General features: G+C 44.5%; 4 protein-coding genes across 5 annotated transcripts; 3 read left to right on the plus strand and 1 right to left on the minus strand.

Annotated features, from left to right (window-relative positions):
- The first annotated feature begins 6,196 nt into the window (after nt 1-6,196).
- On the plus strand, nt 6,197-49,277 carry LOC136632824 (B2 bradykinin receptor-like). Of its 2 annotated transcripts, none has more exons than XM_066608042.1 (2): nt 6,197-6,305; nt 45,726-49,277. In XM_066608042.1, the coding sequence occupies exon 2, from the start codon at nt 45,733-45,735 to the stop codon at nt 46,798-46,800; it is 1,068 nt and encodes a 355-aa protein (XP_066464139.1). In that variant the 5' UTR covers nt 6,197-6,305; nt 45,726-45,732; the 3' UTR covers nt 46,801-49,277. The 2 variants fall into 2 exon arrangements, with proteins under 2 accessions (XP_066464139.1, XP_066464140.1); XM_066608043.1 differs by lacking the exon at nt 6,197-6,305 and adding an exon at nt 28,245-28,277.
- A 6,516-nt stretch (nt 49,278-55,793) lies between these two features.
- On the minus strand, nt 55,794-133,181 carry ATG2B (autophagy related 2B). The gene is made up of 42 exons (XM_066608044.1): nt 132,506-133,181; nt 123,129-123,291; nt 122,884-123,033; nt 121,913-122,015; nt 121,676-121,838; nt 119,873-120,052; nt 117,530-117,626; nt 115,798-115,980; nt 115,553-115,707; nt 113,881-113,983; nt 112,046-112,307; nt 111,662-111,812; nt 110,595-110,687; nt 108,689-108,877; nt 105,507-105,780; nt 105,301-105,412; nt 102,663-102,858; nt 101,203-101,345; nt 94,369-94,526; nt 93,044-93,216; nt 92,103-92,250; nt 89,981-90,180; nt 89,531-89,611; nt 88,737-88,843; nt 87,135-87,227; nt 86,824-86,894; nt 86,136-86,203; nt 84,785-84,955; nt 83,210-83,351; nt 81,859-82,061; nt 80,860-81,089; nt 79,418-79,526; nt 78,863-79,057; nt 74,898-74,999; nt 65,247-65,325; nt 62,394-62,583; nt 62,241-62,310; nt 61,914-61,996; nt 59,795-59,916; nt 58,405-58,559; nt 57,869-58,018; nt 55,794-56,533 (listed from the first exon to the last, which is right to left on the minus strand). The coding sequence occupies exons 1-42, from the start codon at nt 132,665-132,667 to the stop codon at nt 56,303-56,305; spliced, it is 6,210 nt and encodes a 2,069-aa protein (XP_066464141.1). The 5' UTR covers nt 132,668-133,181; the 3' UTR covers nt 55,794-56,302.
- A 243-nt stretch (nt 133,182-133,424) lies between these two features.
- Nucleotides 133,425-145,445, plus strand: GSKIP (GSK3B interacting protein). Its single transcript, XM_066608045.1, has 3 exons — nt 133,425-133,594; nt 143,578-143,838; nt 144,723-145,445. Exons 2-3 carry the CDS (start codon nt 143,581-143,583, stop codon nt 144,882-144,884), a joined length of 420 nt encoding a protein of 139 aa, XP_066464142.1. The 5' UTR covers nt 133,425-133,594; nt 143,578-143,580; the 3' UTR covers nt 144,885-145,445.
- An 8,950-nt stretch (nt 145,446-154,395) lies between these two features.
- AK7 (adenylate kinase 7) lies at nt 154,396-177,123 on the plus strand. The gene is made up of 18 exons (XM_066608046.1): nt 154,396-154,519; nt 156,309-156,494; nt 158,770-158,878; nt 159,630-159,724; nt 159,829-159,939; nt 161,718-161,801; nt 161,964-162,052; nt 163,741-163,831; nt 165,463-165,540; nt 165,681-165,830; nt 167,438-167,566; nt 168,107-168,215; nt 170,792-170,920; nt 171,036-171,104; nt 173,045-173,242; nt 176,124-176,344; nt 176,593-176,751; nt 177,030-177,123. The coding sequence occupies exons 1-18, from the start codon at nt 154,433-154,435 to the stop codon at nt 177,066-177,068; spliced, it is 2,133 nt and encodes a 710-aa protein (XP_066464143.1). The 5' UTR covers nt 154,396-154,432; the 3' UTR covers nt 177,069-177,123.
- The last annotated feature ends 111,235 nt before the right edge of the window (nt 177,124-288,358 follow it).

Consider the following 288,358-nt stretch of genomic DNA (forward strand, 5'->3'; position numbering starts at 1 on the left):
AAAAATTGCTAACTGCGACCTGAGAGGGAAAAAAATAAATAAATATTTTTTTAAGGAGATTTTCGCTCAGACTTCGCTGCATACAATGTCACCTTGACCTACAAAGTGCTTGTTTTTGTGCCTCTTGGTTTACTAGTTTGAACGCAATGACTCTTTTTCCATTGAGTATTGCGGTTCAAAAGGGGGGAGGCATAGGTGATCTGGGTCATAGATGATCTAGGTGTTGTAGATCAGCTATTGGGTTTGAAAAAAAATAAATAAATGATTTTGTGCTACAAGATTCCGAGCCATGTGAAATAGAACATCAGAACGATTATTTAGTACTAATTCAGTAAGAAACTGCAGATATGCAAACAGTTACCAGAACCCCTGTTGATAATGCATATGTTGAGCTTTTTGCAGATGGTACCAGGGTGAGGATTGATGACTCCACATCGGATATGCAGTGGTCACACAACAAGATGTCCTAGAAGCAGAAGCTCTGCCTCCGCATGTCACAGTACAATAAGCGGAATGGAAGGCCCTCACTGAGGCGTGTAGAGTGGCGAGAGGTAAGACCGGCAATCCTTTACACTGACTCCTGGTATGCATTTGGCATAGCTCATGATTACGGCCCAATATGGAAGGCCAGACAGTTTTTTTACCTTAGCAGGACAACCAATTGAGTATGGTGCAGCGGTGCAGAGTCGCATGGAGGCCCTGCTTCTACCTGACAAAGTTGAGAGTTCGCACCGAGTCCTACACTGGAGAGGCGAGAGACGACACCCTCGCTGACAGCGCAGCAAAGGCAGCGGCCCTCAAGCCGTGGAAGAAAGAAGAAAGATACTGACAGCATGAGTCAGTGGTAAAAAACTTTGGACATTGACAAAAATTTGGACTTTGATATGCTAAAGACTTTTACAGTTACAAGCCAGCAAGGAAGAAAAGAATAAATGGACTAATATGGGAGCAGCAGAAACAGGACAGCGTGTGGTGAACAGTCAACAGCACTTGCCCACCACAGTTCCTGTATCCCATGATGGCCCAGCTGATGGACGCAAAGACCCACCTAGTAAAGCAGTAATGACGACGACGCTTGAAAGAGGTTGGGCGACTTCTGGGTTCTCTGTAGCTGCTGCATCATTTGTCCGGTTTAGCATGATCTATGCCATGGGTAAGTCAGGGCAGAAGTAAATTTGCCACACCACACTTGCCGGGACCACTCTACCCATTTCAGGGATTGCAAATTGACTACGTTCAGCTCCCACTTGTTGGGAAGTATGACTACGTGCTTGTTGTTGTTGATGTCTTTGCATGTTGGAGGCCGACCCTGTTACCAAGGTAAACAAGTAGGTAACCGCAAAGAAGCTCATGAACGAGGTAAACTGTGAATATGGGGTACCAGAGGTGATTCAGAGTCAGACAGAGGTATAAACTTCGCAGGTGAATGTAACATGTCATGTCTGCTCTGGGTGTATCCCAGGCCTTTTACATACTCTACCATCTTTAGAGTAGTGGAAAGGTGGAGAGACGTAGTGGCACGCTAAAAAGTAAGATACTTAAAAAATGACGCCACTTTGGAAAGACTGTCCTCCAATAGCCTTATACAGTGTTAGATATGAACCCAGGGGGGATTATACATTGTCTCCCTACGAGATTGTTTGGGCTAGCCCCAAGGCTAGGTCGTTACTATCCTCAGTGGTTACAATTACAATCTGATGTGTTGACTGAGTATGTGATTTCCGTTGTTAAAGAACTAACCAAAGCCTATGCACAGGTGTTCTCTTCCAGACTCAGAGGCAGACACTGGGACACATATCTTGCAGCCTGGGGATTGGGTGTGCGTCAAGAAGTTCCCCAGGAAGCACCCTCCTGAGCCCCGATTTGATGGCCCCTACCAGGTGCTTCTGACTACTGCCACAGCTGTGAAACTAGCCGAAAGACTTACATGGATCCATGCTTCATACTGTAAGAAAGCTTCAGATCCGGGAGACCAGTCTTAGTTGTGCCAAAGACGTTACTCTGGTTAGGGCTAGTGAGAGAGGAAGGTAGCAACTGGAATCCTTAGTCGGAAGAATATGGGGGTATGGTTACCTTCTAGTATAACTCGTCCAATGCTCAAGTAGCTGCATATTCCTTCGACTATTGTACTGTGGTCCCGTGTCTAGGCGCAAGATCCCACCGCAGGCCAGATTTAGCTCAGTCCAGCTGGTTATATGACTTATATACCCGGGGAATACAATATGTTTGCGCCACTGATAACGTCTGGGGAGAAGACTGCCGTTATTGGGGATTAGTGGGATGGAACGCAGGAACAGACTAGTCCTATAAACCGCGAAGTGCCTTAAATAAGAAAAATAGGAGCGGGAAATCCCTAATTAGTCGTATAACCCTCCTTGAGAATAATAAGGACAGCAGGTATTGGAAGGCTGAACTTAGTATGTTGCTTGGTTTTAATGCGGTTTTTACATTAACCATGGGAGATCCAAGCCCGGGGGACGGGGAGACTTATAGTCTGGGGACATACCGGTACGGGAGGATAGATCCCTTAGGGAAGTTTAAAATAAGGGATATGGTAGATGCAGCCGAATGGAAGCCTTCACTTAGTCCCGTGCCCATAATTAACCCCCTCCGCCGTAAGATAAAGACCTTGACGAACATGATGATCATAGCCGACCCTACCTTTTGAGGACACCTTGACAGTAGCGACTGGCTACTCTGACCAGAATCTCTGGTTGGAGTTGATGAGGTACAATGCTAACAGGAGCAACAAGTCTAACTGTTGCGTGTGCGGTAGGGCCCGACCACACTCGGGGATGGTCCCCCTAAATCTCCCTGTAGATGCTGAAGAGTGGTTTATTAGTCTCTTCACGAACATTTCCGCTAATTTCACTGTCCGTGAGAAATGAAAGAAGGAATACTCTATAACTACTTAAGTGTTTGCACCGGAGAGAGTATTACTGACTACCCTGGAAACTACACCTGCCAGGCAAATAGGCAGGGTGGAGGGAGATTTTTGGGGAACTCACCAACGGGTATTGCTCCTCCTACAGTATGATAGGAGGGGAATAGATGCAGAATCAGGTCCAGTCCTTAGGAGACGTTTACTGGCTTTGTGGAGACATGAGGTAGAGGACCCGCCTGGAGGGTAATTGGACAGGGGAGTGTGCCTTAGTAAAGCCCTTATGCTTCTCCACATCCTGTCAGACACCAACGTTTCCCTTGTTTGAAAAAGATGAAGAGCCAGTTCCGATAATGCCAACCACATGCGCTACCAAAGAAAAAGGAGAAATGTACTAGTACTGTGCCTGCCCCGATCTCCTAAGATGGATTGTCAGTGGAATTCCCATTTGCCTAGGGATAGTGCAGAAGACCTTAGGTTCCGGCGAGGGCACACCCTGTGGGGTGTTAACTTGTACAGATAGAGGGTATGGATGCCCGGAAATGAGCCCAGGGAATCCATGGCCTCCCTCTGAGGTGAGGTAGGGATCCCCCCTCCTAGGAGTAGGGACTTACGGGCAGTGGGAAAACCCTGACGCAAGGGTGAGGCGACTTGGACGTGTTCACCATTAGGACTATCTCCAGGAGGGACACTGGTGTGGGTGAAGATTAGGGAGTCCCACGCCGTGCGTACCTGTGTACGCTACTAGTATTGTAACATTATGCTAGAGCGAGAAGAGAGACCCCTGGTGGTAGTTTTGATCTACACGTGTACATTGACGTCATAGGATAGCCAAGGGGGGTACCTGACAAGTTTTAAAAATTAGAGACCAAGTTAAAACTAGATTCGAGTCCATTTTCCTGATCATTATGGTAAATAAACGTTGACTGGATTAATTATGTTTATTATAATTAGCAGTGGTTTATAAATTATACTAGAGACGCCTTATAGGGACTAGTCGACCAATAGGACCTATCTCGACTATGACTTTTTTTAAAAATAGAATGGCCTTAGAGACGACTTTAGCTAAAAAGGGGAGTGTCTGAAAGATGATAGGGGAGACTTGTTGTACCTACATCCTAGACGACACGTGACCCGCGGGTAAAGACGCAGTTGCTATTAAGAAGCTGACCGCACTAACTAAAAAGAGCTAACTTTTGGGACCAGCACTCGCCATGGATGAGCGGGTGGTAAAGGATCCTGGCACAGACGGGCGTCGCTGTTGTATGTGAACTGATGGTTACCTTTTCTGTTCTAGTCTGCTGTGTTATCCCCTGTGTCAGAGAGACCTGTGAAACTGATGCTGGAAAAGCCGCTCCCACCATGAGTTTGCTGAATGCATCCCCAGAAGGAGTGGACAAGTCCTACACCCCCTTGAAGACCCTAAAACGAACCTTCAACGCGCTCCGGTTATAGGCTCATGCGCAGAAGACTGTGAAAATTAGATAAAGAATTAGAGGATAGACATTTTAAGGGGGGATTGTGATAGACATGATGATTATTTATAAAATGTCTATCGTTTAATATAACCCAAATGTATTTTGCTATTGTAATGACTTTTAGCTCAGGAGTTTAAAGGACACACACACAATCTAATCATAGTATTTGCTAGACAATGGATGTCTGATCTAATGTTAGTTAAGTACATAGAAGTTACACAAGTTGCACAACCAGCTTCTAAGAGTTAAGGGCCATAGTCTCTGTGTATATCCTTATATCCTGTGTTTAATACTGAGTGTTTGTCTAGCCCCCTTCCACTCCTCATCCTGAAGCTAGGTAAACAATGAGTCATCACTACACGGAGATGACTTCAGCTAGAGGACGAAGTCCATACCACCTCAACACTTGGAGGGGGTGGGCAGAGAGGTGGGGGATTCTGTATGATCCGACAAATGAGAATCTTATATGTTACTGATGTAATCTGTTGCACGCCCATTGAAGGGCGGTTGTCATGTGTTATAATAAAAAGCCTGAGCCTCTACACATGGTAGAGACTCTCTCCCGGTTTTAGACCAGCATTTGTGTCTGATTCTGGATCGATGATGTGTGCACACGACACTCAATTCGGAAAGCGACAAAATACCCCAAAGCCTGCTGGAGAAATCATAATCCAGCACAGGATCAGTACCCGAATCTCCTGCACTCTCTGGATGATCTGAGCCTATCGTAGCAGAAGGAGTACACTTTCCTTACTTCAGTTATAGCAGCGGTCCCATAGGACTTATAGAGATGCGCAAAGTGAATTTCTGCTTCTCACATGCTATTCTTCAACTTGGGAACTGAGTTTGAATCTCTATCTCCTACTGGGCCACTTACTGCTTGAAGCTGAGTTGCATTCTCAGACAACCATGCAGTGCGTTCCGTTAACCAGATTTCACTGCCAGCAACGACTAATCTGGTGTACTGCTAGGTGCAACCGGACACATAAATGGTGAACTGTTGTGTCAGTGACAAGTCCCGATTCTATCTGGGCAAAGTTATAATTAGCAATGTATCTGTCTGCGTTTTGGAGGATGGGCCCACCCTGCTGTGATTTCAGAGCGCCATGCAGGTATTAACCCCTGAAGTCATGATTTAGGAGTCAATTGCTTATTTGGTGCCTGCCAGTATGTGGCCAGAGTGGTACATCCTGTGGTCAGACCCTTCATGACTGCAGTCCACAATGGTATCTTCAAACACAATAATGCCCATCCACATAATCAGCCACTATAACACATGCCTTGCAAGTTGCCACAGCCATAGATTGGCCCATGTGAACCCCAGATTTATCCCCAATAGAGTATGTTTGAGACCCTATAGGTAGACGCATTACGTCACGTGGCCACCCACCACAAACTGTACAATAACTGAATGCACAAGTCATGTAGGCATGGAGAGACCCCAACTAGATATCCGCACACATTGATTCAATTACTGCAAGGATCCAAGAGTGTATAGATGCTCATGGTGGGCGCTTCCTACTGAAACCGGCACCAAAACAGCAATAAACTGATTCATTACAATTTGCTATCATTTATTCTGGGTATTCTCTGCACATGTCTTACATATCTACCATGCTTCATGAAATTCCACCAATTCCTTTGGGTTGTAACACTTTCACTTTCCACCAGTGTGTATATAGATGATACGTTTATGGTGCCTGCATATGTGTATACACAGTATAATATGTGCCTGGATAAATGTACTAGTATGAACTGTAACACATAATTCTGGAGCTCAGCTGGGTGACCCCTCCTCTCGCCTACAGTCAGGGGTGTGATACTAACAAGTAGTCCGTGTATAATATCTTGCTCACATTTTCACAGAGACAGAAGCACTCCAAATACACAGGGGATACAACTGCCAGAAGACCACTCCACCCAGTAGCGGACCCCGGGGACTCACAGTAAGGAATTCGTTATAGTTTTTGTTCAATATAAAAACTTTGATTAAAAAAAATAGTATTTTGTAAGTAAAACCGAGAAAATGTAGTGAAATAACCGGACTGCTATTTTTATTTTTTTGGCAGCGATCCATAGTAATACTGCCTGAATTTTTCCCTTGTGCTCGCTAGGTTCCAGTAAGGGTTTTTTTATTCATTCATTCATTTATTTATTTACCAACATATGTCTCCAATAGCTGGCTGCGATGTATGCCAGTCTATAGGCGTACAGTGGGTATATGTCACTCATAGGATTTGATCATATATATATTATATTCACGTGGTATATGTTTATTACTGCATGTCTGCATGGAATCATGCAGTGTCTCCTATGCTATTCTACACTGTGAAAAAGAAGGTATGGCAAAAAGGACGCACTTCTGGCATATGCCCTATGGCTATATTTGTATGTTACCCGAACAAAATGTGAATATAGTCTTACCCTAGCTTTATTCGTCATATTAATTGTAGTTGGGTTAATATGGATTAATTTAAATGTTGTTCAGTTTTTATGTATTTATTCAGCATGAAGACAAAGTTTAAAGTTTCACTAGACAATATTGTTTGACCCAAACCCTTTTTTTGGCAAAAGGAAAACCTTGGGCAGCAGATGTGCTACTCCATGCAGTAACTATGATGCTTGACCATGGCCTTACCTATGGATCCCGAGGTAGAATTTAAGGGTAATAAAGGTGTTCTTACATTGCTTTACTAGCAAATTAGCAAATAATTGGAAGACCTCTTCACTAGTGAGAAGTCAAGGAAAAGTTTTATACTTACACATAGGTTCTCTTGCACAATTACAACCACAGGTATAACTATAGGGGATGCAGTTGCTCCCAGGACCAGGACTCTTAGGGGGCCCATCTTCTCCACATAGTAAGCCTAGTAGTATGACTAAAGCATTATAGTTGGGGGTTCTGTTACAGATTTTGCATTAGGGCCCAGAAGCTTCAAGTTACGTCTCTGGGTACAACTCTTAGCATGATCTGAATTAAAGGGGTTGTCTCGCGAAAGCAAGTGGGGTTAAGCACTTCTGTATGGCCATATTAATGCACTTTGTAATATACATCGTGCATTAAATATGAGCCATACAGAAGTTATTCACTTACCTTCCCTGCGCTGGCGTCCCCGTCTCCATGGCTCCGTCTAACTTCAGCGTCTAATCGCCCGATTAGACGCGCTTGCGCAGAAGGGTCTTCTGCCTTCGGGTCTGTCCAGCAGCAGCGGTGTTCTGGCTCCGCCCCCTTCTACACGTCATCGCGTAGCTCCGCCCTGTCACGTGTGCCGATTCCAGCCAATCAGGATCCTCTCTATTAGCTCATCTACTCGTAGCATCGGGTAGGAGTCAAACTTACAGACTTCGTTCAACTTCCTGAAGTCGTTGCAAAACCTCAAGGTGCCAACGGGTTTAGGAATCAGGACAATGGGACTAGACCACTCACTTTTTGACACCTCAATGACCCCAAGGTCCAACATCTTCTTTACTTCCTCTGATATAGCCGGTCTGCGTGCTTCAGGAATTCTGTAGGGTTTCACCCGGACCCTTACGTGGGGTTCTGTGACGATGTCACGTTTGATTACTGACGTATGCCCTGGTAGTTCCAAAAACACATCCGTGTTTCAAAGTACCAACTCCTTTGCCTCCTGCTTCTGTACCTTCGATAGGGACCCTGAGATAGCTACTTCTGGAGCTTTGTCCATGGACTTCACATGACTGAACTCTAGACGTCCTCAGTCCGAGTTATCTGATAGATCATTCATGGGGTTTGAACTCCTGACACAGTACAAGCATTCATTCAAGTTTCTCTTTTCTCTGGCTCCGTAAATTATTTTTCTTCTCTTTGTGGTAGCAGGAGAACCGTTACTCAATGCCTCAGCGTTCAGATGAAGGAATTTTAGATGCACAAATGCCTGCATCTAAGGTCCGTGGTGCGAGAAAAGATAGGACCTGACCTATCTCTGGTGCGTGCTGTGCAGAAGTTTCCATAGACTCCTATGGGAGCTGGATAACACGCACCACGCAGTTTCTGATCATGTGATCGGGCAATTTCACAGCTAATTAAGCTTGAAACTTAATAGCTGGAAATCACCTGTTCACGTGATTTTTGCACAATCGAGATGCGATTTTTTTTTAGCACAGCTATCTGATCACTAAAGCCATGCTCGTCTGAACGAGCCCTAATCTATACAGCACAGATATTTGTTGATATAAATGGTAACATTGAACAATGCCACCTACTGGAAGGCAGCATTCCTGCACTATCAGACCTTTTAACAATGCCTGGGAATTATGAGCTAAAGTCAGAGTCTTCTCCAGAAGGAAAAGATAACCATAAACACACAGCTGTTTTGAGGTGATTTCATTTTCCATTCATAATGTAACTAGCCCCCCCCCCCAGGATATTTCAGTTGGCTAGTAATACCTTGTTTAGTTATTCCTTCCTATATGAAACTTCTCCTCAGGTGGGTCATGTGATCTCATTGTGAGATGTACTTGGGTTTATGTGTTCTCAAATTTAGTCAGTTTTTCATCAGCCCTGTGTGATGGACGCTACCATACAAGCTCTTTAGAGGGGGGCACAGAAACATCTAGCACAGTTACAATGTTACAAAGGAGGCCCCAATAAGTGTTAACATCTGTAAATAAATACTGCTTTTGGTTCTTCACAGGAAAGTGTATATGGATGGATTTGCACTTAAATGCCTTTTGTGGTTTCTATGATATTCATTTGCTTTTATACATTTAATTAAAGGTAGTCTGATTGCCTGTCTGAGAACTTGAGTTTATAAAGCAGGATCCCCAGTTAAGGCTCTCATCTAGTAGCTGTAGTAGAGAGCTGCAAAAAAAAAAAAAAAAATGTATACAGGCAACGGATTTCGACAGGTACTGGGTAATACTTCAAGTTCTCCATGGTGGCATTGCAGGGAAATTGAGCACTTTCTGGCAGATTCTTCCGAACATTAATTTTGATTGCTCAAACCCCCTGTGCTCAGCTTATTTTCATGATATCCTTCAAATAAAAAGGGATTGTCCATAGCAGACACCCTGTTTTAATAAGCAGCATAGAAAACAACAGAAACAGATACAGCAGACTTAAAGGGGTTGTCCCGCGAAAGCAAGTGGGGTTATACACTTCTGTATGGCCATATTAATGCACTTTGTAATGTACATCGTGCATTAATTATGAGCCATACAGAAGTTATTCACTTACCTGTTCCGTTGCTAGCGTCCTCGTCTCCATGGAGCCGTCTAATTTCAGCGTCTAATCGCCCGATTAGACGCGCTTGCGCAGTCCGGTCTTCTCCCTTCTGAATGGGGCCGCTCGTGCCGGAGAGCTGGTCCTCGTAGCTCCGCCCCGTCACGTGTGCCGATTCCAGCCAATCAGGAGGCTGGAATCGGCAATGGAACGCACAGAGCCCACGGTGCACCATGGGAGAAGACCTGTGGTCCACCGTGGGTGAAGATCCCGGCGGCCATCTTCGCAAGGTAAGTAAGAAGTCACCAGAGCGCGGGGATTCGGGTAAGTACTATCCGTTTTTTTTTTTTTAAACCCCTGCATCGGGTTTGTCTCGTGCCGAACGGGGGGGCTATTGAAAAAAAAAAAAACAGTTTCGGCGCGGGACAACCCCTTTAAGTTTCTACCCACCAAGTTTATGTTCACACGGGATGAAAACTCTTCAGAATTTCCTGCATTGAGTCCACAGTGTTTTGAAATCCCAGCTAAATGAGTGGGCCCCACAATGCAATGCTATGTGGGAAACAAATAGTGGCATGTTCTATCTGGCTGCGTGATCTCACCTCTCAGAACCATTGTTTTCAGTTGGGCCGGCGACAGCATCGCACCACATGCTAGGTGCACATGATACGATACAAGGTCTCCCGTTGAAAATGGGAGAAACTCTGCTATCCTTCATCCCTGAAGTGATATGAGCTTGTTTTCACATTAAAACACCTCGCATCCCTAAGGAATTCATACGGTGTGGAGTGCGATGTGGGGCATGTATTAGCCCAGTACATGCTTTCCTGGCCCCTCCATAATGTCATACATGTATGTCTTATGTAGATGTTCTGTGCAAAACTGTCTTGACATTCAAGTGAGAGGTTAAGTGTTTGCAAAGCCTGGAGACCGTCTGTAAATGTATCAATTTATATCCTGTCACGTGGTATGAGAGAAGTTATAAAAGTGAGTGTTTGAGAGCGGGAAGAGGGTCCATGTCTTCTGGAGTCATAGTCAAGAGGTCCAGCTACATGGCGGTACCTTTAGCCCTCATGCAGAGGAGCATGGAAGAGGAGAGGTTTTCCCAGCTTGGATGTACATGTGATGAGGAAGGAGTGAGCCCCACCAAAGCAGAACGAGAGCAACTGTGAGTGCTTGTCAAGGCCCATTACAGAGGTAATGTCATATTTTCCTACGCAGCCGGCCAGAGCTAGTGGATCACCGCGTAGAGGTACACCCATTTGTCTTTCATATCCGGCTGTCCCGAAGTCTAAGATCACCGGGTGGAGGTACTCTTAAGTTTGTCATTCACGCACTGGTGTTCTGAAGTTTGGATCACCGTGTGGAGGTACTACTGTTCAAGTCTATTAATTTCCTGCACTGTCAATGCTCTAAATTGTGCCTTGTACTGTTGAAGTTTGCCAAGTAAAGTTTATTCCAGGCCCTAACCGTTCCTAGGGACCTGAGGTACTTCATATCTGTCTGCGGAGTTCATTCTGGTGTGTACCGGAACGGTGGCGTCACCCGTGACAAACTCTTTCTCTGTTCTACCATCTATTGGGCATCCCTATCCTAGGGGTGTCTAGAGGAGGCCCAGCACTGCCCTGGACTTGAGTGCATGTGTCCCTCCGGGAGGGAGCGTGGTAAGCGCCGCTGTGACAAGCCAGCATCTTGCCCTCCCAGCTCCTCAGCATATGCCACATGTTCGGGGTCACCCTACGGAACGCTGCAGGTGGAATTCACGGCCAAATATTGTGCTTGCCTGTGTGAAGTTAGCTTAAGGACCAGGGTGTTTTGGTCCTAAAGGAAGACACACTTTTTACGGATTATACCCATGTGGTGGCTGTTACGATCGTGTGGGCAAACTAAACATGGGGCCCACACCAAAGGGGGACTGGATACGCACACAGGTTTCAAACAACTGACCCTGTTCTACATGGGAGGGATGGCAGTACCCTACCTAAGCGGGGACATTGCCCCAATAAGGGCAGCCCAGCAGTCTTCGGATCTGGGCCCTAGCTGATCCTAGGAGCCACGCACCAGAACAGGATGCATTCACATGCCACATGACAGGGACTGAACAACTGGACACACAGAGCCAGAATACACAGCATACAGCAGCCACAATGTAACCACTAATAGCAGATGATAAGCTGAATATAAAAGTGAGGTATTAGTTCGTACATTGGCCAATGAACTTAAGCTGGAAAGCCCCGGCAAGGCCCCTCGTATCTTGCTGTCCCTACAATAGCAAGACACATCTACTAGAGGGCCCTAGGGGCCAACCTAGCGCAGACATAGCAAACAAACTCAGCAGATCAAACTGACAAAGTAAACGTACAAATGGACATGAACCACAAGGCACAGATCACACAGCAAGCTGCAACAGAACACAGGTAACAGATAGCAGGTAACAGGACAGATGTCACAGATACATCCAAACAGTACAAGACCAGCTTCAGACTGACCAGGAGCTGGGTTTATATGTGAGCACAGACCCAGGAGATTGGCTAGCAGGAAGTATGACACCCAGCCAGCTCAATCAATTAACCTTGTGAGGGCTGTGCTGCTAGGAAGCTTAGAACTACAGATCCCAGCAGCACACGTAACAGTGGTTATACTATTCAATTTTTTTTTTATTCAGCACCAAACTTATTTTTGCTGCATTTATTTTTCATGACATATAGGGCTATTTTAATATTTTTTCCCTGACTTTTTCCCCCTTTTTTTAGTTTTATTGGAGGCAAAAAGCTAAAAAACAATTCTTTTACTTTATAGTAGTTTATTTTTAAACTTAAATGCTAAAATAAAGTATGGGAATGGGTTCCTCATTTTGTTTCCGATGTTTTGATATATAATTTATATAGTTTTGAATTACAGGGTGTATATAGCGACGGTATTGGTTGGTGTTGGCGGTGGGTCCTTTTCTTTTCTATGCATATTTTTTTTTTATTGTGTAATTTTTTTAAAACTTATTTTTGTATCTATTTTTTTTATTGATTGGTGTTGGCGGTGGGTCCTTTTCCTTTTTTATGCATATTTTTCTTTTATTGTGTAATTTTTTTTAAACTTATTTTTGTAACTATTTTTTTTTACCAGCTATGTCATATAAGGCCTCTGGGGGGTCATTCACATTGTATTTCTTTTTTTTTTTAGTTTCATACTTTTACACTGTAGCTGGAGCATCCATAGGAGCCCCAATTACAGGGAAAACATCCCCATCTAGTGACAGTAGTATAAATACATTAGGGGACAATACAAAGATCTCTCCCATGATCTCTGTTGATACCCAAAAGTGTGACAGTAACATAGAGGGCATCCTCTATGTTCAGAGGAAAGAAGGTTTCATCACCAACACAGATGTAACGTCCTGCAGTGACCTAGACACGAGACACACGCTGAGAACATAGCGGAATAGAGATGGCACTTCCCATGGTGGCTCTACCAACTCCTCCCCTGAGGGACGTGCACAACATTAGCCAAGGCACCGCTAGGCCTCTTCCAGGCAATGCTGGGACAGCACTTACCTGAGTAATGGTGTGGTGGACTTGAAGAGTTTGTCATGCGTGACACCACTGTTCCTTTACCCTGTTTGATATCTGACGGGCAAATAAGAAAGTCCACTCACAGTTGAATTGGAAACTTCAATCACTGGAAACAGGAAGTGAATGGAACTTTACTTATCCACGTGAAAACTTCACACACCAGTGCAGGAAAAACAGTTGAAAGATGTCAGGGAGGAGAACACAGGATGAAACCGGGCCTACAGTCTGAGTTAGCTGTATAACTCCGCTCCTGGACACACACACTCCAGGACACAGGATGACACTGGGCCTACAGCCTGAGTTATCTGTATGACTCCGCTCTTCGACACACACACCGGAGGAGGACATAACACTCCACTGGCACTCACTTGCAGATGGATACTTGGACACTGCACGGTGGCTCCTTCTCTCACTCCAGGTAGGGATCCTGGAGTTGGAACATCAGGGTACCTCTCCTCTGCTTCCATTCTTTACCACATGAGAGTTGAAGGTATCCCCATGTGGCCGGCACTCTCAGAAGAACTGGAGCTCTAAAGACAGACAGCCAGAATGGACTCAACCTTTTGGCTTGCACTCATATTTATATCTTACATACCCATCACAATTTCCAGAGATATCACAGACATTCATAAACATTAACCTCTTACAAGCTGCAGCTGTGCAATACACACAACTAGAGACAAGACAATTTGCACAGTGCATCCACATAGAAGACATGACATGTATGACAGTTATGGAGGGGCCAGATATATGTTCTTTGGGCCACTACAGTTCCCCCCTACTTAAAATAAGCTGACCCCAGTGCCTCCAAAACAAAGTGTAATATCCAGAATAAGGATATCTCAGTGTACTAATCCAGTTCACCTCTAGGAACACTGTGTAGTCTCAGAGTGTGCAGGGTGAAACAAAATGTATGACAGCTATGGAGGGGCCAGATATATGTACTTCAGGCCACTATGCAGAAGGGGGTTCTTTACTGTAAGAGCATTGAGACTGGAACTCTCTGCCTGAGGATGTGGTGATGGCAAAATTAATGGAAGAGTTTAAAAGGGAACTAGATGTCTTTTTAAAGTGCTACAACATTACAGGATATAGATATTAAATAACCAGAAGGATTGTTGATCTTAAATGCTAATCCAGGGATTATTCTGACTGCCCTTATGGAGTAAGGAAGGAATTTTTCCCCCAGAATGGGGTTAAATTGGCTTCTGCGCACTGTTTTTTTTCTTCTCCTATTTCTAGATCAGTGTTTCTCAACTCCAGTCCTCATGGAGCCCTAACAGGTCATGTTTTCAGGATATCCTATAGTAGGAACACCTGTGGCAATGTCTGAGGCACCGACAATAATTACATCACCTGTGCAATACTCAGGAAATCCTGAAAACATGACCTGTTAGGGCACGATGAGGACTGGAGTTAGGAAAAAAAATCTGTAGATCAACAAGGGGAGGGGGTGGGTGGAAACAGGCTGAACTAGATGGATAGTTTTCAGTCTAGCATATTATGTTACTAACAGAGCTGATCAGAGTCTGCTAGGACCCTGCAGCTCTGCTGTAACAGGGGGCTCCCGGCAGTCACGTAATACTTTCACTTCTTAGTACATGGTGCTCATTGAGCATTATGGACCCAAGAAAGGAGAAGATAGAAGTGATTACAAAATTCTCCCCCTTCTCCGGGTTGTCAGCTGTGACTAAAAGCTGACAACCCGACCTGCTCCTGCTTGATTTCAACAGCAGAGGCTTTAATCCTGCACCGTACTTCTACTATCAGCCGGGATTGAAGCCTAGGACCAAGCGCCATATATTTACCGTGCTTGGTCCTTAAGGGGTTAACATAGAGGTAATATAGAGGAACATAGTAACATAGAGGAAAATACACATAAACGTATGGAAATCAAAATTGCACTAAAATCAGCACCATTAGCAAACAAAAACGTGCAAGTGATGACCCAGCCTGTCAACTACATTTGGACTTTTTGGATGGTTACATCACTCTTTTCTCCCTGCTGTAAACAGCGGCCATTAAATATGTTACGTAAATACTACTTTTTCTTCTCTGCTTAACGTCAGTTTAGTAAATACAACAGTCGTGTTTGAAAATGATAAGTAAGGGCATTAATCTTGTATCATCCAAAGCCAAATCTCTCTACTTTCTCTCATACCAAGAGCCGACAAATAGTTCCTTCAGTCATTGGATTTGTTGTCATCTTGAATAAACACATCTGCCAGAAATCTCCCATGTGTGATGCAGAAGAGCGTGCAGTAGTGATGTCACCCCCAACCAGGTCAGAACACTCAGACAAGACATGGATGAAGAACCCGGAGGAGGAAGAGGGGGCTGCATTTACACAACCTATTTCCATATGTCATATAAGAGGATATGGAGATAACTATATAGTTGCTCATTCACATGGGGGGATTCAGTTTTGGTCCGTGAGATATGCAGCATTTTCATGGACCAAAACTGTGCATATTCCCTGCTTCTTGCATTTTTCACACACATGAAAAAAACTACAAGGAAGCCCCACTGATTTTATACATAAATACACAGTGAATACACATGTATCATGCATATTCACAGCGTATTTATGCCTGTGAGGGGCCTCATTACTGAATTGGGGCCCATGAGTGGCATTATTACTGAGTGAGGGCCTATATGGGGCATTATTACTGGGTGGGAACCTGTGAGTGGGATTGTTACTGACTGGGGGGGGGGGTCTATATGGGAATTAGCATTGAGTTTGAGCCTATAAAGGGCATTATTACTGAGTGGGGGCATAAGACAAACATTATTAATGAGTGAGGGCACTTTTACTTATGTAGGGTAGGACCATGTGGAGCCTACAGGGAACACAAGAAGAGAGATATTATCACTGTGTGGGTCACCACAGGTGGTATTACTACTGTGAGGGAAATTATGTCTTGTATGATTTCGTTTTGTATTTCAGTCTAATTTAGGCTATGTCTACAAGCAGAATGTTCTGCAGAGTAAATTCCATAGACTATGTTAATTATGTTTATCACCTGAGACAAAGAAAGTGAGTCTTCAAAAGACAAGATAAACAAGATTTCCCTTAGAACAATGGAGCCTGCAGAGAGACGAGTCAACAGAACTTGATCATTCTTAAAGCTGCATTTAGACACAAAGATGATCGCTCAAAAGATGGATTTAAAGCAATCATTTTGCATAAACTACTAATTGGTACTAATGCCTATTAGTACCAATTAGTAGCATGTGAGCTGCTGGGAGCTGAATTTATTCAGAGGACCGCCCACTGTTCTCTTAATAAATTCCTTTTGTTCTTCCAAAAGGACTGACAGCTGAGAACAGCTGAGACAATGCAATCAGCTGCTATCAGCGGTCCCTGGGCAGAGTACAGCGTGCGGTCCATCTTATCAGCTATTCTGCTGAACAATGGATTTCAAATCCGTTGTTCGGCAGAAAAGTTAAAGATGAGCACATTTACACGCAGCGATTATTGCTCAAAAGATGGCTTTTGAGCTAATTTTAAGCAGTAATCATTGTCTAAATGGGCCTTTAGGCTGGGTCCACATGGGGACTGATTTGCAGTAGAATATCTGCTGTGGTCATTCCGCTGCAGATCAGCCGTGGAAAGCCTGCCTCCAAACTTGGACTGTTTGCTGCGGATTTTATCGCGTATTCCCTTGCGGAATTCACCCCTCGTTGAGAGGTGAATTCTGCAGTGGAAATGGCGATTAAATTGACATGCTAAGGAATTGAATACTGCACCATGGGTCAATTTCCACACAGGTTTTGTGAAGGTTATTTCCACAGTTTGTGAAGGAGATTTTGAAAATTTCATCCATTTTGCTGCTACCGCAAATGCTGTAGAATTCCACGGCAAATTTGCCCTGAGTAAATCCCACCTTACAAATCAAAGGAAAACTAGTTTGAACCAAATGAATTATGTAGCTGTGTCTGGCTTTGTACCACCCCTTTCTGTATCATCATGAAACCTATTTGTCTGTAAAAGCTGTGTATTAATACAATAAATCAGAGAATCTCTTTGTAACACATCCCATTGTATTGTATGAGATGATTTTCTCCGAGCTCGTACTAACCACAGCAAATATGGCACCCACAGTATATCTAAGAGCGCAATTGTGCTAGCACTAGTATCTGGGGAACTATGGATAGGGAGATTATGTAAAACTTTGGAAAACGAAGCCAGGTCCCTGGAAAATTGAGCAGTTAAAGATATCTGTGTCAAATTGTGACTGGGAAAAATGATCATGATGGTCTGAGCCAGATGAAGAAAAGGGGATAGTAAAAGGACTCAAGTCAGAGGGGATGTCACCTGTAACCATTGGATATAACGGTACTAGAATAATTTAAATGGTCTGCAGAGTGTCTGTGTAAATCTAGTATATGCTGTTATATAGGCACTGTATGGGGAATAATAATAGTCTTTGTATCAGCAACACTAAGGTGTTATTATGTGGTCATGGTATGGAGGTATTGTTTTGTCTTTATATAATGTTATTAATGGTAGCATTGAACTTTGTAGTGGTCTTTATTCAGTGACCAGTACGCTGGTATTAATAGTATGTGATCATGGTGTGCTGGTATAATTCGCACTTTACATAGGGTTATTATTGGTAATGTTGGTCTTGGTATAGAGGGATTTCTTCAGTGATAGTATGGAAGTAACTATATGGGCCATGATGATTACAGTGATACTCTGTGTGGTTCATTTGTCTTCACTCCTGCAGAAAAAAATTTAAGAAACTCTATTAACATTTATTCCGCTATTTAATTAGACCCCCGAAGGACATCATAACGTGATCTTCGGTATACTCAGTATAGCAAAGGATTATTCCATGTGCGTCTAAAATTGAAAAGCAATCTATTAGGCGTTGCTAAAGGCTCATTTTAATAGTCATACAGCTGTGGCATATCTAGGGGTCTTTCCTAGGCCTCCGGCCACCATGGTTACCCATTTGTAATCATTTGTGGAGGTCAAATGGGGACAGAGGGAGCTCCCTCCCATTGTCTAACCACTTAGATACCGATGATACATAACGATGGTCACTGTTGGCATATAAGGAGTTAAATGATGGGGATCAGCAAGAGCTTGGCTGTCCGTCCAATATTTTCCAGGTCATTAACAGAACTGGAAAATTCCTGTAAGACATCCACTTCTTATTGCAGAATATCTGTGAGCCAAGCCAGAATTTATGGATGTACTTACAACATCTAGTAACATACAGAATAGAAGATTAAATACAGATAGTCCAATAGTCATATCTGAAGAACATTAACCTTTCTTCTGGTCAGCCAACATGATGCTAATGAGATGGGACACTGAGAACTCCTCATATTGTTATGTAGATTTGGGAGCATTCTATGTCCTCCCTAAGACCCATCAAGGCATGGGTGTGGGAGATCAGTGTTAACTTGTCTCACAACTAGGTAAGAGTAGTAGATTTTTGGTGGTTACCCTTTAAGGGAGATTTAAGAACTGTATTTTACACAGACAGTTATAAGGGGAAAGGAGTGTGACTACTGATGGTCAAGGGCTTAAGTCACCGGCCAAATCCTTTTAAATTAGGGTGCACTTGTGAAAGTGGGCCAAAAGCTAGGGAGTGCCATAGGAAAGTATCATATAACTCCAAAGGTCTCCTGCTTATCTGGAGTAGAGGAGAGTACCGTAGCAATGTAGCCAGGGTGTGTAGAGGTGACAGTCACACCTGGGCCCTAGTGTCAAAGGAGATGCAAGGATTCCTCTGCTACATAAGATACCAGCAGTATAAATGGCACAAGGTAGGTGGGGAGCCGGTTACAGATTGTGCATTAGGGTCTAGAAGCTTCATGTCAAACCTCTGCAAGAGACTCATGGGTAGGAATGTTCCTGCCCCATAGACTTGCTATAAAATCAACTGTAGTGCAGAAGTAACAGATGAACCATAAGCAAAACCAAGGTACAGACAAACAAAACAACACCAATTAAGGTATGATACTTAAATATCATGCATGAGTGGTCACAGAGGAAGCCATTAACATGCGTCAGGACTCGGGCTCAGTTTTCCACTGCTGTGTTCCTCTCTTACGTCTTTGATTCAGACAATAGGGAATTGGTGGCACTCGGACTCTGTGGATGAAGTGAGTCTGCGTTGTTACATTTGGATGTATACTTTTTGTTCATGTAATTACGGCACGATATTTTTTACTCCATGGGTGAATATTATACAACTTTTTTTATATTGTCAAATTCATCTGCAGGTGTATCAGTCTAACATGACTTTTAAGCGTGCTTTTAACACGGGAAAATTTATCGTTCGCACGAAGGAACGATGACAGAGTTCATTCGTACAGTCTGTTTCTGCAGTCAGATACATTTTTTGCTTGCGAATTGGTCAGTCATTCACATTCTCTGCGCTATTTTTCCATCCAAAAAAAAAAAGGAAACCCAACAGAATAGAAGCAAACAGAAGCCTTTCCGTTTTTTTTTTTGTTTTTTTTTTGTTTTTAAACCCCATTGCAATTAATAGGGAAAAAAACGATCTGTTTTTTTTCAGTTTGTCTCCTCAAAAAAATAGATCAGAGAAATGAAAACCCTGAACTAACCTATAATGCAGGTGTGAAAGCAGCTCCAAGCTAATTTCACACGGGCGGGCGCGATATTGGGCTGTGAAACTTGGCCTGATATTGTGCTCAGGAACATGCAATTTCCCCGTGGCGTTTTTGCCAGCCCCATTGAAAACAATGGCCAAGGCATTACGAGGGAACTCCCAAACATAGGACATGAAACAATTTTTTTCCTGCACTGCGATGCAGGGGAAAAAGAAGAGTCGCTCATGTATATGGCCCCGTTCAAAAGAATGTGGTTTATATTTGTGCAAGAATTGTGCATCTCACAACGCATAAATATCACCCGATTATTTTGGCTGTGTGAACGTAGTATAAATATGCCATTAATGTATGTGATGAAAAAACACTAAATGGGTTAAAAAATAAACAGCAGGAACGTTTACCAAAATACCCAGTGAACTTGCGATTTGTCGTAATCTATTGGAATCATGACTGTAAATCTACTCTGAAAGAAAATATAGAAAAACGATCTGCTTTCCTGGCGATACTACATCATTGCATAAAATGAGTAAACCACCATCGGAAAACACCATGCCTTGCAAGAAACTCAAGAGAAATACTCCTACCGCAAAGGGCTGAAAGATAAGATATTTAGACAGATAAAAAAAACACAGTGGAATGTCCAAAAACCTTAAAGGGGTTGTCTCGCGGCAGCAAGTGGGGTTATACACTTCTGTATGGCCATATTAATGCACTTTGTAATATACATCGTGCATTAAATATGAGCCATACAGAAGTTATTCACTTACCTGCTCCGTTGCTAGCGTCCCCGTCGCCATGGATCCGTCTAATTTTGCTGGCTTCTGGCGTTTTTAGACGCGCTTGCGCTGTGCGGTCTTCTGCCTGGTGAATGGGGCTGCTCGTGCCGGAGAGCTGGTCATCGTAGCTCCGCCCCGTCACGTGTGCTGATTCCAGCCAATCAGGAGGCTGGAATCGGCAATGGACCGCACAGAGCCCACGGTGCACCATGGGAGAAGACCCGCGGTGCATCGTGGGTGAAGATCCTGGCGGCCATCTTGGTGAAGGAAGAAGTAGGAAGAAAGAAGAAGTCGCAGAGCGGGGATTCGGGTAAGTAATATATATATATATTTTTTTTTTAACACATCCCTTGGGTTTGTCCTGCGCCGAACGGGGGGCCTATGGAAAAAAAAAAAAACGTTTCAGCACGAGACAACCCCTTTAAAGCTAAAAACACAAAAAAAAGATATGAGAATGGAAATAATATGAACAGGAGAATCTTCTCTGGTACAGACTGGTGAATGTATGTGTATATATATATATATATATATATCCGCAATATGCTTTTGTATATGTAGGTTTACCAACAAAGGGAGTCCTGCACAGATTCCAACCTGCTGAGACAACCCCGATGCAGGGGTTAAAAAAGAACACCGGACAGCGCTTACCTGAATCCCGGCGCTCCGGTGACTTCTTACTTACCCGGTGAAGATGGCCGCCGGCATCTTCTCCCTCGGTGGACCGCAGGGCTTCTGTGCGGTCCATTGCCGATTCCAGCCTCCTGATTGGCTGGAATCGGGACGTGACGGGGCGGAGCTACACGGAGCCCCATTGAGAAAGCAGAAGACCCGGACTGCGCAAGCGCGTCTAATTTGGCCATTAGACGGCGAAAATTAGACGGCAACCATGGAGACGAGGACGCCAGCAACGGAGCAGGTAAGTGAAAAACTTTTGATAACTTCTGTATGGCTCATAATTAATGCACAATGTACATTACAAAGTGCATTAATATGGCCATACAGAAGTGTATAGACCCACTTGCTGCCGCGGGACAACCCCTTTAAGTCATCTTAAAATTACATTCCCTAACCTACTAATATGTAATATTGTAAGACTAAATCCAGGAAGTATTTCATGATGCCCTATAAAGCAGATGTCTATGAATCAGCTGGCAGGGAGCATCAGTATTTGGTAATTCCAAAAGACAAATGTCTGAAAACATTACCAGTGGTATTTACCCTAATGTATTTCTGAAAAGAGCTTCAGGGTGTCCGTGTAATATACTGCTGGGGGTTTGAAGTAAATATGCAGCAGAGCTGAGTTTGCAACTCCTTTTAAAAATATAGATCAAGAGTTAACACTGGGACAAGCTGCAGGCGGCTGCACATTTGTAAGGAATATTAACCCCTTAGTGACGAAGCCCTTTTGCGCCTTAGTGACTGAGCCAAATTTTGGAAATCTGACATGTGTCACTTAACATAGAATAACTCGGTAAATGTTTTGCATATCCAAGTGATTCTGACAGTGTTTTTTTCGACACATGTTGTACTTCATTTAGGTGGTAAAAATAGACAGATAGAATTTGTGTATATTTATTAAAAGCGCCAAAATTGGGAAAATTCAACTGCAATATGTTAAATATGTGCAAACATACTGTACAAATTTTTGATAAGATATATATTTCTATCTGTTTACTTTATTCTGGAAGCACATTGGAGAAACTTTAGCTTTTTAAAAACCATTTAGGAGACGTACAAATGTAAAATTAGTTATTACCATTTTGAGGAACGATTTGTTTTCCTACACTAAGCCAAGATTGCAAAGGCTCATAGATGTCAGAATAATAGATACCCCACAAATGACCCCATTTTAAAAAATACACACCTTAATGTATTCACTGAGGGGTGTCATGCTGGGCCGATATGCGTTGTCTCTCTCTGCAGGTGGGGGAGGAGGCGGGCTGGGCGGGAAGCAGTGCACTGAGCTCCTGCCCCCTCTCCGCTGTTTGCAATGGGAGGGGCGGGACGGGGCGGAACTAAGTTCTGCTCCATCCCGCTCCCTCCCATTGCAAATAGTGGCAAGGGGCAGAGAGGACGCAGGAGCTCAGTGCACTGCTCCTGGCCCGGCCTGCCTCCTCCCCCACCTGCAGAGAGAGACAGCATATATCGGACGGGCGTGAAAACCCAGCCAATATACGCACGTCGGAATAAGCCCAAAAGGTGTTTTAGGCCCCATTGCACACTTATAGAGCCATTGAGTGGCCAAAACAATAGAGAATCCCCACATATGACCCATTTTGAAAACTAGACCCCTTAATGAATTCATCTAGGGGTGTACTGCGTATTTTGAATCCACTGTTTTTAAATGAATCTAAGCAAAGCAGGAGGAAAAAATTTAACTTTTCATTTTTTTGGCAACTGTGTCATTTGAAAAACTGGTTTTTTTTGTACAACACACATATGAATGAAGACTTTCACCCCAAAATAGATCCCCCTGTTTGTTCCGTGTTCAGAGACATATACATTGTGGCCCCAATCTGCTTACTGGACACATGGCAAGGCCTATAATGGAGGGAACATCCATTGCATTTCAGGGCACAACTGAATAAATTCCAGCCGCCCCCCTCCCGCCTTTTTTGGCATTCCCTAAATCTCAGATAAAAGTAATAATGTAAACTGTGTAGTATGACAGGCATAATTATGGAGGCTGGTAGGGATGGGCTTTGGGGGCAATAAAACTAGGTATCCCTCCTCTTCCCATGCTTGCTGCAAACCCAACACTTTTTGGGGGGGTATTTCTTGACCTCAGAGGCAGGGATGGGGTGTAGAAAGTGGCGCTCTGTGAGGCTTCGTAAGCTTGCTGAGGCAGTCACACAGAAGGCGCTCAACATATTGCTCCTGATACTGCAGGAAGCGAGCGTTCCCAGGGCTTCTTGTAAATTATGGATTACAGGTAGCAATCTGAATAATCTAGGCTAACACGGAAAATATAGAATCTGCTTGTGGAGGCCTGCAACGGATCCCAACTGTGAGTTCGTCCGTGCCCCTGCATACGGCCGCATAATGTACTGCGTACTCACACAGGCGGTCATGCGCAGTACACCTTTTTTTGTATGTATTTCATGCGCCGTGGCTTAGCGATGACCCGGGTAGTCGCAGCCCATACACAATGCAGATACGTATGTACCTGCGACTATAGCGCACAGTGGGCTCTATGTTGCAGATATCTGTAAAGAAATAGAACCTGCTGCGCGGATTACGTAATTCCAACCTGCTAATGTGAGTGGAATTGTGTAATCCAATGCGTTTGATTGATCTGCGTATTACCGCGGATCAAATGCATGCAGAATCCGCCATTCCTATCTGGTCGTGTGAGACCAGCCTAATGGTAGATCGCTACACTTTTTTATCACGTGACCGGGGATCACTCAACAAAGCCACTAGTCTGTGCTCCAGGCTCTCTGCTATAAGGAGATTTTAAATTTCCTGGGCCTTCCCCGGGTCCTGCGCCTGTGTCCATCATCTTGTCGGTAGGTGCATTCGCAGAAGCCAGGGAAGGTCCATGGAGGATGCGTTGGAGTTCAAATGTGGAGATTTCCAGTAAAAAGTTTCATTTCCTCTCACTGTGAGGGCTGTGGTTGGTTCATTGAGCGCTGCAGTGATTGGCTGAGCTGCGTCACTCGAGAACCAATCACAGCCAGCACTTCCTGGAGGCATTGATTTTGAACCTCCAAACCAGGAAGCGCTTGCTGAAAACTACAAGTAAGTCTGCCGGAGCTTCAGGAGAAGACGTGCGGCGGACCTGACTGCACCTGTTAGGTGATGGTTTTTTTATAATGCAGCTAGGGCTTATTTTAATATTTTTTTCTGCACCATTGTAAACAATAGGCCATGCACTCTAAGGAACGTGAAAAGACAGGATATGCCACGTTTTTTTCATCGTTCATACATAGGACTCCAATCAAAAGAATGGGGTTCATATTCGTATGACTTTTGTGAGTCTTGCACACCAGGCTTGTGGAGGTGGTCCTGAGAGGAGGGATTTCCTCTGCTTATATGTCCTAAGGGACCTTTCACACGGGACACAATTACCCACAGGAGGCATTACAGATGCAGATTTTGTCAATTAGTGCAGACATTGTTGTATTTTAAACTGCGGAATGCGTTCTGCAGAATGTTGCGCATTTTCATGCAATTTATTCAGCAGACTTCAATTACGGAATTACATCTCCTGTATGGTAGAAATCTGTAACACCTATTCAGCAAGACGTTCTTAATTCCGCAGCAGAATTTAATCTTGGGGTTTTTAAGTGAAGACATATGGATTTTATCAGGTGCGGAATTCGAGGGATAACATTGTGCCGCAGAAATGTCCACGTTGACTAATTCCATTCTGTGTGAAAGGTCCCTAACCGGGCATATGGAAAGCAGTTGTCCTGATGGAACAAGCCCTTTAATCAGTGAGTAATCCGACACAGCTGGTATACTTGTGATGGTTGCAAGACATCAAATGCAATTTTACACTGAACACAAGTTGCCGTGAAGCCCTGTCCTGCAGTGTGCGGTAGACTGATTTCATGATAAACAGTATTAATTGACTGATGAATATTCAACCCAGCACAACAATAGATCTCCCAAATGAGCTATTTTGAAACTTTTGGCTGCAGCCGTATGGTGCCCATGAGTATAATAACAGCCTCCAATCTTTTTTTCCAAACTCTACAGACAGAACAATGTCTCCGCACAGAGAGAAGGATGTCATGTGTTTCTCACCATGACTGATGAAGGTGCCATAGGGATCTGATCCCAGTGGGTCTGTTTTCTCTAATTACCATTACAAGAAAAATGCGATATTTCATGGCGCCTTTTCAAATAAATTGCCAACTATGATTGATTATTGTGTCTATCAGAGTGGGACACGCCCTTTGTAGAGGCATTCCACTATGACTCAGTGGAAATTCCAAGAGGGGGAACCCCCCACCCCATTAATTAGATATATAGAGATTTGGCTTAATAGGACATATGGAAAGGGGTCTTCCAGAAGGTACACCCCCTTTAAGTGATACTGGACAGATTTCTTCGACAAAACTGAAGAATGTCAGGTCTTTCCTCCCGCAGCCTAGAATAGGACTCCTTAATCCCAGCTGCCCTGCTGATGTCTGGATATTCTCATTCCTTGCCCTATAAAGTAAAATCAATATTTTCAGTATTTTTTTTTTTTACGTTTTGCAAAAATACTCCCACCCTCACATTTCTGCTGCTGCTGCGAAAGGTTGTGCTCGACCTAAGATTAGTAAAATATATTAACATTCTGTCTAGTAGCTGACTCACAGGATGCACTTTCACTCCGGCAATCCCCATCCTAATACCTATTGCATAATTTACCACTAACTGTCCCGCACATAACCAGGGGGCAACATTTACTTAACAGGGTAAGGGTGGTCATATATTACAAAATGCTCATTTCCTGCTAATTGGAGCAGTCACATTTAATTGTGTAATTGACCAATGTAACGTAGCTTTACGGGCACTAGATTAACCCCTTCAATTACCAGCAACACTATAGTGTCTATAGTTCTAGCCCTATGTAACATAACTCAGTTTTGCAGATACATAGGGACAGAGCTGTAACATGAAGCTTCTAGGCCCCAATGCAAACTGCAATAGGCCTCCATCTACCATGTATAGAATTGGTTGACTAAGGGAAGAATTCCAAACTAACCTCATTGATTTCTTTGACTTTGCCACAAAATTGGTGGATGAAGGTGGTGCCATGTATATTGCTTATCTGGATTTCAGTAAAGCCTTTAATAAAGTTTTACATAAAGCGCTTATAGATAAATTATTGAAACTTGGTCTTAATCCTTTGGTACTCCAGTGGATTCATGGTTGGTTAGAAAAAAACATTAATAGAGTCTTTTGTTATTAACAGACTGTATTCCGAGCTAGGACGAGTTACAAGTGGTGAAAACCAGGGTCTGTCTTGGGTCTTATTCTTTTTATTATGTTCAAAGGGACATAGGAAAAATGTAATAGGCAAGGTTTGAGTCCACAGTGCGGTCAGGTAGCAAAGAAAGCAAGTAGGATGCTCGGCTGCATAGCTAGACGTATTACCAGTAGAAAGAGGGAGATTGTGATGCCGCTGTACAGAGTTTTAGTGAGATCACATCTGGTATACTGTGTTCAATTCTGGAGACCTCACCTACAGAAAGACATTGATATAATAGAACAACCCCAAAGACCAGCTACAAAAATGGTGGAAAGTCTCTAGAAAAAAAAAACTTATCAAGAAAGACTTAACTAACTTAATTTGTATATTGTCAAGGGAGGGGGTGTTGATCAAAATCTTTAAATCTGTAAAAGGTAAAAAGAAGGTTCAGGAAAGAAGTGTTTTTATTAGGAAGCTAAACACAAGAACGGTATTAGTGTATCTTGACACCACCGGAAGCTAGGGGTTTGACAGGAGGAACGCCAATGTCACACCCCAAGCTTCCGATAGGGTCAAGCTGTAAAGGTCCTAGGAAGAGGACAGTGTGCATAGATTTGTCCCACTGCTGCTGCTGTAGCCTTAGGCTGAGGGTTACTATTCTTCTTACGCTTACATTAAAAGCAGTAAATGGTGCAATGTTACTGCAGTAACATTCCAGCATTTGCATGTCATTATGTAAGGCTAAGAAGTATAGTAACCCTCAGGCTAAGGCTGCAGCGCTGGGACAAATCTATGCAGACGCTGCAGCCTGTGTGCTCCATCCTGCCCGACATTAGTGCCATACTTGCTACGCTGGCGGCCAGCATTTATGGTATGCCTGCTCCGCGCATCAGACAGCTGACCTCTCCGTCACGCCCGGCGCCTGTCATCTCAGTTCCACCGGCCGCATTAATGGTCGTGACGGGCGCTTGTGGGAAACCACTGTGACTTCCGTACAGTAAGAGGGAGAGGGGTGTTCCGCGTTGTTGGCTGCCGGGTAAGGCACTCGGTCCTAGGGGTGCGCAGCTGCAGCACAGCCGCCGGCCGCTCTATGCACTTTTGTATCAATCTTGTGTGGCCTGGCAGCACCTGCAGGACAAGACACTGTGCAGCCAATCAGCATCAGGGGGTGTCACCCCCTGTCAATCTTGGCTCTACCAGGAATTCCTGGTGGGGTCAAGATACACTAATACCCACAAGAACAAGGGGGCACAATCTGAGATTAGTTGGGGGAAATCAGAAGTAATGTCAGGAAGTATTATTTTACTGAGAGAGTAGTAGATGCTTGAAACAAACTTCCAGCAGATGTGGTTAGAAAATCAACAATAAATGAATTCAAGCTACCTGGGATAAGCATGGATCTATCCTAGGAGAGAAGTAATATAAGAGCAGACCAGATGACTATGCTCTTTTTTCTGCTGTCAATCTTCTATGTTTTCATCATGTTATGTGGCAGAGGGTCACAAATTTGGTGCAATTTTATCCGCCCCAGTGTACAAATGTGCAAGCAGGCACCCGTTACTGTGCGAATACAGGGACCAATCCCTGTTCCCGCTGCTACTACTGAATCAGCAATGGCCTCTAGACTAACCCAAGTAAGGGAAGGGGTACTCTGGTACTGTTAGGTACTCAATAGGGATTAAGTTGACAGTGTTTTGGGGTGTGACCTACATTTTAAGGGGCAATACATAAGAAAATGTATTTCTCCAGTAATTTCACAAAAGTAGACAAGTCTGTCAAATTTAAAGTAAGCCTGAAGCTATGGAAAACACCCACTCTTGCATCAGTGCCTATAAAAACTACCGTCACATTGCTGAACCTTCCAGCACTCCCAGCACTCATCATCCTGTCCTGTAAGTGTTTCTATATTAGTAAAGAAAATATGTTGTGTACCCGTAGTGGCTACTGACATTTCCCCTCTCCTGTAAATTTGGCGGTACAAGGTCAGCACGGCACACTCTTCCTCATATACATAGAAGAGCACAGGAACATTTTTCCATTGTATGTTTGCCTGCATTTCCTCTTCTGGCTGGAGAACACAGACACACCTTGCTATCTCTCGCTCTGGACATACAACACGAACACGAAAACCGCCTCAAGTTACGGCTCATTACAAAGGCTTCTTCCAATAACTCAGGAATTTACTTCTTTTAGTTTCCTGTTTGGGTTTTCAATGTTATGTTGCAGTTTAAGAGCTTGGGTTGTTTTATAGGGTGTGTGGGTGGTTACAGGCATCAACTTTACAATGGAAATGAGCTCATCAGGATGTCTAGAATTTTCCCCGTTTTATGCAAATAGAAAATATTAACGTCAGAACATCAATTTTTTGATCATTTTGTATTTTATAATGAAAAGTTCTGTAACTTTTGCACTTCAATCACTCATCTTTTTTAAGATCTCTACTTGTCATCTAAGAAAGGGAAGCTAAAAACCCATTCTGATCATGTAACATAGTAACATAGTTCATAAGGCTGAATGAAGACAATGTCCATCTAGTCCAGCCTGTCTAGCCTCCTGTTTTGTTGATCCAGAGGAAGGCAAAAAACCCCAAGAGCAGAAGCCAATTAGCCCTTTTGGGGAAAAAAAATCCTTCCCGACTCCCTAATGGCAATCAGACTGTTCCCTGGATCAACCCCTAATAGTTCCTACCTGCCTCTATACCCGGATTAACAAATAATCTTAGATTTATAGCTTATAATATCCTTCCTCTCCAGAAAGACGTCTAGTCCCCTTTTAAACTCCTCTAAGGATTTTGCCATCACTACGTCCTCAGCCAGAGAGTTCCACAGTCTAACTGCTCTAACAGTAAAGAATCCCTTTCTATGTTGGTGATGAAACCTACTTTCCTCTAAACGTAGCGGATGCCCTCTTGTTACCATTGCAGTCCTGGGTATAAACAGATCCTGGGAGAGACCCTTGTATTGTCCCCTCATGTACTTATACATGGTTATTTGGTCGCCTCTTAACCTTCTTTTTTCTAGAGTAAATAGTCCCAATTTGGATAGCCTCTCTGGGTATGCCAGTCCCGTCATTCCATGTATTAGTTTAGTTGCCCTTTTTTGAACCCCCTCCAATACTGTAGCATCTTTCCTGAGCACCGGTGACCAGAACTGTACGCAGTATTCCATGTGAGGCCTGACAAGTGCCTTATATAATGGAAGGACAATGTTCTCGTCCTTCGCCCCTATACCTCTTTTAATGCATCCCAAAACTTTATTTGCCTTTGCAGCAGCTGACTGGCATTGGTTACTCCAGTTTAGTCTATAGTCCACTAGTACCCCCAGGTCTTTTTCCATATCACTTTTCCCTAGCGGTACCCCATTAAGTGAATATTGGTAACATCCATTCTTGCTGCCCATGTGCATAACCTTACATTTTTCAACATTGAACTTCATTTGCCATTTTTCTGCCCAAGCCCCCAGCTTATTTAGGTCTGTTTGTAGCCGCACATTGTCCTCCATTGCATTAATTATTTTGTATAATTTTGTGTCATCTGCAAATATTGAAATTTTGCTGTGCAGTCCCTCTATCAGGTCGTTGATAAATATATTGAACAGAATGGGGCCCAATACTGAACCTTGTGGCACCCCACTAGTGACTGTGGCCCAATCGGAGTATGAGCCATTTATTACCACCCTCTGCTTTCTATCATTGAGCCAATTTTTAACCCAATTACACACGTTTTTACCCAATCCAAGCTGTCTCATTTTGTATATTAGCCTATTATGTGGCACAGTGTCAAATGCTTTAGAGAAGTCCATATATACGAGATCCATAGACTCTACCAGGTCCAGCTTAGAGCTTACTTCATCGTAGAAACTGATCAGATTTGTCTGACATGAGCGACCCTTCATGAATCCATGCTGGTGAGGAGTTATTCCCTTGTTCTCCTTGAGGTGCTCATCGATGGCGTCTCTCAGAATCCCCTCGAAAATTTTTCCCGTTACTGAAGTGAAACTTACCGGCTTGTAGTTGCCAGGCTCACTTTTGGTCCCCTTTTTATAAATTGGAACCACGTTGGCAATGCGCCAATCCAATGGTACAACACCGGTCTTGATAGTGTCTAAAAATATTAGGTATAGCGGCCTAGCTAACTCATCACTTAGTTCCCTTAGTATCCTTGGGTGTATTCCATCTGGGCCTGGCGATTTATCGATTTTAATCTTCTTTAACCTGTTCCGCACTTCCTCCTGCGTTAGGTATGACATATTTTGCGAGGGGTTTATTTTATTCCTGTATATCTCGTGTGGCATTTCCTTTTCGTATGTGAATACGCTTGAAAAGAAACTATTTAGTAGATTTGCCTTCCCTCCATCATCTTCAATGATATCCCCTGCATTATTTGTTAAAGGGCCAGCGCTCTCCCTGCAAATCCTATTGCTGTTAATATAGTTGAAAAATAGTTTTGGGTTGTTCTCTTTGGCGATCAGTCTTTCCGCCTCCTCCTTGGCAATTTTGATCGTATCTTTGCATATTTTGGGTTTTTTCCCTGTACGATTTTAGTGCTTCTTCGCTGCCTTCTTGCTTTAGTCGTTTGAACGCTTTCTTTTTTTCGTTTATTGCCTCTCTTACGGTCTTGTCGAGCCACATTGGTTTCCTTTTGGTTGAGATTTTTTTATTTTTAAAGGGAATGAACTGTTCACATGAAGTGATTAGGATCCTTTTGAACTTTTCCCATTTGCCCTCCGTACTGGCATTTTTGAGGATGTTGTCCCAATTAACCCCTTCCCGCTGCAGGGCGTAAGTTTACGTCCTGGCAGCCTGGTACTTCCCGCAACAGGACGTAAACTTACGTCCTGGAGATAGCGCGGGATCACATATGATCCCGCGCTATCCCGCAGCGGGAGCCGGCTGTCAGACACAGCCGGCGTCCCGCTGCAACAGCAGGGGTGCATCGGAATGACAGCAAAATGACTCAGGATACCAGAAGGAACTTGTATACCTCCATGCCCAACTGTCACACCTTGTATCCAAGCTAGAAGCGGTAACAGCAGGGTACTGGAGCCTCCATGCCCGTCCAGCTCACATCTTGTATCCAAGCTAGAGGCGGTACAACAGGGTACTAGTGCCCCCATGCCTGCCCGTATCACATCTTGTATCCAAGCTAGAGGCGGTACAGCAGGGTAATGGAGTCTCCATGCCCACCCATATCACATCTTGTATGCAAGCTAGAGGTGGTACAACAGGGTACTAAAGCCTCCATGTCCTCCTGTATCTCGTCTTGTATCCAAGCTAGAGGTGCTACAACAGGGTACTAGAGCCTCCATGCCCACCCGTATCACATCTTGCATTCAAGCTAGAGGTGAACAATAGGGTATTAGAACCTCCATGCCTGCCAATATCATATCTTGTTTTTCAAAATAGAGGTGGTACAACAGGGTACTAGAGCCTCCATGCCTGCCCATATCATATATTATATTCAAACTGGAGGTGGTATAACAGTGTACTAGAGCCTCCATGCCCACCCGTATCACATCTTGTATCCAAGCTAAAAGTGGCCCAACAGTATACTAGAGCCTCTATGCCCCCTGTATCACATACTGCATCCAAGCTAGAGGCGGTACAACAGGGTACTTGAGCCTCCATGCCCACCCGCATCACATCTTGTATCCAAGCTAGAGGCGATGCAACAGGGTATAAGAGCCTCCTTGCCCGCCCATATCACTTCTTGTATCCAAGCTAGAGGCGATACAACAGGGTACTAGAGCCTCCATGCCCACCCGTATCACATCTTGTATGTAATCTAGAGGAGGTACAACAGGGTACTAGAGCTTCCATGCCCGCCCGTATCACATCTTGTATCCAAGCTAGAGGCGGTACAACAGTGTACTAGAGCTTCCATGCCCGCCCGTATCACATCTTGTATCCAAGCTAGAGGCGGTACAACAGGGTACTAGAGCCTCCCTATAAGGGGTCAGTTCAATGTTACAATCACAGAGGAAGGTTTCATCCGATTCCAATAACTACTTCTAGGGGGGGTTCTTAAAATGAGTATTTATACATAGGGGTTTTTTTTGTCACCCCTCAGTTGATTCATTGTTCTTATTTTTCTGAAGTAAACAGCCCTAATTTTGATAACCTCCCTGGGTAGTGTAGTCCACCCATTCCATTTATTACTTTCATTGCCTGCCTTTGTACCCGCTCAAGCTCTAATATATCATTCGTGTGTGCTGATGCCCAAAACTCTCCCCAATATCCCATGTATGGTCTGAGTATGTGTAGGACTCTGCTATGGATTGTGTTGGTATGATTTACTGTACTAGATGGACCTAATATTCGCTACATGAACATAAAAAGCTTGTAAAAATGGTTGTAAAAGTTTTAAGAAGTGTCGAGCCGAGGATTTGGCTTCAACTGTTCGGCATCCACGGCTTGGTCTTCCACATTTTGGGGACATGCCAACAGTCAATTAGTGTATATTACTTGTCAGTATATTACACGACTTCGTATAGTATATGTTACTGTGGACCCCCGCCCCCCCTCCTGTTGTAACATCTTACATCTCTGGTATACTCCACAGATTGGATCTACTACAGAGACAGAATACAGTCACTGAGTTGTAGACCACTATATACCTGTGTGTAGCAGAACTGAGTGTGTATAAATGTGTGTAGCAGAACTGAGTGTGTATAAATGCGTGTAGCAGAGCAGTGTGTGTACCTGCGTGTAGCAAAGTAGGATGTGTGTACCTGCGTGTAGCAGTGCCGAGTGTGTGTAGCAGCATTTAACAAAGCTGAGTGTGTATTGTAGTGGAAGAGGGGCTGAATGTGTAGCAACGTGTTGCAGTGTGTGTAGAATATAAACATAGGACTGTCATGGGACCACCACATCTGAAATAGGAGCTGTGACTCTGGAACTGGACCACTGCTTTGTCCAGCAGACAGCTGCAGGTCGAGCAGACACGGGAGCAGGAGCAGAAGGATGAGGACCTTATCATCCGCTCCATACACTGCGTTGACCTTCCCTCCTGCCACAACAGGCGGCTGGCAGTACGACCGTCCGGTAATGCACTCAATGTGCATTCTGTATATGGCGGTGGCCTCTGGGCCCCATCAGCGCAGGGGCTGGGTCACAATTTCGACCCCTGACGGTACACCTATACTCCAGGTATTGTGGCATATAGAAAAAAACATCCTTAGATGAGCAATTTACAACCAATGTGAAGCTACAACTTACAGCATGTGACAGCTGCAGGCTGGGAGATGTAGTGCCAGAACAGCTGGAAAGTCACACATTAGAAACCACAGCACAACTGTAGGTCATGGCGATTGTGGAAAATATCAAGCTTTTTACTGAGTTTATATTCTGGCATAAACTGAAGGCATTTTATAATCATCAGAAGCAGGTGCCAGACAATCATCAGCCAACTCTTCCAGGAAGTCTCGTCCTACTGGAAAACAAGGAGAGGCTTGTAATATAGATCATACAAACCCACTGCTCTCTCCAGCCATTACTAACAATAGTCATTCAAGACCGGATTAACACGTAATAATAACATATTTGTGCAGTGTATTATGCACTAAAAATTTGTGTGCGCAATACGCAGTGAATAGAATAGAACCCATTCACTTCAATGGGTTAATTCCCAGAAGAGTATTTTGCACTCACATTTTGTTCACGCAAAAAAATACACAGCATGCTCTATTTTTCTGCGCATTTGCACAGGGAAAGAGCATATATTGAACAAATTACAGAAACTGCCCATTTCAATGAATGGAAGTATGGTTGCATGTTATTTTGCGTGCACAAATGCACGCGATTTTTGTGTGCGCAAATACGCAATGCCCATTGCTTAAATGCACTTATGGCCATGTGACACCATCCCAAGGCTAGATTCACACGGGCGAGCAAGAAACTCAGCCCAATATTGCGCTTGCCAAAGTTAGTTTTTCACACCGATGCGAGGCGTTTGTCATTCAAAAACGTCTCGCATTGCTTTTATGAAATTGTGAACCTCAGGTGCGTGTTTCCAATTGATCTTAAGGGGAAACATCACACTGCACGGCATGCGAGTGCCATGCGATGTCTTTTAAGGTCCCATTGAAAACAATGGGAGAGACATTCAGAGGGAACGGGTGACTGTGACGGCCAGGTCATCTGGTGTAACACTCCATCACACCCCTTTTTGGTAAAATAGTCATTAGATGGGACAGAGGTGGGTTTGGGGTCACTGTCCTGTTGAAAAACAAGAGATGGTACAACTAAGCTGAGATTTTGCTGCAGAAGGGCTCTTTCACACGAGTGTATATCGGCCACCGTTTTCACGGCCGGTCGATATATGCCACGATCTGATGCATTGGATTCCAATGAATCAGATCACATGGCCGTATTTCTGTGGCGTAAAATTGCACGGCCGTGCCAATATAGTGCCGGGCACTTTCATAGTCCTTGAACTATCTTTCTGGTCCGAATACGTTGGCCGCTGCATGGGCTTCTATGGGAGCCAATGACAGCTGCCGGAGAAGGGAGGGAGTTTAGAAGTGTGACTGCTAAACTCCCTCCCTCTTCTCTCCTCCCCTCTGGCTGCTTGCAAAGGGAGGGGGCGGGATGGTAGCAGAGATAAACTCCACCCCTCCCGTTGCTGGCTGCAGACAAGGGGCTCCGCCTCCGCCCACTGCAAACAGCCGGAGGGAAGGAGAGAGGAGGTGAACTGGGGAGGGAAGGAGAGGCAACAGCATTGTTGCCACGGCGTATATGTGCCGGGGCCCTGCCGTCTGACCAGGTGCACAAACGTTAGATTTGTGTGCCTGTTTACGCATTTTTATGGCGCCTATGGCCACTTGAAAGAGGCTGAAGGCTTTGGTAGTCATGCTGGTTAAGTGTGCCTTGTATTTTGAATAAATCATCAACAGTAGTAAAGCACCCCCCACCATCACATCTCCTCCATGCTTCACAGTGGGCTCACCACATGTAGAAACCACTCACATTTTCTGTGTTTTGCTGACCCAGCGTTTCAAATCAAAAATCTCAAATTTTGACTCATCAGTATAAAGTACAGATTTCCACTGGTCTAATGTCCCTTCCTTGTGTTGCTTCTTGTTGCTGTTCCTCAGTATTGGCTTTTTTGTTGCATTTTGACTATAAAGGCCTGATTCACGCAGTCTCCTCTGAACAGTTGTGTTGAGATGCGTTTGGCATTTGATCTCGGTGAAGCATTTCTGAGGTAAGGCCGATGAACTTATTCTCTGCAGCAGAGGTCACTCACGGTCTTCTTTTCCTGGGGCGGGCATCATGAAAGCTAGTTTCATCATAGGATTTGATGGTTTTCATAATTGCACTTGAGTATACCTTCAATGTTCTTGAAATTTTCTGGACCTACTGACCTTCACTTTTTAATATAATGGTGGACTGTTTTTCTTTACTTTGAGTGGTTCTTGGCATATGGATCACAAGAGTAGTTGAATTGGGCTAAGCACTGTATTGGACTGTGTACCAACGCTACCTCTGCACAACACAACTGATGGCCTCAAACATATTAAGAAGACTTTCCACAAATTAACTCTTGACAAGACATACCTGTTAATTGAAAATTATTCCAAGTGACTACTTCATGAAGCTGATAGAGAGAATGCCAAGATGGTACCAAAGCTGGTATTAAAAGAAAAGGGGGCTACTTTAACCCCTTAATGACACAGGATGTAAGGTTACATCCTGCAAGTTTGGGGTGTGTATGAAGGGATATCACGCGACAATCTCATTCCATTCACCGCAGACTCCTGGCGGCAACAGCTCCGATAAGCCGTGCAGCTCATCTGAGCTGTTAACCCTTTAAATGTCAATTCTGACAGCGGCATTTAAATCCCCCGTCCAATATTTCGGGCCCCAGTATGCCCTCCCTGCGATGAGAATGCAGGGAGCCGTATGGGTGTCATGGCAGCCAGGGGCCTTCTGAAAGGCCCCAGGGCTGTCATTGCAGAATGCCCATCAAGCCATGTCCATGAGGTGGCTTGATAGAATGCCTGCCCAATCACAGTATGATATAATGCTTTGGCATTACATCATACTGCAGGAGCAATCAAAGCATTGCAAGTTGTGGTGCTCTCTGGGGACTAAAAAAAAGTAATAATAATCTTAATAAAGTTTAACTAATTATTAAAAAAAAAAAAAGAAAAGCTTTGAAAAAACCCCTTTGCCATATTTATAATAAAAGAATCTTAATAATAAAATAAAAATACAAATTTGGTATCGCTATGTCAGCAAAAAGTCAGATCTTTCAAAGTGATGCATTATTTACCCCGCACGGTGAATGTCGTCAGAAAAAGAAAATAATACACAATGCCAGAATTGTGCTTTTTTTGGTCACCCTGTCTCCAAGAAAAAATGTAATAAAAAGCAATCAAAAAGTCATGTGTATTCCAAAATCATGCCAACGGAAACTACAGGACGTCACACATAAAATGAGACATCGCACAACTATGTTGATGAAAAAATGAAAAAGTTATTGCGCTCAGAAGATGGCAGCAGAAAATAATTTTAAGAAAATAAATATATTTGAAAAAAAAATAAAAGCAGTACAGTGACGTCAGATGCCAGGAGCAGCGGCACGAGACGGAGGCACGAGCGGGGAGCTGAAGGGGACAGCGGAGCAGCTCAGCAGCCGAAGCAGGTGCAGGGGCAGCCGAAGCAGGTGCGGGGGCAGGAGTGACCAGTGAGACCGGAGCGCAGCAGCCGGCGCCAAGAGGCCACCAGGAGTTCAGCGGAGCAGCTGAGACAGGAGGGCAGAGTGAGCGGCCGCCGGGACAGCGGGTGACGTCACCAGGAGGAGCGGAGGAGTGGAGGAGCTGATAAGTATCTTCTGTGTGTGTTTGTGAGCTAAGTGTGTGTCCTCTGTGTATCTGGTTAGTGGTGTCTTCCGTGTGTGTGTGTGTGTCTGGGGGTCTAAGTGTTTGTGAGGGGGGGAATAAAAAAAAAAAAATAAAATTTTGACTGGTTGCACATAAGTGTCAGCGGGTAAGAGGTTGCGTGAGAGTGGCAGCGTGTGAGTGGTTGCACAGAGGTAGCAACGGGTGAGGGGTTGCAGCAGCAGGTGAGGGGTTGCGGCAGCGGGTGAGGGGTTGCGGCAGCGGGTCAGCGGTTGCGGCAGCGTGTGAGCGGAGTGTGAACAAGTCTATCTTCACTACTTCCACAAGTAAATTGTAGATCCCCATTAGGATGAGCTCCATGTAGGATGAGCTCCATGCCTGGCAATGTCATCCAGTGTGCTACTTGTGCAATGTATGCGGTCCTTGATCAGCCGATCGAGGGTGCATACTGTTGCGAAAGATGCGTGCACGTCGCACATTTAGAAGCCCAAATTCTGGATCTAAATGGGCAACTGGCAACACTGAGAGCCATTGACATCATGGAAAGGAGTTTGGTGCTCACTGAGCAGACACTCGCTGGGGTAGAGGTTGGGGCGGATGGTGCTACGGAAGAGCAGGGGGAGCAGGCAGTCAGCTGGGTGTCAGATAGAAGGAGGCGTAGAGGGAATAGATCCAGGGAGGCTGGTCCTGAACTGGCACAACCCAACATGTCTGCAACGTTGGCAGATGAGGGCAATGCCATTACAGAGCCAGCACCACTGCAGCACGACACGCCCTCTGAACGCCAGGGGGATGACTGCTCCAGTGAGACGGGGACTGGGAGCGCAGGGCAGGCTAGACAGGTTCTAGTGGTGGGGGACTCAATTATTAGGAGGACAGAGAGGGCAATCTGCCATAAAGACCGGGATCGTCGAACGTTGTGTTGTCTTCCTGGCGCTCGAGTTCGACACATCGCGGATCGGATTGACAGATTACTGGGAGGGGCTGGTGAGGATCCAGCAGTCATGGTGCACGTTGCCACCAATGAACAAGTTAGAGGTCAATGGAGGGCCCTCAAAAATGATTTCAGGGACTTAGGGTCCAAGCTCAGGGCAGGGACCTCCAGGGTAGTTTTCTCGGAAATACTACCTGTACCTAAAGCCACACTAGAAAGGCAGCAGGATCTTAGGGAGGTAAACAAGTGGCTCCAGAGTTGGTGTAAGAAGGAGGGATTTGGGTTCCTGGAGAACTGGGCTGACTTTGCGGTCGGCTACAGGCTCTACCGTAGGGACGGGTTGCATCTTAATGGGGAGGGTGCAGCTGTGCTGGGGGAAAAGATGGCTAGAAGGCTGGAGGAGTGTTTAAACTAGGGACTGGGGGGAGGGTAAAATGAGAAATAGTGGGGTAGCCAGGGTAATTAGCGATCCGGGTCCAAGCAAAGGGAATGGGGGACGAGCAGGGGGTGGGGTTAGTACAGTTAGAACTGATAGATCAGCCATAAGTACGAATAGCAACAAAACAAATTTAAAAAACAAAAAAAATGATATGAATTGTATGACCACGAATGCACGAAGTCTGATCGGTAAAGTGGGTGAGCTTGAAGCGAGAATGACTGATGAAAGCTATGATATAGTCGGAATTACTGAAACATGGCTTGATGATAAGTGCGATTGGGCGGTGAATTTGCAGGGGTACAATCTCTTCAGAAGAGACCGAAGGAACCAGAAAGGGGGAGGGGTATGTCTGTACGTCAAATCGAACTTGAAGCCGAGGCTACGGGAGGATATAGGGGTAGGAGACGAACAGGTGGAATCTCTGTGGGTAGAAATACAGGGAGGAAAAAATAACAAAATCCTGATAGGGGTCTTCTATCGACCACCAAAAGCAACAGAAGAAACTGAAGACTTACTACTAAGGCAGATAGAAGAGGTGTCAAAACGAAACAAAGTAATTATCATGGGGGACTTTAATTACCCAGATATAACATGGGAGAACGAAACCTGCAAATCTCACAGGGATGATAAGTTCTTGAGAGTAATTAAAGACAATTACCTGAACCAACTTGTGCAGGAACCAACAAGAGGGAGGGCCATTCTGGACCTAGTACTAACCAACAAACCGGAACGTATAAAGGGGGTGCAGGTTGAGGGGCACTTGGGGAACAGCGACCACAATATAATCAACTTCCAGCTGTCAATCAATAGGAAGCCTTATCAGGGAGTGGCAAAGAAACTAAACTTTAGTAAAGCAAAATTTGATGAGCTTAGAACTACTATCGGTAACATTAATTGGGACAACATCCTCAAAAATATCAGTACGGAGGAAAAATGGGAAAAGTTCAAAAGGATCCTAATTGCCTCATGTGAGCAGTTCATTCCCTTTAAAAATAAAAGAAACTCAGCTAAAAGGAAACCAATGTGGCTCGACAAGACGGTACGAGGGGCAATAAACGAAAAGAAGAAAGCGTTCAAACTACTAAAGCAACAAGGCAGCGAAGAAGCGCTAAAATCATACAGGGAAAAAACCAAAATATGCAAAGATACGATCAAAACTGCCAAGGAGGACGCAGAAAGACGGATCGCAAAAGAGAGCAGAAACAACCCGTAGCTATTTTTCAACTACATAAACAGCAAAAGGATTTGCAGGGAGAGCGCTGGCCCTTTAAAAAACAATGCAGGAGAAATCATTGATGATGACGAAGGGAAAGCAAATCTACTAAACAGTTTCAAGTGTATTCACCAAAGAAAAGGAAATGCCACACGAGATGCAGGGGAATAAAACGAACCCCTCACAAAATATCTCATACCTAACGCAGGAGGAGGTGCGGAAGCGTCTAAAGAAAACTAAAATTGATAAATCGCCGGGCCCAGATGGATTACACCCAAGGATACTAAGGGAACTAAGTGACGAGATAGCTAGGCCGCTATACCTAATATTTCTAGACACTATTAAGACCGGAGTAGTACCATTGGACTGGCGCATTGCCAACGTGGTTCCAATTTACAAAAAAGGGAGCAAAAGTGAGCCTGGTAACTACAGGCCAGTAAGTCTCACTTCAGTAACGGGAAAAATTTTCGAGGGGATTCTGAGAGACGCCATCAATGAGTACCTCAAGGAGATTAAGGGAATAACTCCTCACCAGCATGGATTCATGAAGGGTCGCTCATGTCAGACAAATCTGATCAGTTTCTACGATGAAGTAAGCTCTAAGCTGGACCAGGGAGAATCTATTGATCTTGTATATCTGGACTTCTCTAAAGCCTTTGACACCGTGCCACATAATAGGCTAATATACAAAATGAGACAGCTCGGACTGGGCGAAAACGTGTGTACGTGGGTAAAAAATTGGCTCAACGATAGAAAGCAGAGGGTGGTAATAAAGGGTTCGTACTCTGATTGGACCACAGTCGCTAGCGGGGTGCCACAGGGTTCAGTATTAGGCCCCACTCTGTTCAACATATTTATCAATGACCTGATAGAGGGGCTGCACAGCAAAATATCAATATTTGCAGATGACACAAAATTATACAATATAATTAATGCAACGAAGGACAATGTACAGCTACAAACGGACCTAGATAAGCTGGGGGCTTGGGCAGAAAAATGGCAAATGAAGTTCAATGTTGAAAAATGTAAGACTATGCACATGGACAGGAGAAACGGATGTCACAAATATTCACTTACTGGGATACCACTAGGGAAAAGTGATATGGAAAAGGATCTGGGGGTATTAGTGGATAATAGACTAAACTGGAGTAACCAATGCCAGTCAGCTGCTGCAAAGGCAAATAAAGTTTTGGGATGCATTAAAAGAGGTATAGGGGCGAAGGACGAGAACATTATCCTTCCATTATATAAGGCACTTGTCAGACCTCACATGGAATACTGCGTACAATTCTGGACACCGGTGCTCAGGAAAGATGTCACAGTGCTTGAGGGGGTTCAAAGCAGGGCAACTAAACTAATACATGGAATGACGGGACTGGAATACCCAGAGAGGCTATCCAAATTGGGACTATTTACTCTAGAAAAAAGAAGGTTAAGAGGCGACCAAATAACCATGTATAAGTACATGAGGGGACAACACATGGATCTCTCCCGCGATCTGTTTACACCCAGGACCACGACGGTAACAAGAGGACATCCGCTACGATTAGAGGAAAGTAGGTTTCATCACCAACACAGAAAGGGGTTCTTTACTGTAATATATGAAACAAAAAATAAATAAACTGTCCCACCTTGCTTTCTTGCGCTGCAGTCTTGGTCCCATAAGCAGGTATACTCACAAGCCTTCACATTGCCATCCGGCTACTTTGGCTTTAGTTAGACACATATATTTCAAATGCAGGAGTCCGGCTATTGTGAAGAACCTTGCTTTTATTCCAATAACTTCGTGCTCATACAGACAAACAGAGTACGCGTTTCGGTTCGCAGAACCTTGCTCACCTCTAACTGACAGACATTGCATGGACTTTTAAAAGGCTTAACATATAATTAGTGAATTAAAAACACATGTAGTTAACCCCTGCATTGATTATCTCAACCTTGTTGTCATGGTCAGTTCCTCCTGCAGGAAATGACACACGTCTATTTGCATATAGAATATATAGTATATAGTAAAAGATATATATTGTAGGACAAAAAATAAAAAATAAATATTTAAATAAACTTGATGGACATTATAATGAAAGGATCAGAGTTTGAAGGAATTAAAGGCAATTTACTTAATGATCCATATATAAACCACAGACAATTTATGTGGTAGCATATTAATATATGTAAGGATAACATACTTTGAGGAAAGAACAATGTTTGTGGATCATCATATCATGTACCGATTTAACATAACAGGATAAGGTTATTCATTTGGTATGTTGTAAATATTATTACATAAACATATCTTTAATGTAAGAGCAGTTAGACTGTGGAACTCTCTACCGGAGGAAGTGGTGATGGCAAAATCCATAAAATAGTTTAAAAGGGGACTTGATGTCTTTCTGGAGAAGAAGGATATTACAGGATATAAATATTAGGTTAAGTGTCAATCCTGGTATATAGGCAGGTAGGAACTATTAGGGGTTGATCCAGGGAACAGTCTGATTGCCATTAGGGAGTCGGGAAGGAATTTTTCCCCCAAAAGGGCTAATTGGCTTCTGGCCTTGGGGTTTTTTGCCTTCCTCTGGATCAACACAGTAGGATAGACAGGCTGGACTAGATGGACAATGTCTTCATTCGGCCTTACATACTATGTTACTATGTTACAGGAAAAAAACCCCTATATAAATATGGTATCGTAGTGATCATACTGACCCATAGAATAAAGTTATCATGTCCTTTTTGTTGCAATGTATACACCGTAGAAACAAGACGCACTCAAAGATGGCGGAAGTTTGTTTTTTTACCATTTCACACCAAGATTTTTTTTTAAGTTTTTGAAAAATTAAAAAAACAAGCCCTCATACAGCTACATCGATGGATAAATAAAAGGAGTTGTGATTTTTTAATAGGGGGGAGGAAAAGAAAAAAAATAAGGAAGGTCCTTAAGGGGTTAAAGAAGCTAACTATAAAAAAATTCTTGTTTTAACATTTCAACCTTATAATTATCAGCAGTGACAATGCACACAGTTATTGTGCCCCCTGTGAACAGCCTATGTAGTACAGTCCTTGTAATTTCATCATACAGGGGGTCTTCATTATTGAAATACTGACTCTTGGACAACACATAAAAGCAAGTAAATTCCAGTTAGTCACAAAGAGATCACATGACCCACCTGAAGATAAGGACTCCAGGAAACAACTAAATCTGGTAATACTAGCCGATCTATATATACTGGGGGCTAGTTATTTAAGAAGTGGCCCTTTAATACAAGTTAGAGATCCACTTAAAGATGTGCAGCTGCACAGTAGGTACATTTCCCCTTTAAGTATGTGATGCAGGTACATTAGAGATATAGTCGTGAAACAAGCCTGTACATCAGTATATCCACTGGCACGTAAACATCATGTGGCTCCAGATGAGCGTTGACAAAGCCAGCAGAATCAAATGGACACAACAACCAACTACACATAGGAATCTAGAAATGAGTGTTATACCTCTTATTTTGCAAATGTTTGTCTTTTTGGTCTGAAAACCCCATTTTGTGGGGTTTTCTGTAAATCATTAATGAGAATTTCACTTAATTATGGGAAAAGTTTTGCATAATTCATATTTGATATTCATGTTTTGGAACTACTTAGAACGCAAACATGTTACTCCTGAATCAAAGCCATGTGGTTTATGTGCCTACTCAATAATTTAGACTCATGCTTGCCCAATATGGGAAAATATTGCGACAGTTGCCAAAATGTGTGTAAATTAGTACATGTGAACAGTTCTCGAGTTCTGTGATTTTCCTTTCTTTCCTCTTGTCACAATCAAAACAAAATTTTTGAGGTTGCTCCTAAAAGCAATCCGGTTTACTCACTGGTCAGTCATGAGTCTAAGCTGGGTAACAGTCCAGCTGTTCGGTGATTGGCAATCGGTAGATTACTTGATATAGCTTTGGTAATGAATGGAGAATGAGACTGTAACACATCAGTGTTACTATACAGGCTGATATCAATAAATATTATTCAGACTTCAGCTTTCAATTTCAGAAAGAGAAGTAAATCATCGACATCACTTATCTCTGAGCAAAAATAGGACAGATAAGAATCCAATCCTTACGACTACTATTTCTCCTGTTGAGTAATACTGTGTTTCCCTGAAAATAAGACCCTGTCTTATATTGATTTTTGCCCCCCAAATAGGTGCTAGGTCTTATTTTTGGGAGATGTCTTATTATACTTACCTAGCAGGCTCAGTCCAGGTCCCTCCCGCTGCTCTCGGAGCTCCAACACGCTTCTTGCAGTCCTCAGCAGGCCACAGAAGATTGGTTGCTTGACCGCTGCTCAGCTAATCAATGCAGCGCTCGATGAACCAATCACAGCCATTGCATTGTGGAGGCGGGATTTACGAAATGGTGAGCTGTGGCATTGATTGGCCAAGTCATAAATCCCACCACAACGTGATCAATGCAGCGCATGATGAACCAATAACAGCCATCATATTGGTTCATCACGTGCTGCATTGATTAGCTGAGACAATCAGAGTCATCGCTTCCTGGAGGTGGGATTTATGAATCCCGTAACCAGGAAGTGATCTTCTGTGGACTGCAAAAAGGGCATCAGAGCTGCGAAGAGCAGCAGGAGGGACCAGGACCGAGCCTGCTAGGTAATGTTTTTTTTAAAAAATTTAATGCAACTAGGGCTTATTTCCAGGGTAGGGCTTATATTTGAAAATCCTGAAAAATAAGGGCAGGTCTTATTTTCAGGGAAACAGGGTAGTTGTGATATCCTCATAGACATAAGCTTGGGAGTTTCTGGCAAGCTTTAGGCCACTTCCACATGGGCTACAAAATCGTGTGATTTTGTAGCAATGCAACAGTGCTACAAAGCACATGTATCAGAAACCCATGGTTTTAAATGGGTTCTCTCACATGAGTGATGTTTTGTAGCCTGCAACATTGCTAGAATACAGAAGTGCAGCATGCTCTATACAGCCGTGATTTGCTATGTTTTGTAGCCCATATTTCCCTATGGAGCCTTCCTTTTCGTTTTTTATGCTATGCAACTTTATAGTAGGACATCCTACTGTTAAAGCCCTAAAATAAGCCTTAGCTGCACTGAAAAAAAACAAACAGATACATCTGCAGCTCCCCGACACTTGTCTTCAGGCAATTCTTCCCGATCCGGCCTCCAGGAAGTGCTGCCACTTATTGGTAGTCGAGCGCCGCGGCTCAGCCAATCAGAGCCATTCATTGAATAACTGTGATTGGTTCATTGAGCGCTGGCTCTGATTGGTTCTCGAGCCCCGCGGCTCAGCCAATTAGAGGCAGCGTTTCCTGGAGGAGGACCAGGAAGAATTTCCTGAAGACAAGCGCTGGGGAGCTGCGGAGAAGCGTGGTAGTGGCTGTTAAGTGATGTATCTGTTTTCTTGTTTTTTTTATTCCAGCCAGGGCTTATTTTGGGGGTAGGTTCTTATATTTCAAGCCCCCCCCCCCCCGAAAATCCTGGCAAAAGAGCGCTACAAAGTCACATGACTTTGTAGCATCATGTGCGACTTTGTAGCGACATAAAATCGCGATATCGCTGTGAGAAAAACGCAGCAATATCGCACAGAACACAGATGCAGTATCGTTGCGATTTTCTCAGTGCTATCGCGCTGCACCTTGTGGAAGCACCCTTAGGGTGCAGGTGGTAGTTAAGGGATTTGCATACACAGTAGTATTTAAAAGAGAGTTCTATAATAAGATGGGACAAGATCCAACTATCTAGCAGGCACCTGTATGGACCACAAGATCACATCATGCTCTAGGCCCAGATGCCAAGACATGATGGTCTCAAAGTCCATAGCTGCGGCACAATCTTGTAGCCTCCTCAGGCAGCAAAACGTAAGAACCAATATTCCCCTGATAAATTTATTTTTCTTTTATTTAACAGGGTCGAAATGGAAATAACCATTAACACGACAGCTGGGGTGTCCACCACAAAGGAACCATTTGAGACCTGCTTTCACTCTGAAAATGCTGAATGGGTTTACGCCTACCAACCTGTCTACATGTGGTTCATCTTCATCTTGGGCTTCATAGAAAATTTGTTTGTTATCTCAGTATTTGTCCTTCATAAAAGCCGTTGCACAGTCGCTGAGATCTACCTGGGGAACATGGCAGCTGCTGATCTGATTTTTGTTTGCGGCCTACCATTCTGGGCCATATCTATTTCCAACAAGTTCTACTGGCCATTTGGAGGCTTCATGTGTGTGGCTGTCAACTCCTTGATTCAGCTGAACCTTAACAGCAGCATCTACTTCCTTGTGATGGTCAGCATTGACAGATATCTGGCTCTGGTGAAGACAATGTCCTTTGGCCGGATGAGAAGCCCTCGCTGGGCCAAAATAAACTGTGCAATCATCTGGATCCTTGCAATCGGAGTAAGCTTGCCCAAGGTTGTGTTCCGAAATGCAATGTTTGTTCCAATCCTCAATACCACTGCCTGTCTAATTTTTCCCCCTAGTGACAGCTGGCATGTTGTCAATAATATGCTTACCAACATTGTAGGATTCTTGATCCCAATAACAATCATTGCCTTCTGCACCTTCCGGATTATAAGTGTCCTACGTAACAATGCCATGCAGCAATTCAAGGAGATCAACAATGAAAAGAAGGCCACATGGTTGGTATTATCGGTACTCTTGATCTTCATTACCTGCTGGCTTCCATTTCAGGTTTTCACCTTCCTAGATATTTTCGAAATATACAAGTTCTTTCCTGGTTGTGCTACAGCTGTGGCCATCGAGCTTGGAAATCAAATTTCTTCCTACATTGCTTATAGCAACAGCTGCATTAACCCTTTAATTTACATCATGGTTGGCAATCATTTCAGAAAAAAGGCAAAGGATGTCTATTGGAAACTTCTAAAATCTCCGAAAAATGTACCCATGCCAATGAACTACTCAAGATTTACCCTACGGACCTCAATTTCCATGGGGCAGCAAAATCTAATCATTAGGCAATGAAATGCATCTGAACTTGGGAGATATGAGAGTTTGTCTAACAAGAAGAGGCTCTAAGCTCAGTAACTTCCAAACATGTCCTTATTTATTTCTCTTGTTTATAAACTCCTTACATTTTTTGCACCGACACGCATTTGCCAGATGTTTTTGTTGGGGCTACCGTATATGGTAGGGCATCGGTACGTCCCAGTTAGGAGGGTGTATTTTATTTGTTCTCATTAGCTAGAATCTGGTAAGAGCCGGCCAGGAGAATATGTGCTTACTAAATGTGTTAGATATATCAGCAAATAACAAGATGTTTTCACGGACAGTGATATTATACTTTCCCCTTTAAAACGGGCAGGTGTATAAAGTATTGGAGAGCGGTTCTTTTGGACCATTTTGGACAATTTTTAAACTGCATTATTTTTTTTAACATTTTTCGGGCTCTTTCACACAGGCGTATTTTTCATCAGTATTTTGTGAGCCAAAACCAGAAATAGAGAGAAAGTATAAAGGAGAGATTTGCATTTCTTCCGTATTTTGGACCCGCTCCTGGTTTTGGATTACAAAATACTGATGAAAAATATGCCCGTGTGAATAAGACTTTAAGCTGTATTATTAGAAAGATCTGATTGGCACATTCATATGGCAGTTTTTTTCCATCTGTGTGTTGTTCGTGTATTTTACAGACAGTACACGGACACAGTATGTGTGAGTATTCATATGGACCTATGGTCTGCCTGAAAAAAAAATTAATTAATTAATCCCAACATGCCCTATTTTGGTCCGTTTCACAAATGAGTAGGACATGCACATGGTCACTGCTCTGGACGGCGTGTTTGTGCTGTCCAACGAGAGTTGCATCTTGTGACTCTCAGGTGCAACTCACACACAGCTGTCTATGGCCATATACTGCAGCCTGAGATGGGGAATGACACGATGTGACTGCTACTGCGTAGTTCTTTACCATCTGTAGGGTTCTTTCACACGAGCATAGCGATTTTCGGTCGACTCTGTCATGGCCACACCACGTCTGAAAATCGTGTGAACAGGCGCACAAAGCAGCCATTTCTGCACCCATTCAGAGAGCCCGGTCCGGCGCATAGACTCTGAGCCCGGATTGTCGTTGGGTGGGAAAGACCGTTAGCTCTGCTCAACTGCCTCCCCCTTTCTGCCCCTCAACACGGGAAGGGGGCGGGACACGAGCTAGTGTTTTACGCTCCTGCCCCTTGTCGGCTGCCAGCAATGGGAGGGGGTGGGATGGGCGGGAGCTAAGCAACTCCAATCCCGTCCCATTACAAACAGCTGGCAAGGGGCAAAGGGAAGGGGGTGGGAGTTTAGCAGACACACTGCTAAACTCCCTCCCACCTCCCTTCTCCGGCAGCTCCCATAGGAGTCTATAGCAGCGGCCAATGTATTCCGACCAGGAAGATAGTTCCTGAACTATCTTTCCTGGACGACATAAAAGCCGCGGGAATACGCCCATTTGAACTGATGCATTGTAAACCAATGCATCAGATGGGCAGTGTATATCGGCCGGGCGTGAAAGCGTGGCTGATATACACTCGTGTGAGTGAAGCCTTAGGCTGAACAGGTGGGTTATATATCACAGCCTGGTTGCCAGGAGCTACACTGGCTAACAATCATAGGGTTGTCAGGCAGCACTTCCATAGCAACCAGTGTGGCTCAGATTACACAGGTCTTCAGCTAAAGGATTGCCCCTGAACTGAGAGCAAAGACAGTAGAAACAACATCAGAAAACCATGGCTGCTTTCTTTGAGAAACAGCGCCACACCTGTACATGGCTTGTTTGTGGTGGTGCAGCTCAAATTCATTAAAGGGGGTTTCCCACTTAAAAATAACAGCTGGGCATGGCATAAAATAAAAGAGGCAATACTCACTACTTTTTAGCTACAGTCAAACAGCTGAGCGGCTCCAGTGGCCCTCCCTATATGTACATCCAACAGCAGTCAAGTGACCGCTGCAGCGTCACCATCCGAGACTCCTGTCATCATGGCATCCAGGATGTGAGCACATATCCCAGGAAAATGGGCTGTGATGCTGCAGCCTCTGATTGGCTTCAGCAGTCACCTGACTTGCGCTGGATTTATTTACCGGGAGGGCATCCAAGGTCATTTAGCTATACTCCCAGGGGCTGAAGAGAAGGGAGTATTGTCTCTTTTGTTATTTTATGCCATGCCAGCTGATTTTTTTTTTAAGTGGGTAAACCCCTTTAAAGTGAATGGGACAGAGCTGCAGTACCACAATGTATACAATCCAGTATACAAGGACCTCTATACAAGGTGAACTCCTGGACAATCGCTTTTCAATGAAGGACGATGCAGTATGTTTTGATAGGTCAGCACATTTTTTCCTATAGAAGATGAATGTAATGTATATAATCTACAAACTGGTACATTCTGTGCACTGTAATCTTACTAATTCATGACTTCATTACCTCATTAATAAACGTGCACTTTTATAAAATACATTTTGTTGGATAATGATTGGATCAGGTAACGGTGGCTCTCATGCACACCGCCATAGTATGGCTCCATAAGTCCTATTACAGTAGCTAGAAGTCACTTGAAGGATCCTCCTAGTATGCCTCCAAATTGATGGGGAGTTTTTTCTCAGCAATTAAAATAAAAATACTGACATGTTACATCTAATACTACATTATATCTATTCTCCCCTGGAAGCATTACTCCATAATATGATGCCTTTTCGAGCACCACATGGGGCAGCATGGTCATACAGGATTACTTGCTGCTATCCAATAGGTGGTGCTGCCAAGGTATTGCTCCATCTTCCTTATTTGCATAAATTACCCAGAGGAGCGTGCATGACCATATAAGTCTCCTTACTCACCTTGCAGGTGTCTTCTGGGCACTCTCCTTGGGAAGAGACAATGCCATCCCCCAACCCACTCACCCCCTAGGTGTCTCCACACCCTTTTTGGGTGCTCTCCTTAAGGAGTGACGACACCCGTCTTGAGCCACAGGATTAGATGATACAGCTTTAATTTCCTCTCGGATTCCTAAGAAATTCTATGATTCTGGGAAAGCTGAGTGTTATATAAGCTAGTATATGAGTTCCATGAAGCCGATCATCCAACTTTCCTCTAAATCTTACTAATTACACATCGATGAAGCAGTAAAAGAGCATATACTGCTACCATGTGTGTACACATTAAAGGGGCTTATTTCCTTTGTGGTTTGATTGTATACAAACTTTTGTTCTCTGTTTTCAGTCATATTTGGTTCAGAAAGCCTGACTGTAATATTCTTTAATAGGACTAGTGACAGAAAAACCCCAAGGTGCAAGCTTGTCTTATAATACTGTACTTTTAGGGTCAGTGACCCTTTTAATCCTGGTTTCAAAGTTCATTGCACCTACATGACTTGCCCAATTAAGGAAACATTCTTGTGAAGTTCCTGGACTTGCATAGTCCAATTAAGATGTTGTAAAGGTTTTTGACATACCTTTCCCAGAAGAAATCACTCTTAATCTGGAATAAATTGTTTTTTTCCTGTCTAGTCTCTGCTAAATATACAGCAGTTTATTTCTGCACGTTCCGCACATTCCTGACGTAATGTTGCTCTTTCCCTTAAATCAGGTGCGATTTGCTTAATGAAAGTCATAAGCTTGCCAAAAAAAATAAGTTGGACTACATGAACTCAGTATCTCTCTAAAAAAATAGATGAAATAGGTCAAATCCTATCACATAAATCTGAAAAAACGCATTGCAATTGCAGGGAAAAATTGCTGGTTTAACAAGGGTGGTGTTGGTCCCCGTTTCTAAGACCGAAAGCACACTCACCCCTGTAAATCAAGGCCTTAGGGCTTATTTAGACGTACGTATAGCGGCTGGGTTTTCACGCCCGGCCGATATATGGTGTCTCTCTCTGCATGGGGAGGAGGCGGGAAGGCTCCGGGAGCAGTGCTGAGCTCCCGCCCACTCTCCACTATTTGCAATGGAAGAGGCGGGGCTAAGTTCCAGAACTCAGTTCCACCCCCTTCCCATCCCTCCAATTGCAAATAGTGGTGAGGGGCAGAGAGCTCAGTGTACTGCTCCCGGCCCTTCCAGCATCCTCCTCCTGCTGAGAGGGATAGCCTATATCGACCGGGCATGAAAAGCCGGCTGATATACTAATGTCTGAATAAGCCCGGACTGGGAGATCACCACTTCATTACAAGTAGGCACATGTACAGATTTGGTCAAAATAAGTACTGTGTGCTGCACAGAAGACACCAGAGGATACCATGCAACTTAGAGATAAAAAACATGAAATACAAGGGGAAAAAAAGTGCCAGAAAAAAAAAACCTAAGGGTAAGTTCACACCACAGATTTGCTATGGAATTTCATCTGTGGATTTCACACCAAAGTTCCTCAGAGATATACAGCATTCTACTCACGGCGTGGATTTTGAATTCCGCAGCATGCTCTATCTATTTGGTGTGGAAATGCCTGAATTCGGTGCCAATTTGGATTTGCATTTTTTTTTTTCTGTTCCATCATGAACGGAAAAACTAAAATGATGGATCAGTCTCATGACAGACCCCAGTAGTACCGGACATACCTCACTGACTACAATAGTATCCATCGTGTTATCGGAAAAAGTAGTGCTGCATGTTGCACTATTTATTTCAGCATTTTTGACAGAATTTATGGCAGAGGCTCCAAACAAAACCTCTAACGCAGAGGTGATTTTTAAAAAAAATATATATTTTAAGAGTGGTCAGAGTTCCTAATACAGAGCTCAAAACCACCTGTGTAGACCTAGTTAAATGATGAAATCCTGGCTACCTGCAGTCACCACTAGAGGGAGCTTAAGGGGTTACTGCATAGAAATGTTAACGGTATTATAGCCTATGCCCGCAGTGCAAACTGTTACCTTTTTATTGTCCCAATGAATCTAAAATTTAAAATGAAGCAACTTTAAAATCTTAATTGAAAAAGGTCCCAGGTTTTGTTTCTACAGCTCTTACGCAGACTGTGTCTCCATGGTAACAGACAACAAACCCTGTTAAGTCTGATCCTGCAGTCATGTTACCCTTTATCTTTCCTCTATTTTGTAGTAACCTATCCAACGTACACCACAGGATTACACTACACAGAACTAGTATGATCTATGAAGTCTATAAAGGCTGGTTTAGACACAATGATTCTCACTCAGTCATCTTTTGGGCGAGAATCGTTGGGTCTAACTGCAGTTTTCGCTAATGAGTCGCTGATTGTTCTTTCAGCATGCTAAAAGAGAACGATCAGCCTAAGGCTTAATGCCAACGGACGGATTTCCGTCACGTGAAATGCGGTGGAAATCCATGGTGTTTCATCGCAAATATAAGGTTCTATTGAACCTAATAGCTCAATGCTCATGCTGCGGAATTCCACCGTGGAATTCCGCACCGTGAAATAACCCGTGGCATGTCCTATGTCCGGCTTCTATTGCAGTAAATGGAAGCTGCCCATCACGCTATACTTCCACTCTAGCACAGCAGAAGTATAGCGTGAATACGCACCCCGCCGGCCGAGTCATGACAGTCGGCGCTTCATATGACACTGCTGGCGTGCCATTGCGGGAGCTACGCAGCGGATCCGGAGGTGAGTATGGGGTCTTTAGGGGGTGCCATGACGGACTCAGTTGCGGTATTCCGCTTGTGGAACCTGTCACGGCCGTGGGCATGAACCCCTTATCAGGAGTTCACAGTGGGATACTGCTGATACTATTGTTTCAGCTGTATCCTGCTCTCTGAACACAGGCTGGGTATGAAGAACACAGCGGTCCAGCTATGTTCTGAATACTCTGCACGGAACGCACAGCTGTACACCAGCTGAGCGCTCAGCTGTATAACAGCTGAGCACTCCAAGAAGAGAACAGCTGGATGCAGAAGACAAATGGCCCCACTTGTCTTCTGCATACCCAGCTCAGAGCGCTCAGCTGTATGACAGCTGAGCGCTCCGAGAAGACGACAGCTGGATGCAGAAGACAAGTGGCCCTGCTTGTCTTCTGTATACCCCGCTCAGAGCGCAAAGTGATCAATCAAACTGCTGTTTGAGGGATCACCTCGCCCTGTAAATGCACACGATTATCGCTCAAAAGAGGCCTTTTGAGCAACTTTTGAGAGAGAATCATTGCGTCTTAACTAGGCATAAGGAGCTGTATAAACAAAATGACAAGAAGTGTATAATTAAGACCTTGCAAAGTTGTTTAATTTTCCATTTAGTAGGACAACAACAACAAAAAACAAAACTGGACTGTGAAAGAACAAATAATAAACTGCAAGCAGTTAGTTTCCATTTAGTGGCGGCTGCAGGCAGCCAAAACTGTTGTCATTTAATTTCTGTATGGCCCAAATGTGATATGAAGTGTCCAGATCCTTATAGCAGAAATTGGGGCACATTTATGACAGTTATGCCAATTTCTGGTGTAAAAAAGTTGTTACTTTTTGTGCAAGTGAGTATTTGTGCGACTTTTCTTCTTTCTGTGCCATCTTTGACACTTTTCCTGATAGATGCGGGACCCTCCTCTCTGATTCCCACCAATCTCTACTTCTGGGCCCAAATTCCCCCAGAATGGCTAAATGCAATGGCTGGGGCTTATGGAAACGGTCGAAGCGGCTTCTCTATGCCATTTCTGTAACTCCCATATAAGTCGATAAAAGTTACGAAAACCACATAACACAGCCTTTTCAGCTGTTTCCATAAGTCCTGACCCCTGCTTACAGCCAGGCCAGGGCCACTAAAGGCCATAACTAGAGATAGGTGCACGTCCCAGAGGTGGGATCTGCATTTATCAGTTTACAATGGCATATCCTGTGAATACAGTGTTTCCCCGAAAATAAGACAGTCATATTAATTTCTGCCCTAAAAGAGGCACAGTGTCTTATTTTCAGGGGGATCTTATACTCACCTGGCCTGTGGCATCTGGGTCTCTCGTGCTGGGCTCCGGCGCTGCAGCAGACTGCAGTGTAATCCTCAGCATTGACACAGCACTCTTTCTGGTGATGGGGCTTTGAATACCCTGCCTCCAACAAGCAAGTGTTGTGATTGGATCACGAGCAACGTTGCTTAGCCAATCAGAGCCGGCGCTCGATGTACCAATCCCAGCCATTCAGTGATGATGCCATTCACTGAATGGCTGTGAATGATCAAGCACTTGTGATCCAATAACAGCAGTCGCTTGCTGGAGGCAGGGTATACAAAGCCCCCTCACCAAGAAGAGAGTGCTGAGTCAACGCTGAGGTCACGGTAGCCTTCCGCGGTGCTCAGACGAGGGACTCAGACGCCGCAGGCTAGGTGAGTATTCTGTTTTTTTTCCATGTAGTGAAGCTAGGGCTTATATTTACGGCCCCCCCCCCCAAAAAATGGGAAAAAATTATAGGGGTAGGTCTTATTTTCAGGAGGACATGTTATACCACAAAAGCAATGCCGCTTTAAGGATGTGTGAGAAGGGAATTTTAACTGCATATAGGTTCACGCTTAAATCACAGAATGTAAATCTACCCTTGGGGAATAGCAAATCTAGTTCTTCCCTATATTAAAGGGCTGTTTAGCTTTAAATTATGGATGGCCTATCCCTAGTTATTTGCCAGGACGGTGCACTCATACACAGAGTGGATCTATGCAGAAAGCAGACACCTCCATTGTCTCTGCACTGGCCCATATTGATATAATGGCCAAACTTCCCATTGAAATAAATTGGAATTTTGCCTCTCAATACCAAGCTGGGCCACTGCAGAGACAGTAGAGCCGTCTACCTGTGACACACAACAGCTCTGTATGGGAGTGCACCAACGCAGCAAACAGCTGATCAGCAGCGGTTCCGGGCAGCAGATAGGCAATCAATGGTTTGAAGCTTTAAAAGACGGTATTCCAGGTCTTTAAAAAAAAGAAATTCTATTCATGACAGATCCCTGTCGATCAGCTGATTTCCGGCGGCTGCTATAACTGCTGTCAGCTTAAGAAGCAGAGTGGCCTGAATTGGTATTGCAGTACAGCTCCCAATGAATTCAATCGGTTCCCATCGATCGCCTATTTATAACATGCTGGTCAACAATAGCAAAAATGTTTAAAAAGTCCCTTGCAGTTTGAGACTGCTCTGAAATGCGCATTAGTGATCCTTGTAACAAAGAACAGTAATTATTAGGAAATTATAGTACCAGTGTTTCTGGTGGAACAATGAGCCACACAGCCCTGCTACATGCACCTCTCACACACAGCACTGCTACATACATTGTTCATCCCATACAACAGAGATCAGAAGCAGCACAGCACTGTACATGAAGGACCTGTGATGACATCACAGACATGCTCCACCCCCTTCACATGACGGTGATGCTCATTCCAAGTGAATGACTTAAATGCTCCATCCTTGATCACATGACTGACGTCAAAGGTCCTTCATCGCCAGTGAGGAAGTTACATGCTCCGCCCTTTATTACACGACGGTAAAGTCATCAAAAGGTCCTGCATCCTTCTGCCGATTATGGGCTGACTACAAACCCCCAGTGGCCTCAATTGCTGTGGAATACTAACAAACACCTAGCCAGACAGCAGCTGTGTGTGTGTACAGGACCTGTGATGATGTCACAGTCATGTGATCAGGGTCGGAGCGTGTAACTTCCTCACTGTGGATGAAGGACCTTTGATGACGTCACAGTCATATGATCAGTGGAGGAGCATGTACGTCACTCACAAACCCACTCACTCACTCACGCACACACGCACACACAGACGGACAGGTTGTCTTTAGTAGTTTGACTGATACCTCACAAAGACTACAGACTAACGCACTATTAGTCTGTTTTTACATTGTGTTTTACAGTGTCTTTTAGAGGTATACATCAGTAAAGTTTCCAGGCATGTACCTCCATATAGAGGGGCATTAGTCGCCCGCAGGCTGCGTCAGAAGCTTTCCCAGCACATACAGCAAATGTACACTGCAAACGCAGCGAGAAAGCACAGATATTGGATGGAAGCCACTCTCCACCCACATGTAGATCACAGTCACACCATAACACAAATGTTTTATTAACACTATAAACAGATTACAAATGTACAGACTAAATGTAACACGAGACTTTGTACTTCTGACCTCGAGATCTGGTGACAGGAGCCCTCGGCCACAGAACATCTACCTACGACATGGAACGGAATCGTTATTCACTTTCAACCAAGTGCAAAGCGGAGGGGAAAAAAAGAGCAAAGTGTATTGTGTAACACTTCTAGAAAGCTATTGCCAAAATAGAGAGATTTTCTTCTGACGGCTGGAATTGACCAGAGGTAGGGGAGGAGAGCTGAAGCTGAGGAGGAGCCATGATAGCTGAGCTGCATATGACACAGTACAACCAGTATCCCTGTGCACCTATTAAGGTTCCACATGTGGTAGGGTTTCCCTTACAGAAGTTCCACCCTTTCCTGAGCCAAAAAAAGCCTAAACCTAATTGAGTCAGTGCGGTAATTGTGAGTCACATTATTCGCCCTGCTGCCGATGCGCACACATCCCTGCCAGTACTCTATCCTTCTTCTAATCTCCATTTCTGTGACTCTTCCTCCCTGACGTCAGGCCTGATCTGATTCCTCATTCCGCCCAGCACGTTGGATGTGGCTTCCGTTGCGACTATAAGTGGTTTAACAACCGCAGGTGGTATCTGGCGGAGGACTCCGCCTACTGCACCGGTGACCCCTCTGTTTTCATGTTCACGGGCTGCCGTTTCATAGATGGTTTGAGCGGTGTCTGTGATCCCCTGGATGGACAGAATAAAAAAAAAAAGAAGATTTTGGTCAACTTGAATCACATGATATACAAGTTAAAGAGGTATTCCCATCTCAGACATTTATGGCAGTGGATATGTCATAAATGTATGATAGGTGCAGGTCTCAAACTCCTACCCATTTCAAACACTACCCCTATCCCCTCGCCCCTCCCTAACTCAGCTCACCTCCACTGACTGGGGTGTCTGTTCTACACTGTTTCTGTAAACCCCATAGAAGTGATTGAACGCTATTCGAACTGCCTGTTTGGCTTTTTCCTAGTCCTGACCAGCATCGACAGTGGGATACACATACAGTACATATGCTCAGCTCAACCTCGATGGGAATAACCCCTTCAATGGTAATACAATACTAAAATGACTAGAAGTAACAGATTAGGCATTCGCCTTAAACCCTTAGTGACTGCCCAATAGTGTTTTTATGTCCTGCCGACACCAGTACGGCCGATCACGGCTATTAAACCTTTAAATGTCGCTGTCAATTCTGACAGTGGCATTTAAATCCCCCAAATGATGTTCGGGGGACCCCCACCCTGGACCTCTGGAGGGACAAAAGTTTCCCAGATCTTCAGATTTGAAGAACTTGTAGCTTGGGAGACAGCAAATAGAGAAAGCTTCCTGACAGTCTGGAAACCTTGGATCCACTACTTCGCAATGACCCATTAAAGATCCAGCAACACACTTCAAAACTTACTCACTACTAAACTGCAACCTAGCTCATTGCTATCTCTCTTAACACAAAACCTGACATCTCGTCGTTACTTTATTCTACTCTTGGTTATGTTTTATTGCTTAAGTTAACAATCTTTCATCTACTTCTTATGTGCAAACCGAATGATACCTCTGATACGCAACATCCACAGTACCCAGACCTAAGTGCTCTACATACCCGACTGGCATCAGTCATACGGCAGCATAGACAAATTGTAATATTGCTTTGTATTCATCTTGCGGACTCCCCTGTCTATGCAATCCTATGTTTACTATGTATCAGACGCCCTGCGTGGCCTACCTTACCTATGTTTCAAATGCATAACTTTACACGTTTGCACTATATTGTATTACTGATCTTTTTGACTGTGAAATAAATAAAAGATTGTTTAAAAAATAAATAAATAAATAAATTTGTTCTATAGAGAAGCCAAAGGGCAAAATGCCCAAAAAATGCCATGCCCATACTTGTGTTCTCACATGACTAGGCACAATAAAAGGTACCCAAACATTTATTACAAGCAGAGATCTTGGAAACTATGAAGAATCAATACACAAAGTATACAAAAAATATCATAACTTCTCACTACACATTACCTCCTTAACCACAGTGTATGCTTTGGCTACGCCTTCCCTTAGGTCAACAGGTTGATGCACCAACCGATGGTGAGAAAATCGCTTTGCCCTTCTTAGTTCAACAGGACTTGGTCCAGGTGACACCATGTCATAGGCGGTCTCTGCCGCAGCCTACGTGTCAGAGAGAGAGGTAGGTCATAGACAGCATTGCCCTTTGGTGAGAAACTGATTTAATAAGGTCACATATCTTCAAAGATATTTATGGCATGATCAGTGGATATGTGATAACTTTCAGATAGGAAAGACCCACAGTTACAAATAGGACTAAAGTTCACTGACCCCCGTTTTTCCAGGGGAGACGGCCACTTCTAGTAACAGACTGACTACAGGAGGTGGCCACGCGAATGCACAGCTACAACTTCATTCATGCAGAGGCCACTGAACTGGTGTCCGAGGACTCCTGATAGGACGAGCCTATAAATGTCCGTCACTTCTGAAGGATTATGTTGCAACCATGCATGTCACTTGTATTACCGCCGTAGATGTGAAGGAAGTACCTGTATCGTCTGCACAACTCTGTTGGTCAATTCTAGCGCGGCCATGGCGGTGGACGTGCCGAATGATGCAGCCCCTCTTTGGAAGCCTCGAACAATGCGACCATCTTTATAGTACTGCTCTATGGGCAGCCACACCAAATCCTTAAGACCCTGAACTGAAACCAGAGAAACAGTGTGAGGTGCTAAGAAACTCAATCATTCACCTGAGAAAATCACACGGGCTATAAGTTATTATTCACGGTATCATATGTATGCATATGTGTTCTATATGGATCATGAAGTGCAAAAAAAAAATTTAAATAATATATATATATATATATATATATATATACACACACATATACATATATACACCCATACATATACACACACACAAAAAAGCAAAAAGAGCAATGTAAACAATATTTCCTCCAACCCACTGTTGCATGTAAACAGGCAGTAATGTTTCTGAGCACCATTCCCTTTAAGGCTCTGTTTACATCTGTGTCTGAGGGTCTGTTTGGAGCCAGTCAGTAATAATAGTAATCTTTATTTATATAGCGCCAACTTATTCCGAGACTTTCAAAAACGGGGAAAACAAACAAAACCAGTTACATCTAGTAATCGGTTGATGGAGACAGTAGGGGTGCGGGTCCTGCTCCAACGAGATTATATACTACAAGTAATGGGGTGATACAGAAGGTAAAGGGGCTGGAGATGTGCACGGTATAGCGAGGTGGAGAGTGAGGGATGCTATACACACAGACAATGGTCAGGCCGTATAGTGGCTGAATCAGGATGACTGCAGGGGGCGGTTGATTATGGCTAGCAGCGATTGCAGTCAGTAGGACAGGGAGCATGTTATCAGGCGGAGTACAGAGGGGTTTGGTTTAGGAGATGTGGTATGCCTCCCTGAACAGGTATGTTTTTAGAGCACGCCTGGAGTTTTGAGTGTCGGGGATTACCCGGATAGTTTAGGGCAGCGCGTTTCAGAGGACAGGTGCTGCTCTGGAGAAGTCTGCGATGCGGGAATGAGAGGTTCGTGTTAAAGGGGCACTTAATCTGATTAAGTTAGCAGAGCGGAGGACGTGGCCTGGGTGGGGTATTGAGATTAGGAGATCAATGTAGGGCGGCATGGTCCTGTAAGGAGCTTTGTGGACTAGAACAGACACCACAATGGAACCTACTATAACTCAAATCGGCTCAATCAGGTACCGGTGGTATCCGTCATATGACGGACCCAACAGAGTGTTGTCAATTCTGTTCATAATAGAAGTCACTACACTCTGCCAGGTCAGTCTTCCAATGATAGTGGAGACCTGTTCCTAATCATGTTCAGCCTCTTTTTTAAACTCTCACATAAAAGCAGAAACCTTTCAATACACAGAGCGATGGTGGGAAGAAGAGTCACCTAGTTGAACCAAAGAATGCATCGGCCCCACTCCTCCCAGGATTCCTGGCAGCTGATTCTTCTTTATATCAGTCAGCCACTCATTAATGGCGTAAGAGAAAAGTTTATCCACACCTAATAAACTGAAGAGGAGAAAACCAGCATTAATGTACAGTCTGGGGGAGTAATAGTGAAAGGATTCATGGAGTTGGTCTTCATACAGTATGTAAGAACTATATGTTACTGCAGGACTTATAGGAAAAGCGCACTAAGGAGATGATGGCAGGCCCAGTAGACTTTAGGCTTGCAAGAGGGCATCTCCATCTAAACCTGTAAGCATTTAGCTAGCCCATTTGCAAATTTCTCAACTTTTACCCTAAAACTACAAGTACATGTAGTGGATTTTCCACTGTAGAAAATCCGCATAAAGCACTCAGATTTTGACGTGGATTTGATGTAGATTTCACCCCCTCATCTGAAGAGGTAAAGTCAACGCTGAGAATCTGCAGCATAAAATCGACATGGACTGGATTTTAAACCTGCACCGCATGTCAATTCCCCTGCGGATTTCATATGACTTTTTCCGCACCTTGTCTACAGGTTGTTTCTGGTATTGCAGCACAGCTCTATTGGGGTGAGTGGGTTTCACCTGCAATACCACACACAACCTGTGGACAAGTGTGGCACAGTTTTTGAGGGTAAAAAAAAGAATATTTTCCCAATCTCAAAAACTCCACTTTATTGTTCTGATGCCTAGCCTGAAATTGGAATGGAGGAACATTGAGCCAAAACTTTGTAGACCAATGACAACAAAACTCTCAATGTTGTAGCTGATGTGATCTACTATAGTAAAGTTGTTCATAATCCTTCCCTTAAAATGGAGCTAATAAAACCAATTACCGATGCTGCTATGATCTCTGTTCTAACTGGAAGACCTTTCTGACCACACCATTTTCATGAAACATTTATTACTATCATCCCCTTATACTCCACAAAACGGACCACCCAGATGCTCCATACATACTAGGGTAATTTGGCCACTAGCAGCCTTTCCCACTACTTAGGTCTGTTCTTGCAACAATATGTAATAGGTTTGCTTAACTATCTTAAAGATTTGGACCAGCTTATCAAGGAACTTTAAGCAATCTAGTAAAAAGAGCCGTACATTAACCCTTTGCAATCCAATTTTGGATTCAGGGTTTCCTAGGGGTTTTTCTCTTTCTGCCATTATACAATGGCGCCATCTGCTGGCTATAGCCAGTGCTGCAGTATGGGACATGCTGGAGAGGCCCTAAGACAACAGAGCAGCCAGAAATATACAGTAAGAATACCCTGCCAGACGTCTTCCAACATCGGAGCTGTACAGCCTTCAAATCAGAATGTCTGAAGACGTCAGAAAGTGGATTGGAAAGGGTTAATATAAACCACAAAAAAAAATAATAATAATCGGTCTTGATTGTGTGGAGAGAGATGCTTTACAAAGAAACTTCCTATTGGAAGCACTAGACTTTATATTATGCAACAATTGCTTTACTATGACAGCCTGATACTATGATCAGCATTGTGGAACCGCTAGGGGTACAAAGGCTGCACTTTCACATACAAATCTCTTAAAGGGTATATGTCTACATATATGCTATATCTGACAGACCGTAATAGAACATTACTGCTCATCAGTTCTGGTGGCTGATTGGTGTGGTTTTAGTAAGCCATACAATATAGTGGTTTTAAATGGAGATAATAAAAGTAATTATCACGACTGAGGTACATTGATAATTGGGTTTTTTTTGCCTTCCTGGAAACTTTTTCTGTTCATAGGACTTTATTGCCCTCTATACTCCCTAGGGTCCTAGCTTGATTTACACCGAATAGGTACACATACTTTTAATATGAAGAATAATAACACTCAGCACAATATATAGAGTTCTAAGAAAAGCTCCAGAATTATTATTTCAGGGGGAATACAAGTATTTACTAAAACAGATACCTCTCCTTATATAACAGGTCCTCTCTAAATAAACTAATACACCTAAACTATTGTCTATAGCCCGCGAACACAGTGGTCTGGAGGTCCCAGAACATACAGTTGTCCGTCTGCTTCTCAGAAGTTAGTTTTATATATGTGAAAATGTCCATTTACCCATGCCGGTAGCAAAGTCTCTTCAGCTTTAACTCAGAGTTGTTCAGTTGAGCCAGTCCTATAAGTATTCCAGTAAATGTACCCTACAAAAATACATACAATAGTATCAATACTAAAAATATTACAATAGTAAGACATCCAGATATTAGATAGGCTCCATTTATAATAGCGTCATAACTTTTATACAAACTGTTCAGGTTTTGAACAGATTCCAAAAGTAGACAATTCCTTTAAGTCACCTAATGTGTAGGTAGTGGCCAGACATCTTATAAGGCTACAACTATAGGTGAACTATTGTTAGTGCATAACCAATAAGGTGAGGCATACCTGGTCCATTGAGACATGTTTTCCATGATAATCCAATCTTATTGGAACCTCAGATGTAAATCTGAATTCCCTGATCAAAAAATAGAAGTGTTAAAAGGTGTAGCCAGATTAGGATGATAGACAGAGAAGGGTAAATATGTGTTTGCCACACACCGGAAAAATATAGGCTGGTCATCAAACGAGGAGACATCACTCATGAAGTCATCTCCAAACTCTGCAAAGTTCACATCACCATTTCTCACAGGCTGATTCTGTCCAAGAAATGAGATCACTGGGATTCTTTCTTGTGGGTTCAGGTGCTTTGGCAAAGTGCATGTGACGTCAGAACCTGGGGGTCTCTTAACTAGAAGGGAAAATGCACAAAGTTGAAGGGCAGATGACAAAGTTACTGACAGATCCTGTCATCGGTAAATAGAAAATTATGTAACCTCTTCACGCCCTAGGGCGTATCAGTATGCCCTGTGTGTGTGTGTGTGGGGGGGGGGGGGGGGTTTGTACACAGCGGGGTATGGAGCAGAGTCTAAACTGTAATATTTTCAGCTGGGAATTTTGTACAAGGTTGGCATTTTCATTTTTCCCAATGTACAAGAATATAATTACTATAATACTGCCCCCTATGTATAAGAATATAACTACTATAATACTGCCCCCTATGTGCAAGAATATAACTACTATGATACTGCCCCCTATGTGCAAGAATATAACCACTATAATACTGCCCCCAATGTACAAGAATATAACTACTATAACCCTGCCCCCTATGTACAAGAATGTAACTACTATAATACTGCTCTGTATGTACAAGAATATAACTACTATAATCCTGCCCCTTATGTACAAGAATATAACTACTATAATACTATCCCTTTGTACAAGAATATAACTACTATAATACTGCCTCCTATCTACAAGTATATAACTACTATAATACTGCCCCCTATGTACAAGAATATAACTACTATAATACTGCCCTCTATGTACAGGAATATAACTACTATAATACTGCCTCCTATATACAAGAATATAACTACTATAATACTGCCTCCTATGTACAAGAATATAACTACTATAATACTGCTCCCTATGTATAAGAACATAACCACTATAATACTGCTCCTATGTACAAGAATATAACTACTATAATACTGCCCTCTATGTACAGGAATATAACTGATATAATACTGCTCCCTATGTACAAGAATATAACTACTATAATACTGCCCCCTATGTACAAGAATATAACTACTATAATACTATCCCTTTGTACAAGAATATAACTACTATAATACTGCCTCCTATCTACAAGTATATAACTACTATAATACTGCCCCCTATGTGCAAGAATATAACCACTATAATACTGCCCCCTATGTACAAGAATATGACTACTATAATACTGCCCCCTATGTACAAGAATATAACTACTATAACCCTGCCCCCTATGTACAAGAATATAACTACTATAATACTGCCTCCTATGTACAAGAATATAACTACTATAATACTATCCCTTTGTACAAGAATATAACTACTATAATACTGCCTCCTATCTACAAGTATATAACTACTATAATACTGCCCCCTATGTACAAGAATATAACTACTATAATACTGCCCTCTATGTACAGGAATATAACTACTATAATACTGCCTCCTATATACAAGAATATAACTACTATAATACTGCCTCCTATGTACAAGAATATAACTACTATAATACTGCTCCCTATGTATAAGAACATAACCACTATAATACTGCTCCCTATGTACAAGAATATAACTACTATAACCCTGCCCCCTATGTACAAGAATATAACTACTATAATACTGCCTCCTATGTACAAGAATATAACTACTATAACCCTGCCCCCTATGTACAAGAATGTAACTACTATAATACTGCCCCCTATATACAGGAATATAACTACTATAATACTGCCCCCTATATACAGGAATATAACTACTATAATACTGCCCCCTATGTACAAGAATATAACTACTATAATACTGCCCCCTATGTACAAGAATATAACTACTATAATACTGCCCCCTATGTACAAGAATATAACTACTATAATACTGCTCCTATGTACAAGAATATAACTACTATAATACTGCTCCTATGTACAAGAATATAACTACTATAATACTGCTCCTATGTACAAGAATATGACTACTATAATACTGCCCCCTATGTACAAGAATATACCTACTATAACACTGCCTCCTATATGCAAGACTATAACTACTATAATACTGCCCCCTATGTACAATATAACTACTATAATACTGCCCCCTATGTACAAGAATATAACTACTATAATACTGCCCCCTATGTACAAGAATATAACTACTATAATACTGTCCTCCTATGTACAAGAATATAACTACTATAATACTACTCCTATGTACAAGAATATGACTACTATAATACTGCTCCTATGTACAAGAATATAACTACTATAATACTGCCTCCTATGTACAAGAATATAACTACTATAATACTGCCCCCTATGTACAAGAATATAACTACTATAATACTGCCCCTATGTACAAGAATATAACTACTATAATACTGCCCCCTATGTACAAGAATATAACTACTATAATACTGCCCCCTATGTACAAGAATATAACTACTATAATACTGCCCCCTATGTACAAGAATATAACTACTATAATACTGCCCCCTATGTACAAGAATATAACTACTATAATACTGCCCCCTATGTACAAGAATATAACTACTATAATACTGCCCCCTATGTACAAGAATATAACTACTATAATACTGCCCCCTATGTACAAGAATATAACTACTATAATACTGCCCCCTATGTACAAGAATATAACTACTATAATACTGCCCCTATGTATAACAGTTGCTACTTATTCATGTAGATAGAGTTGTCATAGTGTCATGTTTCTTTAATCCCGGACTCTCTCATAATCCCCCCAAAAAATAAAAAGGCATAGTTTGATAAGTGCCAGTAGTGTTGTACATGCCTTCAGGATCTGGAGTCACCAATATTTCCACTTCTGCAGAAAGACTTGTGAAGAAATCTTTCAAGAAAAACAAGGCATCCTAAAAAAGAAAAAAAAATACCGTCACAACTTCGCCCCTTTACTCACATCAACAAAATCATAATTTGCGGCAATATACACAATATTAATCCACCAACATTTCCCCGTTTTGAAGGGTTGGTCAAACTGGGTTCATCAGGGTAGGCAGTAAGTAGCATCTGTGTTTCTTCTCATCTTCTGGGTGGAGTTGGTGCCTCTCCATCCCGGCAATGCCTTTGGTTGTGTTGAAGAATCTCCTGGTACTGCCACTGTTGGAGTCATTCTTTGACTATCTTATTCGGGAACATTTATAAAGGACACTTGGCTTGATAAGGATTTTTTTTAAGGACTATATCCTGTTTATCCTATGAAAGGGGTAGTTTGAGTTTAATCAGTGAAAAGTGTATTCAGAGAAATTCATTTAATCCGGCATCCAATAGTTCAGAACGTCTGATAATCCAACACAGAATAGGAATATAATGCAGTGGCAATATACCAAGCAGTGAAAAATCACTTTGAAATCGCTGTAGAATTCCTGAAAGGATATGTGCACCTTAGACCACCACTGTACGGTTACCTGTGTATTTCTATAGGCAGAATTGCAGTGTACATACTTTACTTATGCCATACTGATCATGAGTTATATCATGTATTATACTCCAGAGCTGCAATCACTATTCTGTCGCTGGAGTCACTGTGTACATACATTGCATTACTTTTCTTTTTTTTTTTTTAAAGGAACATTTATTTAGCCAAAATAGATACATATACAAAAACAGCGGACACCAAAGAGAATGCACATCTTGTTGATACATCACAGTATATGAGAATTGAGAAAAAAAAGGAGACAAAAGTAAGAACACTGAGTGTCTCGCATATTCGTGTGCATTTCTCATAAGAAAGTATTTGGCTGTTCATTTTTGCTTTTATTTATAAACTACTCATAATAAAACAAACCCAAACCAGGTTAGGGCTCCAAGCCTCGGAGTCCCAAAATATCAGGAGAGAGAGAACGGTAATAAAAAGAGAACGGGAGGAACCCCCACCCCCCAGGACAAAATAAACAAAGGGACATAAGAAAGATTAGAGAGAACACCCCCCCCCCCCCCCCAGAAAGAATTTTAACCCTCCCCCCTTAATCCCTTAAACAACAAACCTGCGCGACTCAAAGAAAAAAAAAAAAGGATTAGCCTAAACAGTAGATTGGTTCAAGCGGGTGTACCTTATTTTATCCCTTCCTAGTATCTAGACAGGCATCTCTACTGCCGTTGCAGGACTGCTCACCCAGCTCCCCCAAATCTTGTCAAACTTCTCAGGACATCCTCTCGCCATATAAGTCAGTTTGTACATTGGAAGCACAGAGTTCACCACCTGGATCCATGCGTTCCTGGTCGGCCTACCAGGGTGTTTCCAATTCAACAAAATCACCTTTTTAGCATAGAAAAACAGTAGCTTATATAAGGTGCGGATTGCCGTTGCCACTGGCAGGTCCCCAACAAGCCCAAAGAGGCACACCCCAGGGTGCATGATCCTCGGGGCCCCCAGATGAGACTCCATAAATATGAGGACATCCCCCCAGTAGTCTCGCATGACACCGCAGTCCCAAAACATGTGCATGATAGTCCCGTCGGCAATTAAACATCGGGGGCAGGTCGCCGAGGGGAGTAGACCCATTACATGTAGCCTAGATGGGGTGTAGTATATCCGGTGTAGGAACTTTACCTGGATGAGCCTATCTCTAGCACTAATCAAGGGAGGACCAGAGCTCGCCAATATGTCCTCACCATCCCCCTCCAGCAGATCAGGAATGTCGATGATCCATTTTTGGGTGGCTCTCTCTCTTAACGGGGCAAGACACTGCACCAAGTGGGCATAGAAGCTGGACAATGGTCTTACCATGTTGCACATCTGTGCCAATCCCTCCAGCCGAGTCAGGGACAGCGGTATGGACAGGCCCTGAAACTGAGCCCTGATCACATGTCGTAGCTGGTAATATCTGAAATAGTCTACAACCTGCCTGAGCACTCCTATCTGCAGCTGAAGAAAGGTGCAGAAGGCGCCCTCCGTGACTATGTCAGACAGTACATTAATACCCTGAGCTCTCCAGAATGCAGACTCTGTAAAGCGCTGCAGGTGCGGCAAGTGTGGATTATCCCACAAAGGAGTATGTGGGGACCATGTGACTTCCACTACAGGGGTCAGCCGCAATGCCTTGTGCCATATTTTAAGTGTTACCAGCATGGGGGCCGGTAAGGGGGCAATAGAAGAGGAGCGGCCACGCATCAGCAGACCCCTCAATCCCAGGGTGGGGTCCGCCACCCTGCGCTCCAGCCTGACCGCCGGATTGTAATCCGATGAGGTCAGCCACCACCCAGCATACACCAGCTGGCTAGCCAGGTAGTAATAGTAAAAATGGGGTAAGGCTAATCCTCCCCAGCTCACCGGGAGGCACAGGGTCTCCAATTTAATCCTGGGGGTGGAGGCTTTCCACAGGATACGCAGTACAATCCCACGAAGCGTAGCGAAGAATCTGATTGGGACCAGGACAGGGGAGTTATGGAGTACGTACAAAACTTTTGGTAGCAGCTTCATCTTTATCAAATTGACCCTGCCCACCAGAGTGAGCGGGAGAGAGGCCCATCGTGTTGCCATTCCCTCAGCCCATTTCAGGAGGGGAGCTAGGTTAAGGTCAGAGAAGGCAGAAACCCTCACTGACACTCTTATACCTAAATAGGTTGTCTGAGTTGTCCAGCTCAGTGGAGCGGGCAAAGGGAGCTTAGCCGCTGCAGAGTCTATCGCAATTAAGTGGGTTTTGTCCCAGTTGACCCGAATACCAGAATGCAGGCCAAATATGTCAAAAATGGTGAGTGCAGAGTCAAGCGAAGACTCCGGATCCTGGAGGAAGAGGAGGGTGTCATCAGCGTATAGTGCTATGCGCTCTTCATAGTTGTGAAATTTAAATCCTTTTATTACCGGCGAGGTCCGGACCCGGATTGCAAGTGGCTCTATAGCAAGGGCAAACAGGGCAGGGGACAAGGGGCAACCCTGTCGTGTGCCTCTACTGAGGGGAAACTGGGCCGAAATATGGACATTGGTTTTAATACTGGCTACTGGGGAATCATATAGGATCTTTACCCATCTAATAAATACTGGCCCAAATCCAAACCGTTGCATCACTGCCCATAAGTACCTCCACTCTACTGAGTCGAAGGCCTTTGCCTGGTCTATAAATACCAGGGTGCGTTTTCCGCAGTTAGAATGTTCATATGTCAGATGGTCAAAAAGCCGCCTTAGATTCATGTCTGTACTTTTGCCAGGCATGAAGCCAGATTGGTCAGGGTGTATGATCTCTTTAAGAATGGAATTTATGCGCGTCGCAAGTATTTTCGCCAGAATTTTAACGTCGTTGTTAAGAAGTGAGATGGGCCTATAGGAACCACAATCTACAGGATCTTTTCCAGCTTTAGGAATCATGACAATTATGGCCTTGCGCATGGTGTCCGGCAGGGCACCATCTCGCAGAATAGAATTATATAGCGTTAGAAGCCGGGGAGCTAGGAAATCCACATTCTTTTTATACCATTCCCCAGGGAGTCCATCCAACCCTGGCGATTTCCTATTGGGAAGTGACTTGATAGCGTCCATTACCTCCTCTATACTCAAGTCCCCATCCAAATAAGTGGCACTACTTGGGCTCAGCGCTGGGAAGGGGATATCATCAAGGTAAGCTATTAGCTGTTCATCCGAGCAGCTAAGTTTGGAGGTATAAAGATTACTATAGAAGTGGGCAAACGTTAGATTGATCAGTTTGGGATCATCCACCAGGGTCCCCGAAGCATCGCGCACCTCCGTGATTGGCGGCAATGTCTGATCCTCCCTAGCCAAATAGGCCAACAGATGACCGTTCTTATCTCCCTGGTCAAAGACCTGGTGACGAGTGTAAAGAAACTTCTTTTTGGTATATTCAGTGAGCAGTAACCTGTATTTCCGCCGTAGGTTATTTAAGTCCAGGTAGGCCTCTGGGGAAGGATGTGCTATGTGTCTGGCCTCCGCCGCAACAAGGCGGCGTTCCAGGTCCAATCGGGCAGCCTGCAGAGATCTTCTATACTCAGCGATGGCGGATGTGAAAGACCCCCTAGTAAAAGCCTTAAAGGCATCCCACACAGTTAGCTCCGAAGCAGTCCCCTCATTGACCTCCCAGTACATCCCTGCTTCCTGCTCAGTGTACTCCTGTACCTCTCCCTGCGCCAGCCATAGAGGGCTGAGTCTCCACAAGGGACGAGAGCTCTCCACACCAAGGTCAAGGACCAGCTGGAGTGGGGAATGGTCTGATATGCCCCTGGGCAGATAGGAAACATCCCGCACCATAGGAAGACAGTCCGGGGAGCCAAAACACAGGTCGATGCGGGAAAAAGCATTATGTGTTAGGGAGTGACATGAATAGGCAGTGTCATGCGGGTGTCGCAGGCGCCATATTTCCTGTAGCAAGTAGGAGTCAGCCCATGTCAGCAATCTGGTTGATGCCGAGGCAGCTGGAGTGAACCGGTCCCGCACCGGGTCCAAAATCAGATTGAAGTCCCCCATAAATATTATTGGAGCAGGTTCGAGCAAAACCACCTGGGCCATCACATCAGAGAGGATTTTAACATCAGCGGGGGGCGGCAGATAGATATTGATTATTGTGAGGAGCCGGCCATGGAAGGTTCCCTGAAGGATCAAAAACCGACCCCCAGGATCAATGTGGATTTGTCGGAATACAAATTGGGCTGCTTTAGTTACCAGGATGCTGACTCCTCTGGCATAGTTGGAATAAGTAGCGTGGTACGCAGCGCCTATATTGGCTCTCTTAAGAGCCAGTATCTTTGAGCCCTGTAGATGTGTCTCCTGAAGTAGTATGATGTGGGGAGAATGGATTTTTAGAAAATTGAAAGTTAGAGCTCTCTTAAATTTGGAATTCAAACCCCTAACATTCCAGGAGATCAGCTTAAGATGCATGCTAGCCATTGCCATAGAGTTGGACATTGTTTGCACAGGACACCCGCATAGCACCGAAAGAAGAGTCGCGCCAAAAAAAAGTGCAATAAAGTAAAGTGGTTATCTTAGATATATGAACCATAACAAAAACCCCTTCCCACCCTACCCATCCCCCCAAACTTAGGACAGGTTTGGATCCCCGAATACCAAACTTTATGAGGGGCATTAGGCCTGCCCCAGCGAACTAAAAGAGAAACTTAAAACAGAGAGGACTGAGAGAACAAATATAGTCACATGGTCCCCCTGCGAAAGAGCATGAGACACAATTGCGTCATGTGGGCTGTATCTCCACAGCTTGCATATACCCGGCTATAACCTGGGATACTGATATGTGGGCTGGTTGCCCAAGGAGGGGGGAGCCCCCACCAGGCCATTGGCCATGAGTTGGGGTCCACCAGGGAGGGCCACAGAGAGTAACATTATCAGGCCGCCGGGAAAGTCAGAGGAAAAAAAAAATTTAGCATAGTTAACAGAATCCACATCACATACCAAAGACGATTTTATCATAAGTGGCTGGCCCAAAGGGCTAAGGAGGTGGGTAGGGGAGAGGAGGCGAAAAGGGGGGAAAGGAAGCAAAGAAGGGGAAAGGAAACCAGAGAGGGCAGGGAGCGGTAGGGAAGAGGAGAGGAATTTCCTTCAGTTGTTGCCACAGAGAAGAAAGAGTAGGCCAGCCACGGCATCAATTTTGTAATGTCTCACAAACAGGATTCAATTTTGCTCGAGCCAATTTAGGACATCTCCAGGACTCTCGAAGAAATGGGAGCGATTGTCCTTGATCACTTTTAGCCTAGCAGGGTACAACATGGCGTAGACAAGCTGTTTAGCGCGCAGAGCCTTCTTTGCCTCTGCAAACTTTTGCCGCCTCTGCTGCACCTCCAAAGAGAAGTCTGGGAAGATACGGACTGTTTGCCCTCCGACCTTCAGCGGATCTTTCATGCGGTTGAGCGCCAAGACTTTGTCCCTGTCCCTATAGTTGAGTAACTTAGCTATGAAGGTGCGAGTGGGTCCTCCAGGTGGCGGGGCCCTAGATGGAATACGATGGGCTCTTTCCACACAGAGCAGAGGCGAAAGGGAATCTGGGCCGTATGTCTGTTTGAGGAGCGATTCCAAGAAATCGCAGGGGTTTTTGCCCTCTGCTCCCTCCGGCAGTCCCACGAACCTGAGATTACACCGACGCAACCGGTTCTCCATGTCGTCAATTTTTCTCTGCTGTGCTGCAAAACTGGTGCTTAGAGTCTGCACGCGGTCCGAGAGCGGCGTAGTGATATCCTCAAGGTCAGATACTCTGGTCTCAACCTCGGTCGTGCGTTCCCGCAACGTTTGAACATCCGCTCTCAGCAGACTAAAGTCTGATTGCAAGGCATCGATTTTCTCGGTGAGGGCAGAGCGGGACTCCGTAATTGCTTTCAACACATCAGCAATAGTCGGGCCGGACACAGGAGGTGAAGCTGGGGCAGCCCCCGCAGGGGATGTGCCTTGTGGGCTGCAGGGCTCGTTAGATCGGGTGTCCGCTGAGCCGCTGGGTCGGGCATACTGTTGCAGCTTGTTGGCTATTTTATTTTGTTTAATGGGTGCCATCTTGCCGGAGGGGTACAGTTGGAGATATCCGTCGGCTCGAGCTTGTAATGTATCGCAGGGGGAGTTCACATGTAGTTTAGTGGTTAGTGCATAACTGTTGAGGAATAGTCATGATGCAGTGCAGTAATGTCAGTGAACTGGCGCCACACCACCACTAGGTGTCAGTAGAGAGCAGGTCAAGAGTCAATGGGTAAATGCAAGTGAAGCAGACTTTGTGGGTTATGAAACAAAGTAAAGGCTGCAAATGTGGGCCTGTGCTTCTCTCTCTGGCCCACAGAATATAGCCCCAGTGTTGTACTGTGGTGTCTGGTGAGCTGCACAGGCTTTCAACAGTCCCAGCTCTGCTGCATCTCTGCTGTGCAGGCTGTATATGTGTGGCTTGTGCTTCTTTCTCTGGCCCACAGAGTATAGCCCCAGTGTTGTACTGTGGAGTCTGGTGAGCTGCACAGGCTTTCAACAGTCCCAGCTCTGCTGCATCTCTGCTGTGCAGGCTGTATATGTGTGGCTTGCTGCTCACAATAAATGTCAGTCCCTGGGAGTAGAGGATGACCCCCTCTCTGGCCTCAGGAGCCTCCTGGACAGCACTCCCGACAGAGGCCCTCAGTGCAGATGGAGCTCCCCCCCCCCCCCCCTCCTCAATCTGTGGCAGTCTCGGCCCTCACAGTGCCTGCAGGCAGATTCAGGGCTTTCTCACCTCCCCTCCGGCGCCTCCACCACCTTCTCAGCTGGCCTTCTCTCTCCAGCAGCCGTGCCTCCCCCTCAGCTGCCTCCCGGTAGGAGCTCCCTGCAGTCGTCCGCGGCCGGCCTCCACTTCCGGTCGGCCGTGCTCCCAACTCTAGCCCGGGGATGCGCCCGACGAGGTAGGCCCCGATTCTGTAACTCCAGCTAGAGGCCCGCGGAAGGTGTCGTTCTGCAGCTCCTGCTCTGCTGGTGTCAGCGGTGCGGTTTGCAGCTCCAGGGGTGCTCTCAGGATGGCGAGATCACCTCTGAAAGTCTCCTCCAGCCTGGAGCCCCCGAAATGGCGCCCGTTCCCGCCGCTGGTTAGCCACGCCCCCCTACTTTTCTTGTACTGATCCTGAGTTACATCTTGCATTACACTCCAGAGCTGAACTCACTGTGTGCAAACATTACATTACTTATACTGTGCTGACCCCAATTTGCATCCTGTATTGTAAAGAGCTGCATTCACAATTCTGCAGGCTTCAGAGCCTGACATCTCCAAGCATACCTTGCTTGTTCAGGGTTTGCCCTAAAGATTTGTAATCAGTAATTATAGCAGACTCTGTACAGTAATCTTATGTAGAAAAAAAACTTAAACTGTTCCACACAGTACAAGATAAGTAATGTAAGCTATCTATACAGTGATTCCACCAACAGAATAGTGAGGACAGCTCTGGAGACTCGTTTACACGCAAAGACAATCTTTCAAATGATGTAAAGATTGACAGTTTTAGCGATCACTTTGCGTAAAGTACTACTGCTAATTTCCCATTAGCACTTTATCAGCTTCATTTGCATATAAATGATCCTCCAGCAGCTGTTTCCAAATCCAAGCATGTGGTATGGAGTTTGCACTCAGCTGCATTGCCTTCGCAGGGGCTGCCACGGGCTGTCAGCTGCATACAATGTATTCAGCTGCTCCCATAGAGAGCACATCGTGCGGTCCCTGCTACCTCTCTCTGGCAGGACGATGGATTTTATGCTCACCTAAACATCATCGTTCAGCTGAAGAGTGAAAGATAGAAGCGTTTACACGCATCGATTATCAATCAAAAGCCATCGTTTGAATAAATTTTGAGCGATAATCGTTGCATGTAAATGGGGCTTAGCAAAGTTTAACTAGAATCTTAAGATGTTAAGAAAATGCTCTGTGCTACAGTTTATTTGCCATTTCAACACAATTTCAATGGCTTTTGTGTTAAAACAATAGAACAATCATTTTCCAATGGCCAGAGGGGAGATGACTGTGATAACTTTGCAACAACTTAAGTTAAACTTTTCTAGATTTCTAATAAGGCTGTAATTCAGTATCAGTACATAAGTAATATAATGTATGTACACAGTGACTCCACCAGCAGAATAGTGAGTGCAGCTCTGGAATATAATATTGGATGTAACTCAGGATCAGTATGAGATAAGTAACAGCGCATTTGCAATGTTATTCAAATATTCAGTTCTCATATTCCAGACATCTACAAAGCAAATGCAAGTAATGTCATGTATGTACATTCTTCTATACAAGATTCCTACATAGTGGTTGTAAGGGAGGTTGTGACGTACCTGCTCTGAAGTATACTGTTTGGGTTACCAAATCCCTAACAAGGTGCTCCTTCTATTGAGGAATGCGGCATACAATACAGGAATATACTTTGCCGATGTTCACGGCCCGACTGTGCTTTAATTGGTATACATTAATGTTTCATGTATTAAGGCTCCTTTTGTCTGTTTTAATATACTTGCAGCACCTTTTCCTTTAACTCTATTGAATGTCATTCCTGTTACTCCTCCATGAAATGCATGAATAAACTGGTTGGTTCTAGTTTCCCTTGCCAATCTGGGATGTCCTTACACACCGCCCAATCACTGGTGATGGTATAAGACTGCAGGGACAGGTCTTGCTAGCCGGTGGAAAGGTAACTTTTTGTGTATACATTTACAAGAGGAATAACAGAGGAACGGCATATTAGAGGGTTGTAAGAAAAGATGCGTTAAAACTGTTATTTCATGAGGAAAACAAGTTTTTACTAAAATTCTGGTTTTGCTTTCAATTCCCAGTCATTGTTACAAGGCTTGTATAAAGAGTCTAACGTTGACTTGCAGGAATGCTGCTTTCCAACAGGTGGCGATGCAGAGGTATTGTTCAATCTTCCGTATTTACTAAAACAGTCATGTCAGGAGGTCCTCTTTAACAAATTTCCTCAACACCATTGCCCTCTAATGGAAACATCTCTAAACTACACCCTTGTATCAAACATATTTCACCTGGTCAATGTTGAGGCGAAGCGGCATGAGTGTCACCCGCAAACAACATTCTTGTGGGGAATGGGAAGACTCGGGTCGCACGTGTAAGGCTTTGACTGTAAGCTGGAAAAGAAAGTGACAAATCATTTGTTAAAAGTAGAAACTTTTGTTTTCTCAGTTTTTATGAAAAACACCTTGAGGATGACAAAAAGACCATAATTCTATTAACAGAAAGCAGGCACCACACTGCTTCTCTGTAGAGTACGGTCAAGACGAGATGAGACGTCAGCAATTCGCAGTGAGATAATACAGTGTTACATAAGGGAAAGTTCCAAGCTGAACCCCTTAAAGGGAACCCATCCCATTGTACATACAGTCCGATCCATTGGCAGCATGTTATAGAGCAGGAGGAGCTAAGCAGATTGATGTACAGCTTGTGGGAAAAGATTCAGTATATGGGCTTATTCGGACGGGCGACGCACAAAACTCACATAAATATGAACTCCATTCTTTGTAATGGACTTATTCACACAAGCGATTTTTTCCCTCATAGCGATGCTGCAAGGATGGGGAGAAAAAAAAAAAAAAAAAAAAAAATCGCAGCATGTTCTATTTTTTTTGTGTTCCTGTGGAACGTCTCACCCATTTTTTTTATGATGGGACCTCAAAGACGTCGCATCGAGGCAAATACCCCATGCAACAAATACACAGCCTGACGGGCAGTGTGACACAGGAGGGGACCCTGTACAGGGGCAAAGCAGCAAGGCAAGCTATTTTCTTAACTGCTCCTTTTTACTCACCTATCTTCTTCCTTCCTTCCTTGTCTCCAGCAGGGTCCCTTCCATACCCCGCAGCGAGGGGAGAGGCAGCTCCTCCGGGGGATCTATGGCTGGTGGGCAACGAAGTGGACCCCAGAATTGCCACCGTTACTTCTCCAGGTAGGGCAGACAACGGACAGCAATGACTGGCTGTTTGCCCTCCTGCGAAGGGATAGATCGGAGCGTAATACTGCTCCGTTAACCTGCAATCGCTTCTTGAAGGAGGAGAGACACTTGCCATCTGCCCTCCTCATGGGGAACAGATAGTGAGTTGCCTGACCTGTCCCCACATCCCTGTAGTCCTGAAGCCCTCCTACAGACACTAAGCTAAAACAGATTAGCCGAGTACCTGCAGAGGGTATATAGCAAGTGGGAGGAGCCAACTCCTTTGTCTGCTTAGTGTCCGCCTCCAGTCAGCAGGTGTTATATACACATGGTCAAAGCTGTGTCCCCCAATGAACAATACCAGGAAGATTTTACAGTAAGTTCTTACAAAAACTTACAGCCAGGCAAACACTGCAATGGCCCGGATCAGAAATTCCTCTGATCCTGGCTGTTTAATAATAGCAATTGTGACCTTAAAGGAATTTGTCTATAAGTACATTGGTGCTCCATTGATGAAATCCTAGCTCTTGGGTCCGTCATAGGTATATGCCTACCAGGCCATGCCAGGAGTCTTATAGACTGTCAGTAATACACTATGGGTTCTTGCACACTGGGGAGGGCGATATCGGGCCGTGATTCATGGACTTATATCGCCTTGGCAGTCCTGAAATCCCCTGGATGGGAGACATTTGCACAAGGAAACCACCTCGTATCCCTGCAGCTGTCACAGCCGCAGCAGGGGGAATCGCAATGTTCTCCCATTGTTTTCAATGGGGCCGGCAGTGCACAATGGGCATCATCGCAAAAAGAATGGACATGCAGCAATAAGTTTCCTGCATTGCATCGCAACGTATTTGTGCGTCTCGCAATGCACAAATCTCGCACAATTTTCTGGCCTGTGTGAAGGAGACTCAAGTATTCCAAAATATTAAATAAAGTATGTGATTAGGAGATCACAGCTTCTAGTGATCAAAAATGTCCCTACATAGTCTGACAACATCTCATACGGGGCTCTTCTGTAGCTGAACGCGGAAATGTTGAGTACCAATCAGATAATTGGCTGATATAAATCAGATACCTCACACGGCAGCTGGGTGCTGCGAGACGCATTGTAATTTGATTTAAAAAAGGACTTCCAAATTTTTCCAGACGACGTGCACTGTGCGCAGTAAATAATGCATTACTTTGATAGAACGGACTTTTACAAACGTAGCGATACCAAATATGTAGTTTTGTTTTATTATTTAGATTTTTTTTATTGTAAATATGGCAGATTGCTCCTGCAGTATGAAGTAATGCTATAGCATTACATCATACCCAAATTCTTACAGGCAGCCTATCAAGCCACCCCACGGGGATGGCTTGATAGGCATTCTGCCATGACAGCCTTGGGGTCTTTCAGAAGGAGGCCGGCTGCCATGACACCCGCACAGCTCCCCCGATATCACCACGGGAAGGGGGGGGAGGGGGGCGTACGGGACACCCCGAACATTGTTTGGGGAATTTAAATGCCGCTGTCAGACTTGACAGCGCCTTTTAAAGGGTTAAGAGTCCCGATCGGCTGGGCGGCCGAACGGGGCTGTTGCCCGCAGGTGTCAGCTGTAATAAACAGCTGACACCTGCGATGTATGGAAGGAGATATCTCCCTCCATAACGTCCTGCAACGTAAAAAGGCTATTGCGTGGTCACTAAGGGGTTAAGGGGGTTTTCGGAAACAAAAAAATAGTGCATGGGTAGATAATGGCATAAACAAAATTAGAAAGCACAAAAAAACTCCAAAAAGCACTATTCACCCTCTAGTGGGGCCCCCAATAGAGCATGACTGTTGCAGCCAAATTGTTAGCCTCAGCAGTCACTGCTAGGCATAGAGCTGGGGCTCCCTCTGTTGCCCAGTTGGCCCGCCTGCAACGCATTTGCAGAGTGCTGAGCAGTTGTTAGAATAACCAGGACCTAATGAAGGCCTCCAAGTCTGCCGTCTTAGAACTCCTATTAGGACCTGTTCATGTTCTCTCGTGGCATTAAAAAAAGGGGTACCAATAAAAGCTATATAGTTCACCCCTGGGAAAAAACCCTCACACAGCTCCATCAAAGACGACATGAAGTAATGGGAAATACCTGCATGAGGACTTTGGTTTTTTATCTGGGACAAGTTGTATTTTTTTAAATACCATGTACCATTTAACGTACCATAAACTGCATTGGAAGACTTTTAAAAATTTCTAAGTGCAGTAAAATAGGGAAAAAAAGCAATTGCATCATTTTGGGGGTTGTTTTTACGGTATTTGTTATGCAGTAAAAATGACGTTATCTTAATTCTATGGGTCAGTACGATAAGTTACACCAAATCTATATAGATTTTTTACGTTAGTAGTACTAAAAAACACAACAAAAAAAAACCACTTTTTAAAAATTGCTTTCTGTCGCCATCTTTTGACAGCCCATGACTCTTTAATTTTCCTGTTGATTGGGCTTTGTGAGGGCTCATTATTTGAGAGGTGACTTGTAGTTTTTATTGGCACCATATTGGGGTACATATGACTTTTTGATTGCTTTTTATTCAATTTTTTTCTTGAAGACTGGTTAACCGCAAAAAAAAAAAAAACACATCACAATTCTGACACTGCCTTTTTTTTCCACACTGCATACACTTAATATTTTTTGTAATCATATAAAGGTCTTTTTTTTTAGGTCCCCATGGGGTACTTGAATTTGTGATTTGATCGCTTCTACAGTATAAAGCAATACTATACTATTGAATTCTACTGTATTTTAACAGGATTCCTATTTAAGATGTGCCATGGGCACATCTCAATAGGCAAAGAATCATGGCAGTCCTAGGGGCCTTCAGAAGTCACCAGGCTGCCATGACAACTGGATGGCATCCACACAATTTTATCGCAGTGGGGCCATTCGGGACATTTAAATCCTGACCCATTGGGACGTTTAAATGGCACTGTAAGAATTGGCAGGGACATTTAAAAGAATAAGTAAGGAGCAATCTCAGACCATGGTTGTCAGCTGTCAGAGACCATAGCCATACCTGTGATCGGAGGAGGGTCTTACCATATTAGAATGTGCTTTCCTTGGCATCTCCTTACTGCTGTACAAGTGCAGGAATTTGTTCATTTGAGATGAGGCCAAGCGATCTCTAATCTCCAGGTCCTGCACAATAAACACCTGGCGCGATACCGGCTGTTCCGAAAGCATAGATTCTGCCATCTCATCAGTTGGTGGGTAAACTTCATGCTGGAACTTAACCTGTACGCAGAAAAGATCATCGCTAAAGTAAGAGTCTGTTTTAACAAAAAAAAAAATTGGGGTCTGGTTTAGGGATACCAAAGTTTTTATCCAGTGCACATGGTGAAAAAAAGCGAGAGCACCCAGTGCGAAGTTTACATCACAGCAGCACTATGCAACATGGCAGGAGTTGTACTACTGCAACATCTGGAGACCTAAAAACACATAAAAACTGCTTGCGGATGTTCCCAAGCAATCGATAGGACTCATCTTTTCTAGACTCCTGAACAAGAAACGTGCCTGTGGGAGTAGTACTGGTAGATGGACTGGGGATTTTGTGCATATATGCATTTTTTTGTTCTATTTAATACATAGTTTTACCTTAGTCAGCTGGATCTCCATCAACAAATCTTGATTTCTTCCCCGCCCGCCACGGACTGCGCTACTGGTCCTCCTTGTCGGTGTACTAGATGGGGAGCTGTGAGGGCTTCTGCACAAAGTAATCAATGACAAGCAATGAGAACATACAGCTTATGAAGAGTCAGTCCCGTGCTCTAGTGGTTTGGTAGAGCCAATAGTTTGAGCGTTCCATGCCAATTAGCACATTTCCAACGTCATTGCCACATAAGTCACGACACTGTAATTTTAAACTATGTCATTGTTCCAGTGCATAGAGGACAATACATTTGGCAACACACAAGTCTGCATCAGAGCTGGAGACACAATACAGTTCAATCATTTTAATTTGGGCTACAAATCTACAAATTTACTGCTGTTCTTCTTCATCAATAAAAAACACAACAAAAAAAGCAATTAAAAAACGCAGAGCTTCTCAGATGACCCATGTAAAGTGGCAATGCTAGGATGATGCGTTATGTGTAATGCTAGGATGATGCGTTATGTGTAATGCTAGGATGATGCTATGTCCCGTCATTTGTGTAACAAATGACGGGATATAACATTCAACAAGAAAAAGAGAAAAAAAAAAAAAAAAGGGACACAAACACTGGGTTCCCACGGGTCAGAATCCCGTCGGAAATCTCGCAGTTTTGCTGCAGCGAAAAACCGCAAGATTTCCGCCGGAAAAGTGTAGCTTCAAAATCCGTGGCACTTAGCCACAGGTTTTGGAGCGGCTTGACCGCATGCTTCTCTGTGTTTTTTACAGGGTGATGTGTACATTTTATTGTACCATTTTGGAGTACATAGGACGGTCGAAGGTGGGGTGAAAAAAAAAAATGCAATTCTGGAATTTGTTTTCAGAGTGATCACCAAGTAGGAAAAAGAATATACTATTTTAATAGTTAGATTATTGGGGATGTGGAAACTTCTGCTATGTGTTTCAAGTCTAGCATTTTTCAGGTCACACCCCGCTGCCATATGCTCTGCAGAGCGATCATACTCTCCCCGATGAGCCGTTCTACCGCTGAACTAGGTAGTGGAGGTTGTGCACAGCACACGATGGCCATTTGGGCAGGGAGATTTGAAGGACAGACTTTCAGCCTTGGGTTGCCAATTTCAGGGCGGCACATCTGCCATAGGCAGTATTAGAGAACACCCTGTTCCTCAGGGTGTGGACAGACTGATAGCAGCACAGGAATCAGTTTCTCCTGCTTTTCGTCCTGGTTTTGTCCAGCTGAATGTGTGGCAATCAATTGTGTTTACTTTTATAATGATGTAGTTTCCCATATATTCCATTATTTATGTTTTCATGTATATCCAATAAAGGGTTCCTTCCTCCCAGTGATCGGTATACATTGAGGAGCCAGTTGTGCTATAGTCTTGTGGTCAGAAAGCAGTGATTTACCTCTAAACACAATACTTACGTATAATGCTTGGCAGGGGAATTACAAGACGCAGCACTTCCAAGGTCTTTCCCGCCATACAGATGCCATACAAGGGAGACTTCTTTTACCACATATCGGAAGACAGGGACCGGAAAATGAAGGGGGGCTTTACTGGTATCAGACTTTCTCCCAGGAGAACTGAAATAGTTTTCCTTAATCGAGATGGCGTCGTTGACCAGCTTCTTCACCGATGGCTCCTCATCTTTATCCTCAAGAATACAGAAGAGGGAGTAATATTAAATCCCTGTTGTTGGCAGGTGCACGATCCCCATCTCACCGTCTAGCATCTAGCTGGTTTGTATACAGCTCTGCTGCCCGACAATGGACTATCATCATACATGGCGCTCTCCAGACTTCTACTTATTTATTATGGACAGATTGTTCCAATATACATTGATTAGTCATAACATTAACCCTTTGCAATCCAATTTTGGATTCTGGGTTTCCTAGGGAGTTTTCTCTTTCTGCCATTATACAATGGTGCCACCTGCTGGCTAGAGCCAGTACTGCGGTATTGGAAATCCTGGAGAGGCCCCCGACAACAGTGTGGCCAGTAATATACCCTGCGGGACGTCTTCTGACTTTGGAAGCTGTACAGCCTTCAATCAGAAGGTCTTTAGATGTCAGACAGTGGATTGGAAAAGGTTAAAACACCTAATAAGTACTACAGAGCACCATAAAATAACAAGCTGTGGTGGCCTGTGTGTTTGTACTCCTTTCTAGCAAAGCAGGCGTTATTTTTTTTCAGTAAGTTGTACTACAGTAGCTCTTCTGTGGGATCGGACCAGACCATTTAGACAGTGACTATATAGACAGTTTGTTTGTCTTTGGACTGCTTTTAATAGGTACTAATTACTGCAAACTCGGACCACCCCACAAGACCTACCCTTTTTGGAGACGCTCTGACAGAGTTGACTAGCCATCGCTATGGTCTTGTATTGAGTAAAAGCTAACAGTGTACAGGACTAGAAAACTTACCGAGACAGGAGTCTTGGGAGCGTAAAGAATGCAGAAGTCATCACTTTCAAGTGGAGCATCGAGAATAGCCTCACTGATAAGATGTGGAGTCGCCGTCATGAATGTGGGACTGGATTCTTCAGATATAGTTCCACTTTCATCAGGAAACAAAAAAAGGTCTGAGCAAGGAGCCTTCAGCAGTTCTGATTTACTTTCAGATACACCTAAGATATAAGGAAGCTTCGTTAAAGTGCATCCATTACCTACCCACGGTAGAGTCAGACAAAACTTGTACACAGGCTGCAGAAGGCAAACGTTTCTCGTTCCCAGTAAATAAATAAGAAGGATTCTGCATTTATTGCTCTAATGAATCTAAAATAAAATTAAGCAGCTTTGCAAATTGCTTTGATAAATAAAAAAAATTCCTGTCGCCGTCTTGTGTACACAGCTCCTGTACAGACCTATATGTCTCCATGGTTATGGACTGCAATGTCATTGGGATCCAAAAGGACATCATGCTCAACCAAGCATGTGTGCTTTAAGTTTAGGCGACATTCACATAGCCTGGCATCACTTCTGTGAAGTTGCGTTTCACAGCGCACAAAAAAACTCGCCTGTGTGAATAAGCCCTTAACGGGATTGGTGCATGATCCTGACCAATGTAAACTTCAGATAAGTCTCAGACATTTAAGGGCATGCCTACACATGCAGATTTTCTGCAACGGATTTGCTTGTGAAAAACGCCCAACATTTTACAGTAGAAGCAATGTGGGTGAGATTACAAGAGATCATCTGCAGAATAATTTGACCTGCAGTGTGGATTTTAAATGCCAATTTAGGGTGAATGCCCATGGGCGGAAATTCTGCAGCGCGATTTCCTGCAGAATGTCCACCAGTGCATGCTGCCATAGGATTGCAATGCCATTCAGATGGGCGCAATTTGACTGCGTGAAAACTCGCGTGGTAAACAAATCGCGGCATGTCGTATTTCTGTGCGAGCCTCGCAGAGGCCCGCATAGAAACGTCACCGCTGATGCGCCGGCTCCGCGCATGTGCCAGCTGGGCGGCAGCCGGCACATAGCAGAGGAGAGGAGAGGAGAGGAGAGGAGACGCCGTAGGAGGTGCGCTGCGGGTCACAGCTCGCATCCTGCTGTGAGAATTCTCACAGCGAGATCCAGCTCGGCCGTCTGCTTGAGCCCTTATGTTGTGGATTTTCACCACAGAACTCACCCTTTCCGTTTTGTATATACATATGTCTCCAAAACCAAAAAATGTCCAATGTGCACCCTGTGGAAAACATGCACTGCAAACAGAGTTAATCATCAATTGCCTTCCCCTTGCATTATACTGTACGCCTTATTTTACAAGTTACCATTTAATTGTGATTTTGCTGGCATGGCATCTTGGTAAATATCTGTATCTTCCATGGCATCGCTCATTAAATCACGCAGTATCTGCTGTTCTTCCTCCGCCAGCATGGGGCCTCTGGAGCTGGATCCTGTAGAGGTGTCTGTCTGCAAGATGACAACTACATTTTATAGGACGGATGTGAACAGTCATATTAATATAAAGAATCCTATACATATACAGGTTTCATTTTCTCCAAAATATCACTAGCTACAATACAAATGTAGAACTGGGACAATTTTTGTCATTAAACGGGTTTCCCTATCTCAGACACTTACATAGGGTCTCACCTCTAGGACTCCAGCTAACAGAAGAATTACCATAGACTTCAATGGAGACCCATGTGGACTCCTGGCCCCTCTTAAGAAGGGAGTATTCATTAAAATCCCAAAACAAGCCTCTGTTGTTTAACCCCTTAATAACTGCCCACATTCTTGTCAACAATCAGTGTTGGTGTCAAGTCTGTAGTAGAGATGAGCGAACGTGTCCGTTACGGACACATCCGCACCCGGACACCGGCTTTGCCGAACACTGCAGTGTTCGCGCGTAAAGGTCCGGGTGCCGCCGGGGGGCGGGGAGATGCGCGGCGGCGCGGGCGGCAGTAGCGGGGAACAGGGGGGAGCCCTCTCTCTCTCCCTCTCCCCCCCCACTCCCCGCCGCACCCCCCCGCGCTGCCACGGCAGCCCCCGAACTTTTTCGCCCGAACACTGAAGTGTTCGCAAAGTTCGGTGTTCGGGCGAAAAAGGGGCGGGGCCGAACGTGTTCGCTCATCTCTAGTCTGTAGCCATGTCTTTCAGTATTGCTGCTTTACCACCTCTGTTTTCTCCTCTGGGTCCTGGGCTGTCTGACTGATAGCTTGCAAGAGCTTTAAGGCTTATACAAGAAAGAAAAATTAAGAATCAGATTCAAAAGAAAAAAAAATTAAAATCTTATTCCTCCATCATGTAACGTTTCGATTGCACCACTAATTACACTCTTTGTTTGGTCATGTGGCCAAAGATCTTTATGTTGCCCTGCTACTGGACACGCTCATGGAGGTCAATTGAGTCATAATGCGCAGATCCAACTGTGTATTTTTGTGATCTATGGTTGCAGTTAGTTGCAAGTACTACTGCGCACCACTGAAAGGTCGAAGTTCCAGTGATATTTGGTCGCAAAAGTCGTCATGTAGCCCTAGCTTTAAAACTCTTGCAATCTCCAGCAGCTCCCTGTCCAGCACTGGAGGTCCAATACCCGCTACTCGAAACTCAGAAGTAGAGGTGAATACATGCTGTACGTTGTGCATATGACCGCTCAGCCAATCACAGGATTCAGCAGCCATGGACGAATTACCGCTGAAGCCTGTGAGTGATTGGCGAGCAGTGATATGCACAATAAAAGCCAATGAATGGAGCGACGGCCGAACATGCATGCTGCCACACCATCAATTTCTTACGGACTGCCAGTGATGGCCAAGTATAATACCCTCTAGAAGAGTCCTGGAATGATAAGTTGAAAACTTTGCCGAGCCCCTTCATGGGGTTAATGCCTTATCTCGGACCTTTTTGGCTTGCTTGGGAGTGCTGGAAGATGCCTGGGTCCTGGTGGGTGGATGTAGGTCTCCATAGCTGGCGATGTACTGGATAAGGTTCATTAGTGCAGCGCAGGAGTCGGAGCATGTCCTGATATGAATCACATCACTGGAGCAGTACATCTCGAAGCGTGGTTTGTTCTGCCAGAACAAAGGGTAATGAATTACAAAAAATCTCAATAATGTGGATGGAAGTTATTCTCACTCCGTGGGAAAGCTATTTAACCCCTTCTTGCAAAAGGACATAATGGTACATCAAGAGGATGGCATAGGTAAAGGAGCAGTGCCAGTGTTGTCTGTAATATACAGCTTACATCCCTATTAAAACTGCAGCGACTGGAGGGATCTGTGATCCCAGCTGTTTAACCCTACAGATAGCATGCTCAACAGTGACCACAGCATCTAAAGAGTCTGACAGAGGAATCGGGATACTTCTGTCAGCCTATTGGCAGCACACAACATTATGACAGGATGTCGATGGGTTTCTATAATAGCCGGGAGACTGGCAGAGAATCCGAGATCATATACACATTGCTTCAAGTGGCAGTCACCATACATAAAACACCAGGCATGAATAGGAACATATTTTCAGTCCTGACCTGCAGGCGTGGACCAAGCAGTGTTTGCTATGAATTGGACAGACACATGTTGGAGAAGTTACTCACCAGTGTCCACCCGCTTGCTTCACACTGCAGCAGGTAATAGGAAGTTTTGAGGTGCACTCTGAAGTAGCACCTTTTTATTAGAATTCCTTTTAATGGCCAGGAATGATTTTACTATCATATTAGAGGCCACAAGTATCCAGTCAAGATACTGGTTGCTCGCTATTACCCTGTTTTCCCGAAAATAAGACATATCCCAAAAACAAGACCTATCTCGAAAATAAGACCTGCCCTAGCTGCATTACATAAAAAAAAAATCAATACATTACCTAGCAGACTCGGACCAGATCCCTCCCACTGCTCTCCGGAGATCCAGCATGCTTCCTGCAGGCCTCGGCTGCCCACAGACGTTCACTTCCTAGTTACTGGATTGATAAATCCCGCCTCCAAGAAGCAATGGCTGTGATTGGTTCTTGAGAGCTGCTCAGCCGATCAATGCAGCGCTCGATGAACCAATGCAATGCTCAGCCAATCACAGCCATTGCGAGGACCAAGCCTGCTAGGTAAGTATAATTAGACATCCCCAAAAATAAGACCTAGTGCCTCTTTTTGGAGGCAAACATTAATATAAGCCAGGGTCTTATTTTCAGGAAACCAGTACGTACAGACATTTATAGCGCATCCATGAGATTAGCAATCCTAGTTGCAAAGGAAGTTACCTCTTCTCCAAACTTCACAGCCAGTATAGTCAGTTCTAAAAGCCCCATGTCCAGAACACGAACATAATCTGGAACGCAAAATATTAGTGAAACTTATATCTCTAAAAAACACAACAGCTTTAAAACAGGCTTTTAATACACATGGGGGGGATTTATTATGACTGACCTTTCAAACGGTGTGGCTAAAAAGAAATGTACACAAAACTATGAGCTGCAGTAGACAGCTGGTATAATTTACCACTAGCACGGGTTCATAAACTGTTTACAGAAGGGCAATGGGTTATGGCCACCATGTTCCATGCACCTGTTCACATGCAATTTTTATCGGTAGGTAAATTTAAAGCAGAAAGTCTATGCCAATAATCCATATACCCTGGATGAACTAAAAAAAAAACATCACAAACACTATCCGCAGCATTATCGTTGAAGAGCTGCAGGCAGTATCAGCCAACATGTTGCAACATGCTCAGAGGTGCGTAGAAGTGAACGGGGACCACTTCCAGTATCTGCTGTAGCATGTGGGTAAATCAAAGCTAGGAAAAAGCAATCCACTTGCTTGCTGGCACGGTATTGTCAGAGGCGGGGTACTTTTCCGGGGCCCACCTTGTAGAATCTTATTTATAAGTATCGCTTTAGAAATCATTTTAGGCACTACTGAAAAGGCGCTTTGTACATTAATTGCTCTCACCTCGACTTAAGTTGACAGATACAGCATTACACTTGTCAGATAAATGCAGGGCTGCCTCATCCAGGATAATCCTAGAAATGAGAGATTTATCATATTAGAAAATAGAACAGCGCCACCTGCTGTCTAAAGGGTGGAACAGGATGAACATGCATAAATCCATAGGACATTCCCCACTGCTCATCAGATCATTACTTGTAAAAAGTGACTCCGATAATAAGTACATACTAGGGCCATCCTATCATCCAGTTGACATTATATTAGTCTAGGCTGGCTAATAAAGTTTTTAAGCCAAGTAAAGGACTTGTGATTACCGAAGGCTGGAGGAGGATTTATCCAAAGCAACACTGCATGAAATACTGAAGGTTTCCACAGTCAGCAGCGCTCGTATAGGCAAGTAGAGAGGCCTGTTAAAAAAATGTCATAAGAAATAAGTGATCTGAACACATTGGGCGCCATTTAGCTGTATGAAGCACAGAATAAAAGGGGAAATCAGTGAATGGGAACATGAGTGGTTTACATTTGGAGGCTAAAAGCCATTTTTAAAACTGAGACTAAGCAGCAAAGTGGACGAGATTTGCAAAAATCTCGGTCACATGCTGCGGACAAGCCGCACGGAATTCAAATCTGCGACATGTCGATTTTGGCGCCGTTTCTGCTGCAGGCTCTCTTCTTTCTATGAGGAGCGATTTCCACAGCAGAATATAGGCGGTTTTGAAGCAACCTTTCCTGTGTGGAAATTTCACAGAATTTCCGTGCGTACATTCTGCGAGATTTCTGTCCCGTAGGAATCCAGCCTAAAAGGGAACCCAACACCAGGTTCATGTCCGGAACCATGGGCATCATGAACTCAGGAAGGGTATATACATTGTGCCTGTTTATGTGTTCATACTATGAAAATCAACTTGGAAAGGGCCGCAGAGTCATGAGGTCGGGGTCTTGCCTGCCTCTCTCCGCCCAGATTGACAGTTGTCTTCCTGTTTGTCTATAAGGAAAGCAGTGTAGGCAATAGTGTGCATAGCATGAACCGGGTAACTAGTTCCCTTAAAAGAAAGCCTCTGGTCCCGTTGTAACTGGAGGGAAGGAGTAATATCTTCCATCTCTGCAGGTCCCTCTTCAGTCTTCCAACAAGGCAGAAGGGCTCCTCTCACTGCTGATGCACACTGGTAGTCTAAGACTCTATACCTCCTCTCTGATTAGCCAGCTCTGCTCAAATGAGCAGAACTGGCCAATCCAAAGACAGCATGAAGTGTCTGAGATTACTGATGTGAATTAGAAGAGCACTGCATCAATCTTGGAAGACTGAAGAATGGCCTAGGAAACAGTGGATCAAAGGCACATAGAGAACGACAGGTTATTATTACTCCCCTTTCCAGTCCCAAGACAATTTTTGTCCCTGGGACCGGAGGGTCACTTTAAACAAGGTGCCAAGGTGTTCTTTAATCTCTCTGGCATGCTAGATTTGCATTTGTCATGTTTTAACATTATTCCTTGCCTCCTGTCTTGGTATGCCCACCAACTGTACTTGCATTTCAGAGAGGATCCTATGGCTTCTCCCTTCCTCACTGTAGTATGTACACAATTCTTTATTTTCAACACTATAGGAAGGATCAAAAAGGGGTGCAGCTTGCATTGCAGTGAAGAAGCAAGGAAAACCCCTTTGGTCACTTCATCTTTGACGTTTCAAGATAGAACAGATTGAGAGCGGTTTGCTCTGTAGCCAAAGATCACCAGAAAAATAAGAACTATCCGGCCAATCACTGCTGGGACTGGATGAATTAGAAGATAATGTTTCTATTACATGTGAGTTAATCTATATACTTTCGGAACAGCCATTTGGAAACTTTTCTATCGCTGGAAAGCCCTTTAAACTCTGATGATGGTCCAGTTGAGTAGTAATGGGCACGATTTATTACCTGTAATCTAATGCACAACTCCATAGGTGAACATGGAAGGTAGTGATGGAGGTAGGAGGGCTATAGCCCAACACGGGCTCGTCGGAAATATTCAGGAACTGCAATATCTACAGAGAAGAAAGAAGATCATTATTAAAAAGGGACCGCATCGGCCGATTCTGCAGCTGACATTTAGTTAGTCCTGAAAATTTCTTATAAATTGTGCCAGGACACACACGTTGTGTTTGATCTGCAGTAAGCACGGGTGAATTACTGAGCTGCACCTGGGTATGGTTTTACTCAAGGTCCCTTTACATGGGGCAATTATCACCCAAATAAAAATCGCTTGAAAACAGCGAATTTAGGCGATATTGTCCTGTGTACAAGCAGCCGCCAACAGGGTACTGGGTGACAAATCGCTCATCTGTTGCAGTCTCTTGGTTTTGAGCTCACCTAAAAACCAAGTGACTAACAGCCCGTTTAAACAGGAGTCGCTCAATTTTCAAGTGATTGCCCATTTACTGTGAATGGAGGTGGGCGGCCAGAAAAGATCTCCAACCGCTCCACCGCCATTCACAGCATGACTTTCGTTCTTGTGTAAAAGCTGGGATGGCTGTTATGCACCTTATAGTCATCCAGTTTAAAGGGACCTTTAGCAAATCCCGGGCCAATTAGAGGTGTTCTGCCTGCAGTTACCATAAATCATGTGTATGGGCATGTGAAAAACTTGAGGGTCCCTTTAAATGCTGACATACAACTGCTAGTGTAGCTTCCATATTCTGAAACAACTATGACAGGACAAGATGAAGGTGGACCTGCTCATGCCAGGTGTGTTCAGACTGAAGAACCCGGTGTTTCAGAGTTGCTCCTCGCAGTCCCACAGCTACAAGGAATTCCTGGAAGATAAGAGAGAATACAAAGCTGGAAGTTTAATATATAATAAACATTTATCAGTGAAAATCAACACACTTTCATTGAGTCCATTCATCGCCATAATACGAGATGAAATGACGCTCATGTGACCCGGGCCTTATATGTGACTGGCATCTGTCACCCCCTTTCTGTCTCACAGTACAATATATGGTCAAGCACTCTGATGCAGCGATGGGTCTCTCTTATCTGCGAAGCAGTTTTGTCACAAATTTACATTTTAGCAGTAGAGGCATGACACTTTTACTGAAAATATACATATATAAAACTTCTGAAGTCGAATCCAGTACATATTCCATATCATTATTTCAGAGGGAAGGGCTATATCAACAGACCTTTGTGTTACTGTCCGTCTTATCGGACTGGATTTTCACCGCCATGGTCAGCATGCTCATGGTGTCCATTCCCACGCCGTTACTAGAGGCACGATGACACCCATCTTCTCCAGACGAATAAATGGTTGGCTCTAGCCAGTGCGGCTGTGGCAGGCTCGGGAGTCGGAGATCCGAGGGAACAACAACGCCATCCAAAACACCTGTTCAAGTGAATGAGAGAAGTCTATAAGGGTGTGAAACTGCTGTATGGTACAACACAGGCCACCATCAGCCGTCTGCAGGTACAGACAAGGCATTTTCTGGACTTTATCTGCTTGCTAAGGAGGGTGGAAGACCATCAAAGGAAACTAAGTCCACAAACAATACATGTTTAGCAGTATACCGACTCAGATGCAGTTATTGCGTAAGCCTCCTCCGCAGAAAACTACCGCGGCCATACTATACATATGTACATTTATTATGCACCAAAAAAAGCACTTTAAACAAAAATAAATTATTGGGTGGGTGTCTACAGGGCACTGGGTAATCACTGGGACAGGTTGGTAACACATCAGGAGCTTTAGATTTTGTGTTGTTTTTTTTTTACACTAACTGACAAGCTGACACTTCACTGACTAAGGACAGGATGGGTACCTAGGGAATGAGAACACAGCAGGAACTTTTTTTTTTAATTATTATTTACACTGACAGGATCAGACACTACACTAAACATACTGACTAAACTAACACACTGATCACACTTTAGTAAATACACTAATATACTGACAGCTCACACTACACTACACTTACTCTACTTATACTAACAGTGATTGCTATATTTTTTTCCTTTTTAGACGCCATTCTCTCCTCAGCCCTCTCACTACAACCAACATGCTGAAATGGTTGGAGAGAGCTCACATTGTAAATAGCACAAACTCGGACTGCTGCACTCTGATTGGTCAGTCAATGCTGACTGACCAATCACAGTGATTGGTCCCCCAGTGGCAAGTAGTGATAGGCTGTTAGCTATGTTAGCAGCCATCACTACAGTGTCGCTGTGATTGTCACTGTGGTGACACTTTAAACACAGTATGCAAGTTTATTTCCTGTTGTGCCGAGTACCAAGCGCCCATGACAAACTTACATCATGTGGCGTTAAGGGGTTAAAGAGTATTTTAGTGTAATTTTATTAGCAGAATTGAGAACTTTATGGATGAGAGTGAGGAGTTTAAATTGGATTCCATATGATGGGCACCCTGTGTAGTGACTGGAACAGGGTGGAGGCATTAGTGTACCAGTCGGACAGGAAGATGAGCCTGGCTGCTACATTCAGGATGGATTGGAGAGGGGAGAGTTTACTAAGAGAGGAGACTGATCAATAGAGAGTTGCAGTAATCAAGCTGAGAAAGAATCAGGACAACAATAAGAGTTTTTGAGGTTTCCACAGTGAGAAGCGAGTGGATTCTGGAGATGTTTTTGAGGTGCAGGTGACACAAGCCTGCAAGGGAATAAATATAAGCAGCAAGGGAAAGATGGGGTCAAATGTGACCTGTAGACAGCAGGTGTGCTGCCTAAAAGTTATCGCAAAACCACAGACTAAAAGAGAGATATTAGGTTTAGGTGGAATAGTAGATGACTGACAGACCAGAGGTTCTGTTTTTGAAAGATTCAGTTTTAGATCCAGTGACAGTGTTCGAGAAAGTGGCCAGGCAATCTCTGGCGCTTTGTAGTAGTGAGGGTGGGAAGAAGTGCACAATTGGGGGTCGTCCGCGTAGAGATGGTATTGAAAGCCAAATCTACTGATAGTTTGTCCAATAGGGGCTGAGTAGATGGCGAAGAGGAGGGGACTGGGGACTGAAACTAGAGGAGCCCCAAGAGCAAGAGGAAGAAGTAAAGTTGTCAGAGGATACACTGAATGAGCAGTCAGGTTTTTTTGATAGGTGCTACTACTACTTACAAAGATTAATGATTTTTCATGACTGCTACTAAAGGGCAGGATGGTCATGTTGGGGAACCCCCCGCCCAAACAAAAACACAAACATTGTGAAAAATACTTGAAATGCACAGCATTCTTTTACAAGCATTTAAAATCACTGATAAAAGCACAGTGTTTGTAGGTGGGCTGAAGGAGGTCTGGGCTTACCTTGATGGTACAGACTCAGGCTACTTGCATGGAGACATAGGAAGTGCTTGTCTTCAAATCCTTCATATTTAGTCACGGTGAAGAGAGATCCACTGTTGAATTCCAACCAAAACTCTCCGTGCTTGCCTTCCATTAATTTTCCATCCGACTGTTCCCGGCAACCATGAAATCAAGAGTCATAGTATTAATCACCATATAAAAATAATGTTTAAAAAATTCTTATATCATCACATATGTTAATATTTTTGAATTGGAGTGTTTTTTTCCCTTTGGGTAGGTCATCAATGTGTATTACTGGGGTGCACCCTCTGGGACAACCATCAATCTGCTGAAGGGGTGTGCTGGAGGGTCGCAGCCCCTCCACTTCACTACATAGTCTGTTCCTGGTGTTCCAGTTCATATTGAGCTCAGCCTCATTTATTTGAAGGCAGAGCTGTATGCACAGAAGCGCCCCAAGGAGAACAGGCTGTTTTAAGAGCCTGTAACCTACAAGCCTCATAAGCAAATTAAACTATGATAAATGGTTTAAAGTTTACCAACAGACTTTAATAGTAACTTGTGGGGTGTTTGATTTGTCTGACTCTGTCCTTCTCTGCCGTCAGACAACAATGTGAATAGTAGAAGGTAGTCCCATAAATGACAACCACTGATGTGACTTGGAGCGGATTGCCAGGCATCCAGCTGCTGAGACCCCATCAGTGGGTATGCATGGTGACATATTTCCAGCAGCTCTCTGCTCTAGGCTGAGTGAGATGGACCTCTTTGCTATGGCATATCATAATAATACACACGGACAGAGCTGGTAGTGATGGGACAATCCCTTAAAGGAATAGTATTTAATGCAATTCTCCAATATATTGGCCCAATGACCTTCAAACTGGACTGCTAACTGTATACTGTCCTTGCAAAATGTGATTAGGAGAAAGTCAAAGTCGCATTACCTTGACATCCGTAAATAAAGAGGCCAGACCATGATTAATGTTCACCAAGACAGACAAGAAGCTCTGAGACTGTTTGCTTGGACATTCGAGTTTTTTCTTTCTCCGACTATGATAGTTGGAGTCCAGGATGTAATCATATTGTAAGGTTTCTTCTTCTGAGCCACTGTCATCATCTGAAAAGAATCATCAATTAACTACAAGGACAGGATTAAAGGGGTACTTAAAATCTTGAAAAAAAAGAAGGAATTTGGATAGAATACTACATCAATTTAATATTGCGGGGTTCTAACCTCTGGGAAAGGAGTAGTGATCCCCAAGGATCCTGAGAATGAAGGAACTGCAGTGCTGTTGTAGCGGTGACCTCTGTAAGAGTCACCTGCAAAAGCAGAGATCTGGGCCCCTATGGAGGAACACAACCTATCCTGTTCACCTGAATGGGGCAAAACTGCAATTCGGAGTGGATGACCAGGACACTACTGTGCAGGGTAAAACAATGAAGGGGATGCAGAACTGCAAAATTACTGCAGCCCCTTCATTCTCGGGGTCGATAGGTATTTTTACCCCTTTAACTAAGGGAATGAATGAAAGGGAAGCCACAGATTGCAATTTAACTATGGTGTTTTGCAGTGTTTTTTTCTGCAAACAGCAAACCTGCAATAGGACCACAAAGTGACTTATCATACATGCAAAAGGTAAAGGGGACCCCACTGCCACCTTAAAAATCCATTAGATTCCATGTAAAGGACTGAGTCAACAAATTTCATAGGTCACAAATATTGTTAAAGACATAGAGGGGCTCTATGATGAACTAATGGAGAGCAAGGGGCTGGGCTCATATACAGCTCTTGAATAGGGATCCTACTCTGTCAGTATCCACTCCTGACTAAAGCCCCATTTACACACAACGATTATTGCTCAAAATACGTTCAAACAAAGGCTTTTGAACGATAATCGTTGCGTATAAACGCTTCCATCTTTCACTCTTCAGCTGAATGGTGATTTTTAGGCGAGCATAAAATCCATCCTTCAGCCAGAGGGAGATAAAAAGGACTGCACACGGTGTTAAATTGTATTCACCTGACAGCCCGCGGCAGTGCCTGTGAGGACAATGCAGCTGAGTGTAAAGTCCAGACCAAATGCTGGGATTTGCAAACAGCTGCTAGAGGCTCATTTACATGCAAATGAAGCTAATAAAGTGCTAATGGGCATTAGTGCCCATTAGTACTTTATGCAAAATGATCACTAGAACTGTCAATCTTTTGAAAGATTGTCTTTGCGTGTAAATGAGCCTAACTCCTTTCTGTTGTACAACAGGAAATTCTTACCATAATGAAGTGTAGACTTAAATGCTCCACTGGAGTCTTTGCTGAAGGTGTTAATAAGCTGACTTGCCACTGAGAGGCCAATGCCATAGGATAAGTTCTCAAAGGTCTCAACTGGTGAAGGTGCGGTAGGCTCCCAGAGCAGCAAATCGTTACTAATTCTGGAACAAGGGACATTCATCAGTAAAGAGGATGGCATAAAATATGAAACTTATAATTGAATTACCTTAAAATTCCTTTACTTCACAATGGTTGCTGTTAAGTGATAGAAAATTACCCAAAAGCCCCTCGTATGGGAAGAGAACAATCAAGAAGAAATCCCAAGATTAAATCTATACTGTCATTTAACCAATAGGATTTTCCAGTTTGTCCTCTGCTCAGTCTTCACTATACTATAAAGCATCCTTTGTGCTGGATTATCAGACATCACATTAACCCCTTAATGATACTGTCTTTTTACTTTTTGCTCCCCACTTTCAAAAAATCATAACTCTTATTTTTCCACCAATGTAACTGTCTGTGGGTCAGTACTATTAGGATGATACATATATATATATATTTTTTTTTTTTTTGCTGTTGTACGTTTAAAAACCAAAATATCTTTGAAAAAAATAAAAATTATTTTCTGCCGCCATCTTCTGACAGCCATAACTTTATTTTTCCGACGATATACTTGTTGTGTGAGGGTTCATTTCTTTGTGGGACGTCCTGTAGTTTCTATTAGTACCATGTTGGAGTTAATATGACTATCACTTTTCATAAAAAATGTTTGAGATCATGTGACTTCAAAAGCACACCTCATTTTTACTTTAAATCATTTACAGTATATTCCAGAGATGAGTAAGTATACTCGCTAAGGCACATTACTCGAGCGAGTAGTGCCTTAGCCAAGTATCTCCCCGCTCGTCTCTAAAGATTCGGGGGCCGGCACGGGTGACAGGTGAGTTGCGGCGGGGAGCGGGGGGGGGGGGGGGGGGGGAGAGAGGGTGAGAGAGATCTCCCCTCCGTCCTCCCCGCTGCTCCCCGAATCTTTAGAGACGAGCGGGGAGATACTCGGCTAAGGCAGTACTCGCTTGAGTAATGTGCCTTAGCGAGTATACTCGCTCATCTCTAGTATATTCACACGTGGCAGATTTATTGCAGAAAATTTGCATAATTATTTCATTCATTTGAATAGGGCTTGTAGAACCCCATGCACTTGTATGGGACACATTTCTAGTCTGAGGAATTTTACAACAAATCTGCTGCTTATGAACATATCCTTTCTCAGTCTAAACCATGGGCAATCATACGATGCCAGTACAGTGATAAACCACAGGATCACTAAATAGTATAACCCCCTGAGTTATACTGTTAGCTCTTTTAGTGCCCACTTAGTAACATCTTTAACACTTTCCCATCCAATTTTGGATTCAGGGTTTCCCAAAAGGCCTTTTCTTTTTGCTGTTATAGAACGGTGCTATCTGTTGGCTAAAGCCAGTGTATGCGCGCCAGAGAGGCTCCGACAGCAGAGTGGCTGGCAATAGACAGTAAGAATACCCTGTCAGACGTCTTCTGACATTGGAGCTGTACAAGCTTCAATCAGAATGTAGGAAGACGTCAGACAGTGGATTGGAAAGGGTTAAAGGGGGTTGTCAATACAGAGAGTGCAACTGATGCGTCTTTAAGTGTTGGCAGCGGTGGACACACCTGTGTGCTTCCACTCCACTAACTGTAATGGGACCGCTGGAGATAGCTGGACACTTGAATTCTGCTATCTCTGGCGGTCACTTTGCAGTGAATGAAGGGGAGGTGCACATGCACATTCTCCTGTTGCCCACACTTCAAGATGTACCAGTGTTGCATTCTCAATATCAGCTTTGGTGAGACAACCCGTTTAAGTGCATGTTATAGAAACGAATATTTTTGGTATAACTTACCGTAAAATCTCTTTCTCGTCACGTTCATTGGGGGACACAGCCAGACCACGGGATATAGCCAATGCCACTAGGAGGCGACACTAAGCAAAAGTGTTAGCTCCTCCCACCAGGCTATATCACCCCTGCAGGCACTCAGCTAATTAGTTTGTATGCAAGCAGTAGGAAGCCAGTGGGAGTACACCAAAAAATTATTTACACTTTAACGTAAACCAAGAAAAAAAAAAGACATACCAGTCTTCTGGATATATATCTCGTCATCTGTGACCCGAGACCAAAGGGCTCCGCCCTGCTACAAAGAAATTAATCCTTGGGAGGGTGCTGTGTCCCCCAATGAACGTGACGAGAAAGAGATTTTATGGTAAGTTATACCAAAAATATTCGTTTCTCGTCCGTATCATTGGGGGACCCAGCCAGACCATGGGACGTACAAAAGCAGTCCTGGAAATAAAAGGGTGGGAATTCCCAGAAAAAAAGGGTCCCCAGCAGTCAGGGGACTGCCGCCTGTAGAAAAACGCTAGAATGTTTGCTAGTGAGAAAACGGATGAGATGTATATGGTGGTCTTCACACCAGCTGAAAAAGCGTCTCCATACGCGATAATAAATTCTCGATGATGTCGGCTTCCTGGCTTGAACCATAGTTCGGATAACTGCTTCCAAGAATCCCCGTTTTTTAATATCGTGGTCTCAATGGCCAGGCCGTCAAACGAAACGACTTTGGATTCGGGTGGAAGATTGGTCCTTGTGATAGTAGGTCCTCCCGTTCTGGGAGTGGCCACGGAGCATCGGCCAACATTTCGATTATGTCTGGATACCATGCTCGCCTCGGCCAATCCGGAGCCACCAGGATTGCTGGTCCTCCTTCCCTCTTGATCTTCTTTAATATCCTCGGAATGAGTGGAAGAGGGGGAAACACGTATGGTAGTCTGAACCCTGCCCACGAGACCAGTAGGGCGTCCACTGCTACCGCCTGAGGATCTCTTGAGCGTGCCACAAAAGGGAGAACCCTGTAATTTAGTCTGGAATCCATCATATCCACGTCCGGGGTGCTCCAGCGCTGACATATTGCTTGAAAGACCTCCGGATGCAGCTGCCACTCGCCGGAGTCCACTGTCTTTCGACTGAGAAAATCTGCTACACAGTTTTCTACCCCCGGGATGTGAACTGCCGATATGGACTGTAGATGTTTCTCCGCCCAGCTGAGTATGCCGGATACCTCCGTCATTGTTCTCGCACTTCTTGTGCCCCCCTGCCGGTTGACGTATGCCACTGCCGTGGCATTGTCTGTCTGGACTTTCACATCCTTTCTGTTGAGCCGTGGATGGAAATACTGCAGTGCTCGCCGGATGGCTCGCAGCTCCAGGACGTTTATAGGTAGCCTTGCCTCTCCTTGTGACCACCTCCCCTGGGTGGAGTGTCCCTCCAAAGTTCCGCCCCAGCCGTAACAACTGGCGTCCGTGGTCAGTATCCTCCACTGTCCTGGAAACAGAGACCGACCCCCTTGGATTCTCCTGAGACTCGTCCACCATCTCAGGGCAAGGCGAACCTTTGGTGTTATGGAGATTCGCTGGTCTAACGTCCACTGCGACCTGTTCCAGTGTGCCAGAATGAAATGCTGGAACTCCCTGGAATGAAACTGGGCGAATGGTATGGCCTCGAAGGAGGCTACCATCATGCCCAGTACTCTCATGCAATACCTAATGGTCGTTTGCCTCCCCTGAAGTAGCGGGCGCACCTTGTTGACCAGTGTAACTGCTTTTGCTTGCGGCAGGCGAATATGGTGCTTCTTGGTGTTGAACACCATCCCCAGAAATTCCAACTGTTGGGTTGGTACTAGACAGGACTTCTCGTGGTTTATGACCCAACCGAATTCCTCCAAAGTCTGAAGCGTGATTCTCAGGCTCTCTAGATTGCCTTCCTGGTCTGGAGCCTTCACCAGTATGTCGTCCAGGTAAGGGATGGCTATCACCCCCCTTGTATGGAGTAGTGCCATTACCGCTGCCAGCACCTTTGTAAAGACTCTCGGGGATGTCGAGAGCCCGAACGGCAGCACTACAAATTGGTAATGGCTCCCCTGGACCTCAAAGCGTAAAAACTGCTGGTGAGTCTCGCGAATTGGAATATGCAGGTATGCATCCCTGATATCCACTGACACCAGGAACTCCCCCGGTTCCATAGATGCTATTACCGACTTGAGGGACTCCATCCTGAAATCTCTCGCTTTCGTAGGTCGAGGACCAGTCTGATCCTGCCATCCTTCTTGGGAACTATGAAGAGATTCGAATAAAAACCCCTTCCGTGCTGACACCGGGGCACCGGCACCACTACTCCCTGCGCCAATAGTTGTTTTATTGCCTGGCGCAGCTGTGTTGCCTTCCCTGGGTCTTCCGGTATCCTGGATCTGACAAAATGCTCCCGTGGAAATGTTGCAAATTCCATGGCATACCCTTGTGAGACGACCTCCTGTGCCCAGGCGTCGGTCACGCGAGCTAACCATACATTCTGGAACCATAAGAGCCTGCCCCCCACCCTGTGAATAGCGGGTGGAGAAAGACCCTCAAAACGATACTCCTCTCCTTGCACCCCTAGGTACCTTGGAGCGAGCTCGCCAGGCTGGCCTGGTCTTAAAGGAAGGATTCTTCCTCTGCTCTGCTGGGGCCCTTCTTGACTATGTCCTGTTGTGGGCTGGGATGTAACCTGCCAAAAGGAACGAAAAAAGGATTTCTTCCTAGGTGGCACCTTTCTTGCGCCCGTAGCATCCTTAATTAGATTGTCGGGTTTTGGGCTCAATAATCTCTTGTCTGACAGTGATGACACAACGGACGCTTCCTCCTCCTCCAGACCGCTACTACCCCCCGAAAAACTGTGCGGAGGCTGATCTTGGTCTGCTTGAGATGTTGAGGAGCATGAGGCCCGTGAGGGATTCGATCTAACCGATCTCCTTGTATGCCGAGACTGCTTAGAAGCTTCCCTGGACCTATGATACGTCCGGAATGCTTCCCTGGAACCAAAAGGAGTGTGAAAAGACTCTCTACAGTGTTGCAACCTAGAAGATCTGGACAACCTTCTGTACCGACGAGACCTGTGAGAAACCCCTTCAGAGCTGCGGGATCTCCGCCTCTTGTGCGACCTTCCCCGCAAACGCTCCGGGGAAGTAACCTTCGAATCGGATTCTAAGAGCCGCAATATCGCTGCCGACAAGCTGGCTAGTCCTGACACCGCTGCGGCCAGGGATCTAGCCCATTCAGGCTCGACCACCTGCTCTACAGGGGCGGCGGGGGGCACCGGGGTCCCTGGAGCTGAACGCACTGGGTTACAGGCTACACAGCGGGGTTCCGCCTGACCGCTTGGGAACTTAGCGTTGCATAACGTGCACGCATAGTATTTTGCCCTCCCCATAGCTTGACTGGAACCCTCTGGTCTAGGGTCAGACATGACGCAATCCACATCTATGGATAACCCCAAGGAAGTGGTGGGAATAGGGGTAGGGTGTCTCTGTGTACTGCTGAGAGCGAGTACCCGCAGGGGGGAAAAAGACACAGGGGAGAGCTGCCTTGGCAGGGCTTACCCCGTCCTGCGGTTGTCCTGGCCCAGCTGGAGCTTCTGGGTCCTGGGCGGCCTTCTCCGTGGTAAAAACGCTGGAACCTGCCGCCGCTGGAGACTGTAGCTGCTGACCGACTGGTGCTGCTGACCGACTGGAGCTTGCTGATTGTAGAACAAACCACACTGCCAGGAGGTGCTTGCGGTTTGGAGACAAAAAAACCTGCCGCAGTAAGTGCCAATGGCAAGAAGTGTAGCTGCTCACTAGCAAGTAGTTCCTTGCAAGAGCTACTGGGAGCGGCCATCTTCCTTGCTGGCCGCCTCCCTGAAAGTCCCGTGCGGCCGGGGTGGGCGTGGCCTGCCCCGGAAGTCCGGACGCGTCACTGGAAGTGCTGGGTGCACCACACTAATGCGTGCCCGTGGCCGACGCCCCACCCCCCGAGGCGCCACAGCTCACTCTGCAGCCTGCTCCTTGTCCCACAGCCGTGATCCACCGCCCGCCGCCGCAGCAGTCACCCGCGGTCGCCCGCAACCATACATTTCTGTGGGCGAGCATCCACCCCCTCCCAGCCTTGGCCGATAAGCAGCCAGCCCCCCTTGTTCAGTAGTGTCTCTGGATAGAGAGGGTGAAGGGGGGGGGGGGGGGGGCATAAACCCATATGCACTGAGCTAGGCAGAAGAGAGAGGAGGAGATAGGTAAAGAGAAGGAGTGAATGCACCTGAACTCCTTTCCCCAGGACCTTCCAAGGTGGTGGGGATCCTCTGAAGGGGTTCCTGGCAGCCGACCGCAGACTTAGAGGGAGGCTTGAAGTTCCGTTCCCTTCTTCCGGATACGCTCCCTTCTCTCCATCTGCGTTCCAGCAGTGTTCCCCCCTGCGTTCGCCGTCCAAGAGGGGAGCTGCTCCAGAGGGGGGAACCCTATTGCTGGCGGGCAACGACGCCAATGCACATAGGCAGGGTCGTGCCACCTTTTCTTCGCTGGTTAGGGCGCCGCAGAGTGGCGGAGACACCATCTGCCTGCGCCCTCCCCGGGAGGACAGGAAAGCCAGGGAAAAGCCCCAACTCCCCGTATTCCCGCCATGAAGTCCTCCTGGACCTGACCTGTCTGCCTCCTTGCAGACACCAAGCTAAAAACTAATTAGCTGAGTGCCTGCAGGGGTGATATGGCCTGGTGGGAGGAGCTAACACTTTTGCTTAGTGTCGCCTCCTAGTGGCAGTGGCTATATCCCATGGTCTGGCTGGGTCCCCCAATGATACAGACGAGAAACCCCAGTTTAAAGGGCACTTGTCTGGCGGTAGATGCACTGTAAGAATGGATAAGCTTTATCTGTGACTAAAACCATCAGGAGCAGATAGTGGAGAACCATTAAACTGTACGCACCTGTTGTAGAGCTTCTCGTAGAAGACTTTGTTTGGTAGCATCAAGTACACACTGGGCAGAGTCAGCTCTAATACATAATGGGAATTACTGATGGCTTTTTCTTGGAATTCAGTCATTTCTATGGCATCTCCAGGCATTACCATCTACGACAAAAAGATCAATCACATTCAATACGACTGACAAAACCCTCAACACCATGCAAATCCAGAAGTTAACCCCTATTTCTCCAATTCAAACATTAATGGCATATTATATGAATATGCCAGAAATGTCTGACAGAAGGGGGTCCCTATAGGAATCCCATTTGTTTGCGCTTTCCATAGTGTATACAGAGTGCAGACCACATACACCAGCCTCTCCATTCAGTCTGTAGCTGGATTCCAGGAGACCCCATTCTCCCAGGCGGTGTCTCAGAGGTGGGTTCCCTAACCTCTTAGTCGCTCATGGCATATCCTGAGAATAGCTCTTCAAACTTTTATAGAACGTTGATTACATAGGTCATAAAAATCTGATTGCTGGGTTTTATCATTAAAAGGGGTATTAGGTAAAAACTTCAGTTCTCCAATCTACTGGATACGTGAAAATAGATGGATTGGGGGGGGGGGGGGGGGGGGGGTCTGACTGCTGGAACACCACCATTTCCGAGAATGGTGCACCTGTGTCCCCCTCTTCCTTAGTGCAGGGTTGCTACTTCAGATTGAAAGGAGTGGTGGTTGCATATGCTGCATTCATTTTCATATGGGACTGCCGGACATAGCAGGAGTACAAACTGCTTGGCTATTTCCGTCAGCCTCATTGAAATGAATGGAGCGGCAGTCTTAGAGGTGCGGTCAGTGCTCTATTAAATCTGATGTCAGTGCAGATGATAGATGCGACTTCACAGTGGATGGGGGAAGGGTCCCCAGTTCTTGGGATCGGTAGGGGTCCCAGTGGTCAGATTCCCAGCAATCCATCAGTTTTCACCTATCCAGTGGATGTGTGAAAACTTTAAAAAAAAAAAAACCTTCAGGTCTCCAGAATGCCCCTTTAAGAATCCAATCTATCCTAAAAAGTATGTGCGATTCTGGTGGTGAAGGGTTTGTGCATGAAATTAGAAGGGTTCAGTTGGGGAGCAGTGGGTATACCAGTTGGATTCCAATCAATAAGACTTTAGACATATGCAGTTAGTATCACCCAGGCAAACTACACTCCCAAATCGTACTGGCCACATCAGGGCATGTTCAAATGTAGTGGGAATGCTGCAGATTTCAAGTAGTGGAATTGGCTGCTTAAAATCTGCAGCATTTTAAAGGAACAAGAAATCTCACAGCCAGCAAAAAAAAAAAACAAAAGAAAACTGCGTAAATTAACCTAAACTATATCCCCAGGTCAAAATCCATGTGTTATATGTGGATCTTGATCCGGATAACAACCAAGATCTGATGCCTGTGAACATACTCTTACAGTGATCTTTCACAAACCTCTTCATTTTCAAACATGACCCTTCTAGATGAGAACGGGGAAGGCTCCGGACGTCTAAAGTCGCAGACATCTTTAAGTGAGTGGGAAGTTCCTTCATCATCCTCCTGAAATCTTCCATCAACTTCATCATCCTCCTCTGCAGAAACTCGCTCAAGGATTGAATGCACAGCGATGGGATTGATTCTCAAAACAATCCTTAAGGCAAAGAAGAACAGTATTATATTAGTTTACATTATGAAAAGCTCTACAGCTTTCTAATATATCGGGTTATTCACATAGAACGAGCAGATTTGGGGATTTAATTACAAACTCAGTGATGTGTGGATTGTGTACCTGTCTTTTGTAGTTTGTTTGTAAGTAAATTCCCAAATCTGCTCCTTTTTTGAATAACCCTGTACTTTGCGTTTCAATCTTCCAAGATTTTCAAAGCCTCTGCTTTCCCTTTAGATCCAGAGACTGAAAATCTGTACAGAAGCAACTTGTCACAGCTGATGGTTTGCTACAATTATATCACATAGAATACAGGTCCAAAGCACAAAAGACAGAGATTCTCTAATGTCTGTAATCACGATTTCTCACACATACCACAAAAAACACCACTCTAGTAAGTAGATGAATCAACTATTTAGCTGAAAGATGAGGAAACAAGAACAGGAAAGCATGGACTGCTGTGGCCGGTAGTGTTCTCTTACGCACCCGCCCCACGTCGATCCTTGGTGCCATCACTTGCCGGCCTAGGAGGGCTGCAGTAACCCAACCAAAGACCTAGGTGTTACGGAATACGTGTATCGCTTACTCAGGGATCTCTCAGCTAGCTAGCACTCCATCCATGCACAATATCGGCCACTACTCTGTATGTGAAGGACTCAGACCCAGAACTACACACATGAAGTTTAAATAGATGACTGACCCTAATTTGCAGGCTAAATAGCTGATTCATCTGTACTTGAGTAGCGTAGAGATTACAGACATTAGAGAATTCCTGTCTTTTGCACTTGGACCCGTGTTCTATTTGAGGTGTTGCGGTGTGCACATCTATGGTGTAGTGGTAGATTCCACTAGTCTTACAGCAGCAAACATGGAAACAGCATTCAACATTGGCAAAAGGACCTTTATTATATTTTCGTGTTACAAATTATATCCAGTCTAAATACCGTATGACAGCAGCACAAATCTCTCCTATGCTGATGTTTGCTACAATGTATCAGTGGTGGTAAAATGTATCAGTGTTAAGTCCAGAGTGTTTACGTCACAGAGGATGGTCTAAGACTGGATACAACTATAATAAGTTATGAGCTGTGATTAGTATTAGGTCTGCACTATTGCTGCTGGAGTGTAGCCCTAGTCCAGCCTTAACACAATTTTACAGTTTATGTACAGAAGTAATTTACATTAAAGGGGTTTTCCAGACAAAATACTGTTGCTGACCAACCTATCCTGATGATAGTTCATTAATAGTTGATCTGCTGCTTGGGATCCCAGCCAATCAGGAGAGTGGGCGGCAGCTGTCAGCTCTGCTACATTGATTTCAATAGCAGCTGAGCCTGCAGTTACAAGTTACACTACACAGAGGTCATACCATCAACTTGTGCTCCGACCCCTGTGTGTAGCAGAGACCTGCTCAGCTGATTGGCCGGAGTCCCGTGTGGCAGACCCTGACCGGTCAGCTATTGATGACCTATAAGAGCTGTAGTTACTAGTCTGCTACTAGAAACAGTCAGCCTTGTTCTTGTAAACTCCCCTAACAGCACAGCTCAACTCCAAAAATGCAAGAGCAGATAGTTTCTTTAATATTAGACAAAAGTGCATTGCCCATATGTAAATATGACATTTCCCAGAATGCAAATGTATTGAAGTGTAAATGCAGCACTGGTGCATAACAGAGGCTGTAACTCCAGATCAGTACAGATTAATGTATCTGCACAGCAACTCCGTCAGAAGAATAGCGAGTGCAGCTCTGGAGTATAATACAGGATGTAAAGGCCCATTTACACGTAACTATCATCACTCAAAATTTGTTCAAACAATCGAAAATGAGTGATAAATCGTTACATGTAAATGCGGGCATCGTGCACTTTTCGTTTGAACGATGATTTTAAGGTGAACTTAAAATCTAGCGTTCAGCTACTGAGAGGCAAAGCAAACATTTTTATGCCTCAGCAGACTGCATGCTGTTATCTCCACGTGAGTCGGCAGATCACATTGTAATCTGAGGTCAGCCGGGAGCAGAAGAATGCAGCTGTGAGATTAATCACATGCTGGGCTCTGCAAACAGCTCATGGAGGCCCTTTTACTTGCAAATGAAGATAATAAAGTGTTAATTGCCATTAATAATTTTTTCAAATAAATCGTAAAATCTTTCAATCTTCTGAGAGATTATCTTTGCGTGTAAATAGGCCTTAACTCAGAACCAGTACAAGATAAATGTAAGGTATTTACAAAGTTATTGACCCTTACGTAGATTTCATTTTATAAGTTATGCGTAAAATGGTGTTCAAAAAGTGAACTTCCGTTAAAGAAAACAGCAGAGTAAATCTACAATCAGAAGTAATGGCAGGTTTACACAGAGACCTGGATAAAGTTAACACAAGATATAATTTATAATTTGATTATAAAACACAGGAAACACGGATGAACCTTGGCCAGTCAAAGTTGTCCGATGTGGTCATGTCTCCATCTACTTCATTGTTCTTCTTCACTACCCTGAGGAACTGGATCTGGGGGCCGTCACTTTCCTCCTGGAAGGCTCCTGAATAAGACACAGAGTAAAGAAAGGATAGACTCTTTCATTAAAACAGGCTGACTCGGTGCAGCTTACTGGATTCTCTACTGCAGGTGCCTACCAGTTAGCTCTTTAAATGTGAACTCCAGCTTCAATTGCTCCGGAGAACAGCCGCCAAGGACCTCAGTCTTAAACTCCACATCTGAAAAGTTTAAATGTAAGACTTCTTTTTGGAGAGATTTCTTGAACCAAGGACCCCGTTCCTGGTCAGATCTGAGGTCAGGAATTGGGAAACGTACAGCAAGATGCAGTGAGGGTGCAGAAACCAGCACTGATGTCCTCGTGTTTGCTGGAGATCGAGAATCGTCCAGAAGAACCTCGGGAAAATCCTTGTGCTGGAAAAAGAGGCAAAGTTAAAGTTATGGTCTACAATAAGACTCCATGCTTTAGTTTTTACGGAGTAGGAATTGGTATGTTTTGTATCTAGCCACCATTTCTGCGTTTACATAGTTTTAGGTTTTATTTCTTTTTAAAAGTTGTTTATTTTTTTTAGGTGCTTTTGAGCCTCATAACTTTATTTTCCTGTCGATGAGTCTATGTGAGGGCTTGTTTCTTGCAGGGTGATCACTTTGTATTCTTTTTTTGCGGGTAATTATGGGTGACAAAGAAAGAAACCAAAAACGCAATTTTGGCATTTGTATTTTTTTTTTTTTTTACAGCGTTCAGCAGGCCAGAGAAATACTGTGATTTTAATAGTTTGCTCTTTTATAGATGTGGTGATCATTTTTTTGTCTTAGTTGTGGTTTTTTATAGGAAGAAAAGGGAAAAGGAGGGTTTTCTGAACTCCATTTATATTCAATATTTACAATTTTTTTTATTATACATATATATATATAATTTGTTGACAGCGGGCATGATTGCCTGAACAGATTCAAATAATCAGGGGGAGTAGAGTCTGACGGGACTCAAACTAGGGAAATGGAAAAGAGTAGGCACAAATAGACTCACTGACTCTGTTGCTGCCTGCAGCTGCAAACCTCTGCGGTCATACTAGCTGTCCCGATGACATGACAGGTTGGGCTGAAATCCATGACACGCCTGAGAGCCTACACTAGGCCCCCCGTCGTCATGGTATCCCATCAGCCCTCCCTTAGGCTAAAAGCTTCGATATCACGGCCAATGCTGACCATGATATCCAAGTAGTTAAAAGTCCGCAGCTAGCTCTGATCAAAGGTGGCTGTCAGGTGTTTCCTGCTCCCAAGACTGTTCCATACTCACGCCGGTGACCAACAAACGTATATGTATGCCCTTGGTTGTTAAAGGCCATTTACTTTTTTCAATGTCCTAATAAATCTAAAATGAAGCAACTTTGAAATGCGTTTTATTAAAAATTTCCTATAGTTTTTGTTTTTCTCTACTGCTCCTATTCACACCTCTATGGTAACAGACAGCAGATAAACGCTGTGCAGTGTAATCCTGCAGTCTTGCAGTGTAGTACTTTTTCCACTTGTCCCATGCTATGTGCAAATGAACATTTGGAAGGTTATTTGGAGTGAGAGGACAGACAACGTGGACTATGACTGCAGGACCAGATTATACAGAGTTTATTGTCCGTTATCATGGAGACATATGGGAGCTGTAGAAACAAGTAGAATATTTTTAAATTAAGCCTTTCCAATCCACTGTCTGACGTCTAAAGACATTCTGATTGAAGGCTATACAGCTTCAATGTCGGAAGACGTCCGGCTGGATATTCTTACTGTAGATTACTGGCCGCTCTGTTGTTGGGGGCCTCTCCAGAATGTCCCATACCGAAGTACTCGCTCTAGCCAGCAGATGGCGCCATTGTATAATGGCAGAAAGAGAAAGCTCCCTAGGATACCTTGAATCCAAAATTGGAGTGCAAAGGGTTAAGACCCGTTGCAAAATTGCTTTCTTTTATATGCTTTGAGAGAATAAAAAAATCCTCTGTTGCCTGAACACGTAAAAAAAAAAAAAAAGAAAATTATAATTGAAAAATTATGATATTGCCTGCAAAGAAAGAGACAACTTTTTTTTGTTCTCCGTGTCAGCCTTCTTGTGTCCTCCAATGAAGCGACACAAAAACGCATTTGCAAGATGGACATAGCCGTTAAGCACTGCAGTTTTATGCTGCACAGTAGTGCTTCCAGGAAACTACACCATGGTCTTATTCACTTGAAGTTCCCAGTGCAACAGGCGCCCTTGAATGCTGCTGTGCAGCAGATATGCCAAAGGGGCCGCTAGCTCTTCATTCTCCAGATTGCTGGAGAAGACACACTGATTGTAATACTATGGCTCATCCAAGAGAAACCCCTATAATATTAGAAGATGCCACTACCCCTTTAAGGTAGGATTGTGGTTTGCACTGATGGCCCAGAATAGCAGGTGGTGTCACATACTTGGTGACAAACTCTACCTGGTGCGGTAAGCCTGGGTTCTCACGGGACGGAAATTCTGCGTCAATTCCGTCCCATGTGAACCCAGCTTAATAGTGTCTCTGCTGTTGCATATTCTGATTTTGGAAATGCAGTTCATCAAGTTAGTCTGTATTCAGATGGCTGACAGCGAGTTGTACCTAAGATTCCCAGCTACAAACTGCATGGACATCACATGGACACCCCGTCTGCCTGCTGTCCAATGTGCTGGAGAGTGGACATTGCATATCCTACTCTCGTCTGTGAATCGGATCAGAATAGGATGAAACAAAAAATGCGAAGAAAAAAAAAAAAAAAAAACCACTGGTCTGAAAAGCCCATGATTTTAAAGGGTCCAAGTTTACGTTCACCCCTGTAATGGGGAAAATTGGCCTCAACCTCATTGGGGTTTCTTTGCCTTCTTCTGGATCAACACTGGGGGTTAATAAGCTGAACTGAATGGACATGTCTTTTTTCGGCCTCACATACTATGTTACTCGGTTACAAACTCGGACAGAGCTGGGATCTAAAACTCATCCGTGCGAGTAAGGCCTTATTCAATGCCCGACATGATGCTCCCACTTCCTATGTGACATCTGAAACAACTTCCATAACTTAAGTTTGTGGGCTTGCTATTTTATATGCTTACTGAGCTCCTGGGTAACTCCTCTAATTTAGAGCAGGGGGTTCATTATTCTGTATATATTTACCTATCTGATATGTCAACCTCCCTGTATGCCATGACAGGCTAATGGGCATGCTCATATGTCCCATATTACCTTTAAAAATATGTACCTCACATAACAAAAAGGCAGAAAAAAAAGAAAGAAAAAACTAAATAAAATAAAAGTATTATATATAAACCCACCAGACTGATGTGTTTGTTGTAGGATGTGAAGAGATGTGAGGTCATCATTTCCACAGTTCCCAACTTCTGCACCTGCAGGAGCGAATTTAATCTATCTACAATGGTGACATCGAGCTCACAGGAGGCGGAGGACAGCTGGACATGCAGCTCCGACCTTTGTGGGAGAGAACTCAGGCGCCCAGAACTACCCTGTAGAGAAAAATGATGGAATTACTACATGGGAAGAAAGTGTGCATTACATTCCTAAAAAACGATCCCAGCAATGTTTGGAAGCAGTACATATTCGGGAAACACCAGTCCTGATCATGTCCAGATGTATAGTTCTCTGGTACATTGTAAGGGTACTTATTACACCTTGTGGTCACACCGCAGAACTCACGCAGTTTACTGCTAACTGCTGTGCTTTACCTGTTCTCACAGCAAAGCCATGGGGAAAAGTACAGGTGGAGCATAATTAGATGTAACCTGAAGGCGGTTACTGTATCAAGCAGATACACATCATGTGGTTGTGAAAGGTGTATGAGACAAGCGTGGGAGTCAACTGGCTGTAGGGTGCCCCAATTGCTTCCATCCTCACCCCAAGGTACAACTGTGGGGCGACAATGGCAGCCTAGAACTCCCCATGTATGGATTCCAATTAAGCCCTGTCCGTTCTTAATAGGCAACATTAAAAATTTCTATAAACGGTTATTACTATAAACTGCAATAATGAAGTATTGCAGTATATAGCAAAAGTGATCTAGTGATTGAAAATGTTAGTTTCCAATGGGGATGGTTAAATAGGAATGTAGAAAAAGTCTTACTAAAATTTTTAAAAAAGTAAAAAATACACAAAAAAAAAGTTCAAAAACCCTTCTTTCCCACAGAATTGAAGAAAAACAAAGCAAAAACAGATTTTTGGTATTGCTGTGTTCGTAACAGTCCAAATATTAAAATATCATGCTATTTATCCCACATGGTGTACACCATAAAAACAAATAATGAAACAACATAATTGCATTTCTTTTGGCTACCTTGTCTTCCAAAAAAAAAAAAGTGACCAAAGGAGATCTACCCTAAGGCCTCATGTCCACGGGGACAAATCTGCAGCAGGTCACCCGCACGCGTGATCCGTGCCCCATACGGATGCATTGGACACCCGCAGGTAATTAAATACCTGCGGATGTCATTTTCCCTTGAGGCGCGGATTGCGTGTGCGGGAAAACACCCGCGGCATCCTCCATTTTAGTGCGGGTCTCCCGCAGGCTTCTATTGAAGCCTATGGAAACTGTCCGGATCCGCGGCACACCCGCAGCTAAATTCCTGCTCTCCGGCGCGGGAGAGCAGAAGTTCAAAAAGAAATGAAGTGCACTGCGCAGGCATGCCGAGCATATCCGCCGAGGTAAAGAAAGAAGATCCGGCCGCGACGGAGGGAAGATCCGCAGCGTCCGGACAGGTTAGTAATGCTTACTTTTTAGACTCATGTCCGTGGGAAAGGAGGGACCCGCTGCGGGATTCTGCATGAAGAATCCGCTGCCGGCCTGATTTTCCACGTGGACATGAGGCCTAAAAAAATGGCACAAATCGAGACACAGCCCAATCCAGACAAAAGAAATAGTTATGGGGGTCAGTTGCCAGAGTATTCAGGAAATGACTGGCACTATGAGTTATGCATCTGCCTAGTTATGGCCACCACACAAAGTGCAGCCAGTGGCAGGATAAAGAACTCCAGGCGGCTCTGTTGCAAAGATGCAAATGATTGGCATAAGATTTACCACCCTGAAAGGGTTAATTCACCCATCTTAGTCATGGCACTTTGCTGTCATGTCAGGTTTTTACCGCATAGCAACAAAATGCTGTAGTTTTACTGTTTCTGACAAAGCGTAAGCTGTAAACCAAACACCCATTAGGTTAGCTTCGACTTCACCTGTGCGCCTCGGTTTTCCGAATGCTTGTAGTGTAAGTGAACGCACGGCGATGACCGGCAATCAGGGTCTTTATCTACAGTAAACTTCAGCAGCTGAAAAAACAAACATAAAAACAAATACGTTGTGTGCAGAATACAAATCTGAATTACGGCAGCAGTTCTCACCCGGTATTGTGGGGTTATATAGCAAAGAAGCCGTTAATACATTACTGCAGAATGAAAAAGTTCTTCAACTTTCTAATATGCTTTTGTGGACATTAACTGGAGTTTAATACATTTTGCACATTTTTGGCTGTCTGCACCAGAAATTGAACTCCAAGGCTGCTACAAGCAGACAAAGATTTGTGCTAGAATTTAAGCCAGTTTTTGGCACAAATGATAGTAAATATGTCAGTCCATAGGATGCCTCGTTCTCGCCCACTTTTAGAACTGTTGAGAGAAGATTAAAATTGCCAAAAAAATTGTAAATGTGGCATGTGCCACATTTTATACAATAAAGCCTTTAATCCCTCTATTGATGACCTACCTTGAAGATTACAGTCTTCAAGGTAGGTCATCAATAGTTGATCACTGGGGTCCGCCACTTGGGATCTCGGCCAATCAGCTGATTGGGCGCCCACTGTCAGCGCTGATACACAGTGGGTTACAGAGTGGAAACTGCTGCTCTGACCCCATCTAGTGGTCAGCACTTGAAACTGCAGGCTGAGATCTGATTAAAATCAATGGGAGCTGCACCTGTAGTTACAAGTGCCGGCCACTACACAGGGGTTGGAGTAGCAGTTTTCGCTTTATCCTCCTGTGTGTAGCGGCAATGACAGCGGGTGCCCGATTAGCTAATTGGCGACTGGGATCCCGAGCAGCAGACCCCAGCCAATCAATTATTGATGACCTATCCTGCGGATAGGTCATCAATAGTATTTCCTGGAAAATCTGTTTAATGACAGAAGATAAATGCGCCAAGAGTCTCTCAGTTGCATAATAGGAGTAATGGTCCTCACCATGGCAGAAGATGCTACACATCACTCAATCCTATTAATAATAATCGTACTGATATAGAAAGTCATTACCTCTGTGTACTGAGGAGGAACAGGCTGTAAATCACTGGGAAAGAGACATTCCAGGAGCTCCGTCTGACCAATGCACACATCTGTGCTGTAGCACCGAGAGCCAGACCGCTGCCGTTGCTCATGGGAGATTTTTATTTGTACCCCTATAAACCTATTAAGCAAAATAATAATTAAGATTTTGTAGATGTTATATTAACAATTTATCTCTGGATGTCAAGAACAGCAGAATAGTGAGTGCAGCTCTGAAGTATAATACAGGATGTAACTCCGGATAAGTACAGTAAGTAATGCAATATATTTACAATTTCATTCCGATATTCAGTTCGCATGTTCTACATATCTACAAAGCAAATGCACGTAAAACGTAAAGTGCTTCATCTATACCTAAGGTGATCGTGTGTGCACGCTTCTGCAAAAACATTCCGTAAAAAGGCAAAGTCATTTTGTGCAAAGGTCTGTGGTTCCAGGGTCTCAATGCGGTTAAAAAAGCTAAGAGACAGGGGTGTCAGAGGATTAGGGCTGGATGTGCTCTCCGTTGGTGGCAGCGGGTCAATGTGAAGCACCGAGGCGGACAAAGAGCCTACAGCAAGTCTGAACACTAGTTCAGGCCGAGAGTCATCCAACGAGACAGATCGGTTCGGTAGTGCTGCAAGAGAGGAAGAAAGAAAACTCCTTTTACAAGTATACCAGCAGTCCGGACAACATTTCCCATATACAATGGTTATGATCTTGGATACTGAATCCTGAATGTTGCCTCTGCCTCGCCCCTTGGAGGGGTAATAGGCTGAACTGGATAGATATATGTCTTTTTTCAGCCTTACATACTATATTAGTATGACTGTCTGGTACCCAATTGTTCTACTCCTGCCTTTGACATTGTTCTGACTGCTCAGTCTCATCCTCTGACCTGCCTTATAGTGGCTTCTATCCTGTTGACAACCCTTTGTGCTGTTCCTGATGACCCTACTACTGCATCAGTGCTACTGTCACTAATCCATGACTACTGTATGGACCATAACCTAGTAGCCCCCCTGCAGGGTAAAAGGTGAAAACCAGGGGATCCTTCAGGGTACATAACACAGAGAAATCCAATGCAAAGTTTTCCACATTGATTCCACCTGTAAAAAAAAAACATGGCAGCAGAAATCCAAGGCTAACCTGCGGATGTGCATGCAGATTTTGTTTTTTTGGTTTTTTTTCAATGGGCAAATCTAATCCATGCAGATTCAACGTCAAAGGACATGTTGCTTTTTTTCTGTGGATCAGGAAGGGTATGGCGTCTTCTTAGGGAGATCACCTAGTGAAGAGACTTCTAAGGCAATACGTACTACTCTGAGAAATGTATGCAAGTGGAAAGATGGAACACTGCCTGTACAGCGCGCCACCGATTGGAAGCCAGCAATCTTGCAAGCCCATGTCACACCTTTCAACAAGCCTTGCCCCGAAAATGGCTGTCTAGGCATGGTTTATCTTTTCCTTCTGGAGAAGACTCTGGCTTTGGGTTATATTCCCAGTCATTGTTACAAGGTCTGACATGGAGTTGCAGGAATGCTGCCTTCCAATAGGTACTGCTGTACAGGCACTGTTCTACATTCCCATTTGCTTATTTTCCCCATATGTGGATTTGAAATCCTTGAAATGAAAAAAAAAAAAAAAAAATCTGCGTTATACAGGCTACAGCACAGATTCCTATTGAAAGTAATGGGACGCGGATTTGCCATGGATTCCACATCAAATCCATGGCAAAATTTTGCCATGAGAACATTAGACTCTGCACGCCAATCTAGTCAGCATTCTGGTATGTGGTTGTAACACTAAAATAGCTAGAATATATATATTTATTTATCCCAACTACATATGCAGCTTATATCAGCAGGGAGAAAGTAAAGGGCTGCAGTAAAGTGTACAGCCTGCAAGTGAATGAAGCTAAGAAACTGCATGGAGGACTCATTTTTTATTCTATGTTAGGAGTTTTAATTTACACAACGAGGAGCAGATCCTAAGAGGTTTTTAGCTGGATCACAGGATATATTCCAGGAAATCTTGTCTTAGCAATAGTACAGATGAAGCAATTGTCAACATGTCCAGTCCCTCTTAATAACTACAATGTATTGCAATGCTGTAAACTGAGTTATCATAATGCTTTAGTGTCAAGTTAACATTAGCTACATCTGAAGGTTGCTGCAAAACTCAAGACCAACTCAATGTATAAAACTTACAGGTTCTTCTAAGGGAATTTTGGTGCATGTTCGGTTTGAATGAAGCCCCTCGTACTGTAGGCTCTTCCAGTCTACTATGTTCCTGGTAGTCACTCCATCCTGCCTGCAAATAGCATACAAGTATTTCAGTAAGCACCAATGGCTATACAATAGTAAATCAGAGTGGCAGATACATTTTGGCAATTAGGTCTTATTTACTTGCAGATATATTGGCATTTTTTTCTGTTTTGATGCAATGGCCAATGTAACCAAATTAAAAAGACAGCGATAGACAACAGTGAAATCTATTGATGGTTTGTGGAATGCAGGTCTTCTTTTTAAAGGCTGGTTTACACGGGCCGATGATCGCTCAAACAATAGTTTGAGCAATCATTTTGTATAAACATTAATTGGCATTTAAGTAGCTACTCAGCTACTTAAATACCAATTAGGTGTGCAAATGAAGCCTTCCCTGAATGCAGTGAATAGCCGGAGGGCTCTTATCTGCGCTCAGAGCCTTTGTTCTCCACGGGGAAACAATGCTATCAGCACTCCCTGTGGAGAACTAATGATAAAAGTGAGTGGTGATTTTTATGTTGCGCTGAATTTCACGATCAGACGATGGGCGCACATTTACACGCACCGCTTATCGCTAATATGATCGCCGATTAGCGATTTTTTGGCGATAATCGGCTGGTGTAAATGGGCCTTAAGCTGGAGAAAGCTAGTTGTTGCTAATAAAAGGCGTTTTTTTCTATTTTTACATCACACATGAAATACTGCATGAGGCTCTTTACTTTTTATAGCGGTTCAGTGAGACAACCATTGATGCATCAATAGTCTAGTATACACCAGGTTTTCCCAAGGTCTGCAGCACTAAGGAGCTCTTGGTAAACAAACAAACAAAAAATATCCTTTCTTGGGGAGCCCCTAACAAATTCATAAAAAAAAAAAAATGAAGACAAAAGCACCCAATGACTATAAATCACTGTAAAGAAAAAAATATGGTTTTGTAATTCAGACTTTATGATACAAATTATATTCAAATCCGAGACGTCAGACCCTACAATTAATTCACCCTCCAGAATAGAACCCTAAAGATAAAGCACAAATGCATAAGTCAGCAGCGCACTCACTTATCATATTCCTTGCAAGGTTTAAATGCAGAAACAGCACCACAAAGTCCCGAAATCCCTCGTGGACACTTGATTACCAAAATTTGTAGAAAGTGACAAAATTCATCAGGGTGTGAAGTTATCAAACAGCATGCTTGACAAAGACCCTTGCGGGTCAAAATATTGCATGATACTGTTTATGTATACCATTTTCTAAGTGCTGCCATTCTGTATATACGCTAAATTAATTCAGACCTGTGACCAGACCCCTAAATTAAAGGGGTTGTATCAGAATCGCAAGATATTCCCTAGCTGATTTTGAGAACAGGGGTCCCATGTCACCCATACTCCTCACTGCTCCCCCACAGTGAGGAGAAGACTGAACGGAGTGCTGGCCGCGCAAGAGCTCCATTCCTTTTCAATGGAGATAGCCAAGTGGCAAACGCTTGGGGATTTTTGTCAGCCCCACTAAAATGAATGGAGCGCTGATCCGAAACATCGGTTGGACATCTTTGGCATACAACCTTGATCAGATAAAGGCATATAAACTTTGCTATTGCAAAGCAGGCTCTACCTACCGCAGTGCCCCCTAGTGGCGAGCCGACAGGAGAATTGTTATAAGTGCTAGTCAACGACAGGTCTAAATCCACTGTTGGTGGATCGCCAAGAGGTGGGAGGGAGGAAAGACTGTGAGACATGTCCATGTCTGCCATCGAGAAGAAAACTTCTTCATCTAAATTAGAGTAAAACAAAAGGTTTCTAATTGCAAAGATCGATAAACAATAATTCTCTCTACACCGAGGAGGAGAGTCACACTCCGCACCATGGCTAGAAGGGGTCTTTGCGGTGTCCGTCTCATAAAAGCTGTGCTCCGCAGACGCACCCCCAGACAAGTCTTCCTTCCTCAGATACCGCTTCAGCTCCATCTGAAGCCGCAACTCATCTTCTTGTTGCATAGGTCGACTCTTCTTGTCTTTCCTAGACCGGTCCAATCGGCCAGAGGTTTCTAAAAACAGTAAAATGGGCGAAATACAAGTAACAGTCAGAAGAAGCCACTTCCAAAAGAGTCCCAGAGGTAGCCAGACCCCTCACAAAAATGACATCAGGAAGACTTACTAAGGAAAATATGCCAGAATTTTAGATGAAATGGCACAAATAAACTGGTGTACCTGCTGGGCGCTAAATTGATTGTATTTCAGGCACTTTTTATGCCTCACTAGACAGTTCTGAAGTGTTCAGAAAATGGGACACGGTTAACCCCTTAGTGGCCAAGCCTATTTGCACCTTAACGACCAGCTAATTTTTCTTTTTTTTCTTGCATTGTCGCATTTCAGGAGCCATAACTTTAAAATTTGTCGACATAGCCGTATAAGAGCTTGGTTTTTGCGGGAGATCCGCGCCAAGCTTCTAATGTAGCGCTGTCTTTGGACCATGCTGCACAACAAAGCCCATTAACGGCCACCGTCAAAAGACCTATGGGCAATCGTTAGGGGTTAAAAGTCTGAAACCGCATCAGTTTTACTGATGGTGAGCACTACTATTTGGGCTAAATATTGATGTAAAGTAGGCCATCAAAAAGGTTGAATAAGTAGGAAAAAAAGCATTTACGTAGGTTTCATTGCCATGGTATTTGCTCATGGATGACAATGGGGAGAAAAATACAGGAAAGAGACATGCAATGCTGTTTTACGATCAGGTGTCAGAGGTTCACCCATTTGGGACCCTTCTTCTAAAGTTGTTCATACAACTTCAGTAGTTGGAGATCTCAGATGCACTCCACTTCCATTCATCGAAGGACTATCAATTCTGTGTACAAGTACCCCAAGCTGCTGCCAGACTCCATTGACAGCGACGTATCTGCCTTGAGAACAAAAGGATGGAGTACGATAAAATCTAACATGCAGAATTCTTCTTTTCCCCAACAACTGCGGTCAGGTAAGAGTCGGGAGACCTCCATACGAATTGGGTGTAAAGTCTGTGACCACCATAATTCTTGTGGATCTAACCTGTACATGTATTACATGGTCTGTCATTCATTGCACTGCGGTGGGAATGCTGTATGAATGGCCAATGGCTGCTGATCACTGGGGGTTTCTAAAGCCATACCTAAAGTGATTGGCGGATTGCCAGACCAACTTCAATGAAGCATGGGATATCTTCACAAGACAATCCCTTTAATTCATTCATAGTCAATGGGGACAAGCTGCTTACATAAACTCAAATCACACAGAAGATGAATCCCAAGATTAATAATGTTATAAAACCAGAGAAAAGCCCTAATTTTAAAAAGGGACAATAATAAAACAGTAACTCTTCCTGCACCATAAAACGTTAGGCATGTTTGCACAGATTCCCATTAAACTCGTATTAATGATACATTTTAGCTGGAAAACCATTAACACATAACGGCCCCCTGAAGCGCAAACAGCAGAAGCGGATTAGAGCACATCAAAATGAACAGATGTTTTTTGGAAGGGTCAATGAAAGGACAGAGCCGAAATAATAAATGTGGATATGGGGTTTATCTGGCAGCCGAGATGAGAAGCTGATCTTACCTGGGCCTGCGATGGAGGACAACATATCCAGCAGGAGGTGAACTTGTCGAGGAGAAAGGAAGACGTGAAAGGAATCCACGCGTCCGTCCACATCCAGCTGAAGAAAATCAGAAATCTCATCAGCAACCAGCAATGACACCAACGCCTCAATGCTTCCAGTACTTGAGACCTAATCTCTGCCGGCTATGGGGGTGCGCGGCTGCCATGACCACAAGACAAGGAGTCAGTAGTGTACGCAGTGAAGCCTATAGTAAGAAACATGTGTTGGGTTTGTATGAAGAGACTGCATACGTTTCTTTAAGTCTCATTCCTCTGAAAGCAGATGAGGGCAGGAGAAAATAGTAGGACAGATTAGTCTTTTTCCCTGTGTCTATGGTGTGAGCATCAGTACCCCCTTACCTTCACTGTAAGGCTGGGTTCACACTGGGCGGATTCCGGGCGGAAATCCCACGGTTTGGCTGCAGCGAAAAACCGCGAGATTTCTGCCAGGAATCGGCTGCTTCAAAACCGGGGCACTTATCCGCGGGTTTTGAAGCAGCTTGGCCGCATGCCTTTCTGCTGCGGCCGGTGCTCCCATAGAGGAGAGCGTGGCCGCAGCAGAAGAAGGAAAAAAAATGAACATGCTGCGGCCGGTGAATCCGCGCCACAGCGCCGGCTTTGCCGTGGCGGATTCGCCGTCCCGTGTGGACGAGATTAGAGAAATCTCGTCTACGTGGCTGGCTAATCTCGGGATTAGCGTCCGCAGTCGGATTTGCCGCGGCGAAATTCCGGACGGAATTTCCCCACAAATCCACCCAGTGTGAACCCAGCCTTAGGGTTGTGAATTCTACGAAAAAAAACTTGACTGAATTAAAGGGTTATTCTCATCTCAGGTGAACATAACTGAGATGGGAATTAAGGGCTGTTCTTCATGGACAACGGTGGCTGGGATTATGTAAGGAGCCAAATTCTTCTACGTTTTTTCTGTAACTCCTATAAAAGTGAATGGAGTTACGTAAACCGGACAGCACAGCTAACTATGTTGTCTAAGATGTGGAAACAATGTAGCACACTGTGGTACCCAGTTTACGCAAGTTCCATTCGTGTCCATGGAAGTTATGGATACAGTGCAGAATACCGGTTCATCTGTTTCCAGAACATCAGCCCCCTCAGGGTGCCCACCCACTAGTGTTTTTTTACTGCGAAATTCGCAGCGTTTTTTTTTTTCTGCAGGGGTCTTTGGGCTATGGGACATGCAAAGCTAAAATCGCGATTGCGCAAAATCGCGATATCGCGGTAAATCGCGATTTTGCGCGATCGCGATTTTTACATTACAAGTCCCATAGACCCCCTGCAGAAAAAAAAACCTGCAAATTTCGCAGTGAAAAAAAACGCCAGTGGGTGGGCACCCTCAGGGGACAGAATGGGGCATTTCTGGAGATAGATGCTGGTCCCAATGTTGGGATATACAATAAATGGCTGGGGTTGGGTATGCCCAATGGGAACATTTATGGAATATTCACAAGTCGTGTGGAGAATGAGGGTCCTCCAACCCACCTGGTGAGGTGGCCATCAAATCCCGGAGAGGAGTGAGTAGAGAAGCGGACACACTCACTTGGGAATATCCCTGTAATTGGCCAATAAATACTACACAACTACTACATGTCCATCGCCAGCTTTAAAGCAATAGCTTTCTTGTGACAGACTGGCTCTCCCTTTTAAAGGCTGGAAATGGTAGCGGGAGATGCTGCAGGTGATGCAGAACAGGTTTAGCTAAAGCCATGTTCATATCTCTGCTCTTTTATCTATTTTTAATTAATTGTTTTTTTTCTTTTCAGAATGTAAAAAATCTGTATATCTAAGTGATGTAAGCTGAGGCAAACAGATCCGCTATTTTGACAGATCTGTTAGATCTGTCATAAAAGTGATAGTTAGGGTCCGTTTGTATTGGTTTCTAGTAGTTATCAGTTTTTAATTGATCAGCTTTTTTTTCCCCTTTTAGCTCTAGTTTTATAATTGTACATGTGCAGTATGATTTAACAGATCCATTAACCCCTTTAGTGGCACACCCAGAAAATCTCCGGGGCTTGCTGCACTGACCATGCAGTTAAACCCCTGAAGATTTCCGTGGACAGCTCCAGTGCTGAAATGTGCAGAGCACTGAGCTGTCATCTGAAATCTTCAGGGGTTTTTACTGCATAGTCAGTATGCAGTAAAAACCTGTGAGGCATGACATGGTCTGCATCACAAAGCAATAAGACTCAAGATGGATTCTTTAGGCAGCCCCTCCATTTTTGTTTGCGCCCCCCCCCCATAAACCCATTCCTCAGTACAGTTAGTGAGAGTAACCAAAAAGGGACTGACCTTTGCCCCCGGAAGTACTTCATTCTGTTTAAGGATTAGCCCCAGCTCAATTTTACCGACCAGTGTGGCAATCTGTACCGGGTCAGAGGGAGTCACTTCGGTTACGCTTCTCGTGAACTGTGGGTGGGGTTCAAACACAGGTTTGGGGTTCCAGCTCGGTGAAAGTTTTGGCTCAGTTTCCTGAAGAAGAACACCAATAAATATTAGAGAGAGTCAAGAATTGGTAGAAGGCATCACAAGAAATCATGAAAATTTTGCTGCAAAACAGTTAAGAATCAGCATACTGTATATGCAGGTATTGCAGCATATTTCACCCTTTGAAGTGCGAAGGCTGAAATCTTTAGCGCAAATGCACAACATAGAATGACCATGCTGTGGATTTAAATCTGCAGCATGCTCGTTTATATGCGTGGAAAGTTTCAGGTACATGTGGATGGCATTTTTTTTTAAAAGTCCACACATATGTATTGTGCTGTCACTTACTGTGGATTTGTGGTGCAGAACCTGCACCACAAATCTGAAGAGAGTGCATCACATCTGAACTCACCCCTACAAGACACTAGCTGCAGACTGGATAAACCTTATTATTTATTACTTGTCATTAATAGAGCACCAACTTAACAGCAAAGAACGGCGTCCAATCAGTCACTGTCCATATTGGGAATAAGCCGCATCCACACAAGTGACATGATCTGGACACAAGAAAATCACAACGATATCGCATTGGTGGTCCATACGATATTGCTGCATTTTCTCACGGTGATAAGGCGATTTTGTGTCGCTAAAAAGTTGCACGTGGTGATACAGAGTTGCGTGACTTTGTAGCACCACGCGTAAGGATTTTCAGGGGGGGCTTGAAATATAAATAAACCCTAGCTTTAATTAAAAAAAATTAAAAAAAAATAATATATATATATAACCTATGAGGCGCTGTCATCTCCAGCACATCTTCTCCCCTGAAGCTTCCTGGCACTCGTCTTCAGTCTTCTGCCAGGCCTTCCTAGATTGTAGGATCAAAATCCCCACCTCCAGGAAGGGCTGCTTGTAATTGTTTCAGAAGCACCGTGGCCCAGCAAATCAGAGCTGGCGCTTGATGAACCAATCACAGCCATTCAATGAATGGCTGTGATTGGCTCCTCGAGCGTTGGCTCTTATTGGCCGAGCCGCACGCTCGGCAACCAATCGGAGGCAGGGATTTTCAAAGTCCCAACCAGGAAGCTCTGCAGGAGAACTTCAGAGCCTGAGAGGTGATGTATTCCTTTTTTTTAATTTTCTTTTACTGCAGCTATGACTTAGTTTATGGCTTTTACAGTAGGATTTTCTGCTGTAAAAGTTGCATCGCATGAAAACCACGCTTTCATGTGATGTGATGCAACACATAGGAAGGCTCCATAGAGAAACATGGGCTACAAAAAAAAAAACAAATCATGACTGTATAGAGCATGCCGTGATTTTGTAGTCTCGCAATACCACAGCCTACGAAACATCGCTGGTGTGGAAGGAAATAGGAAAGCATGAGCTCTACATACATTACGATTTGTGCACTGTTGCATTGCAACAAAATTAACGGTGTGGATGCGGCCTTAAGAACTAGTTTTCCTGCGACATTTTTGCGGAGTTGGAGAAAATACATGTGACTATGGGAGGTTCAGCTAGTCATACTGTAGCATATACATTAAATTGCTACAAAACCAGCAACCTGAAGCAAAACTGACAGCATGAACATTATCAGATGCTGAACTAAAAGAGTTTTCCTACAGATCCCTACATGTACGCACAAGCAGAAAACAACATGTCCATTACCACGTGCAATGTAGAAGAAACCGGTGAAGTTCTGGCAGATGCCGGGAACTCATCCCAGAAGAAGGAGACTCCACTCAGTTCGAGAACTTTATGAGCGAAGGCAGAAGGTCTGTGCACATTGATCCCGGACTGCTCGTCCACAGTCTCATCAGAATATACAGTCCTGCAGGTAGAAGATCAGAGGGTAAGCGAGACCACCTCCCTCCACGCTGAATCCCAAAATATCGCATCACTTACCTGCTGATTCTAATTTCAAGGGCACATCCAGTTTTAGAGTTTTCAGGGATATTCTCTATTCTAAATACGGTGTCGATAAATGTGACTCTGACACGTCGCAGGACTAGAAAACAATGATGCCACGTGAAAAACAAATATTTACAGCTCATAAAAATATTAATTAATTCAATCAATAACAAAAAAGTCCAATTTTATAAATGAAACATCACGGCCTACAGTGGGGATATAAGGCGATTTTTGCCTAAAGAGTCAGATTTTCGTGCCGCGTACCGACTTCAGAAGAGGACACAGCTGGATCGTGGGAGAATATTTTTTTTTTTTAAATCACCCCCTGCCTCCCTGTCACATCCCCTAACAGCACCATAACTTAGTTTATGTTGCTGTGGGGATGGGACGGGGTGCCTTTAAAGCCAAAAGGGACAAAAAGACAAAGCCTGTGATTTTACCCTATTAAGGCGTACAGAATATGGATGAAGGTCCCCCATCTACTAATCAGATTGGGGAGTTACTCCCGCTCTAGTGGACCCTGCCCATCCAAGTATTGTATGGACTATCATTCATTGGCCAGGCACAATAACTACCAATTATAAGGATCAGAGAAGCTGGTAACAAACCATTTAGTACTTCTCTTTAGCTGAAGGTCTGCTACAATTGTATCCTTTCTATGCTTATGGCCCTTTTACACGGGACGTTTGAACCAGCACATGAGCGTGCGCCGTCACCGATTATCACGCACGGTCGTTCGGTTGTGCGAATTCTGAGCCTGCAGTTTAACTGAGAGGATTGTCTAGACTGGACACAATTGTAACAAGTGTTAGATCTGAAGGATTTGCAGCCTCTGGATATGAACAAGAAATGTTCACATTCACTGGCAGCAATCAGATATACTGAAAAAGGTAAGAAATTAAAAAACACAGTGTATTAAAAACTTGGAGAAATTTGTGATGAACTGCTGCATCTTCAAGTCTTACCAGTTTCTATTGTTTCTGCGAACTTCTCCAACCCCTCGAATGGCTGAGATGATTCCTGCTCATCAGTCAGTTTCTGGCTCAGACACTCCCTGGCTAGCTGCATGCTACTAGTCATGAAGCTGGACCAGTACATCGGTTCAGAGACAGAACCTGTGGAGGAAAAATGCAAAAATATGGGTAAGCGCCCTAATATCCAATCCAATGTGAAAACTGATGAGAGGCACCATCCTGCAACTTTTACATACGTGGTCGTGGTCTTGGCCTGAACACCACCTCCAGCCCCTTCACCTCTAGTGCACAGTTATCTTGTAATAAGGATCCCCAAGGCACAGACAGGGAGATGGTCTGTATAAAGCCTTCAGTCACTTCCAGTGGGGCATCAGCCGACTCCATTATTTCATTAAGACTCTAAAAATGGGAGACACAAGTACAGGAGGCAACCAGTCAGATAGCACAAGATGGGAGGCTGTGACACACACAAGGATGGCGGGTGACTGCAACTAAAATCCGGCATTACAGTATTCATAAGGAATATAAAAGCCCATTTAGACACAACGATTATCACTCAAAAGCCTTCTTTTGAGCGATAATCGTTGCATGTAAATGTGCCCATCTTTCACTTTTCTGCCGAACGATGGAATTCAGTTTGGCATGAAATCCATGGTTCAGCAGAACAGCTGATAGAAGGGACCACACGCTGTGTTCTGCCCAGGGAGCGCTGATAGCAGCTGATTGTATTGTCTCAGCTGTCAGCCCCACAACAGAACAAAGGGAATTTATTCAGAGAACAGCAGGTGGTCTCTTCTCTGAATACAGCTCCCAGCGTCCCACATGCTACTAATTGGTACTAATAGGCATTAGTAGCAAGTAGTAGTTTATACAAAATGATTTGTCAAAAGCCATCTTTTGAGCAATCACCTTTGTGTCTAAATGCACCTTTAGCCAAAGGCCATAAGTGGCAAAATCAGTGTATCATCTTTTGCTCTTTCTGGTTGAATAGAATTCTAGTGCAAATTTCTAAACAAAGCTCTGTACATCTACTGACCAAGCAGGGAATGATGGGAGATTTGAGCTCTGAAGTAGCAGTATTGTGAGTGTAGCTCTACAGTTTAAAGGCTCCCTTACACTTAAACAATTACCGCTCAAAATTTGTCCAAACCTTAGCAGTGACTGTCGGCCCGTGTAACTCAGGAGCAGTACAGGATAAGTAATGTATCTACACAGTGACTCCACCAGCAGAATACTGAGTGCAGCTCTGAAGTATACAACCCTAATCCCAAAAAAGTTGGGATGCTCATATAATCACATTTTATTCCAAACCAAACACAGAACACACGTCAGAAGGTGAAAGGAACACATTTTTTCATTTAATTACCGTAACTCATTTAGAAATTGATGGCAGCAACACATCCCAAAAACAGCTGGGACAGGGTTAACATAAGGCTGTAAAAGTAAGGCATACTGATGAAAAACAGCTGCTGACAGTCCTATTGACATTAAAAGAAATAGAAATTGTGCAAGAAAAATCGCAAGTGGCAGCGATGTTTTTGCGAGAAAAAGCAGCACTGACGCTCAAAAAAATCACGGGAACAAAGACGCCGTTTTACTGCGATATTCTTGCGGGGATATCGCGATTGTCCATGTGAAACCGTACAGTGACCCAACTTTTTTGGACTGGCTGTAATGCAAGATATTAACTAAGGATCAGTACAGGCTAAATAACATACACAGTGATTTCATCAGCAGAACAGTGAGTGCAGCTCCGGAGTCTAATACAGGATGTAACTCAGGATCAGTACAGAGAAGTCATTTATATTCAAAGTGACAACTCTCTATGTAGATTTATTGTAAATGTTGGCCATGCCCTTTAATTCCTTTGTGGAGTGAAGTATGCAGGATGACGATTAACTCTCTGTTATCAGCCTGAAGCGATGTCATCTTTGCATTTACCCACATGACATAATTGTGCACTTTCTCCAGATAAATTCTATCAGTGCTCAATACCAAGAGGCTGCTGCTCCCGTCTGAAGTCTATTTTCGGCTTCTCCGCAGAGATGACATGTCTCCCGGTGTGCAGATGCAGCAGCATGAATAGGCAGTTTTGACGTTTGCCGAAAAGTTGCGCATTGGCAAAATGTTATGGGTTCAAATTTAAAGGGGTCACCAGATAGAGGCGCTCTAACTTTACTGCAAAAAACCTCAATTGTATCTAAATAATTTCGCAACTTCACTACAACAGCAAGTTTGTTGACTTTTTGGGTCGTGACCAAATTTTCCCAAACCTAAGGCCTCCTGCACACGGACAGGTCGGATCCCCCATGCAGGATTGCCAAAGCAGAGTTCGACCTGGTGCCCCCAGCTTACTGCTCTGCCGTCTTCCTTTGCTGCGAATGTGCCACCGGCGCAGTACAGAGGACTCCGGGCCGTCACTATGGCGATTGTTGCGGGAGCCGTGGGCTGGATTTGCTGCAGCATCCAGAGGCCGAATCCCGCAACGCAAATCCGCCCTTGTGCAGAAGGCTAAGGCTGAGCTCACACGAATATAATTTCATTGTGTATTACGAGCTCATAATAAGCAGTGAATGGAGTCAATGAAAGAAAACCGATTTCCATTGATCCAGTAACACTTGCGTATATTAATTGCGTATAATACGCGCGTAAAAAAAACAAAACACAGTATGTTCTATACGAACGCGTATTATGCATGATAGAGCCCTATTGTTCTCTATGGGTGCATATAAAAACATGACTTAAAAGTTGAAAAAAAAACCCAAAAAAATAAATAAAATCCCGGAAGACAGCGCATGACCGTGTACATGTGAGCCCGGGACAACTCTTACAAAATAAGATCTATCACTCATTCCCGAAGCGGCTCCCTCTGCTGGTCATATGCAGCTTTACAGCACTACTAGGGTCGTGTGCGTGCCATGCATGGTATTTCTTTTTACAAGCAAAAACTTAAAAAAGATTTATATAAAAACTTTATCACCATATAATAAAAAGTTCTGCAACTTTCAAATCTACTCTGTGCTGGAGTTCCTCACCATTTTTAAGATCTCTGTGACTGAACACAGAGATTTTAACGTTCCTTGGAGGACACAGCGAAGACCTTGGGTATGGCTCCTGCCACTAGGAGGTGGACATTAAGCATAGAAGAGTTCACAAGTAAGCTTTTAAGCAAGTTCAGCTAATTCCTCCTGCCGAGCACCAGATAGGATGTTGTTTCACCCATTCGGATGAAGCCGTACTAATCCAGGATGAAGCAGAGGGCCAACCCAGTCACCTCAAAGGATGATTTGGTGAAGGATCCCAGCTGTTTATCATGCTGGTCTCTTAAGGATGATGCACTGGCGAGGGGCAGGGTGGTGCAGTTGGCAAGGCGAGAGATGGGAGGATCCACCAATAGGGGAGAAGACTACTTTTTAGTTGAGTCCTTGGGGAATGAATACATTATGTCAAGACGTTTTGCGATGAGAAAAACGTTGGGGTGAAACATTCATTGGTCAGGACATCCTCCAATTCTGCGTGGGTGGGGAATGCCTTAGGTGGACATTTAGAACGTCAGAATGAGAAGGGCTCTGCAGTCGCTGAAGAATCTTGGACTTTCACATGAAGTGTCTCCTTTACGGCCTCCATGAGACTATCTACCTTCATGGAAACTTTAGATGACTGTTCCTCATCTAAGAGAGTCGGAATCTGAGATTTCGCCTTCGGAACGGGAGTTGTTTCTAGAGGGGATCGCGGAGTGGGATAGAGGAGAGGCGCAGGATGAAGGCGACAGAGTACGACCGAGCAAACTTAAGAAACCACCGTTGTTTCCCGATTCTGCTGTGGGTGTTCTGTTGGGAAGGATTCCTCAGCATCAGTCCCTTTGTCCGACTCCCGGCTGGTCATCCCGCCAAGGCCTCTCCACAATGGAGCTCGATGCTCTTGTGAGGCAGATGACACAAAATTATACAATATAATTAATGCAATGGAGGACAATGTACAGCTACAAACGGACCTAGATAAGCTGGGGGCTTGGGCAGAAAAATGGCAAATGAAGGTCAATGTTGATAAATGTAAGGTTATACACATGGGCAGGAGAAACGGATGTCACCAATATACACTATATACTGCTAGGGAAAAGTGATGTGGAAAAAGACCTGGGGGTACTAGTGGATTATAGACTAAACTGGAGTAACCAATGCCAGTCAGCTGCTGCAAAAGCTAATAAAGTCTTGGGGTGCATTAAAAGAGGTATAGGGGCGAAGGATGAGAACATTATCCTTCCATTATATAAGGCACCTGTCAGGCCTCACATGGAATACTGCGTACAGTTCTGGACACCGGTGCTCAGGAAAGATGTTACATTGCTGGAGGGGGGTTCAAAGAAGGGCAACTAAACCAATACATGGAATGACGGGACTGGAATACCCAGAGAGGCTATCCAAATTGGGACTATTTACTCTAGAAAAAAGACGGCTAAGGGGCGACCAAATAACTATGTATAAATACATGAGGGGACAATACAAGGATCTCTCCCATGATCTGTTTATACTCAGGACTGCGACGGTAACAAGGACATCCACTAGGTCTAGAATAAAGCAGGTTTCATCACCAACACAGAAAAGGGTTCTTTACTGTTAGAGCAGCAAGACTGTGGAACTCTCTGCCTGAGGATGTGGTGATGGCAAAATCCATAGAGGAGTTTAAAAGGGGAGTTGATGTCTTTCTAGAGCGGAAGGATATTAGAGGATATAAATCTTAGGTTAATTGTTAATCTGGGTATACAGGCAGGTAGGAACTATTAGGGGTTGATCCAGGGAACAGTCTGATTGCCATTAGGGAGTCGGGAAGGAATTTTCCCCCAAAGGGGCTAATTGGCTTCTGCCTCTTGGGGTTTTTTGCCTTCCTCTGGATCAACAACATAGGAGGATAACAGGCTGGACTAGATGTACATTGTCTTCATTTGGCCTTACATACTATGTTACTGTGTTACTATGTAAAACTGCTAAGGAGAGGGAGCATGCCCATTCAGGTTCAAAGCCCTTAAAGGGTAGAGCGGTGGATGTCCCCAGAATAGGATCGCTGGCTGAAAAGCAGGCAGTTTGCATAAAGAATCTTCGGCTGACCGCATGGGAATTCAATGCAACAGCGAGAACATACAAAGTGTTTTGCAATGGCCGTACTCTATTTACTGGATTTTTCTTAAAATCCGAAATTGTATGTGTAAAAAAGAGTGATGCCTAACTGTAGCAGACATTGACTGAGAAGCTACAGGCGGGCTAGCGTGGATGGGTGGATTGACTGAGAAGCTACAGGCGGGCTAGCGTGGATGGGTGGATTGACTGAGAAGCTACAGGCGGGCTAGCGTGGATGGGTGGATTGACTGAGAAGCTACAGGCGGGCTAGCGTGGATGGGTGTGCAACTTTTTTTTTCTTACAAGAATACATCCAAACAAATGGGAACTTCGGACTTGTGATGAATAAAATCTCCTCTTTATTAGAAAATGTGCTTTAAAAGATCACAAGTATGGAGGACAGAGGAGATTTTATTCATCACAAGTCCGAAGTTCCCATTTGCTTGGATGTATTCTTCTATGTAAACCACCTGATCGAGTGGCTGTTTTCGGACGTGAGTATATATCTCCCTCCATCTGGAATTATATGCAGTGAACGCATATGGAGAAAACGAGCTGAGACCATTTATCTTTTTCGTACAAGTGCTTTGAGCAGTGGATAAGGAAACAAAGTTTCCCAGCTGCAAACCGTTCGTATGAACCAGCCGTCATAAAGTAGGGGAAAACCTGAACAACTTGTTTAAAATCAATCACTGCAGCCGAACGCAACCTTCCCAAACACCGCTGGCCGGCGTACCGGATCAGAAGGGTTCAGCAGACATGCACCTAGGAACAGAGGCCTGTACTAGTAACACAGCCGACCAGAGGAGTCCGGCTTCTATTGGGTACCCCTGGTATAGTGACATTTGGAAGATGGGAATACTTGCTCACTGCTTGTTACATTGTAACTTCCCCTATGATACAGCAAGATTTTACCTTACAGCCATGCATCTTGTTCCAAGAATAGATCCCTACATTATTCATCCCTAATACCATCCGGCTGACCGCATCTACTTGTGGTAAGGACTATCAAACACTTGGAATCAACCTGATAAAGTCATGATATTAACCCTTCCTCTATAATACATGCAGCGACCAAAGACTGCATACAACCAGGCTGATACATCACTAATAAAGTCCTACAGACTCCGTTCTACACTGACAGATTGGGGAGGAGGGGGGGGGGGGGGGGTATCCCTTTTAAAAGGGTTGTGCCATGTTTGAAAATGTTGCCCTATCCACGGGAGTAGGGGACTACTTTTACAACAGTAGGGTTCTGATAGCTGGGACCCCCACCAATCACAAGAATGGGGCTCTGCTGCATTATAAAGGGAGGTTGCAGCATTTGCCCATACACACGAGTTTCAATAGGACCAGTGAAGACAGCTAGGGGCTTGGAATCGTCTATCTCTGGTAGACTCACTGAAATAAATGGAGTGGTGATGCCCATGTGAGACTGCTGCCAACCTCACTTTAGGATGCACAGAGCCCTGTTCTCAAGATCAGACCCCCACCAGTTAGAAAGTTATCCCCTATCCACAAAATAGGAAATAACCTTCAAACATTTCCCCTTTAACCCTTTATGTTCCTACGAACGAGGCTTCTGAATAGCGACTAACTACGGCATTACTGTGGATCATCTACTTCTGCACAAGCTGCAGAGCCCCAGGATAGAGACGACTACTGTAGACCCCTCCAGGAGCCAAAGATACCTTATAGACCCCCGGCCATATGCGTCCAACACTGCCGGCCTCCCTGCAGCTCTTTACAGATTCACCAGCCATACATGCTGCTGGCAGCGAGCGTGTATGGCACTGCGCAAGCCGGCAGAAGAGATGTGTAAGGCTGTCCGCACACGGGCGAGTTTGCATTACGGAATCTGAAGCAGGTGTCCGCCTCCGGATTCCGGAGCAGATACAGCCCATAGACATGCTATTGAAAATCACTTTTTCCTTCACACGAGCGGAAAGCAATTGTGATTTTCCGCTCGCGGGGGGAAAAAATTGCAGCATGTTCTATTTTTACACAGATTCCGCACGGACGGCTTTCATTGAAGTCAATGGAAGCCGTTCGATCCGTGGCCCTCCCCACACTGACAATTTAAGGTTTTTGAAAATGAAAAAAACTGTGCTGCACATGCCCGACGGTGAGCCATGTATAGAAGAGTAGGAGAACAGTTACACGCAGACGCCGGCTGGGCACGGAATCCAACCCGCCCGCGTGCAGGCGACCTTAGGCTTTGCCCCAGCCTTGTACTTAACGACACTGACATGGGGCTTCGGTGAAGACATTGGCCCGCTGCTGATTACCATGGCAGCGCCAGCCTCAGGAGGTTCTTACACAGCTGCCTAACACAACCATGTGATCCCCGCCAGCTGCCAAACCAAGGGTTAAAGTACAGCCGGAATCAGGATAGACGGAGCGCTCACCTCACAAGCAGCCAATACTAGAGATAGGTAAAGGCAGGTACAGCCAGCAGGCGGAACATTGTCTGATGAGGGTCAGGAACGTTATCTGTTCTCCTTAGGGAGAGCACCTAGAAGGTGAGTGAGGAGACTTAAAAGGCCATTCATGCTCCTCTGGGTAATATGCAAATAAGGGGGATGGAAGCATACCTCTGCAGCGCCACCTATTGGAAGGCAGCATTCCTGCGAGTCAATGTTAGACTCTTTACACAAGTCTTGTAACAATGACTAATATTCTGTTAGTCTCCCTCATGTGGACCATATCTGAGGCAGGACTCCACAAGACCTGTGAGGGTGTCCTGCGGTACCTGGCAGCAGTGATGTGAGGTGCGCCCTCCAGAGGTCAGCTCATTGGAATCGTTTTGTCTAAAAGTACCTTTAGACTTCATTCACTTCTGCGCTAATCATTTCCATTGTTCTGTCTCACGATAGGAGCAGACAATAAAAATGGTGGCAGGGTTGGCTCGGTCACATGATGGGCACCAACAGTCTGCAGTGACCATAATGGCTCTGTAGGGGTCCTGTCATTTTACCAGACAAAATAGTGCTGCATTATTTGGGTTGTGATTTTTAGCGCAATCTGCAATGGAAGCCGACAGCACAGATGTGAAGGCAGCCTTAGGCCTCCTGCACACGGACGGTTATTGTCTGCGGAATCCGCGGTCAGCACTACGAATACGCATCAAATACTGCCGTTACTTCCTAGGGAGATCTGCTGCTTCCTACACACAAGTGGGGAAGAAAAAAGGAAAATCGCGGCATTCTCCATTTTTATACAGGCTGCACACGGAAGGCTTCCATTGGAGTCAAAGGTCAGAGAATCACAAGAAGCGGACGAGCTGCAGCTTCTTCCACTTGGACCATCGGTTCATGAAAAAAATATCAAATAGCTCAAAGTTTTGTCCGACGTTAAAGTAACCCGTGTGAATAAGTGTCATACCCTCACCTCTCCCGCGACGGTGCTGGGTCCCCCGCTGACAGCTGCCCTCCCGCCTGGTTTACGGGAACATCCCAGGGGCTTCAGCCAATAACAGAGCTCAGCCATAAATCTGCACAGACCGCTGCGGGGGAATTGCGCACTACTATGGGGACAGTTATGTTCGGGGAAGGGGTTGTCCAGCAATGCTACAACTCTGAGACCCCCTTTAGTAGGACGCATCATAAAACGTTATAGCGCGATTACACGAAACAATTATCATGGGCGCAACTGTACGATAATCGTTCGCCGTTCACTTTCAGCCAGCATTAAAAAAATGAATAAATAAAATCAGTGGCGACTTGTTCGTTTGTCGAGCGGTTTAAACAATTGATTGTTCATAGGAATGTGAAACACTGACGGTCAGCGTGCGAGAACCGTGCGGTCTAAACAGGCGGCCCAGGCGGGGAGGATCCGGCCATGGCGGCAGCAGATCATTCGCTCACACAAATACGAATCGTGAGTCTCACCCCGTGTGAGGCCTCCCGCCCACAGACAGATATTTGCTACAGAAAAGCTATAGGAAATCAGTTCTTCCTGCACGCTTCGGAAACCTACTGCAGTTTCCACAAGCGGAGAAAAAAAAATAAACTAAAATCGCAGCATGCTCCAATTTAGCGCCGAATCCACGCAGACACTGCCACTGAAGTCAATGGACACCGTTTGATCCGCGGCCCTTCTGCAATGACATTGAAGAAAGGTCGTGGAATCCACGACGTCGCAGAATGTACCATTCGCAGTACAGAAGAACACGAAAACAACCAGATACGTGCGGCCGCCTCTGCTCACAGGGCCGCATGAGGAACTCGGCTCTGCAGTGTGCGTTACTATCCGCTCAGTAGACAGATTTGCGCTGCGGATGTTCTTCGCTCACTCAGTATCCGATACAATTGTAACAAACCCTCAGCTGTGACAACTATTGTCCGGACGGTATTTGTAGACGACGATGTACAAGAATGTTCTTATTCACTTACAGCAAGCAGAGCTAGTGCCACAATGATGAGATGAGACACAACGTATACCCCTGCAGCAGCAGGTCACATAGCGCCGGTGCGCCCCTATAATTCGGGGGAACGTACCCATTTATCCAGGGGGACCTGCGACAGGGTGCCGGTGCCTTGGTACAAGTCCAGGGTCAGCTGCTCCAGGCTGAGCTTCTCCTGCAGGAAGTGGCCCAGGTATCTCTGCAGAAGGTACCTGCAGGCCCTCTTCTTGATGGACTCGGAGAAGGGCCACGGCATGGTGGGGCGTGAGTTATACAGCCGGGCCGGCAGGCAGTCGGTCACTCGGGATCATCAGTGAGCCCCCAGCAGGGATCTTGTCGCTAACCAATGGGGTGTCAGAATAAGCCCACCTTCTTCTGGATCAACAATTACTGAAAATGACAACTGATCCAAGCAGCAACCCCCAAGGGACAGCGGCACCGAAGGGTTAATTATAAATAACAGAATATAAAGGCGGTCAGCGACCAACCCTGCAGTGATGCAGCGAAACACACATATGACAGCATCACCCACACAGCCAATCACAGGCAGCCATGTACTGCACAACACAGCTGCATGCAGGCAGTGACACAACACACACAGTGTAACACGACTGCATGCAATCACCCCCGATACAATCCGTGACAGCCCCCAGGCATCACTAGTCTATCACACGCAGCATCGATGCACCGCAGTCAGGGAGGGGGCCTGACATACAACCGGGACCCGCGTGAGAAACGTCCGGTTGTCCCCGGCTCAGCTCGTTGTGGTGTCTGGACATAAACAATGACGTCATATCATATGACAGGAAGTCGCTCCTCAGACGCTCGACGCCATCTTAGTCCAGGGCAACAGCCAGTAGTCGCAGAGCGTCTACTATGTGATGCGGCTCTGCGGACGCGGCTTGTATATAATATTAGATGCATTAGGTAGCACGCACTGCTGAGCAGCCACGATAGTATACAAGGCCGCAGTCCGATAATGGAACTGTGTTGTGTTAGACCGCTTCCTCCGAATCTATAGAGCATGGTCTACAAGAAAATGGCCGCCCGTTCAGGATATCAGGCAGGTAGTTAGGGACAATAATTTCTGGAGCGTTTTATTGGTGGAGGAAGTGACGTCAGATGACGTGTTCTAATCACAGGAATTGTGCGGAATCGACGCAGCTGATAGAGACTAGAGCAGGTAAGTGGTCTTATGCTATATGACAGTGATTAGGTGGGTACATTAGCGGGTTCCTGATTGTGATTGGTTGAGCTGGTATGGAGTTTGGCTCTATCCGTAGGGAGTGCACTGTTACTTGTAGTACTGTTTCTTTAAGAGTGATGCATATGTTACCAGGCAATGTGTGGAGGGAGGCATTGTAGAGCATGACAAAAGTGGGACGTCAAAGTATGGTGTGATGGATATTTCACACGTTACCTAGGCATTCTATGCACTACCAAAAGGCTAACCGGCTACGTATCTATTGCCTGCACCAAGAGATATTATCAAACCCTTCGTATCATCAGCCCCCATCATCTTCTTCAAGGGTCCCACAATTTAACCCCCATCATCGTCATCTTATTCCGGGGTCCCACAATCCAATCATCTTCTTCCAGAGTCCCACAGTCCAACCCCCATGATCATCTTCTTTCAGAGTCCCACAGTCCAACCCCCATCACCATCATCATCATCTTCTTCCAGGGTCCCACAGTCCACCCCTCATCATCATCATCATCATCATCTTCTTCCAGGGTCCCACAGTCCAACCCCCATTATCATCATCTTCCAGGGTCCCACAGTCCAACCCCCATTATCATCTTCTTCCAGGGTCCCACAGTCCAACCCCCCCCCCCCCCCCATCATCATCATCATCATCATCATCTTCTTCCAGGGTCCCACAGTCCAACCCCCATTATCATCATCTTCCAGGGTCCCACAGTCCAACCCCCATTATCATCTTCTTCCAGGGTCCCACAGTCCAACCCCCCCCCCCCCCCCCCCCATCATCATCATCTTCTTCTTCTTCGGGGGTCCCACAGTCCAACCCCCATCATCATCATCATCATCATCTTCTTCTTCCATGGTCCCACAGTCCAACCCCCATCATCATCATCATCTTCTTCCAGGGTCCCATAGTCCAACCTTCTTCTTCTCCCTCTCCCTCTCCATAATCTTCTTCTTCCAGGGTCCTACAATCCAATCCCCATCCTCTTCTTCCAGGGTCCTACAATCTAATCCCCATCCTCTTCTTTCAGGGTCCTACAATCTAATCCCCATCCTCTTCTTCCAGGGTCCTACAATCTAATCCCCATCCTCTTCTTCCAGGGTCCTACAATCTAATCCCCATCCTCTTCTTCCAGGGTCCTACAATCTAATCCCCATCCTCTTCTTCCAGGGTCCTACAATCTAATCCCCATCCTCTTCTTCCAGGGTCCTACAATCTAATCCCCATCCTCTTCTTCCAGGGTCCTACAATCTAATCCCCATCCTCTTCTTCCAGGGTCCTACAATCTAATCCCCATCCTCTTCTTCCAGGGTCCTACAATCTAATCCCCATCCTCTTCTTCCAGGGTCCTACAATCTAATCCCCATCCTCTTCTTCCAGGGTCCTACAATCTAATCCCCATCCTCTTCTTGCAGGGTCCTACAATCTAATCCCCATCCTCTTCTTGCAGGGTCCTACAATCTAATCCCCATCCTCTTCTTGCAGGGTCCGACAATCTAATCCCCATCCTCTTCTTGCAGGGTCCGACAATCTAATCCCCATCCTCTTCTTGCAGGGTCCTACAATCTAATCCCCATCCTCTTCTTCCAGGGTCCTACAATCTAATCCCCATCCTCTTCTTCCAGGGTCCTACAATCTAATCCCCATCCTCTTCTTCCAGGGTCCTACAATCTAATCCCCATCCTCTTCTTCCAGGGTCCTACAATCTAATCCCCATCCTCTTCTTGCAGGGTCCTACAATCTAATCCCCATCCTCTTCTTGCAGGGTCCTACAATCTAATCCCCATCCTCTTCTTGCAGGGTCCTACAATCTAATCCCCATCCTCTTCTTGCAGGGTCCGACAATCTAATCCCCATCCTCTTCTTGCAGGGTCCGACAATCTAATCCCCATCCTCTTCTTGCAGGGTCCTACAATCTAATCCCCATCCTCTTCTTGCAGGGTCCTACAATCTAATCCCCATCCTCTTCTTGCAGGGTCCTACAATCTAATCCCCATCCTCTTCTTGCAGGGTCCTACAATCTAATCCCCATCCTCTTCTTCCAGGGTCCTACAATCTAATCCCCACCCTCTTCTTCCAGGGTCCTACAATCTAATCCCCACCCTCTTCTTCCAGGGTCCTACAATCTAATCCCCACCCTCTTCTTCCAGGGTCCTACAATCTAATCCCCACCCTCTTCTTCCAGGGTCCTACAATCTAATCCCCACCCTCTTCTTCCAGGGTCCTACAATCTAATCCCCATCCTCTTCCTCCAGGGTCCTACAATCTAATCCCCATCCTCTTCTTCCAGGGTCCTACAATCTAATCCCCATCCTCTTCTTCCAGGGTCCTACAATCTAATCCCCATCCTCTTCTTCCAGGGTCCTACAATCTAATCCCCATCCTCTTCTTCCAGGGTCCTACAATCTAATCCCCATCCTCTTCTTCCAGGGTCCTACAATCTAATCCCCATCCTCTTCTTCCAGGGTCCTACAATCTAATCCCCATCCTCTTCTTCCAGGGTCCTACAATCTAATCCCCATCCTCTTCTTCCAGGGTCCTACAATCTAATCCCCATCCTCTTCTTCCAGGGTCCTACAATCTAATCCCCATCCTCTTCTTCCAGGGTCCTACAATCTAATCCCCATCCTCTTCTTCCAGGGTCCTACAATCTAATCCCCATCCTCTTCTTCCAGGGTCCTACAATCTAATCCCCATCCTCTTCTTCCAGGGTCCTACAATCTAATCCCTATCCTCTTCTTCCAGGGTCCTACAATCTAATCCCCATCCTCTTCTTCCAGGGTCCTACAATCTAATCCCCATCCTCTTCTTCCAGGGTCCTACAATCTAATCCCCATCCTCTTCTTCCAGGGTCCTACAATCTAATCCCCATCCTCTTCTTGCAGGGTCCTACAATCTAATCCCCATCCTCTTCTTGCAGGGTCCGACAATCTAATCCCCATCCTCTTCTTGCAGGGTCCGACAATCTAATCCCCATCCTCTTCTTGCAGGGTCCGACAATCTAATCCCCATCCTCTTCTTCCAGGGTCCTACAATCTAATCCCCATCCTCTTCTTCCAGGGTCCTACAATCTAATCCCCATCCTCTTCTTCCAGGGTCCTACAATCTAATCCCCATCCTCTTCTTCCAGGGTCCTACAATCTAATCCCCATCCTCTTCTTGCAGGGTCCTACAATCTAATCCCCATCCTCTTCTTGCAGGGTCCTACAATCTAATCCCCATCCTCTTCTTGCAGGGTCCTACAATCTAATCCCCATCCTCTTCTTGCAGGGTCCGACAATCTAATCCCCATCCTCTTCTTGCAGGGTCCGACAATCTAATCCCCATCCTCTTCTTGCAGGGTCCTACAATCTAATCCCCATCCTCTTCTTCCAGGGTCCTACAATCTAATCCCCATCCTCTTCTTCCAGGGTCCTACAATCTAATCCCCATCCTCTTCTTCCAGGGTCCTACAATCTAATCCCCATCCTCTTCTTCCAGGGTCCTACAATCTAATCCCCATCCTCTTCTTGCAGGGTCCTACAATCTAATCCCCATCCTCTTCTTGCAGGGTCCTACAATCTAATCCCCATCCTCTTCTTGCAGGGTCCGACAATCTAATCCCCATCCTCTTCTTGCAGGGTCCGACAATCTAATCCCCATCCTCTTCTTGCAGGGTCCGACAATCTAATCCCCATCCTCTTCTTGCAGGGTCCTACAATCTAATCCCCATCCTCTTCTTGCAGGGTCCTACAATCTAATCCCCATCCTCTTCTTGCAGGGTCCTACAATCTAATCCCCATCCTCTTCTTGCAGGGTCCTACAATCTAATCCCCATCCTCTTCTTCCAGGGTCCTACAATCTAATCCCCACCCTCTTCTTCCAGGGTCCTACAATCTAATCCCCACCCTCTTCTTCCAGGGTCCTACAATCTAATCCCCACCCTCTTCTTCCAGGGTCCTACAATCTAATCCCCACCCTCTTCTTCCAGGGTCCTACAATCTAATCCCCACCCTCTTCTTCCAGGGTCCTACAATCTAATCCCCATCCTCTTCCTCCAGGGTCCTACAATCTAATCCCCATCCTCTTCTACCAGGGTCCTACAATCTAATCCCCATCCTCTTCTTCCAGGGTCCTACAATCTAATCCCCATCCTCTTCTTCCAGGGTCCTACAATCTAATCCCCATCCTCTTCTTCCAGGGTCCTACAATCTAATCCCCATCCTCTTCTTCCAGGGTCCTACAATCTAATCCCCATCCTCTTCTTCCAGGGTCCTACAATCTAATCCCCATCCTCTTCTTCCAGGGTCCTACAATCTAATCCCCATCCTCTTCTTCCAGGGTCCTACAATCTAATCCCCATCCTCTTCTTCCAGGGTCCTACAATCTAATCCCCATCCTCTTCTTCCAGGGTCCTACAATCTAATCCCCATCCTCTTCTTCCAGGGTCCTACAATCTAATCCCCATCCTCTTCTTCCAGGGTCCTACAATCTAATCCCCATCCTCTTCTTCCAGGGTCCTACAATCTAATCCCTATCCTCTTCTTCCAGGGTCCTACAATCTAATCCCCATCCTCTTCTTCCAGGGTCCTACAATCTAATCCCCATCCTCTTCTTCCAGGGTCCTACAATCTAATCCCCATCCTCTTCTTCCAGGGTCCTACAATCTAATCCCCATCCTCTTCTTGCAGGGTCCTACAATCTAATCCCCATCCTCTTCTTGCAGGGTCCGACAATCTAATCCCCATCCTCTTCTTGCAGGGTCCGACAATCTAATCCCCATCCTCTTCTTGCAGGGTCCGACAATCTAATCCCCATCCTCTTCTTCCAGGGTCCTACAATCTAATCCCCATCCTCTTCTTCCAGGGTCCTACAATCTAATCCCCATCCTCTTCTTCCAGGGTCCTACAATCTAATCCCCATCCTCTTCTTCCAGGGTCCTACAATCTAATCCCCATCCTCTTCTTGCAGGGTCCTACAATCTAATCCCCATCCTCTTCTTGCAGGGTCCTACAATCTAATCCCCATCCTCTTCTTGCAGGGTCCTACAATCTAATCCCCATCCTCTTCTTGCAGGGTCCGACAATCTAATCCCCATCCTCTTCTTGCAGGGTCCGACAATCTAATCCCCATCCTCTTCTTGCAGGGTCCGACAATCTAATCCCCATCCTCTTCTTGCAGGGTCCGACAATCTAATCCCCATCCTCTTCTTGCAGGGTCCTACAATCTAATCCCCATCCTCTTCTTGCAGGGTCCTACAATCTAATCCCCACCCTCTTCTTCCAGGGTCCTACAATCTAATCCCCACCCTCTTCTTCCAGGGTCCTACAATCTAATCCCCACCCTCTTCTTCCAGGGTCCTACAATCTAATCCCCACCCTCTTCTTCCAGGGTCCTACAATCTAATCCCCACCCTCTTCTTCCAGGGTCCTACAATCTAATCCCCACCCTCTTCTTCCAGGGTCCTACAATCTAATCCCCACCCTCTTCTTCCAGGGTCCTACAATCTAATCCCCACCCTCTTCTTCCAGGGTCCTACAATCTAATCCCCATCCTCTTCCTCCAGGGTCCTACAATCTAATCCCCATCCTCTTCTTCCAGGGTCCTACAATCTAATCCCCATCCTCTTCTTCCAGGGTCCTACAATCTAATCCCCATCCTCTTCTTCCAGGGTCCTACAATCTAATCCCCATCCTCTTCTTCCAGGGTCCTACAATCTAATCCCCATCCTCTTCTTCCAGGGTCCTACAATCTAATCCCCATCCTCTTCTTCCAGGGTCCTACAATCTAATCCCCATCCTCTTCTTCCAGGGTCCTACAATCTAATCCCCATCCTCTTCTTCCAGGGTCCTACAATCTAATCCCCATCCTCTTCTTCCAGGGTCTCACAATCTAATCCCCATCCTCTTCTTCCAGGGTCCTACAATCTAATCCCCATCCTCTTCTTCCAGGGTCCTACAATCTAATCCCCATCCTCTTCTTCCAGGGTCCTACAATCTAATCCCCATCCTCTTCTTCCAGGGTCCTACAATCTAATCCCCATCCTCTTCTTGCAGGGTCCTACAATCTAATCCCCATCCTCTTCTTGCAGGGTCCTACAATCTAATCCCCATCCTCTTCTTGCAGGGTCCTACAATCTAATCCCCATCCTCTTCTTGCAGGGTCCTACAATCTAATCCCCATCCTCTTCTTCCAGGGTCCTACAATCTAATCCCCACCCTCTTCTTCCAGGGTCCTACAATCTAATCCCCATCCTCTTCTTGCAGGGTCCTACAATCTAATCCCCATCCTCTTCTTGCAGGGTCCTACAATCTAATCCCCATCCTCTTCTTCCAGGGTCCTACAATCTAATCCCCACCCTCTTCTTCCAGGGTCCTACAATCTAATCCCCACCCTCTTCTTCCAGGGTCCTACAATCTAATCCCCACCCTCTTCTTCCAGGGTCCTACAATCTAATCCCCACCCTCTTCTTCCAGGGTCCTACAATCTAATCCCCACCCTCTTCTTCCAGGGTCCTACAATCTAATCCCCATCCTCTTCCTCCAGGGTCCTACAATCTAATCCCCATCCTCTTCTTCCAGGGTCCTACAATCTAATCCCCATCTTCTTCTTCCAGGGTCCTACAATCTAATCCCCATCCTCTTCTTCCAGGGTCCTACAATCTAATCCCCATCCTCTTCTTCCAGGGTCCTACACTCCCCTCTCCCCCCCCCCCCCCCCCCCCCCCATCATCATTTTCTTCCAGGGTGCAACAATGCAATCCCCCCCCCCCCCCCCCCCCATCATCATTTTCTTCCAGGGTGCAACAATGCAACCCCCGCCCCCCCATCATCATTTTCTTCCAGGGTGCAACAATTCAATCCCCATCATCATTTTTTTTCCAGTGTCCCTCTATAGTAGCAGAGATAACGAGACAGATAACAGGGAGTGGAGGAGGGTGATGACTCATGCTGCCCATAGAACTCTATAGAGAAGGTAGAGAGAGAGAGCGATGCACATAGATGCTGCAGCAGCTAACTGGTGAGCGATTTACAGCTACTGTGATCACATCTACAATGCTCAGTACTTCTTCAGCATCCTACATGCTGCTGTTACTTCTTTGTGAACGCTACAGAGAGTTAGAAAACAGTGTATTCGAGACAACATAGCAGCAGGCTCCACCTATTGGCTCAGAAAGAACTGAGGATTAGAGATATAGACTACAGAGGAGAAAACTGGTGTAAAATGCAGACTACAAGTCATATAATGGACAAAAATAGTGTTATTCCTCATGTACACACATGGTTGCTTATTCTGAAAAGTTAGGAACGCTTTAATGGTGTAAGCGCAATGGCTGTGCAGATGTGTGCTGTCCAACATGTATTGTGATGTTTATGGTGCACTATACAGGGGCCGGTTCCCATAGCAACCAAGAGCAGCTGGAGAAATGGTGGGGGACTGTGCTGACCGGGGTTGAGGGGGTGCTGTATATGGTGGGGGACTGGGGGTGAGAGGGGTGCTGTATATGGTGGGGGACTGTGCTGACTGGGGGTGAGAGGGGTGCTGTACATGGTGGGGTACTGTGCTGACTGGGGGTGAGAGGGGTGCTGTATATGGTGGGGGACTGTGCTGACTGGGGGTGAGAGGGGTGCTGTACATGGTGGGGGACTGTGCTGACTGGGGGTGAGAGGGGTGCTGTACATGGTGGGGGACTGTGCTGACTGGGGGTGAGAGGGGTGCTGTATATGGTGGGGGACTGTGCTGACTGGGGGTGAGAGGGGTGCTGTACATAGTGGGGGACTGTGCTGACTGGGGGTGAGAGGGGTGCTGTACATGGTGGGGGACTGTGCTGACTGGGGGTGAGAGGGGTGCTGTACATGGTGGGGGACTGTGCTGACTGGGGGTGAGAGGGGTGCTGTACATGGTGGGGGACTGTGCTGACTGGGGGTGAGAGGGGTGCTGTACATGGTGGGGACTGTGCTGACTGGGGGTGAGAGGGGTGCTGTACATGGTGGGGGACTGTGCTGACTGGGGGTGAGAGGGGTGCTGTACATGGTGGGGGACTGTGCTGACTGGGGGTGAGAGGGGTGCTGTACATGGTGGGGGACTGTGCTGACTGGGGGTGAGAGGGGTGCTGTACATGGTGGGGGACTGTGCTGACTGGGGGTGAGAGGGGTGCTGTACATGGTGGGGGACTGTGCTGACTGGGGGTGAGAGGGGTGCTGTACATGGTGGGGGACTGTGCTGACTGGGGGTGAGAGGGGTGCTGTACATGGTGGGGGACTGCGCTGACTGGGGGTGAGAGGGGTGCTGTACATGGTGGGGGACTGCGCTGACTGGGGGTGAGAGGGGTGCTGTACATGGTGGGGGACTGCGCTGACTGGGGGTGAGAGGGGTGCTGTACATGGTGGGGGACTGCGCTGACTGGGGGTGAGAGGGGTGCTGTACATGGTGGGGGACTGTGCTGACTGGGGGTGAGAGGGGTGCTGTACATGGTGGAGGACTGTGCTGACTGGGGGTGAGAGGGGTGCTGTACATGGTGGGGACTGTGCTGACTGGGGGTGAGAGGGGTGCTGTACATGGTGGGGGACTGTGCTGACTGGGGGTGAGAGGGGTGCTGTACATGGTGGGGGACTGTGCTGACTGGGGGTGAGAGGGGTGCTGTACATGGTGGGGGACTGTGCTGACTGGGGGTGAGAGGGGTGCTGTACATGGTGGGGGACTGTGCTGACTGGGGGTGAGAGGGGTGCTGTACATGGTGGGGGACTGTGCTGACTGGGGGTGAGAGGGGTGCTGTACATGGTGGGGGACTGCGCTGACTGGGGGTGAGAGGGGTGCTGTACATGGTGGGGGACTGCGCTGACTGGGGGTGAGAGGGGTGCTGTACATGGTGGGGGACTGCGCTGACTGGGGGTGAGAGGGGTGCTGTACATGGTGGGGGACTGCGCTGACTGGGGGTGAGAGGGGTGCTGTACATGGTGGGGGACTGTGCTGACTGGGGGTGAGAGGGGTGCTGTACATGGTGGAGGACTGTGCTGACGGGGTGAGAGGGGTGCTGTACATGGTGGGGGACTGTGCTGACTGGGGGTGAGAGGGGTGCTGTACATGGTGGGGGACTGTGCTGACTGGGGGTGAGAGGGGTGCTGTACATGGTGGGGGACTGCTGACTGGGGGAGGGTGCTGTACATGGTGGGGGACTGTGCTGACTGGAGGGGGGAGGTTGCTGTACATGATGGGGAACTGTGCTGACTGGAGCGGGGCGCTGTATATTGTGGGGGACTGTACTGACTGGAGCGGGGTGCTGTATATTGTGGGCGACTGTGCTGACTTGAGGGGTGCTGTACATTGCAAAAGAAAGTCAGTGGTCCCCATTGCAACCAATCACAGCGCAGCTTTCATTTTACCTCAGCAGTATAAGAAATAGAAGCTGAGCTGTGATTGGTTAATATTGGCAACAAAAATTACAGGGGAAATCGTGGAGTTTTCGTTTGTTTTTGTTTTTTTTAAATCTGTGAGTATTTGCCGCCTGGGGCTGAAGAACACTCATGCAAAATTTCACTCAAATCGGACCAGAACTGTGGATTTATACACGACACAAACAAAAAAAACGATGTTTCTATATAAGATTGCCCAGCCTTACACCTATGGCATATGTTCTATGAGGGTGTCTGGACATCCTAGAAGGAGCCCCCACTTGGGACCCCTTCTATGGAGAGCAGCTCTGGAAGTCTGGCTCCTGCCTTGGCATACCTCATGTAGTAGGTATTAGTGTGAATGGACGATATGTAATGCTATATATATGTGTGGGGGCGGCTGCTTCCACCAGCGCTGGCAGCTGATCCCCAGAAGGCAGAGAAGCCGGATCCACGGCGATCAGCTGATCCTTGTGTAAAGCAGATCTCTTCACGAGACCCTTTCTTAAAGCGTGATTTCCCTAGAAGCGAGGAACCATTACTGCTTTATATCAGTTGTTCTCATTCATTCTCTTCTTTCCCTCCAGAAGATGGAAGTAGACTGTAATCCTGTGGAGCTGCCGATTAATACCATCTATGACAGCGATCCCGAGCTGCGAGATATGGAAGGGGCGGACGTGAAGGACATGCGTCTGGAGGCTGAAGCCGTTGTAAATGACGTGCTGTTTGCTGTCGGCAACATGTTTGTCTCCAAGAACTTACCATGTGCTGTAGACATGGCCTACATCAACGTGGAGATAAAGGAGGGGACCAAGTACTGCCTGGAGCTCACCGATGCCGGCCTTCGAGTGAGTCAGGAGTCTGATGGATGATCTATTGGAGAATCGCATAAAGAGCGATTCCATAATGTTCATGGTTGCTGTGTAAGGGTCAGGGAGCACCAATTGGCAATGAGCCAATCAAAGAGTCCCATCTTCTAGCATACAGTCATCAGCTGCAGTGTGTTAGTACATTAGTCCTCGCTAGCACCACCCTTCTTCTGTATCCACAACTGAGGGTGCTAAGGACCACCAGATGTAAATGAGGTCCATGGCACCCCGCTGTCACCCTATTAGCAGACAGGGCTTCACTAGAGGACACCTAGTATTGGCTCGGATTTGGAAAGTGTTATGTCAATGAACACTTACCTCTGTGCCGTCTCTTACATACCTCTTAATTGCAGTTCTCCTTCCTTAAAGTGTCCACTTTTAACCACTTCACAACTGCCTACTGTGCATTTATGCCAGGTGGCCATAAAGTGTGTATGGAGCGGGCTCAGTAGTAGAATCGACTTCATAGCCAGCGGCTTACCGTCAGCCAACTTTTATCATGGCGGTTAACTCTTTAGATGCCACAGTCAAAGTGACTGCGCTTCTAAACAATTAGCTGTAGGGAGATCAATTCTCATGCCCCATCGGTAGCCCCCGCAATGTGATCGGCGGGGTTCCGATAGGCTAGCATGCCAGTCCAGAGCCTTCTGAATACTCCCAACACTGCCATGTGTAGATGCCCATTAAGTCCTGCTCTACTGAAGTACTGCAGTATCTAGTACGAGCGATTTAAATGACCACAAGTTCAAGTCCCCAAGAGCCAGTAAATAAGAATATTAAAAAAAAAATTTTAATAATACTTTTTTCAATTAATTTTTACTGTTTAAAAAAAATATTAATTGTTCCTCTTTCTATCTCCTCAGGTGGTGGGCTTCGGATTTGACCAGGTTGATGAAAGCTGTTGCAGCCAGTACCATGAGACCATCTACTCCTTGCTGGACTCTCTCAGTCCTGCCTACCGGGAGGCATTCGGGAATGCTCTTCTCCGGAGGCTAGAGGCGTTGAAACGCGATGGACAGTCCTGATCAGGGGTTGAGAAAATATGCCGGATTGATTTTATTATTTTTAAAGCCACTGTATCTAATCCTCCACCTCGGACTCCTCGCTGCACCCAGTACTTTAACAAAGAGTTGATTACTTGCCATATCGGCCGTCCATGCTGCAGTCAGACTCCCTGCTATATAACATTCACTTTTGCTATTCGGTGAATAATGGTTGAATTCTTGGAATGTCGTTGCTAAATCACTGTTGTCTAATGCAGTGTCCACCACTTACAATAGGGTGGGAAGTTTGCCTGCACTGATACATTGTAGCAACCCTCATCTGTGTACAATAGGTCCAAGTCAGGAAAGGTTTTGGGTTCAGTATATTCACACGCAGCAAATCTGCTGAAAGTTTGTTGTCTGTGCCATTCATCTGATCCTCTACAGCATCCAAGAGTGTTTCCCTTTTACTGACAGCAAGCAGAGATCTTGAAACCAGTGAGGAAATTTAAAATCTAGAGTTGCAAAAACTTTTGTTATACAGAAAAGTTTTATTTACATGTTATATAAATAAATGTTTTATTCACTATCTGCCATGAGACAGTCCCCTTAAACAATGGCAGGATGACCATACATGAAGTTGTGGGTGTGAAGAGCCCCCCCATTGTGTGGCTTCTAGAGTTGGGAAGGGGGCTGTATACATTGCCTGGTATCTATCACCCTGGTCAGCTGTAGTCTGTCTGCCAGCTGCTCTCAGCTCGCCAGTATTACGGGAAGTAGTCCTAGTGATGCTGGCGGGCTGACATGGCTGCTTCCAAATGTCCATTACAGCTGAATGTAAAAAGAAGCAACAAGTCAGAAAAAGTAACAAGAAGAAGAAAGGAAAGATGGAACTTTTTGCATGGCTCATTATCTCCTAAGCGTGCTGTATGTCTTTCTACAAGGCTGGAATACCCGTAGTCTTAGACGGGTGCTGAGTAGCTTCTATTCAACTACAACTTCCAGAATCCAACATCTGAGAAGTTTTTATTTAGCATGAGGATGTTCTATATGCATGCATTTAGTATGGGGTAAGTATTAACAGCCATCTTGTATCCATATGTAATATGTACAGCTGACTCTATGGATCTGCTCTCTGATTAATTTAAATAGATTAGGCTTATTAGGTTTTACCGGATTACATTGTGATTCTGCATTTTTTTTAATGTGATTTTAGTTTTTGCATTTAGACCTGGGAAGTTTACTTTGTTACAATTCAACAGACTGCTACCGGGGAAGCTGAAATGGGAGTCCCTCATATATTACCCATGACCCAAAGCAATTGTCTGCACCCTATGCCTATCCAGCTGGGGCAAAACAACGGGCATGACCTGTGCAGTTGGAGAGACACCTGTTGTATACATTGTATAGTTCAGTTATACACATACTTAACCACTTCAAGACTGCCCAATGTAAATTTACATAAGGCACTCATGAAGTGTGTATGGAGTCGGCTCAGGAGCAGAGTCCACTTCATAGGCGCCAGTAACTGCCAGATTTACCTCTTATTGCAACAGCTGACCGCACTTCTACACAGTCAACGGGAGGGGGACGCCTATCGGCACCCCCTGCAACATGATTGGGGGGTAAGGTGTCGATGAGCTAGCATGGCAGCCTGGAGCTTTCTGAAGGCTCCCAGCACTGCCATGCGTAGGTGCCTATCAGGTCCTGCCCTACTGAAGTATTGCAATTTCTAGTACAAGAAATTAAACAATCGCAAGTTCAAGTTATTCTTTTCTGTTTCCATTTTTGGAGTTTTTCTTGAGTTGGGTCATGTGATCTGATTGTGACTGCCTGGGAATTACTTGGCTTTGTGGTCTCTCAAGAAGTCACTATTTCAGTCACCCGAACTTCCTGTATAAGAAACTGCATGGACTGCACCACATAAGCTCTTCACCGGGATGTGGGGAAGCAACCGCCTAACACAGTTACTGATGGTAGTTAGAGACTCCGGTCACACAGTTATGATGAAGAAAATGTTTCATCTTTCATGACTGTATACTTATTCTTTAGCTTATAGTGACTCTAGAAGGTAATGATATTTATGCTGTCCTCCTAGGAAACAGAGATGGTACTGGCTCTGGCTAGTCATGTGATACTGTGCATTTACTATGTTTATGGCTGCTGAACTCCCATCTACACTGCTCAGTACTGCTATATACTGTTCTCTGTGATATTTTATTTTTGTGGTACGGACAGTAGAGGGGGCAGAATGTGCAGTCTTTTCTATGTATAGAAAACCACATAAAAGTTTCCATATACCAGTTCATACAACTGAGAATTAGCGCTACAGACTGCAGAGGGGAAAACCTGTGATAAATACAGGGTACAAGTCATATGATGGCCAGAATTAGAGTTATTCCTTATGTACACATGTCAGCTTAAAACAACGTTTTCCACAGAAATGCTATTGGCGATAGGTCATTAATACTTGCCATTTGGGATCTTGGCTGATCGGGTGCCCATTGTCAGTGCCACCATACATGAGTCGGAGCGGAAGCAGATAGCTTGACTCCTGTCTGGTGGCTGACGCTTGTAATTGCAGATGCAGCACATTAAATCAGTGACAGCTACACCTGCAATTACTAGTGATGACCACTACATGGGAATTGGAGCCATCTGCTTTTGCTATGACCCCTGTATATTGTGCATCCTGAGCGGTGAACCCCAACCGATCAGCTATTGATGACCTTTCCTGAGGATAGGTCATCAATAGTATTTGCCTGCAGAAACCCTTTTATTTGAAAAGGTACCTGAAAGCATGACTGTGCTTTAAACAGCAATATAAAACATGTTAATAGAAAGGCTGAAACTTTACTTAGAGCTGCTGCCTCTTGTTCTGGAACACCAGGCCGTGACCCACATACTATATACATATGTATATAACAATGCACACATTTCATACATTACAAAAGTTTTCCTTTTTTTTTTTTTTTTATTTACTGCCTTTTATTTCGCAGGAGACGAGCTGACGATTGTATTTTTCCGTTTGTATAACTTGTACCTTTTTTGCCTGTTTTTTTTCCCCCCTCCCATTTACAACCTCCATTCATGGGATCAGTCACATTACAATAACCATATCAGTGAACATAAGTTGTGTACTGCTTACAAGAACGTGTAAAGATACTGGAATCGGTAACCTTTTCTGACTGTTGTATTCTTAATTTATATGTCTTGCTTAAGAGGAAAAAAAATTAAAACATTTTATTTATATAAAGGTGTAGTGTTCGGTTTTTACTGTGTGAAGTATACATTTTATATGTAGCAATGCCATGTTCTTGTGACAGATGAATCCTTCCTGCAGATGATTGTGCATGCCTCACCACTTTGTTCACATGGATTAAAAAAAACGCAATTGAGCGACAGCGCTCTGGAAGGATAAGGGAGTAACTGATCTAGTAAGTGAAATTGAAACTTACATTTAAAATGGGCCTCACCTGGTGTATACGAGGGGCTGCTGATACGTCTTTGGCTTTACCCAGAAAGAAACGCGATAGGGAGATGAATCTTTACATTTATTCCACATACTCTCCACTGATGCCAACACACTTCTTACATCGGTATTCCAAGTTCTGTAAGCCTTGCAAAGAGAAGGATTTCGGTTGTGCCTCAAACCAGTCATCCGTAGCAGCCATGGCATCAGAAATGGTGTGAAATTTGGTACCCTTGAGGTGTTTCTTCAGGTTTGGAAACAGATGATAGTCGGAGGGAGCTAGATCTGGTGAATAAGGTGGGTGGTCAACCAGCTGGAAGCCTAGCTCCCCCAGTCTTTCCGTGGTCGCTTGTGCAGAGTGAGCGGAGGCATTGTCTTGCAGGAACAAGATTCCTTTGGACAGCTTGCCGCACCTTTTGGCCTTCAGAGCTGCCTTCAATTGGTCCAAAAGTTCAATGTAATACCTCGCATTGATGGTGGAACCATTGTGAAGGTAGTCCACTAGCAGCACGCCCTCCTTATCCTAGAACACAAACGCCATCACCTTAGTGGCTGATTTTTGCACCCTGATCATCTTTGGACGAGGAGAACCACAGTGCTTTCACTCTTTTGACTGCTCCTTGGTTTCAGGGTCATACAAATAAATCCAGGTCTCATCCATAGTGACCAGTCAATCCAGGAAGTTCTTATCAGTCCAGAAACGCTGACAAATGGACCGGGAAGTTTTCACTCGCATGCTTTTCTGATCTGTTGTCAAACATTTGGGGACCCACTTTGCAGATAGCATCTTTATGATCAAATGTTCAGATAATGACACAAACACGTTCACAAGAAATCCCCATGATGTCTGCTATTCCTTTAGCTGAAATTGGCCGATTCTCCAGTATGAGGTTGTGCGCAGCATCGACGATCTCCGGAACAACAACCCCTCTCGGTCGTCCAGGACGTTCCTCATCATTGGTGCTGAAGTGGCCCGTTTTAAATTTGGCAACCCAGTTCTTAACTGTAGAATATGAAGGGTATTGATCCCATAAGGCTTTCATGTGATGTAACATTCGTTACCATAGAAACAAAAAAAGAACATAAAGCCAAAGACTTATCAGCAGCCCTTCGTACGGCCAAACCCAAGTTGTCAGGTTGACCGTAACACCTATACAGCATCCCAGTGATGAGATGGTTATCGTCCCTATGTACATCTGCAGCGTCCGAGGAGCGAGCTTACAGCGGAGGAGATGGCGGGGTAGATAAGGCCCTAGTCACGGGGCTCTACCATCTTCTCCCTTGGAGGTAGCACAGGACCCGACCAAGTTACTGCTGGAGGAGTTTCACCGGGAAAACCCAATCCACGGTTTACCCTACAGTTTTGTGTCACTTGTGACGCCACCGTTCCGTCCTCTGCGGTGAATCCCAAAGTTGTAATAAAGAGTCTACACACAGAGGGGTAATTTTCTGAGCAAAACCGGGAATGGTCGGCAGAGCTCATTTACTTGAATAAATTACTGAACAGTCCATGAACATTTCAACAGTCAGCAAAACACTGGTGCCAAACGGATAGTGGTGTGACAGGGAGGATTTCTCAGGATGACAGAAGAAGCCACAGTCCTAGTTATCTGTGGGGTTCTGCTCCCAGCGACTGTCCACCTCTCTTCCAGTACACACTCACATTTGAAGTTACACTCAGCGTTGCGGGCAGCTCCTCTCCCTCTCTCAATACTCCATATTAGCACTGAGGGATCCTGGGTGCATTGGGCCCAGGGCAGACATCAGGCCATTGCTCAGCCTCTTCCATCTTGGGGGGGTCCTCCTAAGATGAGGCACGATTTCTCCTACTCACTAAAAGTTCCTCTCCCCTCAAGACATGCTTAACTACTTGCCCTCTTGCAGACTTCGTACTAAGCCCCAATTTCCACAGACGGATTTGATTTGTGGAACCCACGAGGGAGATCTGCAGATCAAGCCACCTAAAGGGATGCATTAGCATCCACCGAGCAGCTAAAAGCATGCAGATGTGATTTTTTAATTTTTTTTTTCCCGGCGTGCAGAAATCACAGCATGCTCCATTCTTCTGCAGATCCACGGCACACGAGAAAGCAGGAGATTCAAAAAAGAAAAAAGGCACTGCGCATGCGCCAGGTGCCCCTGAATACATCCGCCATGCTGAGGAAAGAAGATCCGGCCGCGATGGAGGAGACCCGCGCTGCATCTGGAGAGTTAAGTAAATGTATTTTTCTGTCCATGGCGGCGGACATGCTAGGATTCCGCTGCGGGCTTCAGCAGTGGAATTTGTGCAAGTGTAAATGAGGCCTTAGGGCTCCTTCCCACGGACGGATTTCCGCCGCGTAATACGCAGCGGACCTCCGCTGCGTTGCCCGCAGCTATTAGGTTCTATTGAACCTAATAGCACAATGCTCACGGTGCGGAATTCCACCGCGGAATTCCGCACCGTAAAATCACCCGTCCTCACCCGCGGCATGTTCTATTTGCCGCGGGCGTACGCGTGGACGGCTTCTATTGCAGTCAATGGAAGCCGTCCGTCACGCTATCTTCCGCTGTAGCACAGCGGAAGATAGCGTGAAACCGCTTTCCCGCCAGCCGCGTCATATGACGCGGCCGGCACATCATGTGACGCTGTGGGCGTGTCATATGATGCAGCCAGCGCGTCACGCGCTCTATTGCGCATGCGCGCCGAAGCGTCTTGCGGGACGTAGGACGCCGGATCCGGAGGTAAGTATTGGGGTCTCTGGGGGGTGCCGTGACGGGCTCCGCCGTGGAATTTCGCGGCGGAGCCCGTCACGGCCGTGTGAAGCCGGCCTTAGGCTCTTGCAAGACTGACTCAAACTACCTGACTGACTTGCATATCATCCTTGCAAAAACACATATACACAACACGATCACACGACACACAACAAGATACATTTCTCAGACATAATCCAGACATTAACCCATTCAGTGCTGCAGAGGTGCAATATACATCAAATGCATACACATAGAAGACACTGGCATTAGACGAACACTTAACATTATGGAGGGCCCCATTAACTCTGGGCCACTACACATCCACCATATATGGAGAGCAGCTAGGTCGATGCCACATGAAGGGATCCAGGAAAAGAAATGCAAACACAAGGTGTAAAAATGTGGTATTTTAAAAGATGATGCCTTTCTTGGGAACGAAATCCCCCCAAAAACCGAAACAAAACGCTCAAAATATTTTGGCCCGCCGATGCCCTTGTTGTTTTCCTTTGTCTATCAGGGTTTACTCACACTTCCTGTAGCTTTTACTTATACTTTGTTTTTGTTTACTACTGTTCTATTAAACAATCCTTGAATACCTACCCATCTATATACATTTTTTGGCTTGAACTCCATCATTTTGGAGGGTCTCGAGGACATGGGACCCCCCTCATAAGGCCGCCTGCAGACGGGCGGGTCGGATCCGGCGGCGAGAATTCTCGCCGCAGGACCCGACCCGAGTGCCTGCAGGGACCAGCGCGTACTCACCCGCGCCCGCCGGCTCCAGCTGTTTGATGTGCCGGCTTGCTGGGCAGCCGGCGCATGCGCAGACTGGAGCCGGCGGCGGGTGAGTGACATTTCTGTGCGGGGCTCTACAAGCCCCGCACAGAAATAGGGCATGCCGCGATTTGTTTGCCGCGCGATATTTTGCGCGGCCAAATCGCGGCCGTCTGCATAGGATTGCGTTTGTTAATGCAATCCTATGTAGGCTTCCAGAAGTGGAAATTCCGCGGAGTTTCCGCTCGTGTGCAGGCGACCTAAGTAAGTGTCTTTTTTGGACCTTCCTTACTCAGGTCATTTCCTTATGAGCGCAGGGCGAACTTTTACACCTTGCATTTGCACTTCATGTGGATAGGTAGCGTCACATGGACGAACAGTTTCCTTCAGAGGGAAAGCTCCTCCTCCGCCATTGTTTATATAGGGGGGCTCCTCTAGGCTGTATCCGCACGGGCTGCAAAATCTCACTACAAAACATCCCTCATGTGAAAGAATCCCTTGGAAACCATAGGCTTCACATTGTAGCGATATTTTGTAGCGCGTGGGGATACAGCTTGCTAAGTCATATGAAACAGTTTGTCCTGAGATGAACCTTTTATGAGTCTATGGAGCACATTTAAAGAAAAGCGGGGGATGCAAAGGGGCTTTTCACACGGGTGGAATATTTCCAAAAGGACACAGGGGAATTTGCGCTGTGCAATTCCGCATGAAAAGCCACACAGAGCCGTGTGGAATTTACCGCAACTTGTAGCTTGGAATGCAGAAAAAGGCCTCAAACATTCCGGTAGAGACTATGTCCGGTGAAATTACCTGGACAAGTGTTTTTTTTGCTTTCTTCTTCCTGCTTTTAATAAGAAATAGAGGCAAAGACCAAACCGAAGAACATGGCCATCCGTACATTCCATATGGTCCGATCACATTAAGGCCAGCTTCAGATGGGCACAGGGGCGTAACTAAAGGCTCAGGGGCCCTGATGCAAAACGTGAGCTTGGGCCCCCCTCTATCTGTATCTGTACCCGTACCCATACCTAAACCATGCTGCACAGAGACATAACCTGAAGCTTCTGGGCCCCAATGCAAAACCTGTAACAGAGTCCCCAACTGTAATGCTTTATTCATCGTACTGGGTTCCCTATATGGAGAAGAGAGGCCTTATGGGCCCCCTAAGGCTCCTGGGCCCGGGTGCAACCGCATCCCCTGCATCCTCTATAGTTACGCCCCTGGATGGGCATATTGTCCCTAATGCGGATCTGTGATATATTACGGACATGCTACACATATTACAGCTGTATGGCAACAGAATTTGACCTTTATTTGCTGTAAATATCATATTTTAAATAAATGACCATGAAAAGCAAGGCCATGTGAATAAATACATAGATTTACCTTGTGTCCCGATGTATTGTTGGAACATGTACAGGATAGGGGATCAATGTATGATCACTGGGTCTGCCCGCTGGGCCCCCCCAGTCCTCACAAGAACGGCGCATCCTGGGAGAATAGTGCGGCAAGGCAAATGCGTGACTACCGCTCCATTCACTTCAGGGACACAGTCAGACGCATCGCTCAGCTTGCTGTAGAGTTCCGTTCACATTAGTGTGTAGACCCTGCGTGTAGGTGCGTGCGAGAAAGAGATCGCAACGCTGTCCGTACGCAATGCATTAATTATGTAGAAAGAAAGAGACAAAGTCGCACTGCGCCTGCCCGCGTGCGAGAGACATGTGGGCATATGCAGGGTACTCACTAGAGATGAGCAAGTATACTCGCTAAAGGCAATTGCTCGAGCAAGCATTGCCTTTAGCGAGTACCTGCCCGCTCGAGACAGAAGGTTTGAGTACCGGTAGCGGGCACGGAGCTGCGGGGGAGAGCGGGAAGGAACGGAGGGGGGATATCTCTCTCCCTCTCTCCCCCCCACTCCCTCCTGCTGACAGCCGCTACTCACCGCTCCCCCGCGCCGGCCCCCGAACCTGCAGTCTCGAGCGGGGAGATACTCGCTAAAGGCAATGCTCGCTCGAGCAATTGCCTTTAGCGAGGATACTCGCTCATCTATAGTACTTGCTTATTGACTTTAATGGGAATCGGAATTGACCGTTCCTATTCACAATGATTTTTGTGAAATCAGCCCGAAACAGATAGGAACCGATTATTGCACTAATCGCTCATCAGTAGGAAAAAAAAACCTTAATCGGGTATCTGAGACTTACTCTATTTTTACAACCCCCCCCCCCTGAAAAACACCCATTGCCTGTTACCACGGAACGCACCCATTTAAACAAGAATGCGTTCTTTCACTGACAGCAAGCAGAGATCTTGAAGGTAGTGAGGATTTATAAGACAAATCCTCATGTCTCCCAGGCAGTGAGGATGCTGTAGGACAGACTCTGGGGACACCATACATCCGACAGTGCTGTCGGCTGTGGGGAATCACACTGCAGCACACGGGCAGTCTACAGTGCGGCGGCCGCCGGGGACACCAGCATCACATAGCAGGGGAGATCCGATGAGGACTCCAGGCCTAGCGTGCGTATGGTTACCATAGCAACCCGGAGCCGCGTCTGGGGCCCGCCCCTAGCAACCGCTGTGCGACCTTACCAACCAGCAGAGGAGCATGGCGGAGGAAGGGGAAAGAGTCGTGAGACCCAAAAGGATCTTCATCAACAACCTAGATACTTACGCCGCCCGGAACATCGGCAAGGTAATAGTAGGACTCCAGCACTCGTCTGATCGTCGGAACCTTATGTCCCCCTCTCGGTCCTAATACCAATCTCTTATGTCCCCCTCTCCGACCTAATACTACCCCCTTATGTCCCCCTTTTGGTCCTATTGCTCTACCTTATGTCTCTCTCTTGGCCGTAATTCTCACCTTTATGTCCCCCTCTTGGTCCCAATGCTTCTGGCTTGTGTCCTGAACTTGATGATAATGCTTCACCCTTATGTCCCCCACAGGATCCTAATACGTCCTTCTTATGTGTCCTATCCAGAATAATTCTTCCACCTCTCAGTCATAATGTTTCACCCTATGTCCCCCTCCTGGTCCCAATGCTTCCCACCAGGGGCGTAACTAATAGCTCAGCCCCCCCCCCCCCCCCCCCCCCCCTTCATCTGTACCCATACACAGAGGCGTAACTTGAAACTTCTGGTCCCCAATACAAAACCTGGAACGGGGCCCCCAACTATAATGCTTTATTCATAGTACTAGGCTTTCTATATGGAGAAGAGAGGCCTTATGGGCCCCCTAAGGCTCCTAGACCTGGGTGCAACCGCATCCCCTGCATCTCCTATAGTTACAGCCATGCTTCCTGCTTATATCTCCCTCTCCGTTATAATACTTCTGCATTATGCCCATGACCATGTTTTCTCCATGTATTACGCGTGTGTTGCATGGATGCGTGATACAGGGTGAATGGAGTCAATGGACTGTCATTCATCCATGCACATTAGCGTGTTGATACACACGAGAAATAGATCGCAGCATGCTCTATTTTTCTGCGTACCACACAGCATGAACCCTATACCCTTGTATGGGCTGCATATGATACGCTGTCCATAGGCAATACATTACATACGAGTGGCGTTTCCATACGCATCCCTGCTCTGAATTAGCGGCAAATTAAAAGAAAAAGAGTGACACTGCGCATGACCCGATGTGTGTAATACAAGGACATGCCCAGTACACACGCAGCCATATGTGGTCTCTGCTGACTCTCTGCCTGCAGACCCACCATTTACAAACACCAGTAATATGCTGCGGGGAGACCCTCAGCGTGTTACCAATACATACGTGGACATGAGACCTTACTCTGTGATAATCCTCTGCCCTTATGTCCCCCACTCCATCATAATACTTCCCTCTTATCTCCCCTCTCTGCAATATTTCTTCCCCCTCTCGCCTCTCCACACTTGGTCATAATGCCCCCCCCCTAGTCACTTATCCTTATGGGATAGACCCTGGAACTGCTGCAGTGGCTCCTCCTGAGGTTCAGTGGGGCTTGTAGCATTCAGACCCCACCGATCAGTAAGTGACAGCATATGGTACTACCACTATACACCATCACTCACTATCCTGGGAATATCCCTTTAACCCCTTCAGTGGCAGGTATTATTATTACCATAATATGGCAGGGAAATCTCTGGGGCTTGCTGCGCTGAGTTTGCAGTAAAAACCCCATAAGATTTCAGATTACAGCTCAGTGCTCTACACATTTCAGCACTAGAGTTGTTCACAGAAATCTTCCGGGGTTTAACTCCATGGTCAGTGCCACCTGAGATTAAGGAATATGACAAGCACGTCTTGTTAAAAATGACAAAGTTGACTTAAGGGAAAAGGAAGTGATGGGAAGCGCACACTGCGGCAGCGCGATCTGTGGTTCAGGTTTTGTCCCTTGGACAAGTATTAATGGGAAGATGTAACAGTAAACCCCGTAATATCTCTACAGTATGTGGCTGTCTTGTAGTAAGTGTATGCTGTTTCCTGACTATTTCAGTATCTGTCTACTTGTGTGGCTGGAGCGTCCCTTGAAGAAGCAGAAGAAGGAGCCGAGGAAGATGAGAAGCAGTCCGTTGATGACGAGGTGGCCGGTAGTGTCCCCAAGCAGGGGCTCCTCCAGGTGGTGGGGTCTCTATCCAGGCCTTCTGGAAGCAAGCTGAATTTCCCCATGGAGTCTTACGTGGTAACATAATGTTCATTCTCATCTTGTCCTATAGCCTGGCAGTAAGCTGTACTTGCCAGTAGGTCTGATATCTGTATTTTAGGTGGTCTGGGGTCTGTATTCATTTAGGAGGTCTGGCCTGGGGTCTCTTTTACTTTAAGGGCTCTAGTTTGGGTTCTCTATCAGTTTAGAGAGTCTGGGAGAATATTTGGCACTGTATTTATTGAGGGGACCTTTTTTGGAGGGGGGAGGGAGGGGGATCTGTATTCTGGAGGGGTCTGGTCTGGGATCTATATAAAAGGGGGGTTCGGTCTGGAGTCTGTATCTTTAGGGTGTGTGGTCTGCATTTGTTTAAAGGGGTCTGTTGTGGGATCTGCATTTATTTTGAGGAGTGCTGAAGAAGATTGTATGTACTATTTGTGATTTAAATGCTGTATATTGGGAGATCTTACATATATAGGCAGGGCATACAGAAAGATTTTTCACAGCATACTATGACCTCTGTTGAACCTGGAAATACAGGCCAATAAGTCTTACTTCCATTGTGGGTAACATAGTATGTAAGACTGAAAAAAGACATATGTTCATCCAGTTCAGCCTATTACCCCCCGCAATGTTGATCCAGAAGAAGGCAAAAACATCCAATGAGGCCAGTTTTCCATCAGCATGGGATTATGAGGAGTCACTCCTGTCAAACCAACCTGATCAGCTTCTACGAGGAGGTAAGTTCTATCTGGACCAGGGAGAGTCACTGGATCTTGTGTATCTGGACTTCTCCAAAGCGTTTGATACTGTGTTGCATTAGGGTTTTTACCCACTAGGTTTTATTTTGAACGCTGCAATATCGCTGTGTTTTTTCAATGGGACTTTCTAATGTTAAAATCGCATCGCACAAAAATCGCAACAGCGCAAACTTGCAAGTTTTGTGCAATGCGATTTTAACATTAGAAAGTCCCATTGAAAAAAACGCAGCAATATCACAGCGTTAAAAAAAACACTAGTGGGTAAAAGCCCTAAAGGTTGGTATATAAAATGAGAATGCTTGGTCTGGGGAGAATGTGTGTAAGGGGGTAAGTGACTGGTTCAGTGATAGAAAGCAGAGGGGGGATATAAATGGTGCATACTCTTATGGGGTCACCGTTACTAGTGAGGTACCACAGGGGGTAGTACTGGGCCCTATTCTTTTTAATATATTTATTAATGACCTGGTAGAATGATTGTACAGTAAAATATCAATATTTGCAGATGATACAAAACTATGTAAAATGATTAATACAAGTGAGGACAGAATGCAGTTGCAAGTGAACATGGATAAGTTGGGGGCAGAAAAGTGGCAAATGAGGTTTAAACTGATAAATGTAAGGTTCTGCACATGGGCAGAGGAAATACATGTCACCATTACACACTAAATGGGAAACCACTGAGAAACACCGACATGGAAAAGGACTTGGGGGTTTTAGTAAAATGTAAGCTTAACTGGAGCAACCAGTGTCAGGCAGCTGCTGCCAAGACAAATAGGACTATGGGACGCATCAAAAGAGGTCTAGGGGTTATCAAAATTGGGGTTATTTAGTTTAAAAAAAAGACGGCCAAGGGACGACCTAATAACTATATATAAATGTATCAGGGGATAAGACGAAGATCTCTCCTATCATCTATTTATACCCAGGACTGTGACAGTAACAAGGGAGAACCCTCTATGTCTAGAGGAAAGGAAGTTTCTACACTGACATAGAAGGGGGTTCTTTACTGTAAGAGCAGTGAGACTATAGAACTCTCTGCCTGAGGATGTGGTGATAGCAAACTCGATAAAATAGTTTAAGAGGGGCCTGGACATCTTTCTTAATTGTAACAATATTACAGGTTATAGTCACTGATTACTTCAGAAAGGTTGATGATCCAGGGATTATTCCGATTGCCGGACTGGAGTTGGGAAATAATTTTTTTTCCTTAAATGGGGAAAATTGGCTTCTAACTCATTGGGCTTTTTTGTGGTGTGGTGGTGGGGGGGGGGGGGGAGGTAGTAGTCGAACTGGATGGACATATGTCTTTTTTCAGCCTCACATACTATGTTACACTCCGATGTCCCTTCTTAAAAGTTCTCAAGTATGCAGAAGACAGATGCACATAATGTATGGGATATATACTTCATATGTCGGAGGTGACTATAAAGGCTTAATTTGGAGAAGAAAATGCAGTGATTACAGGCTGAGGGAATCCTGGCCTGTTATATTGGTCATTGCTGGACTGATGCTTTTGAGAATTTGTTCCTTAAACTACTTCTTATATATTTCAGATCTCAAGTAGAGATGAACTATTACATCATCTACTGGAGAGTGATGTCATCGTTTACAACATCACCGAGGATCCGTCTCAGATTGAGGAAGCATCATGGGCCGTATCTGGTTAGTGAATGAAATATTTCTCAGCAGCTCGGTAGTTCTTTATATACAGCGTATCCTGTAAGGGCTCATTCACATCGGCGGTTTTCATTTCCATTTAAAAGTTCCATTGGAGGAGCTGCGAAATGGAAGAAAATGGTTCTAAGTCACATTGATCTCAGAAGATTAGAAAGGCAAGAGAATAAAATATGGATCAATTGCAAACGGAAACAAACTGATAGAAACTGTCTGTTTTCTAACGAATCCGTCTACCAGATCCCTTAAAAAAGGAAACTATAGTTTCAGTTTCCGTTCGAATTCCATTTTGCAGTCCTTTCCATGAAAAAAAAATGGATTCAATACGGAAATCAAAACGCTGTTATGAACGAGCCCTGTACAGATGTAGCAATCCTTAACATGACTGGTGCATCGTGATGATGTGGTTAACAGCATTGTACTACATTGCAGTTACGTAATCCTAACACGTTTAAATATCAAGTTAACACTTGCTACATCTGTACGTCATTTAAAGGGACAGCCATAATAAATTTGATGCACGTCATGTTCTTTACTCCTTTGGCACAATTTGTAGCAGAATTATTGTGCAGTCTCACTCAATGTTCCTTATATATCATAACTGTAAAATCTGTCAGGTAAACCTCCAGTAATCCAGTAGCCTCTAGATCCCACCGGATTATCAGAAGTTTAGATTAGTACATGATTAGAGCTGCTCCTCTTTAGGATGACGCCATATGAACATTTTTCTGTTCTTCAGCACTTCACACCGAGATTGGAAACTTTGAGAGCCAAAAACTATTCATATTAATATCGACTGTCATGACGTGGGCGCGGAGCAAACCCCTCGATCCGGTACGTTCTCTGTAGTCAATGCGCCAAAGCCTCTTACAAGTTATTCATAGCTCTAAATAGAAACACGAGGTGAAGAGTGTCATTTTTACGTTTTCTCTTTAAAGGATGATCCTGAAATCCCTTTCACTGAAGACGACTATCGGAGAAGGAGATGTCACTTAAATTTTAAAGATCATTTAAGTGTTGAAAAGCTGGTGATTAAGATGGGGAAATCTGTGAGTATTTTCTGGGTGGCATGTATGGGGCATCAGAGAAAACGCTGCTTTTAGTGCATCACTTACTTACATATAGGTCAGTTTTGATCTGTGAATATACTGTACTTGCCTCAACTGACACAATAATATAGTATCATAGCAGAGGTGTAACTTGAAGCTCCTGGGCCCCAATGCAAAACCTGGAACGGGGCCCCCAACTATAATACTTTATTCATAGTACTGAGCCTTATGGGCATCCCCTGCATCCTCTATAGTTACACCCCTGTATCATAGTATGTAAGGCTGAAAAAAAGACATATGTCCATCTAGTTCAGTCTATCACTCCCCATTCTTGATCCAGAGGGAAGCAAAAAACCCCAATGAGATAGAAGCCAATTTTCCTCAATTTACAGAAAAAAATTGTTCCTGACTTCAGTCTGGCAATTGAAATAATCCCTAAATCACCGACCTTTCTGAAGTAATTAGTGACCATAACATATAATATTGCAATGCTCAAGAAAGGCGTCCAGGCCTCTCTTGAACTCTTTTATCGAATTTGCCATCACCACGTCCTCAGGCAGAGAGTTCCATATAGAGATGAGCGAACGTACTCGGATAAGCACTACTCGTCCGAGTAATGTGCCTTATCCGAGTACCGCTGTACTCGTGCTGAAAGATTCGGGACGCGCTGCGGAGCGGGGAGCTGCAGGGGAGAGCGGGGAGGAACGGAGGGGAGATCTTTCTCTCCTTCTCTCCCGCCCGCTCTGCCCCGCTCCCCGCTGCGACTCACCTGTCAGCAGCGGAGCCCCCCGAATCTTTCAGCACGAGTACAGCGGTACTCGGATAAGGCACATTACTCGGACGAGTAGTGCTTATCCGAGTACGTTCGCTCATCTCTAGTTCCATAGTCTCACTGCTCTTACAGTAAAGAACCCCCTTATATGTCGATGCAGAAACCTTTTTTCCTCTAGATGTAGAGGGCGCCCCCTTGTTACAATCACAGACCTGGGTATAAATAGAGTAAAAAACCCTAATGATGATTCTAAAATGTCCACACTGCCATCAATGGTTGATCATCACAATGACATTTGGGGAATCTTTTATCTCTGTAAGAGCTTTTAATATTTTTGCATCTTAGTGTAGGTTCACAATAGTGTCTCTGTATCCACTGTGCCTTTCTGTATTGAAGTTTTGTCTGAATCACTGTAAATGTCATTCAGCTGGAACCGTGGCTGGAAGGAACTATAGGCTATTAGTCAAATAGAGACCACTTTGGTTTCCATTCCTTTCCAGAATTTTTGCAAGACCAAATAGTCAACTGCAATTAATTCTGTAAGCAAATATAACAGAAACGGACAGACACAGAAAACTTGTACCTTTTGGTCTCTCTTTGATTAATGAAAGCCTGTCCACGGTTAAGTCTGATTGCCATTTTCGGGGATTCAGACAGAAACTCATGATGGAAAGCCACAGAGAAAGCAAGAACACAGTGTGAGTTTAAGGCCTGTTTACATAGGATGATTGTCGAGCATCTAAGCGCCCGACAATCATCCCAATGATCATCACTCCTTTACTATCAAACGGCAGCAATAATCACTCACTGAATGGAGGGGGGGCGCCATAGATTTTTTCCAGCGCCCTCCTCAATTCAGAGTAAATGGGCAGTCGACTATAGATGAACAACTGCCTGTTTACACGGGCCAATTATTGGCAAAAGGGTGTAAAAGGGTCGTATCTGTAACAAAGTATTACCTTATCCATTGTTCCTTTAATTAACAAGACTTCTTGTTTCTGCACAGAACAAGGGTAAATTTTCCACATATGTGATTGCATCTGGGGTGCTGTATGGAGCAGAAGAAGGCATTCTTCATACAGTCTTTAAAGTAAGTCCTTTTCCTAGAAGATCCTGGGTCTGAAGAGTCATTGGAGACTCCTCGGAAGAAATGTAAATTGTACAATTGTATATCATGTGAGATATCTGTACAGTCAGGTTGCTGGAATGCGTTAATGCTTGTGATACTTATAATTCTGTTTTCTGGGTGCAGGAGGCCTGGATTGGGGAGACGCCTGCGTTATCCATCTATGGAGAAGGACAGAACATCATTCCATTGATTCATGTTGCTGATTTAGCCAGGTAAAGGTTTGTGCTACACATTGTCATCTACTATCATTATAGGATATTAGTCCTTGTTAGGTCTGAAGATGAAATGTGCTGTGTTATCCAATGTATACCTTTAACTGCTTCACATGGCCCCATAATAGCTTATGAGGCTATTTTTTCACAGACCAATGGTGCATATGAAAAAAAAAATCGCTGCAGGTCCTATTCTTATCCTTTTCCACAAACAACAATAGAACATGCAATGTGCAAATTCCATGGAGATCCAACAGCACACGGATGAATGTCTGTGTGTTGTCCGATGCAAGTTGCGCCCATATTTCTTGGGTGCAACACGCATATGGCCATGTGAATCCGGCTTTAGGGTCAGTTTTAGTGATGAGCGAGCATACTCGCTAAGGGCAATTACTCGAGCGAGCATTGCCCTTAGCAAGTACCTGCCCGCTTGAGAGGAAAGGTTCGAGTGCCGGCGGCGGGCAGGGAGCTGCCGGGGAGAGCGGGGAGGAACGGAGGGGAGATCTCTCTCTCCCTCTCTCCCCCCCCCCCCCCCGCTCCCCCCTGCGGACTGCTGCAACTCACCGCTCCCCCGCACTGGCACCCGAACCTTTCCTCTGGAGCGGGCAGGTACTCGCTAAAGGCAATGCTCGCTCGAGCAATTGCCCTTAGCGAGTATGCTCGCTCATCTCTAGTCAGTTTACATCTCATATAGGTTTCCGTCTCTGCTCTCAGCCTTGGGGTTCCTTCTCAGAGCTTATTCACCAGGCGATTCTCACATCCATTTGTTGTCCTTATTAGCAACTGACTTGCACACTCCACCATCCCACTGCACTCAATAGGGCTATACAGATATGATTATTTTACACGTACTGTAAAAAAATTGCCGAATGTCCTATTTTTGTCTACCTTCTCAGACAACAGTCACCCATTGATGTCAGTGATTGCACAAAAAAAATCATAGTGCACGTAGAGGAAATGCATGACGTTTTTCACCAATCATTGCTAAACAATTCCCGAAACAAAATTGGGCCTCCTTTAATTTTCTCTTCTTTCACAAGAAAATAAGGCATGATACATGGATCACACATGGATGTAAAAAACTGACACACGCAACTTATAGAGATGTCAAGGGGCACATAACCATTAAAGTGAGTCCATGTTTCATCCACTAAAATCAAGACCCGCTCATGTGAATAAGGTGTTAATGTGTGAAGCGGAGACCACTTTGGTCTTCATTTCATAAGATTTGTGTTCCATTCAGTCTTTTAGTAGGATAGAGGCGTAACTGGCCGCGCTTTTCTATCCTCCTAGAATACCAGAAAAGAATGGAAACGTTGTAAAATAGAAATCACATATTAAAGCTTATGAGTCGATCCAGGTTAGCATCTCTATGCCATTTTCAGCATTGGAGGTGGAACCCCAAGATAGAGAGTGGGGGCAAAGGCATAAATGAGTAAATCAGAAGGTATGCTAATACAGGCTAGCCCGTCTGTGACTTTTAGCATACCCTTGATGCTTGAAGGCCTACTGTATGAATATGCTCAGCGTGTGCTCTGGATGCTTTCCAGGTTTATATGCCAAAAGTGAAAAAAATGCGAAATGTGAACAGAGCCTAAGGATCGGCCATCAATGTACATATGGATAATCCCTTTAATAACTTGTTTCATCTCTAAAGACACAGTAATTAATTTGTTTGCTGTTTCTAGTGTGATACAAAACATAGTGGACCGGAGGCCAAGGACGCATTACCTGGTGGCAGTGGATGATTCAGTGCACACTTTGGAAGAAATTGTTAAGGTACATAAATATCATTCATGGGCAATTCATTTAGAATTTCTTTTATTTTCCTCAAAGCAATACTTATAGCAAAACAGATACCCAATGTTATTCCTAGTGCACGTCCTGATGGGGCAGAGCGTGACATGGGGATTCAGAGAATACCAAGGACAGAACCTACATGTCAGCCTCCGCCTGCCAGGCTCAGGACTAGATATAACAGTGTAGATTGGAATTAAGAGACTAGGGGCTTGTTCACTTGTTCAGGATTTGATACAGATTCCGGCCAAAATCATCATAAAATCTTACATAAATTACAATGCTTGTGAATGGGGTTTCTGTAACCTGGGGATTTTTGTCAGTATGGTGGAAAGAAAGTCATTGATGAGAAGAATGAGCATGTTCATTCTTCACTAGGAAAAGGCACAACCCTTGCACATACATGGCAGAAATTCGAGTGTCAGCCTCAGATTCCTATGAGGAATCCTCCTGTAAAAACATGTGGGAAGTGGCACAGTCAAATTAGTGACATGTCAGCAGGCCTGAAGGGTGGCCATACAAATTCGATATATAAATTAGCTGATTTCAGCAGAAATGTTTGATCATATGATGTGCTTAACGGCCTACTAGCGGCCCATTTACACGCAAAGATAATCTTTCAAATGATAGAAAGATTGAAGGTTTAAGCGATCTTTTTGCATAAAGTGTTAATGGACACTAATGTCCATTAACACTTTATCATCATTTGCATGTAAAAGGGCTTCCGGGAGCTGTTTGCAAAGCCCAGCATGTGGTTTGAGCTCTACATACAGCTGCATTGTTCTCACATGGGCTGCAGGCACAATACAATGTAATCTCCCGACACCCCCTGAGAACACAGCGTGCAGTCTCTTGAAAGATACTTTATCTCTCTGCTGCTGAATGATGGATTTTAAGCCCACCTTAAATTCATCATTCAGATGGAAAGTGCATGATGGCCGCATTTACACACAATGATTATCACTCATCAGTTGCCATTTGAACGAATTTTGAGCAATAATCATTGCATGTAAATGGGCCTTAACTCTTTCTGGATGGCTAATTTCAGGGAGATAAGGATCAAGCAGTTTGATTAAAACTGCCCAATCCTTTTGTTCTTGGGAGAAAAGCCGCTGCCAGAGTGTCTGATAGTGGTTTTCTCCCCTCACTATATACAAAACAAATTCAGGCTTGGCCGACATCTACCGTGTTTCCCCCAAAATAAGACAGGGTCTTATATTTTTTTAAAGGGCTTATTTTAGGGTAGGTCTTATTTTCAGGGAAACGGTGTATCTAATGTGTATGGCTAGCCACAACACCACCAAACATTGCACCATAATGAACCTAAAGCTGGTCATACACATGAGATGTTTATCTGCTGTTATCCTATGTATAGTCACCTTTAATAAAACTACTCTACAAAGCCAGATAACAGTACCATGCATGTAATACTACTATATAGTGCTTATATAATAGTCCCATACAGATCCAAAATAATACTATTATGCCAAAAACCATACAAATACATAAAACATTGTTCCTACATAATAGCACCATACTAAGCTCAAATATTACCACCCTAGAATACTAACTAGTACTTAGTAACCTTAAGAATCCACTGCATTTTCTTGCAGTGTATCAGTACTCACCTCGGACCCGGAAAGGTGCAAAAAGTATCTAAGGAGGCAGCATTCTTGAACAAAGAGCTGACGGTAATTAGTTTTTATGTATCATATTATATATTGTGGTTTCTTTGTATAATTCAGATTGCTGTAGCATCTCAGTGTGAATATGGCTTTCCAAGAACACTTTTCAGTTTCTGTACAAACAACAGATTTCTAACGTATTTCAGCAACTGGACATTGACCATTTACTGGTGAACCTGCGGATGGAGGCTGTGTTCTTAAAGGAAAACTTCAATATTAACTGGGTGTCTCAGACCGGGATGGTGGAGAACATTAAGTCCGTCATCAAGGAATATAAGCAGAGTCGAGGATTACTGGTAAGTGACTGCATGGATTGTTATACTGTGATGATCGAATAAGGGTTCAGGATTGGCTTTTTCTTAGATTATTAGATCAATGCTCAGTAAGATACTTACACTGGTTATCTTTGCACTCCATACATTTTATATGTTCATGATAATTAAAGGTATTCTGTCAGCTCCAACATGCTGTCCAAACTGCTGGCATCATGTTATAGAGCAGGAGGAGCCGAGCAGATTGTATATAGTTGTATGGGGAAAGAGTCATTAGAACTTGTAATGTATTCATTTGTATCCCTTTCCAATGGGCGGTCCTATCAGTGATTGACAGCTAACTCTCTATGTACAGTCATACACAGACAGCTGTCAGCCACTGATAGCTCCGCCCATTGGACTGTTCAGCTCAGAATGAGCAGAGATATAAATGAATTAAATACAAGTTAAAACTATACATCAATCTGCTCAATTTCTCCGGCTTCAAAACATGATGCCTGCAGATTGGGCAGCTTGATCAACCTGACAGATTACCTTTAAAATGAAAAAGAAAACCTAAATCAAAATAATAACCATATAAATATTAATGGGGTTGTACCAGGATCACACGTTATCTCCTATCCTGCCAATCTCGAGAACAGGAATCTAATGTCGCCTTTTGCCTGTCCTGTGAGGTCGCTTCTTCGACGCAGTGATATCAGAATGAATGGATGCTCACCGAGCATGTGTGATTGGCTCTCCATTCATTTCAATGGGGCTGATGGAAATACTTGAGTACTTGCCGCTCAGCTATCCTTGGTAGATCTAGTGAAAGTAAATGGAGCAGCAGCACCCTTCCGCAGCCATCACTCTATTCAGTTTCCTCCTCTTAAGAGATGGGGAAAGGATCAGAGCTGGGGTGGTGCACAGAGCCTGTGTATGGGGCTTTGTAGCTGCAAACCCTTCAGAGTGTCCATAATGCCCCTTGTCTACAATTGGAACGTGAGCATCAGTACCGTACCATGGAGCAATGGAACCTGGTTTGATGAATCACAATTTCCTTTTACATTGTGTGGACGGCCTGGTCCATGTGTGTTACTTACCTGGGGAAGAGATGGAACCAAGATGCTATATGGGAAGAAGGTAAGCCAGCGGAGGCAGCGTGATGCCATGGACAATGTTCTGCTGTAAAATCTTGGGTCCTGTGTTACTTTAACACATACCACCTACCTAAACATGGCTGCAGACCAAGTACACCCTTCATGGCAGCATCATTCCAGAATGGCAGTGACCTCTTTCAGCAGGATAATGCACCCTGGCCCACTGCAAAAACTGTTCAGGAATGGTTTGAGGAACATGATACAGTTCAAGCCTCCAAATTTGCCAATCCATGGAGGCGTAACCCTGCAACTTACAAGACTTAAAGGATCTGCTGCTAACCTCTTGATGCTAGATACCACAAGACGTCTTCAGAGATCGTATGCTTGGATGGGTCAGAGCTGTTGGGGATAACCTATCCAGTATTAGGCAGATATTTTTTTAATGTTATAACCAATTGGTATATGTGTGTCTACGGTCCAGTCAGTATCTTTAGGACCAAAGTTTGATTCAGAATATTTTGGTTATATTTTCTTCTGGTTTCTGTTCTTTAGCCTATACATATCTGCGTTCTTGGCGGCCCTGCTGTAGGAAAGACAACCGTCTCAAAGTTACTGTGCAAACACTACAAACTGCATCACATCCTTATAAAAGACGTCATCACAGAAGCCATTGAGAATCTGGTAAGTAATTCTCACTTCTGTGTGTATAAAGGAGGACCAGAACATGTTTTGATGGGATCTACTGACAATATAATGTGTGTGGGGAAGCCCAATTGTTCCACACTATCTGCCATCAATGGAAAATGAGCATTATGGATGTTGGTTTTATGCTCTCTATGTCAGTAGACAAGTATGCTCGGCTAATTGGAGCATGCTCGTTTATGAGGAGGCAGTGGAGTTTTATGTAGGTGCAAATTAGTCTTTATTCTGACCTCTTATAGGCCTAGTAAATTTTCTTATTCTTACCTTGAATGTTATCCCTTCCCTTCTGTCTTTTTCATCTCCCAATGGCTAAATGGCCACCTAAGCACCATACAGCACAGTAGTCCTCTCCAACCTTTAGGCACTGCAGCTGTTGCAGAACTACAGCTCTCAGCATTCCTAGCAACCTATGTTTAATTTAGTTCACATTTTATCTCCTTATGTTTCATTCTAAATTTTGAACGATACATTGATAGCTCATATTTACAGTCATATTGGTTATTTTCTCTCCTTGTGAAGGAAGATTTGTTGAAGTCTCCCCCAGAAGAGGAAGAGGAGGGAGAGGAGGGCCCAGAAGCCTGGCAGGAGCTACTGGATACTGTTAAAGAGAACATGGAACAAAATGGAGGTATTTACACAATCTATATTATATTATATTCCCTCCCCATACCACCTTCTTACACATCAAAATACAGCGCCAATCAGAAAAGCCCATGGGTATTTCTTGACTGCATCAGGAGTCATAATAATGAAGCTGCAGTATATACCATACCACTCAAGAGTATGAGATAACACACTGTAGGTCTGATCAATAAACCACAGAAATGACAAGGAATGCTGTGGCCTGAAATGGCTTAGAAGTTGTCATTGTCAGGCTCTGTGTCAGATTGTGCGAATGGAAATGTTTAAAATTCTGAAATCTCCCAGCTTTCCTTGCATTACAACCAATCACTGTACAGTAACTTGATGTAGGAAAAGCTAACTGCCCCCTGCACTGCAGGAGCTCAGATAAGCTGTTATGGATGTGTCTTGATGACTCTTTCTAATGAAAAGCAGAATAGAGAGTACAGCTCTGCAGTATAATATAGGCTGCAACTCAGGTTCAGTACAGGATAAGTAATGTAATCTATGTACACAATGACTCCAGCAGAATAGTGAGTACAGCTCTGGGGTATAAAGGTACCTTTACTCGGGGCAATTATCGCCTGCATAAGTGCTTGAAACAGTGATTTACAGTGGTAGCTTTCCCGTGTACACATAGCCACCGACAGGGCACTGAACATCAGCTAAACTTTCCCTGTGCTATTGGGGGAATAAAAGAATGCAGGCTATCTTAGCCAACTTAAAAGAATTCTAGTCTCAAGGTCTAGATGAATACATCCTAGGATACTAAAGGAAGCAGCAGAGGTAATTGCTGAACCACTTGCCATAATCTTTGAAAATTTTTGGAGAACAAGCAAAGTCCCAGAAGATTGGAGAAGGGCAAAAGTTGCCCCTATTTTCAAAAAAGGGAAGAAGGTGGACCCAGGAAACTACCGTCCTGTGAGCCTGACTTCTATAATAGGAAAGATCTTTGAACAAATTATTAAACAGCATGTATGCAAGTACTTAGATGAGAATGGAGTAATTAACCAGAGACAACATGGATTTGTAACAAACAAGTCATGCCAGATGAATCTAATTTCCTTCTATGACAGAATCACCGACTGGGTTGATCAGAGAAATGCGGTGGATATAGTATATCTTGACTTTAGTAAAGCATTTGACAAAGTATCTCATACCATACTTATTGAAAAAATGAACAAATATGGGGTTGACAAGGCAAACTGCTAGGTAGATTCACAACTGGCTGAGGGATCATACTCAAAGAATGGTCATAAGTGGCTGCACATCCAATTAGAAGAATGTCTCAAGTGGGATACCACAAGGCTCTGTCCTGCGCCTAGTGTTGTTCGACATTGATCTAGAGAGAGAATTGAACAGATAATGATCAAATTTGCCAACCACACAAAGCTAGGAAGGATAGCTATTACTAGAGATGAGAGAGAAAGAGGATTCAAAAATATCTAGACAGGCTTGAACAGTGGGCAACAACTAACAGAATGGTATTTAACAGAGAGAGAGAAATGCAAAGTCCTACATCTGGGCAAGAAAAATAAAAAAAAGCACATACAGAATTGGAGGAATTGGGCTAAGCAGCAGCACATATGAAAAAGACTTTGGTATATTAAGAGATCAAAGACTGAATATGAGTCAACAGTGTGATGCAGCAACAAAAAAGGCAAACACAATTCTGGGATGTATTAAGAGAAGCATAGAGTCTTGATCACGTGAGGTCATTATTGCCCTCTACTCTTCCTTAGTCAGACCTCATCTGGAATACTGTGTCCAGTTCTGGGCACCCCACTTTAAAAAAGACATAGACAAACTGGAGCAAGTTAAGAGAGGAGTTACAAGGATGGTGGGCGGTCTGAAAATCATGTCCTATGAAGAAAGGTTAAAGGATCTGGGAGTGCTTAGCTTGCAAAAAAGAAGGCTAAGAGGAGACTTAATAGCTGTCCACAAATAATAATCTAATAATCTTTATTTGGATAGCGCCAACTTATTCCGCAGCGCTTTCAAGCATAGGATAAATGCGAACAATAGAACAATTACAATGTGAGGTACAATCAGTTTGAAACCAACGGGGTGGGGGTGGTACAGGAGGTACAAGGGGGGGGGGGTGAGGCATGGGGAACACAGGCAGTAGGGGATTTAATGAAGAAATCAGTTATTAGAAAGCAAGCGGAGTGTGGCGGATGATTTAGTGAATCCTGCATTGAGCAGGGGGTTGGACTTGATGACCCTGGAGATCTCTTCCAACACTATGATTCTATGAATATATAAAACAGTCTGTCATTTCACAGACTCTTTTGTCTGGGACTTTGTGCATGATCTCCATAGGAGCTTCAGACGCAAATGTGAACAGAGCCTAAATAATGAAATGTATTTACAAAGTGGCTCAACTACTTTGTGTTTCACATAGTGCAGCATACATCCATGAATGAGATGTAAGTAGTTGTTGCATGTTTCATGTTGCAGGAGAAAGGTAATATTTTTTTCCTTGTGTAATTGTATTATCAAATGTTAGCAGAAAAGAAATTCACATATTTAATAATTAATTCACAGAAGAAAACATTGTAATATTTATCATGTATATTGCAGGGCGCCTGGATGATAGCTACGTGATCCGCTTCATGAAGGAAAAACTAAGATCTATGCCTTGTCAGAACCAAGGCTACGTCCTAGATGGATATCCTAAGACCTATGAACAAGCCAAAGAGCTTTTTAATTGTATGTATTTTGGGCCCCTAAGGACCAGCTGGGGACATCACTGTATAACGAGTGTTCATCAGACATATGTATAGCATTTCCATTATCCTATATGTTTGTTCTTATTTGTTATTAGCTGAAGAAGGTGAAGAGGAGGAGGAGAGTAGGAGTAAGGTACCACGCTTCGATAAAACCATCACCCCAGGTGTGTATAGAGGGAGCAAATTATATATATTTTGTAATTAAATAGCTTGTCTGATGAGACGCTGATCACAAAGTGTCCTATAACTGGGTCCCCAGCGATCAGTTGTAATCTATTGAGAAACCTGGCAGCAAATGCTTAATTCCTTTGCAGCCCCACCATAGAGGAAATGAAGTATTGCACTGTCCCCATTGAAAGTAGTGCGCTGTCCTTGTAATGCACGGATGTCCTGGGTACTCCAGAAGGAGACGTTTTCTTTGTAGCTTGCTGTCAGCTCCAGCTATTAGATGAGGTCTATGAGAGTCTTCTTTTAACTCAAGATTCCCTAATAGGGACAATGGGTTTTGTAAACTAAATCTACACTGACATGCCAAAAGTCATGGGATAGCAGCGTGTAAACTGATTATAAAGTGGCATTACGGCTTGGGAACACCCCCACCTGTAAAAGTTGTGAAGCATTGTCTTGTGAGTGAGGTTGAACACTATCCACCATGTTCATGTTAAGGTGATGTGAATTATCAGTGTTCAAGCGAGGTATGATAGTGGGTGCTAGAAGGATGGGACATTCTATTTCCAAAGTTGTGCGTCAATTTAACATACCTCGATCCGAAGTGACATTTATTCCAGAAATGCATCATTGGATGTTTTACCATCCACAGTCAACAGTCCAATGCCCACCCACTTGTACTTAATGACAGGCGGCGGTGTCTGGCTAAAATTGTCAACGCAAACAGACAAGGGACAATTCCGGAACCCCACACACATATCCTGCTGGTTTGTACAGCATTCTTTAGCTTCCATGGGATATGGGAGCAGAAGACCCACCAGAGTCCTGGGCTCATGAGGTTGCTAACTGAACCCTAGAGGACTGGCAACATATGGCATGGTCCAATGACTCATGGTACCAATTGTTTCAGGCTGATGGTGGGGTTCGTGTGTGGCGCAGACCCCATGAAGCTATGGACCCCAGTTGTCAACGGGGAACAGATCAATGTGCAGGCTGGTAGAGGTTTTATATTGGTGACAGATGTGTTCTCATGCCATGGGGTTGATCCCTTGGTCCACCTAAATGCATCATTAAGGGGTGACTTGTACGTTTCACTGCTTGGTGACCACTTGAAGCCCTTCGTGAACTTAATGTGCCCCCACAATGATGGGATATTCCATTAGGATAGTGCACTGTGCCATTGGGCCCAAGTTGTCCAGAATTGGAGCCCAGTAAACCTTTATGGGATGTGGTGAAGAGGTCCATTCACACCCAAGATCCTGCACCTACAAATATCATGGAGCTGTGGGTGGCTATCCAGTCTCAATATCCCTCCAGATTCCTTCTTTCTACTTGTGGAATCAACGTGACATCAAGTTGCTACACTTCCCCTAGCCCGAGAAGGGTCCTACACAATATCAGTTCTTGTCTCATGACTTTTGCATGTCAGTGCACATTTTATACATCTTATTGAAAGACTTTTTAACAGACTTTGCAGTAACATACTTGAAATAATCTCTAGGACATGTTTAATGGGATTCTCAGCTCAAACCCTCTCTGTTAACTAAATCTGATAGCCGCATGCAGGGATCTGTACACTGAAAATAGTGGACGGACGGATTTTAGTGTGTAGTTTTAGTGCTTTGTTTAGCTCTACGTTTTACAATATAATGCCTATGGAAACTGAACAGGCTGGACCTTATCCAATTTTGTACTAAATTCTCACATAAGTGGTGTCAGTTGCACATAGCAGACACTTATCTCCACCTCCATAGAAAGAACATGCATGCACAACTGAGCTGAGAACATATTCATGGGGTAGTTAGGAAAGATAGCTATTTACTGACACCTATCATACATGTCTGGCCAGCGAATACCAGCTGATGTGAGGTTCTGGATGAATAGTCAGTGGAGTGCACTGTGTGAGTATGGACTAACATTACTTCTTATTTACTAGAATATGTGATCTCATTGGATGCATCTGATGAATTTCTTAAAAACCGGGTGATTAATTTACCGGAGAGCACAGTTGCTGGAACACATTACGAACAGGACCGTTTCCTGCGAGCTCTCGCCACATTTCGTGAATTGAACACTGAAGATGAAACCGTTCTGAACTACTTTGATGAAGCTGAAATCCACCCTCTGCATATCGGTAGGTGCTGCAGTATAGACATTGGCAGGTGCCAGCTGAACAAGGAGTGGCCATTTAGACTTAGAATTCATGCATGTCACTTCACGAGAACCAAACATCTAAGGCCTCTTTCGCACGTGATTTTATAGCAGGAAAGTTAATAGGACTTTCTAAAATTGCAAGTTTGTGCTATGCAATACAATAAACACAGAGGCTCCATAGGGAAACATGGGCTACAAAACATTGCAAATCACAGCTGTATAGAGCACACCGCGATTTTGTATTCTCGCAATGTAGCAGCCTACAAAACGTCACTAATGTGAAAGAACCCATAGGAAAGCATGGGCTTCGCATACATGCGATTTGCAGCCCGTGTAAAACCAGCCTTATGCTACAGTAACTATTCTCATTTTTAACCCCTTATCAACCGCCAATACGTTCTTTTTATGGTGGCATTATTCTGCAATGCCATGTCCTTATTGACCATGTAAAATAAGCCCACTGCAAAATTCCTGCTCTTATCCTGGTCATTTAACCCTTTGATCATTGTCATTAATTGTAACAGCATGTTCAAAAGGGGTGCACGCTTTCATTGGGTCACCTGCTTTTCCAGTGACTCAATTTAGGACTGGGGGACCCCAATGTAGTCAGTCCTGGGGACTTCAAATAAACTTCAGAGCTGTCTGGTCACATAGCCCACTGCGAGGGTACAAATGTTGCACTTGCAGCAGCCTGTGTCGTACAGACAGAGAGGATAATGTATTATACAGAAATATGCTAATACACTATTAGTTAAAAGATATTAGCTATTGATCTTTCAGATGGATGAATGGAGTGCTCGACAAAAGTGAAGGCAGACACTCCTATACAACCCATCCAATAAGATCTGCCTGGACGTGGTGGATAGGTCCCCACGTTTTGATTAATATATGTACTAAGAACCTTGCATATTTTATGTGTAATTTTATTTAGATAATAAATATTAGAGATGAGCGAGCATACTCGTCCGTGCTTGATGCTCGTTCGAGTATTAGGGTGCTCGAGATGCTCGTTACTCGAGACGAGCACCACGCGGTGCTCGTCTCGATTAAACGAGCACTGACCATTGAATTCAATGTAGCCGGCAATACAGCCGGCTCCATTGAAAGCAATGGGCTGCCGGCAATCGCACAATGAATTTTCGGGAAGGGCTTAAAAATATAAGCCCTTACCTGAAAATTATCCTAAAATGTGTAAAAAGTAAAAAAAAATATATACTCACTGAAAGTGAGTATATACTCCATTGAAAGCAATGGGCTGCCAGCAATCGCAGAATGAATTTTCGGGAAGGGCTTAAATATATAAGCCCTTCCCTGCAATTCATCCAGAAATGTGTAAAAAAAAATATATATATATATAGTCACCTGGTTCCGGCAGACGGAGTTTAGCTGCGGCCGGCTGGCAGTTCTCCTGAACTGCTCTTTGTAGTATTCAGCAGCCGGGGATTTAAAATCTCCGCCTGCTGAATGAGCTGCCTCTGATTGGTCACAGCCTGACCAATCAGAGGCAGATCTCACTCACACACCTATTCATGAATTTATGAATGGGTGAGTGACTGCTGCCTCTCATTGGCTCAGCGCAGCTCTCAGCTGAATGACAGCAGTTCAGCACCACAGTGCAGGGGACGCGGCTGTGCCCCAGCAGCTGAAGGGAGGTGAGTATCTATTTTTTTTGTTTTTTAAATCACTTTTAATTCATTTCCAGGGAATGGCTTATATGTAAAGCCCTTCCCTGAAAAAGAATTCAGGTGTGCCAGCGGACCATTGTCTTCAATGGAGTCGCCGGCAGTAGCAGCGGCTCCATTGAAGAGAATGCCTGCATTTTTATTCTTTTTTACACTAAAATCTTTCTTTTTCAGGTAAGGGCTTATATTTTTAAGCCCTTCCCGAAAATTCATCCCGCGCTCGCCGGCAGCCCATTGCTTTCAATGGAGCCGGCTGTACTGCCGGCTCCATTGAATTCAATGGGCTAACATCGTTCTTCTCTGCCACAGCTGTTACAGCTGTGGCAGAGGAGAACGATCTTTATGCTGACAGTGGGGGGGGGGGGGGGTCTCACTCTTGCCACTATTGTGGCTTAATAGTGAGACCTCGGAGCCCGAAATGCAGCCCTGCATGTTGCTCCTCACCTGCCCTATCCATTTCTGTGTTTTTTACATGACTTTGGTGATTTGCTAAGAGTTTCACAAATGAAAACCTTAGCGGAGCACCAGTCATATACAAAAATGCTCGAGTCGCTCATTGACTTCAATGGGGTTCGTTACTCGAAACGAACTCTCGAGCATCACTGAACGTTCGACTCGAGTAACGAGCACTCGAGCATTTTGGTGCTCGCTCATCTCTAATAAATATGTATGAGCGGTGAAGCATGTGTTTCTGTTACTGTTTTTGCAGCCATGGTTTATTTGCACCTTTTGGCCGCCTGCAGATGGCCGGGGCGGATCCCGCTGAGAGAATTCTCGCAGCAGGAACCGACCCGAGCCCCTGCAGGGACCAGCGCGGCACTCACTTCTCCACGGCTCCGGCTCTCTGGTGTGCCGGCTGCCGGCCAGCCGGCGCATGCGCAGAGCATACCCAGCGGCCGGGGAGTGACATTTCTGTGCAGGGCTCACAAAGATAGAGCATGCCGCGATTTGATTTTACGCAGACAAATCAGGGCCGTCTGCCTAGGATTGCATTTTCGAATGCAATCCTATGGCAGCGGCCACGGGCGGAAATTCTGCGGGAAATCCCGTTGCGGAATTTCCGCCCGTGTGCAGGGGGCCTTTATATATGATTTATTGTTGAAAGTTCTGACTTGTCTATCATTGTCAATGCGACAAATAAACAATCCTCATTTTTAGGATGCAACTTTGTTTTCACAGATGTTTCTAAAGACGATGATCCCCAATATAGAGACATTATAAAGCAAATTATTAAGGAGGTCGGGGAACCTAGGAACTATGGCCTGACCCCAGAAGAGTTGGCAGATCTTGAGCTAAAACAGGCAGAGGAAAGTCTTGCGAGTGAGGCAGAAAGGAAGACTGAATTCGAGAGAATGGAGGCTGAAGAGGAAGCTGAGAGGATCGCCCGATGGGAGGAGTGGGTGAGTGTGGACATGGAAAAAAGAGAGAGAACTGGTTGAATCCAAATCTTGTGTTGATTGATAAAATAAGGACAGCCATATTTGGGCAGACAGTAACTTCTCATGGTGAATTTTTGCCACAGCTTAAAGGTCCTAGCTCAGGTACCATCAGGCATCAACTGTTGGTTTGGTGTAACTTGTCAAAAGTGTCTCAGTTTTACTTTATATAACTATACACTAAAAATTACATCTGTCTCAAATGTTTATAGAACAGTCGCCTCGAAGAGGTAAAACGCCAAGAGCATGAAATGCTGGAAGCCCAATCAGTCCCATTAAGGAATTATTTAATGAAGAACGTCATGCCAACCTTGATAGAAGGACTGAATGAATGCTGTAAAGTCAGACCGGATGACCCTGTTGATTATCTGGTAAGATCTTTTTCAGTCAATTGATGGTCAAAGGATGTTTAGTCATTGCAGCTCCTGATACCTTTTTATGATATACTGTATATTGGGAAATAGAGTTCAAGGAGGGATTTGGACCTTGACCACATCAGGCCATGAGCGATGGCTCCTTCTTTTGAACATGTATTTAGAGTATTGCTTCATTTTAGAAACAAAGCAATTCTGAACCAGCATATTAATCTCTTCTTCTACCATCAAGCAGATCTCTGAACAGTTTTATTTGCTCTTTTGTCTTTTTACAGGCAGAATATCTGTTCAAGCACAATCCTCAGATAGAATGAAGATATATTTAAAACTTTGCTGTTCAATAAAAGCTTATGGATTAAGTACACTGTATAGCAGTTCTTCTCGGTTAAAAAGAGCCAGATATAAAGAGAATGAAACTTTGAACATGCAGCTGGTGAGGAGTGGGCCAACATCCGAGGAGATGGTGCGGGTAGAGATGTCACTTGTCACGGTGGCTCTACATCTCCTCCCTTGTCAGGGATGGACACGACCCGTCCAGGCCACTGCTTAGCGGAAAACCTCAGAAGAACAATAAACCAAGCTGCGGTTCGGAACTTACAGTTCGACCACTGCTCCTTCCTCTGCGGTGAAGCTGGATGACGAAATGATAGACCACACACACAGACTATCATTGAAAATAAAGCCGGGAATGGTCGGCAATGTTGCTTTACTGAAAACGTTAACACTAAACAGTTCAACAGTACATAGGCTAGAGCAAAACACACGATGCAGGCAAAGTTGTTGGAGTGACAGGGAGACAAAACTCAGGATGAATCTCAGGCCCACAGTCCCAGTTATCTGTTCAGCTCCGCTCCTGGAAAACATACTCCTTACTCCGTCGGACTCTCAGCCTGTCAACACTCACACTTTCAGCCGACTCTCAGCGCTGCTTGGCAATCTCCTTTCCTCTGCTTAGTGTGAAGAACTCCTGGGGATAGTAGCCCCAGGGCAATCCTCGGGAAATTGCTCGGCCTCTTCCATTATCCACGTACAGACTGATCAGTGTCTGTGGGGGTCCAAAAGCATCTCTCTCTTTTGCAGACTCTTGCTAACTGCTCACTCTTGATAGACTAGCCTAGAATCGACCCTCTTGCATTCCACCTTGCAAACACATATATGAAGCATGGTCACATGACCTCAAACTCACTACATAAAATGATACATTTCCAGACACAGACAGCGCATTTGCAGACATTAACCCTTTCATTCGTTTCATGTAAACATTAGTACATTAAGCTGATTCACTCCACATTAAAAACGCTATACCAGACAAAGTACAAGGCAATACAATCTACACATAGCATTCATTCTGGAGGAGCCCCAGTGACTTTGGGCCACTACAAACACATTGAACAGAAACCAATGAAAAAGTCGACCACCATAAGAGACAACACATGGAAATCGTCTTGAGACCGCACAACCTGATACATCATCACTGCATAATCTAGAGGTACAATACAAGAGTTATTGGATTATGAAAGGTTACAGTGTATGACAAGTGGGTCATTGGCCCTCCTATGGGGGTCCATAATGGGAGAAAAAAACCACAACATTTTTGATAACATCTGTAACAATAGGGGGATTAGTCACTCTCAGATCGCCATCTATTCCTCATAAGATGGGTGGCACATGCACAGAAACTGTCCAGAACAACAGCTTATTTTAGATCTGGCATCTGCCAGTTTTATTGCTTTCAGCATAGCAATGTTCACACTATTCAATATCTTCAAAGGTGCACAAAAATAATACCTGGCCGTCTGGCCTCTATCTAAACATTAGTAGTGTCCCTCACTACAAATAAGCCTAATGCCAACACTTCATAATTCATCACATATTCCATTGCCATGTCTTAGCTGGCCCCATGAGCATATCACATTAGACTTTGGAGTCATACTGGAAGCTTAGGAGCCCAAAACTCAGGAGGAGGAGGCCTCAAGCTTAAGAGGCACACCTCCTTTTCATAAAGCCCTCTCAGCTGCCTCCTAGTTAACCAACAGAGACACCCATTTTCCTGCCAGACAGACTTTTATTGAGCCATTTCCAACATTGCACTGCCATACTTCCTTTATAGTAAGTTTACACATTTTACTAAATAGGTATATTTCTGTACGGATTATGAAAATAGCCAAACCCTGGACATTGCATTTAACATTGGTGGTACATCTATTTGAAAGGTCTCAGTTATCTACCTGATGGATACAGTGCCTATATACACCGATCAGCTATTACATTACAACCACTGACTGGGGAAGTGAATAACATTGATTAACTTGTGACAATGGCATCCATCAAGAGGTGGGATATAATAGGCAGCAAGTGATCAGTCAGTTCTTAAACTTGATGTGTTAGTAGCAGGAAAAGTAGCCAAGCATCTGAATGACTTTGAAGACTAGACGACTGGGTCAAAACATCTTCATAACAGCAGGCTTATAGATTGTTCCTGGGATGCAATGTTTAGTACCTACCAAAACTGTATGGGTCATGGATGGGCACCTGATGTGTGTTTGTTCCATGTTGGACTCAACCTACACGACTTAAAGGGGTTTTCCAGGACTAAAATATTGTTGACCTATCCTTGGATAAGTTGTCAATATCAGATTGGTGGGAGTCTGAGTTTCATGGCACCCGTGCCGATCAGCTATTTGAAGAGGCCGCGGCATTCCTATGAGCGCTGTGGCCTCTTCACTTTATACCAGGCGCAGCGCTGTATATTGTGTAGCAACAGTGCCTGGCATTGCAGCTCAGTCTCACTCACTTGAATGGGACTGAACTGGACATAAGCAATGTGACCTGTTTTGGGGACATGAGGGGCTCCTATACAGTATTAGGGCTCCTTCAGGCGAACATATGCGCAAATACGTTCGCCTCATTGCAATGTAATTGTGCAGTGAACGAGATTGATTTGCCCGCGTATCAGCGCATTGTACTGTACTTTTTTGCACACACAGGGCCTGTTCATATGCGTGTGACACCACACTACATACCCCCGCCCTGATTTAAAAGGCTATTTAGCCTAATAAGGTCCAGATGTGCTCTCTTTTTCACAGAATCGTGCACTGTATTGCGCATTTGCGCACCTCACATAGACTCCTATTGGGGCCTTTGCTGTGCAAATACGCAGAAAAATAGAACAGGTCCTATTTTTGAGTGTGTGCACAAAAATCATGAATGAGAATGAACCCATTGACATCAATAGGTTCTATTCTCTGCGTATTGTGCACGCTAATTCTCTGCACAAAATGGGCACATACGTCCGTCTGAAGACCACTTACGCAGGTGGTTTTATATTATGGCCAATCAGTGTAAAACTGCCATATAATGTCTAGATAAAAGTACAATAAAGAGACTTAATAAGTTGTTATATTTGTTTATATAGTGCATACATATTCCACAGCGCTGTACACAGAGTGCCATTACTTACATTAGCTATGCAGCGACTATGTAATTCTGTCATAAACTGTGTACATAGGGATGCAATGGCATAATAACAGGGCTATTTAGTGACCATGTAATACTGCCAGATAGTGCCTATATATGCCTATATGCAGAACTATATTATGGTATATAATACTTCAGCTAATGCTATGCAGTCAGTTTATTACAACTACAGAGCAGGTCATGGATACTAGAAACAGGAAAGGGTCAATGATAAGAGCCCTTCTGGCTATAAGGTGATTTATCTGCCTTTTTTGCAGAAGGCAATGGTGGTCATCTCCCCGCACAGCGTGCTGTAAGGTAACTCTCGGCTAGCTACATTGCCCAGATAACATTATGCCTGTGATGCCTCTTCCTACACTCCCTTTGCTGATGACTGGAGACAGGCGTCTGATCTGCTTTCCTCTTTAATTTGTACAGAACATGTTTTCACTAAGACAGTTCAGTATTATACGGCTTTTATCACTAGTGTAAAGCCTCTCTAATTGCCTTTGAGAGCTTGTACTCTATGACAACCATGAAAGTAGTGTGTTCTCCACAAGATGGTGCTAAGTGACTGTGCAACCACAAGGCCTCCGTTCCGAGGTTTCCTGGTCGACTACTTGCGAAGGGTCAGGAACAACTTACACTCTTTGTAAAGAAACAATCCCTTTCCTAGAAGGAGTTGTCGGAATCAAATGAAACTTTCTATGTGTGATTGTAATCAGGGGCGTAACTATAGGGGATGCAGAGGATGTGGGGCCAGGAGCCTTAGGGGGCCCATAAGACCTCTCTTCTTCATACAGGGATCCCAGTACTATGAATAACAGATTTTGCATTGGGGCCCAGATGTGTCAACGTATGCCTCTGATTGCAACGTTGATGTAGGTAAGTGATTGCAATATCAGAGCAAAAGGATTTATTGCAGAAAACTGATCACTTGAAGGGAGGCTCTAGTACCCTGTTGTACCGCCTCTAGCTTGGATACAAGATGTGATACGGGCATACATGGAGGCTCTAGTACCCTGTTGTACCGCCTCTAGCTTGGATACAAGATGTGATACGGGCATACATGGAGGCTCTAGTACCCTGTTGTACCGCCTCTAGCTTGGATACAAGATGTGACACAGGTGGGCATGGAGGCTCTAGTACCCTGTTGTACCACCTCTAGCTTGGATACAAGATGTGATACGGGCATACATGGAGGCTCTAGTACCCTGTTGTACCGCCTCTAGCTTGGATACAAGATGTGACACAGGCGGGCATGGAGGCTCTAGTACCCTGTTGTACCACCTCTAGCTTTGATACAAGATGTGATACGGGCATACATGGAGGCTCTAGTACCCTGTTGTACCGCCTCTAGCTTGGATACAAGATGTGATACGGGCATACATGGAGGCTCTAGTACCCTGTTTTACCGCCTCTAGCTTGGATACAAGCTGTGAAATGGGCATACATGGAGGCTCTAGTACCCTGTTGTACCGCCTCTATCTTGGTTACAAGATGTGATACGGGCAGGTATGGAGGCTCTAGTAACCTTTTGTACTGCCTCTAGCTTGGATACAGGATGTGATACGGATGGGTATGGAGGCTCTAGTACCCTTTTGTACTGCCTCTAGCTTGGATACAAGATGTGATACGGATGGGCATGGAGGCTCTAGTACCCTGTTGTACTGCCTCTAGCTTGGTTACACGATGTAATACGGGCGGGCATGGAGGCTCTTGTACTCTGTTGTACCACCTCTAGCTTGGATACAAGATGTGATACGGATGGGCACGGAGGCTCTAGTACCCTTTTGTACTGCCTCTAGCTTGGATATAAGATGTGATACGGGCTGGCATGGAGGCTCTAGTACCCTGTTGTACTGGCTCTAGCTTGGATACAAGATGTGATACGGGTAGGCATGGAGGCTCTAGTAGCCTGTTGGGCTGTCTCTAGCTTGGATACAAGATGTAATACGGGTAGGCATGGAGGCTCTAGCACTCTGTTGTACCGCCTCTAGCTTGGATACAAGATGTGATACGGGTGGGAAAGGAGGCTCTTGTACCCTGTTGAGTGCTTTTAGCTTGGATACATTATGTGATACAGGCGGGCAAGGAGCTCTAGTACCCTGTTGTACCGCCAATAGCTTGGATGCAAAATGTAATACGGGCAGGCATGGAGGCTCTAGTACCCTGTTGTACTGCCTCTAGCTTGGATGCAAAATGTAATACGGGCGGGCATGGAGGCTCTAGTACCCTGTTGGGCTGCCTCTAGCTTGGATGCAAAATGTAATATGGGCGGGCATGTAGACATACAAGTTCTGTATGGTATCCTGCAGCATATCGGTTTACATTTGCTGTAACTGAACTGCTAGATCGTACAAACTCATAGGCTATCAAAGTTGGTGTACCAGATGGTCCTATACATGTTCTATGGGCATCAAATTGGCAAGTTGTCAGATCGCAGAAGTGTAGCAATGTTGTAGAGACATTCCTGTGACCCCCTTGTGTGTGAGGCCGAGCATCATCCTGCTGGAAAATGCCTCTTGGAAGCTGCCATGAGAGGCAACATATGTGGCTGCAGGATGTCCTGAACATATTGCTGAGCTGTCATTGTCCCTCGTACCACTACTAGGGGTGACTGACTCTCGTATGCCATAGCCCCCAGACCATCACACCAGCAGTGGGGGCAGTGTGCCGCTGCACAGCAAAGGTAGGATTGAGACGTTTGTCCCGAGGTCTCCAGACACAAATATGGCCTTTGTCAGTGCCCAAAATAAACCTGGATTTTTTGCTGAAGACAACCTAGTTCCACTCTCTAGCAGTCCAGTTTCGTTGTTCACGACACCACTGCAAATGGAAGAGGCGATAGGTGGGTGTCAAATGCAGTAATGGGCACAGTGAGACCAAATGTCCTTCAGCCAAGCACCTGGAAATGGTTCCAACAGAAACAGGGGTCCAAACGATGGTGCCACTTGTCTCTGGATGGCAGACAACAAAACGGTTGTCGGACGATGAGACGGTCCTCTCTACTGGTGGTCTGTCGAGGGCATCCTGAGCCCGGTCACATTGTGTGCCCTTATGCATCCATTGGTCCCAACACCTCTTAACAGTCTGGTCAGAATGTCCCACGTTGCGGCAATTCGTCAATACGATTATCCAGCTTCTCGCATTCCAATAATGACCCCCTCTCAAACTCTGTAACTGGGTGAAATCACTGATTGTGTCGTAGAGGCGTCTAGTCGCCAACAAGCTCTATACTAGTGGAAAAAGAGGCTACTGCACACAAGGAGCCTCTGACGGCCTTTTTATAGGCCAACTGTGGGACCACTTTTACGGCCTCAGATGGCAAGACCGTTCATCTTAACACACCACAACTCTAATCATATGTATATCAGCCTGAGATGTAACTGCATGCTGAGTTTTACAGCAAAACAACAACTCCTTCTAGAGGCTCGATTTTTGGGGACAATAAGTGTATATATGGAAAATATCATGGAAGTGAAAGAAGTTAACAGAATCGATTGTTTTTTGATTAGCACAGCAAAGAAAGTCTTTTTTGGTCTGCCCAGCTCGCATTACTGCAGACAAACTAAAGCATGACGCTGTGTCCATTGAAATCAATGCGTTTCCTCACAGATGCCACGGGCCCTATTAAGCAAAAGAAGGTTTTGCAGCATCTCCCTACTTTGGTTAATAGGGGGAAGAGTCTCCATTCATGGTATCCCTCTTTTTTGTTTCTATGTGCACTAAGAGAACGGATGGAAAGTGGATGTCCAAACTGGTCAACCTCAGTTAAATCCAATGTATGGGTGTAATAGAAGGGTCTCTTGAAGATAATATGCTCACACATTGTCCCACTGCAAAGGCTACTTTTACACAGGTCAACAGTCTGGTACAGAAGTCCCCAAGAGTTGTCCCAATGACTATCACTCCTGTGCTTTCACACGGGAGCAATATACATTAAGTGTATGGATGCGGAGAGCGTTAGGATCTCTTCTGGCCACCCACCAGCCTCCATTCACTGTGAACAGGCAGTCCTGCAGAGATGAGCGACTGCCTGTTCACATTGAGCGAGAAGTTGCTCATTAGTTGTTTTTATTTCAGTGAGCTGAAATGAAGGGACTAACAACTAATGAGCAATTTCTCACTCAGTTTCTGTTGGGTCCTATGTTTACACAAAACAGCTTGAAATCACTCATTTGAGCAATTATTCAGCCGATAGTTGGCCAGGTAAGGCCTCATGTCCATGGGCACATACCTGTCCGGGTCTTCCTCTTTTTTCTGTACTGCAGTTGTGTGGGGAAGTGCTGGCGCACATACACAGTACCGTTTTTTTTAACTACTGCTTTCCTATAGAATCCGCGGCCCGTCCGCAGTGTCAACTGCGAACGGGCCACAGATTGGGCGGCTTCCATTGAATTCAATGGAAGCCGTCCGTGCGGGAACTGCACTGAAATGGAGCATGCTGCAATTCGTTTCCCGTACCAAAAGATCCGCAAAACAAATCTGCATGCTTTAATTCAGGTGTGGACGCCCATGCTTCCTTATCGGTGGCTTGAATTGCGGAACTTACTCGCAGGTGCCCCGAGCGAATTCCGCAAAACAAATGGACATTGGACCTTAAAGTACCCCAAGACTTCTGGCGATCAACTGTAATCTGTTGGAGAACTGGTGGCCAGTGTTTAATTCCCCTACAACGCCTCGTGGGAAATAAAAACCTACTAGTACATGGTATCTATTGAAATCAGTGGGGTTTCCATGTAATGGACTAATGTGCTGGGTCCTTCAGAGACACTCTTTGTAGCACGTCTGCTCTGGCTAGATGAGTCGTAACTCGGAGACTCCCATATATTCAGAGGGTATGACAGATTCAGGAAATAATGCTCATTTATGGCACGACGCTTTATTGTAATATGTTTAGTACCATTTGCAGTATAAATTACATACAGCATTAGACTGTATTCTCACTTAAGCTTGCAGTCTTCGATCTGTGCACATTTTCTGCATATAAGAGGCTGATTTCTACGACAAAGAAAGGTAAGTGACTCTAGAGGAATTTCCTTAATCCATTGTTTGTCCCCAGTTTATGAATCTGCTCATCAGAGCCAATTATCTCAATATTGCATGCAGCTCTCTCCGGCAATAATGTGCACTCCTCAGGCATTTAAAACATATAAAATACCTTTATTTTGTGCATAAAGATCCGGCATTATTAAAGCTGAATGGTATATTAGATCATGTATCCTTGACTAATATGAGTCTGATCCAGGAATAGATTAGAGGGTAGTTTTAGAACTTTCTTAGAGAGCAAGTTTTAAAATTGATTTTCAGAATCAGCTGGAGCTTTGGATTATTCCTAAATTAAGGCCCCAGGCAACAGAAAATGGATATTCTAATAAAGCAGCAAAAAGAAGAAAAAACACTTTCCCCTCATTTCCTTTAAATCTCGTCTTCTCTGGCACACAGCGTCCTCTCTGAATTTCACATTGTATGGTGCCTGGTGTCTTGTGTGTTCTGGAAATTTGGCACAAGCAATAACCCTTGTTTGCATTTTCTGTCTGCAGTGAAGCTGTTAATAATGAGATTGATGATAAAGTTGTTGAAAAGAGACAGTTGGAGAGGGCTCCTCTCCATGAGTGACAGAGGGCATGCCCCGTTTTCACAGCCAAGAACGCCGCCTCCAGCAGAGTGCCGACAGTGCCTGGTCACCGTGCCAAGACTGTTAGAAGGAGCAGGAGGAACGACAAGCCTTCAGTATCTCTATTAATACCGAGCTTCTGGGTTCATGAATAATAATTCCCAGCCCTGTTCTCTGCCCGTTCAGGACCGCTGTAAAGTTCTCACCTAGACATATTGGTCCAAGGGGCACCCAGAACCCTACCCCAACCCTCTCTGTTACAGGATGCCATACGAAATAATACTAATAATCTTGGGATGACAGGGTTGGAATAAAAGACATTCCCAGATGGATGGAGGCGTTCAGTAATCCAGCCACAGGTCTGGCTGATAATTTTATTCAGCCACAATCAAGGAATGGCAGCGCTCGTAGAGCATCCGCTTCTTGCGCTCCATATGTCACTGCTGTTTTACTCGTTCTTTCCAACTGACTCTCTGGCCATGTGCTGTCTAGATTTGTATGTGATCCGCACGTATACATATGGATATTTTAGGACAAGTTCTTAAAGCGACATTTAATCAATTAAAGACGAGCAACTCGAATGCTTGTCTAAATATTAATGTATCACCATACCATACATTAGAACCGATTTGTAAGTTAATGCTTGTGTTTGCAGGCTGAAAGGGGAGGCAATAGAACACATAGAAGACAGCATATAAGAAATCAAACATATACAATCATTAGGCTAGATAGATAGATAGATAGATAGATAGATAGATAGATAGATAGATAGATAGATAGATAGATAGATAGATAGATAGATAGATAGATAGATAGATATGAGATAGATAGAAAGATAGATAGATAGATAGATAGATATGAGATAGATAGACAGACTCTTATTCACCATCCATAATGATATTCTAATAATTAATGAGATGTTTCATATTATTAAAAAAATTAATTTTTATTAATACCACCTTGTGAATCCGCCAATTTTTCCCAGGAAGTCAGGCAGGCACCTCCGAATTGTGGCATCCTGGTATTCCCTGCACTATTTTATTTATAGTGTGAGATCTCAAGATACATTGTGAGATCTCATGTTTAAAGGCCGGGTTTACATCTTTGCCGGAACCTCTATTAAGAGGTTCCATCGCATATCCGGCACAAAATACAGGAAGAAATAGCGATGCATGCAGCGCTTTTTCTTCCGGTAAAATACGGGGCAGCCAAGCTGAAACTGAATGGCCCCCATTATAGTCATTGGGGTCTGTTTGGCGCGGTTTGGTTCTGTCATAAAACAAATCCGTTCAGCCAAGGGATTTCCCTTTCTTGCTCTGTTTAGAGCAGGAAAACTGAACCCCCACTACAGGTGTGAAAAGCAGCTTAACCGCAATCCAGAAATGCTTGCACAACTCCCTTGTAAAAGTAGGTCTGGGGCGTTCAAGTTCCCTCCCGTCTGGGGGGATACGCTAGTGGAAGTCACCACATTAAGGTCTTAACTCTGTTGTCAGAGCTGGAGCAAGGGAGTTTTGTTCCAAGAAGATACAGATTCTGTACGTTGGCAGGAAACACAAAACCCCTGGTCATACTTGCCATGTTTGGCTTGTGCCAAGGTGACCAGGAATTCAGGCTCGTTCCAGCTGTTGATTTGCCAGAAAATAGTCTTCATTTAACTCAACAGTGACAATATGAATTCTCAGTTTCTTGGTGTCTTCTAGAGCTGGGTGAAGGTTGGATACGGACACCTGTGGTACAGGAGGCAAAAGGAATTTAGCAGAAACTGGTTGCTTTTCTCAAGAGAAAAGGGTACGCCATACACACAGCAACTCTGCAGCACAAGAGCTCACGATCCCTACGGCGTACATAGAAGTCAGTACGATCTCTTTATACCCAGGACTGCGACGATAACAAGAGGGCATCCGCTACGTCTAGAAGAAAGCAGGTTTCATCACCAACACAGAAAAGGGTTCTTTACTGTAAGAGCAGTGAGACTGTGGAACTCTCTGCCTGAGGACGTGGTGATAGCAAAATCCATAGAGGAGTTTAAAAGGGGACTTGATATCTTTCTAGATCGGAAGGATATTACAGGATATAAATCTTAGGTTAATTGTTAATCTGGGTATACAGGCATGTAGGAACTATTAGGGGTTGATCCAGGGATTAGTCTAATTGCCATTAGGGATTCGGGAAGGAATTTTCCCCCAAAAAGGCTAATTGGCTCCTGCCTCTTGGGTTTTTTGCCTTCCTCTGGCTCAACAACATAAGAGGATCATTCGTCCTTACATACTATGTTACGTGTCACATACCAAAGAAAATCACTGCTGAGCAAGAGATCCAGCCAGCAACTGCGCCACTCCAACATGGTGCTTTCTCGTTTCTGCCCCTGGTGTAGCTACTGTAGTATCCCTCCCCTTCTTAAAGGTATAGTGTAAAACTTATATATCTAGGATAAAACAATAGAGAACTTAGTATTCGCAGGGGAACACCTTCTACATTCCAGAAAAAGTCAGTGGATTCACGAAGTGGTATGAAGACTTTTTTCCTTTAAGTTAATGGTTCCCAATTAGTTAAACTTTCATCTGGGGAGGGGGCTATTTAGTTTTGAAATAAAACAATAGCTATGGTTGGGTGATAGGGTATGATCACACGGTGGAATTTGCCGAAGAATTTTCCTTGTAAATTCTGCCTTTAAAAACTGAATCCAAATCCACATCTTTCTGTCACAGATCTGTACGGATTTAGCCCTGTCAACGGGCAAAGCCCATGCGCGGAATTTTGATGTGGAAAATCGTGTTTCCGCGTCGAGAAGTGACATTTTACTTCCCAATGCGGAAACGAGTGGAATATCCACTGTAATAAGTAATGTAGGCGCACAACTTACTGCTCCACAGTCAACCTGTAATTATATAGAGGAAATGTAAGATTAAATTACATTACAGGTAATGTATGGACATGCGGGGTCTGTCATACCAGGACCCCCTTTATGATGTCCATATGTCCTAGCAAAACATGCAAACAGGGATTGTTGTAGTGTTACAACTCCTTTAATTGCCTTTATAGAATTGCCTTTGTGGATTATGTAGAAGCATAGGACTAAAGACTTATGATGATTTATGGCCATATTCCTTAGATGGCTGTCAGATACAGCTATTCGTCCTGACTTCCCCATATATATGTACACTTGGCTCAGCCAAGCATACATGTGTTTTTGTTCGGGGGACAGGGGAATAAGCTGTTGCCAGACTTCCCTGGTAGCTTGTAAGAGGCTCAGTCCTTATGCATGGCCATTGACCAGAGGCGTAACTTAAAGCTCCTGTGCCCCAATGCAAAACCTGAAACGGGCCCCCAACTATAATGCTTTATTCATAGTACTGGGCTCCCTATATGGAGAAGAGAGGCCTTATGGGCCCCCCAAGGCTCCAGGGCCCGGGTGCAACCGCATCCCCTGCATCCTCTATAGTTACGCCCCTGCCATTGACCCACTTTGGGGGACTCATTCGAGCATGCACAATAACTGAGAAGGCCACCCGTAACAAACTTAGGAAACTTTACTCCACTGGAAGAACAAAGCGTCAAGGTTACAGTCACAGTAGGGATGAACTTGATGATTACAGAGTCTATGAAAGGCCTAGAACTTTGTGGTTACAGCAGTGGTATAGTGCTACACATATGGCATGCAGCTTGGCTGTTACGATTTCTGCTGGTTAAGTGCAGCTTCTTAAAAAGGCACTCAGCCACATAATACTAGGTTGGGTTCACATCAGTGTATGGCTTTCTGAATTCCCGTTGCATCATGGGAGTAGGTCAATGGATTCTATGATGAAAACGAATAGCGCCAGATGGACTCCATTGACTATAAGAAGGTATATGCAGCTTCTGTCTTTTTCTCTAGTATTTTCACAAATAAAATAGCACAGCATGTTGTGCTATTCTGTCGGACACTTTGTGCTGGATCTAAGCAGGAAGCGCAGAAATGGGGCTTCTGTGAACATTATCTAAGATACTTGGCTGGTCCTGCTAAATCAATGGGGTTGACCAACGTTCCTCTATTGTGTATATATACCTTTATCCTGGTCATTCGGCTCAATCCCAGGCCCTGCACTCTATTAATGGACGGATGGATGGATTTTATCATTAAATTAATTGGTTTGCCAAGAGGGCCCATACTTTGCAGCAGATAAAATAATTTTAAAGTTTATTTTCCTTAAAACTTGGGAGGTATTGGCTAATTAGCAAACAATCTAATGCTTCTGCGGCCAATAAAATATGACAGAAAAATAAGCAATTTTGTTTCCAGGTTTTCAATCTGGAGCTTCTGATAATCAGGAGACACAAATCATCTCTGGTTCATAGTGTTTTAAGCAGAAATCACTGTACAGATTTCCTGTCATGTTATTTTTGTCCACGTCGCCCTTTTAAATGTTTAAACTTCATGGAAATTTGCTATTTTCAATCAATTTAAGACACTCAGGCTAACTTCACATGGGCTGTGATTCACGGCGCAATTTTGTGTTCGCCAACATGCAATTTTGCCACGGATGCAAGGCATTCTTGTTTTAAAACAGCTTCGCATTACTACGGGAAAGAAGCGATCCTCCGCCCCGGTTGACAGCCGCAGAGTTACTCTCACTGCTTTAAATGGGGAAAGCTCACATCGCACCGCGTGCACCTAGCGCGTGGTGCGATGCTTCCGCTGGCCCCATTGAAGACGATGGGAGACGGGATGCGAGAGCGCACTCCAAGATAGGATGTGCCACGTTATGATGCAGGGGGGAAAAAAATCGCTTGTGTATATGATCCTATTCAAATGAATGGGGTTCATATTCGTGCTAGATTTGTGCCTCTCGCAACTCACAAATCTCACGCGATTTTCTCGCTTATGTGAAGCCAGCCTTCTATAATCAGCACAAAGTAGAGGAGATGGAGCCAATTACATAGGGCCCAATGTTTAACTGCACTGCACCAGGTTTTGAGATGCCCTGCTCTCAGTACATACAGCACAGGAAGCAGACTGCACTCTCTCCATTGTGTAGCAGCCCAGATTGGTATTGCAGGCTCAGCTCCCATTGAATTCAAAGGGAGTTGTGCCTGCAGTACCAAACTAGACCACTGCAATGTGGTCAGCGCTATCTGCTTCCAGCGCTGACTACATTGACACAGACACCAAGACAGTGGATATTGCATGTGTTGTGTTCCCATACTTTGTGGCTTGCAACCATCTATGTTGTATCAGTTTGTAGAAATAGGGACTTACTCTGATGAATTAAATGTATATATGAATTCCGCCATTAGATTAGAATGAGATCAAGATTCTCCAGTATTTCTGGGAACTGGTCAGCGCATGTTTACTATTTATGGACATCTATAAAGAGTATATACTTGAATAACTAAGGAGCATGTGTGTATTTCGACCATATATTGTAACTAGCTGGGGATTCTCGGGCATTTGTGGGGAATGATTTGCGCATGTCCATTATTTGATAAGCACGCATCTATTGTGACACAAGCACCACCGGTCAACTGGTAAATGCATGTGGCTGGCGAAGGAACATTGTGTTGAGAAGGATGCCATCTACTGCATGAGCTGCCTCTGTATAATGGTGAGTTCTTATACATGTATATCCAATTATACATCTCCAAAGGTCCATTGGAGCATCTACTGGACTGGAAACTGGTTGCAATCATGAACTGCATGATTGGGTGAGCTGACTTTTCTTAGCTTTTTTTAGAGGTCTTATACATAACAACCAGTGATTTGGTTGGGTTATTGATTCTTGTGTAGTGGCCCAGAATAATGGGGCCCCCCATAAAAGTGTGCATGATTGATGTGTATTGCATATCTGCAGCACTGTAAGAGTTAACTGTCTGGTATGCGAGATGTCTGGAAATGTATCTTTTGTTTGAATGGAGGAGGCTGAGAGGAATTCAACGCCTACCCTGGACCTGCTTTACCCAGGAGATCCCAGTGTTACCCTTAAACACTGAAAAAGAGAAAGAGAGAGAGAATGAGGAGCCACCATGCTGCGCACCCCTTTTCCAAATGTGAGTGATGACTGGTAGAGAGTTGGAGAGAAGAAAGAGTGTTGCCAGGACCGGGACCCACAGATAACTGGACTGTGGTTTCTCCTGTCCACCCGTGAATCCTCCCTGTCTCACCACTCTTTGAGTTTTGCCCTGTTTTCCCTGCTGGCATGTATTACTGAACTGTACCAAGTTACTGCAAGTAAATGAGCTTCACCAACCGTTCCCGGTTTGGCTCTAAAAGTTAAATCCCTTTGTGTGGACTCTTTATTGCTAACAACTGGATTCACCGCAGAGGATGGAACGGTGGCGTCACCCGTGCCAAAAAAGACTAAGGTACTTCACCAGTGGGTTTCCCCATTTTCATAGCCTGCTCTCGGTCTTGTCCCTGGTTACCTTCCAGGTGGGAGGGGGTAGAGTCACCATGACAAGGCCAAAACTCTACCCCACTCTCTCCTAGGCTGGGGCCCACTCCTCGGATGCTGCACCTACATTATTTATACACCCCCATTTGTTGATAACAATTGATCCCTAGAGTAGTACTAGCAATACACATGGGGCTTCTGTTCCTTCCCCCTCCATCTGTTCTGTATGGTGATTATATGGCTTTACCATGTTGCAAATTCCTAATTACTTGTACATTACATTACATCAGCTTATTGTAATATATATATATACCAACTTTGTACTTGCACTTTCTATGGAACATTTTTGTTGGAGAGGCATGGATTAGTAACTCGTAATATAATAGTTACCTTGTTGTTTCTATTTTAAGTGTTTCAAGCCCCTAGAAGGAACTGTTGTTTCGCTGCAAGACTCGGCATGCAGTTACATCTCAGGCAGATATGCACATGATTAGAGTTGTGGTGTGATTAGATGAATGGTCTTGTTACCTGAGGCCCTAAAAGTGGTTCTACCCTTGGCCTATAAAAAGGCTCTCAGAGGCTCCTTGTGTGTAGTGACCTCTTTTTCTGCTTGTGTAGAGCTTGTTGACCACTAGACATGTTTTTTATGACACAATCAAAGAGATTTCCCCCAGTTAACAGAGTTTGAGAGGGGGCGCAATATTGGAATGCGAGAAGCTGGATGGTCATATAGACAAATGCTCACCACCTAGGCCATTCTGACCAGATTGTTAGGAGGTGTTGCGACCAGTGGATGCATGAGGGTACAAACACAAGGGGCCCATTAGGTGTACTGCGTTTGACAGCAACCGTCGCCTTGATAGAGATCTGCACAAAAACACGTTCAAAATTCCACACGCAGATTGACAGGGCTGAATTTGCATGTGGATGCACAGCAAAAAACACTACAGAATAGCCGTAGATTTCTGCCATGGTTTTGCTAGCGGATTCCGCATGGAAAGTGTCATTGAGGAATCCGCTGGGTGAACATGCCCGTAAGGTTTTATTCACACAAGAGTTTTTATGCGTCTATTTTGCCGTGTTTTTATGCTGGTCGAAAACCGTGACCATCTGAGGCATTGAATTCCAATGCATTGGTGCACATGGGCGATTTTGCGGCAAGTTAAAACATTGTGCTGGAAAAAGTAGCACATACAAGACCAAAATCGGCGACCAAAATTATACGCTGCCGGAAAAGATGCGTCTGGAGTCTGGACCTATCTTTTAAATGATATACACTCATGGCTCCTATAGACTCCCATAGGAGCTGGAAAAAAGGAAGGTGGAGGCATTTTAGCAGCGTCCAATGTCACACCTGGTCGTGTGAATGGACGAGAAAAAGCTAATTAAATTTGTGCGATTTAACGGTGTGTGCGGGCAACTGCAAAAACTCATACGCTCGTGTGAAGGAGCCTTTAAGGTGTTTTGCAGGACTAGAAAATTGATGACCTATCTTTCAATTGGCTGATTGTCAGGGCTGCTCAGGCTATGACCCAAACCAATCTGATTAAGACAATAATTAACAATTGATAATAATAATTCCAGATGCATTTATATTTAGCGCACACCATAACCTTGTCTGTACTTTATCAATTTGGTACAATTACTGGATTTCACGCTTAACGTTCTCTAAAAAGAATGGAAACTTTAGCAGAAGATCTCTGCAATGTGCAGATGAGCTGAATGCCGTGGTGTGTACAACATGTCTAATTTGTAATCCCTGGGAGTGATCTAAACAGGATTTGTACCTATATGTGCTGCGCAGACCAGCCTAGAATGAATTATGTATAGCATTAGTGTTTTGGTTCCGGTTGACGTCCCCTGAGAGGAGTCTCCTCATCCTCCAGTGTATCATTAACTGGCTACGTAGTACATGATACATTGCTTTACCCTAAATATTCTATATATCTAGTCAAAAAAATTTACCAAGACCCTCCGAAATTTACGTAAACCAACTATTTTCATGCAGATTTGGGGGTGGATAGTGATGCATGTTATTTTCCAATGTAAAGAGCAATGCTATCTAGATATTGCTTTCACACTCCATCACAATCCGCTGCAACTTCAAAGTGACTCAAGCTGCAAAAAGCCTTTGGTCATTAAAAGGTAGCATCTGCTGTGGAAATTCATTATAAGGTACCTAGAGGGGTTGTCATTTGTTTCTTTCACATTGAATGACTGTGATGGGTATTATCATACCTGGACAAGAAGACCTGACCAGACGATGCTTCAATATAGCACTTTGTTGCATCTTAGTTTGCAAACGTGATCTGGAACCATGTGTGATGCACTCAATGGAGCTCCATCCAACAGTGCAATTTTAGCTTTTGCTTGGAGCTATCGCAATCTGCTCTAGAACAGTATTTCTCAATGCCAGTCCTCAAGTGCCCCCAACATGTCATATTTTCATGCACGGGTCCCCCAACATGTCATATTTTCATGCACGGGTGATGGAATTATTGTCTGGCCTCAGAAATGGCCACAGGGGTTCTCTATAGCAGGGGTCCCCAACTCCAGTCCTCAGGGACCACCAACAGGTCATGTTTTCAGGATATCCTATGGTGAGAACACCTGTGGCAATGTCTGAGGCACCGATAATAATTACATCACCTGTGCAATACTGAGGAAATTCTGAAAACATGACCTATTGGCGGTCCCTGAGGACCAGAGTTGGGGAACACTGCTCTTTGGATATCCTCAGACTATGACCTGTTGGGGGTACTTGAGGACTGTAGATGAACACTTCTCTAGAACATGCATTTATCCAACTGAACTTAGAATAAATTTTCACCCATAGTTTGAGCAGTGGCATATGTACTAGATAGGCACCCCATGCAGTTGCTATGGAGCTCATGGACAATGATAATAGACAAGCTTTACTTTACATTACCATGCGTGATCATACAATTATGGAGAAATAAAGTCCTAAGACCAGTGACACACCATTGTACTCAGGCCGCATTTATGCTTTCGCAATATGGACGAGTGTCCCGGCCTGGCAGAGGGTCTACCGATCCAAACTCTGAGCATCAAAGAAATGCGGCCAGAGTATGCTTGTGTGTCACCAGCCTAAGTAGCACAAAACTCATATGACTTTCATTCAGCATACATGGGGTGTAGTCAAGAATACTGATCCAGCGCTATTTCTCAATACTGGTGTCCTAGTGTGATTGAATAGGAAGGCATGGATGCACTACACAATGGTATGGGGCATGGGCCCCTGGAACATGGATTTCAATTTCGTGTTGTGGCCCCTGTAAGAGAGAGAGAGAGAGAGAGTAAAACCTCTGTGGGATCGCTGCTATGAGTGAAGTAAAGAAAACATACTCGAAGTGGCCTCCTTCTGCTACGATAAGGGGCAGATCATGCAGGAAGTCATCCACCATCATCTGCAGGAGATTCAGGTACCAATCCGCATTGAGAGTTCCTGGAATTAACACACAGGTCCAACGACGACTCCATACATGTATTGTAGCAGAAGGAGGGCACTTCAAATAGACTTTCCCTACTTCAGTCATAGCAACAGTTCCACTGGACGTAGAGAGAAGCGGAAAGCGGACGTTTGCTTCTCACATTGAAATCCATGTTCCAGGGCTCTCAGGTGCCCCTGCGCTATACCATCATGCAGTACATCCATGCCTTCCCATTCAAGTACGTTATTGTTATTTCAATATAGGACACCAGTACTGAGATATATCGCTGGATCCATCTTTTTGATTACACCCTCTATAGTGTGATATTTTAAGGCCAGGGTTACACAGTGACATTGGCCACAATACAAAAGATAGTAGTATCATTGCAGACATTGGAAGGCAATAAAGGTGTATCCAGCCAGGACTGTGGCATGACAGTGGTAAGAAATCCAAGCCTGCGACATGACCACATTCATTTCCATTGCGATTCGATGCTTGTGAGGAAGGCAGCGTGATACTGCGATCTTATGTGGTTGACGTATGTCATCGGCAAAATCGCTATGTAGCTCTAGTCTCAAGATCCACCCTATAGCACAGATGTTTAGTGCCGTCATTTAGATTTTCTACTACCACGATTCCCTAAAAATAAGACCCTGTCTTATATTAATTTTTGCCCCAAATAGGTCTTATTTTCGGGGGGAGGTCTTATTTTACTTACCTAGCAGGCTTAGTCCGCATCCTACCACTGCTCTCAAGAGCTCCTCCGTGCATCCTGCAGTCCTTGGCCACCCACAGAAGATCACTTCCTGGTTACGGGATTCATAAATCCTCCCTACAGAAAAGGATGGCTCTGATTGGTTCTCAAGTGCTGCTCAGCCAATCAATGCAGTGCTCAATGAACCAATACGCTGACTGTGATTGGTTCATCCAGCGCTGCGCTGATTGGCTGTAAGAAAGCGGTGATGCTCTGCATGTTCTGACATCTTTCTAGTCAGCAGTGAGTTATAGCAGGAATTTATATTACAGTAGCTCTTCTGTAGGATCAGACCAGATGGGCTAGCCTTCACTCTTCATGCACATTAATGAGCCTTGTGGGTCCATAACTCTATTTTTGGTTCACCAGTTGTCCTTCCTTGGTCCACTTTGAGTATAGAACTAACCAGGATACCGTGAACACTCTACAAGTTCTTCCATTTTGGAAATGCTCTGATCCAGTCAATTACATTCTGGTCTTTGTTAAAGTCTCTCACTTTATTAGGCTTTTACATTTTTCCTGCTTCCATCATATTAAATTTAAGAACTTACTGTTCACTTGCTGCCTAATATATCCAATCCTTTGACAGCTGCCATTATAAACAATATAATTCACATCACCTGTCAGTGGTTTTAATGCTAGGGCTGATTGGTATATGAGCAAATAAATCTGAGAACACTAGTAGCGTAAATCTAATATATAAGTGTTACGACACAGCGGCTGCAACTCGGGATCAGGTCTGGGTGACTTCACGACGTCAGCCCTGGACCATGTGATCCCAGTGATGACACTTATGTCCTGTCATTTGGTGCTGAGCACTGGCATAAACAGCACTCTCTGCTGGCGTGGGGTTCGATTGGTCAGTAAGGAAGTGGCTCACCAGCCAGCCAATCACCCATTATGGAAGTGTATGTATTCTGGCCCCTCCTCTCAGAGAGCACCGGTTATTCTCCTGCCTGGTGGAGTTCTGGTCAGTATCCTACAGTTCCAGCATTTTGTAAGATAAATCAGCAGTGTTCTTTCTTATTATTTGGGCCTTGTAAAATCTGTTGCCTTGTACTGCAGTGTCAATTGTGAGTTCCATCTGTTAGTTATTACATCACTTGTCACCACCGAAGGACAGATAAAGTTGCCCCGGGTTTCTGAAATGGGGCCTCTCTCATCTGGGTGATCATCCTGCTTTTAGGTAAGGTTTGTCAGTCCTATAGGATTAGGGTCAGATTTCCCTTTCCTCTAGTTGTGTCTCCTTATTCTGTGTTCCAAGCATTTTTACCTTATCATCCCATTGAGGCACAATTAGTATGTCCTAGTTGGACAGAACAATAAGCTAGTTTTCCTGCAGCACCTCTGCAGGTAAAATGAAGAATTACATGTTGAGTACTGAATTCATTGCATTGCTCACAGCCCCCTCCCCACCCTATTTTTCCTGCCGATAGCATATAACAAGGGATATCTTAGACAGAGTAGATTTTAAAGGCTGGAGACCACCAGAAAAAAAAAATGGATCTGGGTTAAGGTCGCTTTTGTTTTATTTTCCGCACTTTGAATTTTGTGAACAGGTGCTTGACAATGGGTTTTGTTTTGTTTTAACTATTCAGTTCTGGTAGACTTAATAGCCTTGTGGCGAAATTGAGTCTATAAAGCTTATCTTGTATATATTTAGAGAAAAGTTCATTTAGGGATTAGGGAATGTGTCTTGTATATGCGCCATTAAGCATAGCACATCTGCCACTGAGCTGGGATTCATAAGAACACTGAGGGAACTTACAAAGGAATCTTTTTTTATTCATTCAGACACGCTCAACATAAAGGAATTTGCATACTGCGGGAGCACATCTATGCTCAAAAAAACTACAGTCAAACCAAAGGTTAAAGTTTTGAGAAAAATATCTCTATTTTACCCTTTAGTCTTCATCGGAATGTGAAAGTAGGTCAGTACCATAAGCAACATATAGGTGGCCTGCTCTTAAGAAGTTACCTAAAGACTTAGATCATTCTTCCATCTACTTGACGTGAATTGCGGTGCTCTCCCTGTCTCCGTGTTTTCTGCAGGTAAACCATGGTGTTAGAGACAAAAAGACAAAATTTTCTTTCTAACCTCAAACGATTACAAAGGAAGAACCAACAATAGAGGAATATTCTTAGCGATGCTCAAAGTCTTTCATTTTTTTTTATTCTGGGCTATAGCAAATGCTAAAGAAATGGGCAAGCAAATTAAAGCTGTGAATTCTAAGTATCTCACAGTATATACTGCATATGGCTATGTAAAAGCAAAAAGATACAGCTCTCTAATGAATCCTACAATAACCCAATAGGGTCATTCAGGACCATGCTTAACAGAATTATTAAATTAGGCCCCTGAGAAGGAAAACTACATTTCTACTCACAGCTCCTTCTGTTTTGGACAGCAATTACATTTTTTAGATTGCTTTGAATGTGTGTATGATGAAACCTTTCCAAAAGACCACCTCTTTGAGAAGATCATCCCGTACTGTATACACCGGCCATCTCAGAAGACCACCCCTAAAAGACTTCTTACGTCCTCTCAAAGGAATTTCACTGTACTTGTGTACCCTTCAAGAATCAATTGTATGTAAAAGCTTCCCCCTTCTAGCTAAATCATGTATGCAAAGATTTTTATGTGTTCTTTCTCAGTACCAGCACTCTGAACCCAAGACAGATGAAGCCAGGTTGTCTGCATAACAGTGCCATCCATATTACCCCATGGGTACAAGGTCATACCCACATGGGCCCCTAGGTGGTAAATCCTGTCCCTATAACATAGTAGAAAACTTATCTCTTCTGTGTCTCTAGCCAAAAGTTACCTGGTCTTCAGGTGATATTTGAAGCTTCATGGACTATCTACAGCTCATGTATGATTGGCTGAGGAGAAGGAAGTGATGCAAGTAGGACAAAATATAATCTATACTCTAGTCCATAAATTTGAGTTGAACAGGCCAATAATTAGCTTGGATTTGAGAACCTAGTCCTGCAGGGTTCTCCAAGTCTAGGTGCCCACTCGTGTAAAAAAAAAAAAAAATCTGCAAAAAAGGGAGATGGAACAATACCTCTGCAGTGCCACCTATTGGAAGGCAGCATTTCTGCAAGTCAATGTTAGACTCTTTATACAAGCCTTGTAACAATAACTAGGAATTGAAAGCAATTGTAGCACCTCCCAGTCATTGTTACAAGATTCGTATAAAGAGTCTAACGTTGATTTGCAGGAATGCTGCCTTCCAATAGCTGGCACTGCAGAGGTAGTGTTCCATCTCCCTTATTTGCATATTACCCAGAGGAGCATGAATGGCCTTATAAGTCTCCACACTCACTCACCTTTCAGGTGCTTACCCTAAGGAGAAAAGATAGCGTTCCTGACCCACAAAAAAAATCTGTTACACCCACAGAAAAACGGATATTTTCTCATACGTGTGGAGCTGTATGTGGCCAAATTCAGTCCATGTGTCAGGCTTTTTTCTTTGTATGCCATGAATTTTTTACATCTGCAAAAAAAAAAACTGAAGCAAGCCCAATTTTTTTTTCTGAATTAAAGAAAAAAAACAAAACGGACATCACACGGACTTCACACAGATGGCATCCTTATGTTGTCCATTTTTTTCTCTCCCCATTGACTTGAATGAGTGAGTTTGGTCCATAAAACAGATCAGAATAGTGCATGTAATAAGTTTTTTCCGTGTCTTTCCCTGTCTGCGTATAAAAATCTGATAGTATATGTTGCACCATGGAATAATACTGGTCCGTATGCTGTCCATGTGTGGTCCGTTTTTATTAGCAGGCTACACTCGTATGAAAAACACGCTAGTGTGCCGAAGGCTTTAAGTTCAGCAAATGGATGAGGGTTTTTTTTCTCTATGGCACTGCTTACATGGATTTTCCTACTCAAAGGGTTTCATTGACAGAATTTATTAAAATTATGGTATTAATGGAGTTTTTATGGTATTAATGGAATTTTCTGGTAATTTATCATTGGGCTAGAGGAACATAGAGCATCAGACATGTCATAACTTTCTATGAACTCTAGAAAAACATGTCCCCTAGCTATCAACCACCATCTATAGTACTGGTTACCTTCTATAGGACAGAGGGACCTTTTAGCCCCGTAAGTTTCTGGTGTGACTGCAGCCTCTACGCTCTGTATGGACAAAAGGTAGCTCATCGTATAGTTGACTTCTAGCTTCACCAACTCTCACATCAACATGTCCATTCGCTTGGCTATGACTTTTCTATAGAGAGGGAGATAATCAGCCATTGGAGATATCTGGCACCACTTATCTCAACATTAACGGTCAATTTTCTTCTACCTCTCTAGTTGGGCTGTCTTAAATAGTCCTCAAACCCTGAGTAAATCAGGAGGCTCCTCTAACATAAATCTCTATGTTTCTGGCCATAACACCTTGAGATCATTGACCATGGACCATATTTATAAAGAGCTCATAGTAACAAGTAAGAGCGCGTAAATAATGGTTGTACACACCAAGCGTTAATCATTTTGAAAACTGCGCTGATTTGCTGTAACATCACGTGCCGGTGCACTTTTTGGCTGCTTTGTGTGCCTTCAATCTAGAGTTTACTGAATCCTTAAAGACCCACAATAAAAGTTGCACCCTGAGTTGCCTGTCATATTGGGACTCGGGGCACATAGAACAAAAAAATAACTCTGGGATGATTGCGAAAACCTCAAGATTTACTTTAGAAAAAAAAAATGTTTTATACTTCTGTCGGCCAATAATTCTATTAAACTGCAGGTGTCACTGTTAGATCTGAAATAACGGCTCGTATGTCTGCCACCGTGGGTTAATAGCTCCTGTACTGTGCAGTCATTGACAAACATGGAAGCGTTTATACGACCGATCAGGCGATCAGGGCACAGCAGATTTTGGTACACGCAGCCTGCCAACTGTATGTCCTAGTCGGTGAGGATGCCAAATTAGGGGGAGAGGGGTGGGCATTAGACTCATTACAAATTCCTACACTCTACCCCTGAGTAATAGTAAGATTTGTGGGTGTTCTCTGTTGTGAGCAAAAACTTGATACAAAAAGTACTACAAAAGGATCAAGGCAATTCCAGCTCGAAAGATCTTTATTACGCAGATTTTGGGATCTTCATTTTTGGGGGTGGAGGGTGGATGGGAGAAGTAATAGATTCCATGAGGAGTAGGAAAAAAAAGATTCTCAATCATCCTAATTTTTTGATACATACTCATTTTATAAAGGGAGTACCTTACATATAGAATCCTAAGAAGAGGACCAGATTGGGCGCAATTTGAATCAGAATTTGTGTGCAGACCCTCCGCATGGAAATTCAGCGGCATTTACAGTAGAGCAAAATGGGTGAGATTTTGAAAATCTTGTCCTCAAGCTGCATAAATAATTTGCTCAAAATCCGTGTGAAAATTGACATGCGGTACGGAATTCAGTTCTACAGCGTGTCAATCTTATCACCATTTCCACTGCTGAATTTACCTCTTCTCACTGAGGGGGTGAATTCCGCACAGGAATCCACGATAAAACCTGCTTCAAAATTCGCAACAAATGGTGTACGGGTTTTAAGGCATGCTTTGCGTTGCTAATCTGCAGTAGATGCCCGCTATGGACATTCTGCTGCAAATCAGCCCTGTGTGGCCCCAGCCTAAGGCCGGCTTCCCACAGCCGTGACGGGCTCCGCCGCGGAATCGTCACTGCGCCCCCCAGAGACCCCAATGCTTACCTCCGGATCCGGCGTCTTCCGTCCCGCGTGACGCTTCAGCGCGCATGCGCAATAGAGTGACGCATGACGCGGCTGGCGGTGGGCGGGGAAGCGGTTTCACGCTATCTTCCGCTGTGCTACAGCGGAAGATAGCATGACGGACGGCTTCCATTGACTGCAATGGAAGCCGTCCGCTCGTACACCCGCGGCAAATAGAGCATGCCGCGGGTGAGGACGGGTGATTTCACGGTGCAGAATTCCGCGATGGAATTCCGCACCGTGAGCATTGAGCTGTTAGGTTCAATAGAACCTAATAGCTGCGGGCAACGCGGCGGAAATCCGTCCGTGGGAAGGAGCCCTTAGGCATTCACTGGGAAATACATCCAGGGTTGGACTGGGGTATCTTGGGCCTCCTAGAGGTGATAACTTTGAGAACCCGCCATACAGCTATAAAAATACAGATAGTCCCCTACTTGCGAACAGGTACATTTCTTCGTATGTCCGAAAAAAAGGTTGGTATGGAGCTGGATCGCGGGTGGATCCCTCTCTATACAACGTCGAGTGCCGGCTGTTTTTACAGCGGACACCCGACGGCAGCAGTTCCGACGAGCTGCGCCGCTCGTCGGAACTGTTAACACTTTAAATACCGCTGTCAGAGCCGTATTTAAAATGTTAACAGTTCCAACGAGCAGCGCGGCTCATCAGAACTCCTGCCGCCAGGTGCCCGCTGTAAGAAATAGCTGGCACCCGATGTTCAGTGGGCCCGTACAGTGTTGTGCGGTTGCTAGGCAGCTGGGGGCCTTCTGAAAGGCCCCAGGGCTGCCTATGCAGAGTGCCTATCAAGCGCATGGCTCGATAGGTGCTCTGCATAGGCAGCCCTAAAGGCCCACGGCTGCCTAGCAACAGCACGGTGTCCCGCGATCTGACCGGACTGGCTTTTATTAGGCTTGATAGAGGCCTGTCCGGTCCCTGCACAGTATGATGTAATGCCGTAGCATTACATTATACTGTGCAGGACAGACCATTCGTAACTTGCGAAGTTCGTAACTCGAACGTTCACAAGTTGGGGACTATCTGTAGACACATATGTACCTACTTTTAAATTCACTTTGAACTCTGAAAACACAGGTCAGATATAAGGGCTCATTCATACGACCGTATCGGTAAAATGCTGCGGGCTCCCTGCTGCGTTTTACCACTGTTTGTGTATAGTGGCTCTGTCAGTAGAAATCACGTATGGCAGTGAGTGTACTGCGCATGCCCGTGTCTCGCACACAGCGGGTCATGTGCAGTATGTCTCATTTTTCTAAAAATTCCCCATTCTGTCTCATAGCGGCGTTGCGTATCTATTGCATATGGACACCATTGCATACGCTATCCATACAAAAGTATGTGGCTGTCCCTGCGCGATACACGTTGAAATAGAGCATGCTGCGAACTATTTCTCGGGTGTAGTTTACACGCTAATGTGAATGGATCAAGAAAGTCTATTTACTTTAATTGACTCCATTCACCGCATGCCACGCGGCCGTGCATTGTGGCTGTAATACATGCCGAAATCCCGGTCATGTAAATGAGCCCTAGGGAGTAATATATTTTTTGCGAATGAAAGCTAAATAAAAAATTAATCAAAAGTAGTTAAACATTTAAGGTGGTGGGGATTTGCATTCTGGGAAGTGTTGTCTTTGTAGGAACTTAGCTAAGGTGATAGAAGGTTTCCTGATACTTTTCAATAAATTATGAGTGCAGCTCTAGAGTATAAGACAGGATGTAACTCAGGATCAGTACAGGATAAGTAATGTATGTACAGAATGACTCCACCGGCAGAATAGTGAGTACAGCTCTGGAGTATAATACAGGATGTAACTCTGGATCAGTACAGGATAAGTAATGTAATGTATGTACACAGTGACTCCAGTAGCAGAATAGTGATTGCAGCTCTGGATTATAATACAGTATGTAACTCAGGATCAGTACAAGTAATATAATGTATCTACACAATGACTGCAGCAGCAAAATAGTGAGTGCAGTACTGGAGTGCAATACAGGATATAACTCAGGAACATTACATAATAAGTAATGAATGTACCCAGTAAGCCCACCAGCAGAATAGAGTGCAGCTCTGGAGTATAATACAGGATGTAACTCAAGATCAGTACGTGATAAGTAATGTAATGTATGTACACAGTGACTCCACAAGCATAATAGGGAGTGCAGCTCTGCAGTATAATACAGGAGGTAAGTTAGAATCAGTACAAGATAAGTAATGTATGTACACAGTGACTCCACCAGCAGAATAGTGAGTGCAGCTCTGGAGTATAATACAGGATGTAACTCAGGTTGAGTACAGGATAAGTAATGTCATGTATGTAACAGTGACTCCACCAGCAGAATAGTGAGTGCAGCTCTGGAGTATAACAGAGGCGGTAAGTCAGGATCAGTAAGTAATGTATGTATATAGTGTCTTCACAAGCAGAATAGTGAGTTCAGGATCAGTACAAGATAAGTAAGGGCCAATTCACAGGGATGTATTTTCAAGCCATGTGCTGTCCATGTATTCTACAGACTGAACGCGGCCCCATTATATTCTATGAGTCTATATACAAGAGTGAACTTCTGCAGGCGGAATTGTTGTGGAAATTCCACAGCATTTACAGTACAAACCATTTGGAGGTGGTTAAAAAATCTTTTTCACGTGGTACAACGAATTTCCAAAACTAATGCAACGTGTTATAAAACGCAGCATATATATTCATACTGGGGATTGTGCTGCAGAATTCAGCCCTCGAAATACAAGTCACCTGTCACCGGCGCCGGCCCCCGAATCTTTAGAGACGAGCAGGCAGATAGTCGGCTAAGGCACTACTCGCTCGAGTAATGTGCCTTACCGAGTATACTTGCTCATCTCTAGTTTTTAACATTAGAAAGTCCTATTGACATTCGCGTAAAAAAAGAAACCGCAGCAATATCACGATCGCAAGTATGAAGGCACGCTAAAGGTGTTTAGTGGCTGACATAAAGAAGGTTTTATGTGCTGTATAATTGCATATTGTCATGGGCCTGCCCTATGCCATCTTTTGTGCGTGTACAAGCTCCACAGGCCAAGCACAAGAGAAACTACAATAGAATACACTAATACGCACGCAAAAAAGCCAGTTCAATGCTCAAAAACACAGCGCGAGGCGCCTGCAATTGCGCTTACATTCGTGTGAAGCCAGCCTAAGCCCTGGGAAGACCTTGTAATCACATATATGTAACATGGTCACATGACACACAACAAAATACATTTTCCAGACATAACCCAGACAGTAACCCACTCAGTGCTGCAGAGGTGCAATACACATCAAATTCATGCACATAGAAGAAACTAACAACACATAGGCAAAAGACAAGCACATTCATACTTATGGAGGGGCCCCGTTAACTCTGGGCCACAACACTGGGACTTTTAGTAACGGTACTAAGGGTGCATTCAGACGACCGTATATCGGCTGGGTTTTCACGGCCAGCCGACATACGGCGTCTCTCTCTGCATGGGGTGGAGGCTGGAAGAGACGGGAGCAGTGCTCTGAGCTCCCGCCGCCTCTCCGCCCCTATGCACTATTTGCAATGAGAGGAGGCGGAACAGGGGCGGGGCAAAGTTCCGGGAATTAGCTCCACCCCCGTCCCACCTCTCCTCATTGAAAATAGTGCAGGGGGGTGGAGAGGAGGCAGAGAGGGGGCGGGAGCTCAGAGCACTGCTCCCGGCTCTTCCAGCCTCCTCCCGCTGCAGAGAGAGGCGCCGTATATCGGCTGGGTGTGAAAACCCAGCCGATATACGGTCGTCTGAATGCACCCTAAGGCTGCCTTCACACGGGCATCAAAATCTTGCACAAATATGAACTCCATTCTTTTGAATGGGGCCATACACATTAGCAATGTTTTCCTGCATGTCACTGCAATGCAATGCTATGCGGGAAACAAATCGCACCATGCTCTATCTTATGCGCGCTCTCGCATTTTAGCGCCCATTGTTTACAATGGAGCTGGTGGCAGCATCGAAAGGTCTCCCGCTGCAGCAGGAGGATTGCTTCTTCCCCAAGTGATATGAGGCGGTTTTGACATGAAAACACCTCACATCCTCAGAGAATTCACATGGTGTGGAGCACGGTATGGGGACAGGATTCATGGCCCCATATGGCGCTCGCCCCTGTGAAGTTAACCTGATTTGTGGCAGCTGCAGTCTACAAGATTACATGCTCATTGTAACAGACTGCAGCTGTCAAGCAGGAATCATGTAATGCGCGGTAAACCAGGCAGCAAGTGCTCAATTTCCCTGCAGCGCCTCCGCAGGAAAATCTTAGCATTACACAGTTCTCATTGACATCAATGTGCTGTATGTGGGAAAGTGGGACATGCTCCTTGTAGAAATTCTCTGCTCTAACTAATAGATGAGCATCCTGACCTAATATATTCATTCTAATATCCTAATCAAGTATTTTAAAGTGAGATATATATATATATATTCCTTATTAATTCTTGCTCCGATTAGCATTTCCTGCAACTGCCTCTTTTCTTTGCACCTCTGTTATCTTTCCATCCGCAAACCCATTAGCCACCATTTATTTAAGGCGAGGGAGCAGTGTGTAGCACACTTAACGACTCGCTTTATAACATAATTATGTTTCGCAGGCGATGGTACAAGCGAATCTCGTAACAAGTAAAACAATGAGTTTTACTGCTTTTTCCAATCAAACCCAGAAGCTCAGTGGAGGCCAAGCAGGTGTATGGAAAAATGCTGATTTGGACCATCAGATGCTAAACATAAGGGATTATTTACCGCTATCTGCAATTAGCTCAGATGCATAAACAGGCATCCGTCTTCGCAGAGATCCGCAGAAAGATCAGACGCGTGCTCCTCTGCATATTTATGTATGTTTAGCTCTCAGTGACTTCTAACTAGTTTATTTTAAAAGTTGACCCAACCCATAAATGTGTAATTGCCCTACGGTTTACTTTATCATTGCTTTACTAGTGCAGATGGGCTTTTTTAGTTCATGAAATCCAAGATCAATGATACAGATTAATCTATGGAATGTGGCAGGAAAGAGGTTGTCAGCCCCACCTCTGCTTCTAGCGTCACTAATGGTAGCATCATTCATCGTGTCACAGAGGATCAGATTAGTACATCACATGTCAATTCTTTTTTTTTGGCAATGCGGAATCCCATTGAGTTCACGAAGATGTAAAAATTGTGCCTATTCTGATGAGGATTTCGGAACAGAATCCACACCAATAAATAATGTGAACGGGGCCTTGGGGTATGTTCACACTTGCAGATAAACTGCAGATTTTCCATAGCGGAATTGGCTGCAGAAAATATGGGATTTTGAGAAATCTTGTTCGCATATTGCTGAAAAAAATCTGCAGCATAAATTAATCTGCAGCAAGGATTTTAAACGCAGCACATGTAAATTTAGGGTGAGGTCACACAGAGGAGAATTGCTGCAGAATTTTGTCTGCAGTATGTGTAATGGCCCAGAGTCTAGGGGTCCCCTCCAGCACCTCAGAATGCATGTTTTATGTTTGTCTTGTATGTGAAATGAATCAGGTTTATGTGTATTAGAGTTTGCAGGTATGAAAGGGTTAATATCTGGAAAATGTATCATTTTGTCCTGTGTTTCGTATAACAGATTGGTCAAATGTTAGTAAGAGAGTCCTCAAGTCCTAAGCTCCTAGGCTCCGAGAGTCCTGGAGTCCAGAGTGCAGAGGTGCAGAGAGTTAGGCCGCCTGCAGACGAGCGGGTCGGATCCGGCGGCGAGAATTCTCGCCGCGGGACCCGACCCGAGCGCCTGCAGAGACGAGCGCGTACTCACCCGCTCCCGGCGGCCCCGGCTCTTTGATGTGCCGGCTGCCGGGCAGCCAGCGCATGCGCAGACCGGAGCCGGCGGCCGGGTGAGTGACGTATCTGTGCGAGGCTCTGCGAGCCCCGCACAGAAATAGGACATGCCGCGGTTTGTTTGCCACGCGAGATTTCGCGCGGCCAAACCGCGGCCGTCTGCATAGGAGTGCGTATTGTAATGCACTCCTATGCAAACTTTCAGTGGCGGAAATCCCGCGGGAAAAACCACCGCGGGATTTCTGCCCGTGTGCAGGCGGCCTTAGTGAGAGGAGGGAGACATGGAGGAGCCTGGAAGGTGGTCCACTGTCCCTGCCTGGGCCTAGCCAATTCCAGAGATACTCACCATAGCCACTAGCCGCGAGGAGTGTATGACCCTGGACATGGGAAAAGCCCTGCAAGAACTGCATGCGTCCGGATAGAGAGAAAGAAACCACCAGAGTGCGAGAAAAGCGTGATTGACTGACAGTTGAGAGAGTGTTACCGGGAGAGAGATCCGACAGATAACTTGGACTGCGGAGGTGCAATTATAATTGTGTTTTGCATCAAGGACTGTTGAATTGTTATTGCCTAAAAAGAGTTAAGTAAACAGACACTCATCCAGAAAAGACACTCTGTATGTGTGGACTACTTTATTCTACAGGATTACATTGGAGAGATCCACAGCAGAGGATGGAACATTGGCATCACGAGTGACTAACAGGACTTCAGGTAACCACGGTTACTATTCATGATCTCCCCCTGTCGGTAATAAGGTCGGGTCCCAAGCTACCTTTAGGGCTTATTCACACGCGTGTATATTGGCGGACGTTTTCATGGACGGCCAGTATATGTTACCGTGTGATGCATGGCCTGGCCTATATGCCGTCGGGCAGAGGGAGACAGCGTAGCTCTGTTACGCTGTCTCCCCCTTCCCTCTCCCTCCCCGGCTCACCTTCTCTCTCCTACACTCCGGGTGTTTGCAATGGGAGGGGGCAGGGCGGAGCTAAGATCCCACCCCCTCCCCAGCCCTTGTCTGCAGCCAGCAATGGGAGGGGGCGGGGTGGAGCTTAGCCCCACCCCCTGCCATTGCAAACAGCCAAAGGGGAGGAGAGAAGGGGGAGGGAGTTTAGCAGTCATGCTGCTAAACTCCCTCCCAGCTCCCTTCTCTGGCCGCGGGCAGCAGCCGTAGTCCGGCCAGAAAGATAGTTCCAGGGCTATCTTTCCTGTCCCATGTAAAATTGCTTTTACCCCGTGGGAATACACCTGTGTGATCTGATGTATTGGAATCCAATGCATCAAATCATAGCATATATTGGCCAGCCGTGAAAATGGCGGCGGAAGTTCGCTCGTGGGAATAAGCAGTTAGGAAGGAGACGGTAGAGCCCCGTGATAAGGTTATCTCTCTACCCCGCTGTCTCCTTGGCTGAGGGCCTGCTCCTATGCAAGACTATTTGTACAGCGATGCAAGTGAATAGGGTTTAATGACCCTCCATTCATTAGGGCTAGTTTCATACGGCCAAGCACTATATCGGTCTGTGAAGCTTGGGAACATGCGATGTATCCGCAAATGCAAGACGGTTTCGTGTCATAAACTCCTCCCATTACTTCAGTACAGTTGCGATCCTTCGGCGCAACTTTCAGCGGTTTTCGAGGATCAGCAAGTGTTTCCCATCGTTTTCAATGGGCAACTTCGCATCGTACTCGAATGCAGATCGCTCGCCATGCAATGTGTTTTCCGGCCCCATTTAAAACAATGGGCGAGGCGTTCCGAGGTTACACCCAAAGATAAGACATTGCAGGTTTTTTTTACTTGCAACGCACAAATGTCGTGCGAGTGTATTGGCTGTGTGAAACGGCCTCACAGCGATGCTGCAAGGTTAAAAATCGCTGCATGCAGGGGCGTAACTATAGAGGATGCAGGGGATGCGGTTGCACCCGGGCCCAGGAGCCTTGGGGGGCGCATAAGGCCTCTCTTCTCTATATAGGGAGCCCAGTACTATGAATAAAGTATTATAGTTGGGGGCCCCATTCCAGGTTTTGCATTGGGGCCCAGGAGCTTCAAGTTACGCCTCTGGCTGCATGTCCTATTTTTTGGCGCTCCTTGCAACGCATCGACCATTGTTTTCAATGGGACAGTCAAACACAACGCATGCCAGGAGATGTGATGTTTCCCAATGAAATCAATCCGATCCTCCGATGCGCTCGAAACAAGCGGAATTTCAGAGGTGAAGCAAGGCATTTTTGCATGAAAAACTCTGTGCACCCATGGCTAAAATGCACGATGACAAGTGTGATATCTAGCCAAGTTTTACTAAGGTCCTAAACAGATGGCCGTGATTTTTGTCACGGCAGAAAAAGAGTAAGCCCCCTAGGAAAACCAGAATACGAATTGGATTGGAAAGGGTTAACCCTTTGCAAGTGAAATGTGTACATACAGGACGCTTTTGGAAACTAACCAATTGCAATGAATGGGTTCTATTTTCTGTGTTTAGTGAGTGCAGATTTTGCCCTTGGGGCATCTTGACATGACCGTGTTTGTGCAGGTATTTGGCCTTGTATGCGCAAACAGTATGATACTATGCGCAGACAAGCGCGCAGCACATAGATCATGTACCTTTTCAAACCTTGTTCATGCGCAAATGTGCTGCTCTGCATAGAGTCATGTGAAACTGCCCTTATGGTTGGCTTCAAAGGGCCGATTTTATCTGTATAGTAAGGGCTCATTCACATGAGCGTATTTGCACAGCGTATTACATGCACAATTTTTGTGTGTATAATACGCAGTGAATAGAACCCATTGATTTTAAGGGGTTCGTTCACATTAGCGTATTTTTTTTCATGCAATGTGCAATCGTGTGAAAAAATATGCGGTATGACCTATAGTATTTTGGTGCGTATTACGCACTGCAATAGGCCAATGAAATACATGCGTGGGGGAAAATACGCAAAGAATACGCAGGAAACCTGCGTATTCACTGCATCTGTGCGCACCATTTTAATGAGCCTGTCTTTGCTCTTTTTTGCGTGTTCATAAAAACATGCCAGAGCAGCTGTGAATGATTTTTGGTTCCACAAATATGCAGCGTATTTGCACGACAGAAATGCGCTTATGCTTGTATGAACGAGCCCTAATAGTGACCCCTATCTTGGCCACACCAGTAATAGTGATCCCCATAGTGGCTGCACTAGTAATAGTGATCCCCACAGTGGCCACAGTAGTAACAGTGTCCCTTAGAATAGCTGCAGTAGTATTAGTGACCCCCATACCGTCGTAGCCCCAGTAATAATAGTGATCCCCATAGTGGCCACAGTAGTAATAGTGACCCCCACAGTGGCCACAGTAGTAACAGTGTCCCTTAGAATGGCTGCAATAGTATTAGTGACCCCCATACCGTAGTAGCCCCAGTAATAATAGTGACCCTCATAGTGGCCGCAGTAGTAACAGTGTCTCTTAGAGTGGCTCCAGTAGTAGCAGTGACCCCCATAGTGGCCCTAGTAGTAATAATCACCCCTTCATAGTATCCGCAGAAGTAAGTGACCCCCATAGTGGCTGCAGTAGTAATAGTGACTCCAGTAATAGTAATGACCCCCATAGTGGCGGCAGTAGTAACAGTATCCCCTAGAATGGCTCCAGTAGTAGCAGTGACCCCCATACTAGTTCCAGGGATGCTGCCTGGTCAGAGACCAACAGAAACTTCCCTATCAGCCTCTGACCCGGCACCATCCCTACAGTCCTTACAATCACCCAGCCTGCAGCCCCAGTTCGGTGGTGGAAGTCGCTGCTGAGTCTGTGGCCGCTGTCTGCTCACCTCAGTACACACGCCAATGGGGAGAGATCAGCGGTCACAGACTCTCCACTGTGCCACTGGCATCTGCCCGAGGTGGGAGGTCAGTGGTCACAGACGCAGCAGCTGCAGTTCAGGTTGAGTATAATTCCTGCCACCATGATGCACAGAGGATGGGAGGAAAAGCTGCTGTGCAGGGAATGCGCCAAAGCAACGCTTTTGAATGGCGACACGCATAGCACTGTAAAAACCCGGAGGTATACAGAGATTTTCTATGTGGATTCTGTATTAGCATGTTCCTGCAGATACCATCAGGTAGCTTCACCTCACATCTTACATGGAACTGTGAGGGGGACAATACGTCGGTTCCACACCATTTTACAGGTCAACATGTACACCATTGCATGAGGCCTAACCAGAGGCATAACTTGAAGCTCCCGGGCCCCAATGCAAAACTTATAACAGGGTCCCCAACTATAATGCTTTATTCATAGTACTGGCCTCCCTATATGGAGAAGAAAGGCCTTATGGGCCCCCTAAGGCTCCTGGGCCCGGGTGCAACCGCATCCCCTGCACCCTCTATAGTTACGGCCCTGGGCCTAAGGCCACCTTCACACGGGTCAGAAATGCTGTAAAATTCAAATTTTGAAATACAAAAATGAAATCCCACAGCAGAACCGCTTCAAAAATCGCAGCCAAATCCATTTAGGTTATCCTTACACTTAGCAAAATCGCTGCCGGCATTCTACTACGAAATACCTGGAAATCCGCGGTGGCCAAATACATACCTAAAAGATGTAGATTTGGTAGCATTTTAATTTGCAGATCAGCTGCAGAATTTAACCCTTGTATTTCAAGGCCTAAATTCCGTAGCATGAATCTGTATTGTATATAGACATTCTAAATCCGCAACATTTTCCAAATATGTTGCGGATTCACTGCAGAAAATTTCCACGCCATGTGAATGAGATTTTTTAAATCCCCTCCATATGGCTTCTACTTTAAATACACAAGCACAAAAACGTACTGTGATAGCGCAATGTTTTTACGCTGTGAACAGCGTGCAATAGTATGCATATATGCACATTTTACTGTACTTTTTGCGCTCTCGCGGACTGATCTCATTGACACGGGACACTCCTGCATCATGATTTAAAAGGCTGTGCAGCTTAATTAGTGTTCAATTCCCTTCGGAATTGCGCAGCGTAGTGCACAATTATGCGAGTATCGAGTGTGCATTTGCAACACCCCCCTATAGACTCCAATGGGGCCTTTGGCACGTAGATACGCAAGAGCATGCAAAAATGAACCCATTGAATTCAAGGGGTTCTATTCTGTGTGTATTACGCATGCAAATTATAGGCACGCAAACACACTCATATGGGTCCACCCTAATTCTGCAGCATTTCTGGAACATGTGAAGGTGGCCTTAGGTGCAGATTTGACTACTGTGGATTTACAGCGTTGGGGTGCATTCAGACCACCGTATATTGTCTGGGTTTTCACACCCAGCCGATATACAGCGTCTTTCTCTGCAGGGGAAGGAGGCTGGAAGAGCCGGGAGCAGTGGTCTGAGATCCCGCCCCTCTCCGCCCCTCTGCACTATTTGCAATGAGAGGCGGCAGAACAGGGGCGGGGCTAAGTTCCAGGAATAAGCTCCGCCCCCTCCCGACTCCTTATTGAAAATAGTGCAGGGGGGTGGAGAGGAGGCAGAGAGGGGCGGGAGCTCAGAGCACTGCTCCTGGCTCTTCCAGCCTCCTCCCCCTGCAGAGAGAGACGACGTATATCGGCTGGGCGTGAAAACCCAGCCGATATACGGTCGTCTGAATGCACCCTTAGGGCTATTTCACACGACTGTTTATCGGCTCAGTTTTCACGCTGAGTCGATATTCGGTGTCCTTGTCTGCAGGTGGAGGAGGATGGAAGAGCCAGGAGAAGGAACTGAGCTCCTGCCCACTCCTTTCCACTATTTGCAATAGGAGGGGGTGAGACAGGGCGGGGCTAAGTACCAGCGCTTAGCTCCGCCCCCACCCCTCTCATTGCAAATAGTTGCGAGGGGCGGGGAAGGGGTGGGAGCTCAGTTCCTGCTCCTGGCTCTTCCATCCTCCCCCCCCCCCTGCAGACAAGGACAACGTATATCGGCTCGGCGTGAAAACTGAGCCGATATACGGTTGTCTAAATAAGCCCTTATTGCCGCGCCTTTTTTACTATGGAACACCCACGGCGATTACTCTGTGTGTGAAGGCGGCCTAAAACTCATCCCCTACTGCTGCTGCAGAAAGGTGGTAGACCATGTAGAGTGTTCCACAGACAGATGGCAAAAGTTATCAAAACTTTATAAAGTTTCTGTTTTCTTCCTCCCAAAAAAATAACACTACTTTTGTCACTGAGCTGCATTTGGTATGGGAGGATTTACTTGAATGGGGCTGAGCTGTAATACCGGACACAGCCATGAATAATTGGTGGAGCTACTTTTGAAAATACGCAAACTCAACCCCTTTATATAGCAGACACCTTTTGGAACTGTATAACATTTCCTCATTCAAAAATCCCCCCATCCTATTCTAGTCTAGTAATGACATGCTACATTTTTTTCTCTCTCGTGCAAGATATTTTTAGCAGAATACAATATTCTCATTAAACACCAATCTTTACAGCTAGCGATTCCCCACCTGAATAGTATGGCTTCAAAGCTTGCCGCCTGTTAAATGACACTGATTAGCACACTGTGTTAACATTTATGATACTCTGCGGGTTTTCTTTTGATTCTTAATGCAAACAGCACATTTTCACAATTATAAACAATCTCTGGATTCCGCAATGATCTATCCCGATTCATTTATCTAATCTCTTACCTTATTCTCTCTTTACTCTCAGCCCCGTGGTCATCATTATCTCCTTACTCCCTACCAGTGGAAAAAAGAAATATGTCTCTGCTTAGTAATAATTGAAAAATTGCCGGGTAACTGTATAAATGTTGATAAAGTGATGCGTTGCTGAGAAACAAAGTATCATACGTGGCATCTATTGAAAAGGTATTTAAATGTGACCAAACGGTTACAATTAGAAACTCCGTGCAACGTTTGCCTATCTATTCCATTAGCCAACACTCTGTCAGGGCTCGATCACACGATCACGCCTATGCTGCACTAGATCGCCTATGCTGCACTATATTCTTTACAAATGGAACAACGTACGTATTGCCCCATGTATGTATGATACGGCGTGGAATTATCCACAGATTTCTCTCATTGCATTGGAATGAATTATATCTGCAGTGAGGCCTGCAACCAGGGGCGTAACTAAAGGTTCAGGGGCCCTGATGCAAAACGTGAGCTGGGCCCCCCCCTTTATCTGTGTCTGTACCTGTACCCATACCTAAACCATGCTGCACAGAGACATAACTTGAAGCTTCTGGGCCCCAATGCAAAACCTGTAACAGGGCCCCCAACTATAATGCTTTATTCGTAGTACTGGGCTCCCTATATGGAGAAGAGAGGCCTTATGGGCCCCCTAAGGTTCCTGGGCCCGGGTGTAACCGCATTCCCTGCACCCTCTATAGTTACGCCCCTGCCTGCAGCAGTTCCATAACAGATAGAGCATCATGCCGATTTGAAAACCTGCAACATGACTAGAATCCGCAGCGGACTTTTCCGCATTGTAAGGCCAACTTTACATGTAGCCTAGTAGCTGCAGGCCTTCAATGGAAAATCCACAGCTTTATGCTGGAAAACTGAAGTGGCCAAATCCACGCCTAAATGATGCATAAATAGATATTCTGCGGATATAGAATCCACAAAAGTTTGCATAAATACTGCAGATTTGTTGTAAAAAAAATTTCTGCACCATGTGAAGAAAATTTCTATAATCTCCTCCACATGGCTTGGATTTTAAACACTGCGGAACCTTCGCAGCAAAACCCACTACAGAAATTCTGCAACATTTCCAGCCCATGTGAAGGCAGTCTACATAGGCTGGATTCACACAGGTGTATGCGTTTTTTCATTCACCCGCAGGCAACGCAAGAACTTGTGAATGGGCGCACAAATGCCGTGAATGCTGATTTTGAGAAGGGTTTGCGACAAAGTTGTGGCAGATTTGCAAAGGGTAAAATTTGCAGCAATTACACTACAAATTAATGTAAGACGTGAGCTTTGGTATGGACTATAAAAGCACCCCAAGGCTGGGTTCGCATGGGATGGAAATCTCGTAGGATGTCCACAGCAGGACCGCATGGAAATTCCATGGGATTTCCATAGAGAGGAGAGGGTGTGCAGCGGAAATGGCACCAAAATTGACCTGTCGCGCCACATGTCAGTTTCCCCACAGCCTGTCTGCAGCGGAGTGTCCACAGTGTATGACCGAGATTTTTACAAATCTCGTCCACTTTGATGCTTAGTCTCGGTTTTAAAAAAACATGCTGTGATTCTGTGCGGACTCTCCACACTGAAATTCCGTAGAAATTTCACACAGGCAATTGCGATTTTGCTGCGAGAATATTGCGGCAAAACCACATTTTTGTTCCCACGATTTTTGAACATCAGTGATGCTTTTTCTTGAGAATAATCTCGCATCGCTGCCACCTGTGATAAAATCGCACGATTTTTTATCCTGACAGTCAATAGCACTTTCTAATTTCTTTCTAAAATCGCACCATTTTCTCACCGGTCTGTAATTGGCCTTAGGCTGCCATGGCGGAAAACCTGCAGCGCATGAGCGGGAAAACTGCAGTCACCAAATTCACACCTAAATGATGCGGATTTGGCTGCGGTTTTTGTAGGAGGCCTGCTGTGGATTTTAACTTTTGTATTCCAAGGACTGAAATCCGCAGCGTGAATAGACTTACTGCCGATTTAGAATCTGCAACGTTTTTTAAAAACGGATTAGTTGTGGAAATTTTCGCTGTGATTTGAAGGGGATTTTTAAGGTCTCCTCCACTTGCCTTGTACAGTAAATGCTGTGGAATGTCCACAGCGTTCCTTCCTCGTATGAAGCCGCCTCATATCCTCCAAGTTTCTATTACTTTTACTTGTAATCTATTTTTAGATTCAACGCCTTTTTTGAACACTTCTATCATGGACAGGTCTGTAAACATAGGGCACGGATATGTCTACCACTATTTTCTCTGTATACATCTGGGCCTAATCTGGTTTTCCTTGATTATTATCTGAAAAACAACAATAAAAACTAAAGTTAAAAGAAGACCAAATGGATGAAAAAGTTGCAATTTTTGTGTACGATCACATGCGTCACAAATACCTTGTATTCAAGGGAATGTATACTTTCACAACCATTTTTTTATAAATGAAGCTACTTTGAAAATAGTCTACCCAACAGTTTTCTGTTTTCAGATCCTATGCATATCTGTAGGTCTCCATGGTAACAGACTACAAGCAAACCCTGTGTAGTCTTATTCTGCAGTCATACTTCTTTCCATTTGCCCTCTTCTACTTGCTTACTGATATTTGGTAGCTTAGCAAGAAGTAGAGGACAGATGTAAAGGAGTATGACTGCAGGATAGGACTACACAGGGGCTGTTTGCAGTCTGTTACCATGGAGACATATAGGTATGTATAGGAGCCGTGTACACAAAATGATAGCTTTTAAATTAAGACCTTTTGCAAAAAGTTGCCTTATTTTTCATTTTAGATGCATGGCAGCTACAAAAATGATAGTGAAGATGGACACAGCTATTAAAGGAAGCGCATCCTTTATATTGTTTTTCCACTCTGCAGAGTAGGAGGTGACAGAGAGTAGGAGGGAGATTCTGGATTCTGTATGCAGGGTGTGGAGCTGTCAGTAGCAGTGTGATGAATCAAAGTGAGATGAGTACCTTGCCAAGGTTTACTAGTTTTGATTTTTGGCACATAAAATATTAAAGAATTTTGCACCTCATTAATATTTCCTCCAATATAGATTATTACAGAAGAAGGAATGTGGATTGGGTGCAACAACCATTTGTACAAGACTCTAGAAATGAGCGAGCACGCTTGTTTAAGGCTGATGCTCGAGCGAGCATTGGTCTTTTTGAGTAACTGATTACTTGTCTGAGCACCATGCGGGGGGGGGGGGGGGGGGGGCGGCGAGGGGAAGAGTGAGAGAGATCTCTCTCTCGCAACCCCCCTCCCCGCCCCCCCCCCCCCCACATGGTGCTCTTATGAGTAATCAGTTACTCGAGAAGACCGATGCTCGCTCGAGCATCAGCCTTAAATGAGCGTGCTCACTCATCTCTACAAGACTCCGATTGTGCTTGGTTAGTTCCCAGTGTGATACCTGGCAAAAAGTTGTCAATCCCATTTTACAGCTTTTACCTAGTTTGATTTTGTTATGGTTGTTTAATATTTCTATTGAATTCTATAGCATATTAGTGTTGGTCAGTGCTGTGAGAACCATTACTTATTGACAGGGAGGCATAGGCTAGAAGACAAAGGGGTTGTCCAGTTGTAAACTATTAATGGCCTTTATACCTCCCAAGCTTCCCACACCAGCATGATGCAATTGTTCACAGAGCTGACAGTTCCATTCTCACTGCAGTGGCCCAACTTGGTATTGCAGGCTGAGTTCCCATTGAAGCGAACAGGTACCTTGCCTGTAATATCAAGCCTGGCTACTGCAGTGAGAACGGAGCTGCCTGCTTCCTACAGAAATCAGCACAGCCCATGAGCATACCAACTTGCAGAACAACTAATAAGAGCGTATCCCTGGCAGCGGACCCCATCTGACTAACTATTGGTGTTCTATAGAAAGGATAAATCATCAGTAGTTTACAACTAGACAACCTCTTTAAATGGTGCGATTTTTTTTAAGCTTTCTGTCTAAAGGCATACACAGGATTTTATATTTTTGTGACTTGATCAATGTTATAATCTTGGATACATGCAGCAATTACGAGGGGGAGCATGTGGATTTACATAACTAGTAATACACTGATTGGGAACTGTATACATCTGCATGTAGTGAGCTCCCCCTAGAGGTGGCTGCAGGTAGCCACAATGACAGTATCAAAACAAGCAAGGGAAACTATTCAGTGCCTGGTCAAATTATCATGGGCCCAAGTATGCCACTGATACTGCTATATACAGTACATGGGCAATCTTTCTTTTCTCCTATAAGATCTTCTCGGCTCCTCCACTACTGCTTCCTCCGGCATTAGCCAGACAAATCGAGAAGGGAAGGAATAATAACTTGGGAAAAGTAAGTATCTGGGATAATTAGCAACCACAATACGTAGATGGCTTCTTATATGCTAAAGAATTGGGAAATGTTAATTCATTGTGATGGGTGCACTTTAAGGCAGAATTACAATGTCCCGTGTACAATGACCTGCGGGCATATGCAAATCCTTGTTTTTTAAACTCTCATTCGAGGATTCACGGCTGAGTCTCTGAGCGCGTTATTGAATATTCATAGGTAGGAAAAAATCGCCGGCGTCTTTAAGGTTCAGGTGTGCGGAATCTCTTTCTCTCCGCTCAGATCACAAAGTGTTAAGGGAATTTAAGATGAAAGTACAGAAGAAAGCTGAAGAGACACCATCCACAAAGACCATTTTAGTGTCAAGTTAAATGCTCGCAAATAACAGATGATGATCTTTTTCATTGGCCTAACATTTATCCAGTAATATCCACACGCTTTTTAAACTATTGAGACTTCCTCTTCAGGTGTTCATTTGAATAGAAATCGCTGAGCGAGTGTTTTTATAATTGATCCCCTGAGTACTTGTGTCTACTGCTGTACGACCATCATTTTCCCTACGCTGTTTTTTTTTTTTTTTATAAAAAAAACATTGCTGCTCTGCAAAATTAGTTTTCTACATTTTTCTACATTTTTTTTTAAGATTAACCCTTGCGGTTCAAATGATCCTTTCTGGCCAATACAAAAAGTACAAGCAAGACACTGTCTTCTGTAGGATGCAATATAATTGTGTTTATAAAACTATCCAGTGTAATATGAGGTAGAGTAAGATCTGCCATATCCAGTGGTCAGTCATGTTGGGAGGTATAGTGTTCTATGTATATAATATGTTTAATATGTTTTTATTGAAGATATGTATATAACATAATACAATTGTATTATGGTCATGTCCAGTGGTCGGTCATGTTGGGAGGTGTAGTGGTCTATGTACAGTATAATAGAATTGTATTATAGTCATGTCCAGTGGTCGGTCATGTTGGGAGGTTTAGTGGTCTATGTATAGTATAATAGAATTGTATTATGGTCATGTCCAGTGGTTGGTCATGTTGGGAGGTGTAGTGCTCTATGTTTAGTATAATAGAATTGTATTATGGTTATGTCCAGTGGTTGGTCATGTTGGGAGGTGTAGTGCTCTATGTATAGTATGATAGAATTGTATTATAGTCATGTCCAGTGGTCAGTCATGTTGGGGGGTGTAGTGCTCTATGTACAGTATAATAGAATTGTATTATAGTCATGTCCAGTGGTCGGTCATGCTGGGAGGTGTAGTGCTCTATGTATAGTATAATAGAATTGTATTATAGTTATGTCCAGTGGTCGGTCATGTTGGGAGGTGCAGTGCTCTATGTATAGTATAATAGAATTGTATTATAGTCATGTCCAGTTGTCGGTCATGTTGGGGGGTGTACTGCTCTATGTATAGCATAATAGAATTGTATTCTGGTCGTGTCCAGTGGTGGGTCATGTTGGGAGGTGTAGTGGTCTATGTGTAGTGTAATAGAATTGTATTACGGTCATATCCAGTGGTCGGTCATGTTGGGAGGTGTAGTGCTCTATGTATATAGTATAATAGAATTGTATTATGGTCATGTCCAATGGTCGGTCATGTTGGGGGTGTAGTGTTATATGTATAGTATAATAGAGTTGTATTATAGTCATGTCCAGTGGTCGGTCATGTTGCTTGGTGTAGTGTTCTATGTATATAGTATAATAGAATTGTATTATAGTCATGTCCAGTGGTTGGTCATGTTGGGAGGTGTAGTGCTCTATGTACAGTATAACAGAATTGTATTATAGTCATGCCCAGTGGTCAGTCATGTTGGGGGGTGTAGTGTTCTATGTGTAGTATAATAGAATTGTATTATAGTCATGTTCAGTGATCGGTCATGTTGGGAGGTGTAGTGTTCTATGTGTAGTATAATAGAATTGTATTATAGCCATGTCCAGTGATCGATCATGTTGGGAGGTGTAGTGTTCTATGTGTAGTATAATAGAATTGTATTATAGTCATGTCCAGTGATCGGTCATGTTGGGAGGTGTAGTGTTATATGTATATAGTACAACAGAATTGTATTATAGTCATGTCGGGGGTGTAGTGTTATATGTATATAGTATAATAGAATTGTATTATGGTCGTGTCCAGTGGTCGGTCATGTTGGGAGGTGTAGTGCTCTATGTATATAGTATGATAGAATTGTATTATGGTCATGTCCAGTGATCGGTCGTGTTGGGAGGTGTAGTGTTCTATGTATAGTATAATGGAATTGTATTATGGTCATGTCCAGTGTTTGGTCATGTTGGGAGGTGTAGTGCTCTATGTATAGTATAATAGAATTGTATTATAGTCATGTCCAGTGGTCGGTCATGTTGGGAGGTGAAGTGCTCTATGTATAGTATAATAGAATGGTATTATAGTCATGTCCAGTGGTTGGTCATGTTGGGAGGTGTAGTGTTCTATGTATAGTATAATGAAATTGTATTATGGTCATGTCCAGTGGTCGGTCATGTTGGGAGGTGTAGTGCTCTATGTATAGTATAATAGTATTGTATTATGGTCATGTCCAGTGGTCAGTCATGTTGGAAGGTGTAGTGTTCTATGTATAGTATAATAGAATTGTATTATGGCCATGTCCAGTCATGTTTGGTGGTGTAATGTTGTATGTATATAGTATAATAGAATTGTATTATGGTCTGGAGGTGTAGTGCTCTACACAGTACTAATTATAGTAATTATTATAACAGTTAGGGCGCCTGCACACGAGCGGAAGTTCCGCCAGTCTGCAGGCAGCCTAAGTGGCACAATGTGATGGGTTTGATAGATAATAGATAGCTATGCTACATGCACGTCATATACACACAGCTCCACTACACCTCACACACACGAAGAGCTCTGCCACACACAAGCCACACACACAGCTCTGCTCCAACAGTGATGTGACTGATCACATGACATTCTCACAGGTCCTGCTAACAAGTGGTCGTTAGTACTTCAGGGAGGTTAGTCATGTTGCTTGCTGTAGTGTCAGGACCTCTTGCACTCCAGTCAGCAGCTCTCTTCCCTGGGCTATCCAAGATTGGGATTGTTCCTTACTGAAACCCAGCCATGTTCTATGTTTCCTTGCCCCCTGCTAAATCTTCCTGTCTGCCTGTCCTGGCTCTGCCCTGCTACTAGTTAGGACTTCCTATAAAAGCCTGACCGTGCCTCAGATCCAGTGCTTAATTTTTGTGCTCCACCACCTTGATCAAGCTCCTCTTCCTCCTGCTCATCTGCAATTCTACCAATCCCTCCTGCTGCTGACCTCTGGTTTCCATTTGACTATGCTTCCGTCTCATCCCATTGTACTGCATTCCGTGACTTCCCAATAATGACTTCTGGCTTTCTTGACTACTCTCCAGTGACAAGCACGGCTACTACACCTGCAGCTCCAATCCAGAGTTGGTAAGACATAATAAAATAATCACGCCAAAACATGGAGCCCATAGTGACCACTCTGTAGAAGCAAGTTACAGAGCTCCAGGAATTTAGCACCTCCTACCAAGAGAAGTTTGATGAATTACAGACACTGGTGCTATATCAACAGAAGGCAATCATCAGTTTACAGAAGCAACTTCTGGACTTGCATCACTCAGGCTCTGATGTCCACATGGCACTGCCGACAAAGTTCAGTGGGGATCGCTGTCAGTATAGAGGCTTCCTCAGTCAATGCCAGATTTATTTTCAAATGCAGCCCACACTGTTTACCAGTGACTGGAAAAAGGTATTCTTTATGATTAACCTCCTCACTGATGAGGTGCTTGCCTGGGCCTCGCTGTACGTAGAGACCAACAGTAATCTCCTCGACAGTCTCAATGCCTTCATGGCTGCTATGGGGCAAACCTTTGATGATCTGAACCACTGTGCCATGACTGAAGGGAGGTTACATAGCCTACGACAAGGGCGACATTGCGGTGCAGAATATACGACAGAGTTTTGTCACTGAGCAAATGATACCACATAGAATCCTGCTGCAGAACAGAGCCAATTTCGCCAGGGATTATCTGAGTGGGTAAAAGATGAACTTGCCAGAGTGGAGGCTCTTGATAACCTGGAAGACTTCATTCAGTTATGCATCCAGATTGACCTGAGACTTCCCGAGCGGCAAGAGGAGAGACTGTGAGGTTTAGGCACCCTGTACTCCTTCAGTCAATCCTTGTTGATTCCCCACCCAAGGCCTGAAGCCGCTCCCGAAACCATGCAGGTCGACGTCATCCGCAAACCTCTCTCCACCACGGAAAAGGAAACGTACCAGGCAGAAAATCTGTGCCTTTATTGTAGGAGCTCAGGGAATTATGCCCTAAACTGTCCAAACAAGCTCCAAAGAACTCTCTCCTTAACCCACATTAAGCCCATGGCCAATTCAGTCGTCATGAAACAAGGGTGTGCCACCAAACACACCTTTGCACCAGTAGTTCAGTGTAATATACAGACTGTGTCCCAGCCTTATGGCAATGGGAGTGCTGCTTGTGTGCATATACTTGTCCTAATATACAGCCCAATGATGTGCCAAGTTCCATTTGTTTAAACTGTGTTAAAGTTGAGTGTATATGTGTTTCTGTGATTCTGGTCAGCCGCCCCTGCAATGGGAATGTGATGCTGGAGGGACACACCCCTATGAGGTCAGCCTGCCTGTCTGCAGACCCAGTATGAGAAGGAAGCAGGATGTGACGACACACAGAGAGCAGCAGCCATCTTTGCAGAGAGAGAACCAAGTGTCTGTGCTGCATTGAGAGTGTGTGGGGATCTTAGAGGACTTTCCTGTGCAGCTAACCTGCGTGTCAGTCCAGAGGCAGACAGAGTGTAAAGAGACAGTATGTTCAGTGAAGCCATGCTGAAAGGACTGTGCCCAGTGGCTAACCAGTAATACTGACATTGTGGCTGTGGACATTGCCACCAAATCTAAAGACTGGCAGTGCTGTTGAGTACTGGACGGTAACTGCACAACCCTGGCTTATATCACACCGGGGTGTATGGATTCGGCAGGACTGTCAGTGTGCTGAGCTACTTGCTGTTGGATTTCATTGCCTCCATTTTGTTTTCCTGCCTGCTGAGAAGAATCTTATTGCCTCGGATGTTGTGATAACCGTGAGGAGAGGACGCTTCGCTATACAAGGAAAGAACGACATTGGGCCCCAACGCACGCTTCTACACACTGTAAGCAGTCCACCCGGACCACTGGTAAGAGGGGTGCGCACCCAAATGTGAAGTTAGGGTCAGTTAGGGATAGTTTTGGGACTATTGTTTTTTCAGTGTCCGTGCTGTGGAGGTGGACATAGTAAACCTGGAATATATTGTGAAATCCAACTTGAATTGTTCCAACTATACTGTGTATTGTGCTTGTCCTTATTCCTGTTCTTTTACCATTAACTTGCCTTTATTAACCTGTAGTAAATACATTTTTCTTAACTTGACCACCCCGTGTGCGTCCTTTCTGGTTGCGGAGACCAAACCACCTGTCTTGCTCTCGGTTCACAAATTGGCATTAGTCGGCAGGATCCGCTTTCCAGAATGGACGGCAATGCACCAGTTAGAGGGGATGGTGCCAGAGGAGGAATGCCAGCAGGGGCTATAGTGAGTCAGTTAGTTAAATTTGATGGCAATAATATGTCTGTGAGTATGTAGGTGGAGCAGATAAGAATGGTACAGCGAATGTACCAGACCGCACCAGAAGTACTAGTAGAGCTAGCAATATTGACGTTACAAGGTGATGCTAAGACCACAGTGATATTAAGGCCATTCGATCAAAGGCAGACATTTGAGCAAGTGGTACAGATTCTAGAAACCATCTATGGAGAAAAAGCATTGCTGGGATCCCTGCAGGCTCGATTCTTCCAGAGAGTGCAACAGGAGAATGAAAGTCTCCCCCAATATGCAAATGCCCTACAAGAACTGATCCGAGATATTCAAGGGAAGGAAAGAGGCTCACCGGCCTTCTGTAACCCTGATCGGACTCTCCGTGACCAGTTTGTTCTGGGGATCCGCGACGGCAGTTTGACTGTTGCTATGCAGGACTTTATACGACGAGAGACTAATGCTAAATTTCATGACGTGCAGGTAGAGTCCATCTCACGTGCCAATAGTATTGTCCCAAAGCCCCAGACCGCAGTTGGAGTCACTTTGTCGCAGGGGGCTAGCTCCAACCTAGAAACAGTAGAAAGAGTGCCAGCTAAAAAAATTCTAACAGTAATGCAGAAATTGCAAGAGCAAATGGAACGCTTGCAAACCTGTTGTGATGAAAACTCTATGAGAATTGCAGACTTCCAGAGAACTAGAGATGAAGGAGTGGGCCGTCCACACCAGGAAGGTCAGAACCACCCACAACCCCGCTGGAGGGATGAGAACAGGACCTACCGAAGGGGTCCCAATAATTTAGTACAGCGCTCAGGAGAAACTGAAGGGGCTTACCGAAGGGGCCCAAATCGATGTCCAGAACGACGGGAAATACGTTGCTGGGAGTGTGGACGGATGGGCCACGTTGCCGCCAGATGTCCAGACCAGCGACAAGCTTATGATAGACTGCCGTTAAACTAAGGTCCCCTGCTGCTGTAGGGCACGGAGTAGGGGAGACTGAGAAGGAGATTATGTGGGGAAAATGCCCTGATGATGACCTAATTGCTGCAAGTCCTGTCATCCAAATGGAATTAGAAGGTATTCCGGTTATCGGGATGATTGACACGGGTTCTCAAGTAACGACTCTGAGTAGAGATTGTTATGAACGGTACTTCCGACAACTTGGGAAATATGATCCCCATACATTCGTACGAGTGGTCGCAGCCAACCAGTTACCAGTCCCAGTAGTGGGAGTGATCTGGATGAATGTCCGGTTATGTGGTCAAGATCTATGTAAGAAAGGCATTGTGGTGGTACAGGAGCCACATGAAGTAAAGGCCCCTGTCATTTTGGGGATGAATGTGCTAAAAGAATTGGATCAGATCCTCTTTGAAAAGAAAGGTCATGGTTATTGGAAACAAACTACCACCCATCGGCCTACTCGAGCAGCGTTCCAGCGGCTGATCTGGATATGTGGCTTACAGGAAAGCTCGGATGCACAGCGTCCTCTGGCACGAATTTCTGTCCCTATGCATACAAAAGTTACACTGCCACCCCGTCGGGAGATGATAGTGTCCATGCCTGTAGGCACCTGTCGGAAATTAGAAGGCATAGCTGTCTTGGTAGAACCACTGCCGGCAGCCGAAGGAGGTTTTGATCCGCTAGTAGCCCGTTCCTTGACAATAGTTCGCAATGGGAGAGTACCACTCCGATGTGTAAACACCCAGGACCAGAGTGTAGATCTGACACCAGGAAGGATGCTGGCTAACATCTATGTAACTCCGGAAGAAGTAGAGAACGTAACGCCGATGCATCTGAAGCCGGCTGAAAGAGATGAGTGGACCATAACCGTGTCTATGGGAGAAGATGAGGGTCCCTCCTCTGAATGGAATGGCTGTGCAATTCGAGAACAGATGAAGATGGAGACTTATTCATGTTCTCCAAAACAGGTCCAGAAGATAGATGAGCTGTTGTGGGAAAACAGAGCCACTTTCACACGTTGCGCTGAAGATTTTGGATGTACAACTGGGGTCTGCCATGAGATTCCCACAGGAGACACCCCTCCAATTAGAGAGCGCTACCGACAAATTCCTCCACGGTTGTATCAGGAAGTGAAAGAACTGTTGACTAAGATGCTGCAAGGGGGGATCATCCCAGAAAGCCAAAGTCCCTGGGCAGCTCCAGTGGTGTTAGTAAAAAAAAAGGATGGGTCTCTTCGGTTTTGTGTAGACTATCGGAAGTTAAATGCCTGCACCGTGAGAGATTCCTACCCCTTACCCCGGATTGAGGAGTCCCTCTCGGCGCTAGGGAGAGCTCGGTACTTCTCCTCACTAGATCTGGCTAGTGGGTATTGGCAGGTGCCGATGGCTGAGAAAGACAAGGAGAAGACAGCTTTCATCTTGCCCATGGGACTATATGAATTTAACCGGATGCCCTTCGGGCTGACAAATGCACCCGGAACGTTCCAGAGATTGATGGAGAAATGTCTCGGTGACTTCAACTTTGAGTTCACTCTCATCTACTTGGATGACATTATAGTGTATTCTGCAACCTTTGAAGACAATCTCTACCAACTGGGTCAAGTATTTCGACGATTGCGGGAACACGGGCTTAAATTAAAACCCAGCAAATGTCAGTTGTTCCAATCTGAAATTGATTACTTGGGTCATCGCGTATCAGGAGAAGGGGTGAGACCGTCGAGGGACAAGATAGCGGCTATTCAGGATTGGCCGACACCAACTACCCTGCGAGAAGTGAGGGCGTTTCTTGGAGTAGCCGGTTACTATCGACGGTTTATTAAGGATTTTGCCAGGGTAGCAGCACCACTAAATGCCCTCCTACGGGGCACATCCGGGGGTCCGAAGAACCGGCCTGTGAAATGGGGAACTGAACAGGAAAAAGCCTTCCGGGAATTGAAGGATGCTCTGACAACGACTCCAATCTTGGCGTACGCTGATTACCACTTACCGTTCCAGCTATATATGGATGCGAGCCTGTATGGTCTCAGAGCAGTGCTTTCCCAGGTTCAGGATGGCCAGGAGCGGGTTATAGCATACGCCAGCTGGTCTTTGCGGGATTCTGAAAGAAATCCTGAGAATTATAGTTCATTTAAGTTGGAGCTGTTGGCACTAGTATGGGCCATGACTGAGAAATTCTCTGAATACTTGACTGGGGCTGAAGTTTTAGTACTGACTGACAACAACCCATTAGCTCATCTGGAAAATGCCAAGCACTTTGGTCACGAGAAGACCTTTCATTGGTTACAGCGTCTGATTTACTGCCATGGTCTCCGTCAAATGGTTGAAGAAGTATGCCGCAGCTGTCGAACTTGTGAGATCCATAAGGCAATAGAAGAGAGGGCTCCCCTGCAAACCATAGTGACCCAAGAACCTTTCGAAATCGTCATGATAGACTATCTAATGGTGGGCCCATCCAACAGCGGGCATCAGTATTGCCTCGTAATGGTGGTCCACTTCACCAAATTTGCAGTGGTAACTGCCACCAAGGACCAGACAGCTGAGTCAGCAGCTCGGGTTCTGTGTCAAGATTTCATTCGAGTGTATGGGTGTCCTCAACGCATCCACTCCGATCAGGGAGCCTGCTTTGAGGGCCATGTAATGAAGGAAGTTCAACGTATCTATGGAATAAAGAAGTCACACACAACTCCATACCGTCCACAAGGGAACGGGGCCTGTGAAAGATTCAACAGAACTCTGCTACAGATGCTGCGGATGCTGGAGGAAGACAAGAAGTTACAATGGCCTCAGTTCTTGTCTGAGATGGTCTGGGCCTATAATAATCAGGTCCATTCTACAACAGGGTATTCCCCTTATACTCTCTTCTTTGGGCGTTCTGGGCGAAGTATGGGAGAATTACAGCTGACTGATGTGGATGGGTTCCCTCCAAGGGATCCAAACTCCTGGGTATGAGCACATCGGCAGAGACTTGAGACAATCCATCGATTGGTGCGGGAGCGTCTACGAGAACATTCTCATTCTGATAAGACCCCAGTGCAAGAAGCACCATTGCAGCCAGGCGACCTGGTTCTGGTGCGTGTCAAGAAGCCCCAAGTGAAGCTGGAAAGCAGATGGGAGGCTGTGCCATATCGTGTTGTGTGCCGCAAGTATGCCAATGGGCCAGTGTACCAAGTCCAGAAGGAAGGAGCTGATTGTGTTCGAGTACTTCACAGAAATACGCTGCGCCTATGTCATTCTGAAGAAACAAATTGTACCAGAACTGCCAACGTCAATGAGCTCCCACAGTCAGAGACTGGTGGTGTGGAATGGGCCTATGACGATGAGGATGATTGCTGGCCGATCCTTGCTCCTGAGGATGTTTCACCGGTGACTACTGAGCCTCCAGCCTGTGCCCCCACTGGTGCGGAGTCTGCTAGTACTTCTCAGCCCATGGCTGAAGTGCCCCAGAGTATTTTACAGGTCCTCAGACGGACCACTAGGACAAATGCTGGCACCCCCCCTGTTCGGTAATTGCAGGATGAGTTTGTTTGGCCTGCCATACAACGGTACACTACCACTTTGCACATAAAAGTACAACCCTCTGGATATTCAGTCATTGGCAGGGACTGCCAATCTTAAAGTGGGGGGGGATATGTAATATACAGACTGTGTCCCAGCCTTATGGCAATGGGAGTGCTGCTTGTGTGCATATACTTGTCCTAATATACAGCCCAATGATGTGCCAAGTTCCATTTGTTTAAACTGTGTTAAAGTTGAGTGTATATGTGTTTCTGTGATTCTGGTCAGCAGCCCCTGCACTGGGAATGTGATGCTGGAGGGACACACCCCTATGAGGTCAGCCTGCCTGTCTGCAGACCCAGTATGAGAAGGAAGCAGGATGTGACGACACACAGAGAGCAGCAGCCATCTTTGCAGAGAGAGAACCAAGTGTCTGTGTTGCATTAAGAGTGTGTGGGGATCTTAGAGGACTTTCCTGTGCAGCTAACCTGCATGTCAGTCCAGAGGCAGACAGAGTGTAAAGAGACAGTATGTTCAGTGGAGCCATGCTGAAAGGACTGTGCCCAGTGGCTAACCAGTAATACTGACATTGTGGCTGTGGACATTGCCACCAAAGCTAAAGACTGGCAGTGCTGTTGAGTACTGGACGGTAACTGCACAACCCTGGCTTATATCACACCGCGGTGTATGGATTCTGCAGGACTGTCAGTGTGCTGAGCTACTTGCTGTTGGATTTCATTGCCTCCATTTTGTTTTCCTGCCTGCTGAGAAGAATCTTATTGCCTCGGATGTTGTGATAACCGTGAGGAGAGGACGCTTCGCTATACAAGGAAAGAACGACATTGGGCCCCAACGCACGCTTCTACACGCTGTAAGCAGTCCACCCGGACCACTGGTAAGAGGGGTGCGCACCCAAATGTGAAGTTAGGGTCAGTTAGGGATAGTTTTGGGACTATTGTTTTTTTTAGTGTCCGTGCTGTGGAGGTGGACATAGTAAACCTGGAATATATTGTGAAATCCAACTTGAATTGTTCCAACTATACTGTGTATTGTGCTTGTCCTTATTCCTGTTCTTTTACCATTAACTTGCCCTTATTAACCTGTAGTAAATACATTTTTCTTAACTTGACCACCCCGTGTGCGTCCTTTCTGGTTGCGGAGACCAAACCACCTGCCTTGCTCTCGGTTCACATCAGAACGGTGTGGAAACCCTTCCCCCACTCAATTGTAATGGGTGATCAGAAGACACAATGCTCAGCAATGTTGGATTTGGGAGCAGGGGGGGGGGGGGTACTTCATGGACTTAAAGGGGTTGTCCCGCGCCGAAACGGGTTGTTTTTTTTTCGGCGCGAGACAAACCCGATGCAGGGACTTAAAAAAAAAACCGCACAGCGCTTACCTGAATCCCCGCGCTCTGGTGACTTCTTACTTATCCAGTGAAGATGGCCGCCGGGATCTTCTCCCTCGGTGGACCGCAGGGCTTCTGTGCGGTCCATTGCCGATTCCAGCCTCCTGATTGGCTGGAATCGGCACGTGACGGGGCGGAGCTACACGGAGCCGCTCTCCTGCACGAGCGGCCCCATTGAGGAAAGAAGAAGACTGGACTGCGCAAGCGCGTCTAATCTGGAGATTAGACGCCGAAAATTAGACGGCACCATGGAGACGAAGACGCTAGCAACGGAACAGGTAAGTGAATAACTTCTTATAACTTCTGTATGGCTCATAATTAATGCACAATGTACATTACAAAGTGCATTAATATGGCCATACAGAAGTGTATAGACCCACTTGCTTTCGCGGGACAACCCCTTTAACATTCGCTCGTGACAAAGACATTGCAACCAGACTCAAGTCCAATTGATAGATATGGAAACCGTGGATTGGTCATCCTTGTCTTCTGGTCCCATCACACAGGAGACAATTGAACTGGAGCTCCACATGAACCCTAACCATCAACTTCCAACTCATCTCTTCCCCTACATTTCCAGTGATTCTCAAGATCCCCTGGTTTTCTACCCATAATCCCAATATCAATTGGGAAACCAAGACCATTGCCTTCCCCTCAGAATACTGTAAGGAAAACTGCCAGAGGGCACCATCCACCCCTAACCCAGTACAGGACCTCGAGATTGATCAACAGGACCTAGAGAAATTACCAGTTCACTACCGGATGTTCAAGGATGTTTGCAGTAAGAAGAAGGCTGACCAACTGCCACCTCACAGGCTGTATGACTGCGCTATTGAGCTGCTCTCGGGATCTTCTATTGCATTTGGGTGTATCTTCAACCTCGCAGAACCAAAGATACAGGCCCTTCGGAAACATCTGGATAAAAATCTGAAAAAGGGCTTGCTCCAGCCTTCTTCCTCTCTGGCAGGAGCATCTATTTTCTTTGTTGAAAAAAAATATTCTCCTCTTCGATTCCCGGGAACTAAACAAGATTACCATTAAGAATCGCTATTCTCTCCCGTTAATCCCAGAACTGCTGCAAAGGCTTCGGGCAGCCAAGGTCTTTACTAAATTGGACCTCAGAAGAGCATATAATCTGGTACGGATCCATCCCGGAGACCAGTGGAAGACTGCCTTCCGAACAAGATATGGCCACTTTGAATCTCTAGTGATGCCGTTCGGTCTCTGCAATGCTCCTGCTAACTTCCAGCATTTTATCAATGATGTATTTCGAGACCTGTTGAATCAATTCATAGTGGCATATCCCGACGACATCCTCATATTCTTTGACAATTTGGAGGAACATCACAGACAAGTTTTGGTGGTCTTGGAACGACTCCAAAAGAATAGCCTCTACATCAAGTTAGAGAAATGTGAGTTTGAACAGACGCAAATACAATTCCAGGGATACATTATCTCCCCAGAGGGCTTAAGTATGGATCCCAGCAAGATTAAAGCCATCCTGCATTGGCCCATTCCAAGAAATTTGAAGGAAGTACAGTGCCTGATTGGTTTCGTGAATTTCTACAGAAGATTTATCAAAAGTTATCTCTCCCATCACCTCCCTCACAAAGAAAGCACACACTTTTTCCTGGTCCCTGGAGGCACAAGCCACTTTTGAGAAACTTAAGACTCTGTTTACTTGAGCACCAGTACTGATCCACCCAAAACAAGAATTGCCTTTCGTCGTGGAGGTGGACGCCTCTAACTCCACTGTGGGATCCATCCTGTCACAGTGAGTTGGAGATAAGATGCAACTACATCTTTGCTATTTATGCCCTACACCCTATCACCCGTAGAGGAGAACTATCATGTCGGGAACAAGTAACTTCTGGCCATCAAGGTGGCTTTCACCAACTGGAGGCACCTCTTGGAGGAAGCCCATCATCTAGTAATGGTGCTTACTGACCATAAAAATGTAGAATTCCTTTGCACTGCCAAGAGGTTATCTGTAAGACAAGCACAATGGACCCCGTTCTTCTCCATGTTTAATTTTGTTGTGTCCTACCACCCAGGTTCTCGAAATGACAAGACAGATGCATTGTCCAGGATATTTGTAGTGTCTGAAGAGAAGTTAGATAATGACCATACAATTCTGTCTTCAAAGAATTTTTTAGGTATCCTGAGGACCTTCTAACAAAGTTTAAAGGAGGCTATGAAAGTGACTATTTTCTGAGTCATCCTTCTGAGGGTGCCTCTACATGGGCATTTGCGTTTAGGACAAATGCGTGTTTGCTTTGTAAAGTGTGTCATCGTGCCTTTTTTCACCCAAATCGAACAAATGATGGCTTCATATGGAAAGATAGGTGCATAAAAAGGCAAAAATAGCTGAAAGATAGAACATGCCGTCATTTTTTGCTATCGCAGCATCGCAACAGAGAACACATTATAGATGTAAATGAAACCATTTAAAGACATTGGTTTTATAAATCAGCTTTTTTACTCACACTCGGATAGAGCAACAAACACAGTGTTTTAGCGTCTGTGTGGAGGCACCCTCAGAATGTGAAGCTCTCTTTTGAGAATGCACTTTGGAGACAGGAACATCAATTATACGTCCCCGGAGCTGGTCAACTCAAAGTCCTTAAACTAGTCCATGACTCTAAACTTGCTGGTCACCTTGGGGTCACAAAGACCGTTGAACTTTTACTTCAATTTTTCTGGTGGCCCGACTTTAGGAAGGATGTATAGAGGTACTTCACCTCTTGCAAAGTACGTGCTCAGCACAAGACACCACGAGCTCACCCTCTTGGTTTGCTACAGCCCCTTCCAGTTCCATCCAGGCCATGGGGGTCTATATCTATGGACTTTATAGTGGATCTGCCCCCCTCGAGGAGAATGACTACCATCCTTGTGGTCGTGGACCAACTCACGAAGATGGCTCACCTCATCCCCATTGAAAAGATTCATACTACTGATCACACTGCAGAGTTGAAGATCTGGGAAGTGTTCCAACTACATGGAATTCCTGAGGATGTGGTATCTGATAGAGGGGTTCAGTTCACCTCAAGATTCTGGAAACACTTCTGCATTGCCCTGGGAACCTCCGTAAATCTTTCCTCTGCCTTCCATCTGCAGTCTAATAGCCAGACTGAGAGAACGAGTCAGACTCTGGAGCAGTGTCTTCACTGCTACATCTCCAATCTCCAGGACGATTGGTTGGATTACTTATTGACAGCGATGGTTCACATATAATAATGTGAAACACAGTTCTACCACCTAGACTCCATTCTACACCAAATATGGTATGCATCCTGCCTTTATTCCTGGCCTCCCTATAAATACTCCGGTGCCGACTGTCACCCAGAGACAGACAGCGCTGCCTAGAACTCAGGAGGAGTTAAAGGAAGCCTTGCAGGAAACCCAAGATGCTTACAAAGAGGTGGCGGATAAACACTGACAATCTGCCCCTGCCTTCCAAGTGGGAGAAAAAGTATGGTTTCCAAGAACAACACAGAAGATTCAAAAGTTTCTATAAAATATCAACCTACCTACTCTCTTTAAATCCCAGAGAGAAGTCCTTAATTCACCAATTACGGTAAAAATTATATATAAATTAGAGTTGCATATGATGAGTTTTATAATATTTATATATAAATTCATAGCAAAATCTTTTTTTAATTTTATGAAATTGTAGTTCCAATGTGCTGAATTTATGAGATGATTCTATTTTTAATTTGATTTAATCTGGTTCTTTTATGTTTCAATGAAGTGTTCTTTGTCCTGTAATATTGTTGATGACTCTTGCACGTCTGCTTGAGCTGACGTAATCACACCGCATTCTGCTGCACGCATGCGCTCTCAGTGGAACTCACGGTGTGTTCCGTTCAGTGGAGGTGTCAACCTTACGGCAGTGCTTTTGGGTGATGTCAGTGTGCAGCCTGACGGCGGTCTGGCGATATTCCATCGCAGCCGTGGACAGACGGCCTAAGACTTTTCAAGATACCTTATTTCCACACTTGTGTAAGGCTTTCCAGCTAGTGGTTACAGAGGGTTCCTTTCCTAAAGAAAACCAACAAGCCTTAATAGTTACTCTTCCTAAACTGGGGAAGCAACCAGATGACCCCCAGAATTTTTTGCCTATATCAATATTAAATACTGATTTCAAAATATATGCAAAAATATAAGCCTCCATATTGGCAGCTTTCTTACAACTTGATCTTCCTTAATCAAAGATGGTATTTGTGATAACATTAGTAGAGTTCTAAATCTCACACATTATATACAATCTAGGTAAGTAAGCCCCAAGTGTTTTCCTTAGTCTGCATGCCAAAAAGGCATTTGATTGTATTAATTGGTCATATATAGAGATGAGCGAGCACGCTCGTTTAAGTTTGCTACTCGATCGAGTAGCAGTCTTATCGAGTAACTCTGTGTACTCGCCCAAGCAGCATGTAGGTGGGGGGGGGGGGGGGGGGGAGGAGAGTTTCTCAAAGTTATATCTGCACTGAATTCAAACCATTTGGCCCAAGTATTTACCAACGGGGCTTTATCAGATGATTTTAAAATTATACATAGCACCAGGCAGGGTTGCCCTGTGTACTCTATTGGTTTATATACTGTCCAGTGGCGTCCCAACCTTGAAGCCAGGTGGGCTCCTTGCCACTATAGTGCAGTCCCCGGGGAAAGCCCCTCCCAGTGCGCAAACCACTGTACCACAATTCTGAGCTGTTATCTCACCGTTACTGCTATAAGTACAGCTAGTAAAAGTTATACATCTGCCTGTATATAGTGATATAGATCATGCCAGTATAACCTGGGTATCTCCTGCATATAAATGTACAGCTAGTATAAGTTTATACATCCTGTTCATAGTGATTTGGGCTATGCTGGTATACCCTGGGTATGTTCTGTATATAATTATATATACAGCTGATATAATTTATATATCTCCCTGTGTATAATTATATAGAGCATGGTGGTATAACTGGATATCTGCTGTATATAATTATATATGTACAGCTGGTATAAGTTATACATCCTGTATATAGTGATATGGACCGTGCTGGTATAAACTGGATATCTCCTGTATATCATTATATATGTACAGCTGCTATTTGTTATACATCTCCCTGTATATAGTGATATGGAGCATGCTGGTATAACCTGGGTATCTACTATATAGAATTAGATACGTACATCTGGTAAAAGTTATACATCCTGTATATTATGATATGGAGCATGCTGGTCAAAGTAGATGAAAGTACAGAGCGATGGAGGGACACTATAACTCCTTTCTCTTCCACAGCAGGAGCAGTGGAGCTCTGTAACTGCAGCACTTGTGGTTCGGTGGCGGGTCCACTCCATAGCAAGGAAGGAGAGCAGTTCTCTTTCTTCTCTGCACTGCTGCCTGTACGTACCGCTGATTGGTGGAGGCAAGGGAGCAGCAGCAGTTCCCACCGGCGCTCACCACAAATCAGTGGTACATACAGTCGCCAGTGCAGAGGAGAAAGAGAACTGCTCTCCTTCCTTGCTATGGAGTGGACCCGGGCAGATGTGCGAACAATTTTGGCACTTTCGCTTTATAAAACACACTGACTATTTCCTGTCACTTCAGGTGTGTGTGTGTGGGGGTGGGGGGCAAAAAGTGCGCCTTGTAGTTATATATTATATATGTACAGCTGGTATAACTTACAAATCCTGCTTATAGTGATATAGACCATGAGTATCTTCTGTATATAATTATATATGTACAGCTGGTATAGGTTACACATCTCCCTGTATACAGTGATATGGAGCATACTGCTATACCTTGGGTATTTTCTGTATATAATTATATGTACAGCTGGTACAAGTTATAGATCTCCTGTATATAGTGATTTGGAGCATACTGGTATAATGCTGTATTAAGTATATCAAGTGAGTAAATATGCTGCGCAGAAACACACATAGTTGCGTATATATACTGTGTTTTTGCACAGAGCATTTGCTCACCTGAAACCCTGCAATACGACTGTGTGAATGAACCCTAAGCGCCTGCAAACAAATTTTTATGTAGTCCAGGTGTGAGTCATATTTGAAAAGCTAATGTCCGGTGGCTAGATCATGTATGTAAATTTGTTTTGAAGCTGCACACAGCATGGTTTAGGTATGGGTGCAGGTGTGCATGACTCCAGGCTGTATGGTTTAGGTATGGGTACAGGACAGATGACTGCAGGCTATATGGTTTAGATATGGGTACAGGTGGAGATGACTGCAGGCTGTATGGTTTAGATATGGGTACAGGTGGAGATGACTGCAGGCTGTAGGGTTTAGGTATGGGTACAGGTACAGATGACTGCAGGCTGTATGGTTTAGGTATGGGTACAGGTACAGATGACTGCAGGCTGTAGGGTTTGGGTATGGGTACAGGTACAGATGACTGCAGGCTGTATGGTTTAAGTATGGGTACAGGTACTGATGACTGCAGGCTGTATAGTTCAGGTATGGGTATAGGTACAGATGACTGCAGGCTTTATGGTTTAGGTACAGGTATAGATGACTGCAGGCTGTATGATTTATGTTTGGGTCTTGAGGGATAACTTTGAGTTGAATACTGATCTGGAAAATAATAATAAACAATATAATAGATGTCACCAATCAGAGAGATGTCACCTGTGATCACTGAAGGTAAGGGCAGCTTTTTACCGGATAACTATTGGCCAAAAACAAAATCACTCAAATGAGCTATTTTCAGTGATAGTTGCCTTGTGTAACATGGGACCCAAGAAGGTATTGACAAGAAATCATGCAGTAGTCTCTAGTCACTTTATTTCAGCTCACAGGAGCTAAATGACTAGTGAGCGACTCGCTCTCAGAGTAAACAGGCAGTTGTTTCATCTTTGAATGACTGCCTGTTTACAGTGAATGTATGCAGACGGCTGGAAGAGATCTCCAGCACAATCCGCCTCCATTCCCTGAACGACTAACACTGCTGCGTGACAATGCAGGAGTAATAGTCATTGGGACAGCTGTCATGTGCAACTGTCTCAACTGTCGTCCTTTGTAAAGTAACCCTAAATGCAATGTAATCACCATCACTGTGTAGAGCTGGTATCTATTGTATGGTGACTGCATTATTTTGAGGTATCCTAGAGTTAAACCGTTATAGATAGATAGATTTTTGCTGGTTAAAGGGGTTGTCTCGCGAAAGCAAGTGGGGTTAAGTACTTCTGTATGGCCATATTAATGCACTTTGTAATATACATCGTGCATTAAATATGAGCCATACAGAAGTTATTCACTTACCTGCTCCGTTGCTGGCGTCCCCGTCTCCATGGCTCCGTCTAATTTCGGTGTCTTCTTGCTTTTTTAGACGCGCTTGCACAGATGGGTCTTCTCCCTTCGGCTCGGCAGCAGCGGCGGTTTGGCTCCGCCCCCTTGTACGCGTCATCGCGTAGCTCCGCCCCCGTCACATGTGCCGATTCCAGCCAATCAGGAGGCTGGAATCGGCACACGTCATGGGGCGGAGCTACGCGATGACGCGTACAAGGGGGCGGAGCCAAACCGCCACTGCTGCCGAGCCGAGCCGAAGGGAGAAGACCCATCTGCGCAAGCGCGTCTAAGAGAGCAAGAAGACACCGAAATTAGACGGAGCCATGGAGACGGGGACGCCAGCAACGGAGCACGTAAGTGAATAACTTCTGTATGGCTCATATTTAATGCACGATGTATATTACAAAGTGCATTAATATGGCCATACAGAAGTACTTAACCCCACTTGCTTTCGCGAGACAACCCCTTTAAGTATTGCACCCGGGTCCTTGAGACTTTAGCTAAGCCCCTGATACTGTCCATGAAACTGTTGGCACAGGCTCTTAGGGCTCATGTCCACGGGCAAAATGAGATTTAAAATCCGCAGCGGATCTCCCGCGCGTGGATCCGCACCCCATAGGGATGCATTGACCACCCGCGGGTAGATAAATACCCGCGGATCGTCAATAAAAGTGATTTAAAAAAAAATGGAGCATGAAAAAATCTGGACCATGCTCCATTTTCATGCGGGTCTCCCGCGGGGTCGGCTCCCGCGGGCTTCTATTGAAGCCTATGGAAGCCGTCCGGATCCGCGGGAGACCTAAAATAGGAATTTAAAGCATTTACTCACCCGCAGCAGACCGCGAAGCTCTTCTCTTCCTCACGGCCGCATCTCCCTTGCTTCGGCTCGGTGGATGTGCCCGGCGCATGCGCACGGCACGTCGACGACGTGCCGGCGACGTGCCGCCGGCGTCAGGAATTCATCCGCCGGCCGAAAATGAAGATCCGGCCGTGAGGAAGAGCAGAGCTTCGCCGCCCGCTACGGATAGGTAAATGCTTTTAAATTGCTATTTTCAGTGCTCATGTCCGCGGGGCAGGAGGGACCCGCTGCAGATTCTACATGTAGAATCTGCAGCGGATCTGATTTTCCCCGTGGACATGAGGCCTTAGAGAAAATACCCTAATTAACTGAATACAGATCGGAGATCCCATTTAATATCCTTATATGCCACTGATATTATTTTGACATTAACGGATCCCATACACTCTCTTAAAAGAGTTTGAACAAATATTTTAATACAAAATAAACGCAATAAATTCCACATTTTGCCTATGAATATCTCTAATAACTTATTACATTATCTACAAAGTAAACATCCCTTTGATTGGCAGAAGGAAGGTATAAAATATCTAGGTATAACCATAACCGCCTTACATAAAAACCTCCATCAATACAATTTCAAACCTTTGATAAGTGTATTGCAGGAAGACTCCCAAAGATCTAAATATGAGATATCGTGGATGGGAAGAATAGCCACCTTTAAAATGCTTTTACTGCCAACATTACTATGCCTATTTCCGTATTACCATTCCTATTTATCTGCCATAACATCTTTTTTTAAAGACAGGAACAGAACTTTATCTCAATTTGTCTGGGCGCAACATAAACCTTGGGTGACCAGCACCATACTTACTAAAGATAGATGGCTTGGAGGTCTAGGCCTCCTAGATATTGAAGACTATTTTCTAGCTATACTTGTCTCCCAATTAGCTCCATGGTGGAGGTCTCAGATCCAGAAACATTGGGTCCATATTGAGCATTATGTAGTTTCTCCGGTCACGACCAAATCTTTACTTATAGTTCCCTAATGACATTTGGCTCTATCATTCCACCTCTCTCCACTGACCCAAATATCTTTAAAGGCATTGAAAAAATTCCATCATTCGACAAAACTCCAAAGCTCTCTCCTGAAAGAATACATTACTTTAGACTTGCTTCAACTGGACCACCCATATTTCAAGGTGGAAATTGTCACACTTTTTGACTAACACACACTTATTGATGGAGGAATTTCTTGTTCCATTTGAGCAACTCGATATCATTTGACCCCAGGAGAACATTACAACTATTTAGAAATACAGCATTTCTTACATACACATAAACCTCTATTATCTTAGGGCAATTTAAATATAATTCTAGGTCAGATGGAGGAACTGAAGGCTAGAGATGATGCTAAATACTTGGCTTACTACTCCATCTGGGAGACCTCGTTGACATTCCACTCGTCAGGAGAATGTGAGCAGTGGCTGGTGAACTGGGCTTTGCCTAGACAATAGCAGATATGGGGTTGGTAAATGTCATTAGAATGAGGCACCTTATACTTTCCTTTCTCTTTTTTCTTCCCCCACCTTTTCCGCTCTTTTATCTTTTCCCTCTTCTGTAGTGCTTTCTCACCCATTCTCACCCCCTCATCCTAACCCAACCTGCTTGTTAGGATCCCCCTAGGGGTCACTTTTGCAAGTAAAATAGTTTACGTTTGCTTAGCAAGTTCGTTTAAACATAATTAACCATGTTTAGTTCATAACAGCCGTTATAACTATGCGGATTGGTAGTATAATAATGTACGGAAACTTTCCAGTAGAAATTTTAGCTTTATTCTATATTATTGTACGTCACTTCCTATTAATACTTTAGATTTTGGCACAGATGCTAAGACACTTGTACTGCAGGTTATGATATTGGGTACATCACAGAAATGCATATTTCTAAAATGAGTGTCAATTTTACTATATGTATTGCACAAAATAATAATAAAAACATTTTGACTTGAATATAATTCAAATATTTTCTAAAGAAAGCAAAGGGTTAAAGTTAGAGATGAGCGAGCGTACTTGGAAAAGCACTACTCGCTCGAGTAATTTGCTTTATCCGAGTATCGCTGTGCTCGTCCCTGAAGATTCGGGTGCCGCTGCGGCTGACAGGTGAGTCGCAGCGGGGAGCAGGGGAGATCGGGCGGGAGAGAGGGAGAGAAAGATCTTACCTCCGTTCCTCCCCGCTCTCCCCTGCAGCTCCCCGCTCCGTGCCGGCACCCGACTCTTCAGGGACGAGCACAGCGATACTCGAATAAAGCAAATTACTCGAGCGAGTAGTGCTTTTCCGAGTACGCTCGCTCATCCCTAGTTAAAGTATATATGTAATATATATATATATGTGTATATATATATATATATATACCTATATCCACTAATGACTCTTTTAGACAGAACGATTTATTGATCGAATGAGCGAACGATGTCGGAGTTCACTCGTGCAGCCTGTTTATACAGGCAGATAAATTGTTCGCTCGCTAAATCGTTCACTCATTCAGTCACTGTGTAAGTGAATGAGAACGACTGTACGATTGGTATTTATACTGAACGATTAACAAACGAGCCAACAATGATTTTCATACTTGCACTAAAAGAGCGATGAACGATCAAACAATGAACGATAAGCAAACAAATTATCATTTATTGTTTGATCGTTTGCTGTGTTTACACTGAATGATTGTTGTTTAAAATCAAACGATCGAACGATCAAACGCACCTTAAGAGAGTTGAAGAAGAAAAAATATAGTGACAAAGAATGGAAGCAAGCTTTTTCTCTGACTCATAAAGCACTCATGTGTAGTACGCATGTAGAAACTAGAATGAAAATCACACTAAAATGCTATTATACACCAGTTTTCTTAGCACAAATGTATCCCAAATGTTCGGCTGATTGTTGGAGGGATCGTGGCAACAGGATCGCTGCTACACATGTTGTGGATCTGCCCTTTTCTGAAACAGTACTGGGACTGCATGGTTCCGTTATTATCCGCTCTGGTTGGTTACACAGCCCAGAAAACCCCTTTGTTAACTTTGATGAATATTGACTCCCATGTAATCCGACTAAAGTTTTGATCCCTGTGATTCAGAGTGTTGGCATTATCAAATTTAGTTATCCTGAAACATTGCAAAAGTGCTGTCATCCCTAATATAGGAGAAACTGTCGCTTTGATCAACCAGACATATGTATATGAAAAAATGCTTGCATGTAATACAGCTACACTCTCCAACTTTCACCATATATGGCGGGCCTGGATGTACTGCAGTCATTGCACATCTGGGTGGCTGCGATATTTTTCTACCTCTTTTGACTGTTGTGCTTTATTACATAGTTGATAAACATCAGGAGCTCTGTTTGTAATTTAGTAACTTAGTAACATAGTATCTTAGGACCCTTCTGCACAGGAGCGAGAATCGCTGGATTGGTCACAGCGCGGTCAGCAGGGAGGTGGGGCGGCTAGGGGAGTGTCCTCCCCCTCCCCCCCTCCCCATGCCCCTCTCTATTTGCTGTAAGCAGCGGACGTTCAGTACTGATCGACTGCTGTTTACACTGAATGGCTTGTCGCTTGGTTTTCAAGCATGCCGAAACACGAACGACTGAGTTGCTCTCGCTCAGTCATTCAGTCTCTGCATGCATTTATACGGGACAACTATCATTTAAAACTCAGCAGGAGCGCAGGGTTTTGAACATCTACTAACGATAATCATCCCACATAGAAGGGCCTTTGGGCTAAAAAAGACATATGTCCATTCAGTTCAGTCTATTATTCCACGCCCCCCCCCCCCTCAATGCTGATCCAGAGGAAGGAAAAAAAAAATTAAGGTAGAAGCCAATTTTCCTTGTTTAGGGAAAAAAAACTTCTTCTGGACTACAGTCTGGCAATCAGAATAATTCCTGGATCAACAACCCTACTGAAGTAATATCTCATGTGTAACTGACCAGTGACTTGTAAAGAGGAAGAACAATGTTCCCGTCATGCGCCCCTATAGCCCTTTTGATGCAGCCCTGATCCTATTTGCCTTGGCAGCAGCTGCCTGACACTGGTTGCTCCAGTTAAGCTTAACTAAAATTAACAGTTAACTAAAATCCCCTAGTCCTTTTCCATGTCAGTGTTACCAGTGGTTTCCCATTTAGTGTGTAATAGTGACATCTATTTGCTCTCCCCATGTACATAACCTTACATTTATCAGTGTTAAACCTCATTTGCAACTTTTGGCACCCAAGCCCCCAACTTACAAAAATCCATTTGCAACCGTATATTGTCGTCTATTGTGTTAATTGCTTTACATAATTTTGTATCATCTGCAAATACTGCTATATTACTGTACAGTGCTTCTACCAGGTCATTAATAAGTATATTAAAAAGAATTTGGCACAATACCGACACACTCTGATACACACTCTGATTGAGTCACCATTACCACAATACTCACCCCTGTGGTAACGGTGACCCAATCAGAGTGTGTACCCCCTTACACACATTCTCGCCCAGGCCAAACATTCTCATTTTATATACCAACCTTTTATGTGGCTCAGTATCAAACACTTTGGAGAAGTCCAGATACACAAGATCCAATGACTCTCCCCGATCAAGTCTAGAACTTACCTCCTCGTAGAAGCTGATCAGGGTGGTTTAACAGGAGTGACCCCTTATAAACCCATGCTGATATGGAGTTATACAGCTATTTTCCTTTAGGTTCTCCAGGATAGCATCTCTTAGAAACCCTTCAAACATTTTACCCACAATAGAAGTAAGACTTACTGATGTCAGGTTGTGCTGCTGGGATCTGTTATACTAAAGGGTTCCAGGAGCACACCTTCACAGGTGAGGGATAATTGAGCTGGCTGGTTGTGGAGTTCCTCCTGCCATCCAATCCCCACGGGTCTGCTGCATATATATTCACAATCCCCTCTGTAAGAGGTAGCTGGTATCCCTTCTCTCTAGGGTTTGTAGTCTTGCATGCCTGTATATGTGTTAGGTTTGTGAACAGTGTCTTGTCCAGTGTCTGTGCAGGTGGCCAGACATCAGGTGCGGACAGTCCTGTTCAGTGATCATTCTGTCTCTGTTTGTGGTGTGAACAGGTTCTATGCGTGGTGGCTGCAAGAAAGGTTGGTGTCGCTGGACTCCTGGTTACTGTAGGGACTAGCGGTATACCCAGGAGCCGTGATGTGGCCCGCTAGCTTCCATATTTTGATCAAAATGTCAACTAATATCTGGCATTCATAACTTTACGCCTGCTACTAACGTTTGCATTTTGGCTGCTGTATGGTGTGATTCCGGCTCTGTGTGTCAGCTTACTCTGTCCAGTTGTCCCTGTCGTGGTGGCAAGTTTATGTGTCCTATCCTGGATGCGTGGTTCTTAGGAGCGGCAAGGACCCAGATCCGAAGACTGCTGGGCGGCCCTTTATAGGGGCTATGTCCCTGCTCAGGTAGGTCTGTGTCACTAAACCTAGTAGTAGATGGGGAGAGGTGTAAATTGGTGGTAGTTCCTTGTATTTCCCTAAACCTGTCCATTCGGGTCACGTTCGTGTGGGCCTGGTTCTAAGTTGCCCACACGAACGTAACAACTGGCCTGTAGTTTGCAGGTTCCCTTTTCGACTCCTTTTTGAATATCTGCACCACAATCCAATGGAACAGACCTGTCACTATAGATTCTTTAAATATGATATCACATAACTTAATTCCCTTAGAACCCAGGAGTGTATGCCATCAGGACCTGGCGATTTGTCTATTTTAATCTTTTTAAGGTGGCTCTGAACTTCTTCCTGGGTTAGACTGGTGACATTTAGTGGAGAGTTTAAATTATCACTCTGCATGTCATCTGACATTTCATTTTTCTCTGTGAATACACTGTAGACAAAAACTGCGGCACCCTCTACAATTTTCCTACATTATTTATTAAAAGGCCAACACTCTCAGTATTAATCTTTTTACTATTTATATAGTTGAAGAACAGTTTATAGTTAGGTTAAAGCCCCACTTACACGGGACAACTGTCGGGCAAACGATGCCCAACACTCATCCCCACATGTACTTGCTCCCGTGCTGTTGCACAGGAGCAAGTATTGTTTCTTCACAGCAGGGTGGCTGGAGGATATTTCACTCCTCACTCTCCCCCGCCCCTCTCCATTCACTTAAAGGGGTTGTCCGGCCATAAACATTAGGTCTCATTACTTCTGTTTGCCCAATACAATGCACTTTGTAATATACATTGTGCATTGTAAATTAGGCAAACAGAAGTTATTCACTTACCTTTAGGGTTGCCCCCCCCTGTGTTGCTCCTCGGTTGCCATGGTTCCTGGTTCCGACAAGTTTCTTCTCCTCTTCTTGTCGGAACGACCGGGGACGCGCCTCTCCAGCACAGCTCTGCGCATGTGCAGAAAAACTTCAGCCTGGGAAGCTCAGTCTGCCTGCAGGGGAAGCGTGGCTGCTGGCTCTTCAACTCCTAGGTAAGAATGAGAGGAGGGGCGGGCTCTCGTGGGGGGGGGGGAGGGGGGAGGATGGATGGATGTGTGCAGGGGCGGTGCAGTGATGTGTGTGTGTGCACGGACCGGCTGACAGAAGTCCCGGGGGAAGGGGGGGTGTGTGGGGAGGGAGAGATCGATGGATGGATGTGTGCAGGGGGGGGGGGTGCAGTGATGTGTATGTGCATGGACCCGGCTGACAGAAGTGGGGGGGGGGGGGTCATTGTGAGAGGGGCACTATGAGGGCATGTGTGTGTGGGGAAATGTTTTACTTTACTTTAGCAGGGGGCGGGGCCTGGGCGGGGAGAGACTGTAGAGCAGTTCAATAGAGGTGGGCGGGGCTAGGACGTGAGCTGAGGGAAATCCTGCCTTTTCATGTCTTACTACCATCGGGAGCGCGCACACAGAGGAGGGAGAGCGCAGGGCATGTGAGAAGGCAGCACAGAGGCGCCATCTTTGAAAGCTGCAATGAACATCAGAGTCTAAGTTAAGAAACTGACATTGCAGCTGATCTGCCGGCCGGTTTGAGCCCCTGTATGCTGTCTGTTACTATCCTTACTGAAAGGAAAGCAGCAGCATTATAAAAATTTTTACCCTGTGTGGCCGGACAACTCCTTTAACACAGCTTAAAATCCTGAGCGATAATCGTTCAGTGTAAGACGCAGCTGTTCATTACTAACGGCTGCTGTTAAAGTGAATGGAAAGGTGCGGGGGAGAGCGAGGAGTGAAATTTTCCCCAGCTGCCCCACTGCAAGCCAACGATACTTGCTCCTGTGCAACAGCACTGGAGCGAGAACATGCAGGGACAAGTGTCGGGCATCGTTTGCCCGACAGTCATCCCGTGTAAATGGGGCTTTACTCTTGTTGGCAATGAGTTTCTCTTTCTCCAACTTTGCTGCTTTTATTTGCTTTATACATAATTTATTTTTTTCCTGATAGGTTTTTAGTGCTTTTTCGCTGCCTTCTTGTTTTAATGGTTTAAGCACTTTCTTTTTCTTTTTGTTGCTCCCTTAACATCTTTATTGAACGACATTGATTTTCTCCTAATCTTAACCCTTTTATTCCTGTAAGGTATGAAACGCTCACAGTAAGTAATTAGGATGTTTTTAAACATTTCCCGTTTATTGTCTGTACTGTTATTTTTGAGGACATTGTCCTAGTCAATAAGGTTTATGGCATCTCTGAGCTGTTCAAACATTTCCTTCCTGAGGGCTCGTTCACATAAGGCCTTAGTCAGACAGGCGTTTTTTCGCGCAATTTGCGGATCGCATGACGGATGCGCATCCGCAAATCGCGTGACCGGTGCGCACAAGTCGCCCGCAAATCGCCCGAAAATCTGCTCCTAGCCGCGTTTCATTAGAAACGAGCCGGAGCTGTCCAGCGCATTGCATTCAATGGAGACGGCAATACAGCCGTCTCCATTGAAAGCAATGCGCTGCGGGCGAGCCCGGGATGAATTGTCGGTAAGGGCTTAAATATATAAGCCCTTACCTGCAATTCATCCTAAAATGTGTAAAAATAAAAAAAAATTGTATACTCACCTGCCGGCAGCCGGAGCTCTGAGCGGCCGTCCTGCAGTGGGTGTGAAGGGGGTGTGAGTCAGACCTGCCCCCTGATTGGCTCAGCGCTGAGCCAATCAGAGGCATGCCTCACTCACACCCATTCATGAATTCATGAATGGATGTGAGTCAGACCTGCCCCTGATTGGCTCAGCGCTGAGAGGCAGCAGTCACTCACCCATTCATGAATTCATGAATGGGTGTGTGAGTGAAACCGGCCTCTGATTGGTCAGGCTGTGACCAATCAGAGGCAGATCATTCAGCAGGCGGGGATTTTAAAGCCCCGCCGGCTGAATAGTGCCGAGAAGCAGTTCAGGAGAACTGACAGCGGCCGCGGCTGGACTCCGGCTGCAGCGGAAAGGTGAGTATACAATTTTTTTTTTATTTTAACACATTTTAGGATGAATTGCAGGGAAGGGTTTATATATTTAACCCCTTCCCGACAATTCACCCCGCGCACGCCGGCAGCCCATTGCTTTCAATGGAGCGGCTGTGGCAGAGAAGAATGATTTCTCTTCTATATGTTCTCAATGGGGTCGGCGCTGCTGCCGCCGGCCCCATTGAGCGCATATAGAGAAGAGAACAGGAATCGCAGATCGCAGATAGGTGCGATCTGCGATTTTTTGTTCTATAATTTATCGGACGAGCGCATAAAAAGCGCTCATGTGTCCGATACCATTGCAAAGCAATGGTTTTAAAAAATCGCCGGACGCATGCGCATGCGCAAATCGCGGCTAAAAACGCCCGTCTGACTAAGGCCTAAGCGTGGTTTTAGTGCAGTATAGGCGCATGAAAAGATTGTGTCACATGAAGGAATTTTAGATGTGCAAAAAGCTCACACCTCACAAAGATAGAACATGCGTGTGCAAAGCTCGCATCTAAGATCTGTGCTGCAAGAAAAGATGGGACCTGACCTATCTTTGTTGCTTGCTGCGCAGGGGTTTCCATAGCCTCTTATGAGAGCTAGATATCACGCACCATGCAGTTCCCGATCATAGTTCCCCAACAAAACTCTCTCTTGAAAGACAAGTTGAAATATATTATATTATGGTCGCTATTTCCCAGGTGCCCCCTAACCTGCACCCCTATTATTCTGTCAGGTCTGTTAGTTAATATTAAGTCCCTCTAGTTGGGTCCTGCACAAGTTGGGTAAAGTAATTATCTTTAGTAATTGACAGAACATTGTTACCTTTATGAGATCCGCCGACTTCCCAGTACATATCCGGATATTTAAAGTCTCCCATAATAATTAACTCATTGTGAGTTGCTGCTTCATCTATTTGCCTCAGTAATACATTTTCAGTACCTTCTATTATAGTTGGTGGCCTATAATAAACCTCTATGAGGATTTTATTTTATATAAAAAAAATATTGTTTTTCCCTCCATGTATTTCCATCCATAGAGACTCCACATGTTCACCCCCCCCTCCCATATATCTTCCCGTAGTTATTTTTATTACATAACCTAATTAATGTACGATACGCGTTGTGTGACTAGTTGTATGCATGACGAGTTGTTGCAAAGTTTTAGAATTCCATTTTAATTTTGCACGTAATAACTTGTTCCCAAGCTTGTTGTTGTCCACGTACATAATGTTAAATCCGGAGGTTTATTGTGGTAGTTAGATTTGTAGAAAGGTCTTAGCATAATATTGATAATCATTGCCATTCAGAGATTTCATACAGATAATACCAATGTTTTACAAAAATAAAGAAAAAAATATCTAAAAATGTATGGAGTCTCTTCTTCTTTGCTCACCGTTGGCCATACAAGGTTTGATGGATTGTGCAGCTTATTTCAGAAGAGTTAATGAGATAATTAAATAAAGGGATACGGCAAGGGGTAAGTAAGAGGTGCATTTCTACTGTCGTATGAATGGCTGCACTCTCGGGCATTGGATCTAGATGACAAGTTGATGAAAGCAGCGATGTCAGGTGACTTCTGTGATACACTGTCAGGAAGTGGTGGGGAAATGTGCTTCAACATCAGATACAGCCCACTGGGCCATGTCATCACATCTGCATTTGCTACAATTCGATTTTCTGAGATGATGGAGCAAGAATTATATCAAGACAGATCAGTTGGTATTTCTCAGTCACAAGGTCTGCTGCCGTCTTACCTGAATCCGTTGTTTTCTACCAACACAGAAATGTATGAGAATAACAGCACGTCAGTTGGACGAGGTCTGGAGGAAAGATGGATTACGTTTAGGTGGCTGATTGAAAGTGGTTAAAAAAAACAAAACTGCTGCATGTTTCTTATTTCATTGTGATTCTGCTCCATTCGGTGTGCAAACGATGAAGTGAGCTGATGTGTAGAAACCCAAGCTGGATGTTATTGGACCTGTTGCCTCATAGGAAACAACAATGAATTAAATATTATAATTACCCACAGGAGGATCTTCTGATGGTCTCGTATCCTAACACTATAATGATGTCTAGCAATGGAGAATCCAGTTTTAACCCTTTCCAGTGCAATTTATATCCTGGTTTTCCTAGGGGGCTTACTCTTTTTCTGCCATTATACAACGGAGCTATATGCTGGCTAAAGCCAGTACTGCATGAGGTGACACGGATAGGTGTCAACAGCAGAGAGGCTGGCAATATACAGTAAGAGAACCCCGACGGACGTCTAGTAACATCGGAGCTGTACAGCCTTAAATCATAATGTCTTCACAGGTCAGACAGTGGATTGGAAAGGGTTAAGGCAGCAGTGAGTTTGACCACCTTTTAGTGTATCGTTGTATGAACATTCGCAGACCATAGAGTACAAGGCGTTAAATACTTCCGACTCCTCCAGTGCAACTCCTCTCTATCCCTTTGTTGAGTATTCGTTGTTGTAATTTCAACCGGAATCCACTGCTAATGCCATTGGACACAGCAATTTGATGCTAATCATCATTGCCAGCCTATTTTAAGCTGGCAAGTGCCTCCTGACCCTTTCCTGAGCGTCAGTTCTTGATTTTGGAGTCTGCCTCTAGGTTACATACTTTTTCTATAGCTTGCCTATGTTTTGCCTAGCTTTTCATACTCTGGACTTACATCTTGGCCTTTGGCTATCTCATCTATTATTCTGTCCATCTGGTTTGGCCTAAATTGCCTCTATTGCGCTTTCTAGATTTGTTGTATCTCATGGTTCTGACCCCCAGCTGGCACCTGACTACCATTCTTTGCCTTATCTCTGATGTGACTCGATGCCAAGATGTAACTGTCCTGAGGACTACAATCTGGGGTTAACCGGTTAAGTCCAAACCACTTCCTTTAATGAAAACATGGAAGGATCCTTAAGATTCCAAGTTTAACTTTAGCTAGCACCAGTCTAGTTGCAGTGCAAGGTCTGATTGTCCCACGTTATGCCAGTCTAGTAGGCATAGGAAGAAAGTCCGGCATATCCAAAATTCTATAAAAACTTCTTGCCTTATTATGCCATGTTAAAATCAGTACAAGAGAGGTGCAATGGTGCCATGATCAATGCTGATTATGGGGGATGACTCATCTTACTGGACACATGTAGAAGAATTCTTCACGTATTTTTCAATTTTGATTGAAATGTTTTTGTGTATTTTCTGCTTTTAGTGTAGATCTTCCCAAGACAAATAGACAATAGTTCATAATTTTTAACCCAATGATTCTTGTTTTAAGCCTTAAAACCCATCCTATCAGCCTTTACCCTAGATGGGCAACTACATTAAGCTTGTGGACTACCTTGTTGTACAATCAAGAACTGTATCCATAGAGTTTTCTTGGTGGCTTGGTGCCTAGATACTAGAGAAGACGTACCATATATAATAGGAAGGCTATTGTTTTGTCTATTTTTTCATTGGACCATAGCCATCCACTATGATTAGTTGCGCCGGTTATGGAAACGTGACCAATTGCCAGAGTACAGTTAATTCTGGGAAGCATTCCTGTTTTTCAGTTCTGATCAACTTTATAATATATTTACTGTTTGCATAATGAATTTGTTTCTTGCAGCAAATTCTTTCTTATTAGGTTTGAGATGCTATAATTTAACGATAATTCCCAGTGCTTGCAAACACAGGGGTTGGGGTATGTTTGCTTTGTGCCATAGGAAAGTATATAGAAATAGTGATAGTGTATATACAGTATCACAAAGTATACAGTATAACAGCATATGTATATATGAATATCTAGTCCTGTATATCTGTTACTAAGTGGCAGATAAGCTATATTTTGTTCTGTAAGCAGAGACGGCCATGTGAATCACTATTATGGATGCTCTGAAATTCACTTAGTAGCTCATTAACGATCACGCTGACATTCCAAACATGAAGCCAGTTGTTAAACAATACCCTGTGTGAAACAGTTTACACATTTCTTGAAATTTACAGTGAAGCCATTTGCTAGAAACAAGCTTTTATATTACTCATTCATCTCACTGACTCACAGGCTGATAATTGTCCCCGCAACATGGTGCAAATATCACTTGACCCCTTGTAAATAGCAAAGGGATTAAATGCAATATTAGGATATAGTGGACTGTCAGCCGTCCAACAAGATGACAGGATTCACTTTCTGTGCTTCTAATTGGAATCGCTGCCAATCAATAGTACAACTTCACTTATTAGGGTGAGGCCACAGGGGGCATTGATGCGGCTACGATGTGGCCAAAAAACCGTGACGGCATGTGGCTGCTGCATTTTTTGAAAATTAGGCTACATAATTTTGCCAATAAACCACTGTTTCACCTGTTAAGGCTACCTTATGCACACTTTTTGGGGGTGTTTTTTGACTCATGCAAAAAATGCATACAAAAAAGCCAGCCTTCCTTTAGCTGATGCTGCACAAGCAGTGCATTTTTTTTTACAAACATTTTTTGGATGACGTTAGCCTGTTGCGACTGCAAAAAAAACACCACTGACATAAAAAAAAGCACAAGTGAAATAAAAGGCACAAAAATGCTGTGTTTGTACCGTATTTAATAGTTCCCTATTGGCTTTCAGCTAACATCTTGCTTTGGGATAAAAATGGCACTTAGGGCTTATTCCGACGTGCATATATCGGCCGGGTTTTCATCCCCTGCCGATACACGCTGTCTCTCTCTGCAGGGGGAGGAGTTGGCTGGGAGCAGTGCACTAAGATCCCGCTCCCTCTCCGCCCCTCGCCACTAGTTGCAATGGGAGGGGGCGGGACAGGGAAGAACGTAGCGCCGCCGCCGTCCCGCCTCTCCCATTGCAAACAGTGGATAGGGGCTGGAAGCACAGTGGACTGCTCCCAGCCCGCCTCCTCCCCCCTGCACAGAGGGACAGCGTATATTGGCCGGGCGTGAAAACCAGACCGATAAACGCATGTCGGAATAAAGCCTTAAAATGTGTTATTAAGCCCCCACCCCGACCATTAAGCCCCCACCCCGACCATTAAAGGGGTTGTCCCGCGCCGAAACGGGTTTTTTTTTTTCAACCCCCCCCCCCCGTTCGGCGCGAGACAACCCCGATGCAGGGACGTACAGAAAGCTTACCGGAGCGCTTACCTTAATCCCCGCGCTCCGGTGACTTCTATACTTACCTGTGAAAATGGCCGCCGGAATCCTCTTCTTCCGTGGACCGCAGCTCTTCTGTGCGGTCCATTGCCGATTCCAGCCTCCTGATTGGCTGGAATCGGCACGTGACGGGGCGGAGCTACACGGAGGCGGCATCCTGCACGAAAGGCTCCATAGAAGAAAGCAGAAGACCCGGACTGCGCAAGCGCGGCTAATTTGGCCATCGGAGGGCGAAAATTAGTCGGCTCCATGGGAACGAGGACGCCAGCAACGGAGCAGGTAAGTAAAAAACTTTTTATAACTTCTGTATGGCTCATAATTAATGCACAATGTATATTACAAAGTGCATTAATATGGCCATACAGAAGTGTATAGACCCACTTGCTGCCGCGGGACAACCCCTTTAAGCCCACCCCGACTATTAAGCCCCCACCCCGACCATTAATGCTGCCATTTTTGCAGCAAAAATGCTCTACAAACCTTACGTTTTTTTTGGCATTTGTTCTCACCTTATTCACACAAGTGTTATTATGCGGCTAATTTAGTCATGTAAAAAAATGGCGACCATCTGAAGCATTGGATTCCAATGTATTCATTCATATTAGCGTTTTTTAGCCTCATAAATACATTGCACCGGGATAGATAGGACATCGGCGACTGAATACTGTGGCCGATTTTATATGCGGCCGGAAAAGATAGGTCTTGCCCTATGTTTCGGACGATATACGCTGGTGGCTACTATAGACGCATATGGGAACTGTAAAAAATGGAGGGGGAGCAAGTTTAGCAGAGGCCAGCGCTGTGAAAAGATTACAGATGGCTCTAGTTACACATTACAAGCTACTCCGAGGATTTATGACGACTGAGGGATTTCCAGGCTGCGGTGTATATTTTCACTTATATGTTGCAGTCGGCCGTGTGAATAGACGAGAAAAAGCAACTTTTGGCTGCGACTCGATTGTGGCTTTTTCCTTTCACATGTTTTTTGGCCGCGATGCGGCCCGTGTGAGAACACATCACCCATGTGAAAGAGGCCTTTTGCTGATTCTTTGGGGCACACTGTTTATTTCAAAATTACAGCAGGTATGTCGTTTTCTTTAGTCATTATCCACAGGGGATAAATATCTGATCGGTGAGGGTATGACCACAAGGTCCGCAAGATCACTGAAGGTATGGAGTTGATGCTCAGTTATTTCAGTGGCACTACTGAAGATAGCTGAGTTCAAGTGCTCAAATGAGTCCCATTGAAATGAATGGTGCAGTGGTACGCATGATTGACAACTGCTCCATTTATATAGGGGGTGGGGGTTGGAACTTCAATTATTGGAGGTCCCAGTTGTTGCACCCCCACTGATCAGACACTTATTCCTTATCCTGCGGATGGGGAATAACTTTTAAATTCAGCTATTTTCAGCCCATAAGCTTAGCTTACAAGGCTACAAGTAGGTGACAGACTCCCTGTAATGTTGATTTCTTCCATGTATAATTAGTTGCAAACTACTGATTGCTTATCTTTAGAATAGGCCATCAATGGTAGATCAATGGTGCTCTGCTGCTCGGGACCCTCGCTTTTCTCTAAGCTGATTTCTGCAGGAAGTAGACAGCTCTATTCTCACTGCAGTGGCCAGGCTTGGAATTGTGAGCCAAGTTCCTATAGAAATAAATGTGTGTACTACCATGCCTGGCCACTGCAGAGAGAACAGAGCTGTCTGCTTCCTGCAGAAATCAGCTCAGTGCATGAGTGCACTGGCCATGCAAACTCATGATCATCAGGGCTTCTGGATAGCAGACTGCAAGTGATCTACTATTGATGGCCTAACCTAAAGATTGGCCACCAATAGTTTACAAATGGACAATCTCTTTAACACCCTCATGATAGATTCAGGATATTTTCAGCGATAGATTTGGCTAATTCAGTGTATTTTCTTCATTACAGCTATTACATAGCAGTTGGGAAACAAGGGGTTAAGCTAGACATATTATTAAGGCAGTTCGTATTCAGGCATCTTTAATATTTCACACTGATTGAGCTGTCCAGTTGACTGGAAAGGGCTGACAGCCGTGAGGGTCCTGGTCAGAGAAGAGGAGGTCCCAGGCCAGCTGGTAAGGGAATGGTTTGGAGCCAGGTAATTATTGCTCAGTGCATAGGACTAAAGCCTCAGAGACAATGCTCTACTAATGAAACACAAATGGGACATCTGTGTTCAGGAGTTCATTTAAGCATTGAAAACAGAACTTTGCCAAGAGTTTAAGCACTTGTGTAAGCAAACAGCCGTCTTTAAAGGAGGCCGGTCACACAGCAGGTAGACTTCCTTCACATTATACAACATATTTATTTCTCTCTTCGTTGCTTTTTGTCTCTTATTTAATAAACTCACAAACCACAACAACTTCGATGAGGCTGTTTTGCAAGATCTTCCTGCGAAATGGTGCAGGGATTGCATTATTGACTATTTTGCATTGGAAATGGGGTTCTGCGAACACACTGAGATAAATAGTTTTCTTGGGTGAACCAATTGCAATAGTCTGCAACCTGTGGATATCCAGCTATTGGGAAACTACAAATCCCAGCATCCCCAAATTATTTGTGTAGTGGGATCCATACTTCAGGTAGTCTTCTCCAACGTTTGACTATCCAGCTGCCATAGAGCAACCAGACATGGGCTGGGAGTTGCTTCAGAGAGAATCTGTCACCGGCTAAACTAAGTAATGGTGCTTATAAGGCAGGTATACTTGCCTTCCTCCCAGTGCCCACATGCCAGCTCCATAAGTCGGCTCGCATGTCATCAGATTCAAAGTTGCAGGCTGTGTGCACATGCTGCCATAGAGATCAATGCAAGCACACGCATGCAACCTGCAGCGTTGAGTCTAATGGCAAGGTATGGGCAACGACTTATGGGACTGACCGTGTAGGCACTGGGAGGCAGGTAAGTATGAAAAATATCTCCCTGTGCTCCTGCAAACCTGCCCTATGAGCACCATAACTTAGATTATGGTCCTCATAGCTGGTGATAGGTTCACGTTAAATACTATTAATGGATTAAGTAGCGATTCTTGTTCCATATCTCATTTTACCAATACCAGAAATTAAAGATTAACTTTACAAATAGTCTTGACTAAAAATCTTCTTTGAATATTTATGTGTCTCCATGGTAACAGACAACAAAGAAACCCTGTGTAGTCTGATTCTGTAGTCACACTCCCTTCCATCAGCCTCCTGTATCATGTTAACTTACCAAATGGACATTAGCAAGACACAGGGGAGAGATAGAAGAAAGTACGACTGCAGGGACAGACTACACAGTCTGTTACCATGGAGAGATATAGGTCTACATAGGAGTTGCATACACTAAATTTTAGAACATTTTTAATCAGTTCAAGGTTTTTTGGGCTTTCACAACAAGACATCATCCAGTCATTTTTAGTACATTTGGTTAACAGCTAGAATTTCTTTCATTTGCTGGGCTTCCGATATAATTTGTGTGTCAATTTTTGTGACCAATGCAGTTTTTTCACACTTATTTTTTTTGCAGCAGTATGCCATTGTGTTCTGCATATGCATAATTTTTATGCATAATTGAAGGATGCCCAACAGTTCAAATAATTTTATAGACTATGATAACAAGTGTTTACTGGATCTTGAAATATTGAGTGAGATGGCACATTGGAAGACAGCCATTTTGAATTCCATGTGATTTGATATGTACAGAGACTGTGTCGCAGCTTGTCGGTCGCGGCATAGTGGCCTCGACGCAGGCCAAGACCTGTCGCCTTATTTTGCAGGACAAGGGTTAATGCTCCATGTGCAGAGACTATTGGTACTGTCTCTCTTTTCTGCCTGGATGCATGCTGGATTAGTCATGTCTGGGAGAAGGTTGGAGGTGTGGTTCTCTAATTGCTCTGCTAGTCCTCAGGTGTGGAATAGCCTTATATTCTCACCTCTCCCTTTGCTCAGTGCTGCTTATTCAGCTCCATAGAGGAGTAGTGGAGAGTGGAGCTCCTCTGTGCTGGGTGTACTGCTACTTAAAGATAAGTTGCTGCAGTTTACTTTTTAGTTGTATTTTTATTTTATTTTCTGCATTGTGTTGCTGTTCGGTTCATCACTCCAGGGACCTCTATAAGGACAATCAGTGCCCAGGAAGAAAACCGTAGGGACGCCTCTATCGAGGCGATTACTCTGCTTCTAGGCAGGGAACCTTCAATTCCCCTACTAGGTTAGCGCCAGGCTTCTTTCTCCATGGAGTGGTGTTACAGTTCAGCATAGCGTGGCGCACACTGTTCTACAGTGCATAGTATTATCTACTGCAGTGGTTGTGAACGTCACCCTGCGTCCGTGCTGAGCGTGGTGTTTGTGTGCCGCACGGATGTGACATAATAAGCAGCCAGACGTTTCCTCAGTGGGTTTTTGTTTTTCCTTGCAGGGTCTTGGATCCCATTGAGGCATTATCTAACCAGCTTAGGTCTCTGGCTAGGGAGATGGCTGAAGTTAAGCAACAATGCTTAGGTGGTATGGGTTTAGCTAAAGAACCTAAGCTGGATCTGCCAGATCATTTTTATGGTAGAAGGCAGTTTTTTGTATTTAAGGAATCCTGCAAATTGTACTTTAGATTGCACCCTTTTTCCTCAGGTGATGAGATGCAGAAAGTAGGGTTGGTAATCTCCAGGTTGCAGGGTGATCCCCACGCCTGGGCATTCTCATTGCCTCCCACCTCTGAGGCTTTTTTGTCGGTGATTCATTTTTTTCGGCTACGATGACCCAGATAAGGTATCTTTGGTGGAGGGTCAGATTAGAGACCTACGTCAGGGGAAATTACCGATAAAATATTTTTGCGCAGAGTTTTGATTTGCTCTTTGTGATAGGATAAAAGATCTCATGGTTTCACATCCCGCACCTAGAACTCTTGACAAGGCCATATCCCTAGCTATACGGATTTGTCGGCGGTTGAGAGAGTGGACAAGTGAGTTATCCTTTGCCTCGTCCATAGAACCTATGGAGCTTGATGAACCCTTGCAATTAGGCTCTTTATCTAGTGGGACAGGGAAAAGGGAGAAGCAAGGGGGCAGAGGTCGCTGTTTTTTCTGTGGCCGTAAAGGACACAATGGTAACAATGGAAAGGCCCCTAGTGGTTATTATAGCTTATAATGGGCTAGTTTATGGATACTTATCGCCTTGTATAGGGTTGGGGATTAGAACCCAACAAGATACAAATTACCTTGGTTGTATAAGATTGGAAAATCATAGCAGCTTTGTTTCAGAAACAGCATCCCCTCTGTCCACAGGCTGTGTCTGGTACTGCAGCATGGATTCAAATCGTACCAAGATGCAATAACAAAGCCAGCCACAGACAAAACTGGCGCTGCTGTATACATTTGAATTTCAGCAGGTGAAAATACAATCTATTTCCCACAAATCCATTTTTACCTCATATTTATGTTTATTTTCATCTCTCGCGCAGGGTCTGCCCCGTGACGGCCACCATATGTTCCTTTGTTTAGAAAGTAACTAAGATCCGTGTCTTTCCTATAATGTGGAGAGGGATGAGGACACTCGCTGAAGACGGTTTGCGGTAATTAGACCAAACTCCCCGAGCAAAAGGTCTGTTTATGTCACCCAGCATCGGGTTGAGAGAATAATTAGTTGTTGAATTTACGCCAGACAAACTGTGATGTTTCATGATTAAGAATTCATTTTTCATTTTAATAAAAAAATGCCTAAAGATTGTCTCCAGTGGAAAGTTTAGTATTCAACTTATTTTTAAGATTATGAAAAAAAAAATGATTAAGTCGTCACAAAGCACTAAGGGAAATTACCTGTTAACTGAAGTAGGATTTCTTTCCCTGGTTCTTTAGGCACTCAAATGTATGAAAGTACAACGCAGACGCAACCTGCCTCCATAATATTATTCCTGAGGACTTGTCAGCTGATGAATTTCATTATTATATCCCGTTATTTATATAGCTCCGACATAAGGAGTGGCTCTGTACAGAGAGTGCATGTGCATGCCGAGCATGTATGGCGGTCGGAAGGAATAGCTGGCAATCAACAAGTAGCTAAAGGCTTATGAGCCCTGATGAAAATGTTCAGCTAGGGCCACCACCCCTTTCCATGCAACTTTTCTTCACTGCTGCCAGCTGTGGCTTATCCTCAACTTTCAGCTACATCGCTTGGACTCTAAGGCCCAATGTCCACCTTTGGATTTGATTTATTAAATCCGTACAGATCTCCCACACAAGAGATCCGCAGCTCTAGCTGCCCATAGGAAACAATGGGGCATCCGCAACTGTATTAAACCCTGTGGATAGGTGCTTTGCAGATGCCCTGTGCGGATCAAAAATCACAGTATGCTCCATTTTAGCGGATGTGGCTCCATTCATCTCTTTCACAATCATCCGCAAGCCATTAAAACATCATTTTTAAGAAAAAAAATAGGAGTGAAATCAATTGGGCTTTCTTGCATTTTTTTGTGTATGTGAAAAAAATTTTGGTAAATACACACAAAAAATTTAGGTGAATGCATACACACCAAATATGCATATTTATACATGCAGTTATAACACCGTGTCTTTCATGGACTGACATATGCATACACCTGTGTGAATGAACTTTTATGTTTCACACTCCCAAACAAATATCTATAAGACTACTTTTATAACATGGCAGGTTTAGATATAGATGCTCAGTTTCGAGATCACCAAGAAGACTTCCAGCCATCCAGTTACGGCATGACTCTGCACACAAACTCCCTTACCTGCTGTTATTTCAATGTCCCTCTCTGATCCCTTCACATAGTAACAGTGCCATTAGTGTCCCACACAGTACTAGTGAACACTTTTGTGCCCTACATAGTAATAATATCCTCAATGTGCCCACCACAAAATAATATCTCCTTTATCCACAGTAATAGTACCCCTCTGCATCACCAAAAAGTAATAATATCCCATGGGCCCTTCCAAAGTGGTAATTCCCCTTTCTTCCCCCATAAAGTAATAGTGCTCCCTCTGTGCCCCCACAAAGTAATCATACCCCCTGCAGTCTGCAGACAGAGGAGCCTGTGCTTCACACAAGAGCGATAGTTGTTCAGAGAATGGAGGGGGAGTGGGCTGAAGATCACTTCCGGCTGCCTGCCTCCACCAAAACCAGGCAGTTGATCATAGATGAATGACTGTCTGTTCACATGGACCAATAGTCGCTTGTTTTTTAGGTGAACTAGAAAGCAAGTCATTTCTTGCTCAGAGACCTGTCAACAGCCGCATGTACATGGGATGACTATTGCCTGAATTCGCTGTTTCCAGTGATTATTCGAGTAATAATGGCCCTATGTAAAGGTACATTTATGGAGGTATTCTCCCATAAAGCATCGTTTCTTTTGGAGAATATAGCGCCTCGTAGATGCACCGTATGGCGGCACATAGAATGTACAGAGCAAAGGGTTCTTTGTGTGCTGCAGTTCAGGCTCTGTGCACAAAAACGCAGGCCTTGAAGTGATGTAATGACAGTATATGTAGCTTAACTTTTAAGCTCATGCTTTATTTAAGAAACTTCTAAAACTTTGTAAAACTTTTTTTCACAACTTTTTAAACTAGACAAACGCGCACATTGTATTTGGAGTCAAGGATAATCCCACTAGTCCTAGAGATATATCAAAGTTTGGAAGGTTTTCTTCAAAAAGGCGGCATTAGACAGACTGCAACCATGTCTGCGTGGTAATGGCAGAGAATTGGGTCAGGGCTAATGACAGCACACGGCTCACAGCCCCTCCACAGGGTTTACAAATTATCAAACTTCCCTTCCTTTCTCCGTTTATATATATTTCTTCTCAGTCCGATGGTCCTTGAGCTAAAACAGAGAAAGAATTGACAATTTTAATTTCTAATCCAGAACAATTTGTAGGTTTAAATGAGGATGTAGGATTTAGATGTGCAGATGTATTTAACAAGACAATTGCTTTTTCAATAATGATGAGAAAATGATAAAACAATTAAAAGAAAGAACTTGAATAGCAGATGATCACAAGTAAATGTAAAAAAAAATGAGTAAAGAATTAATTTCCTAACCCGCTCGCATTACATTTAAACACCTTTTTAACCACTAAGGCAATTTTAAAACTAATAGGATTCATCTATAATTACATAGTTAAGTAAAATTTATGTATAAAGGAATGAAGCATTTTCCCTCTGGGTAAATGAGAAAGGGAACTAGAATCACCACTTAACCCTTTAAAGCAGTGGTCTCCAGCTGGGGTCCCCTAGCTATTGTGAAACTACAACTCCCAACATGTCTGGCATACTGGGTGCTCTAGTTTAATAATAGCTGAAAAGTCACCGGTTGGACACTATTGCTTTAAACAGAAGCGCCGTTTACTATAAATAACTTTTTTGGAAACTGCATTCAGGTTTTTTTCACGCACCCTTTTTTTTGTATCTTTTTGTGGGCTTGTAAAAATGCCATGATTTTCATAGTATGTTTTACAAGCATTTTTTTGTATGTCATTTTTTTTCACACAGGTAGTAAACGCTATGGGAATTCTACAGCATTTACAGCACAAGGCAGAGTTTAAATCCGCAGCATGTCCATTTATGCTGCAGAAAGAGGCTTCATTCACACGAGTACATATACGGTGCATTTTTACGCTGTCCATCTGATGCATTGGTTTACAATGCATCAGTTCCGATGGGCGTTTTCCCGCAGCGTAAAAAGGATTTTTACCTTGTTGGGCACTTTTATGCCAGCCAGAAAAGATATTTCAGGAAGTATCTTCTGGCCGTAACACGGCGGCAGCTCCCATAGACTCTGTGAGGTACTGAGGGGTGCAGTGGTGGATGGTCGCTACGTCGCCTGTCGGTTCCGGTATTATGCATAAGGGGACTGGAGGAAGGTCACGTCCCACTATTGGAGACGTAGGAAACCAGGAGTGTAATGTGGTCTCCAGCAAGTAGTTGCTGGAGATCTGTTCTTTAAAAATATCCGGGCCTGTTTTTTTTTGGAATGGATGGCAGGTTGGTAGTGGGGCTGTTCATTCCACCTCCTCCACTCCAGGGTGTGGGCGAGGCCAATAAGCCCAGGTGCTGAGGCTGAGCCAAACAAAGGATGCACATAAATAGCAGGTGCACGGACACAGGGGGAGCTAAGATGGCTGCTGGACCCTGGCAGCCCGTGTGACCGGCTGGAGAGAGAAGCCCTGCGGAACACTGCACCTGCTAAGTGCGACCTGATCAGGCCGGGACGGCCTGATAGCGAGATTGTGGACTGTTATTTGTTTGCCTGAAGCTAAGGCTTGGACTGTTATGTTACTGTTTTGCCTGAAGCGAAGGTTGGATTTTCTGTTGCTGTTATAAAATAAACGCAGGTCACACCTGCTTTGGACTGCATCCGCTGGTGTTCCGTCTCTATATCTCACGAAACCCGCACGCTACCAAGCTATCACCCCACAACTCCTATGGGAGCCTATGACAGCTGGCGAAGAAGGGAGGTGGGAGGGAGTTTACCAGCATGTCTGCTAAACTCCCACCCCCTTACCTCCTCCTCTCTGCCCCTTGCCAGCTGTTTGCAATGGGAGTGTGAGGGTATATATATATATTGCCATATGTGTTTTTTATGCTTTTATACCTATATGCAAGTTTTATTCAATTCCAAATGAAAAAAAACTTATATGTCGCCTTACATCAGATATCCCAAGGCTTTGCAAGAGATGTTCTAGAAACACAGCAAAAAAGAACCAGACATGAAGGACGCATGTACTTGACCGTTTTCCCAGAAACAAGATATCAAGATGTTCAAATGTACATAACTTTCACTGTCTTAGGCCGAAATCCGGACTTCTTAGAATTGAGTGGGTGATTCTTTGTACTGGAGTTAATTGAATGCGTGATTTTCTGTACGTAAGCCAGAGGCGCCAGTATCAAGATAATGACTGTTATATGATTTTCACTGTCTCAGTCCGCAAATCCGGACTGCCCATATATGGTTATGAGCCCATCACCCCCTAGTGGGGATGGGACAAAGGGTATAAGATCTCATGTAATCTGTAATAAAGAACGACGACGTGGACACAGCTGAGAGCCATGTCCCGTGTGAGGAATGATACCAGATCCCTGTGTGGTGTCTATTCTTACGGCCGGCAGCGGGGCAAGTGGGGTGGGCCCGATTGGTGCTGTACTTAGAAATTTTAACCCTGATAGGAGGAGGCAGGACAAGGCAGAAGCTAATTGCTAAGCTCCTGCCTTATCCCACCCCCTCCCACTTCTGGAAGCCGACAAGGGGTGGAGAGGGATGCGAGCTTAGCACACTAGATCCCACCCTGTCCCGCCCCTTTCCCTTGCCGAGTGCCAGCGAAGGGGTGGAAAACGGGAGGCAGTTTAGCAGAGCTAAACTCTCTCCCCCCTGCTGGCTTGGCGTATACTCGCCAGACCTGGGCCATCTGAACAGGTGCACAAACAGGAGATGCAACTGTGACTTAGTAATGGCTGCCTCTCGTTCACACGATTTTCGGTCACGCTGTAGCTGTGACACGGACGACTGATAATAGCCTTAGCTCGAATGAAAGAGCTCTTAGGTCATTTTTATACGGCCAATAAAATCGCATGAGATTTGCGCGTTACGAGACACACAAATCTTGCACGAATATGAACCCTATTCTTTTGAATAGGGCCATACACATTAGCTATTTTTTCCCACATCCCATTGCACCGCCATGGGATGCAGGAAACAAATTGCGATATGCCCTATCTTTGTGCGTGCTCTCGCATCGCATCACCCATTGTTTTCAATGGGACCAGCGGCAGCATTACACCATGTGTTAGGGGCATGCGATGTGAGGCTTCTCCACTGAAAACAATAGGAGAAGCTCCCTGATCCTCAGACACGGCTCTTAGCCGCGTTGGAGGATTGCTACTTCACTAAAGTGATGTGGAGTGGTTGTGAGATAAAAATACCTGGCATCCATGGGAAAATCACATGTTGGCAAGCGAGATATCGAGCCATGATTCACAGCCCAGACAAGTTCTATTTTTTGGCTAAGTGAAATATCTGCGTTAAAAAACCACAACTATTGTGCTTGGGGCGCAACAAAAAAAGTTTGCCTAAAAGCACCCATAGGAAACCCTAGGTTGTTTTAGATGCAATTTTTTTTACGCACCTACTCTGTGTCAAAACGACATTTGTGTGAAAGAGGCCTTAGTGCTCATTCACACGGGTGTATATGGCCTGCGTAATATTTTTCACGAGCGTAGTGATAAAAGCCCATTGATTTCTGTTGGGCCACTGACACTTGCGTTTTTTCATGTGCGTGAATAAAAATGCAGCATGTCGTATTTTGGTGTGTATTATGCACCAATATAGGGTAGAGCTCCTTCAGATGAGTGTATCTGCAAATATGCTCGCCACAGCGCAGAGTCTTTGTGCATGAACAATGTTTGAAGAGCCACGTAATCAGCCTGTTGCGTGTGTGTCAGCGCATATTACTGTACTTTTTGCGTGTGCAGGGCCAGTTCACACGTGCGGGACACTCCCTTTTCATGGAACTGATTGGCTATTAAAACTTAATGAGGTCAAACTATCTTAACATATGCAGCAAATACAGATTATGTGCGTATTTGCTTTGTACTGCATATTACGTGCATAAAAAATATGCACGTAATACACGGGTCACATACGTCCATGTGAGCCCTGAACTGGCATTGTGTTTCTCAGCTCCTCCCCTGTTATCAACCTGTATTTACTGCCTTTCCAGAGAGCTGCATGACCGTTTTATTGGATGGTGGAGGAGATCAGGAGGACAGAGGGCAGAGGAAGCTACTATTAGGGCTTTTGACCATGGGCGGATTTTTGCTGCGGAATCCGGAGCGGGCATCCACCTCCGGATTCCGCCACAATAACCCTCCATAGCATGCTATGGTAAAATGATTCTTCATACACATGAGCAGAAACCAATTGTGGTTTCCGCTTGTGGATGAAAAATCGCAGCATGCTCTATTTGAAGTCAATGGAAGCCATCCGACCTGCAACCCGTAAGCAATAGACATTGCAGATGGGCCGCGGATTCCGTGGGAAAAGTAGGAGTTTAAAAAAAAATCTGTACTACGCATGTTCGGCGGCGAGCCACTGTACAGAAAGAAGAAATTGAAAGCAGGTACATGCAGATACTGCTGCTGCCAGGGCTGGATTCGGCTGCAGGATTCTGCATGCGGACGAGACGCGGATTCCGCAGGAAAAGCAGGAGTTTGAAAAAAAAATCCGTACTGCGCATGTCCAGCAGCGAACCCTGCGGACCACCCACAGTGCAGAAAAAGAAGAAAAGCTGGTACACACAGCTGCCACTAGGGTCGGATTGTGCTGCAGGCTCCGACCCGCCTGTGGATATGGGGCCTAACAGAGGGCTGTAATTCACTTTGGGTGAATTTTATGCTCTTATCAGAAGTGAGGGGAAAACAACCAGCAGCTGCTCAATGTGGCTTAGTTGTTTTCACTATTGCCTTTAGTGCTGGGATCCTCTGTCCAAATCCCTTCAAGGATAACATTTGCATGGACTTTGAAAAACTCCCTCTAGATGCTGTGCTTGGTCAGATTTGAACCTACAACTCCAGCAGTGCAAAGCAGCAGTGCTACGGTAACAACTGAGCCACCACCGAAGAAGGGACAGGTGTGGTAGCTCAGTTGTTAGCATTGCAGTGCTGGAGTTTTAGGTTCCAGTCTGTCCAACAGCAACATCTGGATGAGGTTATTATGTTCTCTTTGTGATTATTCTTTCTTTTCTTCTCCTCATATGGAGCAGAAGTGGTGACAGACGTGGTGGCTCAGTTGTTAGCACTGCTACCTTAAAGTGCTAAAGTTGAAGATTAAAATGTAACTAAGGGCAACATCTAGATGGGGGTTTTATGTGTTCTTTGTGTTTATTGTTCCTGTTCTTCTCCTTCTCTAGAGCAGAATGGACAGGTATGGTGGCTCAGTTGTTAGCACTGCTGGAGTTGTAGGTTCAAATCTGACCAAGGCCAACATCTGGATGGTGTTTTTCAAAGTTCATGCAAGTTCATGCATAGTCCTAACAATTGAGCCACATTAATATACACACTTCTTTAGTGAATCTCATTTTTACCCCCATTGATTATTAAACACACTTACTTACTTTCTTTTAAATTTGGGTCATACACTCCTGACCCGAATATTTCAATAATCGCTCAACTGTAATCATAAATAGATCCTTGGCTGAAATTACAAATCCCATGAGACGTGTTTTGGAACCAACAGTATCTCTTCTATAGCAAGAACATGAAGAACAGATGTACTTTTCCATTTTTTATGTTTTTACAACTAGTTTTATGTCAACTACAAATTCTATTTACTAATAATAATAACAGTATATTAACAACATTAATCATCCGAAAATGTAAATAGATATTTTTTTAGTTCTACAGTGATCTGTAAAAATGACATCTTGATTCTTGAACATGATTTCTTATTTCTGCCCACTGCCCATTAGTTTCGCCCCAGGAATTGGGACTCATGTCAAATCATGTTGGGTGGTATATTGATCTGGTTACAATTAGAGGAGGTTCAAGTCACAGAAGTTTATTTACTGATCCACAACTACCCATTGCCTATCACTGCTTTCTTTGGAATCAAAAACTTGAACAGCTTGCCTGTACCTCTCCGCTCGGACATTAAATCAACATGGCTCTATTAGTGGCCCTAGGACGCCAGCTGAGCCATCTCTAAGCCTGTCACCGTGATGTCTTCATCAGTAACCAAAGCAGACGTGAGCTCCTGGCAGCTTCAGGAGGTGACAACAAATCCAATTAGCTCCTCTCCATGATGCCACAATACTAGTGAGAAACGGCCTGACAGGGAGGGTGATTCGAATACCCAGCACAGTAGGGCACATCCTTCTATAAAAAAATGTAAAAAAAAAAAAAAGGGAAAAAAATAAAAAAAATACAGCTCTTAATTGCCAGAGCATCAATTCGGAACAAATGTTCAAACCCCATGATCGGTATAGACAAATCTGATTAAAGACATGGAGGGTGAGGTAGAAGACCAGGGATAGCAATCCAAAATCCTACATTTATATACAAACAAAAGAAAGCATTCTAAATGATAGCAAGCTCTCTTTAATAAAGCGGCAATAATGATGGGTCTTTGGTGCCCGTAGGTGGTAAACGCAGCATGTTTCTTTTGGCAGCCAGCGAAGCCAAAACAGCCTTGAAACAGACTTTTTCACTTGGATCGTGGAACAAGAAAAGTTGCTGGATCCAAGCAGTCTAGAGACATGATTCACATGATACAGATTATCACAAAAAATAAAACTCTCCATGTGTTTGTTGTTTTGTATTTGCATTTTCCTTGGCGTATGAGACAAAAGTAAAATGCACCCCCCCCTTCTATACATACGATAGGTGGATCTCACCATATCTGTTAATAATACAGGGCCTGCATACAAAGTGATATTTTTCTGAAGGCACTTAACCCCTAAAAGAATAAGTCAACATTAGAAGTGAATAGAGGAGGAAAAAATGAAAAAAAAAATCAAATTAATATAGTAAAAATGTTCCATGTGAAATAGGATACAAGGTCAGGCAATTGATACGCTTGTATCCTCATTCTATAGTAATGCATATAATATGAATGTAAAAAATATTCAATGAAAATATAGAAAACCTTCTTTTCAGTCACTTCTCATTTATATCTGTTCTTTAAAATGGGGGATAAAAACTATAATACGTAGCTAGAACATTCAGGGAATTCGAATTTTCTACACATGAAAAGAAATCTCAATTTAAAGAAAAAAAAGCAAAAAACTGAAGCAGAGTCAATCTACCCATTCAGTGAGGTGATTTAGTGATGTCCACATGAACTAAAAACAGGGTGTAAAATAGAAAGACAGTTGTGTGAAGTAACATTAAACATATTCCTGCCACGGCCACTATGTGGTGCATTTGATTTCTGGATACATACATGAGGCACAGCCAGTGACATACACTGACTTTAGGCCTTTTTGCCTTTTAGCCTGTATCCAATTACACAAAAGCAACACTTCAAACAAATTCTAGAAGAATATAGCAAAAGCGCAAGAAGAACATGCAAGTCCATGCAAATGGTCCTTGGTTGGCATCATTTTATGTTTGCATAGTTACCCGAGGGCAATATTGGACTAAGGTACTGTGGGACTTGTAATACCCCACTGCATCTCAACTAAGAAATTAGACAACGAAAATGTTCTAACGTGTTGTCTATACAGCTCCTATACAGAGCTATGTGTCTCCATGGTTACAGACTACAAATAAACTCTATGTAGTCTGATCTTGTAGTCATGTGTTAATTCCTTCTGTCAGTCATCTCTATTATCTGTAGATTAGCAAGAAGAGGTAGCAGAGGATGTGAAGTAACAGGTGACTGCAGGATCAGACTATACAGAATTTGCTTGCAGTTCAGAACACATCATTCTGCATAGAAGCAGTATATACAATCCGGCAAGGATTTATTGAAGCTGGTTCCATTTTTTTGTTCTATTTCAGATGCAATTAGAGCAACCATAATTTTTTGCAAATTTATACAAGCCTTTTTTTCTTACTTAGAAACTTTGGTGGCTCAGTGGTTAGCTCTGTTGCCATGCAGTGCTAGGGTGCTGGGTTTAAATCCCACCGAGGATAACCTCTGCATGAAGTTTATATGCTCTCCCTGAGTTTGCATGGGTTTCCTCCCACAATCCAAAAACATACAGATAGGTGAACTCAGACTGTAAGCTCCAATGGGGACATGAAGTGATGTACAGTACTGTGGAATACGCATATGTAACATAAATATTATCATCCTCCGCACAGGTCACCTCATCAATAAGGACTTTTACTTTACAAATAGACTAACATATAAAAGTTATTGACTCCCAGCAGCAGGTCATCTGCTCTACTGGCAGTTTCAGATGGGAAACCCCTATGCTGGCGTCTCCTTATCATGTCAGAACTTTGGCCCACTTGAGGATATTCCATTATTTTTGTGGGCCAGTCCAACCCGGCTTTACAGCATGGCACCTATCAAAGCACTGAACACAGAGCAAGTATATAGCTTGCTCTAAGGTCTCAATTTGTTGAGAGTGTTATTTTTTTGGTGTTTATCATTCAGTACAAATAACATGATAACTTTTTTCTATCTGGTTCAGAGCGGCTACAGTCGACCGCTTATCGGCCGGCTGATATACGGTGTCCCTCTCTGCAGGGGGAATAGGCTGGAAGAGCCGGGAGCAGTGCACTGAGCTCCTGCCCCGTCTCCGCCGCTCACCACTATTTGCAATGAGAGTGGGCGGGAAGGGGCGGAGCTAAGTTATTTTGAGTGCTGTTGTCACTTTTAGTTTTTGCTTCAGCAATTTTTATTGGTACCCGTTTGAGATACGTGTGACTTTCGGATTGCTTTTTATTTCGTATTTTAGGAAGGCAAAGAAAAGAAAAATAGCAATTCTAGCATTAGTTTTTAAAATTATTTTTATTACTAGTATAGTACACTGCAATACTTATGTAGTGTATTCTACTAAGCATATGACAGCAGCCTCTTAGACTCTGCAAGAGGCGGACCTTAATAGGCTGAGTTACATGGCAGAAATGAAGGCCTTAGGCCTCCCTCACACAGGGTGTTTGCAAAACGCTGCCTTTTCATTTCAATCGGAGACTCAGCTGAAAATGCCCAAAGATAGAACATGCAGTGCTTTCAAAACGCAGCGAAATGAATGGGAGCATTATACAGCGTTTAGCACAGGGCTGAGGGAGGCCTTAGACAGGCTTCCAGCTGCCATAGTAACCCGCTGGTACTTTGCAGTCGCACTGTGGGGTGCCAATGGGTGACAAAAGGCTCCCCTTTTCCCTGTCATCTGCTTCAATGCTGCAGCTGCGATTGATTGTAATATTTAAGGGGTTAAACTGCCAGGATCAGAGGTTTGTCATCCACTGGTGGATAGAGCAGGAGCCTGGCTGTCAGTAGTCCACCAATCCATCACCCTAAAAAGATGTATGTGCAGGTTTAAAGCCCATGAGTAAGGTCAGTAAAAAGGAGTATTGGCTGTCACAAGGGGGTTAATATAAAGGTCTGATTTGCAGTCTGACATTAATATAAGTGTCTAATATATTTAGCCACACAACCTGCTGCGTGACTATTACCCAGGTTGACATCTATAAGTGCAATATAATTTTTGAACTAATGTTCAGTCTGCATTGGTGCACACCCTTCTGCAATAAACCCTGCTCCATCTCCAACAGCTATGAACGGTTTATTGCACATCAGTATAAATAGCAAAACAATTGCTAACACTGAACCAGAATGTCTGTTGCTTCCTGTAGACCAAGGGGTTAACCTTTGCAGCTTGAGATCTTATTTATAAACCCTGTACACCCACTCAGAGGAACGCAGATAGCAGCAAAACGCATTCTCCGTGATTTTCATGTAGTGTGGATTAAGACAATATGCTGTGTAATCTAGAGGCATTTCAGCATATTCTTGTGTCCCATTGCACTGAAGTGGGAGGTTGCTCTGAATCATACACCCATCACTCTAGTCAATGGATAATAGCCGGCATTGTATAATTAAGCTGTCAGGAAGCCAATGGCAGTATTGTCTGCAACTATGTCCTGGTGGTACATTGTGGGCACTAACAGCGACGCAGGAAGAAGGGCTGGGATTGAAGAGATAATGACTGGGATCATTTTCACTGAAGCAGGTTGTGTATGTAGATGCATGAAGTTACCGGCCAACTCATTCTAGGCTAATTGGGCACACCATCTAGGCATGTGGCGGCTTTAGCTCACATTCCCAAAATCTGATTTATATGAGTCTGGACCTACTGGACTTTCTGTGGCCAAGCCTCTCAATTATGCCATGCGCAATTATTTTCAACAGAGATTGCAGTCTGTTTGATGTGCGCCTCCGAAAATACTGTGAGTCAATGTTACAGTTTAAGCTGAGGCTGTACACAAAATAGAGTCTGCAAAATGTTTGTGTGTTTTTTTTGTTTTTTGTTTTTTTAGTGTGTTCGTTCCCTTTCTTCCAAACAATATTGTTTACCGAATAATTAATTAAGCAAATAAGGGTGAAATCTGCATCAGTTATTAATTCTAATGAATATCTATAATCATAAGCATTTTCAATGAATGAATTACAATATTATCACAATGATTTGGCTCTGAGCGCAGAGACCTTCAGAAGACGAGATGGCAGTTTTTATTGTTTATGTCCTTCCGCTGATGTATTTTAATAGGAAGATATATCCAGAGTCTGCTCATTCACACTTCGTTCATTCTATATTCATAACCAAGAGTTAATTTCCTACTTAAAGGGATATTTGTTTTTGAACAAATGGGTTTTTTAGTTACTGGACTAACTTTAAAGTGGTTGTTGCTTTGAACAAACCCTTTAGGTTATGTTCTAAGGTCTTGAGACATAGGGGCTCCATGTCAGGAGATCGAATAGGCAAAAGGGAGGCTTAACTAGGTTCTTACCTTGAGCCTTGGCACTGATCGGCTTTGGCAGCACACTGGTTGATGCATTTGGTGGATGGGGTGCCAACACAGCAGAGCAACGTGGGGGAGCCCACTCCTGTTCGTTTTAGCCATGTAACCAGAAAAGGTCCAGGCTACAAGTCATAGCATATGTTCTTTTTGGAGAGGAATAATTATTGCTGTCACGCCACATGGTTGATACCGTAAAACAACTTTATTCAGAAAATGCCATTCAGTAGAGCTTACTGTGGACCGTGGCTCATGCAGGTGGCTTGTGGGAAATCCATACGGTCTTTATTGATTCCTATTCTGGTTCTATTCTGGTTGTCAACCCCGGTGCTCGCTGTAGTCTGTGGCAGCAGCATCTTCAGTTTCCCGCTACCTTCTAAAGTTGGGAGCAGAGTTGGCTCTAGCATGTCTACTCACTACACCATCTTCTCTTTGATTGTGACACACCAAGATGGCGCCCACCGCGTCTTCATCCTGTTCTGCCAAGCCAGCTGCAATAAACTGATCCGTAAAGAAACACACTCCAAAGTCAGATTAACATTAAAGGAACCAGGGGTATTACTCCTCTACAGTTAGAAGGGTTCCCTAATGAGAAGTGGGTTCTAATGTGCTCCCACTGTTGGGAGCCCCAGTGATCAATTGTAATCTGTGTGGGATTTGGGCATCAAGCACTCAAGACCCCTACAGCACCACCACAGGAGATATAAAGTATTACACCATCCATACTAAAATGGGTTGTGCCAAGATAGAAAGTTATCACCTACACACAGGATAGGTGATCTGAATAACTGTCTGAGTGGTGGGGTCCAAACTTTTGAATCCCCAAAAATGCTGAGATTGGAGATTGGAAGGTCCTCACATAAATGATCAACACTCGTGCATGTACGCTGCCACTCTGTTCATTTCAACGGGAGCATCGGAGATAGCCGGGTTCAAGCAATCGTGTAACATTTATGATGCTGGGTTTGGAGCCCCGGGTGTAGTAGCCGTGCAGGACTGGAGAGTAGTCAGGAGAAAGTCGGAGGTTGTCAGCAGGTAGTCACAGTTTGCAGTACAAAAGAAGGAGGCAGGCAGCATTGTCGGGAGGAGAGCGAGAGGTCATCAGCAGGGAGTCATGGTTTGCAGTACAAAAGGAGAAGGCGGGTAGCGTTGTCAGGAGGAGAGCCAGAGGTCATTAACAGGTAGTTGTAGTTTGCAGGAGAGGAGCAGGTTTTAGGTGATGAAGCTTAATAAAGGCAGTGGGGCACATTAATCTCGCAAGGAGCTGTGGGGAAGGCTCAGGCTTTTATAGGAAGTCCTAGGGGAATTTGTCCAAAGGCTTGGATGGCTCAATTACAGGGAGAGCCACTGGTCTGGGAACAGGAGGTCCTGAGTTCGAGTCCTGATAATTTAGCAATCTCCATTACTCCCATGGAACTGAATGGAGTAGCATTGTAAATGTGTAGCAACTGCACAATTCATTCAGGACTGTTTGGGAACCCTGTACTTGAGATTGGTTAGGGTCCTTGCAGTCAACACAAACCCCTTTAATGGCTATATGTCAGGTCATGCAGAGGAAAAGAAGCTTTTTGTAATGCTTTTTTACATTACTTAGATCAATGTGCCCTTCTTAGTTTGTTAAATTTGCTACTCAACAATTTTAGTTATATGTGTTTCTGAGTGACAACCACCATTACAACCTCCGCAGGGGATGTCACTTCCCTGACTGCTACATGGAACATGCACTCTGAGGAGCTGTAAACCAGTATACACAACTGCCCAGTATCCACCATCAGACCGCAGGTACTGCTCATACAGGGTACATTCACACATAGAGTTAAAGGTTGTGCATGTGAAGAAAAGTGCACAAGCGTACACTAAAATGATGAGGTTTTTTTTTATATGTACAGTACTGTACAAAAGGCAGGCGTGGAAAAAAATGCTACAAAGTAAGAATTTTGTTTCAAAAATAGGAAGTGTCTGACTCCAAATTTATTCTACAGCAGGACAACGACCCCAAACATCCAGCCAATGTCATTAAGATCTATCTTCAGTGTAAAGAAGAACAGGGAGTCCTGGCAGTGATGATATGGCCCCACAGAGCCCTGGTCTCAACATCATACAGTCTGTCTGGGATTACATAGACAGAAGGAACTGAGCAAGCTACATCCACAGAAAATCTGTGGTTAATTCTCCAAGATGTTAGGAACAACCAGTACTATTGTACCTTGTCACCACCAGAAGCTAGGGGTTTGACAGGGCTTGCATGGAGGAACGCCACTGTCATGCCCCCAACTCCGGATTGGTTGAATCTCTCCTCTGTCCTCCCCTGTTGCCACCCTGCCACCGGGCTCCCCCCTGCTGTAGCGTCGAGATCAGCCCAGCGGCGGCCACACTGTCCTCCCTCCTGCTGTAGTGACAACATGCTACTTCGCTCTACATCCACCTGTCGGCAGCGGTGCCGGCTGCTAAAGGGAGAGGAGGCAGGGGAGCAGAGTAGCCATCAGCGGCCGCATCCCCTGTAAGTGCATAAAGCATTAGAAGGGCCTCATCCACTGCGCTGAGCGCCGCTACAGCACGGGAGCAGGACAATGTTGGCCGCAGTGGCGGCGGCAGGGTGGACGACGACAGTGTTGGGGGTGGTGGGGCACTAATCTCTGTGTGCACGGCACTTCAGAGCCGACAGGGCAGCGGGGACAGGCAAGGCAATCAGACTGTATTCAGCCAATCGTGAGCTAGGGGCGTGACAGGGACGTTCCTCCATGCATGCCCTGTCAAACCCCTAGCTTCTGGTGGTGACAAGGTACAACAGTGCCAGAACAACCTCCCTGCCGATTTCCTTCAAAAACTGTGTGCAACTGTGCCTAGAAGAAATAAAATTATTTTGAAGGCAAAGTTAGGTCACGCTAAAAATTGATTTGATTTAAATTCCTCTTTTGTTCATTCTCCTTGCATGTTGTTAATTGACAAAAAAAACTTACCATTTCTATTTTTGAGCACACTCTCATTTTGTAGCACTTTCCCACACCTGCCTAAAACTTTTGCACAGTACTGTGCGTGCGTGTGTGTATGTGTATGTATGTATATGTACTATATATATACTCCCAACTGTGGCATATTAGGAGCCAAGAGAAGAGCTGTCATTCACACTGCAGTCTCAGTCACATTCAGCTGCTTACAGCGTAAGCATGATGGATAACACAGCAATGAAAATGAAAACCGATATTATACAGTCTCTATTTCCTATGTGAGCACTGGAGGAGAACCTGGAACAATCCTTTATCCCCTAACAGACATGTCAACTCACCTGGTTTCACAGGAAGTCACCCTATTTTCAGCCTCCCTCGCCAGTCACCCCCTGACATATATTCACCCTGTTGCTAGGGATGGCAGTTGAAAATAGGATGCAGGCACAGTAAAAACAAAACAAAACTAAAATCTGCCATTATCTATAGGATTAACCCAATAAATAGTGACCTGTATACTTGCCCTCCTCATTTCTGGCTTCTGTTCAGCTCTGAGCACCACAGCATTGTGTCTTGACTCCATCAGGATGTAGTATGTGGAGATGCACACAATGTCCAGAGGCTCGATGATGTCAAGAACCAGTGCAGCAGTCTGGAGCTGAAGAACTGATGAGAGTGAGGAGGGCAAGTATAGTATATAGCTTGCTCTGGAGGCTAATTATTACTTTCGGTTTGATCTGGGGTCTGAATAAAATTAGGGCTCTGGTCTAGGGCCTGAAATTTGTATACTGAAACTAGGAGTCTAAGCATTTTATAATTTATAACAACTTTTGACACTTTCGACATAAGGCTAAATTCTTCAAAATAATTCATGCGTGACTGGGAAGTATGAGACATCTATAACACAGATAACACTGCTGACCTGATGATCTCTTAACACTAATTCAGGGATCATAAAACCTTCACATCTATGTCTGTATTTCTGTTGTAGTATTCTTTTAAGTGCAAATTAATCCCACCATATGTGTGCCTTATCATAAGTATGTGTGTATATATATGCATGTCTCTTCGGATCCATTTCATTATCCTTGATGAAGGACCCTGTGAGATGCGAAAGCTCGTATTAACATCATGTATTTTTGTTAGCCATTTAAAGGTATCATATCTACAAGATTAATTGGTTTCTCTTAACGAGAACAATCACACTTTGGTCTACTGGCTAAGATGCTATCAAACCATTTTTTTCATTTTATTATATTTGGACGTCTGGTCTGGGGTCTGAATTAAGCTAGAAGTCTGATTTAAACATAGGGGGTATAAGGTCCAAAGATATTTAAAGTTTGAAATTATTTGATCTGGAGTTTGGTAATAATATAGGAGGTCTGAATATATTTAGTCCTACCCTTTTATATAAGCCACACCCATCAGAAAGGCTACTCCCATTTTGATAAAGTGTCACCTGGTGATGGTCTCTCCCAGGTTGACATCTTTGATACAATGGATGTAATGAACTGCACTATTATGTCTGAAAGAATGGCAGGCGGCATAATAGAAGCCCAACAGTCAATATGGGATCCTTTGGGCACTGTTCACTTCCATCATGGGACAGATCCGCCCTCTACTGCCATTAGTGGAACAGGAAAATCGAATGCCCAAATGCAGATGTGAGTAAAGGCTTACCAGAAATTAAGCTGTATTTAGCTCTCTGTTATTATATGCAATCTTGGTTCATTTGGATACTGAAATACAGATCAGTCAATAGCGGTAGCACGATGGTTCGGAACCCTGCCGATGTATAGAAGGAGAAACATAATTTCCTGTTCAGAAAGGTTTGAGAACACAGGAAAAAAATGAGCGACAAGAAGACAGATCAAACACGACACTTCAAAGCAGAGGGAATACAAGTAGGAAGCAATCTAGAGCTACAGTCCCACAATGCACTGAAACAAAGCAGACACCTCTCTATACATGCCTGTGACCGCATGTAGCAGATCTCATATGTGCATTGGGTAGCAGTCTCTAGTGGTTACATGACCAGGTATAGTACTATTCGTGCTCTAGCACTCTAAGGGGCTAATTAGTGCTTTTAATATGCAAATCAGATCCTGAGCAGATTAAATCTGAAAAAAAAAACAGCTGGTGAATATGTTATTTTAATTATTACGCCAATGAAATATGAATGTTGTTTAAGATGATGACAGAATGAGCCTGGTATATAAACCATTAGCTCTCTTCGAAAAGGATGCTTAGCAATTGAGTGCTGCAACATATAGAACATATACTGTGGAATGCTGTTACCGCCTATTAGCCTTTCTCAACAGAAGCCCATATAATGGAGGGAATTTGTCATTAGATTTTCAGAGCATAAATGAACACCATGATACAGGCAGAATACTTAATCTGATGACTCACTTTACTTTTCTTCTCCAATTGGCCCATGCTGTCATGGCGATTTCTCCCAAAGACTATAGAGTTTGCTGTTAAAACATCTTTGGCCCAGGGCATAGCTATAGGTGGTACAGAAATAGCTGGGCCCTGGGGTCTGATGGGGCCCAAAGGCCCCTCTGTCACAAAAGAAGATACCAGTATTTTTTTTTTTTTTAACATTAGATTTTTATTACATTTTCAATAACATAAGTGACAAGTAAATGTTGAAAAGCAAGGAAGAAAAACATACCCTCTAATTAATACAAACCCCCAGATTCACCTCCACAATTAATACAGACTCCCAGAAACTGCGTAAGAGGAGGGCACATCAGTGCTACCTCCCCTTACAGTACCATGTTCTGTTGCCAATGCACACTACATCTTGACATGGGCAGCATTGGAAATCAGTGCAGCACCACCGCCCGGAGCATAGAAGGACCAGCCAAGAGCTGTGAGCAATACAAGCCATGCTCACGGCTCCCTGAGAGTCCTGTAACTGTGTAAAAAGTTAAGTGTCACGAAAATAAAAATACCAATAAAATTGAGGGATTCCCAGAGCAAGGAGAGACAGAGTGGGCTATGGGTTAATCCCCCATAGCAGGGAGAGAGAGTGGGGCTATTGTGGATTAACCCATACCAGGAAGAGAGAGGGGCGCTATTGGGGTAATCCCATAGCAGGGAGAGACAGTGGGGCTATTGCTTAATCCCCCATAGCACCGCTCCCACTCTCCCTGCTATGGGGAAATCCTGAAGTCCTGTGGGGCTTCATCTCTGTCTCCTCCAGGAGCAGCTGTGATTTTTAGCACAGTATAGGCGCAATTTTTTTCGCCCACCTATACTGCGCTAAAGCCATGCTCTTGTGAACGAGGCCTAAGTGGGATGTCAATTAAGACAGTGATTGTGATTACTGCTTTTGAATCACGTGCAAATGAAGTGTTACAGTGGCACTCAATTAGTTTCGAAGAAGGTGAGGTGGAAACAACGAAAGCCACAGCAAGAGTCAGGACTCCAATAGCCAATTTAAACATAAAACATAAAATATGTAGTGGCAGCATAAAGAGAAAATGTAAAATTTGCAAAGCTTTATTAAGCCATGGTCTTTAAAAACAAATAAGCTACGTTTCATCTAAAAATGGCCTTTCTCAAGCCTAGTTAGCCATACACCAAAGAACACTTAAATAACAAAGTACAATAAACAAAGCAGCCAATAGCAAGACAGGAGTACACTCACAACACTTAAGACAAAATGACAAACATATGTGTGACACATCAACATACCAAATATGGAAAATTACAGAGTCCAGGTCTGCTAGTGCCTCATCCTCCACCATCTGACATGTTTTGGTCTCCAGGTCGATCTACTGCGCATGCGAGAGATTATCAAAGTCATGCATTGTAAATCATGCAGGTTTGCATCACAACAGAGCATGCGCCCATCACCTAGCAGCCTCAAGAAGCATCCATTAGAGTAGCGAGGAATGCCCGATGCAGTGGGGAAATGACGCTGTTGTCAGCTGACTGGCGCACATCACGTGATTTCAATCAGCTGACACTACAAGTCCCCAGAAACAGCTTCTATAGTCGCGTAGCAACCACCAGTCTGCACACAAGCCCCGGATGGCATCCAGAGCCTAGTACATATAAAGAAAGGGGTATTTAGCCCCAGAAGGGTACCACAATAGGAGTATTCTAATCCTCTTTTTATCTCACATTTAAAAAAAAAATAATCTGTCCATTTCTTATATCCAACCCGCTTCTGCAGCCAAGTAAGGAGGCCAATAAAGGACAAGCAAATTTGAACCATATATGAATTAGTCAAGTCAAGCATCGTAAATCTCCACTTACAAAATATGCTAGGATTATAAAGAATATATTTATGCAGATACATATAATAAACATTATCGCTGAAACAGCTCGTTGTTCATAAATACAAATGCACAAGAGTATCCAAATAACAAAATATCTTCCTTTATTGAACAATCTGATACATATATATAATACATAAAGGTATAATAACAGTATCTGTATAAAAGGAGCAATTTAGATACATGACAGCAGAGAAGGAGAAGCACTCAGCAGGTCAGGACAATCCAAAATCTACAAAGTGGAAAAAAAGAAAAAAAAATCTTAATTAAAAACATGTAGTGTTACATATAAAAACACGTCATTCCCATAACAAAGAATATAGATAAACAAACATAGGACTGCTTTCCCACAGAGCTGCCACAGGAAGAAATAGGGCAGACAGACACCAATAGGTTCTAATTATATAAATGGCATGTAGTGATAATCTATATTTAAGCCATAAGGGGTCAAAGTGTTTAGGTTGTATATCCACCTTAATTCTTTCTTCTTTAAATTGGCCACTCGATCCCCTCCACAAGTGAGGGGTGGTACGTGGTCAATGACCCGAAAGCAGAGTGGACTAATGTTATGCTTTTTATCAAGGAAATGCTTAGAAGCAGGAAGTTCGGCTTTACCAGTACGAACAGTACATTTGTGCTTCGGTATACGTGAACATACCTCCATTGTGGTCTCATCGATGTACGTCAAGTCATATGGACACGTAATCAAATATATTACAAAGGATGATGTGCAAGAGTACCTGTTCATGATCTTAAATCAGGCCCCCGTGTATGGATGACAAAAACTGTCACATTTGATGATGTTTCTGCAACATGAGCAGTTGCAACACGGGAGGTTCCCATTTTTTAGTTCATGTTTCTCCTATATGCCATCATGGGGCCACTCTGAAATTCAGAGATATATTCACAGCCCCTAGCCAATAAGGTCCAGTGTTTCTTGATAATATTTGAAATCTGGCTACTGTGAGGGCTATAGGTAGAAACGAACGGTACCCAATTGAATTCCCTACTTTTGTTTTTAGGGATCAGGAGTTCACTACACTCGTTCAACTTAACCTTCGAAATAGCTTGTTTTATTAAGGGATTAGGGTAACCTCTGCTCAAAAATCTAGAGCCCATTTGATTGAGTCTTAGGTCAATAAATTCATCGTCAGTGACCCGCCTCACACGAAGCAGCTGACTCATATTTTTAGGATGGTTACTGTTAAAATGCAAAATGCTGTTTTTGTCTGTGTGTTTAGTAAATAAATCAGTGAAGCGTTTGTCCTCTTTTTTCAGCACCATAACATCCAAGAATTGGATGTTATCCATGGAGTAGGTTAGGGTAAATTGTACTTCGCGACTAGAGATGAGCGAGCACCAAAATGCTGGAGTGCTCGTTACTCGAGTCGAACTTTCAGTGATGCTCGAGAGTTCGTTTCGAGTAACGAACCCCATTGAAGTCAATGGGCGACTCAAGCATTTTTGTATATGACTGGTGCTCCGCTAAGGTTTTCATTTGTGAAAATCTTAGCAAATCACCAAAGTCATGTAAAAAACACAGAAATGGATAGGGAAGGCGAGGAGCAACATGCAGGGCTGCATTTCGGGCTCCGAGGTCTCACTATTAAGCCACAATAGTGGCAAGAGTGAGACTCCCCCCCCGCACTGTCAGCATAAAGATCATTCTCCTCTGCCACAGCTGTAGCAGCTGTGGCAGAGAAGAACGATGTTAGCCCATTGAATTCAATGGAGCCAGCAATACAGCCGGCTCCATTGAAAGCAATGGGCTGCCGGCGATGGCGGGATGAACATTCGGGAAGGGCTTAAAAATATAAGCCCTTACCTGAAAAAGAAAGCTTTTAGTGTAAAAAAGAATAAAAATGCAGGCATTCTCTTCAATGGAGCCGCTGCTGTTGCCAGCGACTCCATTGAAGACAATGGTCCGCTGGCACACCTGAATTCTTTTTCAGGGAAGGGCTTTACATATAAGCCATTCCCTGGAAATGAATTAAAAGTGATTTAAAAAACAAAAAAATTAGATACTCACCTCCCTTCAGCTGCCGGGGCGTCTTCTCCTGCTGTCCCCTGCACTGTGGTGCTGAACTGCTGTCATTCAGCTGAGAGCTGCGCTGAGCCAATGAGAGGCAGCAGTCACTCACCCATTCATAAATTCATGAATGGGTGTGTGAGTGAGATCTGCCTCTGATTGGTCAGGCTGTGACCAATCAGAGGCAGCTCAGGAGAACTGCCAGCTGGCCGCAGCTGAACTCCGTCTGCCGGGACTAGGTGAGTATATATATATTTATTTTTTTACACATTTCTGGATGAATTGCAGGGAAGGCCTTATATATTTAAGCCCTTCCCGACAATTCATCCCGCGATCGCCGGCAGCCCATTGCTTTCAATGTAGCCGGCTGTATGGCCGGCTCCATTGAATTCAATGGGCTAACATCGTTCTGCCGGGACAAGGTGAGTATATATATTTTTTTACTTTTTTACACATTTTAGGATGATTTTCAGGTAAGGGCTTATATTTTTAAGCCCTTCCCGAAAATTCATCCCGCGCTAGCCGGCAGCCCATTGCTTTCAATGGAGCCGGCTGTATTGCCGGCTCCATTGAATTCAATGGTCAGTGCTCGTTTAATCGAGACGAGCACCGCGTGGTGCTCGTCTCGAGTAGCGAGCATCTCGAGCACCCTAATACTCGAACGAGCATCAAGCTCGGACGAGTATGCTCGCTCATCTCTATTCGCGACATATAGCGTTCAGCGATTGATGGAATTCGACAAGTTCTGCTGTAGTTCCCTCCCAAATCAGAAAAATCTATATATCGTAGTCAAGTTCTCACCCTGGGCCAGAAAGATGACTGATAGATGTTATCCTCCTCAAATTTATGCATAACCATATTGGCATGAGTGGGCGCAGCGTTGGATCCGATGGCAGTGCCCTGTCGCTGCTCGTAGTACACCCCGCCATAAACAAAGTAGTTCTTGGTCAGGATGAAATCAAGCAGCGACAGGACAAAGCCAATGTTCTTAGATAGCCAACCAGCCTCAGTAATGTAGTATTTTACAGCCTCTAGTCCCCGTTGATGTACAATGCAGGTATAAAGAGAAACCTCATCAAATAATGCTAATATAGACCTCTCTGTGATTTCCAAACTCCCGATTTTGGTTAAAAAAATCGCTCATATCACGTTCGTAGGATCCAGCGCCCTCAGCATATGCCCTAAGTATTTTATCGAGAAATTTAGCGGCATTACTGAAAATGGAGTCGCACCCTGGAACAATGGTTCCAGGTTCCAATTTTGAATTTTCTCTTTATGCTGCCGCTACATCTTTTACTGCTTTTGATTCGTGACTAGTTACCACTCTTAGCCCTCATTCACATTGCTGTGAGAAAATGTCAGCCGAAAATCGCGACCATGTAAAGCATTGAATTCCAATGCATCTATTTACATGGGAGATTTTCGGGCACGTGACTATTTTCAGTCGCCAATTTTTTACGATGCATCAAAAGATAGGTCCTGATCTATCTTTTAGCAAAAAAACTCTGGAGGCTCCCATAGACTCCTATGGGAGATGAAAAAAAAAGCGAGGGAAAAGGAGTTTACCTTTGTCTGATGATCGGAAAATAAGATAGCTGGCTCTATTTAAGCATTAGAAGTCATTATGAGGATTTCTGCTGACCGACGGAATTCCGTGCTGCAGTGTATTTTTCACATGTTCCACCCTTTGAGAATTGACGAGAAAACGCTAATTAATCTCAGGACTTGACTGCGGCTATTCCTCACTGATGCGATTTTTGGCTGTGATGCGGCTGGTGTAAAGATGCTTCGCTTGTGGAAATGAAACCTTATTTTAGTAAGTAGCTCCTACTTTCCCTGAATGCATTTGGAGACCTAAAGAGAGGCGAGTCTGTCAGTGGAGGGTCCCATCTACATAAGGTTGCCTTGACGCAGCAGATGGGCTCACACACTTTGATCAAAATGTGTGCAGTAAATAAAACAATAGTTAATGGAAGCCATCCAATCCGTGACCCTTCTGCAGTGGCATTGCGGAAAGGTCATGAATTCCGCATGATTGCTAGTCGATGACTTGGGAAAAGCTGTGCGGACCATCCACAGTACAGATGAAGAAAAGAGAAGGAGACACATGGATGCCGCATACGGAATCCGACCCACCTGTGTGCAGGCGGCCTTAAGCACATGATACAGCTCCCTGTGTGTGTTTGCGTGAAGGAGGGGGGGGGGGTATTATCTTTTCCTGGAATCCAGCTGGAAAGGACATTTGGTAGGGGTATTGTGGGTGAGTGTCAGTCAGCAGCTCCCAGCCAAAAAAGCATTGTAGGGATTGTTCTCTGCTGATAGGCTGACCTGCAGGCAGGGTCCCCTCACAAATGTCCTTTTCAGCAGGATGTGTGTGACTTCAGCTTGTGCTAGTTTTTTTTTTTTTAAAGTTCCAGGAACAGATGAAACCAAGTCAATTTATACAGGGAAACCTTGCATCGCACTCACTGTTCGATGCTTTGGCCGGCCCCATTGAAAACAATCGGTGATGTCTTCTGAGGGAATGCCCAAAGATAGGTCATGCCTTGATTTTTTCCAGCACTGTGATGCGGGGAAAAAAATCGCTCATGTATATGGTCCTATTCCAAAGAATGGGGTTCATATTTGTGTGTCTCGTAACGCACAAATCTTGCACGATTTTCTTGATCGTGTGTAAGCTACCTTAGGCTAGGGCTGCACGGCGGCTTTTGGGCACACCAAGGGTCGCTTAACCAAATATTACTGTGTAGCCCTGCAACTTTACACTCTCATTGAGGTCAATAGAATCAAAGTGTGAATAACAGATTGGCGCAACCTCAACCTCCAGGTTGCAATAAAATCCACGAAGGCTGACTTTTTTTCCATAGTTATATTTAGATAACGAATCCACTGCGGCAGGCGGCTGCCAGCGAGCTGCTGTTAAATTGTGAGATTACAGGGATTTCTGTGCAACCTCAATGTTTCTTATTGGTCAAATTTCTAATGATTGTTCAAAGTTGTGACCACTTCCCTTATAGAGAACCATTGAGGTTGCATGTGAGCTACAGTAATGCCACAGCTGTATCCATGAAAACCCGTGAAGTCCTTCAATATGTTGTGGAACTCTTCTGAGTTCTATTGGTATAACACATACTGGATTTATTAAAGTGACTGCCTCCGTGCCTATTGGGATTACAGATCTGCACTACTGTGCATAGTTATATCCCCAACTTCCTCTGATCAACAACTATGTCCATGGAAATGACTCAGCAGTTATGGCAGATCTATTGCTCTGTCTTTCGATGCATGAACCAGAAGGATCAGGATGAACAGTTCTATAGGTCAGATAAGGTAAGTGTATGGATATATGGACGGACATGGGAAGAAAAGGAATTTAAATCTGGATTTAGGGAGGAATCTTGGAAAAGCCCCGTGAATGACTGTTAGAAAGTTTCTGTCCACCTGCACAATTCCTCAGTGAAATTTATGGAAACTTTTAATGTGTTTTTTTTTTCTTTCTAATTTGGAGTTTGTTTTCCACAAGATTTTTTTCTCTTCTAAGATAGGACATATGTATTCTCACTGGAGTGCTGGGGCTCTTCAATATATGCAGCCTTCCAACCATCCTGGAGGAAATGAACAGACGTTTCCTTCATACTCAATGTGCTGTGTTGCCATTAGCTTCCAATAAAATCAGGACATTTTAATGAATCATTTTTGCATTTTTTTCACTATAGCAGACCCCACCTTCTCCATCCTGTTATCTAAATTATGTAATATTCCAAATTGTTAAAGAAAATATTCTTTTCACAATTTCTTGGAAATAGTCTATGAATGTAAATCTGTTCAACATTATAAAAGCTGACCTCAGGGGTGTAGCTAAAAGCTCATGGGCGCTGGTGCAGAAGTTCAGCGCTGGCCCTCCATCATACATTTTGCTGCATTGCTGAGTCTCATCAAAACAGCACAAGCAGCCAATAATGTAGCTAGAGTCTTAAAAGATGGGGACACAAGCCCCAAGACATACAGTTATGTTTTACTCCCCATTTCCCTCCCAAAAAAATATACAATCTGAGGCGTAAAAACTCATGAACGGGCGCACAAATGTAACGCCATGCCGTTGCCCCTTCCCTCCCTCTCGCTGGCTCACCTCCGCTCTCCTCCTTCTTGGCTGTTTGCAATGGGAAGTGGGTGCCCCTCCCTGCCCCTTGTCCGCAGCCAGCAATAGGAGAAGGCGGGACGGGGCGGCGCTTAGCTCTGGCCCCATCCTGCCCGCTCCCATTGTAATCAACCGGAGGGGAGAAGAGAAGGGGGAGGGAGTTTAGAAGTCACTCTACTAAACTCCCTTACACCTCCCTTCTCCAGGCGCTATCATTGTCTCCCATAGGAGCCCATGCAACGGCTGACGTATTCCGGCCCAAAAGATAGTTCCAGGACTAGCTTTTGGGCCCGACGTTAAAACACCTGGCGCTATATTAGCCAGACGAGTGCATTAACACTGCGGGAATACAGTCATGTAATCTGATGCATTGGAATCCGATATACGCTCATGTGAAAGACCCCTGATACTGATTACAGTCCAGGGCAATAAATGAAAAAAAGAATGCGTTCAAACTACTACAGCAAGAAGGCAGCGAAGAAGCACTAAAATCATACAGGGAAAAAAACAAAATATGCAAAGATAAGATCAAAACTGCTAAGGAGGAGGCAGAAAGACTGATCGCCAAAGAGAGCAAAAACAAAGCATGGTGCGAATTGCCTGCCGCGAGCGGAGAATCGCAATAATTCTCCGCTCGTGGACAGGTGCCGGCGCTTTCCATAGCAATAGTATGGGAAGCGTCGACCGGCGTGATTCGCCGGCGGTTTACCACCGGCGAATAAACTGCCGTGGACAGGGGGCCTAAGACCGCTTTCACACAAGCCGCATCCGCTTCGGAATTTCTGCTAGCGAAAGTGCAGTGGAAATTCTGCAGTGTTTACAGTGCAAACCGTGTGAAAAGGCTTTTTAAAAAAATGGTGCGGAGAATTTCTGCTATGAATCCACAGCCTTTTTATAAAACGCTGCAGATTCTGATTCTGCATTCTCCGCTTTGGACAAGTCCTACTTGTTAATAGAGCCCTGGACAATAGGCTGATCACACAATGTCCCTTTTTTTGGGACCTTCAACAATAAACTCCAACCTGTTGAATATCTAACAGTAAGTGTTCTTTTTCCCTGCAGCACCATCACAGGTGAAATTAAGTATATCTTGCCTATGCAAGTCAATGGGTTGTCCCTGTAATACAGTACAAGCCCTCCAAGGCAAAAGACACTCTTTTTAGCTATTTTTCAATCTTGTCAATAGATGAGGAACCTGTACTCCCCTCTATAACACAGGATTCCCGAAGGGCCCTTTTACACAGAATGATTATCGTTCAGTTTATTGCTAGATCTTTCAAGGTAAACATTGGCAACTGAATGAAAGACAATAATTAGTTTATTGCTTGTCGTCCAGTTTATACAGGCATAAGAATCAAACAATGATTGGCCCGTGTAAACAGGCAGTCATTCATCTATGAACATCTGCCTGTTTACTCTCCATGGAACCCGGCGGCCTGAAGATATCTCCGGCGTGCTTCACCTCCATTCACTGAGCAAATGTAGCCACTGTGTGAAAGCACAGAAGCGATTGTCATTTGGACGACAGTCGGACACTTAAAGTGGTTGTTCAACCCTTTGTTATACTCCTTTTGTTACCCCTTCCCAGTATTGTATTTTTACGAATTTGATTCTATAGTAAAACCTATAGTACTTCAAGTCAGTGATAATCGTCCCCCTGCGTGGGGAATTAAGAATGTGGTACACCAGTATTATTTTGTGGACATTTTCAATAAAAACCATTGAAACTAAAGGGGTTGTTCACTTGTAAACTACTGATGATCTATCAGCAAGATTAGGTTATCAATACTAGATCTACAGGGGTCCATTGCCAGATACCCCCAACAATCAGCTCTTTGCTGAGACTGTGTGCTTGTGTACTGAGCTGATTTCTGCAGGGGGCAGGCAGCTCTGTTCTCACTGCAGTGGCTAGGCTTGGTATTGCCCAGTTCACATTGAAGTGAATGGCAACTTTACCTGCAATACCAAAACTGGCAACTGCAGAGACAACAGAGCTGTCTGCTTCCTGCAGAAATCAGTTCATTGTTTGAACACAACAGCCCTCCAAACAGCTGATTGGCAGATGTCCCAAGTGGCAGACATCAATAGTTTACAACTGGATAACCCCTTTAAAGTGCTTGAACGTTGGCCCATGTTAAAGGACCCTTACAAGATAAACCATTTAATGTGGCATTGCTGTAAGTATTGCAGAGCTGTTCAGGATCATAGGGACCCAAAAGCTCCATAGCTATATAAGTGCCATGTGACAGTTTGGGTAGAGGCTGGCATAAATTTTGCATAAGGGCCCAAGTACTTCAGACCTCTGTGACCACATATTTTTATGTTGAAAACTCATCTTATATAATAGGATTGCTTTTTGAAAAAAGTGCAATAAATATCCTGAGCATTCTAATAGGGCAGCCAGTAGTGACAAGTCCTGGTTACTAATAGTAACAATTAATTGATCTGCAATGATCAGGATGCCACTACTAATTGACATTGCTGCCTGGTTTACAGTGGAAGTGCTCCTACCTAGGTTTACTTTATGTATCTCCTGGGATATGTTCAGGCTTATGAATATTTCTGAGGGAACAGAGGTCTTTGATACATCACTTGCCGGGATGTCATTGAAGTGCTCAATTATTCCAAGGCACATTAAAAGCCATCAAGTGGCGCTTCCAAGCCCATAATCCCTATTTTTTTGTAAATGACATAAAAATGTAATTACTGTTATTTACTTGAAAACACAGTGACAAGCTGACATTGACTGTTATATATTGAACTTCTCAGTATTGGACACCTTTGAAGTAATAGAACATCATCAAGAAGCTGATGGAGTTTTGCAGAGCAAATTAAAGGTGTAGTCATACAGGAGTCAGACTGAGCAGCGGAAGATGTTCTGATTTTTGTGATACACAAGAAATGTAGACTCACTTTTGAAAAAAAGCGGACATGATTTCAAGGTGTTTGTATATAAATATGACCTATAATCTACATAAAATTAAGTCACTTTGTAACTTTATTACATTTCTTATCTTCTACTTCTACTGTACTTCAGAGCTGCACTCATTATACTACTGGTAGACTCACTATGTACACATACTGCATTATTTATCCTGTACTGATCCTAAATTACATCTTGTATTATACTTCAGAGCTGCACTCACTGTACTGCTGGTGAAGTAACTCTATGCATAGTTATCATGTACTGATCCTGAATTACAGCCTGTATTTCACTCCAGAGTTGCACATATAGCGGAATAGCTAAAGGCTCATGTTTTTTGGTTTTGCACTGCTTTTTTCAGTTGTTTGATATCCATGCCTGTATCAGCTTTGACTGTATCAAGCCATCCAAAAACACAGAGCACGCTCGCCTTTATAGTCACCGAGGGTTGTGAACGACTAAATGGCTAATAACAACAACAAAGGCTCATGGGCCCTGGTACAAAAGTTCAACTTGGACCCCCCAGGCATCGCATCATTCCATGGATAAATAATACCACCATACTGTGACTAACTAACACTACCATATTATGGCTTGATAAAATCCCCATAGTGTGACTAAATAATACCTCCACACCGTGACTAAATTATAGCTCCATACTGGGACTGGATAATACTACCATATGGACCATACTGTGAATAAATAATACCACCATATGGACCATACTGTGAATAAATAATACCGCCATGCTGTAACTAAATAATATAATCCTGCTGTGACTGGATAACACCACCATACAATTACCGAATGAAAAGACTACAAGAATTCTGACATTCCAACCATAATCTATATGAATAGTACCAATATACTGAGACTATATTGCACCCAATAAACTATGGACCTTGTGTATCCCTCCGATATACTTTGACCACTTTATGTGTCCCCTCCTATATACTATGACACACACTCCTGTATCCCTCAATATATATTATAAACTCCTGTGTCCCTCCCTACTGTATACTACGACCCAACCTGTGCACCTACTCCTATATGATATGTACCCTCGCCATATGCCATTCCTAGTCACCTTTCCTATATTCTATGACTCCCTATGCCCCAACTCCAGTATACAATGATCTTTCTATGCCCTAATCCTATATACTACAATATGACTCCCTTCTGTTCTTCTTGCTATATACTATGACCCTGTGCCCCCACTCTTGTATACTATGAGTCATCTGTCCTTGCATTCCTGTATGTGATGACCCCACTATGTCTCACTCTTCTATACTACAGTATGATTCCCCCTGAGCCCCTTTCTGCTATTTAGAATAACTCTTAGTATATAGGAGTGAGGTGCACAATGGGAGGTCATAGTATAAAGGATTGGAGTCACAGGGGTTCATACTGTAGTATATAGAAGTGGGACATTGGGTGTTCATAGTGTGCAGGAGTGGGGGCATAAAGGGTCAG

This window comes from Eleutherodactylus coqui, chromosome 6 (genome assembly GCF_035609145.1).
Source record: "Eleutherodactylus coqui strain aEleCoq1 chromosome 6, aEleCoq1.hap1, whole genome shotgun sequence".
Classification (NCBI taxonomy): Eukaryota; Metazoa; Chordata; class Amphibia; order Anura; family Eleutherodactylidae; genus Eleutherodactylus; species Eleutherodactylus coqui.

What these genes read in the sequence shown, in the direction of transcription:
- ATG2B (XM_066608044.1), bottom strand. Translation starts at nt 132,667, where the DNA reads ATGCCGTGGCCCTTCTCCGAGTCCATCAAGAAGAGGGCCTGCAGGTAC. An exon ending in CGGAAAACCGAGGCGCACAG is followed by an intron (nt 108,878 to 110,594) that starts GTGAAGTCGAAG and finishes TTTTCTCTACAG; the next exon opens with GGTAGTTCTGGGCGCCTGAG. An exon ending in GCATTCTTTGGTTCAACTAG is followed by an intron (nt 58,560 to 59,794) that starts GTGACTCTTCTT and finishes CTCTGGTTTCAG; the next exon opens with TTCAGGGTCTTAAGGATTTG.
- AK7 (XM_066608046.1), top strand. Translation starts at nt 154,433, where the DNA reads ATGGCGGAGGAAGGGGAAAGAGTCGTGAGACCCAAAAGGATCTTCATC. An exon ending in TCCCCATGGAGTCTTACGTG is followed by an intron (nt 156,495 to 158,769) that starts GTAACATAATGT and finishes TATATATTTCAG; the next exon opens with ATCTCAAGTAGAGATGAACT. An exon ending in CATGTTGCTGATTTAGCCAG is followed by an intron (nt 162,053 to 163,740) that starts GTAAAGGTTTGT and finishes TGCTGTTTCTAG; the next exon opens with TGTGATACAAAACATAGTGG.
- GSKIP (XM_066608045.1), top strand. Translation starts at nt 143,581, where the DNA reads ATGGAAGTAGACTGTAATCCTGTGGAGCTGCCGATTAATACCATCTAT. An exon ending in TCACCGATGCCGGCCTTCGA is followed by an intron (nt 143,839 to 144,722) that starts GTGAGTCAGGAG and finishes CTATCTCCTCAG; the next exon opens with GTGGTGGGCTTCGGATTTGA.
- LOC136632824 (XM_066608042.1), top strand. Translation starts at nt 45,733, where the DNA reads ATGGAAATAACCATTAACACGACAGCTGGGGTGTCCACCACAAAGGAA.